Raw genomic sequence first — 245,780 nt, forward strand, 5'->3', positions numbered from 1 at the left:
TTCCCCGACTCTGCAGCGGCTTTTGGGTATCAGGGAGGCACTCTCTGCAAAGCAGTGCCACTGATTTGTGCAAATCAAGGACACTGAACAAGCTCTGCTGTGTCCCTAAAGGTCGTGGTCTATCCCTGGGACTGTGCCAGGACAATGTGCCTTCTTCCTCGTCGCAGAGAAAGAAAAGCACCAAGTAGTAAACAGACAGGAAGCCACCCCCATGAGCAGTAAGCTGATTGTCATTAGCACCTTGAACACGCCTTCCAGAAAGCCTCGGTCCCACCACCCCAGTTGGTAGACCGGTTCCACCTGTAACCAGGGCTTACCTGGAAGCTGGACATCCCCTTCTGTCTGTTGCAATGAACTTCAGCAATCCACCTGGCTGCTAGGAAGCAAAGTTGTCCTCAGCCCCCAGCAGCTCCTCTCCACAGCCCCTCACTTGTGCTGTCTGATAGCGACTAGGTGTCAGCTTATAACGGCTTGAGCACCTGCGTCTCAATGAGAAACTCCTGATGACCAAAAATCTTTCACAGGGCTTCCCGGGTGGCGCAGTGGTTGAGAGTCCGCCTGCCCATGCAGGGGACGTGGGTTCGTGCCCCGGTCCGGGAAGATCCCACATGCCGCGGAGCGGCTGGGCCCGTGAGCCATGGCCGCTGCGCCTGCGCGTCCAGAGCCTGTGCTCCGCAACCGGAGAGGCCACGGAAGTGAGAGGCCCACGTACCACAAAAAAAAAAAAATCTTTCACAGCCCATAGGAGTGGAGATAAGCTGGTGGACTTTGGTCACTGTGACAGGCTGGTGGGATGGAGAAAAGGGGATAGATGGAGGCGATGGAGCCCTCGCCACTCCTCAAATCACGCAACGTAAGTAACAACCTTCTCCAGCTCCACGTGGGACCCACCCCTGTGAAAGACTCCATGTGGTGAGAATTATTTACATCCCAGCAGGCAGGGCATGGAGCGTGCACTTCAGCTCATCAGAGGCCACGTTTTGCCATGCTTTGGGGTCAGAAGAGAACCCCTAGGACTGGCTTCTTTGACATTTTCCCGACCAGCAGGTTGAGGGTCAGGCCAGCCTTGACCTCGCTTCTGACGGGTGTGGGCAGAGGTAGCGGGAGCTGAAGTGGAGAGGCGGGGCACGTGCGTGCACATGCGTAGGTGTGGAGATGTGTGTGAGTGTGCACCGATGTGCTCAGGAGCTGAGGCAGGGAGCACGTGGGCAGGCGTGATCCGACAGGGGCTGAGCTGATGGGTGGATGCAGACAGACAGAAGGTCACTCGCTCCCCCGTGAATCATCAGAAGTCCCAACTGCGTCACCAACTGAAAGAGGGTAGAAACCTCTAATACGGCGAAAGCCACGGCAAAATTACCCTAAGCCTTGCTGGAAACCAGCTTTTCAGTAAAACCTCATGTACTTATTTGTCTCTGAACGCTATCCAGCCCCATTTTTTCCATTCAAAGATCTTTCAAATCATTTCCTTTTGCAAACATCGTTTGAATGGGTGCATAGTGTAGATATTGTGCTGGTGGTCATGCTTTCTGGGTGTGCATGTGTATGTGTGTGCGTGTGTGTTTAATCACGATGCTTGCCCTCTTTCTGTGCTTGAAACAACCTTTTACGGGCGTCAGTACACAAGCCAAGTCACAATTTGGCAGCCCCGAGGAACAGCTTAGCACCATGAGGTACCCACCCAGCTCAATTCTGAACCACCAGAAAAAAATAGCTCTGTACTCGGTCCTGGGCTTTGGGATGAAAGCAGGAATTTTCTGACCCACAGAACAACCTCAGAACCACGGTGCCAAGCACACAGGAGAAAGAGCAGATATAGCAACTTGGTTGATCATCCTCAGCTGTTAAAAAAAAAAAAAATTAGAGTCCTGATGGCCAAAAGAACAATCCAGGCCCTAAATACTCACTATGGCAAAACTATTTAAAAGAACTTAGATACACAGAGTTCTAGTTTTCAATAGTTTTGGCCAGGGCTGGGGAGACCTTCTGTCCATGGTGGTGGTATCTAGAGCTGAAAGGGAGTTCAAAACTATGAAGACTGTAGCAGGTGCATCTGGAGAAAAAAGGGGAGAAGTAAGGAGGGGATGATCAAAAGTGGCCGCTGGGTGCAGGCTTTATTCTAAGACTTGACCTGGGTGATACTGACGCCATAAAATCCAGTGTTTGCTTTGTGGAAATTCACACCTCTGTGTGCATTCCTGGATCTACATTATCTTTTTCTCTAATTTTTTTTTCCTTAAATTGTTTAGTTCCATCCCTCCACATTGCAGAAGAGCAAACTGAGGCCCACACAGCCAAGTTAAGGGAGCAGGTGCACAGTTAGAATGGGGCAACTTCATTACTAGTATAGCTCTCTGTCCGCCTTAATTTAGCATGTAATACATGCCTGGCTGCGTTATATGGGTTTGTGACATGTTTCTAAATGGATTAGAAACCATCACTAAGGACTGTGTCTTAAGCTTCATGTTGCACATAGGTCCCTACACACACGCGCGTGCGCACACACACACATACACTGTGCTGAGATCACAGTAGATGCTATTATTTCATCCTGGCCTATATACCAGGCTGAGCATTCCCCACTCGCTCTGGTTCGCATGAAGGAGCAATCCTGCTCTAGCCAAGCCCCCCAGGGCCTGCCCTTGAGGTTGTTCTCTTCTGGTCTAGTCTCCCGGCTTCAACATCCGCCAGTGGCTCCTCTGCTTTGGAGACCTACAGGACTTGCAGGTTCCTGCTCTATCCCCTCTCCACTGGTTCCTGTGGGCATCCTCACTGCCCTGGATGAGAAACTGCTCACACTGGTCCAGGTCCCCCCACCCCCGGTCCAGCCAAGACCTATCCATTTCCATGAGTGGGTGTGGATGGGGGTAGAGGGGAAAGAGAGGGGTTTCAGTCAAGTGATGGATCAATAATTAGGAACTGATCACACTCAGAAGCTAAGCTAAGCTGGATAGCTTCAAAGCTAGTCAAGTGTCCGAGATGCTGAAGCACTGGGAAAGTCTTTTCAGGAAACACAACACAGATTCCTTAAGAAAGAAAGGGAAAAAAAAAAAAAACGGGATGGAACGGGAGCGGGGAGGAACTGAGCCGCAGAGCATCAGCGTCCAGGAGGTGAGCTGAATGCACTGTTGGCTAAGGGTGGGGTGTGGGGGGAGCCCTCTCCTCTAAAGTTTTCCTACTTTGACTTCATTCCCAGCTGCTCTCAGGAACAACAACAAAATAAAACAAACAGTGAATACCGTTAGCAACCAAGAAAACGTACATTCCTCGGGAAGAGCTTTGCCTGGTCTGGGGGACTTCGTGCCCCATAAAGGATGCATTTCTGAAGAGCCAGGAAAGACTTATTCATGTAAAATGCAGAAAAAAGCTGACTACTGTGATATTTGGGATTTTTCCGTGGAAATACTCTCGTATAAACCCCCTGATCAAACATCTGTAAATCTGGGCTTTCTTCAACGAGGGCTTGCCTATACTTAGGAAGGTCACCTTGGCTGCTAGGAGCTCTGAAACGGAATCTAAATGTAGGCCCTTACACGTTGATCTTTGTAGGCATATTCAGCTTTTGAAAGTGGCTCTAGTCCCTTGAAATGTCAGGTTAATAGAATCCAGGAATTTACGCCTGACCTCCACCAAGCCAAAGACCACGGGCAGGATTTTGGCCCGTGAAATTCAGCAATAATGTTGACACTCTAGATTGCTACTTCTCCTCTCTGTTTTCTTAGCAATGAAATCCACAAACCTTCCATTTCTGAACCTTTGCCCAGTTTGGGAAGCGGAGCCATCAAACTGAACTTTATCTTGTGCGGGTTAACAGGTTTGAATCCAAACACAGCAGCCCTGTATACCTACCAAGATTTATTATCTATTTATGTCCACGTTTGTGCTGACATAGTTTTAACAGCCTCTGTTTTACCAGAAACCATGCAGACCCAGATATTGTGGTTTTGACAACGTTGATATTGAAAAGAAATATGTTATTTCTCCATTGTTGCTCTGGAATGAAGTGACCACATGTGAGTCTGTTTCTTGTAAATTTAGAGGTTGCTCAGTGTAAGAGGAGGGCTCAGCCAGCCCCTTCATTTACAAAAGAGGACACATGCTCAATATCACACCTTGTCACTAGCAAAGGGCGACCAGAACCTCTGTCCAGAGTCCCTCATGCCCCTCCACATTGCCCACTCCACCTAGCACATAAAACGCAGAGAAAGGTATTTCCCAGAGGGTGTGTTGCACAGCTGTCACGCTCACAGTGCTGACACTGTGGAGGACCAGGGAGTTTGCCATCCAGCATGTGCACACCCTGTTCCTCACCTGAGCACCCAGCAGTCAATTTCACAGAGAGCGTCAGCGGTTCTACCCAGAAGCTCCATTCAGCATCCTGCAGAGAGCCCTGCCTATGGGGAAACCCTAGTGTGGTATATAAATCTCCAATATCCATTGGTACCCAACACCCATTCTGTCCTCCTTCTTAGTTGCCTACTTGAGTTGCAGAGGCCAGAAAGCGAAAAACTACATTTCCCAGACTCCCCTGCAACTAGGATGCCAGATTTAGCCTCAGCCAATCAGATGCAAGCATGTATGATTAGGAAGATAGAAGTCGATGGCGCTAACACTTTGTTGACTCTCCCTACTGGTAAGCTTGGCCTTGGAGCCATTTGGCTTCTCCGAGCAGTGCTCAGAGCTCCAGCTTCACAGGTGTCAGGAAGCACGGTATGAGGCATCCGCTTCGCTGATGTGCATCATAGCAGATGCGGCCTGGTTCTGGGGCTGGTGGAAGCAGTGGTGGCCTCCTGCTTAGGGCAGCTTCTGGATTGCAGGAGCCAAGGGCTTCCTTTTCACAGAAGGGCCCATATCATCTTGGCGGTCAGTTCTGCGCTGCCAATTTGGGGCTTGTTCTTGAATAGTCAACCTAGAGTCTGTTTCTTCAACCTTCTCAAAAATTCTGTAAGCCATTTAATACTTTGGGGAAAACAAGGCAAAACACTAAAGATGTCCCCCATCCAAAGTGGGAAGCTGGACTTAAAGAAGTAAGCATAGGGAATTTCCTGGTGGTCCAGTGGTTAGGATGCCACGCTTTCACTGCCGAGGGCCCAGGTTCAATCCCTGGTTGGGGAACTAAGATCCCACAAGCCACGAACAGCCGGAAAAAAAAAAAAAAAAAAAGTGAGCGTCCGCTGGTCTACTGACCCTTTCCAGACTTGCCAACATTCAAATGAGATGTCAGACTGACCAATACCTGGCCAATATTGCCAGGTTCAGATATCAGCTGCAGAGGCAGCAGCAGGGTGACAATAGGACCCTAAACTTGGAGACTCTGGGCCTAGATGTCACTCCCAGTTCTGTATCTTCCTACTTTGGTGACATTGACCTTCAGTCTCTTAAAATCTTTGCGCCTTCGTTTCTTTATTTGTAAAAGTTCACAGTCCTGCCTGGCCCACAGGTTGTTCTCAGATTAAGTGAGAAGGCAGGACCTAGCACAGCTGTAGACAGAGCACTCCAGTCAGCAGGCTGCTTGTGGTTGAGGTGACGAAGCCCCATTTAATATACATCAGCAAAAAGTGCAATACAGTGGTTGGTGGGCTTTGAGGAGAGTTCATGCAGCGAGCATGGGAAACGCAGAGATGAAGTGGGTATCTCTCTCTCCATCTCCCTTCTCTGCCAGAGTTTCCCCATCAGCACATTTTTCCTGCTCCAGACTGGCTTAGAGCTTCAATCACACAGAGGAACTGGCTTTAATGCTCTCTCTGGCCCAGGGCAGCCAATTGCCTTGCTTTGCTGGGGACTGAAGGGTTTCCCAGGACACGGAACTTTTAGGGCTAAAACTGGGAAAGTTCTGGGCAAACTGGGACAAGTTGGTCACCCTCCTCCATTCTCACATCCAAAAGTAAGGGACTGATTGGCCCAGCTTGGGTCAGGGTCTACCTAATACCCACTGACAGTGGCCAGCAGGGCAGGTCATACTAGAACATGTTAGTCCCTGCAAGAGCCATGTGAATTCAGGGGACAAGATGTCCCCAGATAATAAGGAAGGGGGAGACACCGTGCAGAGAATCCTATAAATGTCCAACGTGGAGACTCAAAGAAAGATCCTGCATTCTTTCATGTATTTGACGTGCATTACCACGGCCTCATTTGTGTATCTCTATAAGACAACACCAAGGAACTCAATGCAATCTTGACCTCAGAAAAATGCAATGGATTTGCGTTTCAAGGTCAGAGCAAAGGTAAAAAATCACATAGAGTCAAAAACAGCTCCCTACCTCTAAGCCTTGTCATCTCACTCAGCACAGTGAGATGCTCCCTTCGGAGAGGTGAGCAGGAACTAGAGCCAGGGGAGGAACAGTAGATTCTCACCACCCATTGCAAAGTCACTTCAGGGCACGGACTCAATGGATAACCGTGGTGGACAGGCCTGCACAATCGAAATGGCTATTCCTCCTCTGCCCAGAAGTGGCAGGCAACATGGTGGTTTCAGATGTTGGAAGGTTATGAAATACACTTAAAAGATTAAGGCTCTTTGACCCGAGAGGAGCAAACAGAAGAGTTAAATAGCACTCAGCTTTCAGAAATAAAAACCATGTAGTTGGATGAAATGGAGCATTTATCCTCCACAAAATAATTTTTTTTTTTTTTTGGTCTTCTCATGAAGAAGAATTTCCAATGGCGATTTTATATTATTCATTAGAACAAGTCACCACAGCCAATACCCTATACAGACAGAGACAGTGGAAGGCCCGTCTTGCCTGGTTGAAGGCACATCATTCATTCCTATCCAAACAGTCCTTCAGGCAGCAGCACACACAGCAGATATTCAGGGCAACAAAAGAAGCTTAAATGGCGGAATGCAGATCTGAACAGAAAAGCGTCACCAACAATTTAAATTCCTTTCCTTACTGCAGCTGGGGAATCAGGCCGTTCCCCGAGCTATTTCAAACAGGGATGAGCTGCTGATTTTACAGAAACTCGTGAGGGTAATTTGCACTTGGGATTGGCTTTCGCTCTTCATCCCGTTATGTGTGAACAGGTGGGAAGGAGGTGACAGTGTGTTCCTACCCATCCCCAGCTCTGACCTACTGGCCCCATTGGAAACCTGTTCTCCACCGAGACCATTGCTCCCTACGGCCTCATCTCAGAGGAGTTCTGCACAGCTTCCACACCCAATGCAGCTTTCGTGGAGCCCTCCTTAACCCGCTAGAGGTTTCCAGACCACCATCCTTAGGTAAATAGGTTTCTTTCACCCCTCTTGCCTGTTCCCACCATGACGTCCCACAGCCCACGTGGTCATTCCATCACTCTCCCACTCCAGCCCAGCCCCACTGTTACCCTAGAAGAAGCTTCACAGGAGAGCATGGGAACAGCCCTCCTACACCTGCCTTCTCAAATCCTTGACCTCTTATGTCCATCAACTTTATTCTCCACTCCCATTCGGCCACCTGGTGGTCTTCTCTACAGAATGCTCCACCTCTGAAACCACAAAGTCAGACATTCCTCTCTGAGATCCTGGCTTCCTTTCCCTTTAGCTTGCTCTTTCAGTAATTCCCAATACCACACTTATTTGCCCATTTATCGACTCCCCCCCAACTTTTCTTCATCCCTTCATGTCCCTCCATATTCAACTTGGGTTCAATGACTGATTCAAACTTTCCCCTACCAAAACCCTAAATTCCCTGCCCATTCTTCCATCTCTGTCACCAGGTGAAACTTAAACACCAAATCCTCTCAAGGCTGACTTCTTCCCACATGCAACCAGAAGACCAAGCATTGTTGGAGACAATGGGATGTCCGAACAGACGGCTGCCATCATGAAGTCATGCTCACCAGCACCGCCTGGGCCTTTCATTCTGCCTGGCCATCCAACTGTGTCTCCTTGATCGGTTCAGCCTTCCCTTCCCCACAACAATTATTTCAAACTTGCATTCTACTCAAATTTCTCACTTACTCTTCACCCTCCTTACTCTCAGCAGATGACAGAGAAACAAGAAGCCTTAGTAAGAGGAGGATGTCCTCAATGCCCACCTGCCTGTCCTTCCATCTTCCCTCCTCCTATCTAAGTGCTACGTTCCAGCCTCTTCCCCATGCTCTCAGCTCAGCTCTCCTCACCCTGCACCTGCTCTGAATCCTCAACTTCTCTTCCGCTAATGACTCTTCTTGCAGCATTTAAGCTTCTCAAGTCTCTTATATCTTAAAACAAACAAGCCCTTCCCTCCTCCCCTTGTCCCTGCCAAGCCACCACCATACTTGCAGCCTCCATTCATGACCACACTTCTTAAAGGAGAACTCATGTTCCCCAGCCCTCATCTTCAGACCACCTGAATCATAATTATCCAGGAAGCTTTAAAAACTATACAGCAGAAGAAAAAGAAGCTAGAAACCAAAAACTACACAGTGTATGATTCCACTTATATGGAATTTCTGGACAAGGCAAAACTGTAAAAACAGAAAGTAGATCAATGGTTCCCTGGGGCCATGGGTGAGTGGGGTTTGACTGGGAACAGGCACAAGGAAACTTTTGGGGGTGATGGAAGTGTTCTAAACCTGGATTGTGGTGATGGTCGCAGAACTACATAAATCGACAAACGCTCATCCAACTGTATACTTAAAATGTTTGACTTCTATGATGTAAATTATGTCTTGGTAAATCTGTGTGTGTGTGTGTGTGTGTGTGTGTGTGTGTGTGTGTACAATTTTTTTACTTGGAAAGGAAAGGGAAAAGAAACCTCAAAAGCTCAGGTCTAGGAATTCCCTGGTGGTCTAGTGGTGAGGTCTCAGCGCTTTCACTGCCGAGGGCCCAGGTTCAGTCCTTGGTCCAGAACTAAGATCCCACAAGCCAAACAAAAAAAAAGCCCAGGTCTGGGAGGACCAGGCTGAAGCATAAGCAGGGCGTTTGTGTGAAGCAATTCGAGTCCTGCCTTTCATACTGGATAAAGATTCTCAAGTTGAGAGAAAGGGAGAGTCTGAAGGGAAGGTAACTTAGATAACAGTGGGTTTCTAAGAGGGAGCCCAAATCCCCCACCTGCGCCCCAAGATCTGAGTGCGGCAGGAAGATGAGAAAATCCAAGAATGATGTTTGGAACCCTGGAGCGGAGTAACCAATGCCACAGATCCTGATGGAGTCACCAAGAATGTAGCAAAACTCCAGCCAAAAACATGACTACACCTGTCTTGGCCCTCAGAAAGCTCCCCTTACCCGAGTGTGGTGTGAGAGGAGCAGATGTTTCCAGAGTGCCCAGAAGAGCCACGGAGAACATCAGACCTGGGGGTGTCTCAGGGAGATGAATGAGGATGACCCAGCAGCAGGAACACTGGTGACAACGGCCATTTCGCAGACTCCAGCATGAAAGCAGGCTAGTAGGGGCCTGGCCTCCACAACCTCATAACCCTGGTGCCTCACAAGCCCCTAGGCACCAACCCTAGGAAAAGAAGAAAGTTTTCTTGAATTGATGGAGATTCGATTTCTGCCACCCTGAGGTTCAAAATTGGCATCAAGTGGAGAATTTGGCTAAATAGAGGAATTCACCCTTTGTACACTTGAGTTGATGAACCACTATCCGGAGAACTGGGGCATCACCCACAGCCTAGGCAAAGGGTAACGAGCCTGAAAGGAAGCTGAATGTTCCAGCTCTCCCACGTGAACCACAGCTGGGAATTTTATTTTTCCTACAGTAACATAGAGAAATGACATAAGAGCCTTTGAAAGCAACAAAGGGAGTCAAGGCTTAGCACTGAGGGTTCTTTTTCCTACCAAGTCAAGCTTCATACTTACTGGGTGTCAAAGAATGTGGATGGCGGGGAGTGGAGCGCATTATCTGGGAGAGATAAGGCAGAGCCTGAGAAAGTGTAGCTAGAATGGGAGCTGGGGGCAGTGAGCAGGGAGCTGGCCTCTGAGGTCTGCCCTGGCCTCGGCCACAGTGGGAAGAGTCTCACCCCGAACTCAGGGACCCTGGCCAGGAGGGATCCCAGCCCTACTTAACCCGGAGCCCATCCGAGAGCAGAGTGGCTTGCACGGGGTGAGCAAAAAGCACCCGTCACAAATACAGCAGCCCGGCCTTCCCATGGCCAAGCTCAAATCAATCCCGTCACAAATACAGCAGCCCAGCCTTCCCACGGCCAAGCTCAAATCAGTCCTGAGTCCTAAGCAGGCTGAACCTCAGGTGCAGCAGGAAGAATTCGGGCTACTTAAGGCAGAGATCTGGGGCTCAGCCCTGGTGGTCATGTGACTCTGGTCAGGTGACTTCTCCTCCCAGCCTCAGTTTCCTCTCTGGAAACAGCTGGGTTTGGTGGGGAGAGAGACCAGCAAGGACAGACATAGGTTATCCATGCAGTTCTTTAGATTTCAAGTTCTGATTCCATTTCAGAAACCAGGCCTCGGCCGCTTCCACCCCACATCTGAAGAGGAGTTTGTCGTGTTCTCCCAGACACACCTCTCCTCCCATGTCTGAGATTCATGTCAGCGCTCAGAGCCACACGCTCCCAGGAAACTGCTCCCTTGTCCACTCCCGTCAGCCACCCAGGCGTTGGGGAGGCCATTTTCTTTTCTTCTTACCCTTTGTTGTCAACCAGTTATGCTGGCAGGGCAAACACTAAAAATATTATCTTTTCACAGAGAATACATTGATCAAAAGGTCTATTTCTCTCTTCTAGGAAATAAACCAGGGGTGAGACTCAGCACCAAAACGGACTCTTAACCAAAATGATACAAAATCGACTTGTACGGTCCCAGCTTATGAAAACAATCCCCCCCAGCAAGGACTCTCCTTTTTCTCTATGAGAAAGCATCAAGGCAACACAAATATGTACCCCGGGCCTCGGCAATTCACGAGCACTACCTGCAGAGCCTGAAACTCTGGGTCTGTCTCCCTGCGATCTGCAAACTCAGTGAGGAATCAACTGCTGAGCTACAAGCCTTCCTTGGTGAGTGGAGAAGCATTAGTGGGGCTTATCACCTGGGAGCCGGAGCCCTGAACGCAATCCTGATTCAAACCACAAATCCCAGCGTTAGAGGATACACTTCTGGGCACTTCCTTTACTACCTTTTCTGGGTCCTTTTCCCTTTTCAAAACTAGTTTTTGTTTTTTTTTTGTTTGTTTGTTTTTTTAAGAAACGTGCACTATTCCACTTGGAATTTTTGCTCCAACTGTAGTTTGGACATTTTTTTCTAACAGCAACCATAACAAAAATTCACACCAGCACAAGGCTCCTCTTTTGGCAAAACAGTGTAATAATTCCAATGGACTCAGTCCGTGGAAGTTGCTATTCTGAAATGGTCTAACACCCACTTTATTAACATTAGGGCTAATTTCTTTTGAAGGGAGTTTAAAGCGACCAGGACTTCGATTCTGGGGTTAATTGGTCTGTTTGCCACTGTTTGTCAGAACTGTCTTTAAAGAACATCTTCAAAGACTGCTCTGATGCTGGCCCCCGCCTTGTCTGAAATGCCTCAAATGTCTTTATCAATGCCAAAAATGCAGTGAGCGAAAGGGCTTTTTACTTAATTATTTCTGAAAACCAAAAAGGGAATTCCATGTAGACAGATAATGAGAACTGACACGGTGAAATTAAAATGTGTGCTCAGGCAAAGAAAGCCAGGAGAGCTGAACTTCTAACTAGAGCCAGCACATAGGGAGTCTGTCCTGCCAGCCCAGAACACCAGACAGAGCCCTGGGTGCTTCATTTTGTCTCTTGGAACAGTTCGCACAGGTTGCTCAGTAACCCGCAGGCCAATAGTATTTGGTTTTAAAATGCCAACATCTGTACAGCATTTAAAGTACAATTTTTAATTCACACACATGTCTGGAGACAGGGAAGAAGGTGTATCTTTAAAAAATACAACAAAGTGTATTTCTTTATACTATTCTCCACCCTCCCACCCCCTCCCCTCTAGCACTTCCTGGTTTATGTTGCCGCTTTCCACAACTCCTATACTCTGCATTCCTATTCCCAGTATCTTTTTTGGGTAGAAATGAGTAGAAAGGGGGGATAAAGTGGGACAGCTCTTCAGGTACCCAGAAGAGAAGTAGAAAAAGATGCACTTTATTTTAAACATAATCACGAACACTTCTTAATAGAAGAGAAAAATAGTTTGGTCTCCATTTTGCTGAAAATTATGGTCTCCGTGGATCCAAGTTTCCTCTCAAGACAGATAAGAATCAGAATCTGTCTCTTGACAACTGCCCATAATGAGGCATTTGGTCTATGTGAAGCCACTATTGACTACACCTGGAGAACTCAACACTACTTCCTTGCCCCCAAAATCACTGAACTACAACCCCAACGTGAAAGCGGAGAAACCAACCAGCAGAGAAACTCAGACACCCGACACCTAATAAGGAGTTAACGTGGTGATCTCTAAACATCCATCACATTTTGAGGATCCTAGCCTCGATTACATCAAGTCCCATATAGACCTGGGCTCTGCTTTTGGCCTTGTCATACAGTTGCAATTTCCCGTCCTTGCCACTGTCTAAATGCCCAGGTATCAATATATTTTCATGTTGTTTGGGTAACAGTGCAACTGAAACCCCCTCAGGGAAATCAGATTTGGAGAGAACGAGGGCAACTCCAGAACAACACCTTTCTTTTAAAAAATCCAAATAGCATTTTGCAAACTGATGCCATCATCTAACTGGCCTCTGCTTGAGTGAATACATTAGCCTTCGCTCCTTCCAGTACAGAGAGGTCAGATTACCTGCTGGAAAGCCAAGGAAGCCCTAAATCATTTGATGCAAGAAAAAGTAGCCAAGAGAATCTGAGCACAGAGGGGAGCTTCGGATCTCGGTTTAATGTAGGGTCCCCTTAACTGGACAACTTCTGACTTTATAACCAGGAGACCCTCTGGCAGAAAAAAGTGCTGGGTGCTTTGATAAAACAAAAACACACAAACGCATTCCGCTCACCTTTCAGCGTAACCCCCCAACCTCGAGCCAGCCAGTTGCTAGATTTTGGCCATTGGTTTTTGCTGAGCACATGAGATCTGATTACTGTTATCTCTGCTTGCATAACTACAAATGTTATCATTACTGCTCAACTGATATGGCTCTGTTTTACAAACACAAAGGAAGACTGTATGTACACTTGCCCTCTCACCAGAAGGGCTGGTTTAAAAGAAAAAAAAAAGAAAGAGAAGAAAAGGGAAAGAGTGGGGCTGGGAACCAAGAAGGGTAGGCCTGCTGAATGAGCCTTTCAGAAAGAATTATGTGATAGGTTTTGTGTGTGTGTGCTTTTTAAAAACGCTGCTGCCAAAGCTCAGAATTGAAAAGTATTCAATGGACATCATGTCAGAAACACAATGATTTATTTTGCTGGTTCATTTTCAAACATGAGCTTTCTCCTTATTCCCTGAAATGGGTTTTGGGCCCTTTGGGCCCGAATCTTCAAAATGTGAGGAACAGAAGTTATGCAGAGCGCCGGGTCTGATTCAAGATAAACAAGGATTTGATTATAAATACGACAGTGGCATATCCCTGGCCTCCAAAGAGCCTCATCTGTTTGCCCAGATTGCAGACATTTTCTCCATCCAAAACCGCACCGAGGATAGAATCGAGGTCCCCTCTGGCCAGCCCTCCCCAGCACACAAGGCGTAGTTTATAAGCCCGCCCCGCTCCCCCATCACCTGCGGTGTCCAAGGGAAGCCTAGTCACTGAGCTCCTGTACACCAGGGCTTGTACACACATAGCCAGTTCAGGTCTCAGTTCCCGAGTACAAGAGTCAGGAGTACAAGAAATGAGACTGCATTATTTTCCTGTTGCCATCCCACAGAGCTGAAGCTTTGTCACCATTAGTTCCCACTCTTCCTTTGGGATTGCAAGGAATTTCCTGGAGGCACACTCAGGCCTGGGTATGGGAGGACGGCCAAGGAGAAGGGAGGACCTAGTCCTCAAGGGGCCACCTCTCCAGGACCACAGCTCCTAGCAGGACTGCTCTGGCTGGGATCAGATCTCTCTGGGATCAGAGAGGCTAAGGCAAAAACAGCTTTGCTTCAGGCCGTCTAGAACAGAGGTCCCCACCCCCGGGGCTGCAGACCGGTACTGGGCCACACAGCAGGAGGTGAGCGGCGGGTGAGCGAGTGAAGCTTCATCGGCCGCTCCCCATCGCTCCCCATCGCTCGCATTACCGCCTGAGCCATCCCCCCGCCCCCATCCACGGAAAAATTGTCTTCCACAAAACTGGTCCCTGGTGCCAAAAACGTTGGGGACCGCTGCTCTAGAACCTTGTGCCGGATAGTTTTCAACGATGTATTTTTTAAATTGGGATCTAATTCACATACCATGAAATCACCCTCTTAAAGGGTCCAGTTCAATGGTGTTTTAGTATATTTGCAGAGTTCTGTTGTAGGAAAAAAGTGGGGCACAAGAGGATGGTCACGTCCCAGGTCTCAGGTGAATCCCTGGGACAACCGCCAAGTGTGGGTTCTTGGCTTTGCACAGGAAAGCAAGAGCGAGCCGTAGTAAAGTGAAAGAAGGTTTATTCAGGGAGATACAGACTCCATAGACAGAGTGTGGGCCATCTCAGAAGGCAAGAGGCCCCGAGATACGGCGGTTAGTTTTTATAGGCTGGGTAATTTCACAGGCTAATGAGTGGGAGGATTATTCCAACTATTCTGGGGAAGGGGTGGGGATTTCCAGGAATTGGGTCACCACCCACTTTTTGGCCTTTTATGGTTGGCCTCAGAATTGTCATGGTGCCTGTAGGTGTGTCATTTCGCATATGCTAATGTATTACAGTGAGCATATAATGCGGCTCAAGGTCTAGTGGAAGTCGACTCGTCCACCATATTGGACCTAGTTGGTTCTAACCAGCTTATGTCGTGTCCTCAACAGCTATGTCATTCTTTCAAAGGTTGTGCCCTGCCCACTTCCTGTCTCAGTTCTGCAACCATCACCACTATCTAATTCCAGAATATTTCATCACTTCCAAAAGAAACCTCAGCTATACCTAATTTCAAATTCTGTTTTCTAAAGAGGGTCTCGAATTGTTTAAGCCTCAAGCCCCATAAAAATTAAATCCATTCCTGTATTAAGAGACCTTTTGCAAAGCAATCTTGGGCCAGCCTTCCGCAGCGCAGCCATTTCCAGAACCAGATCCACTGGGTGAGGAGAGGCAAAGAACCCCTGGAACTCAGATCCCTCACTCGCCTGGGGTTTCTGGTTTTGCCACTCCTTCCCCCAGGGCACTGGGAGGCTGGAGTCTCTTCTGAAGGACCCACCAGAAACTAATCTCCCTTCCTTTCCTGAGGTCTCTCCCCAGTCCTGAGAACTACAGGCTTTCGTCTTGTAGAAAAGTTCAAAAGGCAAGAATTTACCTCTTTGTTCTCTGAATTTTGTCTCCCTTCTCTGAGGCTGGGAAGAGAAAGCAATAGCTACCTTATCAAAGGTCACAAAATCACAGAAAGTAATGGTTACCAAAACCCCACCAGGGTTAATTCATCCAATTACTGCCCTGAAACAACATAGCTCCAGGCTTTCAGAAACTTAAAGGTCACTGTCCAGGCACTTCTCAGACAGAGGAGTGCCAAGAGTGATGCCAAGTGACACTGCAGCAGGGACCCTCCTGGAGAATGATGCTACCTCCCCAAGTAAAAAGGTAGCTTTATTATCCATATTAAAAAAGGAAAAAAAAATCTAAGGGTCCCTGTCTCCTTGCTACCACAAGCTGATGAGAGGGTACGGCGCCAGGAGCTATGCCTGTGTGAACCAAGCCCTAATTAGGGAGTCAGGGCCCTGGGTCCTTGTCTACCAGGGAATCATTCATTTGGGGTTAGTGACTCACTTTCTAACTCTGAACCTCAGTTTACCACCTACAAATCACCAAGCTTTGGTGCTAACCCTTTGTGAGGTCTTGTTTCCCTTCAGAGCTACGTTTTGTATTTTTATTTGATTTCATCTCATTAAAAAGATTGATAAATGGTGGTGGCATAAAAAAACCCAGAACAACCCTCTAGGGTGGCCTCAGCCAGACACTTGAGGGTCACCACTTGCTCCCCTGGAAGAAGACTGGACAAATAATGGAGCCAGTCCAGGTGGAGGGGCCCAAGGTCAGCGCCCTCTATGTCGGAAAGGGCAGACCTGAGGTTGGAGCCATTACAAAATGCCCAGATGACAGTGATGACAGCGACAACAATGACGGTAGCAGCTCTCCTGTATTAACTACTTGTGAGGCCCTGTGCTGAACAGTTTCCATACAGGGCTTTGTTTCCTTCTCATCACCATTCTATGGTGGTGTTATTATCCCTATTTTGCTGATAAGGAAAAAACACAATAGAGAGATTACAAATTTGAGCAAGGTCATACATCCAGGCATTGAGAGAGCAGCATTTTTATCCTGTCTTGCTCTTAACCACTACTGGATGCTTCCTCAAGCAGGCAAAGCCAAGAATGGGCCATCCTCTGGTCCCAGTGCATAGGGATGCCCTTCCTAGCCTGGACCAAACACTGAAGGTCGTTGGGGCCTCTCTCAGGTCAGGACTGAACTTTTACTCCTTTATTTGCAGTAGGGAACTGAGGATATCTGACCTCAGAAGCAACTACCTAAATTATGTAGAGAGAAAAAAAAAAAAAAGAATCCCTACCTCACACCACATAACCAAATAAATTCTAGCTGTACCAAAGATTAAGTAATGTATTGAAATCATAAAAATACAATTAAAACAATTAATTAATTAAAACAATTAATACAATTAAAAAACATAAAACAATATTATAATATTGGAATGGAAAAAGCTATTACAAGTAGCCACTTAACCAAACTGTCTTAATGAAAGAATAAAGCATTTTTTCTAGAGAAGAAAAACAACATCATTAATAAAGCTGAAAGGTAGAGGACAAGTTTATTACAGACAGAGGCCTCATTTGTTTTATGACTGTCTCCTACAAAACAAAACAAACACCAATACTCCAATGGAAAGTATAAGCAAAAGTTAAGAAAAGTTCCTAACAAAGACATTACAAAAGGCTGTTAAATACATTAAAAGTGTACAACCTTGCTCATAATAAGAACATTCCAAATTAAAACTACCCATCTGGTTGGCAAAGATCTACAAGGATTGGCAAGAATGTGGGGAAACACATCCTCACTCAGTGCTGGAAGACAAGGACATCCACTCAGCCTCCAGGGAGAGCAATTAGCCAATCAATCTTTGATCCTACAATTCGACTTCTAGGAACATAGCCTACAAATATGCCAGATGTGTAGGAAGTGATTATATACAAGAATATTTATTGTATTATTGTTTTTAGTAGTAAAAAACTGGAAGTAACCCAAATATCTGAGTAGAAAACTGGTTAAATAAACTATGGAACAGAATGCTATGCAGATATTTAAAAGGATGCAAAAGAATGAAATTGGATCCTTACCTCACACTGTATACAAAAATTATCTCCACATGGATCAAAGAACTAAATGTAAGAGCTAAAACAATTAATCTCTTAAAAGAAAACATCAGGGTAAAATTTCATGATCTTGGATTTGGGAATGGATTCTTAGATATGACACCAAAAACACAAATAACAAAAGAAAAAAATTGGTAAATTGGACTTCACCAACATAAAAAACTTTTGTGTATCAAAAGATATTATCAACGAAGTGAAAAGACAGCCCACAGAATGGGAGAAAATATTTGCAAATCATATATCTGATAAGGGTTCAGTATGAAGAACATACATATAAAGAACTCTTTTAACTCAACAACAAAACAACAATCCAATTAAAAAATGGGCAAGAATCTGAATAGACATTTCTCCAAAGAAGAGACACAGATGGCAAATAAGCACAGGAAAAGACACTCAGCATCCTTAATCATTAAAGAAGTAAAAATTAAAACCACAGTAAGAATCCACTTCATACACACTAGGATATTATAATAATAAGTAAAAAGGGAAAATAACCAGTATTTAGCAAGGATGTGGAAAGTCTGGAACCCCCACACATTGCTAGTGGGACTGTGAAATGGTACAGCTGGTCTGGAAAACAGTTCGATGGCTTGTCAAAAAGTAAAACATAGGATTACCAGATGATCCAGCAATTCCACTCCTAAGCACACACCCGGGAGAGTTGAAAACAGGTATTCAAGTAAAGTCTTACACGTGAATGTTCATAGCAGCATGTTACTCATAATAGCCAAGAAGTGAAAACAACCCAAATGTTCATCAATGGATGAACAGAGAAAAAAACTGTGGTACACCCATATAACTTGGCATTAAAAAGAAATTAAATATTGATACATGCCACAGCATGGATGGGCCTTAAAAACATTATGTGAGTGAAAGAAGCCAGACACAAAGAGCCACATATTATATGATTTTCCACGTGTATGAAATGTCCAGAAAAAGCAAATCCATAAAGAGAGAAAGAAGATCAATGGTTGTTAGGGGCTGGACAGAGGGGTGGGGGGTGGGGAATCAGTGCTTAATGGGTATGGAGTTTCTTTTTGAGGTGATGAAAATATTCTAGAATTAGATAGTGGTGATGATCGCAAAACGTTGTGAATATACTGGAATCCACTGAACTGTACACTTTAAAATGGTTAAAATGGTGAATTTTATGTTATATAAATTTTACCTCAATAAAAAAAAGGATGAGGAAGTCCTTTATGTATCAATAGAAATAATCTCCAAGATGTATTTTTAAATTTAAAAAAGGAAGTTTACCACGGCAGAACAGTGAATGTACATGCTATCATTTGCTTTCTTCTCAATGCATGAATTGACCAAGTTTTAATATAACTTACCTCCCTGGGAGCAGGAGCAGAGAAAGAGACCCACACCTGGGCTATCTCCAGGCTCAGGGGAGGAACACACCCTCCTCCAAGGAGGATGTAGCTGCTGATTGAGCCCTTGCCAAGGCTGACCAGACTTGTTTACCCAGAGTGCAAAATCAGTCAGGCTGCCCCCACTCATCCACACTCATGCTGGGTCCAGAGCAGGCAGCCACTGTCTGGGGCTCAGTCCCTTTGACACAGCCCCAGAGATCCCATCATAACCAGCCAAGGAGGGGAACCTGGCAAGGTGAACTGGTCACCTTGTGACCAGTTGGAGCCCTGCTGTGTACATTTACTCCACAGTCAAAGCCAACCCCTCAGACAGCCAGTCTGATCCTCCTCGGTTGCTTCAGCTCATAAGAATTGCCACGTTCAGCTTTGTTATGGATTGCATGTTTGTGTCCCCCATAAATTCATACTCTGAAACCCTAACCCCCAATGGGATGGTATTAGGAGGTAGGGCCTTTGGTGGGTGATTAGGTTTAGGTGGGTTCTTGAGGGTGGGGCCCATAATGGGATTAGTGTCCTTATAAGAAGAGAAAGAAACTAAGGGTGTCTCTCCTGCCATGGAGGACACAGCAAGAAGACAGTTGTCTGCAAACCAGGAAGTAGGCCCTCAGCAAACACAGAATCTGCCAGCACCTTGATCTTGGACTTCCCAGCTTCCAGAAGAATAGAAATAAACTTCTGTTGTTTAAGCCACCCAGTCTATGGTATCTTGTTATAGCAGCCAGAATGGATGAGGACAGACTCTAAGAGTGGCCCAGAGAGACAGCAAAAGATGCCAAGTTCCACATGGCCTGCACAGGTGTGGAGACGGCATGAAGTGCGAGCCCCAGCCCTGCCCTCGGTTCCTGGGGTCCCCTCTGGTGCGAGCATCTTACCATGCCAGGTGCCATTTTAGTGTTAAAAGTTTTTTTATATAGCATGGCTCAAATATATATATTTTTATATAGCATAGCTAGCCAACTACTGGTGCTCAATTCGGGAAAAAAATTGTGATCAGTTCCAACACTGGAAGAAAAACTGCTAAAAAGAACTTTTTGAAAGATAGCACAGTACTGTATTTTATGGGCACTTTCAGGTATCTTCAAGGATAATTTTGCTCATATGCGATTCTCACTTCATGTGATGGCTATAGAACCTAACCCCTGAGTTGGATATGACTTCACTCTAATAACAGAGCACAACCGATTTCTGCTTGTAGAAAATAAGAACCGAGAAACAGGCACAGTTGTATAAATGCTACCCAAAGTTTCCCCAAACATCTCCCACCATCCCCTCCTACAAGTAAGTACTGGTCACATTCATTATGCAGGCAGCACAGGGAGGAGTCTGCATGTGTTCAAAACTTACTGTGTTCCTGGTGATCTACACAGAAATCTCATTGAAATTACATTATCAATAGAAGGTAAGAAATCTTGTCCTCATTTCATTTGTGGGGAAATTGAGGCTCAAAAAGGCTAAATAATGAACTGAAGGCAAGTGGCAGAGATGATGTAGGTCCCCAGTCTGGGAGATCCAAAGCCCACATTCTAGCTGCTTCACCACTTTGCCTTCTTACTCTGGTCAAATCACACTGATTATCTCAGCTCATCTGCTTTTATCTCTCTATGCTAATTTACTTCTTCAATTTACATGCAATTTAGTCCCTTCTAATCAGGCAACTTCCTTGTCTGCAAATGCTCGTGGGGAGATTTAAGACTATACTTACCCAGAAATGTGTTGACCTAAACCTACAGCCCAGGCACACATACCCAAGCTGACTCGCTGAGTCCCTGAAACTAAGCAATTGCATGGTGGATGGCTTTCTCCAGTAGCTTCTCAGCCTTTCCACTAATATTTACAGCCTCTCGTGAACCCCATACTATTCTGAATACTGCTCGCATCCAAGACTACCTGCGGCTATTATTATTTTCCTGTCATTGATTTCGTGCTGGGATTTCTAACTCCCCAATACAGATCTCACGCTTTCATTCCTTTTTCTGTCCTTGGAATGTGAAATATCTCCCAATTTACTACCATCTGCTACCTTAATTAATAGGCTGTTTACCGCCCCTGTAAGACCTTGCAGTGATTCTCTTGGACTCCATCCCTAACTTGGTGCACATTGCAGGCTCTCATTAGTCTTGGTTCATAATTCAGCTTTCAATCTCTTTGACAGCTCTCATCTCTAAGCCAATTTGAATTACATTTTTCTTATAAAATTTCATAAGACACAAATATGCTTTTTTGGAACCTGGAACAGATTACGTCTACTACATTCCCTCTGTCCACTCCTTTTATAATTTGAAGGGCACCCCCAAATAAATAAATAATAACATCAATCTGGCTTGTTTGATAGAAATTCATGGGTTCTCTCTCTGCATTGGAGCCTCGGGTTTGCATGACTATCTCTAAGGAGTCCTCTCTTCCACATAACATGACTTGGTACATTCCTCCAGCTTCCCTTCACCCCAGCACCCTCATTAGCCAATTTGAATTGCACACAGTGCAATGGTACCCAAATGCATCAACAAAGATATAAATGAATAAAGGGAATGGCTTCACAGCCTGAACTGCCAACATCACTTATAGTCAGAGGTGACTGGTTAGTCATTCAAACTAGAAAACAACCCATCATTAGAATTTCTGTTGTTGTTAAGTGGAATGGTCATTGTTGCAAATGTCCCTTAAAATGCAATCGTTCTGTATTCATAGGTACAGTATACAGAAGTGAAAGGGGGAAGAGGGAAGATCTGCATTTATTAAACTCCTCCTTTGTATCAAGTCCTGAGGTAGGGCTTGGCTTCACAGGTTTGATTTCAGTGATGAGTTTTAAATCTGGCTTCATCAACCTCATCTGAAGATTTTGGTCAAGATGCAGACATCCTGACCTCACTCCGAGGGATTCTAAGTCAGTAGTTTTGGGGTGGGGCTCAGGAATCTGTGTTTTTCAAAAGTGCTACCAGGCACTCTTGTGGTTACTGAGTGATTTGGGGAAGCATTAAATTCTCAAAGCAACCCAGAAATGTCCATTTCAGACATTTTTGTCCATCATTTGTTGGATGAGGGGGAAAAAAAAGGCTCAGAGAGATGAAATAATTTGCTCTGTGTCACAGACTAGGAAATCATAAACCCAGCATTAAAGAGGAGTCTGTGGGATTCCGGAGCCCATCCTTTCTCCATGAGCCCACAGAGCCTCCATTTTGATGGGAAACAGTTTTTTGTTGTTGTAATTGAAGACACTGAAGCATCATTTTAATGAAAGTAAATACTTTTTCAGCACTGCCAAAAGACATTTAATGTACGCTAATGTTCATAGTTGCATTATTCCCAATAGCCAAAATGTGGAAATAACCCAATGTCCATCAGCAGATGAATGGAATATATATATAAATATACCTATATATATATATATATAAAATTCAGCCATTAAAAGGAATAAAATTCTGACACATGCAACAACATGGGTGAACCAACCTTGAAAACGTTATGCTAAGTGAAAGAGTCAGACACAAAAGTACAAATATTACATGATTCCACCTCTATGAGGTATCTAGAATAGGCAAATTCATAGAGACAGAAAGTAGACTAGAGGTTACCAGGGGCTGGGGCAGGGAGCAGGGGAGGTAATTATTTAATGGGCACAGAGTTTCTGTGTAGGATGGTGAAACGGACTCTGTGGTGATCATTACACAACATTGTGAATGTACCTAATGCTATTGAACTGTACACTTAAAATGGTAAATTTTAGGTTATGTGGATTTTATCACAATTTAAAAAGCATGCAAAAGATACCTGGAAGAATGAGAGCCCCCTGGAACATACCCTAAGAGTGAGATTGTGAAGTAAGCCCCCAAGACTTTCTTCTATTTTCCCCTGAAGTTGAATGAAAAACCGATTTCTGGTTAATCAAAGGTTCCGGTTGGTCACGAAAACACTGTATTTTACTCTTTGCTCATTTTTTCCTCATAGAAAGAATGGCTGGGGGGGAGCATTTTGGCGTGTAGGGTATGAAGTCACCCTGTGTGGTGGGGCAAGTGTATCTCCTGGTGCAGCTCTGCAACTCCTCTGAGGGACAATCAGACAGTCCTCTGGTGTACGTGAGCACATGACCCAAGTTCAAGGCTCCTTTTTGGAACCTGGAATGTCTCCCCTGTAAGAGTGCTGTGGCTGGTGGACATGAGCACGTGACCCAAGTTCAGCAAAATTGAGCCCTTCTCTTGGATATTTTTTTTTAACTCTACAGACTGGAAACATCCTTTTTTTTGGCACCAAGCCCCAAAGATGCAACCCCCAAGGTATGGGCAGCACAGGTCATCCAGGGCGGAGAAGCTTCTGCAATTGCCCGGAGGGGCCCAGTACCTGCTCCTGAGATCCTGGAGCTGACTGGCCCTGGGGCCCACTTCCGCCCTGAGAGTTACCTCTCTATCCCCCTCTATCTTTTGCATAGTGTCTCTCTATTTCTTGAGCAGGTTTCTGGTGTCTGCAACACAAAGTCCTGAACACTATGGCACAGTTTTGGTTAAATGCTTGCTAAAATTTCTTGTTTTGTTTTTTTTTTGTTTTGTTTTGTTTTTTTGCGGTACGCGGGCCTCTCACTGTTGTGGCCTCTCCCGTCGCGGAGCACAGGCTCCGGACGCGCAGGCTCAGCAGCCATGGCTCACAGGCCCAGCCGCTCCGCGGCATGTGGGATCTTCCCGGACCGGGGCACGAACCCATGTCCCCTGCATCGGCAGGCGGACTCTCTACCACTGCGCCACCAGGGAAGCCCTTGTTTTGTTTTAATTTCTTGTTTTTTTTAAAAAAAGTTTTAGCTTTGGTGATTGTGAGGTATAATAGACAAATGAACGTTGTATATATTTAAGATGTACAACTTGATGTAGGATTTGCGTATGCATCGTGAAATGATCACCACAGTCAAGCTAATCAGCATACCCGTGACCTCATATAATTACGTGTGTGTGTGTGTGTGTATGTGTGTGTGTGTGTGTGTGTAGTGAGAACACTTAAGATCTACCGTCTTAGCAAACACAAATATACAATAAAGTATTGTTCACTACGGTCAGCATGCTGTATGTTAGATTTTCAGCACTTGCTCATCTTGCGTAACTGAAAGTTTATACCCTTTGACCAACATCTCCCCGTTTCCTCCACCCCCGGCTCCTGGCAGCCACCACTCTACTCAGTGCTTCTAAGTGTTGGACTATTTTAGATTCCACATATGACTGAGGTCAGGCAGCATTTGTCTTTCTGTGGCTGGCTTATTTCACTTAGCATAACCTCCTTCAGATTCATCTGTGTTGTCACAAATGGCGAAATTTCCTTTTTCTTTTTAAGGCTGAATAACATTCTGTTATGTAGATATGTATCACAATTTCTTTATCCATTTATCAGTGGGCATTAAAAAATAAAAAACATTTAAAGATTAAACACGGACATTTAAAAAACAAAGTTAAATCCTCTGATCCTGCGAAAGTCATTCCATGCCAGTTTAAGCAAATTAAAAGTTTCCCTTTGTGAATGAAGTGTCTCGTCTAAGACCCAGGGTGGCCAGCACAGATGATGCTAAGACAAGATGAGAACAGGAGATACAGACGGGAGAATTATGAAATAATTCAAAATAATTAACTTATGTTTTTAATTCAGTTTGAGCAGTTATTTAAGGGAATTTTCTCCTCTTCTATGTTTTTCTAGATGATTTATATCTTCAAGGAAAATGTGATTACATCCTGCAGATCAAAGATACTGAAAAAGGATGCCTATAAAAGAACATTCTAGGCACATGAAAGTTAGGGCTCATGTGCTTCTGCAATGAAAAATGCAATCTGTTCCTTCTGAGAGCAAGAGTGTCCCGTGCAAGCCCAGCATTTGGTTCTAGCAAAGGGAGTTAAAGTTGGAGAAGAAATGCAATGATTGTTGGTCCTCATTTCTCCAGGGCTGTGAGTCTGTTGGATCCCAGGGGACAGTGTGGTGAAGGTAAAAATGAGGCTAATTGAACTTGGCAATGAGTTTAAACATCATGAATCTAGGCATGCAAGTGAATCAACATTAGATGTCCTGAGAGCCAGGAAAAGAGCTACAGCTTAAAGCGAGATCTGCTAAAGCAACAGGAATGGCGTAGGCTTTAAATAAACTTCAGGTTTGTTAGAAATACTTTTTTTTCCTCTTTTAATAGTTAACCTGACCCCAGCTCAAGAATCCAAGATACTGAGTAAGTCTATTGTGTACCTGGAGAAAACTTTCAAAACCTTAATTACTTATAATCTTGGTTTCAGCAACAATCTCAGTAATGCTGGGATAACCCTCCCCTTTCACAGCTCCCAGATGCCCCAAACCAACACCCGTCTTATCTCCAGCAGGAGACTCTGTTTTTTATGATTTTAAAACATAGCTTGGAAGAGTCTCCGTCTTATCTTGGAGCAGAAGCGGTGCCGCTTGCCAGCCCAAATGTCCTAGTAAGAGTTTTGCCTCTCACTCAGCTGCCACAGCTGCTTCTTTCAGCCCCAGCCAGACTCCTGCTGAGATAAAAATACAACTCATTTAGGTCAATGATTAAATGGAAAGTTATAATATTACTAATTAAGTTTGAGCAAATAGAGAACCAAAAAAAAAAACCCCAAACAAATTCCTTGAGGGGTCACCTCCATGCCTGTCCTCACAAACAATCCCCCCCCATCACTCCTCACCCTGAAAGTAGAAAGTCTCAGGAAAGCCTCCCCCATGCCTTGTCACTAGGGTCTCCGCTTTCAATCTCAAAACAACCACTTATTGTCTCCTAAGCATATTTTTATCTGAGAGCCTGTGTGTTCATTGGACTGTGGAACAAACCTTCCAGAGTCTAGCTCATTTCCTGGGACCGCCAGCCCTGAAGGAGCTGGGGAAGGAGATGCACACTGGAGAAAGAAGTTGGGGAGCCCACACTGAGAGCTATTTATAGTGCATAGGACTCAGGTGTGGCGAGGACCGGTAATGCTTCTGAAGATTCAACCAGCTATCGAGGTAAGGCACACCTAGGACAGGGCCTAGGGAGCTGAGAGCCAGGCGCCTGGGATGCAAAAGGCTCTCGGGTGCCAAGTCTGCACTTACTGTACCTCCTAAAAACTGGTGCCCTAGGTGCCTCCCTTGCCTCCTCCATCCCAACCCTATGGTCCACACACCCCCAAGGATGGCCATACAGGTTCCGTTCTCCCAACTCGGCTTGTTTAAAAGAAGACTTAGTGGCGGGCAGGAGGGGTGTTTCTTATAGTAAGCCAAAGCATGGCTGCCTGAGCTGGTGATCAACTCACAGTGCGTACACCTCAGCCAGCCACATCTTCTGATTCCTCCCCAAGTCACCAGACATCTTCCTGTCGAATTCCTGGCTCGAGTCCCAAGCAGCCTGGGCAGAAGAGCTGGGGCTCCCTCCCAGATCACAGTACAGGAGATTCCCCAGCCACAGACGCACAGTGTTCTGGCTTCATTGTGCTTCAGTGGGGCTATTACCCCAGTGATGATGGGCTGACAGTTCTCAAGTAATTAAACAACCCCAGGAGTCTTTAAACAATCCTCTAATTACTAGTCTCACCACCAGAATTATACCTTCCAAATCCTAGCTGATGCTACCGTAGACTTTTGGGAGCTACAGACGCAGACGATGGGAGAAAGATCCCAAGAGAACGTCTCGTCTGGGGTCATGATGTGTGAGTGGGTACAGTTTCCCAGGGTGGTGGCACAGTCAAGACAGCAGTTCAGGGCTTTCCGCTGGGCCATTCCAGCCCCCAAACCACAAAGACCCTCTGCTAAGACCCAGACTGGCAGGGATGTTTTGTTTTGATTTATTTTGTTAAGAGCAGTTTTACGGTTACAGAAAAGTGATCGGAAAGTACAGAGAGTTCCCATATAACCTCTCCCTCTCTCCTCATTCCCACATATTATGAACGTCTTGCATTAGCGTAGTTCATTTGTTAAAACTGATGCACTGATATTGATACATTATTATTAACTAAAATCATAGTTCACGTTAGGACTCACTCTTGGTGTTGTACACCTTATGGGTTTTGGCAAATGTATAATGACCCGTATCCACCATCATAGAATCATACAGAATAATTTTACTGCCCTAAAAATCCCCTGGACTCCACCTATCCCTCCCTCCCCCTAAAACCGACAGGAATGTATTTTGATCCCCAATGTGCTAGAGACATTTGTATCTTTTTCTCTTTTTTCCCTTGAAAATAAACGGTGGTGATTCATTCAGGTCACAGGCTCATCACCAAGCTGAGCTTGCAGACTCTCAGGAAACCTGGTCAAGAACACACCGTACCTCCCGTGTGCCCTGTGCAGCCTGGAGAACCTGGGCCGCTCACTGGACCATAGCAGCCTCTCTCCAGGAGCCCAGGGTCAGAGCCAAACTCAATGGCTGCCCTTTTCTGCTGGTAAAGGATGGATGCAGACTGCCTAGTCATCCTCTTCCTACCTTCGCGTTACCCAGTGATGGTTGGGTATGCGTGAAGTCCAGACTGTGCTGTAGATAGACGAGTACCCAGAAATGGTGAGAATGCAAAGAGCAGGCAGAGCTTATCAGCTTAGAGCTGTGATTCTCAAAGTACTGCCCAGGCATCCCCAGGGGTCCCCACGACCTTCTCGGGGTTACATGCGTTCAAAATGATTTCCGTAACAAGACCAAAAATTGTCTGCCCTTTTCACTCTCATTGTCTCCAAAGTGAACAGTGGAGTTTCCCAGGGACTACATGATTTGTATCACAATAGACTGACTGCACAAGCCAGTACAAGAATCCAGATGTCTTCCATTAAGGCAGGCAATAGTTTTGCAAAATGTAAAATAACGCCACTTTTCGCTCTTATTTCCTTTGGAAAATATCGTTAATTTTCATTTAAAAAGTTATACGTATAATATATAATGGGATTATTATTGTTGATTTATGTGAAGTAAATACTTGTGTTTTTTCTGGTTTTATTTTCTAATATGGTAGATGGATAGATATAGCCCAGGTTAACAAAGTTTTTTTTGGAAACTTCAATAATTTTTAAGAATGTAAAGGAGTCCTGAGACCAAAGAGCTTGGTCTGATTTATAGCAAATGACTTGGAGCCAGACAGACCTGGGATGAAAACCCAATTCTGACATTTGGATGAGTTATTTGACGAGTTATTTACCCCCAACCTGTCCACCCACCCACCCAGAACCTTGGCTTCTTTATCTGTCAAATGGTGATAATAATGTTTACTTCATGGGATGGTTGCAACGATTAATGACCTGACATATAAAAAAAGCACCTATGGGGCTTCCCTGGTGGCTCAGTGGTTGAGAGTCCGCCTGCTGATGCAGGGGGACACGGGTTCGTGCCCCGGTCCGGGAAGATCCCACATGCCGCGGAGCGGCTGGGCCCATGAGCCGTGGCCGCTGAGCCTGCGCGTCCGGAGCCTGTGCTCCGCAACGGGAGAGGCCACAGCAGTGAGAGGTCTGCATACCGCCAAAAAAAAAAAAAAGCACCTATGGTCGCTGGCATAGACGAGGCAGTCAATAAACAGTGCAGAGGAGAAGGAGGAAAAAGAAAGTTTAAAACTGAGTTCCCATTCTCCAAATGAATATACAGCATGAGATCATTCATGTATCAATACAACTGGGCATGAAACCACAGTAAATATCAAAGGGGACCTTCGCCCTCACTGTGTGCTGCAAGCAATGGCCGGCCGAAGCTGGTGGGCCTTGAAAGATGGGGGAATTTCCATGAGCAGAAGGAAGGGTATTTCTCTGCTGTTCTTACAGGAGAGTAGCAGGAATGAAGGCTCAGGGGGAGCAGTGGGCAGAGCCTTTCTGTGGGACATCGAGCAGACTAGCCAGCCTGCCCCTACGTACACTCACACACCAGGCACGTGGAATGAGTACGCATAATCAAGCTTCTTGCACAATCATAATATAATTAACAAGGCCTTGGTGTATCACAGTTACCAACCATCTCCTCTGTTGCTTTTTTTTTGTTTTTTTGTTTTTTTGCGGTACGCGGGCCTCTCACTGTTGTGGCCCCTCCCGCTGCGGAGCACAGGCTCAGGAAGCGCAGGCTCAGCAGCCATGGCTCACGGGCCCAGCCACTCCGCGGCATGTGGGATCTTCCCGGACCGGGGCACGAACCCGTGTCCCCCTGCATCGGCAGGTGGACTCTCAACCACTGCGCCACCAGGGAAGCCCACTTTTTTTTTTTTTTTTACCACACCACGCAGCTTGTGGGATCTCAGTTCCCCCAGCAGGGATTGAACCCAGGCTGTGGCAGTGAAAGCCCAGAATCCTAACCACTAGGCCACCAGGGAATTCTCATCCTCTGTTGCTTTTCAACCCTTGTCTGCTTATCCAAATCCCAGGCCCCATCCAGGGATCTGGATGCAATAGGTCTGGGTAGAACCCAGGCATCTGTATTTTTATACAAGCTCCACATGTGCAGCGAGGGGAGAGTCCTCCAGTCCAGTCTGGGCAGGTGCCCAAGAAGGGCCTGAGAGGTTCTGCCTTTAAAGAGCGTGCCTGTAACAGAACTGGAAAGATGAGGGATAGAGAAGGGGCTAAGCCAGTCTGCTATGAGAAGAGAAGGCTCTGTCCAGGGGAAGCAAGACCGTCAAGAGAGATCACAGGAGGTGAGAGGGAGAGAGGACTGAGGACTGAGACATCGTCAGGGCCTTGGCAGGAACTGGGTGGCACACTGAAGATAGGGTCATTCTAGAAAGTGGAGTGAGAGGAAGCCCATAGTGCGGAAACAGGGCAACAGCACAGCCCTTACCACCTTCAGGGATAGTTACCATACCCCCAGGGAACCTCGTATGGTGAGGCCAGCTTGGGAGAAGCAGGGCCCTGGAGTCAAGTGGCAATGCCAGCCTGAGGTGGCATCACAGGAGGTAGCGGGGGAAGATATGGAAGGAATAAATATCCCGAACCCAGTGGAGGCCAGTGGCCTGCTTGTGTGTCTATATGTGTCAGCCTCTGGGGCAGAGAAGGTGGGGAGAGTAGAGAGTGGTTCCACAGGGGCAAAGCGAAGATGTCAGCCCAGCTCAGATGGCCAGAGAAGGATTCTGAGCAATTACTACACACAATTTCAAAGTGGGAATACCCACTTTGAAAAGTCAACATATGTTTGGTTTGAGCCCTGTGATAATGTTCGCCTACCCTCCTGGAAAAGGATCGGGGACGCCCTCGGAGAATTATCTAATGTGTCTCACTAGCCCAGGAGGAGGTGATGTGCGGCCACACTAGAAGCTCTCATGAGCAGCCCTGGCCACAGCCCATCAGTGCTAAACACGGGAGGCTTGCCGGCCTGTGCCACGCACTCCTCCAGCACCTGGAGCCCCTACAACCCAACACAGCAGGGCTGGTTATATGTGGGCACTGAGGCTCTGAGGAGTTAAAGAACCTGCCTGAAAAGAGAGAGCTAGACAGCAACCAGACAGGATTCAAACCCAGGTCTACCACACAAGAGCTTGAGCTCTGGCCATCCTATCATGCTGCTTCTTTCCAGAAAATAAAGTGTGTGAGGAGAATTCTCCATAGGTACCTGCATCCTAAAACTGAAATAAGGCATTGTATTAGTCAGGAGAATTTAGGCTATGATGCAATAACAAACATACCACACATCTGAGAGGCTTAACCACCCAGAAGTTCATTTCTGGCTCCCATCACTGTCTGGTGCAGGGAGGTAGGGGGCTCTGCTCGTTGTAGTCACTGGGGGACCCAGGGGTCCATCTCAGCATGTGCTTCCACAGTGGCTGTGGGAGGGGAAGGGAATGTAGTAAAGAGTTCTCACCCGCAAGTCCCACACATCACTTTACACGTATTTTATTGGCCAGAGCAAGTGCTACGGCCCCACCCAAGTTCCTGGGGGTGGGAAGTAGCGTCCTCCCCATGCTGTGTCCTAACGACCTCCATGCTAACCCCCTTGGGCTCTTACTACGTGCCAGGCACTGTGCTAAGCAGTTTGCACGTATCATCCCATTTGAACTCCACAACCACCTACGAGGCCGAGTGTACTTCTAGCCCCACTTCACCAACGAGGGCTGCAAGGCACAGAGAGGTTAAATAATTTGCTAAGGTCACACAGGTAGCAGGAAATAGGGCCATGGTTGAATCTAAGCAGTCTGACACACTCAACCACCAGACTCTGATCATTTAGTGATTATCCAACTAACAATTATTTGTGCAGGGCCTGTATGGGAGGGATTGAGGACCCAGTGGAGATCCATGTCTTTTCACTGGTGGATCTGCAGTGCAGAGGACCATGCATTCTGCTGGATTTCATCTTTAGAAGGTGCTTGTTAGGATTTTAACCCCAAATCTCAAAGCTGGGCAAAACCGAAGAACCCGAGTTGAAATGACCCTCTATCCCATCTTCATCCCATTTAATGCGGATTCTCTCTGCATCACCCGCTCCTCTTCCCTGGGGCCTTACAGCCTCTGTGTCAACACCTCTGTCTCTGGGGACAGCTCAGCTTATGACTTCTTCACAGCACTGAGCCCTCGGTCTCCCCATCCCGAGGCCAGGGGCAACTGGAGTAACCCCGTTCCTTGTGGCATTCCCCTGTCACATACTGGAAAGCGTTACCACATCGTTCTCTGGATAAGAATCAGATAAGAACAATGTTTTCAATGCCCCATCCTGCTCCTGGAACGAGTGAGTTTCTTTAAAGAAAGGCAAAGTTCCCGGCATTTCCCAGCCTGGCCTCCTCCCCGTGGCTGCCTCTGTTGTTCTGGTTGCCATCATGTCCCCACTTCTTTCCTTTGTACCAGGCACTCCCTGAAGATAACATCTGCCAGGCCACCCCTCCGGGCCAGGTTTTTCTGTGGGTGGGGGAATACCCACTTTGAAAAGTCAACACATGTTTTGTTTGAGCCCTGTGATAATGTTCGCCTGCCCTCCTGGAAAAGGACTGGGGACGCCCTCGGAGAATTATCTAATCAGTTCTAGTTTCCCAGGCCTTTCTTGTTGGATTTTAACTTCATTTTTAAGAGAAAACAGCCAAGCACCACAGGTTACTAAATTTCTTTCTTTTTCTTTTTCCTTTTTATCATAAAGATTAGGCCCAGGCACTAAGATTTGAATTATCCTATGTTTTCTCAAATGGACCATATCAAGGGGCCATGTAACCATGATACCTAGTATTTGCTCAGTACTTTGAGGTTTACCTAGCACTTTTATATTTATACTCTTTGATTTGAATCTCACGTACTTCCAGTGAGCTAGGCATCAGAATTCTGTCCATTTTACAGATCAGTAAACTAAGGCTTAGTGAAGTTCAGAAGCTGGCCCAATGTCACATGGCCTTTAAGTGGGAGAGCTGGAGCTTGAACTTCTAGTTTAAACCTACCATGAGGCCATGGCCACTGCGTGCTGGCCAAATTCCACTTCAGTGAGGCATAATTTTCACTTTTGATGCTTTTGTGGCCCCAGATTGGAACCAAGATGTTTATTCAGCAAGTGTATAAAGCATTTCTGGGCAAGTGCTATTTGGGAGTGAGCCTAGAAAGGGCAAGCGGGTGGCAAACACCGGGGGTCCCGCCGAGAGAGGGTGCAAGTCATCATTTATCCTCACTGTATGCAGGTGGCCCTACTGAAGAGCCAACCACAAGCGGGCCCTGGGCACTTCACTTGGGATCTGCAGAGAGAGGGCTCCCGGGACTGGGATGCAGAAAAGGCGTCTCCCCCGAGGGAGAGGTGTGGGCAGGCCTTCGAGCTAGGACTTAGAAGACCACGATGAAGGTAGAACAGGCATGGAGGAAGGAAACTGAGCTTCTGGACAAGAGCCCCCAGGGTTTCTCATGACAAAGGTACAAGCTTTGGGGGTCAACAGAGGCCAAAAAGGTGCCCCCCTGAGTCCCTGAGGTAAAACCCTTCAGCTCCAGCTTCTTGTTGTGGTTTTTCATTTCCTTGTTTCCTCCCTCTTGGCTATAAACTCCCTGGGGGTAAAGAGTAGGTTCATGAGACCCAGTGCGCCCACCGAGCAGCCCACAGCTGGTGCTTGATCCGTGGTGGCTGGGAGACTGAATGGGAGGGGCGTGGCCAGAGCAGAGGCTGGAACCTGAGTCATCAGTGGTACCACCTGGGCCGCTGCCTTCCCCTCTCCAGCCTCAGTCTCCCTCTTAGAGTCAAAAGGGTTGGCGTGGGTCATCTCTAAGACCCCTTGGACTGTCTTCCTCTCTCTCCATCTCAGGAGCATTTCTTGGCAGGCAGGCAGAGGAGTAGTTTTGTTCAGCCCCCACTCATTATCTCCTGGCCCTTTTTGCCCCAGAGCTTCGAAGTTTGCAGAACAACAGGGAGTTCTCATAGCTGGCATGCATGACCCGCCCCCCTACCGCACACCCCTTGGGCGTTGCTTAGCCGGTAGGGGGCTGTGCTCTGAAGGAGGGGCCTGAGCTGCGTGAGGCTGGCATCTCCCAGCCCCATTATCACAACTGGGCCATCTCTCGAAGCCACATTTCAGGATGATGGGTCAGCCTGGACCCAAAAATATCTTCAGGTCTACCAGACTTAAAAACGCATCCAGGCCTCAGAGGTGTTAATGAGAGGAGGAAAAAAGACTCATCCCACAGCCAGAGGACCAGGGGCCGTCTGGGCTCCCCATCAACACCCAGTGTTGTGTTTCTGGCTTTCTGGCACCCAATCCAACGCCCACTCTCCTCACTTTCTCTCTCAGTAACGGCATCCTGATTTCCTTTTGGAAACTCGCAAGCTGTCTGATGAGACCGTCATTCAAGATGCCCCGCCCTCCCCAAGACAAGAGATGGCACCTGAGCCCGACAGAGCCCACTACGCAGGTTTTCCTTGGAATCTGAATCCTGAGCAGAGGGACAAAAAGCAGGAAATGGTTGGTGGCCTTGTTCCAGTGGCACCACCACAGAGAGACCTTCCATCTGCTTCTGCCAAGACTCTCAGAGCAGCTGCGTTCCGATCCTTCGGCCCTGGCTGGTCTACTTCCCCCTGATTCTGTCCCTCATTTTCAGTTGCCTGTTCTGTTGCCCACATCCCCAAAGCCCTATCTGATTCACCTTTCAAATCCAAAGGCAGAGGCAGAGAGACTGCACAGCTGGTCATCTTGGGGTGGCAGAGCGAGACCCCTGCCTCTTCCCAAGAACCAGGACCATCAGTGTGGCAAAGCCACAGGTGAGACCAGAGCTCCTGTCCCGATGCCACCTCTCAGCTGTATGGCCTCAGGCTTTGGACTTGACTTGGAACCTCAGTTTTCTCATCTCTAAAATGGGAAAGTTTGCCTACCTGTTGGGACTGGGGTGTGGCTTAATAAAATGCCCAGAGAGGACCTAGCACAGGGCTGAAAATCTACAGGACTTTCCGGGAGGGTAGATTAGATTGTCATTCTGATGAGAAAGTCTCATTGCTTCTCATCTGTTAACCCCAGATGCATTTGAGAAACAGAGTCAGCTTCTTTCTGTTTAACATGCACTGAAATCATCACCTTTTCAGTTGCCCAAACCATTGGGTCACCAAGAAAAGCCTTCCCAAGCCTCTTTCGGGAAAGGACTTCTTTTTCTAACTTGAAACAAGGAGTCATTTGCCAAACTGAAATAGCGCAGAAACCTTAGAACCCACAGATTTGAGTGAATTCTAATCTTGGCCAAAACTGGCAGGAGTGTGAGGGTGTGGGGGGAGGGGGTGGATGAGTCAGAGATTCCACCCTTCAGAGGGGGCAGCCTAATATGGCATTGGGGAGCCACGAGAGACGACTTAGGTATGCCTGGACTTCCAGACCGGAGCCACGACTCTGGCCAGGACCCAGCCGTACCCCTCCAGCCCCACCTACCCTCACATACACATGGAGCAGAGCCTTGGGTGGCGAACCAAAGCTGGGAGCCCAGATCAACTTGGGAGGAGCCAGCCAAGAGACCAGGACCTTGACTCCAGAAAGGGTGGCACCCACCTTTCTCCCAGCATGCCCTGGGGCTTGGGCCAAAGGTGGACCTGTCTCTTCAGGCAGGACGTGGTCCTCGCTGACTCCAAGGTCTCCTGAGGGCAGCCGACATTGATCAAGTCTGTGATAGGGACATAAACATGTAATAGTGAGTAATAGTGAGGCTTCACTCCACATAACCTCAGAGCAAGTGAAATTTATCTTCATCCCTGGAGAAAAAGACCGGGTAGGGGAGGACCTTCAAAGGCGAGAAGTGACTTCTGATGGTTTTACAGTTTAACGAAAACACAGAGATGCCTCGTCTTTTTTTCTTTAAGAATAGATACCTGTTCATGTATAACTGAATCACTTTGCTGCATACCTGAAACTAACACAACATTGTTAATCCACTATACTCCGGTATAAAATAAAAAGTTTTAAAAAAACAAGTAGACAAACAAAAAGAGATGCCTTTAAATGGTGTGGGTGGAAGCACAGCTGACTTTTAGACCTGGCTTAGCTCCTCACTAGCTGTGTGACTACGGGCAAATTGCCTTGCTTTTTCGTGCCTGTATATATATATGTTTAATCATCTAGAAATTGAGAGAAGTGCTTCTCAAGCTGGAGTGCTCATCAGAATTACCTGGAGGGCTTGTTTCCTGGGCTCGGGCTCAGAGATTCTGACTCAATAGGTCTGGGGTAGGACCTAAGAATTTGCATTTCTAACAAGCCCCCAGGATTACAGAATTGCTCAGGCATATTCAGGGGAAAAACAAAGTCTCCTTGCCCTGGATGCCCAGCAAAGGTCCTCTGATTGGACTGGCTTCTCACGGCTCCATCCCTGGAGGCAGCATGTGAATCCATTCCCCCAAACCACTCAGATCAGCAAAACAGAGATGCCGATAATTGGGAAGGGCCAAAAGAAGGAATGATGCTGGAGAGAGAAGCAGCAAACACCTCCCTTGGTGTCAGAGCTGCACTGGAACCCCAGTGAGGCACAGTCTTCAGCCTCTGTTCTTTCCAGCCCACCTGCCTCCAAAGTGGACTAGATCTGGGAGGAGTCCTGGTTCAGGACCCCACCTCCAGGGAAGACTGTACCTAAACATACCAGACAGATGAACCCATCCACATCCCTCCAGGAAGGAGGTAATTACCTTGGCTCTCCTGACAGGTGTCCCCCAGGGAGACTTCAGCCACACGCAGGAGTCACGCTGGGGCATTCGTGTATAAACCTGTGTCCTGGACAAACAGACAGAAAACTCTCAGTCACACTTGGGCTTGCAGACTTGCACAGTGTCTATTTGCTGACCTCAGAGACACTCCCAAAGGACAAGGGTGGTGATGAAGGTGATAATGAAGGGACCAGTGTGTCTCTGCCTTTGTCCCTGAGGTTTGATACTCCCTAGGAGGTATCTGTTCAGATCAGGATTTCAGGTTTTAGATGATCTGTTCCCAAAAGTGAGCCAGCCATTTATCAGCCTTCCTACCCAAGGAATCTGGAATAATATCTTCAAATAATATCTGGAATAATATCTTCAAAGTATTCGTAGTCTAGGGGAAGATAAGACCCAAAGAAAGAGAAACCACAGTTCATGACAAACACCATTGCTGAGCTTTGGATAAAATTCTAACTCCACGTGCAAGAGACCAGGAAAGACTTCCAAGGGCTGTGATGTTTGACCTGGGCCTTGAAACAGTTTGCCAAAGAAAGGCGTCTGGGGAAAGCCATTCTAGATATAGAGAACAGAACGTTGATTAGTGGAGAGGTTGTCCATGGAATGATGGGTTCAGAGTGACGGGAACATAAGGTCTCAGCGGGGAGTGGTGAATGACAAGCCTGGAAAGTTGGTTAGTACGTCATGCTGCAGAGTTTGGATTTTATCCTGAGACGGCAGGGGCCAACAAAAGTTTTTTTAAGCAAGAGAATGGAATGGGATGAGACGTGACATTTTTAGGACTAAAACTGGTAGAGGGTGGAGGGTGGCCTGGCCAGGGAGAGACGGAGAGAGCCGGGCTAGTCAGGAGGCAAAGAGATGGGAGGACAGAGGGAAGGCCATGGTTATGGAGATGGGAATGAGAGGGACAGAGCCAGGACAGGACAATGGACAGGAAGTGGTGGCTACTGGACGTGGGAGAGGACAAGAGGGAGGAGTCAAGGCCACATCCAGAGTCTCCGGTTTGGGAGGCTGATGAACGGTCTTGACCAAGTTAGGGAGTGAGGAAGAGGAGAAGACTTGAGTAACTTGGCATGAATGGAGCAAATGGACACGTATTGGGCCATTTTCTGTAGGCCAACTCTTCATACTTCACACGGCAAGTAATTCTTGAAAAATACAAATGACTAATTGATACAGAGTAGATTTTCAAAATTTCCCCCCAGAACAATCATCTCAAGCCTGGAACTCTATCTCCTGATCATTAAAGCCAGCAAGATCATCAAAAATACCTGCAAAGGGGAGGCAAGGATCAAAACAAGAATAATAAGCAAAGCAGTACTGGGAAGGCAACCTCTTCTTAACTCGTAATTGAATCACGTCCACTGACTCTTGTCGGGTGATATAAATTAACACACTTAAGAGACATCCACACTAGGGACTCTACCAAGGCCCCATGTCCGTGTGTACCCCAACTGGGAATGATGGACAAAGTCCCCTTTCGTGCAATCCTCTCCCAATAGAAAAAGAAAAAAACAATTTTAACCACGGAAATAAATAGAGAAGATGATGGCTTTAAAATTAAATGTTGGAAAAACGTCATGCAGCAAAATCCCAAACCCCAATCGTGGTTGAGGAGGCCGCAAACCACACACATTTGCACTTCAAGAGTGAAAGATGTTTTGAAAGAGTCCTTGAAATAAAGATTCCCAGGTTCCACTGGGGGAGGACCAATTTCGGTCCAAAACACATCTTTATGGCTGGGTTTTTAAAGCCCAGGAAAGTGTTCCTAATGGAAAGGCTGACCGGTCTGTCCACACACCACACCAGCAAGATCGAGGCTCTTTAAGAAAATGAGATTTTCCTTTGCAACTAGGTCAACGTGGAAAGAAAACAAGAGTTTCTTCTGGAAAGTTCACAGTTTTCAAATGGGACGTTAGAAAAATAACTTCCTTATGGAATGGGATGCCTTATTGCTTTCTCTTTTACCTGAAGCCAGGTTAACTGGTTGAGAAAACAAAGTAGCAGAAAAACAGGAACCACCTGTTGTTCAGAAGTGCTGTCTGATGGGCTGGGAAGACAGACCCTTCCTAGGTAAGCAAGGTCTACTCAGGTGCCACAGGCTCAGGCCCACTGAGCCCAGGCAGGTGCATTGAGAAGCGAGGCTGGCCAGGTAGGGGCTGACAGGTGGAGCTCATGTGCCTGGTCACGAGGGGACAAATGCTAATCTGCTCTGGCCACTGTGGCCATGTGATGCCAGTGTCACCAACACCTGAATTTCCAGGGGGAGCTTGAGAGATGCATGTTTATGTGAAATCTTCTGAATTTTAACACTGAGAACCCAGTCCAAAAAAACTGAAACACAACATGGGCCAAACACAGCCCAGCTTGCCGGCACCATCTGAGGTCTCTTCTGTCCCGTGCTAATCAGGACTGAGGCAGAATTTCAACATGTCAAGAGAAGGAAAGAAAAGAGAGGACTCGTTTGTTAGGCACTATCTTGATACTAGAAGCCGGGAGACTTGGGTTCCTGTCCCAGCTCTTTGACTAACTCCTCGGTATGTCGCTGGGCCAGCTGCCAGCTCCCCCTTCTCCGGGCCTGTGAAAGGAGGGGCTAGGATGAGGTGAATTCCAAGCACTTGGCCACCTACAGCCTGGGATGCTATGCCCTCAGCTGATGGAAACCATTCAACGCGTAAGAGGTGTTTTCTGGGAATCAGAGGTGACCCTGAGTTAATGGTTCAGGAATTCAGGTGGGTGCAGCCCTCTGTACTCCCCTCTTGGTTTTCAGGTGATTTCTCATGAGGAATCTCCCTAACCTCCAGAAGGAAAAAGAGCTGATAAACTGAAGTCTCAGTGAGGCTCCTGTGATATGGTGACCTGTTTTCCCACCCCTGTGTGCTCCACAGGGATTTGCTGAGGCATTGAGACTCTAGGCAATCTCATCACGCCTCAGCCTTACAGTAAGCCTGGAAGGTAGGTACCCTTGTCCATTTCTTTGCCTGCATTTTGAAGATGAGGCAATGGAGGCTCAGAAGTGTTTATCATCTTACCCAAGGTCACACAGCAAGGAGAAGGCCAAGAGAAGGTCACAGTAAACTGAGGGTGGTCTCTATCATGAAAGGCTGGCCCACCCATTTCTAGGCAATAAAATCCCAAATACTGTAAGAAGAGAGAGTGTCTCAGTTAAAAATGGGCCATTTTCAGCATCTTTGCACACTCTGCCCCTCCTACAACTTTCCTGGCCACATAGAGACAGCCGTGGGTAGCTCTGCCTTAGGTCCAACTTAACAACTCCTTCTGGGACCACATTTCTGTTGTTTTGAAAGATCAACCAAGTAGCCCACCCTCTTTCTAGATAACTCAGTTTAAAAAAACAAAACAAAACAAAACAAAACACAGATTCGTTACCTGGAAAGAAAATCGCTTTTTCTCCTTTCTCTTTGATGGTATTTTCTTTCAGAACCCCGGATGTGGCAAAGGACAGGATATTTATCTGTGTTTATCTGACAAGTGCAGGGGCCAGGACTGCCGGGCCACTCTCATCCTGGGGGGTATCCTGACATCAGAGGACACATAGCAAGTATGCCTTTTTCTCCAGAGAAATGATGTTCCCCTGTGCCCTGGGAGAACTGGGTCTCTCTTTCTCTGGAACCATGTGCCTCGAGCAGCCAGAAAGAACCAGAGAATCCACACCGCTTTGTCCGCAGCAGAGGGTCACCCCCCCACGGGACCCAAGACTCATTCCGTCATGCCCGAAGCTCCCCTGTGAACTTGGGGGTCTGGGCAGAGGTATCTTCTTCGTGACCGAGACCTTAAGGCTTTTATTTACAATCACGCTTGCAGTTGCCCTTTAGACCTCTTTCTGTTTTGCCTCTTTCCAGGGCTTTTCCCAAAGTTACTGGACAACAGCTGTGTTGGGGGGGGTGGGGCCAGAGATGATAACTGCCCCTACATTATAGATGAGAAACCTGAGGCTCAAGGGACTAAATGGCTTGCCCAGGGCCATCTGGCTGGTGAGGGCTGAGCTGGGTTTCAAGCCCAGCTCCTGAACTCCACTGGGCTGGGCGGCCTGCCTCACTCTGCCCCCCTCTCACCCCCACGTGAAGGCCGAGAGGGCTCCCTGCGGTCCATCCAGTGAGGGCGGGCAGGAGATGCCAGCCCTGGCTTTGAAGCCCATGGCTACTCAGAAGCTACCCCACTGGCTTGGAGAGACAGGTGTCGTGTCTACAGCCCCTGGCTGAGGTCTGTGGAGAAATGCAGCCTGTATCCCGGGGGGACAAGGTCTGAGGGCTGGACATGAGACCAGGAAGGAAAGGAGAGGAGGAAGAGAGGCAAAAGGACAGCTATGGACTGAATTGTGTCCCTCCTCAACTCACGTGGAAGCCTCTGTTCCCTAATGTGACTGCATTTGGAGATAGGGCCTTTAGGGATGTAATTAAAGATGAGTGATGTTATAAGGGTGAGGCCCTAATCCAATAGGATTGGTGGCCTTAAACCAAGAGGAGCAGAGTCCTCTCTCCCTCCCTGTCCTGTCTCTGTCCCCACAGGCATTGAGGAGAGGCTATGTAAGGACACAGTGGGAAGGTGGCCATCTGCAAGCCAAGGAGAGAGCTCTTCCCCAAACCAAATTGCCTGAAGCCATGTCCTGGACTTCAAGCCTCCAGAGCTGTGAGAAGTGGATGTCTGTTGTTTAAGCTCCTCAGTCTGTGGTATTTTTTATGGCTGCCCAAGCAGACTAAGACGAGCACAGACTCAAAGAAGAGGGAGAAAGAGCAACCTCGCTGTGGCCAGCCACCACCCAGGGTGCGTCACGCCACCCTCACCCCTCAGTTCCCATGCCTGACACCCTCCCCCAGACCCGAATCTCTTCCATCTCCAGGAGGCCTATTCCACAGAGACCTGGGCTGAGATCTACCCCAGTCAGCCCAGGTAACCATTCTTTCCTTAAAAACTCCCCTTCACATGGACAGATTTTCTCACTGTTGACTCCGTTGTCCACCAGGGAATGACCCTCAAGGTTTCCTCTGACCTGGGTCACGTGCATTCCTTCTCAGCCTGTTCTATCCTCCAAGAAGGTCAAGTATGGGTCACCACCTCATGCAAAGCTCACCCAGCAGGGAGGGACTAACTGCTGGGCAGTTGCCGGAAGTACGCACATTGAGGAAAGCCTCCCAAATCTAGAAACAGGCCAGCTCGGGTTTGGATCCCAGTCTCCCACGTGGCAGCTGTGGAACTGTGACTACATTGCCTCAACTCCCTGCACCTGTCTCGGGAGAGCGGTGCGAACATGAAAGGAGATGCTAGGAAGACCCACCCCCGCTGAGTCCCCTTCTCGCCAGGGTCAGGCAGGGAACGGGTTTACTGCTCTGGCCAGTCAGGACACCAGAAGGCCCTCGGATAAAATGGGAGCCCCCAGATCCACCAACCTGATTGTAAAATTATTTGAGAGGCCACCAAGTCTCAAATATCCCACCCTCCTCCTCCGTAACAGGTTGAATAGTGCCCCCCCAACCCCCAAATATGTCCATGTCCTAACCCCTGGAACCTGTGAATGCGAACTTTTTGGGAAACAAAGTCTTTGCAGATATCATTAAATTAAGACTTTCAAGATGTGATCAACCTGGACCATGAAGGTGGTCCCTAGATCCAGTGACAAGTGTCATCTGAGACGCACAAAGGAGTAGAGATCATAAGGAGAAGAGGAGAAGCCATGCGGAGACAGAGACAGAGATGGCAGTGATGCAGCCACAAGCCAAGGAATGCCTGGAGCTGCCAGAAGCTGGAGGAAGCAAAGACACATTCTCCCCTGGAGCCTTTAGAAGGAGCACATCCCTGTTGATATCTTGATTTGGGTCTCGAATGGTGGCAGAATAAATTCTGCTTGTGTTAAGCCACCAAGTTTGTGGTAACTTCTTATAGCAGCAAGAGGGAACTATAGGACCCTTCAACAATGAATAATGGCTAATACACCCTCCATCCCTGGTGCAGTGCTGGGCCCACAGCACATAGTTCATGACTGGCTGGCTTGGTGGAGAGTGCTAGAATGAACATCTATGTCATCTCAGAAGTTGTCCCCTGACAAAGCAACTTCACAAATGTCCTTTGGGACAGTCTTAAAGGGCCATCTCTGCAGGTACCATCCCCCATTCTCCTCACCCAATGTCAACTCTACCCAAATAGCCTTTCCTCCCCTGGAAACAGGGTGTGGCCACACATTTCTAGAATGCACCGTGACCCTTGGTTCTGCCTCATGGGAGCTAAGTGAAACACTCCACCGGAGCCTCCCTTTGCACAAACTCTGACAACGTTTCTGCTGTGCAGGACAGACACTGCCCCGCGTTCATCCCGTGGAGCGGGGCCCCGCACCAGCTGGAGTCATGCACGACTTCTTCAGGGGCAAGAAAGGATGCTCTGTGCTCCTCGCTGCCTGCTGTGGCTGGGGAGCAGGGGTGCTCAGGAGTGGTTAGAAACTTGGTCTGAGGGACTTCTGGGGAGAAGGCCTGAGAAATGAAACTGCTCAGGCTAATTAGACCTCTCAGAAGAGGTGGGCAGTGGGGGCAGGGGGGTTAGGGACCTTTCAACGCCCCCTGTCCAATCTCCAAGCCCTGAAATGCAGCAACATCAACAACCAAACCATTTGATTTACATAAAAGCGGAACGCTTGCAATGGAAAAGCAGCCCCAGACCAACTCCTTAAATCCTCAAACCACCTTCCACACCGATTGCAGACCCTCCACCAGTTCTGTGAAGAGATTCTTGAACCACCTCTGCCCTCCCACCTCTTTCCTTCTTAACAGCCAGTGTGCTCCTCTGTAGATGTGGAACGGATCTGAACTCTCCTAAGGTGTGCTTGCGTCCCATGAGATCTTAAATAACCAGGAGGCCCTATGTCGTGGGGCGACCAGAGGAATTCGGAATGTTTTTATTTTTCTGAAAAGCTCTAAAAACCTCATCTACAATGGTGCGTGTGCACACACACAGGCAACCACAAATCCCCGCCCGGCCGCTGCCCAGGGGCCCCTTCTCAGGTTCTCTTTGGGTCTACAGGTGCCATGTAAATCAGGTCAGGCCAACAATGTGTACCTTTCAAGGGATAACCACTTACATCCTCGCCTTCTCCCTCGCACCCGCCCCGGCTTTCACTCTGGGGAGCTGCCAAAGGCTCAGCTTCCCCAGAGCAGCTACACACACCTCGGCTTCCTTTCCCAGGGGTCCCCTTCATGTCATATATCCTGCACTTGACTAAACTCACCTGCTTTCAGGTCAGAAAAATAAGGGCTTAGTGCTTGATTTGCTTTAAACCTCATTTAGAAGACAAGGAAAAAGCTGAGACCAGATCCAAGCATTTTTATTACCTGCATACATACATTTATTGCATATGTAGGGTTTTTTTTTTTTTTTTCTGGATCTGTGTACGTGGGAGAGTCGCTTGTTGATTTATGGGATAAGGGGCTCTGTCATTTCAAGCCTTCAGCAATCTGACCTTTAGAGATAACTTTAACTCCAGATTTAGGGAAGCAAACAGAAGTCACGCTCAGTGATGGGTCCAGGTGAACTCAGCACCAACGTGATCTGTCCTCTGACGGCCTTTGTGTTCAGGGAGAAGCTTGGACCAGAATGTGTGCCTACCATCTCATCCATGAAAATCTTAATGCACGCGAGAACACCGGAGTGATGGAAAATAAGGTCCAGCCAACAAGACCGTAAGGAGGGCCACCCTGCCCCCTGACCACAGTGTCCCAGCCCTGCAGAGGAATACAGAGTGTGACGGTCCAAAGGTGCTCTTTCGCTGGGAGAGATCAGATTTACTTCCTGCCAAACAAGCATCATTCAAATCCGAATGTCAACCGCTCTCCTTCCCCGCTTCTGAGAGAACCACGTTATTTATTTAGGCTTTGGTTTGGGGCTGTCTGTGGCAACCTTGTTTGGAAGAGTACCGGGCATGCTGGTACACGGCGCTCCAGGGGAGAAACGGCGCCAGGGAGGCTTGTCTTGACACATCACATTGGCCGCTAACTGTCTCCAAAGGATCTCAAAACATCCCGCTTGGCCAAAGGGTATTTTTCATGACTTTCATCCCCACCTGCCCAGGCCTTTCAAGTGGACCCTGATCCTGAAAGCATCCCCCAATTTCAGAACCTTGTTATTTGCTACTGTCCTTGACCACAAGCCGCTTGCATGGGCCTGGCATCCACCTGGTACATCATTATCTAAACCAGGGGTCCGTCAACTTTTTTGTAAAGGGTAACAGACAGTAGATATCCTTACTTGTGGGCCATTTGGTCTCTGTTGAAACTACTCAGCTCTCCGATAAAATATGCACTGAAGTGGCCATATACAATAGATAAATGAATAAGCATGGCTGTGTGCCAATAAAACTTTATTTATAAGCACTGAAATTTGAGGGTTATGTAATTTTCACATGTCACAAGATACATCTTTCTTTCAACCATTTAAAAATGGTTAGCTTGCAAGCAGTACAAAACAGCAGGTGGGCTGCCAGATTTGGCCTGTGGGCCATAGTTTGTCCACCCCTGTGCTGCACGAGAGCGAGACAAGCTCCCCCACTAGCCACACCCCTAGCCCCAGTCATTTCACTGCCAGTTTCTGGTTTAACGTTTTGTCTTTGCCTTTTTCATTCCCGGCTCTGGCTACTACGGGGTGATGGCCAAAATGAACCAGGAACTGCTGTATTTTGGTTAAATCTAAATCCACTTAGAAGCAACCAAAGGGCTAGTCTCATGGGGAATAAAGACCAGGCCAGGAAGGAGTCTAGGTTTCTGATTTCTTCTCCTGCTGTGTTAGTATATGCACAGATACAGTTAGCCTTTTTCCAGAAGAGGCAGCAAGTCAACTCACAAAACAATGTAAAAAGGCAGCTCCTATTCTGAATAAGGCTCTGGCCATCTTCTCCCATTTAAACTTCTACAGTACGATTAGCAGCAATGAGAGATGCCTGTAGTCGGCCAGATTCCCTGATGAACTTCCCCACAGAACGGAGAGAGCTTATTTCAACATTTCCAACCCTGTGTGGGAACTTATGCTAATTTCACAACTCTCGAAGATTCATTGGGACCGCCCCTGAACAATTTACAATCATAATCCTTGGACAGCACTGCTTCAGGCCTCCTCTATTTTTTCCATGTGATATTTCCATTTGTCACGGTACCAGTTTTTATTTGCTTATAACGACATCACATGCAGAGCCAGAGAGGAGCTTCCCTTGCAAAAAACCCTTCCAAACTTTTACATTTTTGATCTGGTCTGCTTTTTTTTTTTTTTTTTAAACTGTGGTACGTAAACCCTTCACCAGCTTGGCTGGTACAGTCCTGAAAGCATTGAATCGTCCCTTAAAGCTTATCCAGGGCATTGCCTGGCAGTATTTATGAGCAAATGCTTGTTTTAAAAGGGGAATATAATTAACATTGTACATCAACTATTCTTCAATAAAAAAAATAAAAGGGGAACATAACAGGTTCACTGTTGTAAACATAATTTCATGATTTAAAAAAATTTTGATCATTATTTTCACTGAGTTAAAACTTATTTTTTTTGTTTGTTTGTTTACAAAAGTGGGGGAGACATGGTCCTAGTGAAATTCACAATTAACTAGCAATTTCATGAATAAGTTTCTTTGGTAAAAATGACAATTATAAACACATACATGTACATATATTTTTCTTTATATCTGTCTCTACATCTATGTCTGTCTACATCTAGATTGCTCGATCGATAGATAAATAAAAGAACAGCTAATATTTGAGTGCTATGTAGCAGGCACTGTGTTTAGTAAAATCTCACTGAACTCAACTCTCACTTGAGAAAGGGATCATTTGTCACGCCATTTACAGACCAAGAAAACATTTCCTCCTTTATTCTTAATTTATAAATCCATAAATCTGTCCCTTTCCAAGTACATTATGCTGAGGATTTTGACTTGTAAGCGATGCAGGCAAGATTCAGTTAAGTGTCGTCAACTAAAGAATTAGAGGGAAAAAGAGACTCAAGAACACACAACCCAACAGAAGGCAGTATCCTGAGTCACGGGAAGAGAGATAGATTACTTACCTGCAAATGTATTTTAAGTCTAATTCCGTCACTAAACTACATACCCTAGAATTCAACTTTGCAAATAAAAGAAATCCACTGCCTTTTATTTCAAAGGTCCCGGGAGGATGGCAAGGGCTGCTGGAGTTTCCAGATGATCGGCACTGACTGTCCTCATATCCACTGTCTTCTGTAGCACCTCATGTGACCTGTGAGACAGGCCTTGGAGGCAATTTTGAAGCCCCTGGGACACCGACGCAGCGGCCAAGTTTATTGGTGCTGGGGCTGCCACAGTTGGTGTGGCTGCTTCAGTGGCCAACATTGGAACAGTGTTTGGCAGCTTCATCAAAACCCCCGGAAACCCTGAGGAAAAGAGGACACAGAGGGGCCCCATTCCAGAATGTCACTTAAGACGTGGAAGGCTTCTGTAGTCCTTGCCCAGCCAAGTCATTTCAAGGCTTCCAAGGAATGAAACGTGAGAGAAGATAAACTTCGCTTTCATCTTCAAAAACATCAAAAAATAAATAACATCAAAATGCAGGCTGGATAAGGACGACTCCAATGTGCATACATAAGTAATGGTGCATTAATCGGTCCCAGGGGATTGCTCAAGCTCACTAGACTTTATTTGCTATAAAACTGGGGACATGGGGCAGAGAGGCACTCAAGGATTCCAGCCAGAAAGAATCTCTGTCCCTCTGCATCACGCGTTAGTGCTTCCTTCCTTTCTCAGTCAAGAGGAAAGACATGGAATTGATCAATTTCTCAGGCCCTCTACTCCGTGAAGCTCCACTGAGCCCTCTTAGCTCTCTTGGCCAGTTTATAGGTGCAAAAGCCAGCCAATTCACTGAAATATCTTGTTTTAGAAAACCCAGTAGCTATTATGTACCTTGATCCATGATCGAAGTCTTATTTCCTCAGCTATTGAAATCTTAGGAAGACCTTTTACACCCACTAGAATGGCTATAATAAAAAGTATGAACAATAACAAGTATTGGCAAGAATAGAGAGAAAATGGAACTCTCATACACTAATGGGAATGTGAAACAGTGCAACCATTTTGGAAAACAGTCTGGCAGTTCCTCAAAGGTTAAACACAGAGTGACCATATGACCCAGCAATGCCACTGCTAGGTAGACAGCCAAGAAAAACGAAAACATACGACTACGCAAAACTTGTACACAAATGTTAATAGCAGCACTGTTCGTAACAGCCAAAAAGTGGAAACAAGCCAAATACCCATCAACTGATGAATGGATAAGCACAATGTGTACCTATCCACACAATGGAATATGATTTGCCAATAAAAAAGGAATGAAGTACTGATATACGCTACAACATGAACGAACCTTGAAAACATTATGGTAAGTGAAAGAAGCTAGACACAAAAGGCCATATATGATTCCATTTATGTGAAATGGCTAGAGCAGGCAAATAGCAGATGGGTGGTTGCCAGGGCTGGGAGAAGGGGGCAGTGGGGAGTGACTGCTAACTGGGACAGGCCTTCTTTTTGGAGCGAGGAAAATGTTCTGGACAGTGGTAATGGTTGTACCATCTTGTGAATATATACTAAAAAATCACAAATACACAAAAACAGGTTCTCAGGAAGAGAAAACTGTTTATTAATAGAGTACCACCTGCCAGAGCTGAGCTAAGCTCCTATGGGCAGCCCTCATGGTAAGACTGTGACACTGGTGATAACCAGTTTTACAGCTGAGGAAACGAAGGTCCAGAAAGAATCCAGGACTTGCCCGACATCACCCAGCTATAAGAAATCAACCAATCCAGTTCCCTCCCAATCCACCATCCATTGTCTTCCTCCTGGATGGCATAAGGCTGCAGCCTTGTTTACTTAGACCATTTCCCAGCCATGTGACACTTAGGAACCTCAAGCAGACCCTCAAATTCCTGATCTGTAATAGTGGTCTCTGTACCTAGCCCTCCTAGAGCCTCAATTATACAGTACAAGCTAGCAGACCAACATCTTGTTTCCAGAATGGGGCCTGGGTCCTCAATCCTCAGCTGTTCAAGTCTGTCAGATTGTTTACTGTAACTGCACGTTTTAGTTTCCTATGCGTGGCATCAAGGAACTTCCCAAAACATCTGGTGGAGGCGAGCTCCCTGAGGTAACAAGGGATGGAGAAGCTGAGAGAAGAAAAGGTACCCGGTTCTCAGGGAATCCACCCAACGCCCCTGAAGGCCTGACTTCTCCACCGTGCTTCTCCATCCACGCATCCTTTCCAAGTTCGCCACCAGCTAGACCTTGAGCAGCCTCTCGAATCACCCCGCTTCCGGGCTGGAGACAGCAGCGTCAGGAACCCCTCCTTCCTCACCAAGATGCCTGCAACTTTTGGTTCTTCATGTCTCGATGACAATCACACTGTGTTTCTACTCATTCCCATTGTTTCCTTAAGTCTCAGGGTGGGAGGTGGGCTAAGCTAAGCGGGGCAGGGGGAAGCCTTATGCTCCAGGATTCTTACCAAGCCTTGCCCGTGTCGGTTTATTTGGGGTAGGTATCAAAAAAGAAGTAGCTCCCGTCCTTCTCATGGACCACATTACCTTCGTTCCCTTGATGACAAATCTAATTCTAAAACTAAAATGGCCAACAGCTAGGAGTATAATCTACCTTGTCTATTTATAAGATAGCTTACATTGTAAAAAAGCCGTAACCTGCTCCTTCAGTCTCAAAAGTATAGAAGATGGACCATGGATTTGCATGGATGTGGAGAACCAGCAAGTCCTTCCCGCAGCCTGGCCAAGGGGAGCCCATTGGTGTAGATGGCCAGAGGGCTGCAGAATAATCTTCCTGAACACGTGTGACTAAAGGCTGCTTTCCCTTTTTTAATTTTAATTTTTTTATTGAAGTATACTTGATTTACGATGTTATCTTTTTTTTTTTTGGCTGTGCCACGCAGCTTGTGGGTTGGTTCCCCGTCCAGGGATTGAACCCGGGTCAAGGCAGCGAAAGTGCCGAGTCCTAAGCACTGGACCCCCAGGGAATTCCCGTGTTATCTTATTTTTTAAATCCCATTCTTCTGGGTGGGATTATAACCCTGTCCTGATAATAAATAGCACAGGAGATTGGCAAATGCACAACGAGGGCTGAGGCCATGCTTCAGTTGGCCGGTGAGACCCTCACTCTACCACTAATGGCCTCAAACAGAACAAAGATGCCACCTTCTTCCCCCCCCCAGGAGAAATATTTATTTATTTATTTATTTATTTATTATTTTATTTATTTATTTGCGGTATGCTGGCCTCTCACTGTTGTGGCCTCTCCCGTTGCGGAGCACAGGCTCCGGACCCGCAGGCTCAGCGGCCATGGCTCACGGGCCCAGCTGCTCCGCGGCATGTGGGATCCTCCCGGACTGGGGCACGAACCCGTGTCCCCTGCATCGGCAGGCGGACTCTCAACCACTGGGCCACCAGGGAAGCCCGAGAAATATTTATTTTATTCTGAACTGAAAAGTTGAGTTCTGGCCAAGGACGGCACTTTTTAACCACCAACAGCCCCAGAAGGTTCTGAGAGCGCGGCTGAAGTTCAGAAGCCGGATTGTTTTTGTCTCCTTTTCCTGGGGTTGAGGCTGGCAAGCGAATATAATGAAGCCGTAAGAGTCACAGATTCACATTTGTTAAGAGGCCCAAAAAGCCCTTTCCCTCTTCAGATTCTGGGTGGCATGGAAATAAGTAAAATTATTTTGAAAGTTTGTTCAAGTTGTCTTTTTGAGATTTTGAAGCAAATTCTACATCATGAGGAAGGCAGCCTAAAAGATTTCAAGGTGCCCAGTATCCAGACCTTCTGACTATCTCCCCTCTCAATACCTCCCCGCCTTAGAACAGCTGCCCGTTTGCAGAGCTCCCTCTGATGCCATTCATGTGCTCCTCTGGGAGCGGCTGGGGCCCAGAAAGGAACACGGACTCCCCTGGGGTCCCAGGGAGCAACGGAGCCAGGACTTGAACCAGCCTCTTCTGATTTTCCATTGGACCCACCTGTTGCAGGTACTGCTGGTGGCGGACAACCCCTCTGACAAGACACCGTTTGTAGCAAAGAACAGACCTCCCCAGCTCTGCCTTCCTTCCGCACAATCGTACCACATAGCATGAGTCGGCACCTCCGAACACGGGAAACCATTTGGTAAGACACGAGTATTAAAAAAATAAGCTGCGTGACATTTATTTTGTCTTGTTAACATTAATATCTGTAGAAACATTTTTATTGTCAGTATAAAAATTAACAGGCTTTATTAAATACTTTCTCCAATTTCATAGCACGTTAAAAATCAGTGTCATCTCCATTCATGCTGCATGGCTACAGCAGAGTGAGTAGGTGTTTCGAAAGCAAAACACAGCACTTTCGTACAGAATGGACAGCGTGGCAGTATTCTGACGTTGGCATTACGTGGGATTCTTTTGGTGAGGTCCTGCTAGGCGGAAGCAATTCCTTAAAAAGGTGGAAGGATCCCCCAAACTATCAGCAGAACAACTCGGTGTTTCCATTTTCTTCGATGGGACATGAAGATTCTAAAAGGCTTCTCTGTCGCCAATGAATCTGGAAGCCATTATGAAGATTCGCCGAAGAATACAGGCTAATCTGATCAACGTGCAACTCAGGGGCAGAAGGCCAGCTGCCGGAGAGCAGAACACTCTGCTAGCATCTCAACGAAGGGCCCTCCTTGAGGAATGGACTAAGGCATCTTTTTAAGAGAACGGTGGTACCATTGGTCTTGGCGAGCCCAGTTAAACGTTTATGGGCCCAAAGACAGAGCTGCACCGAAACAAAACGCCTTCTTATTAACGAGTTCTTTTTAACATGGGCATTTAGGTGGTTTAAGAACAATCATCTGACAGCAGAGTTGAAACACAAATAAATCAAAACTTCATTTTCCCCAAATCAGTCCTAGTTTGTGAATATTTCTTTTCAAAGGATCTGATAACTAGTTAAGTCCAAGCAAAAGGTTAGCTAGTCTGATGCGCTGCCGGCATAGAAATGTCACTTAAATTACCAAAAAAAGCCAAAAAAACTATAAACAATTGTTTTGTATATTACCAATTCATTAATAAATTAATGTTACACCATTTTCCCTGAAAGCAAAAGTACTTTTCCACCTCTGCTCGGTGAAAATTAAGAAATTCTGTGTAAGAACAGCATTTAGCAAATAGCTATTTAAGAAAAAAAGAGAGAGAGACCAATTCTCTAGGTGCATTGGGACATCCATTTAAAATCAATACAAAAAATAATTCCTTGTAAATATATAATATATATTTATACATAATTTGAATATATTTACATACACCCAGCACCTATATACTGCAATTGTGCTCTATAAGTATGTGCTGACATATATTTTCTCCATTTATTACAAAATTCACAAGAAATGCAGAATGCATGTTTGCCTTGAGTCTGGCTGGTCCACAGCCAGTACCCACAGTGGGTCATCAGAACGTTATGGCCCATGGCAGTCCACTGCCCCAGAAACATTCTTCTTCTCCTGGTGAAGATTACAAATTCTTTACACGTGTGCTGATTACTTTTCCAATTATTTACTCCTCTGATGCATATACACACACAAGCCAAGACAACAGGCTCCCAGAGGCAGGGCCTCCCTGCTCAGTACAGCTAGGTTCCTGGTGCCGCCCTGTTTGCGGACGGGGGACAAGCCCATTCATGTTTTAACACTGCCGTTTCTATGTGGATACTGAGGAAGACAGGGTTCGTAAGGCATGGGGTCCGGAGAGAAAACAGAATCATCTCCCGAAGAGCAAGAACTCCTTGTGTCAGGGTAACTAGGTGAATACTGTTCAAGAGGCTGACTGAGGTCCAAGTATTCCTGAAAGAAGGGAAGAGAGACGTTTTATTTCATCTCGGGTCAGGATAACAAGGTGAATACGGTTCGAGAGGCTGACAGAGGTCCAAGTATTCCTGAAAGAAGCGAAGAGAAGACTTTTATTTCAAACGCAGGCTCTTGAGACGTTGATATGGGAGTTGGGACAACATGGGGGCACCCCCAGCAGGTTGAGACCTGCCCACCCCGGCTTCCACAAAGACCACCTTGAGACCCCAACTTTATCTCCTCTAGGCTGCCCTTCACTTTTCTTCTCAAGCCATCTCAAATGAACTATCGGCAAGTAGGGAATGTTAACACCCAGCTGAGCAGTCACCTCGACGGGCACAGACCCAAGGACCTGCTTGTTAGACCACACGGTTCAAATCCGCACCCAGCAAAATGGAAAAAACAGAAGATGTTGTGGATGCCCGGGACCCCTTTCCATAGCCGAGACCATGAATATTTATCTCACGAATTACATTTTACTATTGTAGTTTCCAGGATAATTTAAGGGGAATATGTCTTCATTCAGCAGGTAATTTCACAGATGCAATTCATTACTCTCAGAAGCTCTCTGAGTTGAAAATGTAAACAGGTTCAAAAAAGGCTTGGATATACTCGTGTTTGTTACACCCACAATGGACTGTTCGAGAACAGTTTAGGAAAATGCAGGTTGCGTTTTAACATTTTGAAGGTTTGAAATTCAAAAAGGGCTCTTCTGCTCCCCGAAGTATCCATCGGTGTTGCTGTCAGAAAGCCCACCCGATGGCCCCCAGATAACATTGCTTCCGACTTGAGACAAGGTGAGAGCTTACTGCCTGCTCTTGTGTGGCCCGTGAGCTAAGAACGGTTTTTTAACATTTTGAAATGGTTGGGAAAAAAATCAAAAGAAGAATAACATCTCATTGTATTAAAACTATGTAAAATAACAAAATTCACATTAAATTTAAATTTTAGGGTCCATCCAGTTTTATCTAAGCACAGACATATTCATTTACACATCGTCCGTGGATGCTTTCCTGCTACAATGGCAGAGTTGGGTGGTTGCTACAGAAACCCACAAAGAAACCCATAAAGCTGAAAGTTGACTGGCCCTTGACAGCAAAGGTCTGCAAAGTATGAAAAGATTTCTACACTGGGGAACTTCTGGGCATCACTGCCTCAACTGGGCTAGCATGTTGGGGTGCTTCTGCTCACACCCCCAAAAGCCAAGGAGAATACTATGACGCATGGTTTTGCTGAAGGGGGGCAAAAAGTGCAGACCACAGCACAACCAGCCTCAGTGTTATCAGAAAAGAGCCCACAGAATGTTGGCGACTATACATTTTAAAAGACAAAAAAAAAAAAAAAAAAACAAAACCCAAACCACCCCTGTAATTCATCACCAGGTTTGGCAAGAAAAAGAGTCCCCATCCAAGAATGGGGGATGTGTCAGTTCCAACAACATCAGGAGGAACTGCACAACTGGAAACAAACACGCCCACCACATCAAAAGAGAACTTTTTTGCTTACAATGATAAAAATGAAATTTTGTCCTAAATGGAACCAATTTTCTCCAGCATATGGTAATGATTTTCAGAAGGAAAGAAACTTCGATTTTTATATCCGTTAGACAATATGGCATTCTGCTTTTTAATTTTAGGATGCTAGATGTAAATTTCAGGGTGAAAATGGGCCCACTTTTAATGTAAATATATAAATAAACAGCATAGAGCACGGACACAGGATCATTAAAATGGAACTTTAGTGCTTTCCCAGTTTCTAACTGAAGCCATAAACGTTCAGATCTGATAGGGAAAAAAGAAAAAAAACTACGGGTATCAGTGGATTCCAAGTCTAGGGTTAAAGGAACTTATACTAGAAACAACAATTTTGGCAGGAGAAGAAAGTTGGTGTTTTTTTTTTTTTCCCTTGAACTGTTCCTTTCAACTTCTGAAGGTCAGCTGTATTCATTTAAATGCAATCTCTCCCTCTATCAGCTACAGTCAGACGCACAGATAATATTGCTGGCTTGAGGCTTCAAATCACAATATTTGATTATTTTTTTAAAAAATCAGTCTGAAACTATTAAGTGCATTATTTTAAAATAAAGGTATTCTTTTCCTTCTAAAATATTTAGGCAATTTTAACCTTTTTTTGCTGTTATTAAGACAATTGTAGGGTTTTTCTCCCCCCCCCCCACTGTTTGGAGGAACACTATTCTACATCCTCATTAAATATCTCTAATTCATTCACTAATAAGTTCTCCCTATCGTGGGGTTTTTCTGGCCTTGATGGGTTTATCATCTTTCCTGCTCAGACCACTTTGTTCCCACAACCAGAGATGACTCTCTCCTTATGGTGAAGCAGCCACTGACATGGCCGAGTTTGGACAATGAGTGAGAAAAAAGGGTTTCTTTTGTTGGTATAGATTATAAATATTTTCTAGAAAATAAATATTTTAACAAAAGGTATGAATTTTCACTTAAAGATCCTGTAAGTCACTCATTAAAGGAAACTCTGTACATTTACGCTGTGACCAGGCAGGGTCACATCATTATATAGAAGCTGGAATGTGTCATGTAGAAGCTGGAATGGCACAACTTCAATGCATCCCATGCATCCCATCAAGCTCATCAGTAACGGACCATCAGCAGCCCTCACCCTAATGACCAGCAGCCCTCACCCTAATGACCAGGGCAAGGAATCCAACCAGCACAGAAACCCCAGCTCCTTCCCACGCAAACCCAAACACTGCAGTCGGCCATTTCTTTCCTCTCCCCATCCCCCTACATATACGCACCCTGGACCCACCACCCACATGCCACAGTGAGGGGCAGCCTCAGGTGGGGTCCTCTGTCTCTGGTTTTGTGAGACAGAACTCTCAAGATGTAGTTCTGAGAAAAGTCAGGATTTGGGAGGAACACTTAGGTTCACTCTGTCTGACCCCTGTGGAACAAGGATAAACTATACCCCAGAGTCCAACAGGGGAGGCTACATTTCAAAAACTGTGCTGGTCTCCCAAGCAAGGACCCTGGGCTTCTGGAAGGAGGTTCTTACCTCGTTGGTTGTGAGTGTGAGAATTCGATCCAAGTCTTCTACCAACTGCTTGAAGGTGGGTCTCTGTGAGGGCACCGCATGCCAACAGTCTCTCATCATCATATACCTGGAAGAGATGGGTTTCCTTGGTGAATTAAATCCCTAAGTACTAGGGGGCATGGCTATAAGCCAGTCTTAATAGTCAATATGGAGAGATGTCCTCAATTACGAAAATGTATCAGAACTTCCCTAGCAGCTAAATTAGGGGGTGGGATCCCCTTTGCCAAAAGAGGCACTGCTTGATTCCTCTGAAAGGCACTTGGATTTACAAAAAAATCACGTTAACCAAAACGTTTTAGGAAGGTATATATGCCATCAAAAGAGACACTCATGAGTTTTCACGGCTGACTTCTGGTATCCCTGTGGCAATGACTTATAATAGGGTATCACATTTCCACGGCACTTTTGCACACTGTGGGAAGAGCCCTAGAGGAGCAGGCGGGAATCCGGTCTTCCCTCCCCACACGCCCCTGCCTGGACCAAAGCTGCTCTACTGTTATCTGCCTGACACTCTGAACAAAGGTTCCTCAGTTTTAAAAAACTGAAGTTTGAAAACTACAACTTTAAAGCAAGGTTCTTATGAATTAATCTGCTGTCACTGGGCTGTGCCTTCACTTCCTGATTAACTCTTGGATAGGCCTAGGTTCCCAGGCCTTATCTTGAGGATGGGTTCCGACAGACCCTCTAAGGCAGCGAAAGCACCAGGAATGACAAGGAACACAATAAAACGCAAGAGGGAGGGGATATGGGGATATATGTTTATGTATAGCTGATTCACTCTGTTATAAAGCAGAAACTAACACACCATTGTAAAGCAATTATACTCCAATAAAGATGTTAAAATGAATAAATAAACAAATAAATGCCTTTATATAACATACTATAAAATGTGGCCATTCATCAGATGTCCACTGTACACCGAAAAGCACTCATGGGATTACTGATATAAAATCCCATGAAACGATACCCAAGAGACCGTGGTCTCTGGGACAATCTCTCTTCTTAGTCAATTCTGAGGGTTGGAAGGAGAGACTCCTTTATAAAGCCCTGACGTTACTGTGCAAGACCCATGTCACCAACACAATGTAATTCCACTTAAAGTGCGGGGTAGGTTTTGCTAGAAACCAGCTCATGGTTTTAGAGTCAGATCGGGTACTCTAAGGATGGCACCTGGACAAGTTTTTAATTCTCTGCACTAAAATATGGGTAAAATATAGGTAACCAGATGCTAGTTCATTCGCCCTGAGGAATGTGGTTGAGGTCCATCTATAATAGCAATTTTCAACAGTCACAAAGAGGCTGCAGAAGCACCCATGCTCCACTACTCGCTGTGCAGGGGCCAGGCACAGCCCATGAGGAAAGGGGGCAGCCCCAGGGCTTTTGAGCTTGTGTATGTGGGAAGCCTGATGTACCTTCCTGTCACCTTGACAACAGCAAGGCACAGTACAGTGGCCCAGGAAGATCACCGGGCTCGCTGTGTGAAGTCAGGAGCCCTCGGCCGGGCAGCCCGACACCCTCTGTGGTTTAAAGCTCGTTCCATACACCTCAGAAGGATGCTCTTTCTTTTGGACAGTCAGGGCTGTCCATGGAGCTTTCTATCTCAGTTCCAGGATTGGGCCCAGAAAGTTTCAGCAATTCTTCTTCTTAGGACATGTTTAAAAAACCAGGGGCCTTAGAAAACCAAAGCATCCAGGAGAAGCATCACTGGCGGGCAGGGGCTCCTGGGGCAGCGGGAGAGACGACGGCCCTTACAGTTCATTGGTGCAGTTTGCCGGCTTATCCATCCTGTGCCCTTCCTTAAGCAGCTTAAAAAGTTCCTCCACGGGAATCCCTGGGTAGGGCGAGCCCCCTAAAGTGAAGATCTCCCACATTAACACCCCGAAGGACCAGCTGCAAAGAAGGGAGAAAGCAGCATTAGTAATCCGTCTGAATCACAGAAACCTAATCACGCCCAGTTAAGAAAAGAAACGCCCACTTACTTCTTACATTCAAAGACAACTGACCGGGGCCCTCCTACAGTTCATCCAACTTGCCCCTTCCTGCCCCCAAAGAGCATCCCCGGACGACAATGAGAGGCTATTCTGATGGAATTTTCCATCAACAGACAAGTGATACGTAAACCACCACTCTTTTGGGGGGCAGAGGGGAGGGTGGAGATTGGGGTCTTTTTTCCTCCTTCCATCATTCTCAAATAAAACTCTCTGTCTTAAGGCAAGTGTTATAAACATGAACTTCGAAACTGCAAAGCCCTTTATGCTCCTGTCCAGCTCTGCCGCCGGCCTATGTGCCTGACCCCAGGGCTGTGACCTACAGTATGAGCAGTTGACAGAATAAGGCCAGCATGCTAATTCTGCGAGGTAACAGCTGCCCAAGGTGGCCAGTGGACCATCTGAGGGCACAGAAGTTTTCCGACTTACTAAGGTCATGAAGGGAGTTAGCGCCGGGCTGGGATTAGGATGGAGGAGCCCTGTGCCCCAGACAAACTTCATACGAAAGAAAGCGAAAACATCTCACGGGGCACAATTTATACCTGACCGTGCAGAGACACACAGTTGGATCCGGAGCCTTGTTCAAGAGACTCACAGTTCCTGAGCTGATCAGGCCGAGAATCCTGCATTTATCTATGTCACTGGAAATACACCCTCACTGATTCTGTTGAGTTTCAGAAATGAAACCGCCTTTGGTTTTGTGCAGAGCGAGAAGAGCAGCACAATCCAGGCAGTGTGCTCACCGCAGAACTGGGAATCGTAACACTTTCCTTCTAGGACTGCTGGAGAGGACCAGTGGCTATAGCACGGGATCCATGCCTGCCCCAGAAATCTTCCCACCCACACAAACAAAAATAGCTCAACTGATTTTTTAATTCATAGGAACTTGCAAAAAATAGAACAGAGAGAGATCCTCTGTACCTTTCACCCAGTTTCTCACAATGGTAACATCTTTCGACCACATTTCCAAAGCTGGAATTCGAAAATACCAGTTGGAGCCTGGCCCTAATAATAGTTTTAAGTGTATCACAATAGAAATACTGTATAGTTTGCACTCTATTTCTGTAACATTATCTAGGATGCTACGACGAGATCAGAATTTTTTCAAAGGATAAACAGGGAGTGGGCCCTGTCGAGATCATCCTAGTGGACCGTGTCCCAACCAGCTTTCCCCTATGAGGACAAACCTAGGACGGGGAAAACATGACAAACTACTCTCAAGTAGGAGAAGTTTAAGGGCGCGAAGAACATGCCAACAGCTTGGCAAATTAGATAGCAGCTTTGTACTTGCACATCCGTGAATTAGTTCAAGGGGGAGAACTTCCGCTCTGGCAGGAGCAGGTTAGCGGTTCCACCTCCTGTGCGCTTTGAAGCCGGGCAGATTAGTAACAGAGCATTGGTTACCAGCCTACCATAAAATCCATCCTTTCTAAGGCCAGCTCCTGCACCTTCTCTGCATGTGTGAAATGCAGCAGGGACCAAAGAATGAAGGAAGGCAAAGAATGTACGAGATTTTTACAGCTCAGCCCGAGGGAAAAGGCAGAGACAAGGGAATTACTTACACATCACTCTGATGGGTGTACACTCTATCGAAGAGGGCTTCGGGAGCCATCCACTTGACTGGAAGTCGGCCCTGCAAGTGTAGAAGAAATGTAAAAACCAATATATTAAAACCGATTCATTTTAGCAGGTTCAACCGGGCTGTGCCCTGTTTATCTTAAGAGCTGACACTCTAATGGTTTTTGCTGGACAGTCATTAGCACAGAAATAAGCTCCAACTGGGACTACACAGAGCGTGAGAGATGCACAGATTTGGACACGTGAATAAAATGTCGTTTCCTTGGGTTCTCATTATCATCTATCTCCCTAGCAGGCCCTGACCAACTCCTAGGTGAAAATTAACCCAGAAACTCCCAGGCTCTAACCTTTGCTAGGAAAGGTCTTGACAAGGAGCCTTACGAAGGTTCTTGCTGCTGACTACTCTGTATATAAGACTGGTTCACATTTACCGAGAGTATCTTAACTGTAGCCTAAACTTGCTTACTGAGAAGTTCATAAAGAGTAAGGCAAAGGAACAGGAGTAAAAAGGCATTGGTCCTTCTAGCTCTGAGCAACACCTTTCACCTGGAACATCCCGTGCCACCTGTCCACCCCTTCCCACTTCATCGCTGCCACAACTTACATTTGTGGTCTTTTTGTAGTAGTCTATATTGTTGATATCTCTGGCCAGTCCAAAGTCAGCTATTTTCATCACATTGTTTTCTGTTACCAAAACATTTCTGGCAGCTAAATCTCGATGAATGCACTGAAATCGACAAAGAACTCATTTCAAAATGCTACAAGAATAAAAAGGTAACATACGTGCTTCTTATAATGCAGAGAGAAAATACATCTTACATCAAAAATTGGTATTTCTTTTCTAATTAAAATAAAAGAACAAGGCCCCAACTATTTCAAAGAGCAAAGGTAGATAACAAAACACATGCCCTTTTATCTGCAGCTGACTGGTATCCTTCGTATTATGAACAGCTAAATGACCTCTTTTTTTTTTTTTTTTTCTTTTTTTTGCGGTACGCGGGCCTCTCACTGTTGTGGCCTCTCCCGTTGCGGAGCACAGGCTCCGGACGCACAGGCTCAGAGGCCATGGCTCACGGGCCCAGCCACTCCGCGGCATGTGGGATCTTCCCGGACCGGGGCACGAACCCGCGCCCCCTGCATCGGCAGGCGGACTCTCAACCACTGCGCCACCAGGGAAGCCCTAAATGACCTCTTTTAATGCCACAAGTATTCCCCCTCTGCAGTTCCGGACACTGCTGCTTTCTTGCTCATTTTTGAAACTGTCCCCCCACTGAGTTCTAAACCCATCCCTTCTCTTAGCTCACTCTTTCTCTCTCCCCGATCCCTCAGATTCCTTGGCTTTAGCTTCTCTCTCCCTCAAAATAGAGGACCTGTCCCATTACTTTTGTATATTTCCACATATCCACATGGCTTCCATTCTTAGATACATACAGAAGATCTGCAAATCCCTATCTCTAACCTGACCTCTCTCCTGGGATCCAGATTCTCATTTTCAATAGGACATTTCCACATTGACATCCCTTTGGCACCTTTAAATTCAAGGTCTCTACTCTATTCTCATTTTCTTGGTCTTTTTCGTATGCAGAATTCTTTACACACTCCTCCCAAGTTCTTTTGATTTCAACCCCCAAATGCCTCTCCAATTTGTCCACCCGGCTCCGTTCCCACTGCTAAGCCCTTAGTTCAGGGTCTCATCACCCTTCCAACAGGTCTCCGTGTTCAAACTCAGCACTATTGCATCTTCTCTGCTTCCCTCAAATTATGTTTCTCAAGGAGCTGATCACATCTGTTCCAGGCTTATATGAAGGCCAATGCCTGTCTATTCATATTCTCTGTCCAGTTCTCACCCAACACCCGGTCCCCACACGGGGCCCAACCTGTGTCTGCCACATACACGGGGGCCAGATGCTGAGATGCTCGCTACAGGGCAGCTGATTTATGGTTCCGATACTAACTCTTTGGTCTCAGAAAGCTCTAGTCATTATAACTTCTATGTTCCCTTTCTACAAATGATACGTTTTTGTAAGCTGTTAAAAGTGTTTTAGCTGTACTTTAATACACCAAGATTTTACCAGGATACATGGTAATTAGGGTCCCAAATCATCACCTCCTAGTTTTGGAAATGGTAAGGTATAAAGAAGTGAACAAACATCCCTAACAAACACTTTTACACAGGTTCTAGGCAAAGGCTAACTATTATATGAAGGAGAGAGTCTTACCAACCGATCTGACATGGGTGAAATGGGGCTGATTTGACATTGATACTCCGCAACATGGCCCATTGAAAAAGGAGCAGACCAAACTCTCTCTGAAGAATAAATGCGGGATCATTTTTTTCTGCCCACCCTCCAACTATTCCTTGTTTTTAATCTGCTTCTGTGGCCCCCTGGATGGGCCAAGATCATTGAAGGGACGGCAGGAGAGCCCCACAGGCATGCCTGTGCCCGGCCAGAATGGAAGCAGGAAATGTGAGAGCTCCCAGAAGCTGCCCAGGGATCCAGCTGGGGCGGGAGCTGTGTTCCTGGTTTTGGAGGCCTCTTCAAATTGAACTTCCAAGCCCTGGGCCAAACTCTCCCAGTGGTGTGCTCCCTGCCGACACAACTCTGTGAGTCTGGCAAGCTGTGTGGTCAGAAGAATCTGACTCCCTGTGCGTGGGGCTCTGACCACACATAAGGGCTCAACTCAAGAGTCACTACGACGGCGACCCCCATTTTCTCCACGAGAGCCAGAACCCAGCACCAAACTTCCCGCATCCCAGGGCGCTAGGAAACACCAAAGCCCACCCTCTGGGCTGAACAAGAAGAAACTTGGAACCAATACCAAGAAAAAGAAAATAATCAAAGTCAAGCCAAATTCCCATCATCTGCAGAAATCTGAGTTATTCTCCAGTGCAAAGAGCTGACCATTTTACATAACTAGGGCTCTCGGACTGTTTGGTGTTCCATTTCTTCAATAAACAAAGGTCAACGGGTCGCTAAGGGAGGGAAAACTAACACCTCTATGACCCTGACAGTGTGCTGGGTGCCTCTGCACAGCTGATCACACTAAATTCCCATAGCAACCTATGAGCTGGGTATTATTATAGCCATTTTACAGATGGGGAAGCTAGAGCTTCCTAAAAAAAGAAAAGCCAAACAAACAAAAACAGCTGCTCAAGTTTAACACCTGGGAGGTTTAACTGGCCTTAGGATTTTGTAAAAAAGAAAAATTAGTATACTTTGCACTGAAAATAGAAAGGCTTCCATAAATGGTAGAAGGCTCAAATCCCACATCACCTAATTGTATTACTGTACACATCATGGAGTTTCTTAACTTGTCCACCCACAGCGTCCCCAGGTCGAGGGCAGGACTGCAGGTTCATCTCTACATTCCTAGCACAGAACCTGACCCAGTAAACGTCCATGGAGCTGAATTCCTAATTACACTCCATCAGCAATGAACCAGATGTCTCACCCAACAGTTCCTCAGGCGGGTCTCTAACAAACTTATCGCCATCCACTGGGAGGGAATGGGTGAGACCTGTCCCCTGCTTCTTCCTTTTCCACTGTCAGGAATAAGCCCTCCATTTTTGGAAGCATGTTCCACTCAGGGGACCGTTCTTAAGATCTTGGTCTAGAACCTGCTTCAAACCTGTTCTAGGTCCTTAATTGCCGGTTGCCTTCAGCAAAGAGCTTTGGAAACACAACTACAAAGCCTTAGGAAACAGGACTCTGTCCCCTCTACCCCACCCTGGGTTAGCAAACAAAGCCCCAACACAGGGCATCTCAATGGTCCTCTTCTCGGTCCAGGGAGGCAGGGAATACCTGAGAGCAGGATAGGTGGGTAGAGAACAAAAAGGCCAGGTCTGGGACCAGCCACTTTACTCTCCAGGCTGACGAGTCCCCAACTCAGAAATTAGGACAGTGACTCCCTCATAACTGGGCTCAAAGCTTTCCTGGCACTTCCAAACACTCCCCTGCATCCTTATCCATAAGATGGGGATTTAAACACACCTGTTTCTGTGTTGTTCTGGGGTTATGGACGATACTGTATGTAAAATGCTTGCTCCATGCCTGGCAGACATTAAGCTCTCACAAAGTGGTAGTGATTAGTAATAATGATAATTATTATTATTACAATACTATTAATAAGGGCATTTTCAGTTTGTCATTCTAAAATGTATCCTTTTCCCCATTTTGCCAAGTTCACCTGATTCTTAGTTCTCTCTCCACCACACCAAGCAGCTTCAAAGCAGGAAGGATCTCGTCCTCGGCGGTATGGGGGGGGACCCACCACTGCTCCACAAGCCAGACTCCACCAGCTCCTTTCTCCTATTCCACCTTCCTGAGACTCCTCCCGGGGCCTCTGTGAACCACATTCTGGGTTCCCTCCTCCCTCTCTGACCCTCTCTGACCATGTCTCCTCCGTCTTTTCCTGTGCTTTCAGCCCATCTCTAGATTTGAGAGTTTTCTCAGGGTTTGACTCCAGGCTTCTGTTCCCCCTCTTCTCTGTCTCTCCCCAACCTCCCCACCCAAGGAGAACCCATCCATTCCCATGGCTTGAAAATACCCTTCCTTCACTGGCTCCGGCGTCTAGCCCAGCCTTCAGAGCTGAGCCTCAGCCCGCAGCTTCCCGGTCGACACCTGCCCTCGAGTGACCCTCAGACATGTTCAAAACGTACCTTGGATTTCCCACCAGAACCTATTCCTGCCACCGCCCCATGCCCCCATCTTCCTCATCCCGATGAAGCTGCACCACCATCCAGTTTCTCAAGCTGGAAACCCAGGAGTCAGCCTTGATCCCTCCTCTTCTCCCTCCTATAGCTACTCAATCCCTTAGCTGTCCTGATAGCAAAATATATCTCAAAGCAACCTACTTCCCTCGTGTCTATCGGGGCCAATAAACCTCAGCCCAAACCATGGTCCCAGGAGCCGCTTTACAGCTCAAACCTGATCAAAATCACTCCCCCTCGGTGGCTTCCCCAGAGCCCAGAGCACAGGGCAGAGTCAGATGCCCTAGAGGCTCCACACAGCCCATCCCTCTGCGGGAGGGCTTGCCCTTCACCTCCCCCTGCAACCTCCCAAGTCCCCCCTGTTCCTGACCTCACACCGTCGGTTTCCTCCACAGCACGGTTCTCAGCCTTTCACATACTTATTTTATGCCCACATTTATTGTTGATTTCACCTGCTGCCCCCCATAGTTCCTGCTCCAAGAGGCCAAGGACTGTGTCCATTCTGGTCACCTGACCCGGGATACCAGGCACCCAAATCAGGAACGCTCAGGAATATTCGTTGAAGGATTAATAAAATGACCAGGCCAGTCTCCCACCACTTTGGATTAGTAGCAGTGCCCTGCTGAGTCCAAAAAATCCTTCCTCCCTCTCCCACACCAGGAGGACAGAGGGCGACCAGGACCAGAGGCTCAGGACAGGCAGCCTGCGGACAGGCTGCCTCCGCAGGGTTTTATTTAGCAATAGTTCCAAGCTACAGAAAAGGCGAAAGAGAACAACAGCTATCCGGGTTTGCCAGATTCACTTGTTACGCCTCCTTGCTCTCTCTTTCTCTCTACACCCAGCCTCCCTGTACACACACACACACACACACACACACACACACACACACACACACACACACACACACACACACACGTTTTATGGCTGAACCACTTAAAAGTGAGCTGCAGACCTCATTAGCACATACCTCCCACCTTACACAAGACCTCTATCACCACCCCCAAATTTAACAGTGGAACAGTCACATTATCTACTATCCTATCAATTTCACATTTCAATTGTTCATAAATGTCCTTTATAAAAGCGGCAGCCCCACCTCCCATCCAGAACACGATCCCTGCCGGGATCACACACGGACATTCAGTTGTCACGTCTCTTAAGCCTCCTTTAATCTGGAACCATCGCCCCAGCATTTTTTGTCTTTTGGGACACTGACATTTTGAAGCAATGTCTCGTCAAATGTCCCACATTCTAGATCTGATTGTTTTTTCCTGCCAAAGACTTGTCAGCTGGCAAAGTCCGCTGTGCACACGCATGTGTACACATTTGCACAACCCTGTTTCAGTTTCCTAAAATCTATACTTTGGGACATCTTACAGGAAGAAAAAAGCTCTGAAAAATCTTCAACTCTGGACTCTCTTGAAAATAAAAAAAACAAAAAACAGAACATGTGGTGGCTCTGGCCGTGTTCCCACATGGCTACAGACAGCAGGGGCTGAGGTGCAGCCACCGGTCCCCAAATCCCTACTCGGTGTGATGTGACAGGGGCTGCCTCGCTCACTCATGTGACTGGCATGGTCAGGACCCAGCCCAGGCCACAAGGGGACAGACGGTCCACGCCCACCAGAGGCTCTTACTTCTTTGGGGACCAGAGGAATCCCTGATGCTGCATTAAGCTTCAGCGCGGTTAGGAGCTGACCCACCTCTGCCCCAGAAGGTAGGTCTGTACTTCCCCCCAGGCGTGGGCCAGGGAAGGGTGTCTTGGGCCGTCCAAAATACCCCAGGGGATATCTGGGCACCTGTCTAACTGCTTTCACAATAACTCAGATGTTTCAAGTCCACTGCGTGTGGCATGATTGGAATACAGGCGATTCACCTCGGGGGACCTGGCCAGCTTCTAACCGCAGAGGGTCACCCCGCCAACGAGACAAAATAAATCCAGCGGATACCCAGCACTCGATGTTACCGAAATACCCCTTCATTTGATCTTTGTTCTTAGACTATTTAACGTCATTTCAAACTCAAAACCATGAAGACAACACCCGAAGTCCACGTCCAAAGACTCAATAACCACGAAACAAATAAAGCCAAAAAATCCTCAGAATTAAAGGCAGCACCCCCCCCCCCAACCCAACTGCTGTCCACCTGGAGAGCCGACTCCCCGGCAGACCACAGCCAGCCGTGCCTGCGAAAAGAGACATCCCTTCTGCTCAGCTCTGTGGTGTCACTACTGGTTTACGAAGCTTTGGCTTTTAAAGAGTTCATTAAACCCCAATGTGGATAACGCAAGACACGGTCTCCAGGTTGTACAAGACAGGCGAGGGCTTGATTCAGCAAATGAGCACGTCCCAATGGTCTGTTTTCTTCAAAGACGTTTTTCACTGGGATCCACCCAACCAAGGAGAATGGGAAGGACTCACTTTTTGGGAAGCCAAGTACTCCATGCCCCGGGCCAGCTGGTAGGTGCATGACACCAAGTCCTTGAAGGTCATCTGCTCCTCGGGAACGCGGGTGATGTCATAGGAGTACTCCATCCCGGGCGGCCTCCGGGCTCGGAGGTATTCCCGGAGGTTGCCCTTTGAGGCGTATTCGACTATGACATAGAGCGGCCCTGTGGACGAGAACACAAGTTGGAGAGGCAGGGGAGCCCGGATCTGCCCTGGGGCAGCTCAGCAAAGGAGTTTTACTTATTACAACCCAGTGCTTTATCATTTTTTTAAAAAAATTTAAACATACAGAAAGCACACACAGAACACCTGCATTCTAATCTCCCCCAAATGACAACCGACGCTTGGTCGAGATAGACTCAACAGTCTTTAAGAAATAAAACAGCGATACTACAGTGAGTGCCCTTTCCCTGTTTCGACCAGCCTCTCACCTGCGCCCTCTTGGAAAGCAACAGCTACCATAAATTTGGTCCTTGTAGTGCATTTTAACTATTTTACAGATACCTATGTATCAATAAGCAACGTATTATTTTTAATCACATCAATGAGTAATAAAGACATAGCTTTGCACCATTTTTCCCCCCACATATTACCTTTCTGGAAGCCAGTCAGGCTGATAAAAATAGATCTAGATCATTCCTTTTAACAGTTACATAAATTCTATCATATAAATACACCACATTTATTTCTCCATCCCCCTATGGGTTGTTTCCGGGTTTGGGCCATTGCAAACAGTGTGCAGTGAGCACTGCTATGCACATCTCTGTATATATGCAATAACTTCCCCATGGTATAGACGAGCCTGTTTTCGCGTGTAAATGTTACCAGCATACAACGTGGCCCGTTCACTTCTGTACTGTCTGTGGCAGCAGAGGTGGGTAATTGTCACAAATTCGAAAATATTTATCATCACCCTTTACAGAAAAAGTCTCCTGACTCCTGGTACAGACCTCAAAGGGAAATTGCTGAGGCAAAGACAGGCATTTTCAAGTTTATTAATTATCATCAAACTGATTCGCAAAGTGCCACCGATCATCCGCGAGAGAAGTCAGGGGCCTCGCTCCCCTGAGGAGGAGAATGTGCCCCTTCCTATCTGTCTCCCCTCTCTCAGGCCACTCGTGGGAGCTCAGCCACCTGGTACCCATAACAAGACATGGGTTCCTCCATCCCCACTTTAAGGGAAGAACTTGTCCACCAAAATGTAGGATATTATTTGGAGAAATCTCTCTTAGCACTTACAAAACGAAAACATAAGGAGGCTGCCTTTTCCAAAAACCCTCCAGGTTATACCCTAAAAACAGGAGGACGCTATAGGCCTTCCCACCCAGAGTCGCCCAATGCCCACCTTCCCGCCCCCAGAACCCAGGCACAGTCATAACGTCTTCTTTGTGTTCGTGGCCAGGAACACTTCCTGACGGGTTTTGTTTTTTTGGGTTTTTTTGGCCACACCACATGGCTTGTGGGATTTTACTAATTTTTTTACTTATTTACGTTCATTTATTTATTTTTGGCTATGCTGTGTCTTCGTTGCTGTGCGCGGGCTTTATCTAGTTGTGGTGAGCAGGGGCTGCTCTTCATTGCGGTGTGTGGGCTTCTCCTCGTGGTAGCTCCTGTTGTTGCGGAGCACGGGCTCTAGGCACGTGGGCTTCAGTAGTTGTGGCTCGTGGGCTCAGTAGTTGTGGCTCATGGGCTCTAGAGCACAGGCTCAGTAGTTGTGGCGCACGGGCTTAGTTGCTCCGCGCGGCATGTGGGATCTTCCCGGACCAGGGCTGGTGGATTCTTGGCAGGTGGATTCTTAACCACCGTGCCAGCAGGGAAGTCCCAGCTTGTGGGATCTTAGTTCCCTGACCAGGGATTGAACCCAGGCCCCAGGCAGTGAGAGTTCAGAGTCTTAACCACTGGACCACCAGGGAATTCCCCCTGAGGGGGTTTTTAAGGAAAACTTTAAACATGCACTTGAGAGGCCCTAGGAGCAGGATCTAAGAGTCCATCCATTTTTAAAACGACGCTGACATTGAACCCTGGGTTATGTGGATAAAAGCTCTTTCTCCTCCTACTCACCATCCTGAGTACAGGCTCCGAGGAGATTTATGATATTTTTGTGTTTCCCAATCATCTTCATCATCTCCATCTCTGACACCAGATCAGAAAGGTCCTTCTCTGTGGCATCATCTAGGAACATTAGGTAAATTACAGATCAGTTTCCTCTAACCCGTCGGTTGCTACTGTTAGCTGATGAAAATTTGGTTGAAACAGCATGACAGTCAATTTTAGAACCAGAAAAACCTTCCAAATCATCTTACTGGTGAAGCGGGAAGGGCCCAGCACTGCCCTGCTCCGTGTCGAATAGCTAATTTGGGGTCAATAGGGTCAAAAGTCAGAACAAATATATAGGCCTTGGATGCCAAGGCCAAATCTTTTCCAGCAAACCTCACAAACGAGGGGGCATTTTTCTCTATCGTGAAATAATTCCATCCTCTGGCAGACCTAAGGTACCTGAGAAAATCACATCAAAATTCATGGGGCCTGAAAGCAACTGTGAGGACTTCCGGGAAGGAAGAGGGAGAGGAGTTTGGGAGCATTTCACATCACTTCAGACTTTCTCTGCACCACGTGCTGCTAAGCTGAGCCCTCGCAGCCCACAGAGCATTCACAGCTGGATTCAGAGACACCCTGTACTGAGGACAAAAGTGCGTGTGTGCACGTGCATCTTGAGGGGGCAAAGGTCCATGCCTTCTACGGGCTTCCAAAGGGGCTGGGATTCCCCTCCTAAAAAATTAAGTTTTAAAAACCTCTGCTCTATAATTTCAAGCAAGAATGGCTTAGGTTCTGCATACATAGGCTCACAGTTAGCTTCCAAAAAGTGGCAAGATTCTTCTCCAGGTATCCCCCTTTGAGCTAATTCAATATGGGGAAATCTGGGCTTACTATAAAAAATGAGGTAAGGGCATGGATAGAAGCCATGCTGCATAAAGCTTTTTAGCTTCACAAAAGGAAGAGCAACACAATTGCCTGGAGTGTAAAGTCCACGCAGACTCATGTGGAGGACTGAGCGCCTGCCCCTTGGATGAAGAGGCTCCACTGCGGTGACACTGTGGGGTCTCCTCTAAGCTCTGAGCCACCCACTGGCTGTAAACGTGGCCACGTCATAAGGGCTCTGTGGCTAAGGTCCTTCTCCATCCTAAGGGAAGGCCAGCCTTGAAATAACCACAGAAAGAGAACTCCCAGACCTCCTCCCCCTGAGCTCCGTAAACCGAATCAGAAGCTCTGTCCACAGAGACCGGGAGCCTGGGCCTTCCACATACTCGGCCCTGGTACACGGCCAGGGGCTGTCGGGGCGGCCAGTGGGAGCCCACAGCTCTCTGCACCTGCCACTAGGCAAGGCAAAGGCACGGGAGGCAGGCCCAGGCCATGCAGGATGCAGGCAGAGGGCTGGCTGCCTCTGTCGGTGGAGCTGAGACATGCAGGGTGGGAGAACGTAGTCCTCCCAGGCATCGCACCCCAAAGTGGGGAGCAGCTCAAAACACCCTAGTATGCCTTGGGAGCCATTCAGATCCATAGCTAAAAAAACAAACAGAAAGAAAACACCCAACACCTTTCTGACTATTTCCACCTTGCTCCCTCCCCTCAGGGAGAGACGTGGTGACTATCCCACAAAAACCCATGAAAGAAAGAAAAAGCCACGCCCCCGGGGCGTCCGCAATGCGTGAGGCCCCCCATGTCCTGAGAACAGACCTCTCTCCTCCGGGACATGTGGGAAAAACTCAGCTTGGGGTGTCCTTTCTGAGATGCCTACAATGGGAATTATAAGGCAACCATTCCCTATAACTCCTCTCACGAAAGAACACTGTGGGAGGATGAAGTTAATGGTTAAAAGTTCTTTAAGCTCCTTGGACGCAGGCATGAAGCAGAGTTGGAAGGTTAATGCAGAGACATTCAGGCTCCCATGAACGCCACTAGACGTTTACATCCCTGGGTAACACGTCCCAGAAAGCTCTAGACCAGCACCAATCCGGTGAGTCCCCTTTCAGCTTCCCAAGCGACTCCCACAGACAACGTCATTCCTGCTTTGTTCCTCCTGCAAAGGAGTAAGTGTGTCCTCCTCTCCCTGAGCCTCCTTTCTCCCTCTAAACAGCCAATTTTCCTTCATTTGTAAATTAAGGTTTGCGTCCTGAATCCGACATACCAATACTCATCTAAATTAATCAATTCTACGTGAATCGATACTTTCTAAGCACGTACAAATATAAAGGGAATTAGGCTGCCAGTTTCCAATACAACTGGCTTTTCTTTTTTATAAGTGCACACAGCTCAAGATAAATAGTCTGTCCAAGATGCTGATTTATACTGAAAACTTCTCAACCCCTAGGTCAACTATGTGCTCTCTAACCCCCTGCCATGATAGAGTTCACATGCCACAAAAGGAACATTCTTGATAAGGCGCCCTCACCCCTCCCTTCCCCCACCCTCCCCACCTCCGCCCCACTCACCTTTCAACATCTTCACGGCCACAGTGACTGCTTCCTTGGGCTTCTCTTTGTCAATTCCCACTGCTTCAGCCATGACCACTTGCCCAAAGCAACCTTCTCCCAGGGGTTTGCCCAGCGTCAGCCTAAATGTGTAAAGAGAGGATTAGCAAACAGCATCTGGTGTAGCGAGGGAAATTCCTGAACTCAATATAAAAATCTTTCAGCGGCTTACAAAAGCATGGAGCATTTATCATATGGAACTAATGAGACCTGGGGTACACATGCGCTTGAGTATTTTCTTAGTGACGTTTTGGAGAATGTCAATTACTGCTGGAACAGCTATTGAATTTCACATTTGTATTCTCGATTTATTTTCTTTATGGACGGTATCGTTGCAAGTGAGGTGGTCAGCCTTCCTAAGTGCTAAGAACGAGGAGCTTTTGATCTTGAGCCTATCGAATTTTCATCATTTAGAATATCTCAAAGAAAACCATTAAAGCTGTTATTTTTTGTCTCTGTGATGCCTTTAAAAATCGCTATTATTCGAAAACCAATGGCTTTTACGGTCACATTCTGGGCCAAGTTACAAGATATGAATCTTAAACGCGTTTCAAGGAATCTCTATTTTTTCATTAAAGGAAAAAGGAAATGCTAGAAATTGGGGCCATTTTTTTTTTGACATACCCAAAATTAATAATGAAGAAATCCAAAGTGATCACAACAAACTTAATTTCTAAGCTCAGAAGCTCTACATACATCATACTAATAGCCATATAGACTCCTTGGGCGTTCCAGAAACCAACTGAATGGAAGAGACTTTGGAACACTTATGAATGTGGTTTTTTCATCTAAGCATAACACAGCAAAGTACCAAGCTGCCACTAGTAAGCAGTATTTTTGGTAAGTACGCAATGGTTTGCAAAAGTCACAGCAAAGACCGAGGGCAGTGTGTGCTATGCTGAGGTCATTCCCTTTCTATCCTGAGCTAAAATTAAATTTAATATCTTGGCAGAAAATAAACATTTGCATTGGAAAAATGACTAATTTATGTCCTATTGCCCTGCTGCTACAAGCATAACAATCCCTTCTTTGTATAACGTCTGCCTCTGATCTAATAAACTGCTTCTAAATGGCCTTCATTCATTGGAAATCTGCTCCACCTACGGTTGTGCTAAACACTATTTTGAAATGCTTTGCACTCAGATTTTCCACACTCCGGGTACCCCGGGTGGGAGCTAACAGACAGACTCCCACTGTTGCCAGTGGTGTCACAGGTGGCAAAAACCACTGATTGAACCTGAGCACTGCAGTTTCTTAAAGTATGATCACAGCTCCCAAACTCAGTCCTATATCCATAGGAATGTGCACATTAACCCACCTACTTGTTTGATCAAACCAGGGAGCTGAGGGGGCTCACGAGAAACACCCCCTTTCCACATTCTACAGGTAAAGAAATCATTCTTTGTTTTTTCTGGTACCTCACTGGTAAGTGTTCAGTAAACAAGTACTGAATGAATTAACAGTACACAAACTGGAAATCATTTCCATTAACACTCTAACAGAATGATATCGGTACAATAATTTGGTTCTAATGTATGCTGCACATTAATAAATGAGCTGTTTATTATTTAAAGTAACGAGCCATTAGAAAACAAAGCTGGTTGGAGCTGTGTGAATCGAAATTACAAGTGCCATGGAAGCTCTCTCTCCTTCCAAAGGGAGCACATGATATCCAGACCCTGGAAGAGCTTGTCTTTGTATTTCCAAATTTGTGTATGAGTTCCTTCTCCAGTAATTAGACACTTCTCTGACATAATCTCACGGAGATAGTGCAAATGTCAAGACCAATAGGGTTGCTGTACATGAGCAAGTCAAAAGCTTATTCCAGCTGATTTGATGCAGATGTATAGTCAGCGATTTCTACCTTCCATTATTCTCAAGCTGTTTGGACTCTGATTACTACAAGAGAGACCCTGGAAATGAGCTGACAGCCCTTCAATGACCATCATATTCATTTCAGAAGGCGAGTCTGGGGGCTGGTCCCTAGCTAGAAGATGGAGGGCTGGTACTCCAAGATCTGTCCACTGACTCGATGCCCAGCTCTGCCATCTTGCTGAGATTTGCAGTTCAGATCTCTCAGGTTATGAAGGGAAATGGAAGGAAGGGAAATTCACATGAGCCAAGAACTGTGCTCAGTCCTTGGAGGTCTGTACCATGACCTTCATTTCATAGAAATGAAGTTCAAAGAGAATCAGGGAACTCACACAAGGTTGCCCAGCCACTGGCTGGCAGAGCCGGGATTCCAATCCAGCCCAATAGAATCCAAAGTCCCTGAACTTGAAGCCAGACCAAGAGACACACAGCTCCCAACAATGCCTTCAGCAGAGCCCAGGTGACCACACTTTGACTGAACATCTGACTGGAACACACCCATATCATCCGATAAGGAAAATACTAGGGACCACAAGAAATTCGATGTCAGGTACCGTATTTGAAGACTTCTAGCCCAATATTATATTAATAACTATTAAAAACAGCAACACTGGGTGAAGATTCTTAAGGCAATTTATATGCTAGACCTAATTTCTCTAAGGAAATGAACTGTAGGACAGACACGTTCTAGGAACCAGAAGTTGGAATGTCAACTCTGTTTTATAAATGGGATAATCCCACTTTGATTCCATTTGACTGGGTTTGAATTATCTAGAAAGCTAAAAAAAAAAAATGCTACCAAGGTACCATTTTGTTTGGGGATCAGCCATGGCTTAGTAGCTCTGTTTTAAAAGAACTATTAAAAGAGAGAGAGAGAGAGAGAATTAGTTCTTTGTGTCAGCCCAATATCCCCATTTTATACTTCAGCCCCCATCAGCGATGCGCCCCACAGAAGTACTCACTTATCTCTTGGAAACTCCCATTTTGGATCTTCTGGCAGCTCGTACTCGGAGACCCCCGCCAGCATGGGGGTGTCTGCTGTCGAGGAGAGGCGAGTTGTAATCCTCACCAGTGGGGTATTGGAGTTCATGGAGGAGCTGGACTCAGCAGAAACCTGGATACAAAATACAAAGACACAGATGTAATCCTGGCTCCACCTGCGGAGGCTGGAAGCCGGCCAGAGCCCTGCCAGCCAGTCAGCTCTTAGAAAGGTGGGAAGGTGAGGGTTGGCCAAAGTCGTGAATTGAGGACCAAAACCCTGGATTCCAACTCCTCTGTCTTCCCATCCATGCAGTATGTGCTAGATTGCATCCAAATTACACGGGCCTAAGGCCAGGTTTCCAAACAACAGTTTTAGAGAGTGCCTGATAAAAAATGTCTTCTTTCTGTCCTAATTCCTCAAGATAATCACTTGAGGACATAGAGACAGACCCCATGGGCTTCATTCTTGCCTTCTTCCCTGTGCCTGTACTGGAGCCCCGGATTATCAATCTCCTGCCCGTAGACCAGCAGGGATGGTGAATCAGTGCTGTGCTTGTGAGATTCCATAAAAACTTCTGGAAAATCGGCTCTTCAATCAGCTCTATCTTTTGAAACGTAAGCAGAATACCTCAAGGAACTAGCTCTAGGATTTGAATGTGAAAAGCATTCCAGTAGCTCCACGTGCCTTGACTCAAGGTAACCAGAGACCCAGGCACTGGGGACCACTATCTGCTTCTCCCTAGTCCTTCTGGGAACTGGTTGATGCCCAGGCCATTTGGAGAAAATCAACTGCCTCTTGTCAACTTCAGTTTCAGAAACTAGTGGAAGAGTCAAGGGAAAGAAAAATACCTCTTTATTCACAATCTCGTGGGAAAGCTCCTCTCCCCCTGGGAAGCCTGCAGGGTTTCACCGAGTTTTCTCATTTACTCTAATCCATTATAGTCTGCATTTGATAAAATGGTTATTTCTTAACTATATCATCTTCCCCGTGCTGGTTTCTGTAAAGGAAAACACCATCGCGGGCTGCCTGACCATCACCTTATTCCAAACCGTGAACAAGACTCTGGCCCGAGAGAGCTGGAATTGGGGGTTTGACGTGACCCCTCAAACGTGGTTCTGTCCCCTGCATGACTGCCCACGTCAACCCATCTTCCCAGCTCTGCTTACAAACACTTTTTAAATCGAGGTGGCAAGGACCAAGTAAAGATGAACATATTTAATGGGGATGAACTTTCAAGGTGGAGCCTGGACCATTCCCACAGGGAACCAGAAGACTGCACTTTCCTGGGAACGTCCTACTTAAAAAATGTTGATTCTCTCCTTTTTAAACCCAGACTGCCCTTAAAAAGCAGGTAGGAGACCTGAGAAGATGTCGAAGAATGGATTCGGAGGGAATCGTTTTAGGAACAGGAAGTTGGTTTTCGTATTAATATCAAGAAGTAGGCAATTTTTAACATAGAATTTCTATTATCTTTTTAAATGTCCATGAAAACATTTCTGAGCCTTTTGAGCAGTCTTTTGTCAAAGGTTGTTATTCCTAAATTTTATTATGCAGACAGTATGATCAATGTTTATTCACCGTGAGCACAGTAAATAATTTTTTTTTTTAAGGAACTGAACAATCATTAATTTTGGAGCTGAGAGGGGCCTCATGAATAGATATGGTTCTAAGAGGCTGAGGCTTCACACCCAGGTGTCTGGGCCACAGAGGCAAAACAGCAGAAGCAAAAAGAAAAAGACGAAAAGCCCGTGGAAACGACCTCCGCAATGCGCTGACCTCAGCTGCAGGGCCCACCAGGAACGTCCTCAAGACCTCCACAGCCTTCACTGACCACATATATATGTCTTGAGCTCCAACTGCAGAGAAGGGTTCAGAAAGATTCAAGGAATAAGTTGGGCGAAAAATCATTCCCCAAATCCTAACGTCCTGCGTCGGTTTTGAGCTATGGATGCAAAAGGAGACTGGCGTTCTCAGAGACAAAAAGGTCTCCCACGTGAAGAAGCAAAAATCACCACTCATTGCAGTGGGAACCGGGCTTGAAGATAACAGGCAAGAAGATTCGGAACAGCAGTCAAAGTCAGCCTGGCAATGAGACAGTTACAGGCCCCAACCAGACGAGGGCTGGCAGATTTCACAGACGAACACCCCCTCCAAGGGCAGCAGCGTAGCCCTCCTTGCTGGACCGCAGGGTGGCCAGAACTGCTATGCATGGTGTGCTGGGATCGTGGTGAGGGAGAAACCCCTGGGGCGGTGATGGGGGTGCAGCTCTGGGTAAAGAGACCCGTCTGGCCTTCCCTGCCACATCCTCGCACATCACACACGGTTGAGGCTTCAGGACACAACGCAGAGGAGTAGCCTTCCCATGGCAAGGTGTGAGGACACGGGCACTGAAAACAAGCCTCGGGAAGGATATATAAGAGCCTTAGCCGTGGTCACCTTTGGGGAGAGAGATTACAGGACGCTGAGGGACGGGGTAGACTATGTCTTATTTCAGAACTTCCTAAACCATCTGAATTTCATTCCCATGCATATGTATCTCTTTTACGTTCTACGAAAACAAAGCACTTTTCTTTAATGACAAAAATATTTTTAAGAATAAAGAGAATCTGGACTGAGGCATGGCACTGGGGGGGTGGAAAACAGGGCAAATGCTTAAAATACACTGACTTCTAAAATGAGTTAAAATGACGAGACCACTGCTGTCGCCCCTTCCCTGGGCTAGAGGCTGGGTGCGGGGGCGTCTCTGCGTCCTTCCGTGTGGGTACCCAGTGACCTCCCCTAGCCAAGCAGCCAACCCTAGCTGGTGCCCTTCCCCTGCAAACTGTTTATAATGTGGGGCCGTGAGCCGGTGGCGGCATCCTGACCACCGTGGGCTGTGGGATCCCTGTTCCAACAGTTACTGTGAGAGCTTCGGCAAGTCACTTGACGTTCCTCGGCTCCGGTTTCCTCACCTGTTAAAGGGAGACCGGAACAGTTCCCACATCACAGAATTACCGTGATGGTAAAATGACGTCACACCCATAAAGCGTTTGGTGCCGAGCCTGGTGCTTGCTGGGAGCTCAGTCAGCTTTCGCTACCAACCCCACAAGGGTTTCTCTTAGCATCTTTTTAGAGGCATTTGCTGCTCAGATCCAAGGGAGCTCAGGTGGCCCCTCCCCGGGGGAAGCCCGAGGACTTGGAGCCCAAGGCCGTTCTGTGTGTGAGCTCCTGTGACACGGTGTGCTCCTGTGACACGGTGTGCAATGGGGGAGAGAGAAACCCCACCGGCGGCGTTAAGGGCAGGACTTGCCTTAATGGTGTGAAAGACTAGATCCTCTGCTCACAGCCAGGATGCGCCGGGGCTCCAGGGAGCAAAAAAGCAAACCCCAGAAATTAAGGACCCAGGAGTCAGGGCACGGTCCCAGGGCAAGAGGAAAGCTAGAGAGCAAGAAAGTCCTCATGACAAACGGGGCTTAGAGGCCGCTTCAGAAAGAAAAACGAAACAACCAGTCAGAAGTTAACTGCTCTGCGGCTAACCTGTGACCCCAAAGGAATCTTGGCCCACAGACCGTGACGAAAGTTCACACCCATATACATCTTCCCCCACAAACAGATTGTCTCCAACAAGGTTTTAAGGTGAGAGCTTTGAACATGGAAAACCTTTCCAAACTTAGTTGCTGTCACTATGATTAAAGTTATGGAAATTTTGCTCACATTAAGTGCAGAGGTTTAGATTCCATGTACAGATCTGGAAAATACTTTTGTAAAACACACAAAGAGAAAAAAGGGAAGAAAATGCCCCAAGTGTAAGAAACGACAGCATTCAATCACTCTGTCTGTGGACGTATATCTTCATTTTACCTCCATGCATTTTTACTATGCTTTTAAAATCCCCTCTGGGACTGTAAACTAGGACTGGCTTTCTCTTCACTCCGTTTCCCTCCGCGTGCTAACGTGTCTGCAGGGCTGGCCCGACCCCTTGCAGGCAATTCCTCCGTGGAACACCGTGTTTCTGGAGCTTCTCTCCTTTGGACCACACTCCTTAAGGAAATCCACTGTCCACCTCTGAATCCTGCTTCTGCAGCAATGTTAGATGACCGCTATTTTTCTTTGGCACAAAATCATAATCCTCCCTGTCAGATATGCTTCTTCAATTCTGGGTTTCCTTTTTATCTAATTTTAAAATAGTCCATCGATAGAGATCATTTAGTTACGTACAACAATAAACATGAACAGTCTAAAACAAGCTCTTTCTTCCCCACTCCCAACCCTGGCAGCCACGTGTTTAGCATGTTTTTTCAGTCTCAATTCAGCTTCCTCACTTTCCAGAATCTCTTTACCATAAATTCCTCGTGCCATAAATCAAGCCTTTAACTAAATGTGCTTTTTGTCTATTTCCACGGTACATAAAGGAGATTAAGCAAGGAAGCCGGGCTTTTTTCTTTTCTTTTTAAAGGGCCACCGAGAAACTATGTTATCTTTTAATACTAGACTCAATTCAACAGTGAGAGGGGGGCCCACAGAGAACAGAGCCGACAGAGGCACAGATGCCACAGGGAAGAGGTATGAATATCCGTGCGCCTGCTTATCCTGAGGACTCACAAACGGACCCCAACCGGCCAGAGAAACCCTCTGACTCTCAGTCCATGGGTCCGCATTCCCAGACCAAAGCACAAGGTCCTGGAGTCGACACAGGTTTGCTGTAAGCCCTGCCCATCACTCCCCGACGGCAGGCAAAATGCCTTCACCAGCCCAAGCTGAAATAAAGGTCCAAGGGGTGCGGGGACGGGATTTCTTTTCCTTCCGTAACAAATTTTAGGTAAAGAGGCAGGGTAGTCGATCTGGCATGCACTTTTCTCCCTTAGCAAGTCTCCGTCTCCCCAGACCTCCCCCCAGGACTCTCCAGAGTAAACCTATCAAACCCCAACCGGCTGGTCTTCCTAGAAGATCGCACCCAGGCCCGAGCTTAGCCAAACTGGTGTGTCTTCTGGAAGCGGAGAGGAGAGAATGGCCAAATGGGGGCTGGGAGGGCCAGGCGCCCACACAAAAGGGCAAATTCCAGTTAAACCATCCATGACCATCTAATTACCCACATGCTTTCTGGAACTGGCGAGGTTTCATTAGACCACTTGATTGACCAAAATACAGAGAATGTTCCGAGATCACGCTGTTTAGCTGCTAGGTCGTAAATGAGCTTCTAGAAGTGGGACTGCCCTTCACGGAGTTCGGTATGTTTCATAGCCATTCATACCCAGCCCCGAGAACTGGCTCCTGAATCACACACGCCATCTTTGCCCTGTTCATGGCGCCCCTGGGAACGTGCCATCTGCCTCAAAGACATTGTTACAAAGCATGACCTTGGCAGCCCCTGACTTTTCTCTGGCTTTCAACCTATCTGTATCGGCAGCCAAGAGGGTGAAACTGAAGTCTGAAAAAAGAACAAACAAACAAACCTGCAGCCCCTTCTGAGATGCTGGTGGTGGTGAGACAGCATGAGCTATACCCACGTGTATGTCCCCACCCAGGAGCTGCGTTTATCTGTTTATGGAGACAGTTGAATCTCCATCATGCCCTATGGAAGTGCCTGGCTCCAGAGAAAGAGGCTGACGTGCTCCCTGAAAAACCAATTCAACAAACGCAGCGAGGTTGCTCGCCTCCTGAACAGACGTCCTCAATTCCCTTCACACCCCTCCCTGCCCCCACCCAACCAATTTGTGCAAAACGCGGGAAGGGTAGCCCTCCCTGTAATTCACGGATGTGCAAGGAAGGCTTCACAATGGCCACGCCGTCCACCAGCAGCCCTGGAAACGTGTACAAGGGCCGACAGGCTCACGCAGACGCCCCTCTCTGGACTGGCTCTTGCTGATCCCCTTGCCTGAGCCCCAGCTCAGAATGTGGGAGGACCCCCGTCACGGGGAACCAGGAGATGCCCCGTGCTACCCGCCTCCCCCCCACCTAAAAGTTGTCTCTCTTTCCCCAAACATCAAAACGCATAGAGAGTCTCAAAAAAATTCATGGTTACTGGGAAATGATCACAAGGAATTTCTTCCCAGGTACTGGAGAAAAAGTATTTTTGTCTCAAAAACAAACTCAAATGTCTGTCTTCCACTGGTAAGTCCAGTACAGATTAGTAAATGTCAATGAAAAAAAAAATTCACAGTAGGATAAAAAACTTTTTTTAACCTTCTCTTGTTCTCTTGTTCTAAAAAGGGAGCAATGACTGATTGAGTGAGATGCGGTTTCTGCACCTCCCGGGAGGGGCGAGGGTCAGGGCCAAGAAGATGAAATTCGGACTCACCACAAAGACGCAGAATGCTACCGTGTAATAAAGAGAGCCGGGCACATGCAGCATGACAGGCGCCTAGCAAATGCCTAGGAAAAACCCACCCCCAAGACATCTGATTACAGGCTCACCTGTCGCCAGGTAAAGGCATGCGTGGCATCCCTGTGGTATGCTCTCCGTCATCAACATATCTGCCAGCCTTTCTGGGGCTTTTCATTCCAGCTACAGTCCAATAACCCCCTTTTATCCAGCTACCTGCTAAGCGTCTCCTCCACCAAAGGGGCTGTGCTTATTATGGACGAATCGCTCTTTGTGAAGAATCAGTGCACCCCACATGAGCAGCTGAGACGTGTTAACATTTCCACAAATAAACTCCCAGAGATTTAATTTTCCAGGGAACTGTATTTGCCCACTTTGCTCTGCTTCTCTTACAGTACTCGACCTTACTGAAACACAAGGCAATTGCATCTCAAATGAAGGCCCCCAAATGACCTTGGAGCCACTGGCGAAGGCGACGGGCCACGTCTTATATGGAACCTGGGTTAGACTAAGCACTCAGAAAATTATGAAGGAAGGGAGGAAGGAGGGAGGGATAAAAAAGGAGCAAGAGCTCGGATGTTCCCTTTAGTTACACAGGGGGGCAGAGGAGAAATGGCCAACTTAGGTGGAGATGACAATGACGAAAGGCCAGTCAGCCAGAGAGAAATAAAAACACAATGAACAGAGTTGAGTCGAGGGGATTCTAAAGGCATCTGCCTCTTTTATATTAAATAAAGAGAAGCGCATTGTAAACAGCTGCAGAAAAAAAGATGATGAACTAATTACAGGACAATGGTCTAGCTACACCAAATTACAGGTTTCTTCTAGAAGGCAGCATTTTTCCCTATTAGGAAAAAAAATAATAATAGAGATGGGAACACCACTCCCTCTTTCAGCTCCCTGGAGCCAGGCTCTCAGGATGGTGGCTGTAAGGATGGCCCAGAGGTAACTGGTAAGGAGCAAGGGTTGGGGAGGGGTGGCCACATCACCTGAAGGTCACCAAGGGTACCAGCTTGTAAGAGTCACCTTAGGACTGGACTCTCCCAGAATCAGGCAAGTGGTCTCATCATCGCTGCCCTGGCCCCAAGAATGACAGTGGTACCATTTTAATAACAACAGCATTCTTGGAGGCAGGGGGACCGATGGGCACCCTTCTCCCCCCCAACTCTTAACACCATTTGAGCACTTGCCTGCAACGTGACACATACTCCAGATGCTACCCTCAGCCTCCATTTAGAAAGACCTGCGTGAAACGTGGCTTCAAAGAAGTCAGCAAGGACCCGTTCAGCCTGGAGTTCGGAGGTGGGCTGAGAACAGCCGGATCTGTGCTAAAACCGCTGCTGACCGAATGGTCCCTGATCCTTGCCAGGGCCTTGTCCAGAAAACGTCATCGCCACCTGAAGTCCCGGGAGGGACAGGGCTGGGATTAACCCAGAGTTGCTCAGAGTGCATTTCAGAATCACTGGAGGACTTGCTTAAAATGCAGGTTCCTGGTCCTATCCAAGACCTACTCAACCAGAGTCTCGGGGGCTGAGACCAAGGAGTCTACAGTTTTAACAAGCGCCCTGTAAATTCAACTGAAGTACACACTGAGTTAGGGCCCATGAGGTAGCCATCCTCTGTGCTGTTTCAAAAAACATGACTTTATCGGAACCAAGTTCCAAGTACTTCTGGAAACACTGCCTTCACACCCGTTTCCCCTTTCCATCTTCGTGAGCATGAGAGAGAATCAGAGCACTGCCTGCTCTGTCAGCTCTGCAGGGTTTCGGCTGGAAGCAGAGGTGTAGGCTGCACCTTGCCCTGTCTGCCCAAAGCAAGAGTAAACCAATCAGGAGGACCACACAAGGAAAAAGTAACCACCAAAGACCAAGTGCGGGGCTAACAACAATCTGTTCCCTATTCATTATAAAAATCATTCTGGGGGCTTCCCTGGTGACGCAGTGGTTGAGAGTCCGCCTGCCGATGCAGGGGACACGGGTTCGTGCCCCGGTCCGGGAAGATCCCACATGCCGCGGAGCGGCTGGGCCCGTGAGCCATGGCCGCTGAGCCTGCGCGTCCGGAGCCTGTGCTCCGCAACGGGAGAGGCCGCAGCGGTGAGAGGCCCGCGTACTGCAAAAAAAAAAAAAAAAAAAAAAAAAAAAATCATTCTGCCACCGAATCCACAGTCACAACGTTAGTGCAAACAGTACACTACAGGCATACGATTCTATTTTAAGAATCAAAGAGGTGGCGCCAAAGTTCAGTTAAGACAGAGCTCATGGGGCAGTAGTTCAGTCACCTCCTCATGGGGCAGTAGTTCAGTCACCTCCAGGGACAGATTTCTGAACTTGACTTAAGAAAACATAAGTCTAAGAGAACTAGAGTCCCTTGCTTTCCAACTAGTGGCATGAGCCTGTCTCTAAAAACAGCGTTAGATCACAGGAACAGAAGGGGCTTACGCTCTGAAGAGACCACTGCACTCGAGTCCCACCGAACGCACCAGGGCACTGCCTCCTGGGTTATTTCCAGTCACGCGGAGGAGCTCAGAGTCTTGCACCATTGGGCTTTCCTGCCCTTAGAACTAGACTCGGTGGACCCCACTGACGCACCAGGACTTGACCCTCATCAGATGGCCACTGGGAGGCCCACGGCAACCCCTGGCACAGGGACACTCCCGGAGTAGAAGACGGCACGAGGCAGAGGAGGAGACCCAAGAGCTGGCTGGGCGGGGGGGAGGGGTAAGGTTCTTCAAACTCTTTATCTACTTTCTGTTACCTGTCTCCTCAGAGGGATGCGCTTGGTCAGCTTGTGCACAGCCGGCTGGCTGCTGAAGTCCGGCTTCTTGGTCGTGTTCTTCATCCGGCACACGATGACCCCCACCACCATACAGGCGATCAAGAAGACCCCTATGCAGTAAATGGCTATCTCCAGATACTCTGGGGAAGCTGTGATCTCCTTTTCTCTTACTGGAGCTAGATTGCAGATCACACGAGAGGAACAGATAAGCAGGCCACAGAGTTAGGACACTGGACGGATGCATCCTGGCAGAACTACAGGAATCAAAAGGCGACGACCGTTCCCAAGGCAAGACGGGCTTCCCGATAACTCAGTGCTGCGGGAGGGCATGGGCTCCGGGCCAGCCGTGCACCTCTTCCAAACGAAGGTGAATAGCCAAGGGCTCCTCACTTGACCACCGGGGCCCAGGTGGTCACTATCTCTATCCTCAACGGGCCTCTGCAATCTTGCGATTGTGGTGGATTGACTGCCACCAAGTTACAAGGGGCAGGTTACGAGGTCACAGTCTGTTAGGCATTTGGGCAGAGTAAAGCAGCCAACCACAACCTCAACAAAAGGATAGTCGTCTTCCTTGATGGTCTCTGAGGCAAAGCATTTAAAGATTCTTAAATAGGAACGATGCCCACTTTTATTTCTAAAGGAATGGCCTCAGTCTTATTTGGGTAAAGCTCTTCCAAAGGAAGATGCGACAAAGTCATTGACCCAGATGAACACAGTTCCATAGGACATGAGATAAATATTCATCTAGTAGGCCGGACTGGAAAAGGTTCAAATTTCTTTATATAGTCCAGTAGGTTATTCAACTAAACAAACAAATGCATTTAATATAAAGACTGAATTGCTTATAATATAGAATCATTACGTCCATACGATAAAAAGCTTGTAACATTCCTTCATCAATAACCATTTAAATTTTTGTGTATCTTGTTATACTGATGTCACTGCAACTTTTCCCTTCAAGGGAAAATAGAGATAATGTCGCATGTGAGGATACATATCATGACTTAAGTTAGCACATTCTTATACCAAGTTCCAATAATGTCTGCTTCCTCCTTAGTGCTTAACGGTCAATCGACAAGCAGTGTATTTCCAAGTAGTGTTTTTCTCAAACTGCATTCTTAGTTAATGTGCTTGTGCTGTCAGGCAAATTGGTTACGAAGTGCCGATCAGGCACTTGCAGAATGCAGTACTGCGAGTAAAAGCAAGCTCCATACAAGAGGCATCTCATTGTCTCAGAGCAAATGTTCACAGAGCAGATTCACAACAAAAGGAAACACGAATGCAATGGCATTATTTAAAGCTTATACATTTGAAACAGAAAACTATTTGCAAGATAGTCAAAACTCTTAGCAGCACAGCACAAAACGAAATGCTCCATTTATTTTTACTGGATATAAAATAAGCATGCAGGTAGGCACCGCACTTTAAAAATAAGGAATTAATAACTGGAGTAGCACATTATGAGCTAGCAAACCATAGTCTATGCAGTTTCACAAAGGAAATGACGAAGAGACAGATGCATTAAGGAGACAGTAATTATCAAGAAAGCTTGACTAGGATAGAGATATCGGTTAAAGATTCAGACAGCAGCAATGTTTAGGCAACAGGGCTTCAGCGATGTTGATTTCTCTGTAGGGTAGAAATAACATCAAACCCAAGATGGCAAGAGCATGCTTTGCAGTAAAAGCAAACTGAGAGTCCGTTGCATTCCACCATGCAGCAAGCCACCGATCCCCAAGGTAGGTAACACACTGCTTCTGTACGCCCTACGCACGGGGGTGCTTCTCCCCGGCCACCTCAACACACACCCATCTATTTACATCTTGTTAAAAATAGAAAGCAGAACAAAAGTAATAAAAGTACTTATGGGATTTTAGCAAAATGGAATTTGACACGAGAAAAAATTACTTTGGATTTTACAAAGTAATCTCAACTTCTTCCTTAAAAGAAAGGGGGATGGGTAAATCTATACACTGACCCACTGACTCACTAAAAATATAAGATCCCTTCGGGTTTGAAGGGTGAAATTTCACTTGATCATAAATGTGAGGGTGGGATCTCATTGTGAGTGAATTTCCAAGGCAACTTTCTTATCCCTGGGGGATAATTTTTAAACATTTAAAAAACTCTTTATGCAAAGGGGAAAAGGGGCCATTTCTGAGAACAGAAGCTGTGTTAATTTTATAGCAATCAACCCAGAAGAGGGAAAAAACCATGGAGAGAAAGAGCAGTATATACCTGGCAGAACTGTCAACCATGCAGAGTGAAAGGATATCCCAATAGAATTACCCGCCAAGCACGTATATTCCCCAGCATCCTCAAAAGTTACATTCCGAATATAGAGAACCTCAATTTCTTTGTCCGTGGTATTAACACCGGCGGCCTAGAAAACAAGGAAAGCAAGAGAAAAGGCTAGACGACACAGGAATGATTGTGGAGGGGGCCATGGAACCATGAGGCGTCGCGCCGGGGGCTCCGGAGGGTACCGGCCACCGGAAGATTCCGATTTGCAGCCCATCCACAAAGCCCACAACCAAGAGAGACTGAGCGACACGGAGCAGCTCACCTCCACAGGCCCGTCACCACACTGGCTTCACCACCTAGACATACATGCATGCAATCAGAGGCATGGAAAAATCAACCCACAGAGATCCATTCTCTTGGCCTTCGCTTTGCTTTGGATATAGGGGTGATTGTCCAAAAGTATGGCCCCCAAAAGTCCAAGTTGGGTTCTGGTCCTGTTGGCTGCAGACTCCCACCTCGACAAAAGGATGGTTCTGCCTCAACTGTCGTGTCGTAAGACCGCACACCACAGATAAGCCCAAGTGGACACCTGGCACCTCCTTTCAGGCCTGTGGGAACCACCAGGGTGAAGGGAGTTTGTGCTGGTCAGCAGGCTCTGCTTACGTTTACTCCTGCGTAACCATCCTGACATACATTGCATTGAAAGAAAATGGAAGAAGGCACGATCTTGGTAGCGAAGAAACCGGACTCTGTTTTTTCTTTTCTTAATACAAACATTTGAACGTGAGTCATGACAAATCGAGAAAGGCAACCTGCTGTCTTCAACAGTGGCCAGCAGTGCATCTACTCATTCAGATGGAATATCCTTGAACTGGGAAAACAAAGTCAAGGACAGCATTCCTTAAGCATCAGTTACACAATCAAGAAAATGATGCTCTGTTGAACCGGTTATATCCTGCCAGTATTTCTTTCCAACTGCGGGGCAGAGGAGGTATGAATTCTGCTACTATGCAAATGCCACAGATTCAGCAGGCATGCCGGTGTGCGCTTACAATGGTGCTGGTGTGCAGTAATGATGGGAGACGTGCAGCCTGAACGAGATAAACCAGAAGGGACAACTTAAAAACTGGGTGGGGGTGGAAGGTAATCTTTAGAAGAAGTTAGAGCAAGCACTTTGAATATTGTGGGCATTTTTCCATGGCTGCTGGTATCATACCAGCTGCATCACCAAAGAAAGATTATGATGAATATACCAAGACCACAGAGTTATCCTATAAGCTGCCTGCAGTCTCCCAAAGCACCAAGTCTTTTCAGCTTCTATATCCAGCCTTCTTTAAAACAAAAACAAAAACAAAAACAAAAAAAAAACGTTGTTACCTTGCTGTTTTGGCAGGACAGTGAGCCAGGCAGACTGGTTGGCCTGCCCTATATAATTGGAGACCTTACAAATATACTCCCCAGCATCCGCCTCAGTCACATTGAACAGAGCCAGCACTTCTGCATTGGAACTATTTATCCCCGAGTGCTGGAACAGACATAGGAGAACAATATAATGGCCAACCAGGAAGGACTTCACACTACCTAGGGGCCCACCACCAACACACCACAGAAAAACAACCTCCATCTCATCTAAACAGCAACATCAAGGGGCTGTGGGTTTAGAAGGAAGAAAACAAGTCAACTAGTGGACAGCAGAAGTGACCCAGTGGAGAGGGGAGGAAGGGTGTGATCAATCCCCTTGCAGAACGGGTCCACAGCTCCCCAGGCTGGTCATCTCTTTCCAGCTTTTTGGATCCTTGGTGTTCTCAGCTGGAGAGAACACTTCACTGGTTTAATGTTCTGAGTTGAGCTTCCTATGGTCCTACTAGAAGACTGTTCTTTTTTTGGGGGGGGGTGGGGTACGCGGGGCTCTCACTGCCGTGGCCTCTCCTGTTGCGGAGCACAGGCTCCGGACGCGCAGGCTCAGAGGCCATGGCTCACGGGCCCAGCCGCTCCGCGGCATGTGGGATCTTCCCGGACCGGGGCACGAACCCGTGTCCCCTGCATCGGCAGGTGGACTCTCAACCACTGCGCCACCAGGGAAGCCCTGGGAGACTGTTCTTTTAAAGGACATTCTCTATGAGCAGCTCAACGTGGGAGACGTGGCAGGCAGTGCACTCAGAGCATCTGTACAGACTTAACTGCTGCTTGCTATCACCATCCTGAAGAGCAAGACAGATCTACGAAATAAAGAGGCTGGTGCTATTAAAACAAGGTCTTGCAAGGAACCAAATAAGGACTACAAGGGGAAAGAAAGTTTCCTTGTTCAGCATTACATGAGTGCAGGAATACCTTCTCAAGCTTATCACTAAACCACGTGTGAATGAATTTCAAAGGTTAAGGGGTCTCTCTTAAAAGGAAAATCTAAATTGTTTCTAAAAGGTGGCTACTAAAATGTGATCCTAACGTAGTATTAAGGGATATTAAGAGAAGACAACATCAGTGTAACAATAAACGTTGGTACAACGCCTCGAGTTTACAAAGCTCTTTCCAGCTACTTCATCCCATTAACTCCGCGTAACGCCCTGTAGGGGAGATATTACCACTTCTATAGATGTGCAGCTAAGCCTAAATGTCCCATCTAAGACCTCAGGGCCGATAAAGAGCTCAACTATTCTGACTCCAGCTTTGGCAGTCCTCCCGCTACCCCCTGGCTCCCTTCTGAGGCGTTATCAGCAAGCCTAAGGATCTGCTAATTCTTAAACACACCCTGTGCTGAACACGTAAGAGAGTCGTCTTCTCTCAAATCCAACGGGAAGCCAAAGAACCTGTGGCCAAACCCATCAGGGAGACCCCGGCCGTGGGCGTCTTTGGATTCAGAACGTGCTCACCTTCAGAACCTTGAGGTAGGGCAGCCCGTCGGGCCCGTATTTACTGCCATTCTTCTCCACGTGTTTGATCCACTGGATGTGGGGCTGGGCGTCGCTGTACACTTTGCAGACAAACTCCACGTCGCCTCCGACCACGGCGGAGGCGTTTGCTGGTAGTCCGGCCTGGAGGATGGGCCGGTGTGGCGATCGCTCTGGGGGAGAGAGGGGTGGAAGGGGGAGCAGGGCCAGGACGGGGGGGAGAGACGAACAAATAAGTTGTGTTGTCCAGAAGGCTGACCGTGAACTCAAGCCAAAAAGGCCTCGAGCCTGCTGGCTGACTCCTTTGAAATAACACCACAGCCCGACACAGAACAAAAACGACTTCAAAGGAGACGGCTGGAGCGCGACCCTTGTGAAAGGAGTACTTATTTAGAAAACTGAGAGAAGAACTTACTACATCATGAGTCACTGGACGTCCGTGGCCACCTGACGAACAAGGGATGAGATTTTATTCTGACAATCTAAAAGACAAATGGCGGGGAAAGAGCGCCTCTTCTCTCATCCCACTGGGGACACCATCAGAAGCTCACCTTGGTCGTCAGCTTACCAAATCCCAGGGAAGCGACAAGACTAACTTTAAGGTCGCCCTGAATTCCAAAATGGTGCCTATAGGCAGTGTCTCCCCGTGCATTTCTAAGATGCTCTGAGAAGACGCCCATCCATTGTTTCAAAAAGAAAATAAACTAAAAGCTAAGGCCCAAAGCTCTGAACAAATGGTTTCGTTTCTTTGCTGTGGCATTCACTCCATTCGGTCATTCTTTGTCCCATGCCCCCATTCACCTCCTCCATAAGTAGTTAAGTGTCACTGTGCGTCCCATGCTAGATGCACAGACAGACATTCCTCAGCTTATTCAGACGTGGCACCGAAAGAACAGAAAGCGACACCGGTTCCCAAACCCTGGCCATGTCTCAGGCTGTCTTAAAGGAGGCCCCATAGAGAAGAAGCCAGCAATGACTTCCCACCCTCCCTCACCTGCCTCAGTCTCTAGGGAAACTCTCCGGTTCAGAGGCGGTCTCTGCAGAAACCCTGGAGAGGCACCCACACCAAGGTACAGGAGCAAACACACACCAGGCTCCTCAAGAATCAGGTAACAGACCAGCCTGTGTGTGATCCTGTCCACAGAGGCACCACAATCACAACTGGACTGGAACCTTCCTGCACAGCAGCTCGGTCAAGAGCCACACACCCAATCATCCGTCCATTCACAAATATCACCCCATCCCCACCTACCTGTACGCACGGGCCACCGCCCACTTCCCTCTCCGCACTGTGGGTACCATTGCCTTCACCCTCCAGCCTAAAACACCACCAAGGAAAATGAGGACAGGCCAACAGGCCCAACACAGCAAGGATGTCTCTATGCTGCGCCTAAGTATCCCCGCGCACTGGGCGGGAAACAGCCAATCGGCACGATGGCTACCTAAGCCTTTCTATATCTGGGCTTTCAGATTAAAATGTCATTTAGTGGAATGTGTTGGACAAGAGCCAGACCATGCGCAAATTGATTTTACTGCAATAAGCCTGTTGCTGGTTGTAAAAACTTAAAAAAAAAAAAAAAAGGAAGGAAGGGAGGGAGGGAGGGAGGGAGGGAGGGAGGGGGAGGGGAGGGGGAGGGGGGAGGAGGGAGGGAAATCGAAAAAAGAAAAAGTGCTGGCAATTACTCTGAGCACATTTCATTCCAGAATCTCCCATCACTTCACAGACACCTATATTTTTACATTAAAAAGATAAAGATTTCAGATCCCCAAAGAAGTCATTCATTTTTCACAGTATCACCCGCACAGGCTAAGCAAAGAGCCCAGAAGTCGAGTCTCCTAGTTTTTGTGGGCAGAAAATGTCAAAGCCGGGGTCCTTTCAAGCATCACTAGAAACACTCACTGCTTGCCTGAGACACCATCCTAGCGATGGGCCACTGCGAGTCTCCTGGTCCAGCCGGGCGGCCAGCTGGATGCTACAGGGACCTGCCAGCAGCTGGCAGGGACAGAGCTCTGGTTCAACCCCGGCTCGCCCCATCCACGTGAGAAGAACAGAATTAAGTCCACACACACTCTCCCCACCAGGCCTCCTCCCAAGAGATTTAAGCCCAAGGTGCACTGCCCTCCGGGCTGGACACGGCCAGCCAAGTTCACAAAATAGGCACCTTTGCACCTATCAAATATTGAGGTAGTTTACGCCTTTCCACAGAGAAGTGAATGTCAGGTATCGGTTCATTCTCTGGCTCAGTTTTCCAGTTTTGCGTGCATGTGTTTGCATGTTCAGAGATAAACATTTACAGTGAACCTAAATATTTATTCTCAGAAACAAAGGTACTATAAAATCTTAAATGTCATAAGCCAGATCAACTGAATTTCAAACCAAGTCCTCTTTCTTAAACATGCTTGTTTCTCATAAATCGTTTCACAAGCAAACACTGTGCATGTAATACCAAATAACGATGCCCATGAACAATGAGGTCTTTCATATGGCACGACAGCTCCAGCCTGCGCCAGCCTTCAGCGGAGAACGTCGTCACTGGGGCAACACTGGCAGGGCCCACGACGGAGCTGCAGTCTTGTTTTACTTGTGGTCAGCGTGCTGCTGCGCTCTGGTTATTAAGTTATTCCATTGCTATCCGGACTATGTTCACCAAAAAAAAAAAAAAAAAAAAAAACCACCACCTTTGCAATGGTTTCATGTTATTGCATTTGCAAATTACAGCGTACCAAATGTTACCGCTTACAGTCTTGAATTCATCCTTTCAAGTTTTCTCACCTTATTCAAAATAACCTCTTAGCCACCCCAACTCCCCCTCAGCCCTTTCTCACTTTGGGTACAAAAACTGCAAGCTGGATCGCTCTGTAACCGAAACCTTACACCGCCTTCCAAAACTTATTACAGCTGCCTTCAGTATAAAATGAAACCTTAGAGAATGTTATTTAAAATGTTTTTAAAAAGTCAGTAGGCCTCATGTTTCGTTTCTCCACATCAGGCTTTGATTTCCTTTGCAACCTTATTCTCTGCCCTTAAACAAGTCGGAGAATGAGGCCTGAAACATCTTGGAAAAGGTCCCTGGGTGCCCGCATCTGCCGAGCACGGCGCTCCCCTTTCTCAGATCCTTCAGTGATCACTCTTCCTTGTGTCCATCAGACCCTTAAGAACAGGAATCGTTAGCGAGGGGATGACAGCGTTTGGACTCCCGTTCTAACTTCTGAAAAGCTGGGGTGAAAGCAGGGTGCAGATGGCAGCTAGGAGAACAGGCTGGGTGGCAGCCCCCAGGAAGCGGGCAGCCCCTCCGAGGCCCGGCCCAGCAGGCACTTGGGAAGCACCCCGGGGACAGGGCAGTGACGGTGGGCACGAAGACCCTCCAACAGCGAATGTGTGCTCCTCGGCCCTGGGCCACACCAAAGCCCTTGGGTCTGCAACTCTTTGGGGCAGCAAGCTGACAGCAAAAGAAGAATTAGTCAGTGAATCATCTCTGGATGAGAGAATAAAACCCAGAGCTGGCCCATCTCTTGTTCTTCTGCGATAACAAAAGTCACATCTTCTCCGCCAGGAAGGATTTCGTTTTAGGCAAGGGTCTCTTACAGCATGCTCAACTCTCAGATATTATAGCAAATAGATTTTTCTCTTTACCGGGGGAGTGAAATACATATACAGAAAAGCTGATGAGCACCTCACCTGTGTTTTTACTGAAATGTTTAAAAATACATATTCTGCGTTCAGCAGGTCGCAGGGGCCAGTTCATGGGCCCAAAAGAGGATGAGAACTCTTAACAATAGAGATTCTAAGGTCCCTGCGTGAGCTCCAAATTAAGACAGAATGGAAGGCAGTCCAAAGGGCGTGGCTGCAGCCAATGGACAGTTGGCTGCCCTGCTGGAATGAGGTTCTACCAAATAAATGTGTAGTAAACACAGCCCGGAGTGCTTTAAAAAACACATTCTCTCCCCCGCATTCTCCCTCACTCCCTTTTGTCAAGTGCTCCAAATGAGTCCACTTTACCGAACCAGAAGGCCCAGCTGCTAAGAGTCTAAACATCGGACGGCCTGTCTCAAAATCCTGCTCTGGAGCTACGACCAGGAAAGCAGGAAGAACACAGCCTGCTTCATTCCAAGGGCTAATTATTGAGAAAGAGAGAGAAAATACCTGAGTGACAAAGAATAAATCTTTGTTAATTGACCATTTGAAACTTTATAACATGCCCATCCTCTCCTGGACATAATAATACGTTTGCTCATAAGAGATCTACAACTTTTGCTCTGACATAGCAAAGGCCATAAAAAATGTCCACCGGGCAGAGGGGCCTCCTGTACGGACTCAGTAAATACGCATCCCGGGGATCAGAAGGAGAACCAGCTTCTTAAATCACACCCTATAAATTCATCAAGCCCGGAGTCACTGGTTTCCCAGCACACACTGGTCTTGTAAGCATCCCTCCCCAAAGTTCAGCAGCGCTTGCAGCAAAGAACCATTTCAAAACCCCGCTCTCTGGCAGCAAAACACCAAAAGACTCCAATCACACCGCCTGCCCAGGACTGATCTGGAAACAGAAAGTCTCCTCCCGGGGCGCCCCTTCATTTAAGGAACGTGAAGAACCCTGCCTTCCCTGTCTTTAAATTAAAATCAAAATTTAATTACCTTTCCTCTAAAACGGCAGTTTCTTAGCAACTCCAAGGGGCTGAATAAGGAAAGAACATTCTGCGATTTAGAGAACAAGTGAAAACAACTGAGAATTCTTGTTTCTAAAGCCCAGCCTCCCTTTTTTCTCAAGAGGAGGCGGTGGTGGCTTTTGTTGCATAAAAAAACCGCACTCAACCAGTTAGCATGAGGCATGGTTATTAGGGGAGCCGATCAAAGGCCTCTGAAGTTTGAGGAGCCCAAAAACCTGCTAAAGCCCTCATGCTAATTACAATTAGTAGAATGAGTTCATTGTCTTGTCAAGACTGTGCCAAATGCCCTCAAACCAGACAGGCTACATCTAGCTGGGCTCTGAGTTTTGTTTTCCCTGAGCTTCCTCCAGCCTCTAGACACTGGCACAAAAGAAGGTCAGAACCAAAGGTGATCTGGAGGAAAAGGGACAGTTAGGACACAGGATGAGAAGGTGTGCCGCAGGAGTACGCATTTCTTTCTTTCTCAGAAAGAATCCAAGTATGCGTAACCAGTATTTTGCTTGCCACCTTCTACAACAGGCTGGGGATGCTGGGTACCTGGAATTACTTTAAAAAAACAAAGGGGGGGGTGGGAAATGCATTTTGGTAGAAAGTGACTGGTTTGCCGCTCTTTCTCCAACCTGCACGTCGCCTCGTTTTCCTCCTGCTTGGACATCTGACTCTGGAAGGTCTTGAGGAACTGGGCTGGGGATCCATCTTCCTCTAAAACATACATGTTTCTCGGCGGAGAGAGCCAAGTCTGGGGAGCAAAAGCTGGTTTGGGAAAAGCCAAAGTGTTCTCCCTCCGGCACTGAGGTTCCTCAGTGACTTATGGAGGCTGCACCATGTGAAATGCTAGAAGCAAAACACCACTAATTCCTTTGTGTTTGCTCGATGAGGTGGAGACGCAGGGTGAAGTGCTGGCTGAGGCCGGAGGGCCTGGGAAGCCCAAAGCAGGCGGAGGCGCAGTGCCTTCCTTAATTAATGTCATAGACGGTATTATTTGGCTGGGAGTTGAGTGGCTTCTACCAGCTGGGTGTCAATTTAGGTCTTCTTGGGCAAATTACAGGAGCAGGGCCGTGTGCTATTTACACCCCAAATGTTTACGATACCCTGATCTCTGTGCCTTCGAAAAGTTAAACTGGAACTGAAGACTCTTTGGCAGCCACCAAGGTATGCCAATTTTAGGTTCAAAAATGCCCTTCTTTTTGTTAAAAGGACGCATAGCTTTGGGATGATGAAGAAGTTCTGGGAGCGAGAGCGGTGATGGTTACACAGCAATTGTACTTAATGCCCCTGAACTGCGCACTTACACGTGGTTAAAATGGTACATTTTATGTTATGTGTATTTTACCACAACTGAAAAAAAAGAGAGAGAGAGAGAGACATGCCAAAGGTGACAATATCACAGAGTAAGATATAGTCCTAGGATCACGGAAAAGCTGCCTTCTCAATTAGTTTAGCATGTTTATCTTGTCCCATTGACTAAATGAAGGCTTTTCTCTCTTCTGACGCAAAGACTCTGCACAAGGTCCCCCACCACCACCCCGTATTGTGCTTGGTTTTCACGCTGATGCGAAACTCAGACATCAGTCTCCCCAGGCTCCCTCCTGAGGAGCTGGGGTAAACACAGCTGAGAGCAGTCACGCTGGGGAGCTCCATCACGGAGCCTCAGCACCCCGCCACTTGCCATAGCGGGCGCAACATCTTTCAGGAATGCAAGATTATCAGCTGTTGTGTGCAGAGCTGGGTTCCCTTCATGGGAAGAGTATGCTAGAAACAATAAAAAAAGAAGAGAGAAAAAAAGAAAAGTCCAGGAATTAAACATACCCTCTTGTTACACAGGCAGAACTCTGATTTAGAATATCTTTTCTCAAATGATCTGCAAAGAAGCTAAAAACCAAACCATGGAGGAGTCCCAAAGACAGCAGCGATCAGAATGAAGCTGTTTAGGATGAAAATGTCGACATCAAAAAAGATCCAGAAATAGGTCCTAGAAAAATATTCACCCAGGTGCCCAACAAATAGGTGTATGCAGAGCTTGTCAACGGAGCCTCTCTGGTAACTGGAAACTAGAAGATGAACACAAGTTAAATATCTAGCAAAAGGGGGATGATTAAATAAATTCTACTCTGTTCACAACAGACAGCACACAGGCCACTAGGAAGAATGAAGCAAAGAGATATGTACAGACATGGAGAGATGTCCACGGTAATAGTGTTGACAGTTTCATCAACTTTCACCATTAAAAAACCTTACTTCTACAGGAAGTCCAGAAAAATCTATCATGCTAATCTCTCAGATGCCTTACTTTGCTCCTGGGGCGTGTCAAGCAGAAGCAAAAGCTTTTAGCCCATCTGAGCAAACAAGAAATGCCTCCCTTTGGTAACGAACCATAGGAGAAGTGGAACAATAAAACCTCATTTGTTTTCTTAGAGGCAAACTCAGACCCTGAAAATAAAAGTGATTCTAGATAATTCCTTGCTATAAGCATCATCTAAAGAGAAGTTTCAAAATAGTCACCCAGATCACAAAAGGCTCCAATATGAATTCTACGTCTCTTCTCACCATCCAAGGCAAATGGGAGGCCTCAGGCCAGCCTGCAACCCTGCCCACTGCCCACCCATCACTCAGCGATGGTTCACACACAAGATGGTTTTGTTTCTTTTGGCCAAAATGTAAAATTTAAAGGACTAAATGCTTCATTTCTCAGTCTCAGTCCAGAGTGTATACGGAACCAAATAAAACGAGGAATTCCTTTTTCAAAAAAAGCACAACTTCCAAAAGATTCCTCCCAAATAATATGCAATGCCTATCTTAAAAAAAGAGCACTTTCAGGCTGAGATGATAAAGAATATGCCTGGGGCACCACCTGACCTGTGATGTGCGCATTTATTGGGGATGGACAGAATTCCTACAGGCCTTGTTTGAGAGAATTCTCTAAGGGGGAGGCTCCAGGAGAAAGAAAGTCAAAGGAGAAGTTCTATCAAGATCCAGGAATCTCCGTCCCTATTTATCATCTTCTCACTGCGGCAGTTTGGGGTCTTTTGCACTGTGAGCTGAGAACCCCAAGAGGCCAAAGCACGTGTTTCATTCAACCAATTGTCCCAAACACCCTCTAGGCCAAGCACGAGATGCCCCATAGATAGAGGATTAATCATTACAGTACAATCAATAACGACAATCCCTGTAGAATGCTCTGCTCTATCTTTTCCCTCTAAACCAAGGCACTGATGTCCTCGTCTCCTCATCTCTCTCTTCTCAGAAGGAGAAACAGAAAAACTTTCCCAGAGAAACACTAACATCCTCCCCTCAGCCATCTCTTCCCCACTTCCAACCCGACTCTGACCTCATTATGGTGAAACTCTAAATGCTGCCTCTCCAACTCAAACCTGCTCTTGAACTTGGGAACACACCCCCGTTACAATAGGTCGTTTCTGCCCTACCTTCTCCTGACTGTGAAAATAAACCAAACACAAGGCCTGAATGTAACAGCAGGGTGTTCTAAGGGAGGGAGACTCCATAAAAGCACTCTGGTGGAAGTATTATTTAAAAGGGGAAGAGTTTGTTGGCATTTCTACACTCATCTTAATGAGAGTCGGCATAATACGTCTCAACTGGGGTCTTTTGTGAAAAAAGGTGACCAGTAATTGAAGCTGTATATATACGTTTAGAGAGGAACTCGGAAGATTCCTTGCATTAGGATTTGCCATATGTTAAGAACCACATACCCCCAAATAGAAGTAACTCAGGCTGTTCTTCTATTATTTCAATTCAGCACATACTGATCAAAAGCCTGCTAAGTTCTAGCTCAAATCGCTGGGCGCTCTGACTGCCATGGATGAATCTACATCTTCACGCCATGCTTACTTGCCCAGAGGCTAGTAGCAACAAGCTTTCTCTCTGCCCTCTGCGCCCACCTGAATTATTTCCAGCTACGACGAAGAGACCCTCTTACAAAATGCTGTAAGTCGTTCACTTGTCTGTAACACTTCTACATCCTCTTCGCCCACACCATAGACTCAACGCCAAAGATCAGACAAGAGCTCAAGTATCAGCCCTCACCCCAGTCACCGCAGTCAGGCCCACGGCCAGAATCCAAAACAATCAATAAGGCTTCCTTCCTCAGCTATGGAGCAGAGGGCAACTGACGGCTTGCAGAGAACATGGCAAATGTGCTGAGACGGCAGTTCTCACAGGGTCCCATCCAGGCCAGCGTGTGCCTGCTCCAGCCCCAGGAGCTGGCGCCCACGGGCATCACCTGCCCTCAATGCCCAGAAGGAGTAACTCTGAGCTGGCATCAGTCCTGCAGGACAGCGCTTTCCGCTCAGTACCTTCGGCGCTGATGTAGCCACCCACTGGCCAGCTTTTGCCCCTGGAATACCTGTTGTGAAATAGGTATGAAAAGCCACTCTGTAGCAACCAAAAGGCTCGTTAAACAGTAGCTACCAAAGGAAGTTTTGAAATCTGCGTCCTGAAGGAAAGGAGAGGACCAACCACTCCTTAGGCAGGGCTGAGCTGAGTGTACATGTCTCAGCTGAGAGCTATGAAAGGAGGTGTGGGACCCCCTAATGACAGGACTAGACATCACCAGTGGGTCCCATTATTTAAAAGCACCGCCCTCCTACCAAAGCATGCCATCCCCCATTTTACAGATGAGAAAACTGAGGTTCAGAAGTTCCATGACTTCCCAGGCCACAAAGCTAGCAAAGGATGGAAACAGGATTTGAACCACTCACCCACGTAATTCCCACCAGTACCTGCAGAGGTGCTCAGGTGTCCCCCCGAGGGTTGATGCTGGAGCAACGGTTAGGACGAGGGAGGCAGTATTGGCTGATGGAGCCACAAAAGCAGCAGGACTTGGCCTCCTACACAACTGCCGCTACAGCCCCACCATTCCACGTCCACTTTAACAAGCCCACTTAGGAAGGCGTCGCTGTGGCCTGTGCCTGGCATGGCCCCTCCATCCATCCGCTCTCAGCTGAGGGGCTTGCTGCCCTCCTCCAGCTAGATTTCACAACGTCAAGCCGGCACGCAGAACCAGTATCAGGATAAACACCAAGTCTTGAACTCAGAGCAAGAAATGGAAGAGAATTCATTGGCATCAAAATCATGAATATGGAAAATCAAACGAGGTCTGGCCAGGAAGCTTCTAGGTCAAGATGCTTCAGGTTGAGAATCCCAAGGGGCTCTGTGGAGCTGAGGCCTGGCGAGTGCCAGGGAAATGCACAAGAGCTCCAAGTTGGAAGGTGAGGGTCAGGTGTCCAATGCGTTCACGGTACTGGGTAGTTTCATGCCACCTGCACTGCAGCCACCCCCTTCACTCAGAGAAACAGAGGCAGTGTCGGGAGCCGTGATGGGACAGAAACTGGGACAGAGGAGGGTCTTCCATAAGGAGCAAGTGGCTGGGAACGGTCCTAATAAACCAACCAGTTAATTAATGAACTAGACCACCATTTCTTCATTGACTGAACACTACTTTGTTCCAACCTGACACCTCCCACCAAAAAGAAAGGTCCGCTGCACTGCAGAAGTGTGGTTTCGGGGGCTCTGACTTGCCTCAGTCCCCTCCCTAGGGCTCAGGGATCACACTGGGTCCTCTGTCTTCCCAGGACGGGACTGCCCCAAGCAATAAACGATTGACACCACCTCTCCCACTGGACGGGCTGCCGAGCGCTCAACGCCAGCCCCTTAGTCAGGCCTATGGGTCAGCGCCCGCAATAACAGCCTTCACTCCTCCCCGACACACACCTGGGGGGTGGCAGTCAGCACTGGCACGGACTCCTTCTTGCTTTCGGGCTGAGTCCCATCACGTCTGAAGCCGGGTTACAGCAGATTGATGTCAAGGGCCAGTGGACAGCACTGTCCCTGTCTGCCGCCGAACGAGTCAGCACTGGCGGAGGGGCCTGGGTGATCCCCTCACAGCCAGAAGGGACTCCTGGCCCCGATCGGCTCCCAACCAGCCTCCGAGACACCGTGTGCTGCTTATAGCTCTTGCCCCGGGAGGACAAATTTCTGGAAAGTAGACTGTAGAGGAGTAGGCAAGGCTGGCCTCTGCAAATCCAGAGGCCCCGTATCCACCTCTGCTGCTCTGCTGCCCCCCAGAATACCCGATGCCAGGTGAAAAGCTCACAAGTTATCTGATGGTCTCTGGGAATGCAGAACTGGACATCGAAAGGAGGCAGAGTTCACAATTCCAAGCCAAAGAAAGGGTCTATATGAGTCAGAAGGAGCAACTGGTCTTCTGAATACTTCCATCTCTCTCTCTCACATTTTGGGGTTTTCTGGAAACAAAGAGCTGCACATGGGGTTCACCTCTGAGTCTGGCTGCAGCAGCTGCTGACTCCACAGCAATCCTGAAGCAGAGACAGCAGTGTGTGGTGCGCGCAGCACGAGTCTAGGATTCGAGAGGACCCAGCTCTGGAGTTCCTTCGAGACCTTGGCAAACATCACTTCCCCGCCCGGAACCTGGAGGTCCCCAACTGTAAAACGGGGTGGGAGGTGGAGGTGGAGGTGACGAGACCAACTCGATGAACCTGAAGCTCTCAAACCCTACAACCCTCTTCTGTGAGTTCAAGCAACTATCTCAGTCCTGGGAAAGCCCTGACGACAGCATCAACCAAAGATGGAAACCTCAGCAGGACAAGTGACCGTCAGCCACTGGCCGGTTCTGGCGGTCCCAACACGGCAACCAGGTTGTTCAATAAAACTTCTGGTTGAGTCCATAAAGGCCATTTAAGACGTCTTCTAACCCTCAAAGGAGTTTCCAAGTTTAGAAAGGAGGAAAGTAGCATTTGTCGCTAGCCACCTAGGTACCGGTTGGGTGTTTTCACCTGTTTACCCAACCGATTTCTCATAACCACTAGAGTGGGTTGAACTGTGGCCCCAGAAAAGATGAGTCCATGTCCTAACCCCCTGGCACCTGTGAACGTGACCCTATTTGGAAATAAGGTCTTTGTGATGGAGTTTAAGGACCTCAAGATGAGGTCATCCTGGATTGAAGACGGGCTCCAAATCCAACGACAGGTGTCCTTACGAGAGAAAGGCAGAGGGCGATTTGAGACACCACGGAGAGGAAGGCCACGGGAAGACAGAGCTGGAGGTGGAGTGATATGTCCACAAGCCAAGAACTGCTGACAGCCACCAGAAGCTGGGACAGAGGCCTGAACGGATTCGCCCTCGGAATCTCCAAAAGGATCCAACCCTACAGAGAGCCTGACTTCAGACTTCTGGCTTCCAGAACTGACAAGAGAATAATTTCCCATTGTTTTAAGCCATCCAGCCTGTGATGATGTGTTACAGCAGCCCCTAGGAAACTGATACAGCCATCACAGCAACGAGGTAAGCATCATCGCTGAGAGAGGCTCAGAGGAGCTAGTCACTTGTCCCAGTTCTCTTGGTCCCCAGTGTGTGGGCCGACAGAGCCGCTATGCTCACAACACCGGGCTGCCTTTATCTAACATTAGTGAGTCTCAGCACCTTCCTTTTCAGACACGAGGAGAGTGAAAAAAAAAAGGCATGAAGAACCTCGGGGTAAGACAGGAATTAGGACACAGACCTACTAGAGAATGGACTTGAGGATATGGGGAGGGGGAAGGGTAAGCTGGGACAAAGCGAGAGAGTGGCATGGACGTACATACACTACCAAACGTAAAATAGATATAGGTAGTGGGAAGCAGCCGCACAGCACAGGGAGATCAGCTCGGTGCTTTGTGACCACCTAGAGGGGTGGGATAGGGAGGGTGGGAGGGAGGGAGATGCAAGAGGGAGGAGATATGGGAACATATGTATATGCATAACTGATTCACTTTGTTATGAAGCAGAAACTAACACACCATTGTAAAGCAATTATACCCCAATAAAGATGTTAAAAAAAAAAAAAAAGTTAAAGGCCTTCTGCCAGGCTGCTGCTTCTTGGTGGCGGGGCCCAGGCAGAATTCTGCGCTCCAGCCTCACTCACTGATGAGCTACGGGCGAGCACTTGCCACCTCCCAGAGCTCGCTATTTTAAGGAGAGCCCGTTTTATTATCACCACAATTACTGAGATGTGGAGCTTCACACTAATTTTCCCTTGCAAGTAAATGGCTGAAAAGTAATGGTGTCAATTTTAATGAGGATCAAACAAGGCTCCTAAAAGGCTCCCATAAACCAAAGCGTTTCCCTCACACACAACAATGGCTCGCTATTTAATTCCAGAACACAAGAATGTCACTTAAATTACACAGCTTTTACATTAAAGTGCTTATGGGAATGCCTTTCCAAGGAAGAATTTCAATAAAAAGGTCTCACCCAGTTTGATGCGTCGTCATATCCAAACTACAAGCCTATGTAGCATAGCAACAAAAATAAAACCTTGGAGAATGGGAACTAGGTCAGGACTTCACTTTCTCTGGGAAAGAGTCTCTGATATTCTGTCAAACCGAGATGGAGGTGAGAGGCTGCTACCACGCAGCCGTGTATTAAACTTGGACCTACAGGCCACCAGAAATTCACAGTTCAAGCCTGAACCCCTTTTGTTTCCACTTGCTGAGATGTTCAGGATGACTGTCTGCCAGCCCTGTAAGTCTGCCTGAGACGCTTCAGCTGACTCAATTCTTATTTTATTACCACTTCTCAAAGCAATTACTAGGGTTTTGAGCAAAGATGAGAGTATTTCACACCTCCATCTTTCCTGAAAATGTCTTATACTCCGCTGACTTTTGGCTTCTATTTATTAAGAAGGTTCAAGGCTTGGAAAATTATTGGGGTTGAGCTTTAATGGATATTCCCAACCAGCATTGTGTCATTATTGGCCCACGTTTAGCTGGGCGATCTCCCAACTTTGTGACATAATCAGGCCTTTCTCTGCATTACTCCATACACTACGCTCCCTCCACATTACACCACTGAATCATACGCTCTTTTCAACAAGACTGATTGCCAGGGGATTAACATTAGACAGCACAATTCCATTATTCAGCAGCACAATTCAAATCCAACCCTAAACTCTAAGAGAGATTTCAGGGCTTCACAGAGATGAGCTGCCAGAAAGCTGAAAGGGGAGGTGGGGTGAGGGGCTTTTGAACATTTTACATAACAACTCAACCTAAAACCTGCTAGAAGCGAGAGCCCGTGGCTGAAGTGGCCGAGATATGACTCCTGATTCCTGGAATGGCCCCAACCCATCTTAATGAATGATTTGTAGATCTCTGCAAAGCCAGGATCCCCAAAGACTGCTGTTAACACAATGATTTTATTCCCACAATAAATGACTTTTGTCCAAAATAACTATTTAGAACTTTTAGCCCCAAAACTTTCTTTCCTTTAATAGGAACACTTTCATGTCAAACTCAGGATATGCGAGGCCCAAAGTGAAATCCAAGTGGTGTGCTCCTCTTTTTTTTTTTTTAAATTAATTTATTTTGGGGGGCCGCGCCATGTGGCACGTGGGATCGTGGTTCCCCGATCAGGGACTGAGCCTGCGCCCCCTGCATTGGAAGCGTGGAGTCTTAACTGCTGGACCGCCAGGGATGTCCAAGTCGTGTGCTCTTTGATTGATAGACTTATGACACATCAATGCCAAAATAAATGTTAACCATTTTCTTCTCATGTGTGAGTGTTACTTCTCCTTGTGTTTGCTTGGTAAACTATCAGTACGTAGTGATTCCCGCTAAGAAACATTCCACAAATATCTCTGTGAGAAAAGAAGGCTCTTAAAACTCAGGCTTTTATGAATATCTACAGAATCTATATTAAACAAAATCCTTTCAAATTTCACATTAAGGCTTCTGAATAACAAAATGCTGTCTTTTTCACTGAACACTTTACAAATGGGGATAAAGACTGAATCATGCTTTCTAAGGCAGAGTTTCTTATGGATTTAATTTAACCTGATAGAAAATTAAAATGGTTTTCTATTTAATTTTCAGTTAACCTAAAACTTCAATTAACCACATCTATGTAATTTGGTTTATCAAGATGTTGCAAAGTTTCTTTAATGGCTCTTCGGGCAACTCAAATATCTATGGGGTCTCTCTCCGCAAAGAGTTTATATTTTATTGAAGGAGAAGAAATGCCCACATGTGAAATAATACTAAGGGCACGTGCACAGGAAATGATGGCGGAAGGCCTTTGTTTGTGGATGCACAGGGGGTGGGCATGAGTTTGTGGGGTTACAGAGGGTCACACTAACGCAAAATGAGTCAAGGTGAGACTGAGACTTTAGCAGGAGTCAGAAACCTGCATGTGGGGATGTGCAAACCGATTAGGTAACCCACAGCAAGGACTCAAGGACAGGTGGCCACACTGAGAGTCAGGGTAGATGGCAAAGACAAAAGGTGGCTTCTACAAAGGAAAGATCTCAGCCCACCATCCCGAAACGAGACACCTCCTAGGTGTAAGTTTATCAATGCTCCAACAAGACAGGGAAACAGCCTTTCTTCATCAGTTACAACAAAACCCATCATAATAGACCAGACTTAGGAAGAAATTTGAGTTTCCAGGACAACAAGCTATGTTGTCTTAAGATATTTCATTAAAATAGTTTATTTAAGCACTTTGATTTAAAAAAGTATTCATAAGCCCATTAAAACAGTTCCCTTTTCACAGAAGAAATAGCTTCTAGGAATAGATGTTGAACTTGTAGTGTCTAATGACTTTCTTCTGATGGGACTGAAGGGTCCCTTGACGTTAACCTTCGTCCAACCAGCTATAAGCTCAGTCATTATAATACCTTTTCCTTTACTCTTCAGCCAGCATTATATAGTTGCCCTTCTTTCAGCAACAACGTTCTCCCACAGTCTAACTGTACCTCTCCCTGCAGACGCTAACATTTTGCGGAGAAATCTCAGCTTCCAGAACATCAGCACATCTCACACCACATCCACATTACACAAAATGATGCTTGGGAGCCAAGGGGATCACGCAAAACACATAAAACTCAGCTAATCAGGAAACAGAACATTGTCAAATGACAGAAGAATCCTTCCCAAATGATAGCGTGTATTTAGAAAGAATGAAAACAAACCAAGCCTCCTGAAAGCACGGGGAGAAACAAGACTCACTTTCACAATTTCAAATGAGTAAAGCTGCAGCAGGCTGGCACGTGGCTGCCGCTTGGGGAGAAGCAAACTCACCAACAACATCAAGGTGGTACGTGTGATTGATGGACCCGTAATCGTTCTCCACCACACAGGTATAATTTCCTTTGTCGGATGGGACCACGCTTTCCATGATAAGGCTCCAGTGCTGGTTTCGTACCTGCAAAGACGAACGGAAAGGTGGTTATTGAACAATCTTAGTGCAGAACACCAGGCGCTTTGCTTTCTTGATTTAAAAAGAAGTTGAGGGAGACAAGGAAGGTAGAGAAGAATCACCTGAATTCTAAATTTTCCTCATAATAAATACTCAGACTGGGGACAAAGGAAAACAACAATTATCATCATGGTGAACATCTGGCAAGCTGACAGCATCATGCTAAGATACAAAAGAGTGTTTGCAGTAGGTCTGTCACTGTCACGGGTTTGAGGGGTCCTCCAGGAGCTGCCAAGTGGCCGGGGAACCTAACACTAACCCACAGCATCAGTGCCCCAGGGCAGGTGAGCCTCAGACTGCTCATCCACTGGGAGCCCTCAAACCCTACAGCGCCAAGGAACTACGTAGAGCAAACGCCAGTGAACACGTACCGTAAACCAGGCACTTTGCTGAGCGCTCCTTTCCACCTCAGCTAACTTAACCTTAACTCTCCCAAGGAGCCCGCAAGGTAGGTGCTGTTATTGTTCCTGGAAGCTTCTGGTTTGAAGTCCTCTTAGATCCTTCCCCACAGCGTTTAGATGCTGTCAGGACATCTCAAGAAGTTTCAGCTGGAAACATAGGTCTGCCCCTCCCATCTCTGGCTGAATAGATGCTACATGTTCCTGAGATACACTCGGAATTTCAAATATGGGAGCAATGAATCCTCAGGAAACTTAAGTTGTGTATCCATCTGTTTACAAACTCCTTGAGACTTTTCAAAGATAAGCAGCACATGAGAAAATAAGGTATTGTGATTCTTACCCTAGTTCTGTCAACATGCAAACAGACTAGGTTCTAAGGTTTCCACCTTGCTTTCAAAGTATTTCAATAGACTCAGGCTTTCAAGCAAGCATGATTTTTCCTTATCAAGGTCAAAATGCAAATTTCATCTTTCAGGTTCATGGCTTTAATATTTCTCTCCAAATCCATATCATTCTTTAAAGGCATTTTGGACAAGGCATTCTGGAGAAATGGAAAGAAAAAATAAAAAGCCAGGGCCTACTCATCCTATTTCAGGGATTCCAACTGACCTTCTGAATGATTCCCTGAGCACTGCAAGTGTTTTCTGCCTTAATCACATAAAAAACCGATAATGCCAGCAGAGCCTGCGCAAGCACATGAGAGATTCTAGGAACTAAATTAGAGAATAAAGAAAATCGTCTCGTGAACGCTCCATTATAAAGAGGGGAGGGCAGAGCAGCTGTCCACTTGGAAAAGCAGAGCCAACAGAGGTAAGAGGTTAGAAGAACACGCGATAGTACAACTCTTTTCATGTCAGTCGTTCAGTTCAGCACAAGCCATCATGGCAGAGTGCAGTTACTGACGCTGAGTCCAAAAACAAGATTGCTGGTCATCACTAACAGTCTTGGGAAGCATCATGGGGGTGAAGGCTGGATTCTTCTTCTTCACAGACTACAAGCCATGAATTAAGACTGCGTTCCGAGCAGTCACTTTGCTTCAGCTGCTGCCTGAAAACGACTCCCCCTGTAAACCATGGAGGTTGTTTCAGTCTAAGGTCCTAGAGCTGGTGATGGGGTGTTCGTCTCACTGTCCCAGGTGAAATGTCTGGCAGTCAATGAACTTGAAGTCATCAGACCTACAATGGAGAGAGTCTATTCTCTACATCGGAGAAGACACTTTCTGCTCTTGGCTGGGCCACAGACTTTTAGGAGAACCAAAACAAGAGGCTGTGTCTCCTCTTGGGATAAGCACCTTCTTTGCAGAATGTATAAAAGGGACGCTCAGGAAGAAGAGAAGATGTGGACGCTAAAATCTCCAGTTTAAGAATTCCCTATGGAAATCCTGGCCCCCCTGGGGGCTACCCTGGAGCTGTAGGCTCAGAGCATGGAAAAGGCAGGTGCTAGCTCCTTAACTCGAGGCAGATGAGCCCACAATGAGACTCTCCCGCTCCAGAAGTGCTCAGCAGTATCAGGAATGGGGCTCTCTTGGCCTCTGAGGAACCAGTCACGTGGAGGGTAACTCGGGCCGATGTCACCAAGCCACGTAATCCAGCATTTAGCCCCGCTGTAAATATTCAGTTCTTTGAGCCCCTGCTCAAATGTCATGCCCATAAGCCCTTAATCATGGCTAGTGCCTGTCTCTGGACCCCATCCAAACTGTCAATGTCTTTCTTGTGCCTGGATCCAGATTTGGCACAGAGTGGATTCCAAATGGAGCTGAACCTGAACTGTGCAGGCAGGGCATGGTCCGTCTCTGCCCGAGACATTAAATCTTGGCATATACAGCCCCGCACGCCACTGCCTTTTTTTAACCCTAGGGCCTATGGTCAGCTCCAGTCTTTCGTCGGGGCTATGGCATTCCACGTAAGATCTACAAGGGCATGTGCTCCCTGGATATTTACTTCCTAGAGATGCACGACAATAATGTTCATAAGTTAACATTTATAAAATGCTTTCACAATGAGAAACACATTTACCCAACAGGGTGCTTCTGCCCTTCCAGAGGCCTTGGTACTCAATCAATATTGCCCCATACAGTGCTGTTAATATTTGTTTTCTTACACCGTGGCCCCAGTATTTGATTCCTTGACATCCGCCAATCCCAAATGTCATGAGCTGTGGCATTTTCCAATGGATGCCCTTGGAAGTCTCCAACAGGGAGACTATTTGACACTTTTGTAGGGGACATCCTACCATTAATTATTGGTTGCTTAATGACAAGCTAAGAGACGACAAACAGTAACTCTACAAAGATGGGGAACAGAGGCACAAAGATTTCTGTGCTTTTTTAAACACACCATTTCCATACGAGATTCCGGGTACACCTAAAGAAACTACAAAAATGTAAGATGTCATCTTCGACACGTTTTTCTCAATTCCTCAGCTTTTTAATGCTCCATTGTTTCTGCCACTTAGGTCAAATGAACATAAACCATCTTTGGTTGCACAGAAGAGGGAATGTAAGTACTCAACAAACATATGAAAAGATGCTTAACCTCATTAAGGAGCAGGGAACTGCAAATTAAAACAATGATGAGGGCTCCCCTGGTGGCGCAGTGGCTGAGAGTCTGCCTGCCGATACAGGGGACGCGGGTTCGTGCCCCGGTCCGGGAGGATCCCACATGCCGCGGAGCGGCTGGGCCCGTGAGCCACGGCCGCTGAGCCTGCGCGTCCGGAGCCTGTGCTCCGCAACGGAAGAGGCCACAGCAGTGAGAGGCCCGCGTACCGCAAAAAAAAGGAAAAACAATGATGAGACACTGTTATTCACCAGTTGATTAACAAAAATTAGAAAGATCAATGTCATTGAGTACTCGGTGAGGGTGGAGGGAAATAGAAACTCAAATTGATAACATAAGTTGAGAAAAACCTTTCTGTAAAATAATTTGCTAGTACCCATTAAAATTAGCAACACACATTTTTTTTTTTGGACCCAGCTAATTCCACTTCTAGAAATCTTGCCTACACAGAAAAGAGCAGGATTACTTCAAAGCACATAATAAAATTGTTGCTTCAAGCACAGTTTGTAACAGAAGAAAACTGGAATCCATCAACAGGAGACTCATTCAACATGAACAGTTTATTCCAAAAGAATAGCCTACAGTCATTAAAAAGAATGAGGTATTCTTATGTTCCGTCCCGGTAAAATATCACTGATAGTTACTGATGAATGAAAACAAGTAGCCTGAGTGCAAATATGTATATTCATGATTCCATTTTGTAAAAAACATACACACACAAGACACACACATGACACACACACACACAACCTTCTAGGCGCATATAGGCCTGAATCTGTAAGCATGACTTGTGTACAAGGTAAAATCAGAAAGAAAATGTACTCAACTGTTAGTGATATACTTTATATAATTAAGCAGTAGGATTAGAAATGTTTACTCTTTTCTCATTTTCACTTTTCAAATTTAAACATAAATCTCACACACACACAACAGAAAAAGTGAAATAAACCCTAGGGTAGTAGTTGTTTTGTGGCAGAACCACCGCATGTGTAACTCTCCGGCGGACAGACCACAAAAGCCAGGGAGAAGAGAAATCCTGCAGTAACCGACCATGCACAATCCCTTCTTCTCATTCCTCCCTGTGGCTAAATCTTTGTGGAATTCATCAGTATTTTTCATCTGCCAAGGAACAAAATGAGAGAGCATGGGGTTTCAAAACTATGTTCACTAAAATCTTCTAAAAATAACATTTCAATACTGAAACCAAGCAGACTGAAGCTAATGGCCTCAACTCTCTTCTTACTTGTAATCCAAAAACTGGATCCACAAACATTCTACACCCTGTCATTGCAAAGACAAAAGGTGGCCCAGACAGGTTTTCTCGGAATTCCTCAGTTACCTAAAGCCTCCACGTTGCACCTAAAACCCCTAGCCTTCAGCTGACAACTGGGAATGTCGATTGAGTTGGTAGGACACCAAAACACCTAGGTGAAAGGTGAAAGGTCAAAGACCCAGCTGTCACCTGGATGTTTGCTTTCCACATTGCAAAAAACTCTGAACATTTCCAAACACCCAGGTGTTCGATAACAAGCAGAATAAACACCCAGAAGCTGGATGGAAAGTTTTGCTCTGTGCCAAATCGAGGAATGATGTGTCCACATGATGGTAAATACCCCCAAGACTTCCTTCCACCAGTATCAGGGCTCAAATTATGGAGAAGGACAGCACTCCCTTTTAACCCTGGCCTTCATAAGGTGCCCCACGAACTACAATTCAACATAGACCAGGTGTCATGAGGATGCCTAAAATCTTACTAGCCCATGGCAGATCCCCATTTTCAGCTGGTTCCTGGGGGACTCCAGACCATCCCTCTGGGATGTATACATACAAACTGAGCTTACATGTGCCAAGGGCTGTAGCACACGCTGCTTCCTGTCACCACGCAGACCTGGAGACAAACACCTGTTTAATGCTTAAACGCCAAGAGGTTTGCTTTTCGGGAGGGGTCCAGAGAACAGGGCTGGGTGAGCTCTGATCTTTGAGGACCAATGGCAGAAACTCTTCCCTCTACTCAGTAAACAATGGATCTCTCCAGAGGAGGTGGGAAGTGAATTATAAAATGCAAGGCTGATCCCTTCGATGCCTGTGCCCTTCGATGCCTGTTCCCTGACGGTGCCCAGAAAGGTGCTCTGGGGACAGACTGCCAAAAGGGCATCCGCTGCCTTTTGAACTTAACTCTTTAAAAACGTCACGGCCTTCTTTAAAAAGCTAAACACAGAATCACCATATGATCGAGCAATTCCATTCCTAGGTATACACCCGAAGGAACTCCAAGTAAGGACTCAAACAGATACTAGTACACCAATGTTCATAGCTGCGTCATCCACAGTAGCCACAAGGTGGAAACAACCCAAGCGCCCATCAACAGATGAACGGATAAACGAAGTGTGATATATCCATATAATGGAATATGATTCAGCCACTCTTTTAAAAGAAGGAAGTTCTGATACATGCTACAACATGGATGAACCTTGAACATATTAAGTGAAACAGCCAGATACAAAAGGACACATTTCCTATGATTCCACTTATAGGAGATACCTGGACAGGCAAATTCACAGACAGAAAGTAGATTCGAAGTTACCAGGGCCTGGGGAAAGGAGGAGGAGGGAATTAATGTTTAATGGATACAGAGTTTCTATTTTGGATGATGAAAAAGTTTTAGAAATAAATGACAAATTTTATGTTATACTTTTACCACACACCAAAAAAAAAATCTCATACAGGTCACGGAAGCTAGAAGCACAGCGTCATACCCCTCCCCCCAACTTTACTCTCAACAGTATACCCTGCATCAACTGACAGTTATATGCTCTTGGGAAGCCATTACTACCTACGTGTCTTTCGTTTATCAAAACAGTGTTTGGGGGTTTTTTTTAAACAAAACATGGAACCATATTTTAATATGGGCATGAACTTTGGAGCAAAAATTGCCTGGGTCCAAATAACAGCTCCACCACCTAGGAGCCCCATGTGCAAAGGGGACAAAAGAACAGTGCCCACCTCTTTGGGCTGTGCAGGGGACAGGGTGCCATGTACACAGGAGGCACCTGGAACAGTCAGGACACAGGTGAGCAGACAACACATGCCAGCAGATACCAACATACACCTGCCCCTCGTCACAGTCTCCCTGATCTGACATTAAAGCAGAAGTGTCTTGGTTGAAAAAAAGCTCAACAAATATGAATACATTAAAACGCAAATTAGTACTGATTTTTCCAAATAAACACACTTTGGGGTTAAGCATTACACTTAATAACCTAGAAAATGTAAATCTAACCTAACCATCAAAACAACCAGTTCAGTTGTGATAAGAAAATAATTTTTGTAGTTGTCTTTTCTTGGACCTGAAATGTACTTGGAAACTAACAGTCCATACTCTACAATGCTTCCTCTCCTCTGCCAGGCCGCTCCGTGGGAATTCTAACCTCTTGGATGCCGTGGGCTCTTGTGCCAATTCTATGGCCGTGTTGAGGGAGAGCTTTATCCCATGATCTCTCTTGGGTCTTATGCAGTTAGTAAGTGGCTTGAAAGATGGTTTTTAAGAATGTTCTTCTCCTCTATGCCTAAATCATTACCTAGGAATGAGCTAGCAATTGAGCTGGTCTATTAATTATCTCAGTCATCTTCTTGCTTTTCTACATTTAATTGTAATCACTGCTCAGAGCCCTACTAAACATCTAGCCTTAAAGGCAACCTCCTTATAAAAAACAAACTCTGTGCTGCTGTTTAAGATGAAAAATGGCTGATGCTGCGTTATGGTCAGGCTACTAAATCACAGGTTTTAGTGCTGGAAAGGATCAGACGTTAGAGATTTCCTATCCCATCTTCTCATCTTAAGGATAGGTGATGTGAAGCCCGGAGATCTCAGCCAACTTTTTAACTGATGTTAAAAAGCCCAGGCATCAGCACAATTAGGGAGATATGGTTTTGCTTCAAGTCATGCTTCGTCATTATATAACATCCAACCAGGCTTTGCCCACATACTAAGAAAAACAGTAATTTGACTCTTAATAACCTAAGAATGGCTCAGCATGAGTTCTTTGATAAGTAAGACTGAAACACAGAATACCAAAGAGCTCTATGGGCCATTTTAATTAAAATGAGCTTCCTGTCCTGTTTCATAATTCTCTTTGACTCTGTTTTGGTTTTTTTGTGTTCCTTCTCCCTTCAATGGCCACATATGCATAATACAGTAGACCAGGGCCAAAGTGCCCAGCCCATAACCAGGTAGAAAGAGCTAGACAGACAGCTGGGCCATCAGAGCACAGCCATGGTTTATGCAATGAGATTTATGAAGGAGAAAAAAAAAAAAATCACAGAAATGCACACCAAAAAAATCACAATTTTGTTTGTGGGAAATTTCAGGTCTTGCTTTCTGGAAAAATACATCTTGGAAAACTTGACAGTTTGCTTCTTCATTAAATAAAAGAGCAAAAGGACGGGAGTGAGAGGAGGGGTCATTTGAACATCAGTCGGGCCCTCCACGTGAACAATTAGGTCTCGGCCTTGGGGGGAAGTGCCGAGGAATGGAAACTACAAACTGTACAATACGGATCCCTCAAGTCACATGTTCAGAGACACAGTTCTTTACAAGTGTATGTAGGTAACAAAGAAAACATCAGAGGGAAAACCTCCCATCACGACCATGCTCCCCACTCTGCCCTGGAGCTCAGCCCAGCAGGGGTGGCCCTCAGGTGGGAGTCCACCTCTGTGACCTTTAGCGACTTCATGGCCTAGGAACCTGGGGACCTGGGGTGAGTCTAACACGTCATTAGCAAGACTTAGGCTTTAGGTAACTATATTTTCCCAGGAGGTAAGAGATCTCTGTCTTTTCCTTTCAAGTCCCAGAAGCCCATTGGGCTCAATGGAATTTCTAAGGGTGTCCCGTATTCCCAAAACGAATGACCGATGCCACAACGGTTGTGAATCCAGGTTGACTACCCTTGCAATGATGCGGCAAGCCCCCAGGCCAGTCAGGCCCACCGTCCCAGCCTCTTTCTCCACAGAGAAAGGCCAGCTGGGCAAGAGATGCATCACTGCCGGCTGGCACTCCCCACCCCCGCTCCAAAGGTGTAATACTCTCCCTTTTGTTTGCCCTTTTCATTGAAAACAAAAACAGAGTTTAGATTTTTCTCCCCACACACTCAAATTCCATTCCTCTTTCACTCCAGAAATGACTCCAACATCAAACAACAAAAATACTTTGGTCGTCTGTGCCTCCTCGGGATGAGGCTAAAGGTTCCTAGTTTCACTTTTAGAACATTAGCTGCTCTTCATTTCGTGGAGTGTTGTCATCAATAATCAAAACCGAACTGCACCTGTTAAAAGCAAGCAGCATTTCCTCACTCGGCACCCTCAGTCTCCCAGCGTGTTTGTAACCACTAATTCAGATTTGCAAAAAGCTCCTTCCCCGTAATAATGATGTTGGTCCTATTTATTTTGAGACCGGGAGTTTCTGGAGGCTCACTGACCCTTTGCACTCATTTCCCAGACTTTCTTGAGGAAGGAAATGAGTTAACCACCAAGATTTTGACCACCCTTCTTATACTCAAGTTGTATTTAAATAAATCATTGGAACTGCATCAGTTATGATTTCAGAGAATGTTTGGTGGTTAGAACAATCCCAGGGGCCTCGATTTTAGTGGTTTAACTCTTCCTTTACAACCAGCATCACCTAATGAAATCTCTGTCTATTCATTCTTTAAAAAAAAAAAAAAAAAAAAAAAGCCAACCTCCAATCTCATTGTACCAGTCTAAGGACTGAACAAAGAGACAAATCGTCCTCCTGCTACTGCTTCCCCCAATGAGCAGGAGTCGTAGAAGACAACCCAAGTATTTCTACTCCACGGCTTCAAAGGCATCCACCTTCCAGCAGATGTGTTTCACATCTGTTTCACACATAAACTGCCCACACGTGCGCTTAGAAATTTACTCATAGGCTTTCCCAATTATCCTCTGGGTTTTGGCTTCTGGAAAGTAATTTTTCAATGTTAAAACAAAAGTCAAAAGTTCCTACAGACGAAAATACTAACCCTTTCAAGATGAGTAACTGTATATAGTGTTTCAGGAAAGGGCTCCGGGGCACTTTGTTGGAGGGAAGCCCCATTTGAGCGCAGCAGGGATGGGACAGGGACTCACGTGCCATCTAAAGTGATGTTGCTGTGTTAACACAGGTAAGGGGTACATCAGGGAAAGTCCTCCTGGGTATCACACTGCTGCCACCAAGAAATCCTCTCCCACATGGTTCTTAAGGACCCGGGGCCTGAGTTGATGCATATCCTGCTTCATCCACTGTGCAGGTTCCTCCGATGCTCCAGTGATCCCCGTGTTGCCTGATACTCGTGCCCTCAATAATCACCTCCCTTGGTGACTTACTTAATGGCAGAAAACAGCAAAAGTGGTGGGATGGTACTTCTGTGATTAGGTTACAAAGGCTGTGACATCTATCTTCCTCATACTCTCCTCTGTCTTATCTGTTCCCCCTCAGGAAGCTAGCTGCCATGCTGTCAGCTGCCCTATGGAGAGGCCCATGTGGCCAAAGGGTGGCCTCCAGCCAACGGCCAGTGAGGAACTGAGGCCCCCAGTCCAACAGCCTGCAAGGAAGTGAATCCTGACAACAACCACATGAGTGAGTCTGGAAGCAGATTCTTCCCCACTGACCCTTCAGATGAGACCCCAGCCCTAACTGAAACCACGATTACCCTCCTGTGAGAGGCCCTGAGACAGAAGGCCACCTAAGCCACACCTGGATTCCTGACCCATGGAAACTGTGAGAGAATAAATGCTGTTATAAAAGCTGCCAGGTCTTGGGGTAATTTGTTACAAGGCAATGGGTAACTGATACACCCATTCACGTTCCAAATGCACCAAAGAATTTCACAGTAAGGTTCCTTAAGTCATCCTTATATACTAAATTCGTAGAGTTCTCCCCTTCCACACTAAATGATCTGGAGATTCCACATCACTCTTCTGAGACAACCTTCCTTCAAACTCAGCCTAGAATCCTTTCCTGATCTCCTTTACCTTAGTCTCCCAAGGAGCCAACATCACCTCTCTGCACATCCACAGCACAACCTACTCTTCTAACTTCACCCATATCAGTGTCTTGATTGCCAGCTCTTCTGTCTGCCTTCCTGCTGGACGAGGAGCCCCGATAAGCTAGGGCCGTGCTTTGCCCAGAGCCTAGGACGGTGCCTGCTACGAGGGCACTCGATCAACATTTGCTCAATGGATGGACAAACGCCTGAAGAGGCATCTTCAGGTAAATGGTTGTCAATTTCAACCTCCCCAGTGAGTGATGAGACTATATTTCACCACATTCTGTAATGGGCTCTTCAGAATCCTTGAGGATGGAGGACAGGGAGATTGCCTCTGTCATCTTGGAAGTGTTCTTTTTTTTTTTTTAGTTTTATTTATTTATTTATTTGGCTGTGTTGGGTCTTCATTGCTGCGCACGGACTTTCTCTAGTTGCGGCGAGCAGGGGCTACTCTTCGTTGTGGTGCACATGCTTCTCACCGCAGTGGCTTCTCTCATTGCGAAGCACGGGCTCTAGGCTCACAGGCTTCAGTAGCTGTGGCACGCAGGCTCGGTAGTTGTGGCTCGTGGGCTCTAGAGCACAGGCTCAGTAGTTGTGGCGTACGGGCTTAGGTGCTCCACAGCATGTGGGATCTTCCCGGACCAGGGTTCAAACCAGTGTCCCCTGCATTGGCAGGCGGATTCTTAACCACTGCGCCACCAGGGAAGTCCCGGGAAGTGTTCTCTCTTAATAAGTAGTATTTCATACCCCAGTCTCTCATCCAAGTCCATCCACTGTTCATACAATCCTGCTCAGATAGGGCAACTGTACTTACAACACTTCTCAAATTCTGCTTCAGTTTTAGTTTTACAGACCATAAAACATATAGAAAACAGACTCTCAACTTTCGACCCTTCTATTACTAAACTCTCTTCATATAAAGAACAACACAAATGGGGATAGTACTTTAAAATTACATGCAAGTCCAGGGTAAATTTTTTAAAATATCAAACATGGAAACGATCAATTATGATAATTATTGATTTTTTAAAAAAGAATATTCCTTCTAGTTCCTGCTAACTTTTGACTACTTAAAAAAATAAAGAAATAAAAATTTAAGAAATAGAATATTTTGAAAGCTTCATTCTACCTTATAGCCTCCAATGCGATGTTCCTGCTTAAATTCCTTCCCGTTTTTCAGCCACCTCATCGTTGGTGTTGGATTCCCCCCAGCTGGACAGCGGAACTTGACAGTGTTGGCTGCTGGGACGGCGTGCAGCCGTTTTTCCATCTTTTCTGTGTTGGTCCAATACGGTGCCCCTGTTTTGGAAAATGACATTATAATGTACGTAGATGGATAGCTTCATCTCCATCATTAAATCCTAACAGGTAAGATCATTTTCTTTTGTAGGTGAATGATCCGACGCTTTCAAAACCTTTGGGTAATATTTACATCAGGGAAACATTTTCTGAAGTCTGCTCCAGCTGGCCTCCCAGAAGGTCCCTGGGGGTGGGCTGCTTGATAGTTTAGAGTTTATGTCTATTAACAGGGAAGCTTCTCTCCCTGTTCTTAGTGCCAGAATATAAATCCATGAATCATGTGTTAAAATGCTACTTTAGACACACGGTGACGACACATACCGTAACAACAGCTGAGTCCCCCTCCAATATATCATTTTAGATCACCACACCTATGAAAGGATCACATATACGCATAAACAAGTTGTGCCCAAAAGCCACATCAATTTATCCATTGGCGCTTCAAAGGGTAATCAATAGTATAACTTATCTCAGTAGGGCAGAATAGCTCAGGGAGGGTTCATTAATTTCCCAGCACTTTATCTGACAAGTCAACAAGCCATGTTACTAAATATGTTTTAATTTTTAAAATGAAAAAAGAAAAAAAGGTTTCTTTCCTCTCGAATGGTGGTTGTGAATGCCATAATTCTACCAGCACGTCTAAGCAGGTAACTTAATAGGAGGCTGCCAATTAAACATTGTTGGGCCCTCTAAGGAGCCCTCAAAGACAGGAACACTAGGGATTTTTTAAACTCAAAGAAGGAGACACCTTTTTCAATTACCACAGGAAGGACATTTTTTTCTAAATTAAAGTCACAGCATCAATCGGGAATACTGCCATAAATTCTTCAAGCCTGCTAATAATGGCTCATGACCACTACTGACTGGGTGCTTCTTATTTGCAGACAAAGCCCCCAAAGCTCTCACGTGTTTACTGTGTTAATCCTGACACAATTCAATTATAATCCCTGTTTAGGGACGGGGAAACTGAGTCACGGAGCAGTAATCTGCCCACAGCCACAAAACTAGGAAGAAGTGCGACCAGGATGTGATCCGAGGCAGTCTGATTGCAGAGCCCACTGTTGGTCTCCCTACCTACTCTCCAAAGCATTGGAATCTATACCTTTAACCTCTCTGAATGTGCAGGACTGGCGTCCAGGACAGACAGCCTCAGCTGAAGGCACACTGCCTCCGTTATTACTGCCCAGGATTTCCAATGAAATCTTATACAGCAATTTAACTTTTCACATGCGTGATTCTGTCTCAGCAAACAGGTAACCAAAATCCCTGTATCCTCCCCAAAGCATCCATCAGCAGGGCCTTTAACATCCTAGAACATTCTAGAACACTAAAACTCTTGAAGACTGATCCATAAGTGCTTATTCCTAACAAGGGTTAGACTGAGCAGCAGTACACACCCTCCACAAACCAGAAGCAAAAACGGGCGTAGGAAGGGGCTTTGTCTACGACACAGATTTAGAAGCTTCCTCCTCTGTTCTGCGGATGACACAGCTCGTTCCTGGCGAGGTAACAATGCCCTTCACTTAACAGCCAGGCTGTCATGGTGGAATCAGAAAGTGGAAAGACTGCATCCAAAACACCTACCCTTCTTTGACTCACCCTTGCTCTTGAAACCTGCTATAAAAGGTGAAACAGGGATTTCTTAACGGGGACATGCTGTATCTTCTTTATCCTTCTGCTTATCTAAGTGTCAAGGTGGTGGGGTATCGACATGATGCCAAGGCAGAGCAAAGGGAGGCAAAACTTGTCAGTCATGTGCACCAGAGAGAGAAAGGCCAGTGGGAGGGCGGGAGGGGAGCTGGGGGAGAAAATAGAGCTGCCCTTCTTTCCTCTGAATCCAGTTGCATCTGTAATGAGTAGGCAACTTGGTAGCCACTTGACTTGGGGTGTCAAATGCCCATAAACACACCTATTCTTTTGAGGGTTCCCCAGGGAGTACTCGATTCCTGTTTATCATAAGTCTCCCAGGGCCTAGCATATACTGCAACAATTTCAATCATCTTTCATTTTAAAAGCTCCTACTTAGAAAAATTCCATCCACAGCCACTAAAAAAGAAAGCAGTGAGAGCACAAAATAAATAATGAGCTTTGTCGCTACACAAAGACTTTTACAAATCTGCCCTAAATGAAAAGCATACCTCATGCTGTCAGGTGTCTGCATTCATGTTATCTGTTTAAGTAAACACAATAGCCTATTCATACGAATTAGCTAAATATTAATGTAGTGGCTCTTTCAGATACCATCAATTACAGCTGCCCTGATCCCGTGGAATGTCTTTGCATTTTTATATAAAAAGAAATCAACAGACGTGTGCTTACGTACCAAGAGGCACGATTTCCATGTTCCCTATGTGGAAAAACAGGACTCAGCTTTAGCAACTAGGAACGCTGCGTTGCTCCTCCGTCACTGAGCTAAGCTGCTGGTGAGCCTGCAACCCACATGGGGATCCCCAGGCCACATGGGCCTGTACAGTCTTGGCCTGTGGCAAGAGCACACTGGCAACCAGCACCTTTTTCCTGGAGCCTGAGGAATTATTTAAGGACAAGGGTGAAAGAATTTTGTTGGAATTTCTGGCAGATAGCCACTTCCCTGGGGTGAAATTTCAATCATCAAACCTGCACCTATAAAATCTGCTTGTGCAAAACAGACACACAGCCATGCTTCTTATCTCAAGTCTATGGGCTAATTCAAAAAGAGTCACGTACCACAATGTTCACTGCAGCACTATTTACAATAGCCAGGACATGGAAGCAACCTAAGTGTCCATTGACAGATGAATGGATAAAGAAGATGTGGCACATATATACAATGGAATATTACTCAGCCATAAAAAGAAATGAAACTGAGTTATTTGTAGTGAGGTGGATGGACCTAGAGTCTGTCCTACAGAGTGAAGTAAGTCAGAAAGAGAAAAACAAATACCGTATGCTAACACATATATACGGAATCTAAAAAAAAAAAAAAAAAAAAAAGGTTCTGATGAACCTGGGGCAGGACAGGAATAAAGACGCAGACGTAGAGAATGGACTTGAGGACCCAATGGAGGGGGAAGGTTAGGCTGGGATGAAGTGAGAGAGTAACACTGACATATATACACTACCAAATGTAAAACAGATAGCTAGTGGGAAGCAGCTGCATCGCACGGGGAGATCAGCTCGGTGCTTTGTGACCCCCTAGAGGGGTGGGAGGGAGACGCAGGAGGGAGGGTATATGGGGATATATGTATACGTATAGCTGATTCACTTTGTTATAAAGCAGAAACTAACACACCATTGTAAAGCAATTATACTCCAATAAAGATGTTAAAAAAAAAAGAAGAAACCAGAAAAAAAATCTTTTTAAATAAAGTCTGTGGGCACCGTGTGTCTCATCTAAAGGCTCAGAGATCGCAGGTGGGTGAGGCGCCGTGAAATCTAATCAACAAAGTAGAAGCCAATCACCTACATGACTGTCACTGGAAACCCAAATTCACAACATTCGCTTTCTCTGAATAACGGCAAAGCTTGACTCAACAAAAAGGGCCGTCAGGCCAAGTTCTCGAGGTTCCCTGAGTGGCAGTGATGGGTCACCACCAACTCCGTGTCCAACACCACTCCGGGTGCTAACGTCACACAGGCACCATGTGCTTTCACGATGAGGCCTTCCTTTAAGAAGTCAAGCTCACGAATTTTTTTAAGAACATATGCTGGAGGGGAGGAGTTATTTTATTATTTTACAACGGCTCTTTCTGAAATAAACTAGTTTTATGGAAAACTTGAAGAATCTGGAAGGTCCAGAAAAATAATTACACTGTAGGAATGGCCCTGCTGTGTTTCCATCATCAATGTCCTATGTCCTCTGCGAACTCTTCCTGTCTTCAATATTTCCTGCTATGTTTGCAGTCTGGACACATGGAAATGCCAGGGTGCCCACCCCAAGAACTACAATGCAGCTGGAGAGAAACAGGGACCAGGCTCCTAAAAAGCTCCTCTACCTAATGAGGCCTCTCTATCCCAAGGCTGTGAACAGCATTAACAACTTTCATTTGGAGGAGGAACTCACTTAACAAATTAATGATCTACAAAAGCAGGGAAGACTCTAGCACACAGTAGATGCTCAATACGGATGGCCAAGGCCACACCATGTTGCTTGAAAGAGGTGTACGGCATCCACTTTGTACGCCTTCCCTGACATAATCTTAGGGATTTATTTAATAGAGACGGAATCGTGGTATAAGCCCCTGATGGCATAAAACATGAATTATACTTAAATCAGGAGGAAATAAGTTGACCTAGATGATAGGTATGGCCCCTTCTGCTCTGACACTCTCAAATCTTCTGCTGTAGTATGCAGCAAAAGAACGACATTCTCTTAGTCATTAAATACTAATAACGACCAAGTTAAGGGAACAGTAAGACCTAGCCAAAATAAATCAATAAATACAAGCCCATCATCAAGGTTTAGCGTATTGACTCATTATCATTTTCTACACTGAAACAGATACTGTATGTTAGTAATAATACCAAGTAAGTAGAATTTTAATTTAATACAACAGAAGTCTCTTAACTTGTGGCTGGTTAAGCAGATTTATAACCCCACAGAAACTTCCCTCAAGGTTCCCTCAACACAGCCTTTCTTAACCCCCCTTCAACCCACAATAAAGATTCATCATTCCTTCTCTGGTCCACCATCTTCTTGGTTATTTATGTCTGTTTCCATGCCCAGAGTGTTTCTAGACTGAAATATATTCCTCTCGATGTCTGCTGACCAATAAGGGCAGATCACCTGGAGTGTGCAGCTCAAGCCACCTTCAGACTGTGAAGCAGGCACTCAAGTGTTTATTGAACAGATGGATGGATGGATGGATGGACGGACCAGATGGACGACTGTTAAAAGCCTGAGCTATAAAATGAGGGAGCTGAACTGAATGTTCTGATAAGGCCCCTCCCGGTTCTAACATTCTTTCCAGGTATCTATCTATATTCTACACAGATATCGATTCTGTCAACAAATGATAGGATCAGAGGATTTATTTTGACCCTGCAACCTAAACCCAAGGAGAAAACATGGGCTGCTGAGCCAGCTCCCACAAAAACTCTTACGTATCCCCACCCTGACATCGAAGGCTTATGGTCTTCTCTCTCTCTCTCTCTCTCTCACCAAATAGAGAGAATACAGCCTGGTGGTTTAAAGGAAAAACATGGACTCAAATTACCACTGTACCAAAAGGGACCTCAGTGACCATCTGGCCCAACGGCTGGTGTGATCAATGTCATCCAGAAAGGTTAAGTGATTTGATCAAGGTCACATGGCCAGAGGCTGGGCTGAGGCTAGACCCAAGTCTCCAGCTCCCTGAGCAGTGCTCTTTCAACCACTCCATGCTGCCCTTTGAACTCTCCCATGGTAATTAAGTCAAAAGTTCAAGATTTATGTGAGCTGTGGCCGCTCATGACTGCCAACTGTATTTTTATTGATGTAAAAAAAAAAACAACAGCCTGTTTCAGCTCTTAGATTAAGTCTCACAAACTCTCTAAAGCCTCACTAAGGCCTCTGTCTTAAGTCTATAATTAGTGCCTTTAAAAATATCACTAATCAGGACATTTCAATGCTTTGACCCCTGATGAGGGAAGGAGGCACGTCTCTGAGAGCTCTACCCCATCCTTGCAGTAGACTGCAGTTCATCTGTCTTCAGTTTTGCACAGAGAAACAGAAAACAAATCCAACAAAATATGGAGATGTCAGTGAAGGTGTGACTGTGGGGCTCAGGGGGGCTTTATTGGAGAAATCTCATTAAAACAACAGCTTGCTGACCAACAAGGCATTCAATAAGAAATACATTAAAACAAACCAGGCAAGCGACCCACATGTGAAACGCCTAAGTCCACTGGGAGACCAGTTGCTTGGGGGAGTTCCCAGGCTCTGCCTTCAAAAGAGAACCCGCTAGTGGCCGGTGATGCTGCTGGACCAGAGGGGAGGCCGAGAAAGAAAAGACGCTCAATCTGGCCGAATGGATGGAACACCACCCCCGGCCTTTGTGATAAAACACCCAAACCAAACTTGTAATGAGGTTTTCACCGCAAAGGTGTTTCAAAAACTTTAGGCAGCTGGTACATTTTCTAAAAATTTGTTTTCTTCAGTTCCTGGAAACTTCAACACAACTAAGAAACCAGCATTTACCAACTTAGGTACGATCTCTTCCAAGGAAAATCTCAATTAGAGCCAAGGAGACGGTGAACTGTTACGATCAGCAGGTCTATCAATGAACGTTTAGAATCTCAGGCCAAGAACCTTCACTTTCCCCAGTTGCTTACAACAACAAAAAAAAAAAAAAAAAAAAATTGCCTTTCTCCCTAATATGGAGGATGGGCAGATGCAGGTCTGAACGAAAATAAAGCCAAAATAGAAAATTACCTTCTCTCTCTTTACTCAATAGGAAGAACCACTCCACCTGATACGACTGTCTTACTATCAATTCCCTCTAGTTAAGCAGCCAACCTGAACCTTCTGTCACTCATGCCCTTCCCAAGAAGTCAGTCTCAAGTTCTCCAGAGACAGGAATCACTTAAACACAAGCCGGAGGTGATAAAAAGTACCTCGAAAAAAACGGACAGACACGTCTATCTATTTGCTGCCAGATAACCCATTAAGATACCTAGTACCTAGGGAAGGCAAGGACTAGTTAAGTTACGCTTTTTTAAGCTAAAGCACAAAGCTTGAACCTTTTCAAAATCCTCAACCTGGACGCATTTCAAAAATTAGCATTTGAAATCACCACTTTCTGTCCGGAGAAAGTCTCTTTCACCAAAGGGCATATGTAGCAGCATTATTTCCTGGCAGCCGGGCTTGCAGTGACATCACAAGATTGCTCCACTCAGGGAAACGTCTAGCACTGGTCAAGTGTGAGGTCATCAGCTAGTCATGCTAAAATATGACCGGAGAATGCCCTTCACATCTGTGATGGAAGAACTTGCCTTAAAGGGGAGGCAGTCAGATCAATCAAATCAGCCCATTGCGGGGATTTTCAAAGCACGTGCAGCAGGATGTGAATAGATGTTATATTTTAAAAAGGGTCTTACGGTCAATAAGTTTGGAAAACCCAGGGAAAGGACAAAAAGAAACAGATGTCTTACTACAGAACTTCCCAGAGCTTGTAACAGGCTGATGGACACTGTAAGTCTTCAAGAAAGGTCACGGTATGAGGTATTTTCCAAATTCATTTCAAAATACAACTCATTTTTGGCAGAGAATTATGCCGAACTAGGGTTCCAAGGGATACTCTTTGAGAAACATCAGCTTATTCTCTTAATGTACAAACCAAACCTGAACGCTGCTCTGTTTTTAATGGGATCTGTAAAAGATATACGTGAGGACGGTAGTTCCACAAAATATTCATTCAACATCCAGGCTAGTCCTTGCCCTCCAGAAGCAATCTACCAGAAAAGGCAGGTCTGAGATACGTGATACTACACGTGATACAATGTACACTACCTGTGATACAACAGAACCCGTGAACAACAGTCAAAGCCACTCAATCGCCCAGTGTAAACAAGGAAATCCTCTACAGAGGAGCCCACTTTTGAGCTGGGTCTCGCAGGATGAGGTAAGAGTTCAGATCAACCCGAACATTGCAGTACGTTCCTATAAAACTCAAATCGGACCTGGAGGTTAACGGATACCAGTTTCACGGCCAAAATGCAACAATCCTGCCTTAATTTTTGACTGTGCTTTTTGCCATTATATTTGACTACCATACTTTTTGCACTCCGTACAGAATCTAAGAAGAACTCTACCAGGCAGATAAGCTTGGCTTCTGAGAGTTAACTGACAAAATTAGATAAACAGGAATACCAGCAAGAGAGTAACCTACAATCTATTTTTGGAATCACTTGATGGAGAAGTAACGTAGACCAATCCTAAAAGAGAAAAACCCTTCTCAGAGAAGCTCAGAGCTATCACTGTCAGCACAGGGTTACTGGCGCATCATTTGTTAACTTCACTGAAGGGGAACTTTCAAACATACCCCAGTGGCATCTCCAGGCAATCAGAAGGCACCGAAGGAATCAATTTGGACACATGAGTGGTTTCCAGGTGGCTGAAAATGCAAAGAATTCAGTGCTTCTACAATTTTCCCTATTAATCAGGTCAGGCATTTGACACTCGAGGTGGCAAAAAATTGTCTTAATGGCAACATCCCCTTCCCCGCCTTGCCAATTACCCTGGCCATGGCATTCCTCTGTCCACACGGGCCACAGCTGCTTAATCTCAGCTGCCCCAGGCTGCACCTGTGAATCAGACCGGCCTAATCACACTAACAGATGGCAGAGGCCAAGGAGCCAGCTAAGAACTGCTATCACTTTAAATCGCATCTAAGGTTTCACAGGCACCAAACAGAGGCAATTCCCGACAGCAGTATCTGCCTGGTACAGCTAACACCAGCCCTTAATCACTGCAGAGCACCCACTTCGGGGCAGAGTTGGTGTCATTCGAGAGCTAATTACAAAGAACCCTGGTTGCAAGGTGAAGGAAGGCACGGCCATTCACTCAACGTGGGCTGGCGTGCCTTAAAACACTCTACTACCTGGCCCTACCTGGGCACTGAGCAGTCAGGACTAGTATTCAGGATGAAAAGAGAGTCATCAGAGAGAGATTCAGTTCATTCAGCCTACCCTGCCGTTACATTTGATAACTTCCTGCATATTCCGGGTAACGTGTTATTAGGCAGGGGACTGATCACCAGAACAACACGGTTCCCAGGCATGCCAACAGAACCGCGCTGAATCTGATGTCCCAGTCACCAGCAATGGCTCCCACACACGGGTACCACTTGAGAGCTGTAAACAGCTGTGCGAGCATCCTCCCTTCACCCCCGTCATCACCCTGAGTATTGGCAGAGGGGCGCTGTGATTAGACATGCAACAGGCCTCTCTGACTGAACTGAGGCTCGGCTATTGGCTCACTGAATCACAGATTGCCAATGAATAAAACACAAACAACTCCTGTCTCCACCTTATCTGGTCGTTGGGGGCACTGACTGAACCAGCAGCCAGTCCAGAGTCGGCCCAGAGCAGACCCTTTTCATCACTGTCAGGGTCACTGCCTCTCCTGCCGGAGCCAGAGAACTAATAAGAAGTGAGCGGCATGTTGTAACGTACCAGTGTTTTATTACTAAATCGCAATGATAACAACCACCTCATTAGAAGGCTGGTACAAAGCACAGCGGAAGACACTTTCACTCGCCTTATTACCCACTGTTTTACCAACGAGATCTCTAACAATAAACTCCTTCTGGAAGCAGATCTGCATGTGTGAATCCCTAAGCCAGTGGTTCTTACGCTTCCTGTGCATCAGAATCACTCCCAAAGTTTCTAATTCAGTGGGTCCGGGGTGGGCCCTGAGAATTTTCATTCCCAGTAAGTTCTTAAGTGATGCTGATGCTAGTGGTCACAAGCTTTCTCTTGTCAAAGAGTGAAAACTATATGAGCCAAAATACCTCCCTTTTTGCCTAAGCTGCTAGGAGACTCAAGAGACAAATCCAGTTCCCCACTTAAGCAAAACATTATCCCAGGTGCCGGACAACATGGATTTTTCTCTTCTTCCTTGAAAAAGCCCTGGGTCTATTTTAATAACGAATTATCTTACTATTTAGGCCTTGTTTAAAGTTATTAAAGTAATATCCTTTTGAGAAAACGTAGAATATAACATCTAAGCAAAGAATGCCACTGACCAATGCAAAATCACTTTGGAAATATTCCAACCATGTTATTGGAAATATTTGATCTTCTTTATTAAATAAACTCACAAATATTTTTCTGAGCAATGTACAAATATGGACTCACTAACCCTCATAACCCCAAAAGATATTGTGATTATTCCCATTTTACAGATAAAGAAACTGAGGCACAAAAGTGAAATTACTTGCCCAAGGTTACCCAACTCGGCAGTGGTGGAGCAGCATTTGAACCGAGGCTGCCCAGCTCTGAGAGGCCACATTCTCACCATGTAAAGGCCTCCTAGTGTCAGTTACGGCAGTGCTTTAACTGCCTTTAAATGGGCAAACAGCATTTGTTGCCCCCCTTTTCTATCTGCAACGTAAGACACACTTCCCTTATTTCTGCTCAGCAAGCACTAATGTTTCACAAGGCCATGGTTTCTCAACCTTGGCACTATCCACATTTTGGACTAGATAGTTCTTTGTTATGGGGCTGCCCTGTACATTGTAAAGATGTTTATTAGCAGCATCCCTGCCCTCTTCAAAGCCACTAGCATCCCCCCAACTTCCTGTGCTGAGACAACCAAACATTGCCCAGTGTCCCCCTGGGGAGGGGGAAGGAGGAGAATCACCCCCCGTGGAGAACCACTGGGACAAGCCAAGCACCGTCGACGGTTATGAAAGAGACCAGGATGTTACATGGCTCTTCTGGCTTTATGTCTCCAAACAGCGAGAAGCCAGAGGAAAAAGGAAAACCAAGGAAAGAAAAGTCATAACTGCTTTCAAAAGAAAAGTGGCTACTGACACAATAAGAGAGAACAAACAGTAGAGAAGGGTGTACAGTAACACTGGTTTATTCTCAGATTTGAAAGTCAAGAGAGGAGACACAGCAGAGAGAGGTGGGGACCGCGGGCGACAGCATCCCGAAGAGTCGACAGGGAGACAGCTTAGAGTCAGGCCTTCCCACTGAGCTCTCCTCTCTCGGGGACCTTCAGAGACAGCAATTACTTACTCTTGCTGTTACTGTTCTCACTGACAAAATCCTCCGAGCCATCTGTGTCGTCCTCATCATCTCCGGATGAGATGGCATCTGTATTCAAAAGAACATATCCATGGTTGTGTTTTTGCAGAGCCAAAGGTTGCAATCATCTACAACTTAGTCTTTCTGGAAAGGGGATTCAACAACCCAGGAACCCAGGCAAGAAGTCTGAGACCGTGTTTAGTTAAGATGGTTTTAATGGCTTAAATTTTCACTCCATGATGATAGTTTGTCTATATTATGATTCTCAACGTTTTTTGCTTTCACCTTATTTAAACTTGCTATAAAATTGGATATACTGAAACTGGATTTTAAGCTTCAAATGGTACTCGAGTCCCCAACGAACTTACTGATTGTGTAATATCCAAAGATTCTTTCCAACACAAGCTTTCAGCACTCGGGGTCTACTTCAAGAAAGCAAATTAGTCGCTAGAAAAACTTAGCCCCCGTGTGGCCTTCTGACCGTTTACTAATATTCTGAAAGCGGAACTTTAAACTTGGCTGCAAAAGGGGTCCTGTGCAGTCCCTCCTCACCACATGGAAGAAAAGTCAAGGAGAGAAACTCAAATTTTAACAAAAGGAAGCAGAAATCTTCAGCATCCAAGTTTCAATTCTATGTTCTAAATGCCAAGGATGCCGGTGGTATGGGGGTAAAAAAAAAAAAAAAAAGATGTGTTTTTACTTATAGGAAAGTGTGCTGTCTTAAATGAAAAATGTTACTGTGCACATGAGAATCCCGTCATTTTTAACGACCAGCCTCTCTGATATACCAGGTCCCGTAGAAGAACTTCAAAAACAGATCCATCACAAACTGTGAAGTTCTGTGCCTGGCATCCAATTAGCAGATCCCACTATGATTTCACTTGTCCAATAACACTTTACCCAGAAAAATGGCTACAGAGAAGAGAGAGAGCAGACAGCTGGCAGGCCAACTCACCTGTGACATTGACCATGAAGTAGACAGTCTCACTGTCTACATTCCTAGCAGCAGTACAAGCATAGAGGCCGGAGTCTCTAGGCGTGGCACCTTTTATCTGCAAGTACTCCCCAATTAGCACTGTCCTATTGTTGGGCCCCAAGTGTACCCCATCCTTAGTCCAACTGATCATGGCGGCATCTCGCAACAGGCAGCGCAACTCTAGCGATTCCCGGGGCGCAGCCACGTAAACTTCTGGTTGGGAAATTTGGTATTTGGTTGATGGCTCTGCAGAAAGGTGGGAGAGAGAAGACGGAGACAGATGGGAAAGAGGGAAAGGAGAGAACGTCCAACAAAGGTCAGTGGAGGCCCCTTGACTCCCAAGAGAGGCAGTTCATGCTTTGCAAATGGCCCCAGGGTGTCTGCTTCTCCTCGCACCCCCAGAAGCCGCCCTCACCAAGGAGAAGAGGAGAATCCAAAACCAACCAGAGGAAGCACCCGGCAAAAGCTGCCCCACTGAGTTTCCACAAACTGTAGAGCGTTAAACACAAACACAAACCCAAACCCAACTTGGAAAGACACTGTACAAGAAAACGCTAAAGTCGATTATCAATCCAAAGCCTGCTTACACTGTAACCCCCGGGAAAGTCTATCATCGTGGCGTTTTTAATCTGTGAGATCGTGTGTTTTACAAATGGTTTAATTCCACATGACTGCATGGCTGTGTACACACACACACACACACACACGCACGCATGCACGCACACACACACACACACCCCTATTTATTTGTGCTGACTCTGCCTGTTGTCATAAATCTGAGCTTCTTAAAAAGAAATGCCTCAAACTCTCAGGCTCAGATCGGAACATTGCTGGTCTGGAGTCTTACTTCGGCGCTGGGTGAGCTGGGATACACTGCTTTCCCTTAAAATAATAATAGCCTGAAGGCGTTAATGTCAAAACAGAAAAGAGAAAAATGCCCCCAGGGAGCCAAGAGGCGGTCCCCAGCCCCCATTACACGTAAATGGATCCTGAAATGAAGCTGCTGAAGGCTGCAGGACTGTCGCTCCGTTCGGAAAGCTGGACCGCTCCCTGCCCAAAAGCCCCTGCCATACACCCTGGGTTTCAGCCTCCTCAGGCCTCGGCCTTTGTCTCCTTTAGGGCTGTTCCTTCCTCCCTTGCCTCCACGCTAACACCAACCCGCCCTTCAAGGCCCAAATCACTCGTGCCCTCCCGGATGAGGGGGTGCCACCAGCCACCCTGGCCCAGAGGGAAGCGGGTCTCCCCTCTTCCCCAGCTCTTGGGGACGGACGACATTCCTGAGGGACTTGTCCTGTCCAGAGGAGATGCCAAGATCCTGAAGAGAGGGCTGAGGTCTTGTGGCTCTTTGTGAGTCCCTCCCCTGCCCCAGGCAGACGCATGGAAGGTGATCATTTCGAACAGGGCAAGATGGGACCTGGCAGGATCCAGCCTCCGCGAAAGGACTGACAAGGAGCCGTGCGTCAAGAACAGCCGGAGCTGCCAGCCGGGACCCACGAGGGTCTGTGAATCGGCTTTCATCCTCCACAGGGAGAACTATGAATGGTACCCAGAGTCCCAGGCCCAGAAGAACACAAAGCTTCCCGGCTCTGGGACGGTTCCAAAGCTGGGCAACATCACAAGGCAATTGTTTTGTCCTTCTGAATGTGGCCTGGACCAATCTCCCACATAAGATTGAAAGAAAGTTACTTCACGTTTCAGTCCCTGGATCCAAGGACCAGCAAGAGCCGCACGCATCTGGTTCTAGAAAAATCCTTCTCCCCACCACCACCGCCAGCCAACATGGAGGGCCAGGGCCCCCCAAAGGGGCACCCCTAGCCTCACCGAGGCATCCACGCCAAGAAGGGCCCAGACGTTGAACAGGATGGGAACATAAGGAGGTTACCACACAAAGAGGAGAAAATAGAAGTCATGTTTAACAGGGAAAAACACACCCCAAAGCAAGGGCAGAAAGCCCCAATGACAAGCAGGTTACATTTCAAAAGTTTGTTTTTCTCATTCAACAGTTATTTATTGAGCACCTACTACGGGCCACGCTGCTTTTCATTCCGGATGCTCAAGAAGCAACAGGAAACAAAAACAGTCCTTGCACTTATGGGATATTAATTACAGTGGGTGATAGACAATAAATACAACATCGACAAAACGAGAAAGCATGCAGGGTGCTCCTAAGTGTCAGGGAGAAGATTCAGCAGGTTAGCGGCACACCCAGAGATGGAGGCTCCGGGCTCCAAAGCAGGAGTTGGCTAACCACAGCTCCCGGGCCGAACCCAGCCATCATCTGTCTTTGTAAACAAAGTTTTATAGGCGCACGGCCATGCTTACGTATTGTCTGGGGCTGCTGTGATGTGACAGTGGCAGAGCTGAGTAGTTGAAACAGAGACCTAATGGCCTGCAGAACCTAAAATAGTTACAGTCTCGCCCTTTAGGGCAAGTTCACCAACTCCTGTTGTATAGCATGGTCAGAGAAGTCTTCTCTGGAGAGAAGTGAAGGGCAAAGCAATGCTTAAAAGATGTGGCTGGGAACTGAGCTGGAAGGTCCTCAGATGCGGCCTCCCAAGGCTAAGTCATAATGCTGCCGAATTCAGGGACTAATAAAAATGTTTTGAACTCTGGATCCTGAGCAGAAATGCGGGTAAGAGGGGAAACGGAGAAGAACAAAGGAATCAGCTTGGCCCGTAATCTCAGAGCATCTCCTCTTCCCACCTCCTAGAGTCAGGGCCAGTCAATATCCGAAATGACGGGCCCCCAAAGGCCACCTGGCCCACCCCTTTCACAGCTGGTCAAGGCGAGGATCAGATGTCATTTGGGTCCTGGGTCTCCAACAACTGATCACAGAAACAGCACCCACAATGTTAGGATGAGCTGCCAGTGGCTTAGCCTGGGTCATAAAATAATCGATATTTATTACAACCACATTGTATGATCAGCAAGTTACCAAGAATGTTGTGGAATCTGCTTTCCTCTGAGCCAGAACTGGTCATCAAGAGATGACTGAGCAAAAAGCCAGCTGGTCAGAAGCTGCAACACTTTCCTCCCTTAAAGGAGAGCCCAGGACCCGTAGGGCCAACCTGTTCTGTCCTGGCCCTCGGATAAGGGGAAGCCATGTCCCTATTTCATGGAGGCACTGGAAAGCTCTAATACTGTTTTGCTTCTGTTTTGTTTTGTTTGTTTAAAAAGAAAAAAAAGCAAGACACTTGCAGTTATGATGCAGAAAAATTTCCCTCCGGACAAAGGTGGAATTATGATTTCTCCATTTTTAAAGGAAAGCATTTTGACTGAGAAGCCTTTCCTTCATCTGAAATGGGTAAACCACAAAGTCTTGCTGAAACCAGGAGTATCTGAGACGCTGGACCAACATCACCGAAAGGACACTACCACCTGCTGCTGCAGAAGGAGGTAACACGGGGCAGTAAGGACCACGTCCTGTTCAGGCTGGACACACAGGAGATGCTGGTTAAGTGCGTGCGGCCTGCCTGGGAAAAGGATGAAGCCCTGAGGTCCAAGCCCACTCTGCTCCTACCTAGGCTCTCGGCCTCAGCTTCCTCATCTCCTGAGAAGCAAGAATGCCCCCAAAACAGGATATTATCTTGAGAATCCAACAAGCCATTCAGTATGAACCTGACCTTCCAACTATACCTTGTTGGGCCCATGACGGTCACTATCTCCATCATTCTTCAAGGCTGAAGACGCTACCACGATCTCGAGCGCCTCTCTTTTCGGAGGATCATCAGAGAGACTCCTTGGATTTGTATCGCCATGGATACAGAGTGATGCTACTAATGATTGGCTCCCAGGTCAAAAGGACTGGTAAGGTGACTTGAGATACTAAGAGTGGTTTTAATTTCCAGGAAAACCAGGTCAAAACTGTCACCCAGGGCTTCCCTGGTGGCGCAGTGGTTGAGAGTCCACCTGCTGATGCAGGGGACACGGGTTCGTGCCCCGGTCCGGGAAGATCCCACATGCCGCGGAGTGACTGGGCCTGTGAGCCACAACTACTGAGCCTGCGCGTCTGGAGCCTGTGCTCCGCAACAGGAGAGGCCGCGATAGTGAGAGGCCCGTGCACTGCGATGAAGAGTGGCCCCCGCTTGCCACAACTAGGGAAAGCCCTCACACAGAAACTAAGACCCAACACAGCAAAAATAAATAAATAAACTAAAGGATTTCATTTCTTTAAAAAAAAAAAACAAACAAAAACTATCACCCAAGGCTTCCCAGGTGGCGCAGTGGTTGAGAGTCTGCCTACTGATGCAGGGGACACGGGTTCGTGCCCCGGTCCGGGAAGATCCCACGTGCCGCGGAGCGGCTGGGCCCGTTAGCCATGGCCGCTGAGCCTGCGCGTCCGGAGCCTGTGCTCCGCAACGGGAGAGGCCACAGCAGTGACAGGCCCGTGTACCGCAAAAAAAAAAAAAAAAAAAAAAAAACCTGTCACCCAGTTTTCCAATTAGATGATAAGCTTCAAGGGTAGTAAAATAATTCCCCAAAATACATCAATAAGATAACAATGTTCATTCATAACGTTAAGCCATCCACCTTCAAGGTCTGAAACCAGTAACTACCACCAGTGGGAGATTCTAAAAGTGTGTGCTCCCCCCTTTCCAGCTGATTATTTCACAACAGGCTCATCTGGGGGTCTGTGGCGGCTTTGGGGAACCCCGGCAGAACCCAGCAATATTCCTGCATGATCTAGGACTTCAAGCGCAACTTAGGGAGGATGGGACAGTGAATAGAAAGGGGGGAAGAAGGGAGAAGAGGTTGGGGATTAAAAGTCGGGGAAGACCAGTGGGGCACATGGTGGGGGTGAGGGGCAGAACGACACACCCATCCCAGGCCACCCAGCAGCTCCCGTGGCCCAGCTCGTAGGTTCCTGCATCGAAGACATCCCAGGGCACGGACGCTTAGCCCGAGACCCAAACCACTGGCTCAGTGGAGGCAGCTCTGTCCCTGCCCCTCCCACGCGGCCACTGGGGCTTGGTTTCTCTTCTGCGCCGCTATCCTCCAGGTGACTCCCTGCCACGTGCTCCCGAGTGCTCTGTGGGCACCTCCACAGTGGTACCGACCTCACTTTGCTCCATGGAGACGACGGGCCGGTTCCCTCTGACATCGGTGATGCTGCATCTGCGGTACCCTACCCACCCCTCTAACTGTGATGGGATCACCTCCCAGTGTCACAGTGCCTCCCCTTGAGTCCACCAAGCTGCACGGCCTGCTCTATAAAATATGATGGTTGACACGGGGCAAAGTATTCCCTGAGAGATTTAAACGATACCTTTTATAGCAATATTAATATCTCCTGCATTTATTTTTTCTGGTACTGTAGCATACTTTTTACTCTTTCTTACAGACAGGAGTGGAGAAATCCATGCAGAGCACACACACAGCCCAACACTTCCGTCATCTGTTCTCACCAAAACACAACGAGGAGAAGGCTCCAGAAGCCACTTTGCTATACACCAACTGCTCTTTCAGAGGCTTCCACGGACAGAAAATGTTTCCTCATATCTTTCATAATATAAATTACAATTCTCAAAGAAGCAAGAAGGCTGGAGCGCACACACCAGTGCTGGACATTCTTTGTCTCTGTACCTAAAAGTGTTAAACAAACAAGGCGCTGAGTTTACTTTCTGGGAGGACGAAAAGGCACGTGTTTCTACTTGCTGAGGCCACACGCCTGGCGGGGGCAGCTCGGCTGTGCAGATCTTCGGTTGCATCAATCTGAACTTTCTCCCCACAAGTTTCAAACACTTGAGAAGCACAAGTGGCATCTTATCACACAGCTGCTTTCCAAAAAATGGACTAATCTGATATTAAAAAATGAGAGATGGGCATCTCTGCAGCTCATCAAAAAGTGAATGGTGTGACTAACAGCCGCCACTGCACACGGCTGGTGTGTGATTCCTGTTCGGAGCTGCATCTCCTTCCCACCCCTAAGAAACTCTGAAGCCGGGATGCTTTGGGAGCTCCTGGAATGTAGAACTGAGGGGCCTCCAACTGCGGAGAGGAGATTGAGGAGGTGAGGGCTGCCTGACACCCCAAGTCCCGCAGTGGATCAGGGCAGAGGTGTGACATCACGCTGATGTCACCAGCTTTACTTCACAGGAAATCAACACAGCGAAACCAATCCTTGCTGGGGGTGAGCAGAGCCCAGGGAGGGGCAAGTCTTGTAAAAGTCAGAAAAGGCTGTGGTTTCTGGGACTTCGCTGTACATGACCAGCTGAATTCTTCCCTGGTGTCATCGGGAGGCCGTCTTGAGACAATTGGAGAGAATTGGAGCAGGAGAGAATCTGGAACAGGGAGCTATTTCAGGTAACACTTGATGCTGCCGTACCAGCCATAGCAGCACTTCAGACTGTCACTTTTTATAATGTTTGCCTATAAACTTTTCCCGTGTGGTTTTTGAAATGGCGCCCAAATGCAAACAGAGAACAGATGGGAAACCCGTGTCTTGCCCTGTCCAATCATTTCGTGGAGAATGGATGACAGATTTAAACTGTTAAGGAAGAAAAGAGCCGCATATGCCAAGGGGACAACTAACTACACAAATTCAGCCTTTTCTGGGGTTTCCTAGGGACCAGTGTCTTTTCAAAGGTCAAGATGATCACAGCTAAGAAATGGGAGCCCCGGGTTCAAGGATGCAGGGGGGTCACCCCTGGAATGCATCCCCCCTGAGGTCCCTCCATCTGAGAAAGTCAGGGGTATCCAAGCCCTAAAGACATTCCTCCAGGAAGGGGAAGAAATGGAGAAAGAAATCCCTAAACAGATTCTTCAGCAAGAGAGGAGGGGAGGAAGAGACAGGGAAAGGGGTGTCCTGCTAGGGGGTATGGGTGGCAGGCCTCCCCGGGAACTACGACACCAGCATGTGAGGCAAGAGTAGTAAAACAGCCCCGGTTTCCTGGTGCCCTCCCGACCTTCCGCCACCTCGCACGAGAGGAATAAATATCACTGCTGTGGGGCTGCCACTGTCTTGACAGAAGAAATACACAGGACGCAGCTGCACACGTCACTGCAGTGTCACAGGGCACAGAGCAGGTAAGTGTCTGTTGCAGACTCATCCTCCTGGTCTTTACGATGGCCCGTAGAGGCCACACTCCAGTCCCGGCAAGAAGTTTCAACTGGCCACCCCCCCCAGTTCCTGTCCATAGGAACAGAATACAGAATCCCTCACGTACACAGCACTGCCAAAGTACTTTCTACCAGCCGGAACGGAGGGAGTCTGGACAGACAGACATCTATATCGCATTGCTTTTCCGTAATCCATGGTGTCTTAGAGCACAGGGGCTTTGGAAGAGCGAAGCCCACACTTTTCTACGGCACAGGTTCCATCTAGGTGGCATCAAAGCTTAGCCGTAGAAAGATTGAAAGGTCCTGGTGTCCCTGCACTCAAGTCAGAAATGACCACCCTCGCGTGCCCTAGCACGGGGGTTCCGCAGACACCCAGATGGCAGCAGCAGAGCTGGCTGTTTCCAGCTCAGACAGGCTCGAAGCTTCTCCTTTACGAGAACGGGCTTGCAGGAGACAAAATCCGGGCCTCAAACAGAGGCCTTATAAGGCCTGGGTACTACTTGTTCCTTAAGGGGGGAAGGGAGAGACAAATACTCTGCACAATATAAAGATGAAAGTTCTCTACCTCAAGAAATACTGCCAACATAAAAATGGGGGCCTCAAAGAACTCAAAGCCCTGGAACACAGATAAGTAAACAGGCTGCAGTTTTCTCTTCCAACCCTTTGTCGGGGTGTCTTGCAGACTCACGTCAGGACTTAAAACTCTCCTTGGCGGTATCACGGGGGCCAGGACAACCACTCATAGCTGTCTCTGCCACAGTAGCCTGACTGTTCCAGAAACTCTAGCCTGGCTCGCATTCCTGGTGATCAGATGGGATAATGGCTAATGCTTCCAATATGGTAACCATTAAAAATTATATATTTAGGCGCACCCCTCATATCATTTAGGTCTGTCTTTGAGAAACCCGGTGAACAGCTCTCCAAGTTTGAAAAGAAATGACGTTGTTACCTAAGAGAAAATAAAAATGTGGAAATAGTAAAGTGCCTAAGAAAGTGCGCATTTAAGAGTGAGCCACCGTTATCGCCCAATATTCGGACCCCAAATGCGGAAATATTCACCCCGTATTTTGTCAGCATCCCATCTTCTTCTGATCCAAGGTTTTAGGCTATGAATGATAGTGTCCTCCAAAAGGAAGCAAGAGGGACACAAAAGAGGTTTTCCCCCGGTCACAACGCGTGCATCGAACTCACGTTCGGAGAGCAAAATTCCCACGGGACCACCAGGAGGAGGGTACGGAACAGAAGCACCTGCATAAAATCCCTAGATATTGGTAGCTTTGCTTGAGGAAGAACTTCAAAATTGAGCCCTTTGTTCAAAACCCAATTCCCAGAGAGACAAGCCACCAGGGTATCTAGTGCCCAGGAAGCAGAAACTGGCGCTAAGAGTTGTGTCAAAGTAGCTCCCCTGCCCCAGGTCGGATATACAGCGAGCCTATGCGTTCAGCCACCTGGTCGTCCAGGCCCTGAGCCTGCCTTCTGGGAACATGCTTGCTAGACACGGCGGAGGAGGCTGGCCCTTCTCGAAATCTAGGCTTCCTAGGGCATGCTGTTCTAGGAAAAACCACATCATCAAAAAGCTGGCCCTGCCGACTGACTGAGACCACTGGAAAATCTGTCTCTTTTTCTCAGCAGAAGGTTTTGTACTCCCTGTATCACCACAACCAGGAAGGGAAAAGGGGGGAGCAGGGATGGGGGCGTCGCGAGGAGGTAAAGGAATGAAGGAATGAACGGGATCTGCCTGAAGTGGGCTTGCAGAGGCATCGCCTGTAAAATGAACAGACATCATCATCTCCGGTCCTGAAAAACGCATCCTCTGCCCCCCAAAACCGTTTTGTCCCCAAGTCCTCGTGGCAGCCCTTGACCCCAGGCGGCCCTCCTCGCTGTACAGAGTGGGAGGCCACCTTCCTCATCCGATGCTCCTTCAATTCCTGGAGCTGTTCCCTGTGGTACCTTAGTGTTTAGCCTCACTTCTGTCCCCTCCCTGGTGACTCTTCAGAAAAGGCAAGGACAGGCTGGGGATGTTAAAAGACCAGACTCAGAACAGGCCTGAGTCTCAACTCTGCCACTTAGAAATTGTGTGACCCAGGACAGGGCCCTCAGCTTTCTAATCACTTCGTCGTTCTTCCCCTGCAAACCAGGAACAACCATAACTGACAGTGCACGGAAGGCACTGAGCACAGTGCCCAGCACTTAGCGAGCGCTCAAAAGTACCAACCGTGGGGAAGAACCTGTGGCTGAAAGCCTTGTTCCGGGGCTGCAGTTGGCTAACCGTGAACGGAGGAAACGCCCCTGACCAGGTCTTCTCAGCGTGGAAGGCTGGCGATGACAGGAAAGGGAGAGCCCCTGACACACAGTTCAGCGCCTATTTACCTACAGCGGCATGCTGTTTTCTGCTGGCGTGTGTGTGTGTGCGCACACGCGTGTGCACATGTGTTCTCAAGAACAGGAACATGCATGGAGACCTTCCTGCCCTTCTGGGAATCTCCCCCCCGCCCCACATACCTGTGGATACGCTCTGAATTCCACCCCCAGCTCCTCTGGTCCTTCTCCCTGTATTCTGATCTCCTCCATCTCTGCAGCTTTTCCCACCCCTACATGGCAATGCCACTCAAGCCCCTGCTTGCAGGTTCACATTTCCACCTGCCCGAGGGAACACCTTACCTGGGTGTCTACAGAGGTCCCATCTAAAGCAGGCAGATGACCTTCAACCTCCTCCTCTGGCCTCTTGCTGAATGGAGTCACCATGTGACAGCAACTCAAGCTCCAAATCCACCCTACAGCACCTCTGCTCCCTCTCGCCTCCCACCTCGTCAGTCCCCACATCTCCTCCCCTATTCAGTCTGTCTCTGCAACAGCTCTGGAGATAAAGCAAGGGCGGCTTTCGGTCCCACGGGCCCACTACTCCAGGCCTCTACCATCTCTCCGAAAGAGCTCTGCAACACCCCCCAACCCATCACCCGTGGGCCGCCCCCTGTGTCCTTCATGAGCCACTAGAGCAATCTTCTGAAAAGCAAATCTTACCACCACTTTAAAAAAAAAAAAAAAAGGCACAGACCACTCCACACTTCGACAGGGTGAAACCCAAAGAACATCACCCACACTAAGGCCCTGGCTGCTCCTGGCCCCAGATCCCGCTCTACCCTCTCTCTCACACCCGAGGCTTGTCTGTTCACATGGGCACTATTCCCTCTACCTGCATCCCCTGTCCCGACACTCTGCACGGCAAACTCCTATTCAGCCTTCAAAGCCCAGCTCAAATATCATCTCCTCTGATTCCCATTAAGACAGACTGCACGGCTCCCATCTCCAATTCATCAGGTCTTTGTTTATCCATCTAGTATATTCCCAGCAGAATACAGTCTGCCTCCACCCACCCACTCCAATTGAGAGCTGGGGGCTGGGGGGGGGAGCGGAGGAGGGGGGCTCTGCTTCTCAGCCTTTACTTTGCATAAAGATCACCCAGACACAGCTTCCAGGGCGCCCCTTCCAAAGTTTCTAGGTCAGGAGGCCTGAGGTGGGGTCTGAGATTCTGGATTTCCCAGGAGTTCCCGGGGAATGCTGATACTACTGGTCCAAGGGCCGCCTTGTGAGAAGTTCAGCTCCAGTGTCTAAGGACAAGCTTTAGACCTGCTGCGGCAGTGATGAACCCTGTCAACTTGGGCGGCCCCTTCTCCTCCCTGAGCCTCAGGGTCCTGGTCTGTAGAAGAGGCTACCTCCAGGCTAGGTCAAGGTCACCATGGGGACAAAACCAGAGACTGCCTGGGAAGGCTTTTGTAAAGTGGGGGGCACACCTAAGAGAAGCCTCCACCCCGGCAGGGGTGCCCTGCCTGCCTACCCCTCAGCACTGGCCAGAGCAGGCCAGGCTCCTGCTTGTGGGCTGTAGCTTGATACTTTTTCTTTTTAACTTTTGAATTTTATTTTATTTTTTTATACAGCAGGTCCTTATTAGTCATCCATTTTATACACATCAGTGTATACATGTCAATACCACTCTCCCAGTTCATCCCACCAACACCCCACCCCACCCCGCTTTCCCCCCTTGGCGTCCATACATTTGTGCTCTACCTCTGTGTCTCTATTTCTGCCCTGCAAACCGGTTCACCTGTACCATTTTTCTAGGTTCCACATACATGCGTTAATATACGGTATTTGTTTTTCTCTTTCTGACTTACTTCACTCTGTATGACAGTCTCTAGATCCGTCCACATCTCTACAAATGACCCAATTTTGCTCCTTTTTATGGCTGAGTAATATATTAACTGATCAGCAGATTACATTTTTCCAATAACATGGGAACCTCAATTTGAATTTGTCTGCTTTTAAAAAGGGGTTTTCTTTCAAATGAACAAATCTGCCACATCATATATATGTAAGTTACCAAAGTGGGGATTTCTGGAATGTTCTCAAATGGAACTAAACATCCAAGGATCTTGTGAGAGTCGTCGTCATCAACGGCTATGTACAACACCTGTTTGATTACTTTTGTAAGGGAAGAAGCCTGTGGCTTATTAAAATACCATTTACTATTCATCCATCCAACAAATTTGAGATAACTGATATTTGTATGGGGGGCATGGTAACCCCCCAAAGAACTCCCTAGAAAAGAGGATCCCAGCTGGGCTCAGGGATGACTCACTGCACCCCGACAGCAGGCCATGAAACCCCCTGAACGCCAGACCCAGAGGCCACTAGCTTGAGGACCTGGGCTCCAGTGAGCGGGGTAGTTGGCCTGCGTTCCAGAGAGCACGCTGCAAAGCCAGCAGCCTGACCACATTCAGAAGCAAGTTTTCAGGGGCGGTCGCCTTTCCACCTTAGTGTTACCTGTGGCTCACATGGCCCCATTACTGACATAAATGGTGCCAACTCCAGGGGATACATTTGCCCTCTAAGTCCCGTAAAGGTCAGATCAATGTCCAAATCCTACTGGACATTTTCCCGAGCCCCTCCCTCAGCGAGTACGTTCTGAATACATGAATACTTTTAAAGCGGCCCCAGCTGCAAATGAGAGGGGAAAAAAACAGGAAGCTTGACGAGGAGAGAGGGAGGTGAAGAGTTACTCCTTGAGGGCAAGGCTGCCTCGGGTTCTGCAACTCAGGACCTTATGGGGGTACTGTTCAGCAAGTTTACTTAAAGGGCTAGGCCTTTCTTCTCTCAGCAGGACCCCAGTTCCAACACCCGTTCGGAGCCTGCAGATGTGTCCCCCAGACTGGTCCCCCCTCCAGCAGCATCCCAGCCATTTGCAAATGAAGGGACAGCAGCTGGATGCTGGGAAACAGATGGGCCTCCTCATTTGAATGGGTTTGAACTGGCGGCCCGGGCCTCAGCAAGTTCAGGCCCGGCCAGCGCTGAAATCCGGCTCGGGCAGGCGAAGGCACAGATTCCTAGCCCGAGGGGTCTTCAGCGAGCAGGTCGATCAGAATCACCCCTGGCAGAGGTCTCCCTGAAGTCAGAGGGGGCGGGGAGCCTCTGTGGTGGGCAGGGCCCATTCCCAGCCGGGGGCCCGGCAGGACCCAGAAAGGCACGACAAGCCACAGGGATCACTTTTCTCCCGTGATATGCAGAGAAAAGAAAACGTCTCCCTAGGGGAATCCTGTGCCTGAGGATTGAAACCACATTCATTCAGGAAATTCCAAATTAAGATAGGCGCCACCGCGGTTAACCTTTCTCCCCAACCCTAAGCCGCCTATTTGCAGAGAGGTAAAAACTTCAAGGAAACAAACTTTGAAGAGCCCCTACCTCCTAATAGAGCCCCTTTCAAAACCCTTGGGAGCATTTGCTCTTGGAAACGCTGTGCACGGCTCCCCAGCGTCTTGGCTTCCCAAGACGTGGACAGGGCGTACCAGGTCCTTTCTTAAGCTGAGATTGTGCACCCCTCTCCATAGAAAGAGGAGGAAGCCTTGTTTGAATCTCTGAGTGCCCAGGTGAGGCCCCCGAGGGGACCAGAATCGTGTTCACTAGGTCTCCCTGGCTCCCCGGGGCCGTCTACCCGCATCCACGTGGGTCTGGTAAGGAACTGCAGCTCCAGACCGTCAAGGAGCGAGGAGATGCCCCACTCAAGTGGCGGCTGAGGGCTGCCGTGACCTCCTGACTCGCCATACCTTTAAGGGTAGATACCTCTTACCGGACAGCAGGGAGGTCAGGAGGATTCCCGAAGTGGGCACAGGGCAACCTAGCCGGCACACCTGGCCGGGGCTGACTAGGGCCGACGCGGTGAACTTACCAGCAAATCAAGGCGGCACCCACTGCCTGCAAGACCAGCCTCAGGAAGGCGCACGGTTGGAAGACCCAGAAAAACCCTTAACATGGCACGTAGGCTGCCTCCAGCCCCGCCCGGCCTGGCCTGCTTCCGCAGCCCCATCTCTAGCACACTGGCCTCCTCGGGGTTCCCCGAATCCCTCTGAGACACACCATGCTTTTACTTCGGATGACCTTCACCTCAGATTGGACGGTGCCCCTTCGTTCTTTGCAAGTATTTGACAAATGCCAGTCCCCTTCCCCGCCCCCCGTCCCCCCCAATTCAACAGGACTTGAGACTTCTCTGCTTGTCATTCTATCCTCACAGAGCCCAGCACACAGTAGGACATAGCAGGGTCTCAACATAATTGGGGGACAAACTCAAAGGAGTCACAGCAACGATGCTGCAATCTGAAAGGTGTGCCGTGGTAATGACCTTGGCTCTGGAAGCTGCGGCCGCACCAGGGCTGAGAGGCTCAGAGGGAACCGCGCAGTGTCACCTTCCAGCCAAGCATCCTACAACCTCTCACCCACACGGAGCCCCCCTTCTGGATGCCTGCGTCTTCTGCATCACTGAGCAGGTGGCCGGCGCGGAGTGCAACTGGCTGAACCAGGCTTGATTCACCTCCCCGTCGGGCTGGAACCGCTCAGAGTTCACTTTCTTTTTTTTTTTAAACCACCAAACTGAACTTCGTTTGCTTTAAAAACAGGCTCTGCACCCCGGCCTCTTTTTTCCCTCGGGACACCCTTCCTGGCCAAGGCTACAGGAAGTATATAGGTGTTGCTGCTTCTGCCCTTTCGTTCTGGGAATTTTTTCCCTTCCCCCACCTTTTATTTATTTAGTTATTTTTGCTTTCCTAGCTTCTGACATTAGAGGGCTCAGTATCTGTCCATGACCACAGGTTGCAGGAGCCCCAGGTATACCAGTCTGCAGAGGTAGGCCTTGACCCAACCTCAAACCAGAAATGCTGAAGAAAAGCTTGACGCAATGTCAAACTGACGACCAAAACTGAACACTGAGTAGGTCCCAGGGCAGACCGCCTGAAGCACCTGGGACAAGGACAACGGGATGGCCTCGTGCTGCTGCCTTGCGGGCCGGCCCTTCCTGCTGTGACCTCTGCCGCATGACACTATCTGGGACTCCACGCAGTCTCCCTCTGGTCTCCTGCGCAGCAGAGAGGGTTAGCTTCTTACCAATAAGCGACATACCACCAGAGGCCATTCCAGAAGAATCACGAAGTGGTAATTATTGGAATGGTTTTATCGTCTACGACTTTTCCTCAAATAGCTTTAGGGGAATAGATGTGGACAGATGAGAAGAAACTGCATCAACCAGCACTGTCCTTACATGTTTAAGAGTCAAATGACAGATTTAAGAATGAGCAGCTCCCCACAGTATTCCACAGAAGAGCCACCTGCTCAGGAAAGAGGAGGCCACTGGGAAATCTTTGTTGCACCAATCAATGTACCCCAAGGCCTGGACACGCACTCACTACCTACGGGGCCTTGGAGGAATCGTCTCATCTCCGAGAGTCTCGGCCATAAAATGCGAATGTGGATAGCTGGGGTCAGCTGCATCACTAAGATGAGAGATGGTGGCGGGAGGAGGTATTGGAGGAAGGTGGTTCAGAAGGTACAAAATTCCAGTTAGAAGGGAAATAAGTACCAGGGGTATAATGTACAGCGTGATGACTAGAGTTAACACGGCTCTGTGGCTGGTATATGTGACTGTCATTAAGAGAGTTAATCCCAAAATATTTTTTTCTTTTTCTTTTTAGTGTCTGTATGAGATGATGGATGTTAGCTAAACTTATTGTGGTAATCATTTCACAATATATGTAACTCAAATGGTTGTGCCATACATCTTAAACAGTGCTGCCTATTATATCTCAATAAAACTGGGGAAAGAGATTAGAGATAACATGTCAAGGCACCTAGCACAATGTCCAACACACAACAGGCACTTAATAGATGGTAATAAGAATTACTGTTACCACCACCTGCATCCTCAGCCTCTCAAGGAATGGGCTAATAGAATATGACCCCATCCACACTGCCCACTCCCACTCACACCCCCAGTACCATGGGTACCATAACAATCTCCTTGAGCTCCCTTCCACGAAGACTGGAAGCCCAGCCACCTGTTAACTAAGGAAGGCCCAGCAGAGTGCCCGGGGGAAGTCACCACAGGCCAACCTGGCAGAGCCTATCATAACATGCTATGGAGCTCCCCTCACGGGCCAGGACAAAAGCAGAGCATGTGACACCCCCCTTCCCCGCCAACCCATCCCATAAACCTCTCTCCATCCTTCTCTTTTTTTTTTTTTTTTTGGCTGTGCCGCGTGGCATGCAGGATCTTAGTTCCCTGACCAGGGATCGAACCCGTGCCCCCTGCAGTGGAAGTGCAGTGTCCTAACCATTGACTCCAGGGAAGTCCCTCTCCATCCTTCTTCACAGGGCCTCTTGACAATCCTTTGTTTGGAAGCCCCAAGCACAGAACTCCTTGCCAAAATATATTGCTCCTTATGAAGCACATATCCAGCCGTTATTACACAGCCGCAATTGACTTTTTTCGACAGGGAAAAAAAATGTCAACCCTGAACCATTTGGACTGCAAGCAGCAGGAGGACCCCATTTCTAGGGTCCACACTTGTAAATGCCCAGGATAATACAAAGGGTTGGACAGGCTCCCTTTCTACTTTAATTAAAGTAAATGCCTCTCATCAGAATATTTGTCATTGTATATCGTAGGGTAAACATCCCAGAAATATTGGTTTGACATCCTATCTCAGGTTTTTACCTCTACAAGGAAGTGGGGTGGGGCAGGGAGGAAACTAGCACTTACTGAGCACCTACTATCTGCCAGGAACTACTGTACGGGCTTTACATACACTTGCATTTGATCCTCATGGTCCCCCTTTCAAGATAGATGTTATCAGACCCACTTTTAGATAAAGAAAGAGAGGCTCAGAGAGGTTATCTAACTTATCCAAGGTCACAGCACCAGTAGATAACGGAAAGATTCAAATCTGCTTTGTTTAGCTCCCAAGGCCAAGTTCCTTCTGTGAGTTTCGGTCCCCAGAAAGCACATTACATACCATTTTAAATGATTTTATTCATTTCTACGAAAAAAAAAAAAAGTCAGATGCAGAATTTACGATAATAACATAGAGTATTCCTGGTCTTTTAGAGATCTGAGTGATTTTCTGTTTGAACCCTAGGATGTATAGTTAATTGTGCGCCTGCCTGGGTCAGCTAAAAAGGCAACAAGGTTTGGTCAAGATCCAGGAGGCTTAGTGGGATGGGAAGGAGGTGCCTTTTTTTGGGCGGAGGTTAGGGGTGGCCGCCACCTGTGCAGCCAGCTTTCGGGATCTTAGTTCCCCGACCAAGGACTGAACACGGGCCCTCAGCAGTGAAAGCGCAGTGTCCTAACCACTGGACCGCCATGGAATTCCCAAAGGAAGGAGGTGCCTTGAAGGCAGCCACACTCCTTTGGGGCAAACTCACTGTCTACTCACAATCTGAAGTGTAAGGGTTTTCAAAGAGTTTAAACCCTAAACTCACCACTGCACAGATCTTTCTATACATTTTATAGCACCCCCCCACCTCCTACCCCCCCTGCCCCCTGCAACACACAAAGTTGGACTTTTTGATGTCTTGATATTCTTAAAACATTACAGCTGGTTATGTATGGCAAAACTTAACAGTAAACTGGCCTTTAAAAAGAGGTCACACATAGTAACTCAGAAGAAGTTCTAGTGTTAGAAAATAATCACGACAATATATACAGAGTTTACCGTATTAATGTCAGAGCTCAGAACTGGGTTCTTTCTTTCAAGTCAAGTGCTGTATATAAATCGTAAAATATATATGTCCCTTGACCTCAATTCTGAATCTGTCAGTCTTTTCCTTATAAGGTATTTTTTTGACCTCCCCATAAAACACGTTCACCACGACCCGACATTCTATATATGTGCATTCCATTCAGACACGACTCGGAATTTACCATGCTTTGGTTGGACAGGGGTTAGAGCAAAGAGTAGGCCACACCTTAGCTCCCTGACTCAGTACAGTCAAAAAGAAGTTGAAATTTTTAATATTCACATGAAACGGCAAAAGTCCAGAATGGGACGTAACTACTTATGGGATTCCAAAGTGGAATAAATGACAACAGCTCACACCCAACATCTTAAAACTCCATCATGGTACAAGTTTCCTAAAACCGAAATTACTGAAACTCTAAAGCATGCCTATTCTACTTGATTTGCACTCTTCATGGACAACAGTGGTCTAGCCTGATAATTTAAAATATCCTTTTGCATGATTATATAAACGGTAAAAGCTTAAAGTTACACAAACAGAGGCCAGTGAAAGCCTGCAACCACCATCTACCACTGATGTGGCTACCATTTTGGGTTTCCTGTCATGCCCAAAACCGGGGTAGTAACGATCAGAGCACGGGGGAAAAAGAACTTGGGAAAAGTGTGACGTTTGTTAATTTCAAAAGGAAACATCTCCAAGACATGGGGGCCCATCATAGGGAAAAGGCCAGCAGCTTGTTCAACCAGACTTCCTTACAGAACTCGGCCTCAGCTCCCTTCCCCACCTCCTCCCATTCCCTGATCCAGGAAAGCCACAGCTGAACCTGGCTGGGTCACTCCAGGTCTATCTGGGTAAGCAGGAGGAAGTGGCCAGTTTGTGCAGACTCTCGGGCTGCCAGAAAGCCTTAAGGCTTCCCATGAAGATAAACACTGTCCGCAAAATGGAACACGAGTTGTGCGTAGCTTTAAAAACTCAAGTTCAAGAGCCTCTAAGCCTCTAAGGAGTCAAAGCTGAATTCTTCGGGGTTTGTTCATCTTGGATCTAATGATCAGAAACCCACCTCTTTGGCTTAAGGCCAAACGTTCAGCCCTTACATTAGGTTCACGATTCAGCCACACATGGCCTTCAGCACTGTCACCATCAGTTAAAAGAAGTTACTGCTAAGATGGTAAGGCAGAGAGAAGGACGTGGGGTGAGGGTGTGGCATCAGGCGTTGCAATGCCAGGGAAGCCGGAAAAGCAGAGCCATCTCTAAATCCCACCTGGATGCAGCAAAAGCACAAGAAGGATGCAAAACCTCAGGCTAAAGTCATCCCTCCAGGAAAACCAAATAATAATAAAGACCATGGGCCTTTCTGCACAGCCTCACAAACCCCACTGGATCAGAATCGTTTGTGGGACAGCCTGAAAAACTTCCGAACAATCACTTCTGAACTGCTTACCAAGGCAAGCACCCTGCTAAGAGTCAAACCGACACAGCGGAAAGGAGCACACTAGCTGTATTTCCTACCGAGCCTAAGATGCCGGCACCCAAAAATCAATTTCCCACATTTTCCTTTAAAGACTAAGATTAGACAGCATTTTTAATGGAAACGTAAAAGTAAGCCAGACTCTGATGAAAGAGGGGGGCAGCCTTTTAACAATTACCCTGGATAAGTAAATACCCAAACAAGAGACTACAAATGGGACGGCTCCTGGACACATTTTACTGAGAACACAAACATTAAACAAAACTCTTCCTGTTTAAACACGACCCCAGTTATTTCATAACCATGTAATTATTCATTAAGTCTGATATTGGAAACATCTCATATCGGATTGCTCTAGTTATTTGAATTCTCACCCTCAGCTGAGTGGGAAACACTTGAGAGCAACAAGTCTTCAGTTATGGCCTAGCAAGGACTAGTCACCTAGTAGGTACTCAGTGTTTTAACCGGTTAAAATAAAAAGGCAAAATACACACACACACACACACACACACACACACACACACACACACACACACACACACACACACACACACACACACACACACTTGGAATTTGGATGAGAGCGAGCCAGTACAGAAAGTATACAAATACCAATTCTCTGGGCTTGCCAAATTTTTGCTCTAGAAGTAATATTAAACACAGCTCTTTGTCTATGAATTGTGAAATACTTTATATACTAATAAAGAATGTGTACTTCGTTGTGTATTGAACTGCATAAGCCTACGTTTGGTTTAATTTACCAAGAATAAGTCCTTGTTCCTAAGCTATCAAGTTACAGTCAACTCTTAAATATTAACACATACTGAGGAACAAAGATGCAGATAATACAAAACAGAAGATTATTTTAAATCATTCATTCTTGGTATGCGGATATATTCTTTTTTTCTTTTCTTTTAACTTGCAATTAAATGCGTATGGCTGATATCATGGCATTTACAATACTTCTAACAAAGGACTTAAACCATAGTGGAAAAATCTGAGGTAAGGAGGTCTCCGTGTGGACCCCATGCTCAATCTCTCTGCTACTGAACTTTGGACCAACTCACATCAGTCAGGATCACCTTGCCCAAAAATTGATTAAAAAAAAAAAAAAAGGCATACTATTTTCTTCCCAGGTTGTTGCTTTTCAGAATGACACTTTGTGGAGGGTGGAAAAGTAATAAAGGGTTTTGGGTTGGAAAAGCCCTTTTATTTTAGCTCCTACTGGGCTGATGTAAACAAAGATGTGGTTAATGTCAACAATGACTTAATTAACCAGAGTAGGTGACAATGCCAGGAAGAACTTGAAAGTAAGAGTCACCTCCACCCCAAGGTAATCAAGCTTGACTATACTTTAAATAATTACAATCTTAATCAACAGAGCAGTACTTGGCATTGAGGACTACTGGCCCCTTTGAGTCAACTGAGTTTAAACCCTTCGCAGCTGGTCACCTACAAAAATGAATGACCAGTTGAAAATATTCATTTTTAGTCTGGAATATTAACTAAAATCTTCTAGAGATTATTTTCTTCTTAAGTCAGTTGAGTAGACCCAAACCTACTGCCACCACTTCAGAATGTGTCCAGAGACAAATGATATATGACAGATGATGGGATAATATGATATGATGGTACATGGTAGATGACATGATGTGATACATGATATGATGATGGATGGGATAGGGTGATGATAGATGACATGATACTGTACAAAGCTGGGACAATTGGAAAAGGACCCTCTAGCATTAGGGCTCCTTCCTGGAACTTAGTTACCTTTTTCTCCGCACAAATTTCCCTCTGGTGCAGCCCGATACACATTACCTAAACTGAGCTTCCCAATTAGCAAAACAAAAATAAGATAAGGCCTTGTGCACTAGAAGGTCAAGGTTGAACTTATTTTAACCAAAGCTACAGTTAAACTCACCATGGCGGACAGACAGGGACTGATGGACACACATGGATGGGGGACTCTCTGTCTGTCTCTCTCCAATTCGTTGGTATCACAGCCTAAACTGGAGCTGCCCTACTTAGTCTGCTTCCAGTTGCTAAAATCTCCTCTTCCTCATCTATAATTAGATTACCTTCCTAACAACCTCTGACACCAAAGCAAAACTCCGGCATTGGAAGAACTCATCTTAGGGCTCAAATCAGTTGGAAGGGGAAGTACAGACCCTACAGAAAGCAAACAAACACAGCTGCCTGGAAACACGAAGGGCCTCCTCCATTAGAGAGCAACTTTCTACTCAACTGTCTCCAAAAGCCTAGATGTTTCCTGACACTGTGGCAACTGACCCAGCCAGCCCACGGGACCAGGAAGATGCATGTGCCCAGCTCACTGAGAACAATGATGACAACACATCCCAGGTGCTCATTAGACGCCAGGCCCTGTGCTAAGCGCACTTCACGTCCAGGCCCACCTAAATCTCCCAGCAAGCTTTTGAGGCAGGTCATCAGAAGGCTTCTGAGGATATAAATATTCATTTAGCACGAATGAAGAGACCCTGAAGACTGTCTTATCCAACCCTCAGACGACAGAAAGGGAAGGAAACTGAGGTCCAGGGGTTTGTGAGCTTTTCCAAAGTCACCTCTTTGCAGGGTTTTGCGGGGTCCACTAAATCTTTTTTTTTTTTTTAACCTCTCACAACTCTGGACACAAACCTCGTAGAAGCTATGAACCCCGAAATATGCACAGAAGGACATCTGCAAAATATGACCTACCATTTCAGGGAATTCAGGCACCTCCCCTCAACCCGCAAGCGCACAGATGCCAAGTTGGGAAGACCTGCTTCCAACGATACTCACATTGTTGGATGCACACTTTTAACCAAGAACCACCGTGCGGACTCCATCCCTGTCCACTGCTTTTCCCCCTCTCTGCCTCACCTCTTTCTTCCAGTATGTGCACACATATTTTAAACTCTCTTCAATAATTAAATATGATAAAAAGAAGTCCTCCAGGACCATTTTACACTTTATGTTGAAATAAACTCCCAATAATGCTGCCCTGGAAGTCTAAATGAAAAATGACATTTTCCTCCTAACCTGGGCCATTCCTGGGAAATCCCAGCTCAGCTGCCTCCGTGTGGGCTGAGCCACGCACTCGGGGGAAAACTGGCAATTAGAGAAACATCCATTTTAATTATTAGCAAAATTAAAGAAGTACAGGCATGACTTTCAGAAACCAGGACCCTTTTCCCTCAAGTTAAACCCTTTAAAAATGCATCACCTGGGCTTCCCTGGTGGCGCAGTGGTTGAGAGTCCGCCTGCCGACGCAGGGGACGCAGGTTCGTGCCCCGGTCCGGGAAGATCCCATGTGCCGTGGAGCGGCTGGGCCCGTGAGCCATGGCCGCTGAGCCTGAGCGTCCGGAGCCTGTGCTCCGCAACGGGAGAGGCCACAGCAGTGAGAGGCCCGCGTACCGCAAAAAAAAAAAAAAATCATCACCACTGCACATTACAGCCATGCTTATGTCACAAGGAGGTAGTCACAGACACAAGCTCCTACAAGATTTCCTTCCCGGGGATCTGGAAACCTCGGCGATGTCACCGCACCTGTTCATTATAAAGCCTCCGTACCTCTGTGTAAGAAAAAGGGCATGAGCCTCATCTCACGACTGCTGGACTGCTTCCGGTAAGAAGTCCCTCCGTCTTAGAAAAAGATATGCCTTTATGCTTCCTGACTCGGGGTCTCAGCGGGAGCCCCCCTCGGATGGGGACACAGCCCTCCCTCCCACGTGGTCCTAGACGGGCTTGCGGTCCTCTTCTGTGCTGGGTGCCTTTCCAGAACAGCTGAGCTGACCCCAGCCCACTCAGGCCCCCAAGCTCAGCAGGCACCAGGTGGGCTCTCAGCAAACAGGTTCATTAAGTGGCGATGAGTGCTAGGATCTGCCGTTTTATTCTCAGATTACCACTTGAAAAATAGCTCAGCTACCGATATTCCCTCCTGATGACAGATTTCAGTGCTGCACCGAGTCAGGGCTTGGCTACCGACATCTCGGAAGGACCTGGGAAGAGTTTCCAAATCTGCCCGGCGGGATAATTCAGCCTTGTTCGGTGCACACAACTGGCCTCACGCCTTTCTGTACCTTCCAAAATGCATAATGTGTTGCCTTCATGCAATTTCCAAAGCTGAAACACCAACGCACGCCCTGTTAGATCTGGAAGTTCTCAGAGATTCAGGAAAGGCCCAGGTACACTTCAAATTGACTTAAAATAGAATCTGCCACTTTGTAACGTACTACTTAAGTATCATGAATTACAATGGCTCAAAAGAATGTAATGTGTCAAGCATCTCCGTGCTGAACTTCAGAGGCTGCTTTTTCTCCTTAGACAATGAAAATAAAATGTCAGCATTTCAGATGTCGGCAATTTCCCTTAGTGACTCCTTTTGTCAGAAAACAGCAATTCTTTACACTGTGAGCAAAACTTTCTCCGGTAAGCATGCTCCTGCAGAAAGCCCTAGATGGCATTCAGCTACAAGCTCCCCTTCCACGGCTCTCCTGGGCACTGGATAAACTGCCCGCTGTCTCCCTCACCCAGGTCAGAGAAACGCACATGCCAAAAAACCACCAAACTACACCACTCTGCCTGCAGTGTCCCAGCTGGGAACCTGCTCTCGTAATCTCTGGCTTGCGGGGAGCAGACAGCCCACTCTCCCTTGCTCTTGGAAGACTCATTTACAACGTAAGGGGCAGCTGATTCTCAGACAGGCCTCGACCTAAGTGCCACTTCCCCGGACAGATCCCAAAACAAACTTGGTACCCTGAAAGTGAAATTAAACAACTTACCTTCCGGCTCCACCGTGGTATCCTCAACTAAATTGAAGGAGGGCCGGGCCAGGGACAAGGTTGCCATGGTGACCACAACCAGGCCGACGAGGCGCCCCCAGCTGACCATGGTTACAGTGCCGATCCCCCGTCCTCTTCCATATCTCCATGTGGACGTTAATCCCATCTGCACACTTCCTCTATGAGCATGGACTGCCTGCAGCAACGCCTTCAGCCGGCTGGGCTCGGGAACCGAGGTGCTGTGACAGCCTCTGCTGGCCCTGCAGCCACTTCTGCTGCTGCTGTAGCCTCTAGAGGAGAGAGTCGGCAAGTCAGTGAAATCCTCCCCAACTCCAATTCATTTCAACCCAGTTCTTTTTCATTATCTGCAAATGCCTTCCATCCGCACGTGAGTCCCAGGGGTTTCCACCAGACCCGTCCACAAAAGGTGTTAGGCTGATCGTTTAGAAAGCCTACTTTTAAGAAACAGAGATAAAAAAAGAGGAGCTACAGGACACAGATACGTGCGGCCACTTCAGTTAGGCAAAGTGTACTCTCTTCTCCTACCCACTGTCACCTCTACCGCCCTCAAGAAGCAGGAGCAACGTGACCTTAGTTTCAAGGGCAACTACAAAAGCAAGTTAATGATGCTCAGGCTGGCATACCCAGCCTCTCGTTAACTTCTCTCAGGGCAACTGCGCTTCAGAGGCATCTGCTTCTGGGGGCTGGAGCCCTCAGGAAGAAGGGAGACAAGCAAAGTAAAAAGAACCCCAGGAAGGCGACCAAAAATTCCCACCAGTTTACACTTGTCGAGATCCATTTTCAAATGCAGAAATGTATTTCAATCTTTCGCCAAGCAGCCACTTACAAAGAATGAACGGAACTGCAATACATTCAAAGCAGCTGATCCAAAAAGAGATTCGAAGGCTGAATCCCGTTCCAGTATGACTAATGGCAACCCAGGCCTAGTGAATGTCTTCAGACAGAGTGGGTTAAGAAGTGGAGCAAATGCAAATTCTGATGAATATCACAGGCATTTATTAATGATGCTGCTTCTGATGATATGTAAATTATTATCAAGGTATGTGATTGGGCCAATAACTTTCAGTATGCTAACCTACTGGCTAAAATTTCAGAGCAGAAATTACAAGGGGGTGCCCAACCTGCTATTCGGTTCACTCATTTGATCCAAAGGCAAAGAAAATTTTCCGCACTTAAGATATTCCAAATAACTTTAAATTTGTTCGGTATCAATTACTAAGTATAGAACCGAAATGCACAAACTTTAGAGAATTTGATCGACACAGTCAGATTCTGTGAACTATACATGCATGAACCACATTTTATAGGATCGAGGGTAGGGGTGAGAACTTTCTAAACCCCACGCTCTCTGCATGACTTGATATTTCGAATTATGACTACGATTTCAATACTGCTGGAGCTTCCCCAAAGCTACATCAGAAAAAACTTTTAGCTTTAACTAAGGATTAAAGTGGGTAAGGGAAAAGAGGATGCTGCACCACTTCCAGAGGAGGAATAAAGAAAATCTCTGCTTCAAAGTAAGCACACGTGAAGTGGTGTGATTCACGGCACAAGCAAGAAAAGCATGTGTGCCCACCCTGTTTTCAGTCTGCTTGAAGGATTTTTTGGCCAACTTTTCTTTCCTCTTCAAGTTAAGAGCCTCAAAAGATAATTCCATATCTATTTCTACATACACGTGGGAGGGAAACACACAAACATTCTCATTGACTTACTAAGCATTTCCAGAATGCATGGGAATTTTCTGCCTCACAGGAACAATCTTAAATCCTAGCAGGAGAGTGGGCCCCAGGCTGCTTCCCCAGCCGCCTCGCCCACCTGTCCCAGCCTAGAGGAGCTTCCTTTGCTCTAGGCAGGGAAAGGTGGACAGTAAGTGACCTCAGCTAAATCCCAAACCATTCATTCATCCCAACAGCTTGCACCAGAAACTGACTTTTAGCCATTTCCAGGTCCAGGCCCCGCGGCCACCCCCTTCCCAAATCTCTGGAAGGTGGAGGCCTAGGGCGGCAGGTCTGCACAACTCCTCACCGGACTGGACAAAAGTATGGAGGGACCTCCTAGGCAGGATAATGAGGTCCCCAGGCTCGGTGTTGGGAACACAGGCCCAGCATGCCACTGGCGGCCACAATCCCAGCTTCCTGCCTTCAATACCATAATCCCTCCTGGAGTCTGAGCCTCAGTGAAAGCCCCAGCGTGTTTATTTTTCCCCTTGAAAGGGAACTCTCTTCTCCGCCTGGGCGCGGGAGGAGTTGTCACCCTCCCAGTGATGGATGGCTCTTCATGGCCACCCGTCCCCCTGGTCCATTTTCACCTCGGCACAAGCCCCGCCCCCAAAGACAGGCAAAGTGACAAGCGAGTGGGCTTGGCTGGGGAGTGGTCCCTATGCAGGTCGATGCTGGGCTCCTCGGTTTACCAGAACATTCCCAACCCCACCACCACCACGCTCCAAGAAGACAGCCCATGCAGCGCCCGCCTTACCTGAGTTTCTACCCCTAAGAGGTTGTCTGCCTGCCTGCCCGCCCATGACGAGCACTTGGGTGTTTTGTTCCCAGTATATTTCACATCAGTCAAGAGAGCCAGGCAAGGTGCGGGGGCGCCCAGGTCCCCCGGGGGCAGACCCACCTCCTGGCTCAGAGCCTCCCTAGCTCCCCTTCTCCCCACAGCTAACAGGGCAGGGGCCTCTCAAGGGGTCAAATGCGGTGGGTGTGGGGATTACTCAACATACTGAAATTCTCAAAAAATGCAAAATACAGGCTGACCTGGGACCACCTTCTCTTCCCTGTTAACGCTGGCAAGCCAATGAGGACTTGCCGCCGCTTCGGGAGAACTGAACACCACCAACCCGGCTTCATTGTAGCACTTCTTTCATTTGTTTGCTTGGAATATCTGATTTTCTCCCCCTTCTCTGGGCCCTAAAGAGCTCAGAGAAATCTGCATTTTAATTGACATTCCAAGGGGAGAGAGAGAGAGAGAGAGAGAGAGAGAGAGCCTCCCGATTTCTTTTCTATTCAAACTAAACAGTCTTTTCAGATGAAAATGAGTCGAGGCCAGTGGAAGATTTACAGGGATTTGGGACCACGGGGACAATGGGGTTTTAAATGTTGATAGCGTTTCACACCAAACACATAATGGGTGAAAGCAGGTTTGCCTTTAAGGGTAGGTTTTATTGAATTGGGCGAGAGGAAGGAAGGTCGCGAGAAGAGTCTGCAAGGGAGCGGACGGCGAGGGGAGCGGCGGAGACTCATCGCCCCCGGGCCGGACCTCTGCGCCTGGCCCTCTGGCCGCGAGGGTCGGAGCCAGCTCCTGGCCCGGCCCCCAGCTGATTCCCCGGCGCGGTCCGGCAGCCGAAAGAATGAGCGCGCAAGTTAGAACTCGCCTGCGCTTTCGACATCTCCGAGCTGCTGCCGGCGGAGCAGGCAGCGAACTAGAAAAAGTCGGTCCAGTTCGCCCCCTAGCCCCAGGCGCGCCGGGCTCCCTCCAGCGCCGACGGCGGCTGCGGGCCAGGGGCGCCCGGCACTACAATCGGGGAACCGGAGCAGCCCCCTCCCCAAATGTGCCACCCCCGAGCACCTCCTACCCTACGGAGGTGTCGCCGGCCCCACCCCAGCGGCTCCCTCCCGGGGAAGGGCACCCCCGTCGGGGCCTGGATGGAACGGGACGGGTGCTCCCCGGGCCCCGGAACGAGGCACCCCGAAGATGCCCCTCCGAGCTCCGGACCTGCGCGGCTGTGCCACCAGCGAGGCAGCCCCGCCGCTCGCCCGCCAGCTCTGGGGTCGGAGGATCTCGCCGGCCGGAGTTTGACAGGGGGGCGGGTGTGAGCGCCAGAGGCAGATGTCAGCATCTGGATGGGGGTGGTTGAGGCAGAACTTCCCTAACGCCAGCCGTCAGCATGCACCCAGCTCCCCCATCACCTATGCAGCCAAAGAGGGAGAACAAGGAGCAGCCTCCACAGTGCCAGCCCTCCGCTCGGGGGACCGTGCACCCGGCGTCCCGGGCTTTCACGGCGCCCACTCTCCCGTGGGCCCACTCTCCAGTCCCGCGAGGCTCCCCGAGGGGCCCACCACGGAGGTTACCTTGAATGGCAACGATCCCCGGCGACCGGCTCTGTCCCCGCGCCCGGCGTGGGTCGGGACGGAGCAAACGACGAGCTCCCCCCAAAAAGTGGTCCTTGGGTCCTCGCCGGCGCCAAGGCTCCGAGGCTTCAAGCGCACCCCAGGTTGCGGAGGCGCGCGGGCATGACGCCCGCAGGCTGCGCTTGGATTTGGGGAGCGAGAGGAAGAAAGGACTCAGGCTTGGCGTTTCCTCCAGCAAACTTTGCTCGCAACTTGCGAACGCTCGGAGCGCGCAGGAAAGCCGCGGCCTCGGGGCGCCCGGGGCTCGCGGCCGGGCCCAGCCAGCATGGAAAGGAGTCGCCGCGCGGGGCCAGCTACGCCGCGCGCAGACCCCGCGACGCCCGAGCTTTGTGGCGGCCGCGCTCGCTCGCTCGCCCGCCCGCCCGCCCGCTCCTCACCCGCCGCCCGCCCGCTCAGCTCTCCGCGGCGCTCTCCACTGCCGCCGCCGCCGCCCGCGCCGCCGCCGCCGCCGCCGCCCCCTCCCGGCGGGTCACGCCCCCGCTGAAACCCGAGCCGTTTCCTGGACGGCGGCGCCCGCTCTGCCAATCAGCGCCGCGCGCCCCGACCGCCCCTGCTCCGCGCGGCTCCCGACGCCTGCGAGCGGCCCCAAGACCCCGGCCGGGAAGGCGAGGGGCCCGGCCAGCGCCGGGACGGAGAGAGGCATCAGCATCCTCGGTGAATCAGGCCGGGTCCCGCGCCCCCGCCCCCGCCCCCTTTCTTCGGGAGTTGGCCTGACCGACGGTTTGCCGGGCGGTTGCGTTACGTTGTCTTATTTCAAGTCAAAACAAATGACAGAATGCCTGCTCTACCCCCGAAAGAGACTTTAATATGCGTCTGCGTGGTATTGGGGGGAGAAACGTAATGCAACTGAAACTTTGAGAGGAGAGGAAGCAACTTGGGAATGGTTGCTGGACGCTACACTGCTCTGTCCTTCAAAACGAGAGCAATGAGAAAAGAAACGAATATTTATGGAGGCCCTGCTATGGGTGGGACACACGGAATAGTCTTCTTTTTAATTGACACAGCCACCCTGCAGAGTAATAGTCCCAGTTCCTGGTAAGGAAACTGAGGATGAGAGAGGTTATTTGTCCAGGGTTAAACAACTGGTTACTGAGTAGGCAGCAGCTGAGCCTGGCTCTGAATCTGGATCTCTTAGAAAAAGTTCAAAACTGGAGGAAAAAAAGTGTTGTTTGGTAATATATATTTGGATCAATAAATTCGGAAGATTCTAAAGACTCAACTCCACTGTAAATAGCTGTACGACCTTGAGCAAATCAATTCCTCTCTCTCAATCTTAAGATTCTTCAACCAAATGCCAAGCTGTAACTGGTTAAAGTTCATATTTTCCATTTACCTTTTCCACTAGGCTGTATCTACCGGATAATTTATTCTTTAATATACTTTCTCTTCTTCACTCATCCAGCTCTAAGCAGTGGTGCCTTAAGTCCAAGACAATATAGATAAAAACCTTAATTATTTTTCCTTAGAAAAAGGTCATTAAACCCAGAATTGCTTTTGAGTCCTGAAGATGGATGAAGCAGCAGTACCAAAGTGACCTGGGAAATCGACTTTTCCTGAATTTAGAAATGCAGTTGCTCATGGGTCATTGACACTGCACACTTCATAACATTTACGGAAATATTTTTTCAAGGTGCCACATCATTAGAAAATCATTTTTCTTCACAATACATCTCAGAGAACTTTTATGTAAAATTCCCTAAAAGCCAGGAGTAACAGATCCATTGAAATGCTTCAGGCAAATGGCTATGAAATTGTATTTTGGAAACGTGACAGCAAAAGTAATAGTCTGACTCTCAAGTAAAACAATTAGTTCATGTATATGATTGGGGGAGGGCTATGTGTTTTGGTCAAGTCTTCAAACCTGGATCAGTCCGAGAACCTTTTAATTCATGGACACCTCAGCCAGGTGACCCTCAGCCATCCACCACACCTGAGTTGTTATGACCACATCAGTACCTTTTCAGCATCTCAGATCAGGGGTCACGGAAAGAGACGTGGCTGAGCGTCTGCCTGCTCAGAGACTGGCACTTACATCTTTATATTCCCTGCCAATGGGGAACTCAAGCGTCTCAGTACAGATTCCTTTCCCATCCTGCAAGGAATCCATCAGCCATTGAAAATGCTGTTAACACATTCTCACATAAATTAGTGGTGCAGGAAGCTGCCGTCCCTATCCCCCATTCATCAATGGCTCTATGTACGTCAAATAAAAAGGAAGCCTTCCGCTGAAAATGACAGATAAGAACACCTACTTCAACGTCCAGATGCAGTTTGCAGAATTTATTCTTTAAAGGGATGAAAAGACACCCATCCATCAAAAGCCCCTTATTCCCTTAAGAGTGTCCGTTTTTAAGTGAGTGAAGCCCGCAAGCCCACAACAGCAAACTGGTTTTTTGAAAAGCAAAAGCATGTTTGGAATTTAAAAAAAAAAAACCAATCCTGTCATCATATTTAGGCTTCGAGTGACCTCAGAGGGTCTAGGAAAGCTTTCACACCAGCGAGGCTTCTGAATGAGAAAATAATCTCTTTACAGTTTTTTTCTCTTCCCTCTTCAAGTGGCTGGAACCCCTTTTGTCAATGGCCTCCCGTGAATGGTGTAGCTAATAAGCCTATTAATGAGCTTCCACAGCCGAGTGTGAATAGGTAAATAAGCCCCAATCTGTTGAGGTTCAGGGCCGAGGGCAGAGAAGCCAGAAAGAACTAAAGGTGACAGTTTGAACTGAACCACGAACGCCAGCACCAGGTTTCAGCTGGAAGAACCGCCAGACAAGGCCCCATTCACAGCCCCTCCGCCCCCCACTGAGGCCCCTTTTCCTCACAATTTCCCCCCCCTTTACAAAATGTCTTGAGTAGTCACCCATTTTTTTTCAAAAGCCCTCAAGACGCCCTTCTTTTTTTCACTCCAGTAATGATACATCAATGGAAGGAAGGAAAATGAGGACACCAGAACTCCAATGCCCCATAAGCTTCAAGGGACAAACTGCTGCTCGCCCATTGGTTCTGCGAAGAGAAAGAGGGAGGGGGTGGGAACCCTAGCTGCCATGGGCCTCTCTCCTTTAAAGATTTAGAATTTCTCTTTTAATAATTTGTTTTTTAATGGGTGGCTGTTCCTTCACCCGATAGAAAAGTTAGAGGAATAAAAAGGCTACTGACATTTAAGTGCTAATGAGCCATTTTAACGTGGTTCTGAGCGCCCTGCAAAACTATGAATTTTATTCTTTAAGCTACATCTCAAGAATGTCTGTAGCATAAAAGAAGCTTTCGAAAGGAGAAATCTACAATAGTCCAAGGACTATGGTGACAGTCGTTAATCCTAGGACGGGCTGGTGGAGGCGGGGGGTCGGAGAGCTTGGACCCATCTTCGGGGAGCTTATGACAATTTAGCTGAAGCAAAATCATGAATCCCAGCACTGATCATCACCAATGATTCTACACTTAGAACAGGGCCTGAATCTCTGAGCCAAGACTTCCCTGGAGAAAAACTTAAGTTATCTGAGTCTTCCATGTTCTCAGCTATAAAATTAGGAAAACAATGGTACCTATCTTGTAGTACAGTAAGTCCCCTACATCCGAACCTTCAAGTTGCGAAGTTTCGACGACGCAAATGTCTTATGAACCTATTACAGTACAGTACTATATAGCTGATTGTGTTAGTTGGGTACCTAGGCTAACTTTGTTGGACTTACGAACAAATAGGGCTTAACGAATGCACTCTCGGAACTCGTTCGTATGTAGGGGGTTTGCTGTAATTTAATAGAGTCACTCAAAGAATTAAATGAATTAAGGTGTGGCAAGCATTTAGACCTTTTTATCCAGATACCCCATGGTTCTAGAGCAACTCTTGGGCACATGGGAAATGCAATGTGTTTGCTATGATTATTATTAGCTGTTAGTATTTTTCCCACCTCCTGGGACTACTGGAAAAATTAAAGCGAGTCTGGAGCCAACACTGCTGGATTCCCCAATCCTCCTCTTCTCCAGCTGAAAGGCCTGGAGGTGCCTACCCAAGACCCCCCTAAGATGAAATGGCTGGAAGGCAGCCAAGTCATACAAATGGCCATCCAACTGGAAAGCATTACAACGCTCATTGGTACCCACTGCCCAGAAGCGGTCCCAGGGAATGGCAAGGAAGATAGAGGGGGTGGTGCTGGGCAGAAGACACTTTTAACACCAGTGAACAGCTTAAGAAAGAGCTTCTTTGAAAATGTGAGGAGCATCTGAATAAAAATTGCCACTCTGCCCTGCTCTGATGGTTTGCTAGATTTCCAAATGGCTTGAATGACATTGGTAGGTCTTCCTAGGGAGACTGGGCCCAAGGTGAGGAAGTGTGTATTAAACCATCCTGTTGACTCCCGAATTTTACAGGGGAGGAAATCAGGGTGCAGAAAGGGGAAGTGACGGGCTCTAGGCCACCATGCTGGCTGATGGCAGGGAAACCCAGAAATCTGTTTTCCCAATCAGGCTGGGATTCTTTTCAGTGGCCACGAGAACAAGTCAGCCACTTTCATCTGTTTACGCCAGGCGATTCCGCTCAGTATAGAACTGAGATATTTTGAGTAGAATTCACTGCCTCCCAAAATGTTAATATTTCCAGAGAAATTACCCACTCCCCATGGGTCCAGCCCATTTCTCCTTCTTCAAGTGTTCCAAGAAGAATCTGTGTAAGGGTTATCATTGCTGTTATGTTATGTTTCAAAGAACCTTCAAGTTCAGGTGCATGAGATCGTCTGACATCTCTTTTGCATGCTTACAATTTCATTAGCTGAATTTGCACAGTCTTCAAAACAGGGGAAGAATTAAAGGCCAACATTTTTGGTTCGTAAAATGATTCTTATCAGTGATATTATAAAAACAAATGGAAATGGAAGATTCTGAAGAATCGCTGAGGCTTGCGTTTGAAAAACGAAGGCTTACAAATCCACCCCACATTTGCTATTTGCATCTGGGTAACTGGGTCTGTTACTCAAAATGCAATTGAGGGGCGATTCAGGAACCTTGACTGTGTTCTGGTTCAAGAAAAGCAAAAATCGCTGTAAAAGATAGTGGGAGAGGGCATAACTGGGGAAATTTTACTCTGGTCTCAACACTGTCCCCTAGCGTCACCCCCATAAGCTGCAAGTTCCTCCCTGGCGTCTGCCAGTCTGAACACGTGAAGGAAATTTGATTGATCGATTCAACGGTTGGCCAAACCAGCCAGATGTGATATCTATGAAGCCCAAAGTCACAGGGCACTTGACAGGCAACCTTGTGCAGCAGAAACAGCACGAGGCCAGGGCACCCAAGACCTGGGTTTTCATCCCAACGTTGTCAGGGACTAACAGCAAAGTCATTGAATGTGCCCGCCCCACCACCCTTGGCATCACCCACTTTTGCATAATTGAGGTCTCCCCCTTCTAGCTGCAAAGACAAATTTGTCTATGATCTCCAGCCCCTCCCAGCTCAGAGCATTCCTTGCCTCTAGAGAAACAGAGAGGTTGTCATTTACCCATCACTGAAGAGCGAACTGGTTACAGGAAGTCAACGTCCACTTTAAAGTATTTTGAAACCATAGTCCAGGAACCCTGCTGTTGACCCCTGTCTGCTAGTAACGGTATCTGCCGGAAAAGTCCTCTAATCCCCGGCCCATTGCTGCTTAAGAGCAATTTACGGCATGTCATTGCTTGGCTGCAAGACTCCGTGCTCTCCTTCCACTCCCACCCCGCCCTCAACCACCACCTCTACCACAACGCCTCCAAGCGGACTGGAGAGAAAACATGCAGGTGGTTTTAGCTGGTGCAGGACAAATTAGAAGGAGATCAACCATGGTGTCCTATTGCCACCTTCTGCCCCCTCCCATCCGTGCCCACTGTCGCTGCTTGGAGCTGTGCTGTCCAATACGGCAGCCACCAGCCAATGTGATTAAGTTAAATTAATTAAAGTTAAATAAGACTTCAAGTTCAGGTCTTTGTTAACACTAACCCCATTTCAAGTACTCGAAAGCCACATGTGGCTAGGGCCACCACATTGGACAGTGAAGATGTTAGAGGAAATTGTCATCATGGCAGAATGCTGTATCAGATGGACTTCCCTGGAGAGGCTCCCTGCCTTCCAAGAGGATCTCCTTAGCCAGGGGAGTCCCCAGGACCTGCTCCTGCCTTTCTCCCCCCAACTCCCACTCGCTCTCCATCGTCTTGTGCTACCGGCAGGGTTTATTTTTATTTATTTATAATTTCTATTTATTTTATTTTTGGCTGCATCAGGTCTTAGTCGCAGGAAGTGGGATCTTTCATTGTGGCGCACGGGCTTCTCTCTAGTTGTGGTGGCGGGCTCAGTAGTTGCCGCGCGTGGGCTTAGTTGCCCCACGGCATGTGGGATCTTAGTTCCCGGACCAGGAATCGAACCCGCGTCCCCTGCACTGGAAGGTGGATTCTTAACCACTGGACCACCAGGGAAGTCCCTACCAGCAGGGTTTAGGGATAGGAATTCTACCCTTCGGAATGGGAGGAGTTTCAGAGAGACCCAGGATACTCTTTGATGGACAAATACAATATCACCGTTGGCTGAATGAAAGTGATGAGGTGCCTGTAGCATCACCTTCTGATTCCAGGGCCGTGAATCAGAGGGAGAAAGGCCGGCTGAACCAAGATGGCAATGCCCTGGGAGAAAGCCCGGCCGAATTTGACCTTGGACAACAATTTGGGGATAAAAGGGTTAATTGGGGACCGCTAGATCATAACATGCATAAAAAGCCCAGCCTGCCTCTCCCATCTCGCGGTCCAGGGCCTGGCACACTGCCTGGCTGGTTGTGGGCAGTTCATGAGCTGCCTTTGTGCCTACGGGCCCTCAACAGGTACTTGGTGATTGATGGTGACTGAACTTAGCCTCTTTTGGGGCTTCCTAATTAAGGCGTCTGGGAACATTTACATAGGGTTTTGCAGCTAGTCCATGAAGTATATTTAGAAGTTAGAAAATAAAAGCCGTTTTACGGCAAGGCCCACCTAGCTGTGCAGTGGAAGTTCCCTTCTTCGCAAGACGCGATTTCCACAGCGCCTTCCTCCCCCTTTCCTCTTGATGTCTGCGTTTGGTTTGTTTTGCTATTTCCCTGAGGGTGTGTGTCTACTTCGTCCAAACGAGAAAAGAAGTTCACTTTAATAAACCGAAGGGGAGAAAAATGATGCGGCCAGGATCCTGGTAAAATTGGGGAAGGAGACGGAGAATACAGAGCAGAAGTCGTAAAACCACAAGCCCAGTAACACTTTTAGAGTCCCAGAGCTCTTGTATTTTGTCCCCAGGCTGGGGAGAAAGACCATCAAGGGGGGAGCGATTTCTTTCACAGATTTCTAAGAGCGGCGCTGAACCAAAATTAACTCCTTCGCGGGAGCCGGATGCCGGCGTGGTGCTCGGCCCGCGGCCCCGGGAGCAGGTGGCTCCAGGTGACTGAGGCCGAGGTCCCCAGAGCTCCCTTTGTTCTCCGGACTCTGCGCTGAGGCAGGCGGCGGGCGCCAGCGCCCCCGTGTGGCCGCGCGCGTCCCGTGCGCGCAGAGGGTGGCTGGGTGGGCCGGTGGCGCCCCGGCACTGCGGGGGCCGGGTGAACGAGGGGTGCAGCCCGGCCCGGAGCAGGGACGATCCCGCCTGCGCCCGGCCTCTCCCGGAAGTCGTTCGGGCAGGTGATGAGCGATTAACGTCGAGGCGTGTCTGCAGCAGGAATCCTGCTGGGACGGATGTCTTGCCCCGATGTCTGGGGTTCGGGATGCGGCAAGGGGAGCGGGCTGCCCGGCCTCCACCGGGCCTGGCCTGGCCTGGCGTGTCCTTACCTCCGGCTTCCTCTGTCCACAGCGTGGCCTCTCCCCCACACTTCCAGTTTGTGGCCACATCTTTCCACATGGATCAAGCCTGAGAACCACGTCTGCACGCTCATCCTTACACCAGCTCCGACCTCCCGCCCCCTGTTTGGGCTTCCGGCCCCAGGGCCCACCCGGACTGCCACCCTCCAGGGTGGGGATTTCCAGCTCCCCTCCCACCAAAGCCCGTCCGTGCCCAGATCTGGGCTGTCTTTGGAAAACCATGCACAGCCCGACCCCCTTTCGGGTTTGTTGTTTTCCTAGCATCACTGCAGCTGCCCTGGATCCCCAGTCCCTTAGGATTCTGGGCCCGCGTCTCCCTCCAGCCTCTGCTCTCCGCCACCCACTCTACCCGGAGGTGGCGACCACCTCCCTGCTCCTTCATCACTCAGAGCCCTGGCGGCTCACGCATTTGCTAGAACAATGACCCTCTGCTCTGTCATCACAGAGCGGGTGCCTGGTGGCTGGCATTTAATAGGCACTTGCTCTGGTCCAAGCAAATGTGATCATGGCCTTATGGGTTACCCCCTATTGCTTACAAGGATCCTGTGAGGTAGGCACCACTCTGACCCCCGTTTTACAAATCAAGCAGTGGAAACGTGGAGAGTTTGCCGAAGTCATACAGTCATGAGGTAGGGAGCCTGGCTTTGGGGCAGATGCTTGTCCCTTATGCTGCCAGGATTCCCTGAGCAGGCGGTGGGGGCCACATCAGGTCCAGGGTGGGGCAGCAGCCTCAGCTGGTGGATGGAAATGGAGGCCAATGGGGCCGATTCTTCTGATCCTTCCAGAGAGCTTGGCCATCCCATTCGGATTATGACAGTTGTGTCAATTTTTGGACTGACCCCTCTTTCAGTTGGCCTGTGGGCCTGCAGGTTGCACCCACCCTCTGCTGTCCTGGAGCGGCAGGGATCGTGGGCCCTGCGGTCTAGCTCTGCCTGCTGTGGGCCTCACATCTGCACCTTCTTTCCACATCCTCCTCTGTAAAATGAAGTAACACTAATACCATGATCAATACATGTTAGCTGGTGTTATTATCTCCAGTCTGAATGAAGAGGCATTCAGACCTCCTTCTCTGTAGCTCTGTCCTAACCCTGGCTTTGTTTCCTGCTACTTCTCTTTGCTGTGTTACCATGGGCAAGTTACTTGGGCTTTCTGAGCCTCCTGTGTCCTTATTTATAGGTGGTGAGCATTGGATGTCACCATGTTCAAGTTTCACCCCGAATAGCCTTGATTCCAGAAGCAGCTCAAGCTGTCTAGGGCAAATTATTGCTCACTTTCTTCTAAGGGGCTTCTCAGTATCACATAGAAATTCATTCCAGTGTTGGCTCATCATGACCAACAGCCGATTCTTGGTTTTATCCAACTGAGGCATCATTTAGTCCCAGCCTCTGGGAACAAGGAAAGAACCCATTCACTTCTTTGTAAAAATCCTCTGTGTGCTTCAAAACAGGAATCAAGACATTTGTTAGCCTCCAAATAAGACAAGACACCACTTCAGAACACCACTGGGTTAGCGGTGCCAAACTTAGCTATTTATAAAAATACAGGACACTCAGTTAAATTGGGATTTCAGATAAACAACGAATACTTTTTTTGTATAAGTATTCCCTAATATTGCATGAACAAATATGGCATGGAACATACTTCTATTAAAAAAGTACTCATTGTTTATCTGAAATTCCGATTGTGGTGAATGTTCTATATTTTATATGGCAACCCTATACTGGGTAGAAGGCACTCCCACAAGTTGACTGACTGGGGCAAGTCCAAGAGAGTTGGGCATTCTTTCCAGAGGTCATTGGGAACTGCCTCCCCCTCCCATCCTGGACCTGATTAATTTATGCATTGAGAGTGCTATTTGGAGATAAAGATAATAATCTATCATAAAACCATGCTTCCTCTTGAATGAAGTAGTAACTACGGTATTGACTGCACTATTGGAGAAGACATGATGTTTTGCCATCAGGTGTGTGTGACAGTCCCTGGGCACTGCAGCTTGCCACAGGTCACAAGGCCTGTGATGACAGGCCTCTCAGCTACCGTGCTTCCTCACCTGATCTCTGCCATCCTACGGGGAGTTAGTTGATGGGCAAAACACAACTTTGGTCCAAGATGGCAGCAGACAGGACCTCTGCTACAAATATGTCCCCACCCACCTGGGCCATTTTTCCAGTGCCAGCCCTTGCTACTCTACCTGACTCCATTTCTCAGAGCCAATTTTTCTGCTCAAGCCTGCTGAATTCCCAGTACTTTCTCATGACCCCACCAGTGTCAGCTGTCTGCTGTGGGTATCACCCCAACACCAGCCCCAGAGATCATGGATTCCACTGGCCATCCCTCCCATCCCCTCTGCCAGCCCCTGTCATGTCACGTCATGCATCAGGGCTCACTTTACCCGTCATCTGCCTCTGTCACCAATGCCTTCAGCTTCCGACAGGTAAGCCATGGATGTTGGTTTCAGGCAGACCTGGGTTCCCAGGCCAGCTCCTCCACTGAACCACTCTCTGAACTTGGACAAGTTCTCTGTGTGTCCGTTGCTACACCTGTTTTCTAGATGGCGTATTAGTTTCCTACTGCTGCTGTAACAAATTACCACAAACTTAGTGGCTTGAAATGACACGAATTTAGCTAAGCCACAGGTCTGTGGTTCAGAAGTCCGGGTGGGCTCAGTTGAACTCAAGGTGTTGGCAGAGCTGTGTCCCTTTCTGGAGACTCGGAGGGAAGAACCTGCTTCCAGGTTCATTCGGGTTATTGGCAGAATTCGGCTCCCGATGGCTGCAGGCCCTGCTTCCTGGCTGCCAGGAGCCCCTCTCCACTCCCCTCTTCCATTGGTAAAGTCAGCAGCAACACACCAAGCCCCTTCCACACTGGGAATCCCTCTGATTTCTTCCCCTCTGGCATCCCTTCTGCTCAAGCCAGAGAAAGTTCTCTGTTTTTAAGGGTTTACATGATGAGATTGGGTCCCCCCAGTTAATCTCCTTATTTTAACGTCCATAACTTTAATTCCATCTGAAAAGTCCTTTTACCATATTCTGGGGATTAGACGATGGATGTCTTTGGGGCAGGGGAGGGGGGAGGCATTATTCTGCCTACCGCAGCTGGGGTAGTGATTTTGTAGGGTAAAACAAGGTGCATTCGTTTCCTAGGGCTGCTGTGACAACGTGCCACAAACTAGATGGCTTAAAACAACAGGAATTTATTGTCTCACAGTTCTGGGGTCTAGAAGTCCCAAATCAAGGTGTCAGCGAGCCATGCCCCCTCTGAAACCATAGGAGAATCCCTTCTCTTTTGTCCTAGCTTCTAGTGGTGGCTGGCAATCCTTGGCGTTCCTTGCATTGCAGCTCGTCGCTCCAATCTCTGCCTCTCTCGTCACGTGGGCTTGTCCCTGTATGTCTGTGTCCAAATTTCACTCTTCTTAAAAAGACACTAGTCATCCTGAATGAGGGTCTACCCTAACGACCTCGTCTTAACCTGATTCCATCTGCTAAGATCTTATTTCGAAATTAGGTCCCATTCACAGATACTGGTGCTAGGACTTCAACAACTATTTTGGGGGGATGCAATTCAACCCCAACACGAAGTAATGCCAGAAAGGCACCAGGCATGGGGCCTGACCACTGGCCGGTGCTTAATCAATAGTAGCGGTTGGCATGCACAAGTGAAGTCTCAGACACACTGGGTGACCACGGCCATGGACGGGGCCGGCTGGTGCATGTGTGGCAGGAGCCTAGAGATCACACTTCCTTCTGTCCTGCGTCCTGACCGTTCCTTTCCAATCCTGTGTTCAGCTTCACCCCCTCCCCCCAGCCCTTTACTCAGGCTGCCCCCTTGTCGGTGATGCCCCCTCCCTTCTCCCAGGCTGTCCAAATCCACATCTTGGCCACTCTTCAAGCCCCACCTGTTCTGGAAGGCCACCCCCCAGGTGGCTGTACCCATTGGCAGGTTGGGCCAATTAAAGATGGAGACTGGAAAGGCTATTCCACCCCGAAAATCCCGCTGCTCAGCTGGCTGGAAACAGAGCCTTCCTATCAGGCAATGCAGGTCAAAAACTCAAGGGAGAAACAAAGATAAAGCAAGATGCTGACTCAGTGGCAGAAAGGTTCAGAAGAAGAGTAATTTTCAGGCAGGAAATTGCACCCTCTGCCTATCCTGGTCTGATAAAAATCCATCTTGTAAGCGCGAGCTGCTCTTCCTAGAAAGAAGAGCAATTAACATCCAAACACCCTGGCCAAGTTAGCGTTCCAGGGCCATAATTCTTTGGGGGTCTGCACTACATACAAGACACTGGGTACCGGCTGATCACCACCCTTGCACATTTGTTCATATTACGTTGGCCTGACTTAAAATGCAAAGGAGGAAAGGTTTGATGGATTCCATCAGCAGTGCAGGAATCTCACTCCATTTTTTTTTGTACCTCCATGTTTAATCAATTAGAACATGTGCAAACGCAAAGCAGTCCCCAGCCACGGCAGAGTCTGTGGAGAGTGCAGGCCTCGGCGCTCACTCTCTAGAACGACTTCCAAACACTTGAGCGTCCTGACCTCTCCTCGTTTCCGGAAACATCCTTAAGCTCACTTCCCCCAGCACAGATGGGAACAGAGCTGGGCGGACGAGGGACAGCTGTCGCTGCCGGAGGAACAGAAGAGACAGGCAGTCTTGTTTGGGGCTGAAAGACGCTCCAGAGGGAAGTCACCATCCCCCTCAAGACACGGCCCCTCAAGGCTCTCACCTGCGGGGTGAGGGGCTCCCAAGGGCCCGGCGGATCACCTCTGCATCGCGAGGATCTAGCATGGGGCCTGGGCAAGATCACTATGGGTTGGCTGAAGAAACAAATAAACTGAAGACCTGGGATTCGAGGCAGCCAGAGAAGATTCTGGAATCTGCCCCTGCTTGCAGTCGAGAATGGGTCTCAGCCCCACCTGAGTCCCAGGATGCAGGCCTCCACCTCCCATGGGCGTCACCTGGCCTGGCCCAGAGCACAGCAGGCAAGAAATGCAGCCACCTTTCAGCTGTAGGCCTGCAGGTCAGAGCCGAGTGCCACAGCCCCGTGGGGCAGCTGGCGGGGGGTGGGGTGGGGGGTACCGTTTGTTTATATGATGTGTATCTGGTAGATAAATAAACTTCATTTTCCAGGGCTGCCAATCTCTAAACATGCAGAAATATACATTCGCTCAGAAACTTAAAAAAAAATAAACAGACGTGGTGATGTTTGAATCTTCCTAGCATCAGGGCCCTGGGTCCCAAGCTACTCGCCTTTCAGCTGGTGGATAAACCTAGTTTATGGATCCCCCCTGTGGGCCTGTGTGTAAAAGTTCTGCTCGGAGGAAATGCTCCCTGTTAGGACGTGGGGGAGGGACGGCGTGAGCAGCAGGTCCACCTAGTACATCTGCAGGCAGGCCCACGGCACAAGCCAGGCGACCCTTCGCATAGCCCAGAAGGTGGCCCCCAGCATCTGCTGCTGCCAGCCTCAGCTCAGCCTAACACGGGGGGTCAGGTAAGCCAGGTGAGAAGCCACCCAAGTCTTTTAAGCTGGGAACCCCCGCCCCCCACTTTATTGGGACTCCGAGGCACCTTAGACAGGCGTCTGCCTGCCTCCATCCCTTCACGGGACACGCAGAGAGGAGAAGGGGGGAGAAGATTCGGTTCTGGGCTTCACTCCTTCTCCATCTCAGGCTAGAAGGTACCTGGAGATGTCCTTGCCACCTCCCTTGCTCTGAGCCGTCACAAAGACGGCACGTTTATTCTTATGGCGCCGGTCCCCAAAGCCCGTTCGCACAGCAGCCCCTGGGAGGCCCACAGGGGAGCCGTTCTTTCCTTCATTCATTCGCTCACTGGTGCATCAGGTGACTGGCAACCCGCTCAGGACTGGTCCTGGTCCCGGCGCCCATCACGCAATGCTGAGCAAGACAGCAGCCTTCCAGGGGCGCATACAGTCCAGAGGAGCCAGAGGCCAGGTTTCAGGAACTGGAAACCCAGAGGTGTCAGGGAATTGGACCAAGGGCTCACCTAGCAGGTGACAGAAAGAGACCCAGAGTCTGGTCCGATTCCCCGATGGAGGGTCTTCCTACCACTCAGTGGAGTCGCATCCTATCCACAGGGTTTTGTGTTAGGAAAGGGGAGTCGGTCGAGAGGGGGAACAGGGTCAGAAAAGAGAGAGAAAAAGAGAGAAGAGGGGGAAGAGAGGAGGGGAAGACAGTTTAAACGGCTCAGGCCACACGCCCCACCATTTGAGGCCTGAGGTGACAGACAGGTAACACTGTTCCCTCCGTCATGACCCTGGGCACCTGTCACAGTGCCAGCACCTCTCACTCCTGAGGTGAACCCCCTTTCTTCTCCTTCTCGACAACATGGCTCCAAAAAGAAAACCCACCACTCTCTCTGGTGCCCAAGGCAGTAGAGCCAGCTCCAGCCCTGGGGACGGACTGGTGCTGGAGGACTGACAGAAACGGCGCAGTCTCCAACCCTCCTCCAGGGATCTCCGAGGGTCCCTTCACCTGCATTGTCACCTTCGCCACTAACTTTGCACCCTAACGCCTCCCGACCCACACGCCCAGGCAGCAGAGGCCACCAGGCTCCAGTTCCTGGAAGGACGCCTGGGCCTGCTGCCTCTCCTGTCATTCCCCGTGGCTCCCGTCACACAGCCAGGAGCACCTCGAGGAAACACACGGCTGCAGTGGGCCCGGGGGAGCACCCATGCCCCCTCGGGACCGTGGGCCTCGCTGCCTCGGCCGCGGTGAGCGTCGGCAGTCATGGCTCTCAGCCGGGGCCCCGTGGGGAGCTGGCCTCCACCGCACACGCCCTCCCCTTCCCAAGGTCATGTCACCTCCAGAGGCAGCCCACGTCCAGTGACTGGGCATTAGAAGGGTGGCCCATTAATTTTGGGGCTGAAAGGCCACGTGCCAGGAGCCCCTCAGTCCCGCGAGAGTTGGTCACCATAGTTGTCGCACAGGGTGGGCACCAAAGGCCTGGCCCCTCGGCCAGCAAGAGACGGCTCTGAAGGGCCACTCTGGCCCCAGAGGCTCCTGAAGGGCTGGCTGAGGCCTTTGCCGTGGCTGCGTCGGAGCTCACTTTGGCCCCGTCCTACCTCCGTCGCTCCCCCACGGATGCAGGTGCCAAGGACACGTCCAGTAAGCTTCCTCAGAGTCTGTGGCACGGGGATCCGACCTGAGATAATAGTGGAAGCTGAATTCTGGCTTGGCAGTACCAGCTGAAAATTGTCTCTCGCCGTCTGCCTCTGCAAGGTCACTAGCCACTGCAGTCGCTGACCTTCAACACTCCCTGAGAGGAGTTCAGGGCGGAGATCAGGAATGAGGCCCTCTGTGCTCTGGGAAAACTGGCAGAACAGGGCTTCAGAGAGAGATTTTCAGGAGGAGGTTTTATGAGCCCATGTCTTGCACCTCCTCAGATCTAGAAAAGCACTAAGATCATGAACGGAGACATCTGCTCCTCGTGACCAGCAGCGGCCTTCTGCTGAGACGTGCGCTTGACTGCACGCACCCCCTTCACCAAAATCCTATGTAACACTGACGTTCCCCCCACCCCTTCGGAGCAGTTCCTCAGAGCTCTCTGAGAGGCTGTCTCCCGGGCTGTAGTCCTCATTTTGCCCCAGATAAAACTTCACCCACAACTCTCACGTTGTGCGTTTTTTTTTTAGTTGACAGCAGTCACAGATGTCACAGCCAGGCTCTCCCAGGGACGAGAAGGAAGGCGAGGCTCCTAGCCTACTGTTCCCCTTCGAGAGGCTTCTATTCTTCCCTCTGTGCCTCCTTTCCTGCCCCGATAATGCGGGCTTACTTGACATAAAAGTGGATAATCTCTTACTCCATTTAGCTCTGAGCTGGCATCCCTAGGATTGGCAAAGACATCTGGAGTGTTGCTAAAATGGGCCTGCAGACATGAGACAGTGGGGAACAGCATGGAGGTTCTGGGTATCCCAACCCCTCCTGATCTTCCCTCACGCCAAACACAAATAAGGAACACCTTTGGCACTTTGTGGCCACAGGTACCAACTTTGACTTAAAGAAGCATCTGGCTGGTTGGAGGTCGAGGCGGGGAAGGTATGTAAATACCAGGTAATCCATATTACAAAAATAGCTTGAGAAATTGGCCGAGGGAAAGAAAGGCCTCTGGATGCCAAAGTGAGGACAGGGAATGCCAGGTGACACTGGACCAGGTGCATCACTGCCTGTGTAGTAAAAGGTGGATGACAGGGTCTACATTGTTCTCCTGGTCTCTGACACTGAAGAATTCGCCAACCAGAGGAGTTTTCATTAGAAATTCACATCTTGACTAAACACTGCACTTTATAAGAAATGGGGAAAACACATTCCCAGCCTTCAGAAGCCTGGTCAGCAAGCCCATCTTCGGGTCGCTCAGTTATCCACTGTCACATAACAGCCCATCCCAAAATGTACTGGCCGTTGTGTGAGCTGGCTGGGCTCAGCTGGGGGGTTCGTCTGCTCTGCGCTGGTGTCACCAGGGGCTGCACTCATCTGGAAGCTTAACTGGGATGGAATGACCGCTCTGTCATTCACTCATGTGGCCGGCCATCTGTACTGGCCATTGACTGGGTGCTCAGGTGAGCTGTCCACAGAAGCACCTGGGCTCTCTGCCCCCCCACCCCCAATGCATGTGGCTGCCCCACAGGCCTCGAGCCTCTCACAGCACAGCACGCTGCTCCAAGCAGGAGCTCTGTAAGTGAAAGCAGAAGCTGCACATCTGTGAAGACCCAGCTTGGAGGTCCCATAGCATCACTTCCATCACATCCTATCAGTCAAAGCAAGTCAGACCAGTCCAGATTCAAGGGGAGAGTAGAGCGTCTTCACCTCTTGATGGGAGGAGTGGCAGAGAATTCTCAGCCCATCTTTAATCCATGGGGATGGAGAATGACACTCCACTTTGGCCCTGTCATTACGGTGCAAAAGACACCGTGTGTGGGCTTCAGATTCACGACAGCCTGGGAAGAAGGATCAGTTACATGCCTCTCCTGGGTTGACATGGAACTGGCAGGGAGACCAAAGGCTGGAGGCACGAAGTCATGTAAACGGCAGAACATCTCCATCCTTCCCTCAGGGGGTGAGAAATGGCAGGGGGAACGCGGCTTGGCTTTGAAACCCATTGGCCTGGCCATCTTTTTCTTTTCTCCTTTTGAGTCTGAACATTCCTGATTCCAACAGGAAGCCCTCATTGAACACGGATGCCTACTTTAGGTCTACTGGTGAGATGAGACTAGGAAGTACCCTTCCGCTCTGTTCTTTTCAATCCCAAGCTCCAAACACATTTCCAACACCTGTCTTCTCTGTGACAGCACTGGATCTAGAGAAAGTGGAGCTTAAGCCTAGGGTTTAATTCACCTGTAGTAAATTTAAATCAACACAGATAGAGAACACCACAGGAAAGAGAGAGCTACACACTTGCTTCTGTTTTTTAATTCATTTTGCCCATTTCCTCCTGATTTCACATGCACAGACTGCAGGTAAGGCACCTTCGGCCCAGCAGGGATCTCTGATCTGAGCCCCTAGGGAGCCCCCTGCACACCCAAAAGGCCAGTCCAATCAATTCCTTAGAAAAGCACAGGGGAGAGGTATGGGTGTCAGAAATAGCTCGAAATGCTCCCCAAACTAGTAGTGTGAAAACCACACCAGATTTCCAGAAAGGGCGTTCTCATCCCCAAGGCAATTCCAGAGCATGTGACGGCAGAGCTGTAGACTACGGCCCAGAGGGGGTGGACAGCCACCCTGCTCTACGTCTCCACCCTCCACAGTGCCAAGTGGTAAGCCAATCCGCTGTTTCAACGTATTCTTCTGCTTCCTTTCCCAAGGTTATCCCAAAGCAAATTTCAAATCAAACCAAATGAAACGAAAAAGGTGGTCAGTCTCCACAACAAGGCATATCTGGGAGGTAACAGGAGCATTTGATAAAAAGACACCATGTGGACCAACATGCAGTAAATAACCAAGAAACTGCAGACAAGTTCCATTGACTTGTGGCTGTGTGTATTCAGTCATTCAATCAACGTTTATCCAGCACCTGGGATGCCAGAGCTAGGGACAGCAGTAAACACGAGCAGGATATCCCTGTCATCTCAGAGCTTGTGGTCAGGTGGGAATGCAGGTGATCACTAAGTCATTACGAATGGGAAGAGGGCCACAGAAAAGAAAGGCCCACGGCCTATGAAAACAGCTCCTTACTGCAAAATTGAATCAGTTATCCACCCTGTGTATCACTGAAAATCATAGCAATTTTGATTCTGCAGCTATAAACCAAAGTCCTATCTGAACAAGTAATACATTATGAACAAATAATTCCAGAACTAATGCTGTCTGCTGCTGCGTTTTGATTGACACAGTTCCACACGTGATGAAATGACCCCCAGCTACCAAATATCATACAAAGATTTGGAATTTCATACCAGTAAGTGGACACTTGACCACAGAGGAAAACAAGCCACCTCTCCATGACCCACCCCTAGAGCCCATCATTCCAATGACCCCATCTTAGTCCACTCAGGCTGCTGTAACAAAAACACCACCAACTGGGTGACTTAAACAACACTTATTTCTGGAGGCTGGAAGTCCAAGATCAAGTCACCAGCAGATTCGATGTCTGGTGAGGACTCTCTTCCTGTTTCATAGACAGCCGTCTTCCCTCTGGGTCCTCACACGGGGAAAGAAGAGAGGGAGCTCCTTGGGTCCTCTTTTATAAGGGCACTAATCTCATTCACCAGGGCTCCACCCTCATGACCTAATCCCCTCCCAAAGGCTCCACCTCCTAATATCACTTAGGGATTAAGTTTCAACATATGAATTTGGGGTGGGGGGACACAAACCTTCAGTCTATAGCTCTCACCAATGCTTCGCATTTTTCTTTGGCTAACAGACAGGGCCAGCCTGGGGAGGCAGAGGCAGGGCTGTCCCAGCTCAGCCACTGGGGGCCAAAGGCAGGTCACTGCCCTTCTCTGGCTGCAGTTTTCTTATCTGCAAATTGGGTGGGGGAAGGACTGGCGGACCACGTTCTCTCACTGAACAGTTCTTCAAAGCAACAAGGAGGCAGCTGCAGGCAGGGGAGGTTTCCCCTGGGGAGCAGGTCCTGATCCCCCAGCCACACTGCTGTCCTAGGGACCATTCTGCTGTTGTTACCTGTTTAGTAGGACAAAAAGCTCAGCCTATGTGGCTGGGGCAGGTTGCTCTGCCTGCATCACTCTGCGCCCTGACCATGGAGCCCCGTCATGAAAGGCAAGGAGCGAGAGCGCTTTGGGCTGTGTTCTAAAGGCGGCGAGGGTCAGAACAAGAAGGCTCGAGGTGAGAGTGTGCCCAGGCCAGCCCCCAGCAGAGGCTAACGAGGAGCACCCTGCCCCCATGCAGGACACCTGGTGGGGGGCCCTGGACTGGGTGCACCAGTGTCCCCTGATCTGGAACCCCAGGGCGATGAACACCGGATTACGTGTGTCATCTAGGTTGGGTTTCCACGTCAGACTTCATTTACAAAGAGTTTCCCTGCTAAAACAAACGTGACAAGCATGGCGCTGGGCGACTGAAGGACCCTTCTGATGAGTCTGCACCGCTTACAGCTAACCTGTGAACGCCACACATTTCTATCAATGGACCTTTGTGACAAATAGTGACAAACAGTTCACAGGTGAGAGCGGCTGACAAGACCTGCTTTAGGAAATGTCAGCCAACCCACCTCCTCTTTCCTTCTTTACTGCCCTCTCTCCATATTCATTCATTCATTCATTCATCCAACCAACTAGCCAACCCACTAATAATTTTTGCGCACCTGCCTTGTGCGGGCTCTGCCCAAGGGCACGAAGGATCCAGTATCGAATAAGACAGTATCTTTGCTGCCCCCTAAAATTTACGTTCTGGAGGAGACAAAGCAATAAGTAAGTAAATAAATAAACAGCAATTACAGGTTGGAACAAGGTGGGGAAACAAAACAAAGTGATGAAAGTCACTTTGTCGGCCTTGTCGGCCTCCGAGCCTCAGCCTTCTGGGCGGGCAGTCAGCGCTGGAGCGGGTCTCCACTCACCCAGCAGAGCCTCTGAAACTTCGGTGTGCACGTGGAGCCTGCTTGTAAAAATGCGGAATCCGATTCGGTTGTTCTGGGATGGGGCCTGAGATGCTGCATGTCTGCCTGTATTCCAGGGACCACAGAACACTGAGTACTCCCTGCAACCCTGACCAAGCAGCTTGTCCTTAGCAGCCCCCCATCACACAGGGGCTGTGGGAGAGCTCAGAGGGGTCTCCACCAGGTGCCAGGACCATCAGTAAACTTAATTAGATTTACCTTTGCCTGAAATAATATTCTGTTCCAGCTGGGTGTGTGGCGTGGATGGACAGCTGAACCGTGGAAGGTGGATTTGTGATGGACTGCCTTGCGTGGACTGAAGCCATGAGACACATCTCTGCCTCTTTTCATTCCTGAGACTTGGAGAGCTGTGCTCAGTCCCCGGGTCCCCCAGGGTGCTGTGCAAAGAGCACTAGTTTGGACTCGATGGCACTCAAGCCTCGGCTACATCACTGACAAGCATCCCACCTCCTGGCCCCGGTGGCCCATCTGTACAGGGGCCAACATCACCTGCCCTGCTTTCCCATCAGAGGAAACAGACATCGTTAACATAACAAGCAGTCAGGTCTAGAAGCCTGGAAGCGTTTACCCAGACTTGAAATAGACAGACCAGAATCCTTAGTTGGGGATTTGAATGAAGGTGCTTGAGAGTCGGCAGTGGCTTGTAGTTCTAGGGGACTTGGTGCAGCGCAAACAAATCTGCAACAGTTAGAAAGACAGCGATCGGGAGTCATAGAGCAGCTTTGTATAAACATCACGCAAAACGGGCGTCTAGAACAGTGCCTGACACACACACAGGGGGCTCTGCTTCAATGACCGTGTATGAGCATAGAACCAACCTCTCCCCACCTCTCACCTGCATCCTCCTACGGATCCTACAGGATCCCTTATTCTTTTCCTTTGTCTCAAAGTCCCCGTGTTCCCGGTTGAGCCATCCAGTTGTATCTAAAAAGCTGTGCTGTCTCTTTAAGCCCCTGGTAGGTCTCCCTGAGTTTCTTTGGCATCAGGGTTGGTCATCTCTGGGAATCTGACCCACATCTGGGTGTGATAAAGAACAATTATCAACCTGGAACATGCCCTGCACCAAACACACCTACCTAACTGGTGCTTTACTTAAGCTAACATTTCACATTATTGTGGCCTCCCCAAAGCATCGAGTAGAAAAGGCAAAGCTCGTTTACTGCGAGATTCCTTGAGGCACGGACGGGCCTGGTACGCACCACACGTGCACAAAAGCCTCCAGCGTGTGCCGTGGGCACGGCCTAATTACTGATGCTTTTACTTATTAGCAAGAACCAACTTCACAGGCAGGGCTTTCTGAGCTGGTTTCTGGAACTGTCTTCGGAACCACAGGACTAGAATAGAATAACAGGCACTCTGGAAAGATTTGCTGAGTGACTGACAACGTGGAAGCCGTCAAGCATGGTGGCTCAGAGGGACTGAGGCTCTGCCTTCAGACAGACCTAGGATCTGGGTCTGGGCCTCGGTTCTGTTTGTCGTTCATTACTGGTTGACCTTAAGTTCTCTACGCCCGTGTCTTCATAAACTTAGGCGATTTGATGAAAGTACAATATTAAATGAAGCCACATTTATAAAGCACATTATCTGGCAAATAGTAAGTCCTTGAAAAATGTTAGCTTTTAAAGGTGACCAAATACACTATTGCCCAAACAGGGACACTTTTAGCAGCGAATAGGGAGCTATCATAACTACACCAGAACAGCAGGCATCAACCAGGACTGTCCAGGCAGGCGAGGGCATCTGGTCACCCTGGCTGTTCCTGTCTGATACAGGAGATCCTTAGAGATCATCAAATCCAACCTACTTCTTTGACACGTGAAGCTAGTGAGCTGGTGAGCCCTGGGGAGGCTAAGAGTGACCTGAAGTGACACTGCCTCCCAGCAAACCCCAGGTTCAGGGTCACACTGCAGACGCTAAGTTCCTTGCCCTCAAGAACACGAGCAGTCCTGAGAGACGCTGTAAGGCGCCGGTCTCTAACTGTCACTGCATTTTTGCAAGACCCCATCTTGCAAAGGACGACGGTGAACCTCCGAGAAGTTCAGAAACTTGCCCCAGGCTACACAGAAGTATGTGCAGGTGCTGGGACTGCAGCCATCTCCCAGACTCTCGTCCACTGAAGTGTAAGCCATCGCTGCGTGGTCTGTACCAGCATGAGTGGTGGTTAGCATGCTGATGTCGGCTGTGATACCAGTGACATACTTTGAGTTCACCCATCTTCTTTTGGTGTGTTTCAGAGCTCACCAATTCATCCTGATTATTGGTGCATGACACAGACATCCCAGTCACAATTCACTGCTCCTTCACCTCGCTCCCATACACGTCTCTATCATCGTATCTATCATCGTACCCGTTCCCCGTGTCTGTTTCTAAAGACTGCACTCTATAGAGAGGGATGCTGCCCACAGTGGTATTAGGCTACCTCTCACACAGAAGTGTGCTGAATGTCATTGTTCTCAGCATCCGTCACATTGCTGACAGTCCAACAGGAACTACCAGTGACCCAACTTTCCCAATTTTCAAGACATGAAAATTCTCAGAAAGGGCCCCAGGCATCCCTGCTGCAAGGACCTACCTCCAGTGCAAAGTGACGGGTGAGAGTTCCTCCTGAATAACTGAGCCTAGTTTACACCTAATCGGTTTCCTCATCCAGGTCTTTTTTCCTCGTGGACATTTGTGTTTCTCTTTTAAATCTGGGAGAATCACCATTTATCTCACACAAGTGAGGGGGCCGGCTCGGCCTGGCTCACGGGAACCAACATAGTGCTACTGTTGCCAAGGCCGTGTACAGGGAGTTCACGTGGATGGCTTGAACTTGGCCATGGTGGGAGTATTTGCACCACAGAAATCAGCAGATGCTATAAATCAGGGCTGCTTCTTCTTTTTTCTTTTTCTTTTCTCGGAGAACCAGTGGTTTAACGTTTACAGCTCACCACTGCGTGTGTGGCACCAAACCCTGCCTGACTACTCACGTCACATGCTCTTTATCAACTCAGTCCTCCCAAATTTCTACCAGCTCTCTCAATTCCTCTGCCCTTCCCTGGTAACTATGGGCAGTCAACATACCACGGTTACAGAAGACGCAAGTATCATCTAGAACAGAATCAGATGAGTCCGTTTAGCACCCTGCTTGTAAAACTGTGTTTATAGAATCTCTTTCAGATCCAGGCCCAACACAGGCCTTTACTTGCTAAAAAAAATTACCCAGTTCCCCCTCCACTCCCCGCTCCCACGTCCCACACCAAATGTGAACATCACATTTTGTACTCTCCAGCGCGCCCTGGGTCTTGTCAGGGGTCCACATATGGACTGAGTTTCTTTTAAACAGGCTAAAGTTTCCCAGCTCTCAATTCCGCCTTTAAGCAACTGATGAGGGTGACAGGCAACACCACTTCCAAGCGAGGCTGCCGAGAAAAGGACGGGCAGAGCCCCGCAGCTGAAAACCTCTCCTTCTACGGAACGCTGATTTACAGAATTAAGTTACGACCTGACTGTTTCAACGCATGGTCACAGACTGTGGCAAACCTCTGAGGCTGAAATTTGAGCTGCCGTTCTGCAGCGCGCGTCGTGATTTCTAGCAAGCCTGCTCCAGTCGCCCACCCCGCATCTCAGCACGACCTTGCGTTTTGGTCAGTTTCCAAGCACCAGGGCTCTCCGCGTAACGAAACATCAAGGGCTGGGCTTCAACTGCCTTTCTCCACAAACATTTCTTTATGGTGGTTTTAAAAACCAGAGATAAAGTTGACCTTGAAGAGGAGTCTTTATGTAACTCCACTGTCCTCCCTGCTGTTCTGACTCTGTTAGAAATGACAGTTTGGGGCCCTGCCTGTTTCCATAAGACGATGCAAAAGCCTCTTCAAGCAGTGAACCAATCATGCCTTATTAACTTCTCTGCAACTCAATTATTTTGGAAACAAAATGAAGAGACTGGAAAAGCTTACTAAAAATAGTCAGTCACTGCGTTTCAAGAGCTGGTTTTAAGACAATTAATTACATAGCAGCAGTAATATTCTTAACCATCTCTAAAGGAAACTATTTGCTCACAGTACTGGAAGAAACCAAGCAAGCACTTTGCCTTAGCTCCGCATTCTAAGATCATTATGCAGGGTCATTTCCGCCCGGCTGTTTTCTGAGTCTTACTGAGGATGCGCTGAGTGGGGCTATGGGAGGTGGAAGCCGTATTTGGGCCACCTGGGTGTCATATGATAGAAAGAATTCAAGCACATGCCTTCGATGGTGGGCTTCCTTCAGTGGGGAGGAAAGCCCCAACGCCTACCCGATTTCCCCTGCTGTCTGGGAGGATCCGCGGGCAGAGAGATTCTGCTTCCAGGGATTCATTGTGTGTGATAAATTTGGGACCCAAAGTGAACACGCTCATTCATATCACAAGTGTTACCGTAATGTTTCACCATCATCCTGTTTCAACCTTACTACACAGACGGCTTGCATTTATTGAGTACCTGCTGCATACCAGGTACAAGTCTAAGCACTGTATATGCACATCCACTGTTTTTTTTAATTGTAAAATGTACACAACATGAAATTTATCATATTAGACCTTTTTAAGTGGACAGCTCATTGGTGTTAAGTTTATTCACAATGGTGAGCAAGCATCACCTATCTTCAGAACTCATTCATTACCCCTAACAACACACAACTACTCTTTAAATCCTTATCCCCAATTGCAGATGGGGAAACTGCAGCAGAGAGTGGTGCAGTAACTAGTCCAATGTCCCACAGCTCCTAAGTGGCTCTGACTAGGGACAAACACAGGGCCACACACACCCTCACAACTCTAAGTAGACTGTGGCCCTGAGAAGGAAGGGACTTGTCCAAAGTCACTCAGACCATCTGTGGCGGAGCTAGACCCCCATTGTCACCATCTCTTTCTGTCTCAGCATTCTGCCCCAAAAACGACACTTTGAATTCAGAGATGCCTGAATATGGGGGGATACAGGCTGTGAATTAATGTTCTGATATAGAGTTGTGCTCCCCTCGAAAAAAGCAGCAGGTTTTATGTCTCTAAACCAGGGCTCAGCAAACGTTTTCCGCAAAAGGCCAGATAGAAATACTTTAGGCTTCGTGGGCCGTATGATCTCTGCTGCCACGTTTCAACCCTGCAGTTGTAGCAAAAGGAACCATAAATGACCCTGAAGTGAATGGGCGTGGCTGCGTTCCGACAAAACTTGGACTTATGGACACTGAAATTTGAATTTCACATAACTTTGATTGTGGTAGAATAGACATAACATAAATCGACCATTTTCACCACTTTTAAGTGCACAGTTCCGGGGCATTAAGTACATTCCCATTGTGTACAACCACCACCACCATCCAGCTCCAGAACTTGTTCATCATCCCAAACTGAAACACCATGAAAACTAAACAATAACTTGCCCCTCCCCCTCCCCCAGCCCCTGGCAATGACGCTGCTACTGTCTGTGCCTATGAGTTTGACTACTCCAGGTACCCCATGTAAGTGGAATCATACAACATGTATCCCTTTGCGTCTGGCTTATTTCACTTATTTCACTTCATACAACTTTCGCATGTCACATAATATTCTTCTTCTTTGGACTTTTTCAATGATTGAAAAATGTAAACCCTTTCTTACCTCACCAGCTATACAAAAGCTAGATGTGACCCGTGGGCCACAGTCTGCCAACCCCTGATCTAAAGAAGGTTTTCACAAATACAAGTCTGACCGTCTGCTCTTTACCAATCCCTAAACTAAGGCACAGAGAGTCCGAGCGACCTGCCTGTGGTAACACAGCTACAAAGTGACCAGATTCAAATCGGAAGCTGGGAATCCACACCCCCAGTTTGGTAACTGGAACAAAGAAGTAAAGTTCGGATCCCTGAGTTTCTTCCCCCAAAGTGGTTCCATGCTGAGTGATTCAGTAGCAGTTACATCGTTGCTGGGGAACACACAGAGGAGGTCTCTCCCAGCCGCCCATCCTGGAGGCGGATTGGCAATGCATTAGACACTCTGTTTGAGAAGAAATGTCAAGTACGCACTCATCCTTCTGACTGTCATTCAAGTCAAACACACTGGGCCAGACAGTGAAGAGTCAGCTTTATTCACTCAAACCCTCCTTTCACTGGAACATGCATTACTTTTATATACGGTGACTTGCCACATGCTTAAGAGACACATTTTAGAGAAGAACAAACGTTCCTCTGTTCCTTTCTAGTGGCCCAGGAGATCTGGGGTTTACAACACCAGGTTCTCAGCAAAGCCAGCCTTCTCCTGGCTGTCTTCCCCCCAGTCAGCCAGAACTCGTACACGTGGGCTTTCCTTCAGGCAGCCCCTGTTGGCGGGACCCTGTTGGAGGGTGGAGGTCGGCCTCGCCCACGCCCGCGCAGTGACCAGAGCACTCTGTTTGCTTGAGTTGGGCTGCGAATGTAGTCGATGGCCTGTACTTCTAGGTCAGTGCCAGCGAGAAGGGCAGGCAGAGCTTATGTGCAGGAAAATAAGTAGTTCAGGGTTATTTTCAACAGTTGCCTTTCGAAAGCTGGAAACAGAGACCCCGGGGCAGGGGCAGAGGCATGACTATCTTTTGTTGTGTCTTCCAAGTGGTCTCACTCATTCCTTTTCACAACTGCCCGCCCCAGGTGTCGAGACAGCAAATCTCTTGTCCCCGGGGTCTTGGCTCGGCCTCTGTGGGTTCGGAGTAGCCTTCCCTCTGTGACATCATGAAGTGGATCCCTGGAGCAAAGTGTCCCCCAGGCCTCCGCGCAAGCAGAACGCGAGCTTTCCATTTTCATTTAACTATTGCATCACTTTTGATTGACGGCCCGGCTGGTTCTATGGAAACTGATAAGGAAGTCCTATTGTAAGCTCCTGCCTGGAGCTTGAGCCGCGGGAAAGCCTACAGATAAATATAATCTTGGGTCCGTATTTTGTAATTTGTAACCAACCAAGAATTCTTATTTACAACAAACTTCATCTTTGGGACAAAAATGAATGGCTGGGAAAACTATTTCTTCAGTAATTCTAGTTCATTGCAACTTCCAAACTGGATGAACTACATGATCAATGAAGCCGTCGTTACCATAATGAAGAGAAGAAGGAGGAGCAGCAGCAGTGGCTGCTAATTCGGTAGCTATAAAATGAACGTGGTCGCACAATCCTGGAAGGCATTCACTGCAGGAACGCTTGTGCAATCCAGCCAATGCGATGGTCGCTCAATGGGATCCAAAGATGAGATGACCCTGCAGAGGGGCTGCAATCCACAAGAGGAGATCATGCCCGCACATCGATGACCCTAACACGATGCCAAGTGTACTGGAGAGCGGCAGGTCAAGTGCTTTGGGGGCTCAGAGAAGGCGATACGGCCTCAAGCCCGAGGAGGAGGAAGTCAAGACAGTTTAAAGCCTGCAGCTGTCTTCAGAGCCCTTTTCTGGCAGTCACTGTACTCTGACCACACCTGGTTTCTGGATCGAGGATGTCGCTTTGTTCCTCATGACCAGGCTTCTTCACACCTTGCTGTCCGCGCAGGGCCCCCTCTTGGCCCAGGGCTCTCAGCTGATCCCCCAAGTTCTCTGATTAGAGTGTCACCTTGCCCGCCCGTCGGGTGTCCCAGGGATGGAGTCCAGATCCAGAACCACAACCCCCAGGGACCCAGGCCTACGCCTCCCATGTGCGGGGATGTCAACAGGCACCCCATAAAAAACGGCTGCCTCTGCAGGACTTGTGTTGGTGCCTGCTGGAAGCTCCACCAGCCTGGCGTACAGCCTTGGTACCCAAAGCACAGGCCTCATCTCTGATCTCTCCATCCACAGGGCCTGGTGAGCCGCAGGTGCTCCAGAAAAGAGAAATGGATCATAGCAGGTCATCAACAACCTGGCACTGGGAGAGATGAAAGCAAACTGCAGTGGAACCAGATGATCTGAAACCTCAGCAGAAGGAGCAGGGCTGGAGGGTCAAATTTGCAAGGTCAAGTGCTTGAGCTTCTCCATTTCCATTGTGGTTAAACAGAAACTTTTGTATATTATACTGTATACTTCCCTGATGTTTTTTTGTTTTGTGGTACGCGGACCTCTCACCGTTGTGGCCTCTCCTGTTGCGGAGCACAGGCTCCAGACGCGCAGGCTCAGCGGCCATGGCTCACGGGCCCAGCCGCTCCGCGGCACGTGGGATCTTCCCAGACCGGGTCACGAACCTGTGTCCCCTACATCGGCAGGCGGACTCTCAACCACTGAGCCACCAGGGAAGCCCTCCCTGATGTTTTTAAGGAGAATTTTGACAAATTTGGTGGCAGAAAAAAATAAAACTTCTGTATAGAGATCATAATCAGAATTAAATGTCAAATCAGGAAATCGTTTTATAAAATATATAACCGAGGGTACAATCTTTACGACACAAGAAGAAACAGATGCCCAATTTTTTTTAATGGCAAAAAACATGAAGGTGAAATTCTTATAGAAGAAATAGAAATGACTCATACATAGTAAAAAAAGAAAAGAAAGAAAAGAAAATCAACCTCCCTAGTAATCAAAGAATGTGAAAATATTAAAGCAACTTTCAGACACAATTTTTCACCTATCAGAAGGCTTAAGGAACCAATGGGATGCCTTTTTAGCAAGTTGTAGGGAAAAAAGCAGCCATGTACTTCTGGTGGGACTGAAATTTGGTCAAGCTTCCTAGATGGCAGCCTTTGATGTATGTCAAACATCTTTTAAAAATATCTTTTGCTTTTGTCCCAGCAACGTTACATGGAAAGATGTATGGGTGTGCACAAAAATTTATTTATAAAGCACATTCACTGCATCATGACTTATAATAGTGAAAGACAGGAAACCATCTAAAGGGCCAAGAGTGAATTAACTAAAAATAAAGAGTGAAACCATACAATAGGACATAATCATTAAACTAGGAACACATTTAGTGACATGAAAAAATGTTCACAGTAAATCCAGTGAAGAAAAGCATATTGCAAAACAGTGTGGTTTTGTGACGTTTGTGTAAAAAAAAAAAATCCCAACTTGTATCTACATAGAAAATCATCTGGAAAAGTGCACTCCAAGGTGTTAATGGAGGTTGTTTTTGAATAGGTGGAATTGTCTGATTTTTTCCTTTTTCTCCGTTTATATTATCTGACTTTTCTGCAATAATCATGTATTTTTATAAAGAAAAAAGATTATTTTGATGATAAAAACATATACACACATATAAAGACATATGCACACATATAAAGACATATGCACACATATAAAAACATATATAAACAAGACGGGGAAAAAAATATTTGCAGCAAAGACTCCAGTGCCTGGCTGCTGCTCTTTGGCTCACGCTGGTTTAATATTTTTGGATTTTGCTTTTCTTTCCTTCAGAACACGCTAGACATCACTCCATTGTCTTCTCTGAGCACAGGCTCCAGACGCGCAGGCCCAGCGGCCATAGCTCACGGGCCCAGCCGCTCCGCGGCACGTGGGATCTTCCCGGACCGGGGCACGAACCCGCGTCCCCTGCATCGGCAGGCAGACTCCCAACCACTGCGCCACCAGGGAAGCCCCATTGTCTTCTCTTAATGAGTCTGGGACACCTGACTCTTTTCCCCTGTAGGATTCTTCTGCCTGAATGTCTGAGAAGTCTTTGTTTATCCTCCAAGTTCAATATCTTAACCAGGATACAGCCTAATGTCAGTACTTACATATTTTTCTTCTGTGCCCTTTTGATCTACAGGTTTGTATTCTATTTCTGATGATTTCTCTCTCTGAGTGGTGTGTTCCCTATGTCGTCTGTTGAGTCTCTAATTCAGAGACATCAATTATTTTATTCGATCATCTTTGTCCTTTATTGCTACATCTCCTCTAACCTATTTTACTCTTTGCCTTTTTCCTGTTTATTTATCATGAATAATTTCAGTAATTCTTCCTTGTCAGTAATTTGATTTTTCAGTGGTGACTTTATTATTCCTTACTTCTAATGTATTAAGTCATCAAAATTGCTTTTTAAACTTAGTGTGTTTCCTTTGCTCTGAAATCTTTTAAAACCTCGTTCTATTATTTCACATCATCACACGTTTGAGGTTTTGCCTTACTGAATTAATAGTCTTATTAAGTTCTATTATCCAAAATGTTCATAGGTAGTTCCTGGAATATGTTTTCATCCAGGACAGGCCCTTCATCTATTTTTTTTTCCTGCTATGTTCCCTTTCTTTCCTTTGTTGTTGTTGTTTGCTATCATGAGTTTGCATGACGGCTGCACTGTTCAAGTTTAATGAGTGCAGCTCTGTGTGAATCTGTTTACTCTGAATACCAGGGGAATTTTCCTTTACACCCTTTTCACATTATCTGGGTCTCACTGTCCTGTAGGCTACAGTGCAGTGATGGATTTTACTAAACTCTCCACTCTCCTATAGTCTGGGGATACAGAGATGGGGAAGGGGCCAGTCATGGGTAGGGAGCATGGCCAGTAGCTTTCTCTTGGAAGTCAGGGCTCTGCTCCCTCTTCTGGGATGCCACTACACATCATAAATCAGGGTCCACTCCATCCAGCCAAGGCTGTATCACACTTCCGTGGTTCTTGGCTTCCTGCACAGTTGCAATCCTTGGCAACTCCTAATCTCCCCCAAGGTTTGAAGGTGACATTTAGGGCCTTCCAAACTCAAGGGATCTTTTCACAGTGTTACCTACTCTTGTCTTCTCTGCTAGAGATGCTGTTTCTCTCTAAATTGAAGAGTATTAGTAAAAATGCTGAATTTTATCCAACCTTTTTCTTTTCTTGGAGAGAGAGTTTGGGACTCAGGAGCTGCACTACATTAGAATTTTCCGGTTCTTTACACAGTCATGACTTTTCTAGACACAAAGGTAATTCCTCGTTTGGTTACTATTTATCTTTATTTACTGTTATTTCGCTTTTTTAATTTTTGTATGTTTACTAATTTGTTTATTTCCTTAGGAATTGGGCAAGATGTATATCCTTCTACCTTCTTCAGCTAGAAGTCCCTCCCTGCCTTCCTAAGCAAAATATTATATATTGAACATAACCTTTTCGATGATTAGGGACGTCACTGAGATCAAAATCAGGGGAATGTTCCTTAGATGTGTCTGCAACTCCAGGGGTTAATGGGAGGGTGGTAGAGGAGTGAGGATCCTATGACAGGACCCAATCCTTGATACTGGTAGTTTCTCGTTCCTTTTCCTCTGTCTCAGAAAGGTGAGATTAGCCTATAAAGCCAATGCCCCTCTGACCAGTGGGAAAAAGTGTACTTCCCGTAAAACCAAGTTCATTGAAAAAGTCAAGAGGAAGAAACCTCATTCCAAGGGGTTTTCCCATCATTTTCACTCTTTTGCGGTACGCGGGCCTCTCACTGTTGTGGCCTCTCCTGTTGCGGAGCACAGACTCCAGACGCGCAGGCCCAGCGGCCATGGCTCACGGGCCCAGCTGCTCCGCGGCATGTGGGATCTTCCCGGACCGGGGCACGAACCCGCGTCCCCTGCATCGGCAGGCGGACTCCCAACCACTGCGCCACCAGGGAAGCCCCCATCTTCACTCTAGCTTGCAGGTCCTTTGATGAGTCACTGCTATTGAGGAACGATCAGTGCTCTGATCTTACTAAGTCAAATGACCAAAGCACCACCCAGTCAGCTTTCCTGCCGAAGCACAAGCAGGTGTGTCTCAGCATTTTGAGATTCTAGGACGGAGGCTCTACCAGTTAAGGTTTCTTGGTTGTGAGCAACAGAGAACCACTCTGGTAACTTAAGCAGAAAAAGAATTCACATAGAATTATGGGGTAGCCCACATATTCAAAGAAAGACTGAGTACCCAGACCCAGAAAAGAAGACCAAGGCAGCTCCAGGGACCTGAGAGGGAGGACACAGAGGATGGGCCCTTCTCGGCGTTGCTGTTGAAATAAACCAGCACCAGCCAGTCCCAGTGTCACTCTACTCAAGACTTAAGGTCACGGAGAGAGGGTCTGCTTGGTCCATCACTTGACTGAGCAAGAGAAGAGTACCTGGGAAGATAGTTCTCCAAAGCAACACCAGGTTTCTGCTAAAAAAGAAGGGCACCTTGGGCTCCCCTGGTGGCGCAGTGGTTGAGAGTCCGCCTGCCGATGCAGGGGATGCGGGTTCGTGCCCCGGTCCAGGAAGATCCCACATGCCGTGGAGCGGCTGGGCCCGTGAGCCATGGCCACTGAGCCTGCGCGTCCGGAGCCTGTGCTCCGCAACGGGAGAGGCCACAACAGTGAGAGGCCCGCATACCGCAAGAAGAAAAAAAAAAAGAGGGCCCCTGGATGACAGGGCAGGCAGAATCCTCAGCTGTTTATAAACTCAGTATCAGAAGATGATGATTCTCCTGGTGCAACACCACCAGGCCATTTTCCCTTAGAAACACAGGTGACTTTAATGAAATCACACACACACACACACACACACACGTACACACATGCACACACACACCAATAAAACTGCACTCTTAGTATGATGTTATGTGATGGGTCAACTTTTCTCAGAAAATTCTAAGCTTTAATAAAATTTGATCGTCTGGATAACACACTCTGCAGCTTAGGTTAAAGCAGGAAGCGACTCTGAAGGGAGAGAGAAGTTTAAAACCCACTAACCTTGCCTTTATAAGGGAAAATGCAAAACCACCCTTTAGCATCAGAGTAGCTTGCCCATGTGAAGATAAGCCAATAATTCTGTAGAGGAAAGAACCAGTCAGAGGCAAAACAGGTGATCCATCAGCCTTGCTACTCAAAGTGTGGTCTGCAGACCCAGGGGCATCTGTATCACCTGGGAGCTTATTAAAAATGCAGAATCCCAGGCCCCACCACAGACCTACTGAGTCAGAATCTGCATTTTAACAAGACCCTCAGGTGACCTGTGCAAACATGAAAGTTTGAGAAGCACAGACTGAGTACAAAAACTCAAGTCAAACTGCCTGGGTTAGCGGGTAGTTTATGTGGGAAAACTCTTCAGAGAAGCAGCTCAGCTAATGAATACAGATCAGAAAGACAGGATTAGAAGTCAATGTGTTGCTATCCCCTATGATACCACGGACCTTAACAGCATTCGTCGAAGGCCGCTGAGACAGATGAAAGAGGGACGGGAGCTGTGTCATGAAGTGACCAGGCTGACACCACCTGAACCCACAGAACAATCACATCATTAAAAACTGAATCACCAGACAGCCCGTGTAATAGAGAGGAGGAGAGGTACCCATGAAGGATTCTTCCCAGAAAATTAAACCTGAACGGAATCCCACTTCTCACTCCCAGTTTAAAGGAAATATAAGGGACAGAGGAACATGTTAAATGATACCACCAAGATATAAACAGCAAAATCCAGAATATTTTACCAGTAAATGGTAAAAGTGGGCCACAGTTATAGGTTACAAGACAAAAGTTATAGGTTACAAGACAAAAAGCATCAACCAGACGCAATATTTGGTGGTTGCACCCTGACTCAAACATATTAACTGCCAAAGGGCCTTCTGGAGGCAATCAGGGAAAACTGAACTTGGATCAAGTATTGGATGATATAAAGGAATATTTCTGGGGGGGTTATAGTACTACAGTCATATAAAAAGGAAAAGAAGTCCTTATCTATTACATAAAGTCACTAAAGTATTTACAAGTGGAATGATATGATACCCAGGAATGAAATATTCCAGAAAACAACAACAAATGCGGGGAAGAAAGATAAAACCAGGTGGCAGAATGTTGACCATCGTCGAAGTGGATGAGGAACACAGAGATATTCGTTGTGCAATTCTCTCTACGTTTGTATGTGTTTGAAATTTTCTGAAATAAAAACTTTAAACAAACAAATAAACAAACGTACCTGTCTGGGCTCATATCTTGGCTCCAACACTCCCTGGCTGTGTGAGCAAGGGAAAGTTACTGAACCTCTCTGGGCCTCAATGTCCCCATTTATAAAATAACAATAATGACAGCGCCTGCCTCATAGGCTTGCTGTGAGGATTCAGGAGGCAATACATGGCACATAGTCAGCACTCAATAAACATCCACCATTGATTCAATATTTATGTATTAGCTCAGGTCCTGCACAGCAACAGACTAACATAAGGCAATAAAATAAAAGCCCTGAGTCAATAAAATCTTTTAAAGACAAAGGTCTTTATGGGAACATTAGCAAATACACAGCAACTATCAGCTTGTCCTGATTCTGCTTGAAAACAGAGGGACTTTAACTCACCATCCACCGTCAACAAGAAGATAATAAGCGCCGTCTCCACATGCCAATTCCAAGTACTTGTAAAACTCTTCTGGTCCTTGCTCCACGCTCAGAAATTAGGTGACTGCAGAATCCACAGAATGCTTCTAGAAGGTCCTCTCGTGCTATTTTTCTCTATTGAGCTTTCATAGCTGCGACGTCTCAGTTTTTAAAGTCAAAATGGTCCTTTCTAGAGAACAGTCACCGCCACACAACCCCTGACACGTGGCTCTAACTAAACGTGCCCCCGAGTCAGCTGGAGGCCTTGGTACACCGCAGACTGCTTACAGACACAGTCCTGGGGCTCTGTCTTCCGGTGGCTACACCGAGGCTTTAAATGGCTGCATCCGTTAAAGGAGCCTCCATTTCTGCAACTGTCAAACGGGCACAAAAACATCTACCGGACGAGGTCCTCCGAGGATTAAGTGAGTCGACAGGCCTGTAAAGCACTCGCTCCCGGGAAGATGCTTGGTGACGGCTAGTTCCTTCTCAGGGGTGCTTTCTCCCGATCCTCAGCCTTTCCCAACCTTCCTCTCTTGCTCTGAGAAGAAACCCCTCATTTCGCCCCCCATCGGCCTTCACTCTGGGGCCGCCTTTTCTATTTCCCACCGACCAAGGAGGCACCTTCAGGGTCAGCATCTCCCCGCAGCGCCTCTGCTCGGCCATCTCCCTGCATCCAAACACACTCCCGACTGCCCGGCAGCCCCTGGCCCTGGCGCGTCTGTCCTGAGTCTGAAGAACAGGAGCTTTGAAAGATGCTTCAAAGCGGTTCTTTTCGCCACGGACCACTCGCCCCCGACTCACACTTTAAAATTTCCAGTGCAGCCCAGTCACACCTCACCCTACGAGATGTGTCTGAAATCTATGAAACCCAAATGGGGACACACATTGGGCTCCTTTGCCAAGAACATTCTTACTCCCTCTGAAAGAAAGGGAAAGAACAAAATATATGCTTTCTGGTTCTCCAGCCCATATCCTAGAGGAACTGTTGTCCCATAAATTACGAGTAGACACTGAGGTCCAAGGCCTGGCGGCTGCCAGTGGTACCAAGGGTGGGGTGACAGGGAACGGGTACCAGCTCTGCTGGGCCAGGGCAAGTGCCGCGCTCTTGTCTCACCTTCTCTCAGGATTGGGGTGCGCGTTCTCTTCTGTTTTTAGAATATTCCAGATGCCTCAGTGCACTCATAGTCTCTGCAACGTGTCCACCCTCCAGTAGACACTAGAGCGCCAGCTGGGGGACCAGGTGGCGTGGGCTCCGGTCTGGGTGGCCCGAGGAGGGGAGCTGGACCCTGTCCCTGCCCCCTGCAGCACGGTGCAGCCCATGTGGCAGTAATACGACACCCAAAGTCACACAAACAGTCGCCATATGAGTGAGAGCAGAGACCAAGGCGGGTAAGAGAGGCCCAGACTCCCGCGGTCCCAGCACATCCCCTGGAGCTCTGCGCTTGACCCCTCACCGATGGGCTGATGGCTGTGCCCATGGGCAAGAGAGTTGGCCTCAGGCTCAGAGCAGCAGACTGAACAGACCACAAGGGCACCTTCTGCGCCGGGTCACCGGCCATTAGCACAGCAAGGCCACAGCCCCTTCTCTTGTCAGCCAGGCTGGTCTCTGCTGCCAGGACTCCCTCTCCAAATGTCATCAAGGAATGAGGCTTTCGTACCAAAAGAATGGTGGAGAAACCCTGTTAGGAATTTTCTAGAAGCTCCCATGAAGGCCTAGCCAGCACACACACAGACTAAACAAGGGATTAAACATGTAGGGCCTTGCACCCCAGGAGTGGTCAGAGGACCAGCAGCCCCCCTTTACCTGGGAGCTTGCTAGAAAGGCAGGGTCCCAGGCTCCACCCCAGCTTTGCCGAATCGACCTCTACATCTTGACAAGGTTGGTTTGTAAATGCCTTAAAGTTCAAAATAACACCAGTTTACGACGCTTGTTGGGTTTCAGCTAAACCATCCAAGACTGCAATCAGCTCCTGGTATGACATCGTGTGAGCAGTTGGCATCATCCTCAAAGCCACTTGGGAGTAGGATGTGGGGTGGGTACGCTGCAGAGGAAGCTGTCTCTGGTTTGAATCTTGTTAACTATGGACCCCAAACTGGCATGCAGAGCCAGCTCCTCTTCGTTTCCGGGGCTGACAAGGAGGTGCAAACGCTGTGGTTCACGTCCAAGCAGCCACAGGCGGTGATGCGTAACTCGGTACAAGACAGGTGCACGGTTCCCACTTCAAACCAATGCAGGGAAACTGGGAAATTTACCCAGCAGATGAGACAAGCCAGTCACATTTTTGTACTGCCTTTTCCAATGCACTAAATTATAATATTAATAATTATCGCTATTATTATTATAGTATTCACAGCTACAGTCAGTGAACACTTACCATGAGCCAGAAACTTCATGCAATGAACTCGTGGAATTGCCCCAGGAACTCTTGTTCATGAACCCATGACCCCAAGATGGTCCAGTGAATAGAACCTGAGGAAGGTTCTAGTGAACATTGAAGAGCTCCACATGGCAGGAGGAGGGAAAAACAACCTGGACCCAAAGCTGGACACTAACCGTGGAACAGGGGAACGAACAGATTAGAACCTCAAACGTGAAAGGCAGGAGGGGCTCGGGGCCCAGGCCTCTCTTCCTCTGCACAGGGAGGGGAGTAAAGCCCAGAGAGGAAAGGTCTCCCCCAAGTTGCCGGTGAAATGTGCAGCCGGGCTGGGAGGAGAGCTGCCTCCTGGCTCCATCGCTGGTGTCGTCCCCGCACTGGCCTCTCAGGTCCAGTTTCCTTTGGGTTCACTGGGTGGCACGTGGTAAAGTGGGATCTCCCCCCACTCCTGACCCTCACTTTGCCTCCTCGGGGACTTCTCAGTGTCCCTGAGGGAAGCGACCATTCGGCGGGCTCCTTCAGACGGAAGTGAGCTTTAACCAGACCGAGGCGAAGAGCCATCTCTCAGGGCACCTGGTCCGAAGGCATCTGCATGGAGTGTGAGGTCCCAGGAAAGTGCAACTTCTTCACGCAACCTCTTTAAAATGCCGCTAGATAGGATAAGCAGAATGTGCTGACCCATACAAAGGAACGTTATTCAGTCATAGAAAGGAATGAAGTACTGACACCTGCTACACCAGTGAGCCTTGAAACATTATACTAAGTGAAAGAAGCCAGACGGCAAAGACCACAAATTAAATGACCCTATTAATACAACACACCCAGAACAGGTAAACCCACAGAGGTGGAAAGCAGATTACCAGTCGTCTGGGGCCAGGGGAGGGGGAGTAGCGACGGACTGCTCATGGGCGTGGAGTCTTCTTTTGGGATGACAAAAATATTTTGGAACTTATATAGCACGACATTGTGAGCGTACTGAATGCCACTGAAAAGTACATTCGTTCAGAAAGCATCTGGGGTGGCAGTTCTGGGCCACGCACTCTGGTAGGCGCTGCAGAAACAGAGCAAGATGGACAGAAAGACCTTCCCCCGTGGAACATACCTTCTGATCCCAGGGCTGAGCAGTTGATAGGCATGAACACGTGGCTTCATCACTCTGCACTCTCCCACCCACACCTTCACTGGCAAACATGCAGGAGGAACCACTCTATGCTAATTAAAGAAGGCAGGGCTCTGCTGGGAGGAGCGCGGGGTGTTTACATGGAGTCACCCAATCCACCTGCCCACCTCGCTGAAATGCCACTCTTTTGAGACCAGCAGTGTCCCTCAGGTTATGTCACTTAAAATGCAGAGGCTCATGAAACTAGGAGCCGTGGCCTTGGTGTGAACTAGTTCATCAGACTATTGATTAACCCAGGAAAGCAGAAAGGTGCTGGCAGGTAAGAAGCAGGTACATACGAGGTACGCAGAAGAGCGGCAGCCCAGGACGTGGGGTCTGGGCCAGAGTATAATGTCCATCCCTGTCCTGGGCTCAAAGAGGCAGAACACCTGCTGGGTCCCTAGGAAAGCCAGGACGCTCCGCCTGGAGAGGAGTGGGGCACACAAAGCCACAGGGCATCTTCCTGCAGCCGCAGGATCATGGCAAGGAAGAGCCTTGATGATGCCAACGTGACATGAGAGGGAGAAGACATTAAGTCACTGTCCCCAGTGGCCGCATCAGCCCACATGAGCTCAGATCAACCAGATAACTGGTTCGGTAAACAAGTCCTTGGGCCACGCACCAAGCCATCCATCTACTCAGCAGGGTTCTGAGGGCCTTGGGACACAGGACAGGTACATTTTGATGAGGGGAGAGAGGAAAAGAAGACAAGATGGGGACTACTCTGAAGACAAGGGGTGCAGGGTGCTAGGCTGGGGGCACCAGCCAGAGAGGAGCTAGTGTGAGGGCTCGGGGCTCTTGGGGGGAAGGCCTGGGGGAGGGGAGCAGTAGACACCTCTGCACAGGCTAGAAGGGTGCAAGTAACAGGAGTGGAAGGGAAGTGGGAGAAGACGGCAGGAGAGAAGGAGAGAGGGAGGAGGGAGGGAGGGAGAAAGAACTGAAGGACGATGGGACAGAAGCACAGAGGAGCAGATATGCTGCCCACGGACCCAGGAGCAGCCTGTGCCAGGCCAGTGCTGTCCGGCTCTGTCCTCGGCCTCCCCCCCCCACCCCACAGCCCATCAATGCCTCGTCTGTGATTCAGGTACAAGCCCAGCCCCTCCTCTGCTGCCACCAGGGAGCTCAGAGGCCTTGTATCATCTGGTACCCCAAGTAGCAGGACGCAGGGTGAAGAGGGAGCCTCTCCCACTGGCACCAGAAACGGCCAACAACTGACTTATCACTGCCCCTTTGTGTGGGAACAATGCAGTCCCCAAGAGCCCCGGAGACCAGAGAGGAAGTCTCCGGACAATGACCTCCCTTCCCCCATTTCCTAGTCTGCGTGGAAATGTGGAGGTGGAAGTGATCTAGCGCTGTGAGGTCTCAGTGGCTCAGTGACCCGGGGAGCCAGGTTCTTACTGCACGCACATGCTCACCTCCTCTGAAACCTTGCTGCCCGCCCGCCTCCTCACCCCGCATCTGCCCCATTTCCCAGCCCCGCCAACGGATTTCCTCCACAGTCCCCTCATCTCCACGTCCCCGTCTGCGGTCCTGGCTGAACCTTCTTCGTCCCCCGTCTGGACTCTTCCTTGACTCCCCAACTGTGCATTGTGGTCCCTCTAGCTCCTTCATCTTCCTCTACCTGCGGCCAACGGGGAAGGAGGCGGCGGGGGGGTGTCTTTCTAACAATGCACGTGAGCATCAGTCAGGCGGGGCTGCCCGGACAAGCCCCACAGACCTGGGCTTAAACGACAGACGTGGATTCACTCACTGTCTGGAGGCTGAAGTCCAAGGTCACAGCATCGGCAGGTTTGGTCTCTCCTGCGCTGCAGATGGCGCCTTCTCTCGGTGTCCTCTGAGCTTATCCTTGGTGTCCCTTCCTCTTCCTTTTTTTTTTTTTTTTTTTTTTGCGGTACGCGGACCTCTCACTGTTGCGGCCTCTCCCGTTGCGGAGCACAGGCTCCGGACGCGCAGGCTCAGCGGCCATGGCTCACGGGCCCAGCCGCTCCGTGGCATGTGGGATCCTCCCGGACCAGGTCACGAACCCGTGTCCCCTGCATCGGCAGGCGGACTCTCAACCACTGGGCCATCAGGGAAGCCCCCCCTTCCTCTTCTTATGGGGACACCAGTCCTGTTGGACTAGGGTCCCACCCTTATGGCCTCATTTAATCGTAATTACCTTTCTAAAGGGCCCATCTTTAAATACAGTCCACTGAGAGTAAGGGCTTCAACATAGGGATTTGGGGGAGACAGTTCAGTCATAACAACATCTCTCTGCATCACCAGTGTCCCCCATCACCTCCCAAAGTTTCTGAGCGTGGCCTACAGAGTTTTCCCCACACCACAGCGCTTATGGGCACCTCAGCTTTACCTCCTGTTCTGTTTTTCTCAGAACTTATCACTGTTGGACACTACAGTATATACTTGTTTGTTTGTTTTCTGACTCTACTGAGATGCAACCTCATTGGAAACGGAGAATTTATCTCTTTCAGCACAGAATTCCCAGTCCCTGGAACAGGGCCTGGCACTTACCAGGTACTCAATAAATATTTGTGGAAGGAAGGAAGGAACCTTCCCCTTGCATTTTGCTCTCCTTACCCCCTTAAAACTCTGAGCTCCACCCATGCTGTTCCCTGGGTCTACAACACACTTCCAACCCCTCCTTTGTCTGGACAAGTGTAATTTATTCTCCAGCGTTCAGCTCCATGGGTTGCTGTCTCTGCAGTCCCTGTGTGGACTCAGTACCTTGGTACAGGACATAGGATGCGCCATGCTGTACTGAAATTCTCTGCTTGTGTCCAACTGGACTGCAAACTCGTCATGGGCTGTGTCTTTTCCATCTCATTATACCCAGTACCTAGCACAGAGTCTGGCTCTCCAAAGCAATACAAATCTTTTCTGATGTGTATTAAATGTAGACGTCATGCCTCATCTGCTCCAAAACCTTTATCCTCTCATCTATTTGTCTCCCAACAAATTATTATTTAGCACCTACTACAGAGTGTCTACTCCTGGGGTCCCTGAATTCAGGGAGTCTGAACGTAGACTAGAAAAAACTGGAAATCTTTAATTTTACTAACCTATAGGTAATATTCAGTATTTTCATCAATGATGAATGGTAAAACATAGTAGTATTAGACGTTAGTCACCAATAGAAAGCTCAGATAGTTTCAGGTCAGATTATAATTGTTGCGGACATTGTAAAATAGCATTTACCTTCACCATCACCTTGAAATGTAGTTATTACAGTAGTTATTACACCCATACAGAACTTCATTATTTAGTATATTAATAAAGAAGTATATATGTTATTATACTATACATTTTTAATATTGTAATAACTACTTCAATTATATTTTAATATTCTTATTCTTGGTTGTTTGGCCACGCAGCTTGCGGGATCTTAGTTCCCCGACCAGGGATTGAACCAGGGCCACCGCAGTGAAAGTGGGAGTCCTAACCACTGAACCGCCAGGGAACTTCCAATATTCTTGGTTTTCTTTGCAATCTTACGTGTTTTATTTATTTTGTTTTTAAAGATTTAATTTTATTTATTTTTGGCTGCGTTGGGTCTTCGTTGCCGCGCACGGGCTTTCTCTAGTTGCGGCGAGTGGGGGCTACTCTTCCTTGCGATGCGTGGGTTTCTCATTGCAGTGGCTTCTCTTGTTGCGGAGCCTGGGCTCTAGGCACTCGGGCTTCAGTAGTTGGGGCTCGTGGGCTCTAGAGCACGGGCTCAGTAGTTGTGGCCCACGGGCTTAGTTTCCTCTGCAGCATGTGGGATCTTCCCGGACCAGGGATTGAACCCGTGTCCCCTGCGTTGGCAGGCGGATTCTTATCCACTGCACCACCAGGGAAGTCCCTTACATGCTTTATTTTATGCTTTTAAAAACATTGTTCTGAGAAGTTCACCAGATGGCCCGAGGAGCCCTGAACTGCCTGGGGTTCGGCCCACCTCTAGGATGTGGGTCTCTGACAATGAACAAGAACAAATGAACCCCCCACAGAACTACACTCCAGGGAGCGAGACAGAATGATCACAAATGAATAAATAATATAATTTCACCTCGTGACAACTACTGTGAAGAAAATAACTTCTTGGTGGAGGAGGGACTCTCGGTGGTGGAATCAGGAAGGGCTCTTGCGGGTCAGGATATTTGAACAGAGACCTGACTGAAAATGTGAACAGTACAAAGAGCTGGGGGAAGAATGATCCAGGCACAGAGGTAAGAGCAAACGCAAAGGCCCTGAGGTAGGCTTGAGAGGGGCATGTTGCTGTCTGGCTGGAGTAGGCCGGGGGTGGGGGGATAGACGTGGAGAAAGGGGGTTCGCTGGGCCAGTCCCACAGGACTCTGCAAGCTGGGTAAGGAGCTGGGGAGATGGAAGTCAGGGCCGGTGAAGGAGCCACTGTATTTGTGCAGCCAAGAAACAATGAAGCCTTAGACCAGCACGAGAGCCAGAGAGGGGATGAAAAGTGGTTGGATTTGGAATATCTTTTGAAAACAGAGATGACAGGACTTTTGATGGACTGTGGGAGGGTGAGCAGGGTGGGGAGGGCTGAAAGAGAGGAATTTAGGCTACTTCCAGGTTTGGGGCCTCAGCAACTGGGTGGATGACAGTACCAAGACGGAGAAGCCGGGGTGAGGAGCAAGTGGGGGCAGGGTGGGCCCCTGGAGCCGTGCTCCTGAGTGCACCCGGAATAAAAATCCAAACCCTGTCACTTCGCTTTAAATTCCCCACGACCTGAGCCCAACCCACACGCCCATCCTCATCCTGACCTGCTCTTAAGGCAGATACTCTGCCACAGCCGACTCTGTCTGCTTGCTGTGCCCCTCGCAAGCGCTCCCTGTGTCCCCCCACTCTCGTCCTGACTGCCCCGTCCTCCAGCTCCCACGTGAAGACCCAGATCCCAGCAATCACTCCCTCCTCTGAAACCCTGCGCTCTCTAGGTCCCCTTGTTTGACACTGGGCGGGTCCTGCCTGCTTCGCTGGTTGCGTTTCTTCCATCCTCTCTCCAAGTGGTGTCAGTCCATGGGTGGGGGACAGGGGGGCAGACTCTCCCTGTCCTGGTTCCCCCACGAGGCACTGTCAGAAAGCATTCCAGGGCTAGTCTCGATGTGTCCACATTTAATCTCCGAGTGTCCTTGGTTCTGCCAACAGCTGGAGCCATTGGTTTTGAAATCTTTGCTTGAGATTTAATAACTTGAACAGTCAGTTTAAAACGACTAATTGAATTATTACGAAATGTGACATTTTAAAATATCTGTGAATTTCTGGAATTCTTTTAAGGATGTTCCAGAGCCATTTTCATCAGAAAACTTACCACTGAGGTCCCCTCGTGGCACAGATGGATGCCAAACCAACATAAAGTTGGTTGGAATTTCTTAACTCGTTTTCAGGTCACACTGACGAGACAAAATAGGGGAGTTTCCTTCTAAAGCCGCGCTTGCACGTCTACAGCTCCCTCGAGGTAAGGAGCGGGATGGATGGGTCTCCGCGTCTCTAGAGCTGTTGGTTTCATTTCTTCACCTCAACCACAGCACACTAGCCAGCAGTTAGGTCCGTGTAGCAGTGTGTAGTCACAAGTGTGTCTCAGGTTCCTGTAAACAATGCAACATGCTTTGCATTCTCTGCATGGGTATTTCCAATCGCCAGCCACAATGCAACAAGCTTTGCGTTCTCTGCATGGATATTTCCAATCGCCAGCCACAATGCAACAAGCTTTGCGTTCTCTGCATGGATATTTCCAATCACCAGCCGGCTTAGAAATGTGCAGCTTGCTCTCAACAACCCACTACTATTTTCAGGGTAACATACAACCCTAAGAATTAGAATACCTTCAAGGGAACCTGTAAGTTCAAAAATACGTTCCGTCTATATAATAAAAACTCTCTTCCATCCCAAGTGTCCACCAAGCTTGGAGTGTGCACACACAAATTCAGCATGGAAATCAAGGATGAAGGATGGGATAATGTCACAGCAGCTCCACAATCGTGGTAAGCTGAGGGATGCTCTCACCTGGTGATTTGAATTTGTCTTTGTTGGAGGGGGAGGGCTATTCTAATGAGAAATGATCCCAGGAACATGACAGAGGCCAAGCTTCTGACTTAACATGGCAGTTCTGATTGGCTTTCAAACTCTCTGCTTCTGTAAAGGGAAATCAGCACAGGCTTCCAGGGAAGCTGGAATCCAGTTCGAATCCCAGCTAAGGCAGGAAGCCACTTTTTGACTTGGGCACGTTCATTACCTCCCTGACCCTCCGTTTCCTCATCTGTGAAGAGATAATACTTTGAGGGCCGGTATGAGGAAAAGGGAGAGGAAGAAACGGTTCTGGCATTCCGAGAACCATGAAGTTGCTCAGTAAATGGTAGCTATTAATAATATGAAGCAAGACCCAGACAGTCATTGGTAGACGTTCAACACTCCAGGGCCCCATCCGAAGAGGGGAAGGCAGGGTCTCCATTAGGGCAGCCAAGGAAATAAGCATACCTGGAGCTATTGCCAACGAGAGGCACCGGGTCAATCTTTTTTGCCACTCGCTTCTGGAATCATTTCGCAGGTCCCCATGTTCGCAGCTGTGAAGTGACCTGCCAGCGCCCCCGGGCCTGTCCCGCCCGCCGAGCAGCGCTGGGGGCTGGGGTGAAGCGGAGGGAAGTGCGCATGCGGGGAGAGAGAGGCATTGATGAATGTGAAGGCGACCAAGGAAGAGTTTGCAGGCCGGATAGATTTTTGCAGACTATTGATTTTGGAAGCCCATTTGCAGAATTCATTTGACGGCTGGTCCAGGAGCGCGGCGCCTGGAAGAATGAAGCAGAATGCTTGCTAATGTCTTCTGTGGCTCTGGGGCCATCGGGCCGTGCCAGCCCCTGCTCCATCCACCACGGGGCTGGCTCGGTCCACACCTCCGCTCCTCCAGGCCTCCGGGGGACCTAAGCGGGGCAGCGGATTCCCTGCCAGCGTTACGGAAAGAGGAGGGTGTGATCAGACCAGGGAGGCGGCTGAGGCCAATTACACATATTATAAGCTAGTCTTGATTCTATTCTTTTTACCTGCACTTTTTTCTCGGCAGAAAAATGCATTTCTTAATATCAAGAGGTAGAGAGCACAGTAAGCCTGATAAACCTTAGGAACATTTTAGCGCTCCAAAACAGGTGTCAGTCATGGTACCCAAACCAGCAGCTTTCAGTTAGAAAAATGACTCCCCTGGCCATTCATGCTACGGTCACCCAAAAGCTAGACCCAAATTCCTACAATCTGCTGTATGGGAGAGGCAGATTCGAACGAAAGGCAGCTAGAGTCACTAGATCCATTCCAGGTTTTACCTGTAGACATCGTGTCAGTTATAACATCTGACTTGCCATCCTTAAAGAGGCATCTTTTTTTTTTTCTTTTCTTTTTTTTTTGTTAACCAGACCGAGGGTTGAACTTCAACTCAGCCACTTACTCTCTGCTTGATCTTGAGCAATGAAACCTCTCTATGGCTTGTTGCCACCATCTGGGAATGTCACCTACTTCATAGGATTGCTGTAAAGTTTATATCATTGATTCTAAGGTACATCATTATTGAACCATCAGTGAACTAAGGAAAAACACTGTCATTTAGACCGTGACACAATGCTTTCCCATCACTTAGGACAGGGGCTGGCAACCTCTCAACCTGCCATCTATGTTTGTGTGGCCCATGAGCTAAGAATGGCTTTTATATTTGTAAATGGTTCTAAAAAAACACAACAGTTTTTTGAAACTCAGATTTCAGTATCCATAAATAAATATTATAGGATATTGATACCTATGTAGGAACACAGTTTGTCCATTCGTTTACATGTCGTCTGTGGCAGCTTTTGTGTTACAACGGCAGAATAGTTGTGACAGAGACTGTCTGGCCCACAAAGCCTAAAATATTTACTGTCTGGCCCTTTCCTGAAAAATGTGGCCCATCCCTGGCTTAGAATATTTATTTTATACTTATTAAGAGAACTCTCTTAGACTTATATGGACAGAGAATTTTTAAAATCGCGTACCCACTCTATTGCGTTTTTGATGAAATGAGAAACTTAAGAGAGTTGAATTGGCCAAAAAAGCCCTGACCCTCCTCCTTCAGAGTCCTATTCTTCTCACTTATCTTTTAAATCAAGAGTTGTCCATCCATGTTTCTGCACACAGCATTACCCTCTGTGCCTGCTGGGGACACAGCCTCTCTTAGAGCCCTCATTCCGGTAGAAGGCAGGTTTTCCTGAAAGACTGCTCGTCGTTATCTCTGGGATTTCTGTCTAAGCCGCTGACCCTGCAAGGAGTGATATTCACGCACCTCCAGCTGGCTCTGTGACTGACAGCTGGGATCGAATCATGCCGATTTTTTTCATGTTAAAATGTGCATGTGTTGGGGGAATGTGCACATTCAAATCCATGGAATACAAGGCTTTGCCACATTTCCTGGCCTGGAGGAATATTCAATACGCAAGAGGCTCCCCTGTCCCTGTGTCATCCCATCCTCACCACCTTTGTGTCCCTGTCCACAAAGAAAAGCTGATAAAATTCCTTGGTTGCAAGCAACAGAAACCAGCTCCAGTTGATTACGGGATTATCTGGAAGGATGGAGTTGCTAACAGAACTGAAGGAAAGACTGAAGATTCATATCTTGGAAAAGACCAGAACCACGTCAGCTCTGGGGATTTAAGTTCGGAGAACAAGCGGATCTTGACTTCATGACGTCACTTGAGCCCATCTGTTCAGGCCTGATTCAGGTCAGAGAGAAGCAAAGCAGCCTTGAGGAGAGACCTAGACTCGGAGCTGCGATTGGGAAGGAGAGAAGGATGACACATGTGGATGAATGGTCTTCTTGACGTTCCTTGACCTCTCCCTGAGGGTGCTGGTGAGGAAGCCCACGGAGGCTTGCAGAGCCTTTCCTGATGCCCTTTGCACAGTGAGGAGAAGCCTCACTACGTAGATTCAAATGATGACCACAGGCAGGCTGGCTGCCTTCCATGTCTGTCTAGAGCAGAGTAGGAAATAACATGGGCTAAATAACTTGGCTAGAGGAGTGATCAACTGTCAATAAATATGACCGTGGGCATCCAGCATTATGGGGCTCCACGCAGGGCCCTCAGGGGAGCAAAGAAACTCTCTTCCTGGAAGCAGCTCGCACCTAGGCAAGATGGCAAGGTGTCCTTCTGGACTTGGCTTGGGGTCCCTCCTCTGTGAAGCTGTCCCTGACCCCCAGCTTGGTTAGAGGGTCCTCTGCTCTGAAGGCACTTTGTACTTCCCCTACTTTTCACATTGTAGCACTTCTGTTGGTTGACCTGGCTCCCTCACCATATTAGGCTTCTCCAGAGAAACAATAAGATGTGTGTGTCCGTGTGTGTATGTGTGTGTGTGTGTGTGTGTGTGTGTGTGTGTGTGTGTGTGTGGAGAGAGAGAGAGTTTTATTTTAAGGAATTGGTTCACACAACTATAGAAACTGGCAAGTCTAAAATCTGCACGGTGGGCCCTCAGCCTGGAAACCCAGGATGAGCCAACATTGCAATTCAAATCTGAAGGCCGTCTGCTGGCAGAATCCCTCTTGCACTGGGGAGCTCAATCATTGTTCTCTTCAGGCCTTCAACTGATTGGATGAGACAACTTATGTTGTGGAGGGCAATCTGCTTTACACGAAGTCCATCAATCTAAATGTAAATCTCATTAAAAAAAAATCACCCTCATAGAAACATCTAGAATAATGTTTGACCACATACCTGGGCGCTGTGGCCCAACCGAATGAACACATTACATTAAGCATCACTCTAATCATGTTGTGGGGACTCTTCTCTGAGAGCGGGAACCAGGAAAACTTGCACTTTGTTGCTCTGGTAATTACGAGCCAACCACACGTTTGCTAAAAATAATGAACGAGGAAAAGTATGTGCTGCAGACCGGGGGTTCAGACATCTGCTTCTAGGTGTCAAAACAGGGAACAGTTCCTGGGGGAAGAACTTCCAGAAATTTTCACAGCGGAGGAGGGCCGGACCTGGACTTTGAAGGAGCCTTGGGGTTTGGAGGCGTAGAAAGCGTCCATCCCCGCTGGAGGGGAGGCATGTCCTCCACAGCTATTTACTGGGTGCCTGCTGCGTGTGGGTGCTGTGCGCGCAGAGGGGAGGCTCTTGGGCAGAGCGGTGAGAGATACGGGCACTGTGGAGGTCAGTGTCCAGAAGGTCTTGGTGGGGGCTGGAAAAAGTCCCCCGTCTTTATAAGCAGAATCCTGTCCAAGGCTCTAAAAGGTCTGTTTGGTTATCCTGGCCCTGGCTTTTCACAAGCTGAGGCTGGCCAGGTGGGTCTCCAGGAGCTGGTCGCATCGACTCTCTGCATGGCTCCTGCCTTTAGACTCAACTCACAGGCCTGGAGGAGGAGAGGTCGGATGCCCACTGGCACCGCAGCCTCGGAGAAAGCAAAGGTGAAGGATCAGTTCCCAAAACGGGGGGCGCCCTGGGCAAGGAGGTGCTGTGGGGAGACCCGGCGGGCAGCCAGCCCGCTTGGTGGTACGAAGCAGCCGGCAGTTTCCGCGGGGAGAGCCAAGTGTGGAAGCAGCCCTCCAAGTGTCTCCTCCAACTGTTTGGGCAGCCAGGGATCGTGGTACCAGGGCCAACACGGACAGCGTGACCCAGAGGAGTATGGAATCAACGCTGGGCCGGGGGGGCCTGGCCTCACGCCAGCAACAACACTGGTGGAAGTGATAGCAGGAAGAGAGCCCTGGGTTCCAGGGGGGAGAGGGAAAACCCACATCCGCTGGGCCCACGCGCTGTGCGGCTTGTGCGGGCGGAGAGGGGGCGCTCCAGCTCCCCTTCCTGAGGACGGCACCATCTCTGTAGCCCTTCCAGGCCTGCTGTGCATCAGGGAGCACAGGTACGAATCACTAGCTCTCCAGGGGAAAACTTACTTTCAAGGGAAAAGTGGTTTTATCGTACAAAATGCTATACCTGCTGGTCCAATTCAAATGAGAAGTGACTTTTTTCAGTAACAGGTAACATTAAAACTCTCCTCCTCCTCTGAAGGCCGTGCTAGTTGAGGTCTTTCTGTGTAAGGCAGAGGCAATCCAAACTCATGGGACACACGGCCACCCACGTGTGCAGCGTCTTGGTTCTGGGAAGCCCCACAGAGACAAGCTCAGCAGGGGAATGGGGGAGGGGCTTTATAATCCACACCCTCTAGAAAGTCACAGAACTCTTCTCTTTGGCCTCAAAATGTCACTCCAGCCAACACTTACTAAATCCCTACTCTGCCCAAGCCATTGTGCCGTTTTGTTTTTAAACTTTTAATTTTGAAATGATTTCAAGCTTACAATTGATAGAAAGTTCCAAGAATGCAGAGAGCCGCCATATACCCTTTCCCCACCTTCATCGGTTTTTAACATTTTGTTCTCATTTTGTTATCAGTGTCTTTTTGTTTTCTCTGAACAACTTGAGAAAGGTCGCAGGCATCAGTCCCTCTACCCCTTGTACTGCCACTTGTACTTTCTAAGAACAAGGATATTCTCTTAGGCGACCACAGCACTGTTCTCAAATTCAGGAATTTAGCTTTGATATCATACTTTAATCTACAGTCCATGGTCCAATTTTGTCCACTGTTCCAATTATGTCTCTTACAGCACTTTTTCCTCTAGCTCAGAATCCAGTCCAGAATCATGCACTACATTTAGTTGTCACGTGTGCTCAGGAACTTACAATGCAGCCACAGACAGGGCGTGGGGTCCTATCCCTAACATTTACAGGACCTGGGCAAGACACTGAAGGAGACCCACATCGCATAGGTCTAAATATTTAAAGGTTATTCTTTTTTCCTTTTTCTTTCTGGCCGCGCTGGCTCGGCATGTGGGGATCTTAGTTCCCTGACCAGGGATCAAAACCAAGCCCCCTGCAGTGGAAGCACTGAGTCTTAACCACTGGACCTCCAGGGAAGTCCCTAAATGTTATTCTTGTAAAAGTCGGTAATTAAAATATGTTCTCTCTTCCTTCCTTGACAAATAGAACTTCAGAGCAACTGGGAGGTCCGTGTTCCCGTGCAGAATTCTCGGACACCTTGGGGCTCTGTGCTGGAATTGATGACTTGGGAAGAGAAGACTCCTGTCTCTGGTCTGCAGCCTGTGCCATCCTGACTCTATCCCACACTGTTAAGAGCCTTGCGGGCACACGGGAGGTCAGCCCAGCCTGCACGTCCAAGTTCTATTCAGACCCCACAAATGCTGCCATTGGACCACGGGCTCAGGGATGCACACATCAGTGACACGATCCCCTCTCGGGAGGGTCCACACAGGGAAGAGGCCTCCTCATGTCCATTTGGGACTGGCTACCTGTGGCATGACCGAAAAGAGGGGGAGGAGGCACGGGCTCCGGGTGGGCTTGTCCCCCTGGTCCCAGAGACTCCTCCCCCGTGTGGAGGGGGGCATGGTTGAAGGAGGGAGGGCCAGAGCAGGGCCCTGAAACGGGGGCCCTGGAACAGGGATCCCTCTTGCCTGGGTTTAAGGGTGGTACTGAAAATATTGTCCCTGTTCAAGAGCTTTGAGTCTAACGGAGAAGATACACGGATCATCTTGATCCCATAAGGTCAGTGCTCAGGTGGAGGTGAGTCCCACGCTGTTAGCACTTGCTCAGGGCTCTCTTTTCCCTCTAACCTGGCAGCCTTTACTTACTGCTGTCTTATGGCAGCAACTTTGTCATTTGAGTATAAATACTTGTGTATGTATCATTGCCAACCTGGACTTGTCTGGATGCAAGAACCATGCTTTTTTTCCTCTGCATTTCTCAGCACTTAGTACGGGATGGTCACAGAGTAGGTCCTTAGAAAACGAGGACTGGATGTATGAACAAGTGCACAGCTGCTTTGCTGGAGGAATGGATAAGTGGATGGGTGGATGGGTGGATGGGTAGGGGGTGGATGGATGGATAGATGGATGGATCGGTTGGTTTACAGATAAGTGGGTGACTTCACAGGTGGATGGGTGGGTGGATGGGCGGGTGGATAGGTAGGTGGATGGAGAGGTGTCTGAATGAATGGCGGTATGTTTTTATGGATAGACGGATGTGTAGATGGATGGATGAATGGATGCGTGGACGGATGGATGTGTGGATGGATGGATGACGGACGAACGGTCCACCTCTGATCTTTCTTGAACAGCACATCAAGGTGACAAGTACTGTCGGTCCTAGGAGGAGTCCTGAGGAGTCCCGGTTATGGGACCGGCCAGAGTCATCGGAGGATGTCAGCAGCAGAGCCGGAGAGAGAACCTAATGGTCTTGACTCCTAGAATCACCACCTTTGCCATGAGATGGAGAAAACCTGCCACTCCCCTCTGGACTTGTACAGAGCCTCTTGCCAGAGTTACTGGATGTCCCCCCGGCTGCCGTACTATGACAAGCCTATCCCTTTTGTTCAGCCGAAGCACCCACTTCCTCTGGGATCATTTCTGATCACCCCACCCCTTCCTGGACACCCACAGCAGCATTTAGGTGTGTCACATTGCCTTTCTGAACTTCCACTTAACAGACACGACCTTGTCACCTTTATTCCCTCTACCTACCTGCACCCTATGTCTTATATCCTAGATTAAACAGGGAGGGCCTGTGTTGTCGGTCCCTGTAGCACCTCCCAGGAACCAATCTCGTGCCCTGGGCAGAGCTGCCCCTCAGTAAATCTCTGATGACTGAGCTGCAGAACCAGTCATGTTGAAGCACTTTATAATGCCATGAAATTGGGTCATCTACAGTCAATCTCTCCAAGTTTTCATGTGAGACCGCTTGCTACATGCCTAAGAATTACAGCACTTTAAAAAAAAATTTATTCCTCATTACACATCCCCGCCATCTCAGCTTTCAGCAGAAACTTAGAGCATAAAAGCCAATGTACCACATGCTCCCAAACAATTCACAGATTCGAAACAGCAACAAAGGCTGGGAACTGGCCACATGCAAGGGGAAAAAAAAAAAAAAAAGATGGCAAAGAAGATTAATTGCCTTTGGAAATAAAAGATAATCACTGAGAGCACAATGATAGTACATGCCAGTGGGAAAGCATTTGCAGAAATACTATACTAGTCGTCGCAGAGAGCTGGGCTGAAGCCCCCAATGTGACATCAAAGGGCCAAGTCATGTGGCTGGTGACTGGGATGCTGGGGGAAGGCCTCATAATAGTCTTGTTCTTGCCAGCTCTGCACATTTTAACATCAAAATGTGCCCACCACGGTTGCCCCTGGGGAGGTTGGCAAATAGCCAGGTGACTCTCACCTGGAGAGCCGCTCAGTTTACAGAGTTTCTTAAGGGTTGGGAAGGGCCCGTAGGGCCTGGGCGGGGAGGGGTGGCCAGTGGCTTAGCATTCGACCTGCAGAGAGAGCAAGAGAAAGCAAAGGAGAGTGAGAGAGAAAGTGAACGCACTCCACACTCTCCCGGATCTCTCCCCGATCTCTGAGCCAGGTGCACTCCCACACTTCCCCTCCCGCAGGGACAGGCAGCCAGCTCTCCAAAGAGCAACCAGGACAGGAAACACAGCAGGTCCACAGCTGGGTGTTGGAAAGCTGGCCCACAGGAGGCTGAGGGTGGGAGGAAATTTGTTTTGGATATGGGACCCAGATGGGGCGGGGTGGTGGGAGGAGCAGGGAGTGAGGCAAGATAAGAAGGTGCTGTGATTTAACTGGAAAGGGAGGGAGGGGCTGTTTGGGGCTCAGAGTGTCAGATCTCTCAGCTCGCAGCTACAGAAGCCACCTTTCCTTCTTCCAGGACGGCGGCGTGCATGTGCCCTCCAGGCCAGCTCCGCACAGGGACATCATGATTCTACTGGTTTCTGGCCTATAACTGCCCCATCCAATACAGCAGCCGCTGGCTGCACGCGGCTCCTGAGCCCCTGAAATGTGGCTCATCCAAACGGAGATGAACCGTAAGCGTGAAATACACACCAGATTCTGAAGAGCTAATATTAAAAAAGTACAATACCTCATTAATAATTTTGTATTGATTATATATTAAAATAATACAATTTGTTGAGGCTTCCCTGGTGGCGCAGTGGTTGAGAGTCCGCCTGCCGATGCAGGGGACACGGGTTCGTGCCCCGGTCCGGGAAGATCCCACATGCCGCGGAGCGGCTGGGCCCGTGAGCCGTGGCCGCTGAGCCTGCGCGTCCGGAGCCTGCGCTCCGCAGCGGGAGAGGCCACAACAGTGAGAGGCCCGCGTACCGCAAAAAAAAGATACAATTTGCATGTATGAATTAAATAAAAGATATAAACATTAATTTCACTGTTTCTTTTTACTTTCTTATACATGGTTACTAAAAATTGGAAATTACATATGTGGCTCCTACAGTTCCACTGGTCTGTACTGGTCTACAGCCTGTTCACCACCTCTATCCCCAAGTTTCAATGATTCTGTTCAACTCAGTAAATACCTGAGGTGCAGGATACCACTGAGAATAAAAAGATGCTCTCAGAACGTGCCTGCGTTTGGAATCACCTGTCAAGCTCTTAAAAACCCTCCTCTTGGCATTTTGCTGAGTGAAGTTATTCAGACAGAGAAAGACAAACCCTGTAGGATGTCACTTGTGTGCGGAATCTAAATATACAACCAACCAGTGAATAAAACAAAAAAGAAGCAGACTCACAGATACAGGGAACGAACTAGTGGTTACCGGTGGGGAGAGGGAAGGGGGGGAGGGGCAGCACAAGGGTCGGGGAGTGAAAGGTACAGACTACTACGTATAAAATAAATAAGCTACAAGGATATGTTGTCCAACACGGGGAATACAGCCAGTATTTTATAATAACTATGAATGGAGTACAACCTTTAAAAATTTTGAATCACTATATTGTACACCTGTAACTTATATAATATTGTACCTCAGCTGTACTTCAATTTAAAAACATGAAGTTTAAAACAACTGCCCCCCCACCCCAGCTGCGCGGAAACCAATTATGTCAGAATCTCTGGGCTGGGACCCCAGGCATCAGTGTTCTTTTAAAGCGCCCTGGGGGTTCCAATGTGCAGTCAGATTGAGAACCAGGGGCTTATTTTATATGGCCACTGCCCTTTGGGGGTCAATATTAAGTGGGACAGAGGGATCTGAAGCGCTAGTGTGGAAAGCTGCCTGGGATAATTAGTCAGTGCAGGACTCGCCAGGGCCGTGGAGGAGAGGGGAGGGGTGGAGAGCACAGCTGCAGAGGTCGGGGCAGAGTGGGACACGGAGAGATGACCTTGACTTGGGGGCTCGGAGGTTGAGGTGGACCGAGGGCGCGGGCGGGTTTTCAGGCAGAGAAGATGCCGCGGCCAAATGCCAGGGCAGTCGAGGACCCAAGGACGGGAGAAGCGCGGGAAGGGCGGAGAATTGCCGGGCCGTCAGGAGCTCTGGGAGGAGGTGAGGATGAAAGTTGGAGAGGCCCAGGATCCAGGAGCGGGGAGCCCAGGAGAGGCTCCAGGTGGGCGAGGCGCGGGCTTGAACCGTGATTTAAGTGACAGGTTTGGCGGGAGGAGGAGGATGGAAGGGCCACAAGCGGCCTCTGCTCCCCCGCTGCACCTGCCGAGGCTCGGCCGGCCCGGCTCTCCGACTAGACGGCCACCCCTTGTGGGCGGCCCTGCCCGGGCCCAGGTCTAAACAGGTCCACGGCAAGCGTTTGGTCAGAGCTTCCGAGCCTGCTAATAGTCTGCCCCAACCTGGCCGCCAGGAGGAGCGAGGAAGGTAAGGGCTGCCCTTCAGTGTGCCCCAGTCCTCCACCTTCTCCCTCCAGGAAGCAGCCCTTGAAGACACTGGGGCTTCCACGCAGTGATCTGCAGGGGTCAGTGAAGGGTCCAGGTGGGTCTGCAGAGCAGGCCTTACAATGGCCCCCGTGTCCTCCACACGGTGGTCCCCACTTGCTGCATTCGGCCGGGCTGGAGCACCTAAATTACCATTTTCCAAGGATTCCCTGCTGGTCCCCACAGGCGGCAGGCCTGGGCCCCGTCACCCCACCCTCTCCCCCACCTCTGCCTCCCAACTCTGTGAGTCCTTGCTTACTGACATGTAACAGCAGCTCATCCCGCCACAAAAATAGCCCATTAGAGTCTTTTGTGCATGACTTTTAGGTAGTCGAGGCATGAAGCAACTGGAGACACCTCTCTGCTTCAAGCTGTGGACATATTTAGAACTGCATCTAATGGGTCTCTAAGCGCGGCTGTCTCTGCACCTTGGGGAGAGGACCATTACAGATAGAGAGTGGGCTGCTTGGGCTGCCTCAGTGTCCAGCAGCCTGGTGGCTCTGGGCTGGCCCGAGTAAGCAAATGCCAAATATTAGGGTCAACATGATCTTTAATGAAAGCTGGTTGCTGTAACTTAAGGGCTGGGTTCAAAGAAATATCTATTAATTGTGAATTTTTTGCTCAAGCAACCACTCCCCTTTGCAACAGGCTTTATGCCAAGGAGGCATTTATCATTTCTTGAATGGCAGAATTCCTCTGAGAACACCTGGTTTTCTTTCAGAAGAAGGCTGAGCCTTTCCCTCCCGCACTGGTCCCTCTGCAAAGCTGTCATCGGCATCCCTGGGTCTCCAGGACCTGAGCAGAGACCAGCTCAGGACTTAAGTCCTGGGGGACGTTAATAAGACGCGCCCTAAAGAATGGATTCCTTGCTGAGGATGCTAAGACTGCCTGCCTCTCTTGGTCTCTGCCAGCCAGGCCTCTGGCTTTTCTTTCTCCTTCTCTATCCTTTTAACGCACTGGCTGCTGTAGCCAACGTAGCAGGGCTGCAGGGGAGAAGTTGAACTTTAACCCACTAAGTTGTGGGAAAGAGTAAAGGCATCAGTGGGGAAGGTTGGGATGGTCAGTTACAACAAGGGCAGGTGTGACCTGAGATTCCACGTGTCCACATTCTACCAGCGCCAGAAACCTAGAGGTAGAAGGAGCCAGCCAGGCCGTCCCAGGGCCCGAGATACAACAAGATAAATGACCAGGCAAGTGCCAGGTTCCTGTCCCACTTGCCACAGGGAAGGAATTTAAATGCTGATAGAATATAGTTAATTTAGTGGATTTTCCTTGAAGAGATTTGCATACATAGCTGATTCCCGTTCTCACTTTATAAATGGGGAACTAGCCTGGAGAGTTTTAAGTGGTTAACTGAATTCCCGCAATACAAACAGACTCCTGGCCACCCAAATCCACACATATTTGCAAGCTGACATGATGCAAAATTGTTCCTTTAGTTTCAATTCCCTCACATGTCTTTTTTCCTGCTCCATCAATTCAGTCAGTATCTGAGAGCATCAGTTATGCTCACCGCTACAGGATGCAGTGTCTGGCAGACAGTAGTTGCTCAATTAACATTTTTTAATGAATGCGAGAGAAGAGCCATTATTCTGCAGGGATCCACAGACCAGTGAGGAGGGGCGTATAAACAAACCATAGTAATGCAGCATGGAAAGTGCCAGAGTGGGTGATGTGTGGCGGCAGCCTCCAAGGGAAGACAGGTAGCTGTCCAGAGGAGGTGACGGGAGCTGGGCGGTGAGGGTGCTGTAGGAGTTTGCCCTCAGGGCAAGGGGGAAAGGGCATTCAGCAATAGGAAAGCAAGAGAAAGTCCACTAGGTTCATTCAAGGAAAGGCAGCTGATTCCAGCTCGTGATTATTCCCTGGCGTCACCTTCCAAGGTGCTCAGCTTGTGGATGGCACTGTCACCAAGCTCAGGACCAGGCCTGTTGAAGGTCAGTGCTACGCTGGAGTGGACGCAGTACACACCTGATAACTCGGACTCCAGAGAGAAAGCAGTGAGCATTGCCTTTCTAAGAGCAGCTCTGATGGCAGCAGGCCTCGGTCTGCAGACTTCACTACTACCTGCTGCCCTGAAAATCTCCCCATGTGCTCCATGAGACCCTACTAACCCCGTGCAGACCACCCTTTTGCCCTCTCCTCCGGTCTCCTGCCTAGTGCACGCGACCTGGTCTTGCACTTTAACTCCATCACACTTGGGCTGGTTACCCCGCCTGAACACCTTCCCTGCTTCTTTGTCCACTGGACTCCTATTCATCCGTCAAGACCCATTTGAACTTAACCTACCCTCTGAATCTTTCTTAAATCCTCCAAGTCGCAAATTAGATCACCTCAGGGGCTTTTAAAACATTCACAGATCTGAGCTCCCCCCAGACTGCTTAGTCAGACTCTGGGTGGGACCTGGGTCTCAGGCCTGTATTAGTCTGTCAGGGCTGTGGTAACACAATGCCACAAACTGAGTGGCTTAAACAACAGAAATTTATTTTCTCACAATTCTGGAGACTGGAAGTCCAAGATCAAGGTGCTGGCAGGGCTGGTTTTCCCCGAAGCCTCTACAGTTGACCTCTGTGGCTCTTCACAGTATCCTCCCTCTATGCCAGTCTCTCTGTCCACATCTCCCCCTTTTATAAGGACACCGGTTATACTGAGTTTGGACAGCCTCATGACCTCACTTTAAACTGATTACCTTTCTAAAGACTTTGACTCCAAACAGGTCATATTCCGAGGTACTGGGGTTAGAACTTCAATACGTGAATTGGGGGGGGGGGACACGATTCAACCCACAGCAGGGCTGTAAATGCCTCTCAGGTGCTGGTCACCTGCAGCAGGTTTAGGACTTGGACCTAAGCTGACAGGACAGTGGGCACTGGTGGACACTCCTGACAAGGCAGTGGGGCGTTGGCTCGGAATCATGTTCGGCTCCGAATAACAGGACTCTGGGCACTGGGCTTAACATGGGCTGTTCCATGTTAGAGAAGTGCAGAAACTGCAATCCCGCAGAGGAACAGTTAAACCTCCAGACCTCTCCCAAGTTCCAGCCACTTTATTTTGTATTCTTTTTCTCAGAGAAGGTCTCCTACACTGCAAAACCCTCAGGCTTCGTAAAACGCGGATCTGTCCCACAAAATGAGTCCAGGAGCCCTCAGGGGCCCAGGCTCCGTCCAGCCCTTCCCCACATCCATCCCTAGTATATGACTATGATCATTAGGGTTGCACACCGTGATTCTGTTCCCATTTAAACAGTCTCCCCCAAAGCCCCACCCAAGCTTTTGTCTCCATCTTACTGGTGAGAAGTGGGACACGCGGCTTCCCCAGCTGCAGGGGAGCCTGGGACTGTAGTTTTTTTCTGCTGGGCTCATTACTTCCTTAGACAAAACAATAGACAGTTGTCCGTGTGCACCACGGCTCTCCAGGTCTGTGGTGTCTGATTGGTCCCCTGTCCGTTTCCCATTTAGATCTGCTCATTCCCTGAGCAATGTGGGAGCCTGCCTGGAGGAGGAGGTGGCCTGTGGCTGGGACACGAGGCACGGATAAGGAGGAAACATCGGAGAGGAAGGATATCTGGGGGAGGGGACAGCATGAGCAAAGGCATGGCGGTGGGAAGGAAAGGGTCAGGGAGAGGACCTGGTGGAGGCTTCGATATGGTTCCAGCACAGGGCAGTGAGATAGAGGGTCAAGACAAACCAGGAAGGCCCTGGCCCTTCTGTAGCCTAACCCACCAGTAGAGAGACGCCCACCTGGGCCCTTCCAGGGCCAGCACGACCTGAATTCGGATTCCACTGTTCGCCAAAGACCTACCCTCTGCCGCAGGACTGAGCCTGACAGCTTGTTCAGTCTCTTAGCTCTTCCCTGTGCATCCTGGGTGGGGGACAATCTGGTCTTGTTCTCTGTAAAAGTCCTGAAGGTGCACATTTGGGAGAAAGAGAGGGGATATTCCATGGGAATGGTCTCTACTGAGTTTATTACACTCCACCCTTCCCCCGTCTCTCTCCACACACACACACACACACACACACACACACACACACACACACACACACACACACACACACACACATGCACTTTTGACGACTTTGAGTGCAGAAGATGACTCTACTGGCCTCCGTGCAGACCGACGGCCCATTCCTGCCAGCTTACTTGGAGCTGAGCCCTCAGCAGTAATTTCTGGCAGGAATTATTGGAAGTTAAGATAGACATATAACACAGCGGCGGGGGAGGACAGGGATGGGGCACTGCCTGCATCAGTGGGGGACAGACTCCTGACGCCGTTTCCCCATCCCAGCTCAGAGGTGGGCCAGAGCCAGGTGGGTGCATCAGGAGGGAGCGAGATGAAAGCTCCTGGCGATCTCCCTGAGGCGGACCCCAGCCTGAGGTGAGCTGGGGAGGTAGGACACACATTGGAAAAGGAGAGGATTGACGCCGGAAACAGACAGATTTGAGCTAGAGGCACGCACTTGAGGCCACCTGTCCTCCGGCTCCTAGGCTGTCCCATGGTGCCGGGAGCCCACAGCGGAAACAGCCCCTGGTCCGTGCCCCTAACTGGGCTGAGTGTAGCCGTGAGTCATCGAGCAACTTGGGTGGGGTCGGAAATCTTCCCAGGATGCATGCGGCCAAAGGCAGAGGCAGGTGCGGAGGGCTCCCTCCTCCCCCCATCCGCACCCCCACCCCCCAGCTGCTGTGAATCAGGCTCCTCCAGGGAGGGGCCGGGGAGCTTCCCTTCCCAAGCTGGCTGTTGCGAGCAACTAGGAACTCAGGCGCCGCTTTGGAAGGACACCAGGGCGCCGGAGGGGCAGAAGGGGAAACAACCCTCCCTTTATGGGTATTGCTTTGACTTTAATAGAACAGTCTGCTGCCGCAAAAACAGGTCTAAGGGAGCGGAGGCAGATCTGAGCCCCTAGCAAAGGGGCTTCTCACCATCATTCACGTGATAGGCTTTGCAGTCACTGAGCAGGACGAAACTGTCCCTTGAAGAACATCACTGGCGAGGATGACCTCAACCATGGAGAAGTCAGGATGTTCTTGCCGGCTGGGCTCTTCAAATGCCCATATTCCAGCATCAAGGCTACTCACATGCTCACCAGCCTGAGATGCATGTGCCTACCCACGTGGGAGGCTGTTCAGCATGAAAGTTACAGCCTGGGTAAATACTGACAGTTGCTGTGTGACCCCAGACTACGTACTTCACCTCTCTGTGCCTTGATTTCCTTACGTGTAAAACAGGAGCAATAGTTCTGGCCTGGTAGTATATCAAGTGGGTCAAAGGAAAGAAGGCACTTAACAGGTCTAGCATTCTGCCTGGCACGTGATAGATCCTCAGAAAAAGGCAAGGCCTCGGGAGCACCCAGGACAAGCTCCAGACCAGGGTCGTGCTGCTGCTCCCTGATGAAGCGCTGGGGTCACCTCCCTCCGTCAAGACCCAGAGAGGGTGTGTCTTAGCTCCTATCGGGAGGTTCCACCCTCCCTGTGCTCAGGGAGCTTAGGGTCTAAGACAGGAGCCTCTCAGGGGGAAATACAGCATCCATCTTAGTCCTTAAAGCAGCCACGCTACGTGAGAACAAAGCTCAAACTGGAGGCCAAAATTCAGAACCACAGCCTGTGAAAGCTGCCTGGCCATCTGTGGGGAAGGAATCACACTGACGACAGGCTGGGCTGGAGGGAGGATCCTGTTATCAGCTGATCAAAGGACAGAGAGAAGACAAAGACGGGGAAACAGGCTCCAGGGGAGAAGGTGGGGCTGCTGGGAAGGACCCCAGTGTTCCTTTGGGGAGAAAGTCATCCTGGCCCCTCAGGACAACAGGGGACGAAGCCTCGGGAATTTGGGGTGTCAGGTTTTCCGAAGCAATAGCAGACCCTAAACTCTGAAGTGCGAGGGACGGAAGGGACACCGGAAGGTGACACGCCTCCCGAACCCTGCCCGCCCAACCCCCCACACCCCCCCCAACACCCACGGCCCCGCTTCGGAATTCCTAGGCTCATCTTCTCGACCCCTGGGGGCCTAATCCAGAAAGGCCTGCGACAAATCGCCTCTAATTCCCAGGCGTTCTAGCCAGATCGAATCCACGTGGAATCTCTGTGCTGCAGGTTTAGGGATTTCATTATTGGTGTCATAATGTGCCCTTGTGTTTTGCTGCCCCTGAAGAGGTCCACCTCCAAATGCCAGGCTTTGGGGAGAGAAATAAATTAGGATCCAGAGTCTTGGGTAGTTAAGTCTGTAAGGCGAGGTCTGTAAGTACACCTCCTGCAGCCTGGCCCCAGAACTAGGAATATTTCACAGGATTCTCAGAACCCACAGAAGATGACAGCCCCTTGCGCTTGGAGCACGGAGAAGGACAGCAGGCGGTTTTACTGCTGCCTGAGAATTTTGTTTCCATATTTACCATGAGGCCCGCGACTCCGGCCCCAGAACACTTACTGTAACTCCACCCAGTGCATGATGGTCCGACTGCAGTGGCCCCGGGAAGAGAATGTTCTGTGCTGGCCTGTAGAAGATCTATTTCACATCAGTCCCCATGGTCCCACCTCCTGGGACTCCCACAGACACCCACACTTCGCAAACTCCTTCCTTGGGGTTGAGAGAAATGAATGAAACAGCATATGTCAGGTGCCCCACAGGGGACGGTAGGGCAGATTCGCAAGAACCTGGGGGTGGGAGGGGCAGCAGGCTCTGCGTGGGGCAGGGGAGGGGAGTCTCAGGGCTGAACGTGCCTGAGATTTCGGGGAAGGTGCTGCAGCCTCCTGGCGGTGCCCGAGGAAGCCGTATTACAACGTCCCGGCTCCAGTGCAGAGAGGAGAACCCCCCGTCTAGGGAAAAGGGGGACTGATGCCAGCCTCTGAAAGAGGTGAGCTCTGCCCTGAGACTGACAACAAGTCCATCATAGAGGTCTGCTGGTTATGAGCTCATAGCACAGGGAAACACACAGCACGGCTGGAGAAGTAGCTACAGTTCCCTGGCTTCTTAAACAATGGCATTTAGAAAACCTTTGTATCTTGGAATAATTATAGACACACAGGAAGTTGCAAAAACAGCGCAGAGAGGGCCCAACTATATCCTTCACCTCACTTCCCCCACGATAACATCTTGCATCACTAAAGTACAACATCCAAACCAGGAAACCAGCACGGGGACAAGCCACAGCCCCGATTCAAACCTAAAACAATGGCATTGTAGTCACCTCTTGACGTGGCTCTCAAATACTGTATTACCAGGAATTTCAGGGCTGCTCTGAAAAATGATTTGACACTCAAGTTGATGGTACCAGCGCCATGGTTGTTCTGAAAACTCTCATCTGCCCTCTGCCATCTTTTCCTGACAAAAGCCTCCTAGGGTAAGTGGAGACACTGGTCCCTCTCTCTCTCCCTCAATTTCCCTAGAAGCCAGGGAGATGAGGGGAAGTCAAAGACAGAGCCAGGCAGCGGGCCTGTTCCTGCCCCATCCTTCAGTGGACTGCCCTGGACCTTATATGAACATAATCAACAGGAGGAAATGGGGTGCCGAACCTCACAAAAAGCAGGTTGTTTGGTGTCTTACCTGCCCTCTTAGGAAATGTCCTTGCAGTCTGTGCCATCACCGTTAGAGTGGCCTGGGCCTCAGTTTTCTCATCTGTACAATGGGGGAAATAACAGAACCTTCTTCATAGTACTGTTAAGCGGAATCAGTGAAGTGATACTAGTAAAAATTTTGAAACATTCCTGGCATGTAATAAATCTACATATGTCCTTGATAAATTAGTAATAAAAATTAAAAATCTGTAAATAACTTTACAGGAAACCTAAGCTAGAGCTAAGTTTTTTCCCAAGAGCCTGGAGTGAGTGCCTGAGGCTTTGGGGAAGCATGGAGGTCTTTGACAGAGCATTTAATTTATACGGGGGATGCTTTCTGCATGTAAAATCGATTTGACATGCAAATAAACTGGAGTTGATTGAAGATTATTAAGCCCACGCTCTGAACAGTGGTTGTATTTGAGAACAGCCATTAACCCTACCACCGGCCTCGTTGGTCAGGAATGATTTTCTCCCAGTCCTGGTCCCTGCCTTCCCCGCTTGTGGGATTAGTAAGACCTAACCACACCAGGTCTGCAGAGTCACCACAGGTGTATCCCCAAGGCTGGGGTGAACCTGAATATTTCTTCAATACTTCCTCATATCGTCGTTAGAAATTCCACAGGGCCTGAAAAGGACACGGCCTGAATGTTATTGGGGGAATTTCTAACGATGAAATGACAATCCCTTTTGGTGGCCATCGCAGGACAATTAGTCAGAACCCTGATCCCAGGACGGAGGTGCCCTGGGGCACATCTGCAGACTGAGACTCACTGGAAGGTCTGCTGGGGCAGGGGCTACCCTCTAGGCTGGGCTACGTGCTCCCTGGGGCCGTTCAGAGAAAGCCAGAAATCTTTTCTTCCCCAGACCACAGCAGCTGGGGCAGGGAAATAGGAGGGTAAACAGATTATGCTTTCAACAGCAGGGAGCTCTAATGGACCCTATTCAAAGGGTACCTAAGACCCAACGGTCCCATAATAGAATCTGGCAAATCCCCGGTTCTTTATTTTATTATAGTGGCTGGAAAGGAAAGCTGAGATTTTTTTTTTTTGGTAAAATATAAGTAACATAAAGTTTACCATGTTAATCATTTCTAAATGTGCAGTTCAGTGTCATTAATTACATTCACACTGTTGTGCAAATATCACCATTTCCAACATTTTTTCATCACCTCAAACAGAAACTCTGTAGCCATTAAGCAATAACCCTGCGTTCCTCCCTCCCACCAGGCCCTGGTAAAATTTTTATCTACTTTCTTGCTATGAATTTGCCCAACTCTAGATTTTTCATATAAGTGAAATCATACAATATTTGTCCTTTCGTGTCTGGCTTATTTCACGTAGCATAATGTTTTCAAGATTCACCCACGTTGTAGCAGTTGTCGATATCTCCTTTTAAGGCTGAATAATATTCCATTCTATGGATACATTTTGTTTATCCATTCATCCTTCGATGGACACGTGGGTGTCTCCACCTTTTCACTATTGTCAAAGCGGCTGCTGCTATGAACACAGATATACAAGTATCTGTTTGTGTCCCTGTTTCCAATTCTTTGGGGGACATACCTGGGAGTGGAATTGCTGGCTCATGTGGTTAAGAAAAGCGGCAATGTTTCTGTTCTTTTTCTTTTAAGTTTTTGGCCGTACCGCACAGCATGCGGGATCTCAGTTCCCCAACCAGAGATTGAACCCGCTCCCCCTGCAGCGGAAGCGAGGAGTCTTAACCACTGGACCACTAGGGAAGTCCCTGCAATTTTTCTTCAAAGCTTTACTTTCTTGGTACAGATTAAGACCCGTCCTAATCCACTGGGCAGGAGCCACATGAGCCACGCGTCACGTGTCACGTGCTACTGGCGCTCAGTCACATGAATTAACTTGTGCTTTTATCACAGTGAAGGGCACATACCTCGTGCTTTGAGTGCAGGATGATTGAGGAAAGTGAATAAGGTGAGGCAGGAGGGAAGATGTACATCTTCCATGCAGGAAACCTCAGACACAGAGGAACTCACCCAGGCTTGGGGGAAGCACAGAGTGGGGGACAGAGGGCGTTCTCTGCCAGGGATGAAAAGCGTGGACACAGCTATTCCGTGGTTGTTACTAATACTTGTTTTAAAATGGTTATAATCCTACCAGCACCACCTGACAGTTTTTTACTCCCAGTGAGTTTGAAAGCCTTTTCTACCAACTTTACTCATCGGTGTACCACTCCATGATTTAGACTGAGGGGTCCATCTCTGTCTGCCACTGAGCAGGAACAGTCTGGCATTTCCTGGAAACGGTAGCTCTTCCAGGTGTTTGGGGATAATGACACTGCCTTTGCTTGTACCTTGTGAAGATAAAATTAGTTGATTGATTAGAAGCACCTAGGACAGTACCTGCATGTAAGGACTCAATAAATGTTCTTATTCTGGGGATGAAGATTATTCAAGGGATACAAAGAGAAGCTTGGACTCTGCTTTCAGGGAGTTCACAGTCTAGGAGAAATGGTTTCAGGCCAAGAGTTGAGGAAGCTTTCCTGAATCACAGGAGATGTGGCATTTGAGCTGGGTTTCCATGGTGTAGATGGAGATGAAGCCCAGACACAGCAGTTGACTCAGGAGTCCTGGACTGGGGTTTGAGGGGAGTTGGCCAGCCCTGTGTCACAGCCCTGGTGCCCACGTGTGTACATCAGAGTGACCAGGGAGCTTGCTAGAAATGCAGGTTCCCTAGGGACTTCCCTCGTGGTCCAGTGGTTAAGACTCCGCGCTCCCAAGCAGGGGGCCGGGTTCGATCCCTGGTCAGGGAACTAGATCCCGCGTGCCGCAACTAAAAGAGCCCACGTGCCACAACAAAGACCCGGCACAGCCAAATAAATAAATACATAAAAGAAATGCAGGTTCCCTGGCTCCACGCCCAGAGAGTGTGCTTAGTAGGTGTGGAGTGGGGCTGGAAGCTGCGATTCTGACCCGCCCTTCAGGGGGCCCTGGTGCAGGTTGTTGTCAGGTATGGTTGGGGGTTACCAGCCAGTCTGGAGGGAAGTGAGTTGGGAGGAATCAAGTTCAGATACGTCATGACTTCAGAAGTTCTAGAGACAGAGTGAAGGTGGGAGTGGGAATGGAAGTTCAAGGGAGAGAAAATAACTTCAACCCCCAAACACAGGATAAATATTCAGCCACGGAAGGGAATGAGATTCTCACACATGCCACAGCGTGGATAAAGCTTGAGAGATTATTATGCTCAGTGAAAGAAGCCACACACAGACGGTCACATATTGTCTGATTCTATTTCTATGAAGTATCCAGAAGGGGGGCCTCCATAGAGACAGAAGGCTGACTGGTGGCTGCCAGGGAGTGGGGCGGGGGGTGGTGACGGCTTAATGGGCACCAGCCTTCCCTTAGGGGTGAAAATGTCTGGAAATAGATAGTGATGATGGTGGCGCTAAATACTGCTGAATTGTTCAGCCTAAAATGGTTAAGATGGTAAATCTTAGAGTATATGTATTTTACCACAATAAAATAAAAAGGTAGCCGAGTGCATATTCACATCGATCCATTTTCTAATGAGTAAAAGGCGACTTTTTCCCGTTCCAGCATGGGACTTGCAGTCAGTGGTCCCAGCCCCACAGTGATGCAGTGTATTTTAATATATTATTTTGAAGGTAGCTGCTCAGGACCTCCGCAGGGGACTTGTGCAAAAAATTCTAGAGAACTAAGGCCTAAGGAGTAAAAGATATGGTGAAATGCATACACACAACCTCTCTCTCTCCCGGCACACGCTTGCCTTGAGGGAGGTCCAGCACCCAAGTCGTTTCACTCCCTTATTTTTACTGGCAGCAGAGAGCGGGAGGTGGAAAGGAATAACAGCGGACTTCGGGGCCTCCTGAGCAGAGCCAGCACTCTGGTTCTGGTTTGCACCAAAGAGAACAGAACCCCAGGCGACAGAGGCCAGCCCCCAAACCTCCGGACGTGGCTTGCAGAACTCAGGCTCGCCACTACCTGTGAGTCTCAGGGGTATGTCCCCTCCTCGATGGGAGCAGGGCAGCAGAACCCATCCCAAACCAAGATGGAAGGCCAAAGAAACCAAACTAAAATCCTGGCCAGCTCTCGTGGCAGATGCCAGCTGCCTCAGGAACCGGCCAAGACAAACACCCAGGGCTTTCCAAGCAGCTGTAAAAGCCACGTGCACCCAGCACCCGGTTCCCGTGCCCACCTGAAGGTGTGTAAACTCGACCCACCACCTGCACAGATGATGCTTTCCCGCTCCCGTCCCCTGTTCCCAGAGGTGGGCTTCTTCAGGAAGGAACACTGTCAGAAATATTAGTTTAGCTGCAGGTCCTAAGGGGCAAGAATGCTAGAAAGTTCTGGTGGGTAGAACGGACTCATGTTTTCTTTTTCTTTCCCCACGGTAAGCTGCAGACTCTTATGAAAGGGTGGATTTGATCCCACTCTCTCTCCCTGCTGTCCTCAGGAAAGGGAAAGTCAAGGAGAGCCAGCGAAGCCCGGAACCTGCCATGAATGGTGCAGAGTCAGCAGGATGCGGAAAGAAATTGTTGCTCGGGACTTAGCCCTTCCAGAGGGTTACATTTTAAGAACCACCACGCCTGAGTGTTCTGCTTTGGCTTCAGAAACCAGGAGAAACTCTGGCTGGGGACATAGTGAAAGTGGAGGTAGGAAACCAGTTAGTGATGGCAATGAAGTTTCGGCAGGACTCAGACCCCTCTGAGAATCCATGGAGACCTATAAGCCCACCCCCTCACCTCAAAAGAATCTCTGCATGTACGAAACTGTGCATATAATCTCATGGGGTGATTTGCAGCTCTAAACCCCATTCATGGACTTTCCAGGGTCCAGGGACTCCAGGTTAAGTATCCTTCTGTTAGGGGAACTAGCCTTTCCTGAATGCCTGTGTGAGCCAAGCTGGATTCTTCTTAGGGGGTTTTGAGAATGATTTGACGTGAGGGTTAAGAGAGGAGGAGCAAAGCTTGAGCTCTGAGGATTAAGCAAGGGCAGCTCAGAGAACAGCCCACAGCCGCAGCGGCCCTGGCCCGAACCATCAGTACCCGCTAGCCAGGGTGTGGCCCAAACTGAAACATCATGGCTTGCAACTAACCACACTGAGGGACCGGCTGTGCGTGTCACCTGCAGCACGGAACTGCGTGGGCACTTTCTGGGGGGCGCTAAGAGCATGTTCTTTTAGTAAACAGGAAGACATGATGAGAGTTTTGCAATTCAAAAGGTAAAACTATTGAACTCATTTTTTCTTTATGTCATTAAATCAATACCACTCTAGGTAAATGCTTTCTCTCAAATGTGATCCATACATTTGGGACGGGGGGTGATTTGTTTTTCTGAAGAGACAAAAAACCTATATAGACCTTTGGTCATTGTTTAATGTGTCCCCATGTTATTGATGGCACTGGGGGACATGTGCGGTATGTGTTATGCCCAGACATTAATTAGTGAATAAGAATTCATTCTAAAAAGAAGAGGGAAAGAATTTAAAGTTACATGGTTTATAAGTAAGCCCACAAAAATGTGATAGAAGAAGACCAATAAACTAGAATTACACACACACACACACACACACACACCAAGATCAAATGGATTGAGCACTGACTTTTTTCTTTTTAAGATTTTTTTGATGTGGACCATTTTAAAAGTCTTTATTGAATTTGTTACATTATTGCCTCTGTTTTATGCTTTGGTTTTTCGGCCGCAAGGCATGTGGGATCTTGGCTCCCTGACCAGGGATCAAACCCGCAACCCCTGCATTGGAAGGCAAAGTCTTAACCACTGGACCGCCAGGGAAGTCCCTGGGCACTGACTTTTTAATTTCATTTTCCCTTTTTCTTCTGTTTCAGAGGCTTGGGGCACATCATCTCATAAAGAAAGAAAAACTCCTACAGAGTTTCAGTCCATCAGCAAGAATCTAGTTCAGTTTCAACTACCACGAAAACCTGCGGGGTCTCACCCCACCTGAACGGCTAAGGAAGGAACGAGTTGTTATGAACACACCTGGGAGTCATAGAAAAGGAGTAACAAGAGAAGCTCAGGGCCTCCAAATCTTGACAAGAGGAGGCCATCACCACCTTTCCATCACATCGTAGGGAATCTGCACAACACTTCAAGGAGATTTAAAGACAATTTTTAAGAGAAAGTCCCCTTGATAGAGTAAGCACAAAATGCGACCTAACAGCTGGTTCCATGGAAGACCCAGCTGTTTTTTATACAAATTATTCAGCCAGGAAAGCATTGTATAGGAGAAAGCATAGGAGGCCTTTGAAGTTCGCTGTGTTTCTTTGGGCGGCTTAGACTTTTCTGGGTGACCGATTTTTGCATATCCATCTTCTGGTTCTAACTCGGCCTCCATCAAGCCAGCGACTCAGGCTCTACCTTGCTGCTCATTAACTAGGAGGAATGCATACAGGGCTTTGAGGTGCTTTCAAGAACTTTGCCATTGTAACAGAGCTGATTTATGGTCCTGCTTTTACAGCTCCAACTTGGTTCAATTTGCCCAAAGAAGCAGAGGTCGCTCCCTGTACAATGCACCAATTACTCATGGATCCCAAGTGAGGCACAAAGGATGGGAAAACCCGGCCACCGCAAAGGCTGCTTCCTTCCCTCCCACCTCGAGAGTCCCGGATAAAACACGGACAGCAAGCTGGGGTTCTGTAGAGCCTGTCACCCCAGGAGAGTCTTTTCTCTTCGTGCATATCTTTACCTGGGCTGTGGACAGTCTATGCAAACACAGTGCCTCCACGTGGGTGCATTGCTAAAGGAGTTTATGGAGACGCCATGGGTGATAATGTAGAAATCCACACTCTAAGGCAATTGAGTGATACAATCAACAGGTAGAGAGGACTTTAGTTATTACTAATTCTTCAAGAAAATAATGAAATAATCTTCTCACCAACAGGAGAAAGTTACTTTACACTTATTAATATTTTCTTCTCATACTGCCTCATACCCAATCCCTCATCTGTTAAATTTCCTAACTAATATTTTCAAAGGGAGAAGTAAACATGACTTGCTTCTGAGAAGGGGGAGAAGCAAGCCTTCTCATTATCTGTATAGGTTTCCTCTGGGTAAAATGAAAAGCTCAAGCATAGATATCAAGCGAGAAGGGCTTCCCTGGTGGCGCAGTGGTTGAGACTCTGCCTGCCAATGCAGGGGACACGGGTTCGAGCCCTGGTCTGGGAAGATCCCACATGCCGTGGAGCAACCGGGCCCGTGAGCCACAATTACTGAGCCTGCGCGTCTGGAGCCTGTGCTCCGCAGAGAACAAGAGAGGCCGCGATAGTGAGAGGCCCGCGCACCGCGATGAAGACTGGCCCCCCGCTTGCCACAACTAGAGAAAGCCCTCGCACAGAAATGAAGACCCAACACGGCCATAAATAAATTTAAAAGTAAATTTCAGAAAAAAGAAATCAAGTGAGAAGCAAGTCTGAAAGACCTCCTGTAACTATGTGGCAGAGGGAGGGGTTGCCTGGGGTTGCAGGGGCAGCGTCTATGCTAGACCCACCTTGCTTCCCACCACAGCTCGTGCTACTTATTCCATAACTGAAACGGCGTTGGGATCCTTCAGAGGCATCTTAAGGAGGCTCGCTTACTCCAGCCAAGGGCACTGGGGAGACAAAGGCCCGGTGCTGCTGCTGCTACTTCTTCTTAAAATCTAGATTTAAAACATTTTCGTATGTGCCACTTCCTAGCTTTATTTATTGACATTATTATAAATGGCCTCCTCGGGGACTTCCCTCGTGGCATAGTGGTTAAGACTCCGCCTGCCAATGCAGGGGACACAGGTTCGAGCCCTGGTCGAGGAAGATCCCACATGCAACGGAGCATCTAAGCCCGTGAGCCACAACTACTGAGCCCACATGCCACAACTACTGAAGCCCGCGCGACTAGAGCCCGTGCTCTGCAACAAGAGAAGCCACCGCAGTGAGAAGCCCGCGCACCGCAATGAAGAGTGGCCCCTGCTCTCCGCAACTAGAGAAAGCCCTCATGCGGCAATGAAGACCCAACACAGCCAAAAAACAAACAAATAAGTGGCCTCCTCCTCCTTTTCTGCTTTTTTATATTTACTTTTAATTTTTAAAATTTGGTGAGTTAAAACAATTTTAAAAGCACAGCATCCATCTCAACCTTGGACCCTGAAGGAGAAGTGATTCCACATGCAGGACCGATTCTGCCATAACCTCCCCTTCCCCCTCCCTTCCGTCCTATGGTGGCAAATCAGGGCCAGCACTGTTTATTACAGCCATTACCTCCAGGTATGAAAATCTTGAACAACTGCCTTTGTAGACAATTCTGAGAACTGCCTGAGCTTGCCATGTGTTGAAGGGGAAGCCAAGGGGCTGCCAGCGCCCTCCTGGAGGGCATTAAAGCGCAGAGGTCAGCACAGAGAAGGCTTTGCTTGGAGTGCAGACCCCAGTTCGCTTACGTTACAGCATATGCTGCAGACCCCTTACTATTTTAGACTTTTAAAATAAATAGCCCTGAGGGGAAAGCTGGCTTTACATCAACACACAAAAATTTAAACTCCCATGAATGCAGCTATTAACAAGCAGTCCCTTTAGGGTAGGAAGGGCTCCTACCAGCAGAGACCTTGGCTATGACTTGAGCTCATATGCTACCAGAACGGTCCGCTGTGTGGGTCTGAGAGTGTATGTTTTTAAAGGCAAAAATAGTACCTCACAACATAGTATTTTTCACTTCTCTCTCTCATTCAAAAAAACAATTCTTTCCAGAGCCTATCATCTTAAATAAGGGAGCTATGGAGGGAAAGTTCCAAATGGAAAAGCATATGGCCACCCACTTTGGGTGGGTGGGTGGGGGGCAATCCCAGACCATTGCATTGAACGCAGGGTTTGACTAAGGAGCCGCAGGCTCTAAAAGCGGATTGCAAAAAGCCAGTTAGGGAAGCAGCTCTACACATGTAGCCCACTGCGGAGCGTAGCTGCGGTGCTCATCAAACGAAACAATCACTCGGAGAGGAGTTCAGGTGTACAAGCAGTTAATCAGGCTGAGAGGGGCGGGGTTAGCAACATCAATAGTTTGCATGTCAGAAAGGGCACAGGACATCAGGCTCCGCACGCGCAGGCTCAGCGGCCATGGCTCACAGGCCCAGCCGCTCCGCGGCATGTGGGATCCTCCCGGACCGGGGCACGAACCCGTGTCCCCTGCATCGGCAGGCGGACTCTCAACCACTGCGCCACCAGGGAAGCCCCACAGGACATTTTTAAAGAAGTCTGGGGGCTTCCCTGGTGGCTCAGTGGTTAACAATCCGCCTGCCAATGCAGGGGACACGGGTTCGAGCCCTGGTCGGGGAAGATCCCACATGTCGCGGAGCAACTAAGCCCGCGTGCGCCACAACTACTGAAGCCTGAGCGCCTAGAGCCCATGCTCTGCAACGAGAAGCCACCGCAGTGAGAAGCACGTGCACCGCAATGAAGAGCAGCCCCCGCTCGCCGCAGCTAGAGAAAGCCCACGCGCAGCAATGAAGACCCAACGCAGCCAAAAGTAAATTAAATTAATTAATTAAAAAAAAAAGAAGTCTGCACGGTGGAGAGACATTCTTCCTCAGCTACATTATCCTACAACACTCCCCCACTTTCAACTTTTTAAAAAAAATTTCCTGAGCAGCAAATAGGAAATTTCTCTGTAATATCTTTGATTCATTTGCCTTTTGTGGAAAATACTGTTTTTCTACAAGAGACTGAGCTCTTGAACCATGTCACTCATATTGCTATCTCCTCCCACCCCACCCCACAGCTTTTAGGAAATCAGTAAGACACCTTTGGCTGGGGGAGCCATATCTACTCTACTATCAAAAGTCCTAGGTCTAGACCAACCTATGAAGTCACAGGCCCTGAACTGGGTGTGAAACACGGCGCAGCCACCAGAACATTCAGTACAGAACCTGGATGTGATGAACACATTGCCACCAGGAAGGAGATGCAATCCCCACCAACCCCCTTTTTCTTCTCTAACACCCACCAGGACAGGGAGAAAAACCCAGCCGGTTACGCCGAGGCTAGGAATATCATGACTTTCATCCTAATTTATGGTTTTTCCTTATGAGCTTGGACAAGTTAATTGACATCTTTGGGTCCTGACTTAACTTCTCTGCAAAACGGAAGCTTTAGAGGTTTCAATCACAGGCTGAAATGATTATAATGCAAATACAACACTTCCTTGTACATCAAGGTCAAGCTTAGAAACATGTGAGAATTATTTCCTCGTTCCCCAAACTGCCCAGCTCCTACCTGCCTTCCCTGCCCTCCGTCTTAACAGAAAGCCCCAATCCTGCCTCTGAGGCTCAGAATGGACTTCCTCTTTCCTTCTTTCCCTCTGTCCCCATCCTTTGAAGCTGGGGACATTTCTAAATGTTTTCACTAACTCCTGTACTGGTCTCACTTATGACCACACCAACCCTACCCCTGGCATGGCCATGGCACGACTGTAAGAAATGGCTATCTCTAAGCTAGACTCCTTATCACAAAGGTCCTCTGCCTCAGTTTTCCTCTGTAAGGAGGTGTCCAATAACCCCGTTTGTGCACACGTGTGTGTGTGTGTGTGTGTGTGTGTGTGCATGTGGATTCCTTCAGCCATTTCTACATTGGTTCTGAATTCCATGGAGAATTCAGAGGCTCTGTAATTTTGTATTACATGTGTCATTTCAGAAGAGGAGAAGTAGTAATGAGAACAACAAAAGGTGGGGATGAGATTGTAATGAAAATGATACCAATTACGGCATATCCAGATCATAGCTCTGAAGAAGTAGCCGAGGACGGGAATTAAGTTGATGAAGCTTTTTTAAGTCTCTTGAGTACAACTCTTTGAAACCCACTATCTTTCAAAAACATCATAATGATCTTGCCACCATGACTTCAAACAGTCTTAACGAAACCCAGAGAAAGGCATGCACAGCTTCTCAGTGGTGAAGGGAAGAGATTCCTTTAGAAAATTAACAGAAAAGAAGACAAGTCCTTACTCGTAGCCATCCTGCTGCTACAGTAAATTATTGCATTGTTGAAGGCTTTTATAAAATTAGATACCTCGGTAGCAAGAAAAAAATGAAACCCTGTCTCATTTATCGGAAGGATCAGTGGCAACTGAAATTACTCTATCCTGGAAGAGGATTAAATTTGAATCTTTCCCAAAAAAATGTCACTGAAATGAAAAGCCCATCTACCATGGTGCTTCGCGCTGGAGCCCAAGCCTGCCCTGGAGATGTGCGTTGCTGATAGGCTCCCTGCTTGCCTGTTCCTGCAAGTCCTAACGAGATGATGTCTCTCTTATCCACCTGCTTGTCTCACATCCAGGCTGGATGACAGCTAATAGCCAGCAGCTCAGAGCAGGGAGCAGCCTAGCTGGTTTGAACTGGTTTAAAACGACACATGTAGCTCCCTTATCGCACATTTTGATAGGTTCACGTCTCCACTTACAGAGACCTGGGGAAAAATATCTTTCGTATAATTTTAAATGCTCAGCTCCCACCTTAAGGAGCATATCAACCATGTCGATCTAATTAAGTTCCAAAGAAAACTTCTATTCCGATCCCCTCCCCCACCCCCCAGACCAACGAGCGTCAGGTAACACTAGTTCTCTGGAATTTGGTTTATTTGCTGGTCTTGTCTGGACTCGAGGAGCTGTGCCTTCTGAAATTCTTTGATGGCTGACAGTCCTTCTTGCTCCAAAGAGCCTTTGCTTAAGCATCTACCTTTCACATCCATTGCATGAAGCATGTGTTTGACGATGCGGCTCACAAAACAGCCTGAAGAATGGACCAAGGACTCCTCCTTTAATAAGTTTGTGTCTTGTCTCATAAAGCATCCAGGAAGGCTTCTTCTGCTTCTCATTGCTCTACAGGTGAGACAGTGCAGCAGAGAAGACCCAAATCCAGAAACTGTAGCCACCAAAGTACTGGTTCTCTTCTGGGAAAATTAGCTGGAAGAGACCTTAGAGGCAATTCAGGCAGGTCTCTCATTTTGTGAATAAAAAAACAGAGGGGCAGAGAGGTTTTACAACCGCTCAGTCAGGTTGCATCCCTCCCCTGCCTGGACCCTTTGGTGGTTTTCCATCCCTCTCACCACTCATCTTAGCTCACTCCCTCGCCGACCTCAGTCACTACTCTGGGAGAAGGCCAACCGAACCCCATGGAGAGCCCACACGGAGGAAAACTAAGCCCCTGGCCAACAGCCCCAGCTGAACTGCAAGCCAACAGCTAGCAACAGCTGGCCCGCCAAGGGACAGAGCCAGCCGATGCCATGCGGAGCAGAGAGGAGCTGTCCCCACCAGCCCCTGCCCAAGTGGCAGAATCCTGAGCAAACAGATGATGGTTTTTAAGACACTTTCCTTTAGGTCATTTGCTACACAGCAATGAATAACCAACCACTATCTGAAATGAGCTTGTTCAGGTGTTTGTTTTCTTCCCATGACCTGCCTCCCCTCCCCCTGCAATCTTCCCTTAGGACATGAGCTCCATGAATACATCTGGGTTCGTCACGGGATCCCCAGGACTCTGCACAGTGCCTGGCCCCCCAGTAATGCACTCAGTAGATGTTTGTTGTATGAATGAATGAATGAATGGAGAATCATACAAGTTTTGACTGGTTAGTCCCGCTCCTAATCTTCATCCTGCTCTGTTACCCCCAGGCACCACCACTGTGCTATACTTTCTCTTTCATGTATCATTCCCTCTGGTGCTTAGTAGGGATTGAAGTCCTAGATTCTGACAGATTGGCTCAAGTTTATGTCCTTAATTCCTAAGAAAACATGGTCAAGGCTAAACATGTCTCTAGCTAATCAATCAGACCTTGATGTCCTGTGGATTCTCAGAGAAATCATAACAGATCGTCATTGAGCCAAGCACAGCACTCAGCCCTTTATATGCATCGACTCGTTTAATCCTCTGGGCCAGGGGTCCCCAACTCACAGTCCGTGGCCTGTTAGGAACCGGGCTGCACAGCAGGAGGTGAGCAGCAGGCGAGCAAGCGGAGCTCCATCTGTATTTACAGCCGCTCCCCATGGCTCACATTACCGCCTGAGCTCCACCTCCTGTCAGATCAGCGGCGGCGTTAGAGTCTCATAGGAGCGCGAACCCTGCTGTGAACTGCGCATGCGAGGGATCTAGGTTGCGCGCTCCTTATGAGAATCTAACGCCTGATCTGAGGTGGAGCTGAGGCAGTGATGCTAGCGCTGGGGAGCGGCTGCAAATACAGATTATCATTAGCAGAGAGGTTTGACCGCACAGAGACCGTAATAAATCAACTGCTTGCAGACTCATATCAAAACCCTTTCAGGGAGTGGCTAGTGAAAACAAGCTCAGGGGTTCCACTGATTCTGCATTATGGTGAGTTGCATAATTATTTCATTATATATTACAAGGTAATAATAATAGAAATAAAGTGCACAATAAATGTAATGCGCTTGAATCATCCCGAGACCATCCCCCCAGCCCTGGTCTGTGGAAAAATTGTCTTCCATGGTCCCTGGTGCAAAAATATTGGGGACCTCTGCTCTGGGCAACCTATTAGATGGGTTCTGTTGATTTTACAGACCAAGACTAAGTAGAGGAGAGAGTCACTAACTTGTCCCAGGTCACTCGGCTAGGGACTGGCAAAGCTGGGCATTGGGGTGGGGCAGCGTGCCCTGCAGGGAGCAGGAAATGGTCCTTCATCCAGCCTCAGAGACTGAGCGAGCCCTCTGCTGGTTTTACCATCACTGAGCATGGTCACCCGTCTCTCCTGAGTCTTGCTTATTAAGGACTTGAGCCTGGGCTGGAGATGATGCTATCATGGGACTCCTAGAATAGGGACAGTCCTCTCATTAAAAGCTGGGAAGGTAATGGAGCAAACAGTTCGTCTTCTTCTGAAGCCAAAAGTTTGCAGCAGACATCCAGCCCAACTGTTAAGACATGGTTGCCTTTTGGCAGAAGCTGGTGTCTAGGTGGAGGGGGCGATGTCTAGAACCCCATACAGAGACACTCACGAAATTTGAGACAGAGGTTCCGCCCGGATGAAAGCTGCCCAGTTCTCCTCTGCAGGGCATGGCCTGCTAGAGACCACTACACCCTCAGTTCAGTGCCGCCAGGCATCCCGCAGGATCTGGGCGCTGCGCTGGCTGAGAACTTTACCCCAATCGTCAGAAACGCAGGATCTAAGAATAGGAGGTAGCTAGAAGGAAGGGGTACTGAGGTGTCCTTGGGGCCTGGATGACTTTAATTCCTAAGCGTATCTGAGAAAGCTGTGGGTCCCATACCCAGGAAGCAAAGACAAATCCTTTTCTTTGTCTTATTTTCTTGTATTCAGGCAGAAAACTCAGCTAAAGGGCACCAGCTAAGAGGCCGGCCCTTCCTCGGAGCCCCATGGCCTTTGGGGCTTAGCATCTTGGAACAGACGCGAAAGAAACAACCATCTGGCCTGGAACAAGCAAGCAGTTTCTGCTTCATAGACTCATTCGTGCCAACTTGGGTGCCTTTTATCTCTCCCCCGGGCCATTGCCCCGGGGCCCACGTTCTCCATCTGCAGCCAGCTTTCTGAGATCGGTCGGAATGACGTGCCTGTACGGAGAATGGGTGTAGGGAGCAATGTCTCCCTCTGATTTCCCTCTGAGGCTTCGGGTCGTAGCAAGATACCAGTGATCAAAGCGAAGGCAGATGCCTTGATATGTCTGAGTCGGAGGAATAGCACGCTGACAGGAATGAGCGTCTGCTGCAGAGGGCAGAGTGCGGGAGAGCAGGCTCTGCAGGCCGGGCAGCTCGCACGAGCCCTGGGACAATGGCCCGTTCACGTGGATTCCTGAGGGGCATGAGAAAAACCTGCATTCTCTGATTGATGTCTGTAAACCACCAGTGGAGTTGGAAAAAAACTGCACCAGACCCAGGTTCTCTTTAAAACGGCTCCGTATCCTTAATTAGTAGTTTAAAGCACAAACAAAAGGAAGCGGTTATTATCCTCATCTACTCCCCGGTGTCAAGTTTATAAACACACCCTCCCCACCCATTAACAGGTACTGCCCCGTGCTCTGGGGGAACGTCGGAAATTGTGAATGTTTTGAAATTTTTTAGAGGCTTGAAAAGCGAGAGGAGACTTTTAACCCAAGTTTGTTATTTTTAGCACAGCCGAAAAGGTCAACTCCTGGGCTGCAGAAATCGCCGGAGCCGGGCTGAGGTCCTGGCTGCCCCTGCCCAGCTGGGGGGGCACTAGCACCTTCCTTCACCACTCTAACCTGCAGGCTCCCTTTCTATCAAACGCGGACCATCAGGTGCATTACGTGCAGGGCTTTGCCGCAGAGCCTGTGGAGGGATTCAAGTGTTTGCTATTATTATCGGCCCTGCATGCATTAGGTTGAGGGTGACGTGAGGACTCAAGGCAGAGAAAGCCACATCCACCACCATGGTCCCTCGGGTGTGCTTGAAAGTTCACCTTTGAGGTTGGCATTACTGTGAACTTTCTAGTCAGGAGGAAACCGAGGTTCAGACAGCAAGGAGGGTTGGCCCAAGGCCACAGTGCCAGCCAGGGGCTGAGGGGAGCTGTGAAGAATAGATGCCTTTTGGTTTCTAGTCCCCAGGACAGCGTCCCTGTTGGGGCAGATCAGCCGAGGGGGAGTGGAAGGGGAGCCCAGAGGTCAGCCATTTGAAGGACATGTTTCCAGTCCTTAGAGCCATCCCCTCTGAGTTAAGTCAAAATGGGTAAATTACTAATATTGTTATTAACCTCCAATTTTAATTGAATGTACTCTAGTATGGTTATAATTTACAGATAGGGCTTCCCTGGTGGCGCAGTGGCTGAGCGTCCACCTGCCGATGCAGGGCACACGGGTTCGTGCCTCGGTCTGGGAAGATCCCACATGCCGTGGAGCGGCTAGGCCCATGAGCCATGGCCACTGAGCCTGCACGTCCGGAGCCTGTGCTCCGCAACGGGAGAGGCCACAACAGTGAGAGGCCCGTGTACCGCAAAAAAAAAAAAAAAAAAAAAATTTACAGATAAATTTCAGGAAAGTATTTCCCTTTCCTATGAATGGGTGTCCAGACTACCTTTTGGCCCTTTTTAAAAAAAATAGAACTGATTTTTAGCTAGGCACATGGCTACTCAGAATAGAAACTATATCTCCCTAATTCCCTTGCAACCAGGTAAACTAACTTCTGGCAAATAGGATGCAAGAGGAAATAGTGTGTTGCTTTCCCCTTCTTCCTGCTTCCTGCTGGTTAGTAGGTGAATGTGACGGCTGGAGCTTGAGCAGCTATTTTAGACCATGAGGTGCAAGCTAAGGTTGGCAGAGAGGTATAACAGAAGGAGCCAAGACAATCTTGGAGCCACCATCTCCGCCTAGACTGCCTGTCCTTGGACCCTAATAGGAAAAGGAAATAAATGCCTTTCTCATATAAGTCTACCTTACTTTGGAATGACATTACTGTGACTCACAGCCAAATCTAATCCTGCCCCATTTTTCTATTTTTCCTGATAGAACCATCTCCAACCACCATGACCCCTTTTCCCCTATGTGACTGGTGATCTCTCTTTCTGACATTTTTTTTTCCTCTCTCTCACCTGCCTTTATTTCAAGATGTCAAACTCTGTAAGCAGGATGTAAATGGTAAACCCACTTGGCAGTACTATAATCCTTTACCCTGAGTGCAACCATCACAATTCTCCTTCAGAAATGTTTGTGGTCTTAAAAAGTAGCATTGGAGGACTTCCCTGGTGGCACAGTGGTTGAGAGTCCGCCTGCCGATGCAGGGGACACGGGTTCGTGCCCCGGTCCGGGAGGATCCCACATGCCGCGGAGCGGCTGGGCCCGTGAGCCATGGCCGCTGAGCCTGCGCTCTGCAACGGGAGAGGCCGCAACAGTGAGAGGCCCGCATACTGCAAAAAAAAAAAAAAAAAAAAAAAAAAAAAAAAAAAAGTAGCATTGGAAATACTTAAAAATGAACAGGCAAAAAGAGTCCATTTACTTTGACTCTTGGGTACAAGAGCTTAAGCCCTCTTAGCTCAAAGGTTTCCATGGTCCCTCCAGAGGAAGGGAATAGAGCAGAGCCTATTAAGAATAATCACTATGTCCCCAGCCAGAAGCAAATCATCTTTGCCAAGAAGTTTAGACACTTTTAATAGATTTAGTGTTTGTGCTTTAAAGACCTCTGATGAGATGAATGAGAAATCTTGAGGTTCATCAGATTTCTTAGAAAAATGTTAAACTTTCATCTAGTTTTTATAAACCCTGTAGAAAATGTTCACCCATTGCTTGTGCTACCACACAAGCATGAGAATGAAAGAAGACTGGTGTGTCAGGTCATTTTATAGGTGGGACCAAAACCCTTAGCTTTCTCCCAGTCTCACCCTTCTCTCACCAAAGAACCACATATCCGGATGTACCTGCAAAAGGAATAAAACTATTGGCATTTCCCCTTTGTTTCTGGATTACTGAAAGAATTTCTGCACTTCTGAAACTTCATACAAACCGCAAGGGCATTTTATTTTAGTGAACAATTTTACCCCTCCGTCTCCCCTCGGCGGGGGGGAAAATAAACCATACTGACCTCACTGTCTCATTTATAGGGACAGAATACTTGGCCCTCACCCTGAGGTATGCCTAGCATTTTCCTCTAAAGTATTGTCAAGAAGGTGTTTGCAATTTTCCAAAATGCAACCCTGACAGGAATGACCAAAAGACAGTCACCAAAGTAAAGTAAATAAAAAATAAAATTCAGGAGCTTAAAACATTTCAAGCGCCCTGACCATTTATCATGAGCTGACTGTCCCTGGAAGAAACAAGCACATAAATACATAAATAGCTCCCTGTGCATCACAATCTCTTCACCACCCTTGAATATCCGTGTGTGTGTGTGTGTGTGTGTGTGTGTGTGTGTGTGTGTTTGTGATTTTGTTTTTGTTTTGCTGTTATCAATTTGGACGAGTACTTTAAAAGAAAAAAAACTTTCCTGGGAGCTATTACAAGTTCTACCTTGGACTCAAAATTATTTTCGAGTTCAGTCCTTAAGCTGACACTTACTCATCTGGTGACTATGTTTATGTCCCAGAGAGCAGAGTCCTCGGAGCAGCTTGGAGAAAATGACAAGGCTGATAAAAGGGTAAGAAAACAAGACATAGGAAGAGGCTTAAGGTCTGCTGTGATTTAGACCAAAGACAGAGTGAAGGAAACCTTAATTGCAACCTGCAGGCTTCTGAAGGCTCCTGAGAAGACAGAGGTCTCGTCCATTCTCCACCTTGGGAGAAGACCTTCACAATAAAGGATTTGGAGTAAGAATGAAAAATTAAGGGAACAATGAAGGCATAATGTCCTAACCCGTGGAATCATTAGTCGAGGGGCAGGCCACCAGAAAGGCAGCCCTTGCTCATTCCCTGCCCATCTTTTAAAGAACATAGGCCACTCCCCCGGGCACAGAGCTGAGGGTCTTGTAAGATCCAAGCTGAGGGTCTTGAAGGGTCTTGTGACATCGGAAAACCAGTTCACCTCCCAGCTCAAGATTTCATGTCTGGCATCTCCTCGGTGGCTTCTTCTTGAGGTGACGTTACAAAGTGTCTGAAAGCGTGGAGGACAGGGGTTGAATGGGCACCCAGCATTCCTATGGCCTGTGACGTCCCAATTTTACCCAAGACCAGAGCTTCCTACTGCAACCTATGTCATGTGGCTCGGTCTACAGCCACTGCCATGGTGATGCAGCCCTTGCCTGAAAGCATTTGTTTTAATGGAAAAGAAATACCGTTTGGTAAACGCAAGCAAAATGCTCTGTTAAGAGGAAAATATTCCATTTACTCCAATATCTTTCTGGAAAATGGTCACTTGGAAAACTTGCCTAAAGACCTGTAGACCGCAGAGATCAGGGCAGTTTCAGGACCTTGTGAATAGCAGCTTCTTTCCCCTTTATTCCAGGTATAAATACAGTTTAGGCTTGAAGGGCAAACCGGGCCGCTAATGCACAGTAACGGTTGATACTATTACGAATACATAAAAGTGAGGAAATTCAAAGTTATGATTCCCATCGCCACAGTAACTCAACCACATCATGTGATCTGTTTGTAACGTGTACTACTGAACGTTGTGTTAACTTTTATGGCCTCTATTACATATGTGTGATGTGAAAAGGTTATAGCGGGAGAGGGAGTCATAATTCTGAATTTTCTGATAGTTATGACTTTAAAGTGAGCTTACAATGGCTACCCTTTCTCATTTGGTTTTCTAGTTCTGGTTGTGTCTGTTTTTCATTGTATCTTGGATTCTCAGAACTCTTCTGGCAGATTCTTCATTTCAATACAGTTTTTGATTATTTACTTCTGTTCAAAAAATATTCATTAAGTGGCTATTACAGGAAGAGGGGCTGCAGGAGATGCAGAGGTGACTACCCTTCCTGTTCTCGATTTCTCCATCCGGTTGAGGAGTTACTAAACGTACAAAATAATCACAGCAAGTGGTAGGGCCACGATAGACGCACAAAGGTGAGCTAGTATTTCCCGAGAGGGCTTTAGAATTCATGAAGGGTGAGAAAGGGAAGGGGATGAAAATGTATTAACCCCTAGTACACAGCAATGTGCTAAGCAGTTTATGGACAGGATATTTTATTCCTCACATTTTATGAAAAACACATTATCCCATTTTACAGATACATATACTGAAGCCCGCACAGCTAATACTAGCTACTAGGTAGTGGAAGCAAGGTCCGAACTTAAGCTTGAATGACTAAAAATGCATGCTCTTTTCTACCATCTCAAGAAGAATTTTCTACCATCCCAAGCTAGGTCTTAAAGAATATGATGTAGGTTTTATTTTTGAAATACTTTTTTTTCATTTATTAAAGCACGATGTATTTGATATTAAAAATTTGGGAAACACAAAAAGTAGAGAGCAGAAAAAAATGTGTGCACGACCCCACTACCCAGAAACTGTCGCTTTGAATATTTTAGTGTCTTTTCCTCCAAAATGATTTTCTGAACAAGAACTTTGTTGGCTTGTTTAATGTTTATCACACAAGAATTGTTCTTTTCTATGAACGTGTTCATGACTTTCTTTTACATTTATCATAAACTGTCCCAGGTGGGAAGAGCACAGCAGGTGAGTGGGGCGTGAGAGGAGAGGTGTGGGTGGCGGGTAGAGCGAAGGCGGCGCACTGGATGCCAGCGAGCTCCAGAGCTGGACCGAAGCCTCTGAGGGACAGGCAGACCCCGGCCGGGGAGCTCCCTGAATGCCTTGTTTCGAGGTTGGGACTTTGTTCCATAAGCCACACACGTGCACACTCTCTAGCTAGCATATGGATGGCAGCTAGGAAACATTAAACACACCTGAATGAAAAGATGCTGAGGCTTTGATCAGAGAAGTGACAAGATTGCAATTGTGCAGGGTAGGGTGACCAAAGGCACGTAGGGTTCCTACAGTCTCCACGGGGGAAGGTAAGGGAAATCTGAAGGAAGGTGGTCGGAGGTTAGGTAAAAGGAAGAACGTGGGTGAGTGAAACAGGGACATTCCCCAGGGAGCTATAAAACATTGTGATCCCAAACTTCAACAGCAGGAGGCCGGCGAAAGCTTTGGGTTCTAAGGGCTGAAAAAAAAAAAAAAATTGAAGTATCTCCTGTTTGGTTTTTCGATTCTCTTTTGAGACCAATTTCCGATAAGAAAAACCTACATTACCATCCTAAGACAAATGTGCAATATAGTTCATTAATTTTGCATGTTTTTATCACCTCTAATGGACCAGGTAAGCATATACATCACCATTCTTGGCACAGAATTCTCCTTTCTCTCTCCCTAAAGCCAGGGGCAGACATGGCAGGTCACCCTGACACACTGAGGCTGGACGTCACAAACAGTGGGTGTGAGAGTACAACAAACTGGATATGACCCTGGGAATATGTGGCTTATAATACCCCCCCGGGGCTGCATGAACCTCTGCACGTTCAGACCACCTGGCTCATAATTACTTATTTCCATGTCTCACTTCTCTAGTAGACTGTGAACCCCTTGAGAGCAGAGCCTTTGTATTCCAAGCACCTCGCATGACAGCAGAGTTGGCACTCAGTAAGTAATTCTTGAAAGAAGACATCAACTGCAAGGAGTTGTGTGTGTGTGTATAATCATATATATGTATTATGTATACGTATGTGTGTATATATAGATTATCTACAGATGAATGTGTAGATGTGTATGTATGTTCCCGTGTGTATATATTCATCTCTTTGTTGTACTTGCCTTCCAGTCTGCCTGTAGTACCCCCATTCCTGACCAAAAGCAGCTTAAGAAAGCAAGCTTGGTTACTTATCAGTGACTTATGCTACTAAACAAGTGTTCTGAAAGAAATTCCCTACATATCAGATTTTTCTACATTGAACCCAATTCTAAACGCCAAAAAAGAGTCTGTTCTTTAATGTATCCTTCACACACATACTTTTGCAACGTGTTCTTTGTAGCAATGTAAATCATCAGCCTTAAATTTGTCTGTTTTCAAGTCCAAGTTGGATACATCAGGTCTGCTTCCAATTGGGGCATGCCTACCCCCTTCCACTTCAAACTTCACACATCCTCCAGGGCGAATGGAGCTGCGTTTCCCTTGCTCACTTGTGCAAGTGGGAGTGGCTGGGTGGAAGGTAGCGAAGGATCCATGTGGGGGATGTTCCTGAGCCCTCAACCACTGGGGCTCCCAGGATGCATCATAAAAATGAGTGTATCAATGGAATGCTACTCAGTCATAAAAAAGAATGAAATAATGCCATTTGCAGCAACATGGATGGACCTAGAGATTATCATACTAAGTGAAGTTAAGTCAGACAAAGACAAATACCATATGATATCACTTATATGTGGAATCTAAAATATGACCCAAATGAAATTATCTACGAAAGAGAAACAGACTCACAGACATAGAGAACAGACTTGTGGTTGCCAAGGGCAGGGCGGGGGATGGATTGGGAGTTTGGGATTAGCAGATGCAAACCATCATATATAGAATGGATAAACAAGGTCCTACTGTATAGCACAGGGAACTATATTCAATATCCTGTAATAAACCATAATGGAAAAGAATATGAAAAAGAATATATATACGTATAACTGACTCACTTTGCTGTATACCAGAAACTAACACTACGTTGTAAATCAACTATCCTTCAATAAAATAAATTTTAAAAAGAAAAGAATGAGTGTATCATTTTGATCATATTTAGCACAGAAGTTTTACAACATAATGTAAACAATTCAATATCTGCTCCATTAAGCTTGCCAATAACACATAACATTGAAGAGGGATATTGCTGCAGGGGAAAACGGTGGGCCACTTGCAAGGAGCTGACGGAGGCACGTGCTAAATTTGCTTTAATAGCAGGGTCTTTGCTTAATGATCATGACATTGTTTTATTCTATCCAGAGAGAGAAAGGGAGAGAGAGATTTTGACCTGTGGCCTAGGTTGTCTTTGCTGGGTCATCATACCTACTTCTTCTAACACGTGGCTGTCAACATCTCTAGTAGAATTGGAAAATCGTTTGGGGGGGATGTATAGTTTGCTAGGGCTGTTATAACTGAATGCCACAGATTGGGTGGCTTTAACGACAGCAATTTGTTTTCCCATGGCTCTGGAGGCTGGAAGTCCAAGACCAAAGTGCTTGCAGGTTCGGTTTCCTTGAGGCCCCTCTCCTTGGCTTGCAGATGGCTGTGTCCTCACACGGTCTTCCATTTTCAGCAGGTGCACAGCTGGTGTCTCGTTGTGTGTCCAAATTTCCTCTTCTTATAAGGACACCAGTCAGATTGAACTAGGGCCCTCCCTAATGACCTCATTTTAACTTAATCACCTCTTTAAAGACCCTATTTCCAAATGCAGTCATGTGCTGAGGTGCCAGGGGCTAGGGCTTCAGCATATGGATTTGGGGGGTGGTGGTGGTACACGTTTCAGCCCATAACAAGGGAATACTGTCCACAGTCCTGAACACAGCATCCTATCCAATTTACGTAGAGTTTGAGGACCAGGAGACAGAAACACCTGCCTCCCAGTTCTTTCTTCCCCCCATAATAAACAACTGGCCAGAAAAAAAGGCTTGCTCCTTGCATCGTCCTTACCCCAGGAGCAGGGCTGTGAGCCTGAGGCCTGTCTCCAAGATACAGTCCACCCAGGGAGAAAAGCGTCTCCCCTCACCCCATGTAATTAATTCTCCACGCTGAAGCTACTCCCGGGTGTAGATTCCCACTGCCTTCTCCCCACACCCATCTCTGGCCCTGGGCAGACACAGTCAAAAGCAGGTTGATGCTGACGGGCGATTATGCAGACCCATGAATTCATAATTCAAAATAAACCCATCAAAACATTCGCTCTTACTTTTAACCCCCTGGTACCCCGAGTGGAAATGTTAAGACACAACAGCAGAAGAGGTAAATATGGCAGACAAAAGTTTTCCCACAGCCTTTAGCCCCTTAAACATTCTAATCCCATTGAGGATATTTATGCCTGGCCAAACAGGGCCACTGGGGGCTGGGCTCCTGCGGGCGCCCCCTCGCAGCGCCCGCCAGGCTTTGTAGAGACCAGCTGCCTGTTGCTATGGCGATTTGGTTGCGGAAGGGCAACACAGGGCACCCAACCCAAGTGCTTTTATAACCAAACCACATGCTTATTAAAAGAAAGGAGAAAGTTTCTATTAAAATATCTGGGCTGATTACATTTGGAAACTTAATAACATGTGTTGACTCAAATAACTCCCATTGAACTGAACCCCAGCAGGACTTAAGAGTTCACCAGGGGAGCAAATATCGCTGATGAAACTTGGCATCTTAACCCTGTTTAACATTTTAATTAAGAAGGGAAAATTCGGTGTCATTTGCTTTTCTGTGGTCTCCAGGAGCGGCAGGGGACACGCTTGAGAATTCCTCCAAGAGTATGTGGAAAGAAATATATTAGCTAATTAGGGATGATGCAAAACATCTACATACAGGATATATGTGGCTCTTCTCTGTTTCGCTGGCCACCGTTTCGACTGCCCTTCTTTCTCCAGATGGATTTCCTAGTGTACCTTCTTCTTTTTTTTTAATACCGTTAATTAAGAGTTAAATGGTTGCTTGAGTCTTTTACTTTACACAGCTAGAGAAAAGCAAGGACAGGGGCATGAAGCTACAGCCCTTCTCTTGGGAAATGCCCAGAATTTAGTAACTTTAGAAAACTCTTCCTCAAGCGCTCATTTCATAGCCATCAAAACCCATCATTTTTATTAGCATTTCCTTTTTCTAGCCAGGCAGGCACCCTGGGGAAACTTCCTTATGATGGCCCAGTTAAGTAGAAAATATTATCTTCCCTGTTTGCAAATAAGCTTGTGAAAGAGAGTTTAAAACAGTGGCCAGGCGGAGGGTCGGGCTCAGGGGCAGCGGTCACACACCCAGCCCCGCTACTGATTTGTCCCAGTACTGGGGGAAAACCTAACTGAAATAAGAAAGAGTAGAAAAATCAGTTTCACCAGAGGATGTGTGGAGATTTTCAGCATACTTCCAAACTCAACAAGTAGCCAGCAGAGACTTTGTTTATTTTGTTTTGTTTTACTTTGCTCTGAAACACTGAGTCAATCCCCATCCTGAGTTTTTTGTTAATTTTAAGCCAGACCTTCCTTTTGACGTCCCTTAATCTACAGTCCAGTCTGGCGCAGCCCAGAATTTACTTCCTGGGAACCCTCCTTGCCCTGCTTGGCCTGTGGTTTCCTGCGGGCCCCCAGGGAAAGCAATACCCCAGGACCCCCTCCATTCCGGGGCCCACAAGGGATGGAGAACAACTGAACTATGTGTTAATTGCGTTAAGGCGCTTTCTCTAATGAAATAGTGGCTTTCTCCATAGCAACGGTGATTAAAAGATGCAGAACGGCGGGTCCTCCAGGGCCTGTCTGTCTGGGAAGTGATTGCCACTTCACAGAAGAATTCAGTCCAGATAGAAGTTTATTGTGCACATTTCACCGAAGCTCATCACTCAGGTCACCCCCAAAGCCGCTTTCTCTCCCCCTGAGCGCTGATTTGGGGGAGGGAGCCTCGGGGTATCTGCCCCCTGGTTAGGGGGTGGTAGATGGGAGCTGTTTGGAGCTGGGGTGGGGGGAGAGAGAGATGAGATGGGGGAGGAAAGAAAACCAAAGCTTGCAGCTTGACCGTAAGTCTGCTCTAAAGAAGCCCCATGCTTCATTAAGCATCTTTAAAAACGCTCACTGAGATGCCCAGGGGAGGTAGGGTAAATTCCCTTTCCATTTTTGTGTATCTTTCTAAAGCACACAGCATCCCTATTTTATACACTGTAGGACAAGTGATTTTCAAAGTTGAAGGGAGGAGAGGGAAATAACGTTATCTGAACCGAAACATGCAGAACAGGATGAGATAAGAGTCCAGATAGACTGCAGGACCTCGGACGGATGGGTGGGGGGCATCTGTTAGTCTGTGCTTCTCTACCTTCCTTCTTTCATGCCCATGTTCCTGGTCTCCCCTCCTCCTGTTAGGCGAACCAAAAATACAGACTGGTGCACCACAAACATGGTGCCGACACACACACCTTATACACAGCCCTGCGCCTCTGATGCACATATAAGGAAAGATGATAAAGACCGTGAACTAAAAGGTGCCACAAGCGGGCTTCCCTGGTGGCGCAGTGGTTGGGAGTCCGCCTGCCGATGCAGGGGACACGGGTTCGTGCCCCGGTCCGGGAAGATCCCACATGCCACGGAGCGGCTGGGCCCGTGAGCCATGGCCGCTGAGCCTGCGCGTCCGGAGCCTGTGCTCTGCAACGGGAGAGGCCGCAACAGTGAGAGGCCCGCGTATCGCAAAAAAAAAAGGTGCCACGAGCCACTTCCGGTAGGTAAAGGTACACTTTGGAATATGAAAAGAAACGAAATACAACTGTGATTGAAAAATCCAGACTCAAGCCTGAAAGCTTCCCGAAATATGTTCTCACCTTATAACGGAATCAGATTTAAGTGTGTCCACATTAAGAGCATAGGCTTTGGAGACCCACAACCTGGGTGAGAGTCCTGGCTCTGGCCAGTCGGCTGAGTGACCTCAGCCCGATTACTGAATCCTCAATTTCTCCATTTGTGAAATGAGATGATAATTAAAGGAGAGCATTATGTACTGGCATGCGGTAAATGCTCAGAAATTATAATAATATATCATCATCACACAGAGTAATGCTCTATTGCGTTTGTATAACACGCTGTGATTCACAAAATGCTTCCACTTACCTTCGCTCTTGTAATCCTCCTAACGACCCCGGGTTATTCTGATAAGCCCTGGTTGCGCCTCGCTGGAGGGAGATCAAAGCTCCTACGCCAGGCACTGCCAGGTCAAGCAGGAAAGGCCAGTTGCTGGGGACAAAACAAACGGAGAGATCCGAACTTCAAACTCTAGCCCTGGGGACCTGGAATGTTCTAGGCTAAGGGACACAAAGGTGAACGAGAGTGAGACGGTCCTGCCATCCTGGGGCTGACAGTTCAGGGCCACACTGGGGAGGTGGAGGGTGCAGGGGACGGCGGGGCAGAGGGGACTCACCCAGCCCCAGGGAGGCAAGGGACGCTTCCAGGGATGCTTCTTCTATTTTTATTAACGAAATGTAAAAGATAACATACTTAAAGGGCCTTGAAGTGCTTAGATTCCTCTAGGGAATAAAAATGCTATTTATGCTGGCATAAAGTATAATTATTTACACTTTCAAAAGGGTTTGAAGAAAATTGGATGAAGGCCACAGATCTAAATATTTATAATGCCAAGAAATCTGTGTGCGACTGTGATTTGTTTTCTACTTAGAAAATAACTCATTTTAAAAATTATTATGCTAGTAATACTATTACTCAAACGTGCTAATCCTAAGGGAAAACTCCAAATTCTAAACAAAAGCTATGTTACAAATTACTTTGGGCAAAGAACCTTCTAATTACACTTTTTACACTGGCCCATTATCTGGGTATTTAATACAAATACTCAACATCTTCCAAAAGTATTTACCCAAGTAGCTACAGGAGCAGCAGTGAGAGATTAATGAAGACCACAGTGGCCTGCAAGGTGGAGCCACCCTGAGAGCAGACAGTCCCCCCGGTGCAGTCATGGGCACCCTTTAAGTGTGGTACTTAAATGTGGTCCAAGAACCAGTGGCATAGCTCCACCTGGGAGCTTGCTGGAAATGCAAAATTCCAACATCCCCACCCACTAAGCCATGCCTACCGAACCAGAATCTTCATTTTAACAAGATCCCCAGGTGATTCGTATGCACATTAAACTTGGAGAGTTGATGGTCTACACAGAGTTTGCACATAGCAGAGTGAACACATGGTCACCCAGTTAAAGACTACATTCCCCAGCCTCTCTTGCAGCTGGGTGCGGCCGTGTGACTAAGTTCCGGCCATTGGTAGAATGGAAGTGATATATACAACTTTCAGGTGCTGACCTTAAAAGGCAGGAGCCTGCTTTCCCCTTCCCTCTCCGCTTTTCTTGGTGGCTGGATGTGAGCATTGTGGCAGGAGATGGAGGAGCCATCTTAGATCACATGCTGAGGACGGCAGAGCAAAGAAGAGGCCTGGCTACCTGACAGTTATGCAACATATCCTACCAGCTTTACCTCCAAATCTCTACAGCACATCCTTCTTTCTATATCTTTTATGATACAACCTTCTAGTTGCAATCTGTCTATGTTATTTCTCGTGGTAGACTGCAAGCTTTAGTGGACAGGGACCAAATCTTATTTAGTCTTATACTGTTTACATTGTCTAGTTCTATGTCTTGCCTATAATAGGTACACAAAACTCTCAGTTAAATGAATGAGCAAATGAGCTAATGAATGAAAGAATGATCTATTACCAAGAAGAACTTGCTAACCTCCCACTGGCCAATGATGGTACTCCTGGAGCTTCAATGAGGTTAGTAATTGCAAAGCATTAAAACTCATCGGATATGTTCAAATATGTTAAATCTGTTTAAATCCACGAGTTCATAATCTATATACAGATGTGTGTGTGTGTGTGTGTGTGTGTGTGTATTCTCAGTCACCTTCAGAGAATAAGGAGCAAGTTTATTATCATGAAAACTAGTAAATAAAAGGAAAGATCAGACATTCGTCCTTAATTTCCTGTATGACAGGTACCACAAGGGTAACCCAATAGTAGATGAAGAGAATTTCCTTATAATATAATTATAGCTAATAAATGATAGACTGTCACCATTTTGCAACCCTCCCCCAATGAATTAATGGGCCCAGACACAGAGCATTAAAAGTTACTAACATCACGTAAGCAGACACAAGACGTTATAAGAACCCAAGTCTGATGAAGCCTTTGGATCTAGCTGCCAGGCTGCAGGAAATAAGGGCACAGAGAGACAGGTTGGGTTGCATCGTGCGTGTGCGACTGCAAACAAGTCGTGTTCTTCAACAGATAGATTGTAAGAAAAAGAAACGTGGGAGGGAAATCTATAGATTTCTAAAAAATCTATAGATTTCTAAAAATCTAAAGAAGTAATGGGAGGGAATTCTAAACTACAGTATAGGAAGGCAAGGATGTGATTCCTATAAAAGTCAGAATCGTACTTACTTTTGAGGGAGGAAGGCATTTGTGAACAGGACAGAGTACACGAAGGGCTTCTAGGGAAACTGGTACAAGTCTATTTCTTGACCTGCCTGGGATTTACAGGGGTGTCTGCCTTATTATAGCTTATTAAATGATTTTTTTATATGCATCTGTAAGTGACTGCCCATACATGCGGATCATGATGAGGTACTATGATTGTCACTCCATGGCGGGACTGCCATTGAAAGGACACCAAATTGGCCATGTCCCCTTGACGGGTTTCAACCCAGAATCAAGAAGAAAGCTTAGGGTCTGATCAGATCTAGTCTAGTCCCATCATTTTACGGATGGGAACACTCAAATTCCGAAAGATGAGCTCAGAACTCTTTCTACTAAATGACACATCAACAACATCCTGATGAGGAGTAACCTTGCACATTCATTAAAAACACATCGGGCTTCCCTGGTGGCGCAGTGGTTGAGAATCTGCCTGCCAATGCAGGGGACATGGGTTCGGGCCCTGGTCTGGGAGGATCCCACATGCCACAGAGCAACTAGGCCCGTGAGCCACGACTACTGAGCCTGCGCGTCTGGAGCCTGTGCTCTGCAACAAGAGAGGCCGCGATAGTGAGAGGCCCGCGCACCACGATGAAGAGTGGCCCCACTTGCCACAACTAGAGAAAGCCCTCGCACAGAAACAAAGACCCAACACAGCCAAAAATAAATAAATAAACAAACGTGGGGTTAAAAAAAAAAAACATATCATAAGCATTCCACCCAGCTCTGAGATCCAGTTTCCCTCTCTGTAATATAAGAGGGTTGAAGTACACGTTCCCTGAATCTGCAGTTCTTTTTAGATCCAACATCCTATGAAGCTGTGCCTGCAAACCAGGAGCTCAAACAGAATTAGGTTTAGGCCTAAAAGGAAGACAGACTATGCGGAAGGTGAATAATGTTTAACATGAAAACCTGACAACAGGTGACCAAAGACTCTAGTCATGGCAACGGGCCATTTAAGAAGGATACTTGTAGACCGACTTCATCTAGACTTGACAGTTTCCAAAACCTGCTTTGCAGCCATGGATGAGGCCACTCAAACTTCACAGAGTCATAGTTTTGTTTGCTGAATCCCAAGGGAGAGCCTAATTCTCTGTGTACATGCAATGTCCCAAATAGAAATTGAGCATCTAAGTCACTCAGGCAAATCCCCACGAAGTGTGCTCTTAACTGAAGAACCATTTCAGTAAGTATAATGTTGGTGATAGTGTTAGCAGTAGTATTCTGAACTACTGTGTGTGTATTGCAGGATAAATTCAATGAGTAATTATGTTGGTATCATTGGGAACTGGGATTTTGCAACAGGGAGAAAAGAGAAGTAGGTACATATTAGATTGATGTGTTTAAGTAAAGTCCCTAGAGTCCTACATTTGAATTGGAAATATCATTATGAAGTCATGATATAGTTTATTTTTTAAAAAGTGTTTTCTAGGCTTGTCCCTTGAAAGGGCCTAAAGTTATCCCCAGCCCAGTAGCAATGAATGTTCTTAGTATCCGGTTTGTGTCTAAATACCATTTCCCTCTAAAAAGCTCTAAGACTCCTTAGAGAAGTGGCTGGTTCCAGGAATGGGCAGAAATTTGCAAGATGAGCTTGGAGCAACTTGTCATACCAAAAATCAAAGAAGCTATCAATGACTCCTGGGGTCCTGTCAAAAGACCACAGCAACAAGGCATTTGTGAACAGGACAGAGTACACGAAGGGCAACAAACTTGAAAAGGCTCCCATTTCCCAAAGATAGGACAATTGAGTAATCATTTAAGAATAATAACTACAATGGATTAAACCCACCAACTCTGTTTAAATCCATGAGTTCATACGATATTTTAAAAGAAACTCAATGGTTATCTTTGGAATACACTAGGAAACCAACTCCTTATTTT

At 47.9% G+C, this 245,780-nt stretch overlaps 1 protein-coding gene across 8 annotated transcripts; it reads right to left on the reverse strand.

Moving 5' to 3' along the window:
• Positions 1 to 1,970: 1,970 nt before the first annotated feature.
• Positions 1,971 to 192,947, reverse strand: FGFR2 (fibroblast growth factor receptor 2). 8 transcript variants are annotated; one of them, XM_060125350.1, is made up of 20 exons: positions 153,415 to 153,860; positions 149,324 to 149,613; positions 125,936 to 126,202; positions 124,972 to 125,049; positions 114,101 to 114,270; positions 102,798 to 102,921; positions 87,019 to 87,209; positions 85,526 to 85,673; positions 81,884 to 82,080; positions 72,809 to 72,960; positions 69,936 to 70,057; positions 67,507 to 67,617; positions 65,419 to 65,609; positions 58,892 to 59,014; positions 58,272 to 58,342; positions 56,474 to 56,611; positions 54,683 to 54,788; positions 35,769 to 35,853; positions 34,641 to 34,756; positions 1,971 to 2,029 (listed from the first exon to the last, which is right to left on the reverse strand). In XM_060125350.1, the coding sequence occupies exons 2-18, from the start codon at positions 149,487 to 149,489 to the stop codon at positions 35,821 to 35,823; spliced, it is 2,388 nt and encodes a 795-aa protein (XP_059981333.1). In that variant the 5' UTR covers positions 149,490 to 149,613; positions 153,415 to 153,860; the 3' UTR covers positions 1,971 to 2,029; positions 34,641 to 34,756; positions 35,769 to 35,820. The 8 variants fall into 8 exon arrangements, with proteins under 8 accessions (XP_059981333.1, XP_059981334.1, XP_059981330.1 ...); XM_060125351.1 differs by lacking the exon at positions 1,971 to 2,029 and adding an exon at positions 25,123 to 25,251 and having other exon boundaries at positions 34,645 to 34,756; XM_060125347.1 differs by lacking the exons at positions 1,971 to 2,029; positions 34,641 to 34,756; positions 35,769 to 35,853; positions 153,415 to 153,860 and adding exons at positions 49,968 to 51,646; positions 192,853 to 192,947.
• Between the last annotated feature and the right edge of the window lie 52,833 nt (positions 192,948 to 245,780).

Source organism: Lagenorhynchus albirostris, chromosome 16, assembly GCF_949774975.1.
Source record: "Lagenorhynchus albirostris chromosome 16, mLagAlb1.1, whole genome shotgun sequence".
Classification (NCBI taxonomy): domain Eukaryota; kingdom Metazoa; phylum Chordata; class Mammalia; order Artiodactyla; family Delphinidae; genus Lagenorhynchus; species Lagenorhynchus albirostris.

Excerpts from the sequence above, each read along its gene's own strand:
- FGFR2 (XM_060125347.1), bottom strand. The coding sequence starts at position 149,489 with ATGGGATTAACGTCCACATGGAGATATGGAAGAGGACGGGGGATCGGC. Across the intron at positions 87,210-102,797 it reads GTACCACCTTGATGTTGTTG|AGCGATCGCCACACCGGCCC; the intron begins GTGAGTTTGCTT and ends TCTCTCCCCCAG. Across the intron at positions 56,612-58,271 it reads TACACCCATCAGAGTGATGT|CTGGTCCTTCGGGGTGTTAA; the intron begins GTAAGTAATTCC and ends CCTTCTTTGCAG.